We start from the raw sequence: 279,309 nt of genomic DNA, 5'->3' as shown, positions 1-279,309 counted from the left end.
TCACTCTCTGCAGCTCCCACCTTTCCCTTTGCTTGTCCTGAAATGCTCTTTCCCTCTCTGTCCTAAAGATCCTGTTCCAGACCTAAGGGAGAGAGAAAGAAAGAGAAACTGTTCAGTGTTCCATTTAGTTATTCTATTTCCTGCATTACCACAAGCCCACTACAGTGGGGTTGGCTGATACATTTCTAACGGTAATGTTTGAATTGCATCTGTCCCCTGTCCTGCACCATAAGCACCCTCTAATATCTCCAGGCTTTTAGTGCAGATCTGCTCTGCCTGGGCCTTGTCATTACTGTATTGGAAGAATGAGGACTGGTGGTTTCTAACCGAGAGTGAAGCAGGAAAGTAAGAAGTGAACGCAGTCCCAGGAGACAGCATGAAGGTGAGGAGAACAACAATGAAGACAAAGACAGGGACACAGGTCAACACAGGCACAGCAGAAGAACAATATCCTAGAGGAAGATGACCCTCAAAAGAAGGCAGACACTTGGGTAACATGTATACACCTAGCTTTGTTTCTGCTTTTTAAAAATTTATTGCCATAAAAGACATGGAATCAACCTAGGTGCCCATCAACATGGCCTGGATAAAGAAAATGTGATACACAGACACCATGGAATACTACACAGCCATAAAAAAGAACAAAATCCTGTCCTTTGCAGCAACATGGATGCAGCTTGAGGCCATTATCCAAAATGAATGAATGCAGGAACCAAAAACCAAATACCACAAGTTCTTACTTAAAAGTGGGAGCTAAAATGTTAGGTACACATGGATGTAAAGATGGGAACAATAGACACTGGGGACTCCAAAAAGGGGTAGGGAGGGATAGAGGGAGACAAGGGTTGAAAACTACTGGATACCATGTTCACTATTTGGGTGACAGAATCAACAGAAGCTCAAACCTCAGCATCACACAATATACCCATGTAAGAAACCTGCACATCTATCTCTTGAATATAAAATAATTTGTTTGTTTGTTTGTTTTTTGTTTTGTTTTTTTTTGAGACAGAGTCTTGCTCTCGCCCAGGCTGGAGCGCAGGGGCGCGATTTTGACTCACTGCAAGCTCCACCTTCCGTGTTCACACCATTCTCCTGCTTCAGCCTCCTGAGTAGCTGGGACTACAGGGGCCCGCCACCACGCCTGGCTAATTTTTTTTTTGTACTTTTAGTAGAGATGGGGTTTCACCGTGTTAGCCAGGATGGTCTCGATCTCCTGACTTCGTGATCTCCCTGCCTTGGCCTCCCAAAGTGCTGGGATTGCAGGCGTGAGCCACCGCACCCAGCCGAATATAAAATAATTTTTAAAAAGAAGTCAGATTTAAGTATAAAAAAATTAATGCCATAATGTACATAATTGAAATGAAGGCTAGTTTTTGATGATGTAGGCTTACCTGAAGGGTGGTACTGTCCTTACATTTTGGTTTATACATTCCAAAAATGTCTGACCTGCCCAAATATTGCCTATATAGTTTCTAAATACCATAATGTTTGCTAAAAATCCATAGCATAAGAATTAAGACAACCTGATGTGAGAGCAAAGTATTCAAAGAATCTTAACCTTAAAAAGGGAAAGCTTTAGAATCGGGGGAGTGAAAGGGGCTGAAGGCAAACATAGCCTCAAATCAGGGATCAAGGCTCAGAGAGGTTAAGAGTCTCATTCAAGGTCACACAGTGGAGATGAAGCTCCCGAGGCCACATCTTCATTTAACTAATGCTGGGTTCTTTCCACTATAGTCTGGCCTGAGAGTGTCCTTACTTGTCTTCTGAAGAAAAAAAAAATTAATATTTCACTTTTGAGGTTCTCAATCATTTGAGACTAGAACTTCTGTAGGACAGTAAAGCCTTGTTTAATGTTTTTTTAACCAAACTGTTTCCCCAGGAATCTGTTCTGGTCCTTTGCTTGTCGCTCCCCTTTTCCATGTTTGATTCAAGCCTCTGGATTTATTTAGTCATGGCTGGAGTAAAGAGAGAGGGGAGGAGACGGCACAAGAACATCTTTAATAACCATAAGATGGCTGGCCGCTAAATCCTTTTCAAGAATTGAAGCTTTTGCTGTCTCGCTGCTTTTCAGTCAAATTACAGGGAATAATGTCTTGGATGATTAGGTCTGTGATGAAACTGGTTATAGAAGCTATTTCAGAACCCACAGTGGTTCCCACTTAAATCTAAACACGAAGACCTGTCGCAGATACTCTATCTAAAACTATTTCAACGTGTTACGCTCTTCTGCACATGTCAATATTCTCTCCTTCGCAAAGGTAATCAATAACTAAGGAGAAAAAAAAAAGCAGATATTGGTGAAAAATCATATTTGGCAATCCTTGGCTATGCAAAATACTGCTTCAGTGCAGCAGCCTTCAGTTGTATTTGCTGGCTTTGTTATCTGTGTAAGCTGTCCTCTGAACTACTTTTGTTCTCTGTGTTTACTTTTGAAATTGAATTTTTTTCATTCTAAAGTGCACTGAGGATGCCACTGCAGACAATCCAAGCTCGTGCAGCATAGAGTTAAGATTTGATAACCATCTGGTTTAGTTTGATCATTCGAGGCCATCAAATCAGTTCTTTTAGTCGCAAATGACCATTTGTGGGTCTGAGGGCATCCCACATAGCTCTGAAAAATCAGTCATGTTAACTGGATAATAGGCAAACTCTCAAAGCCCTGTGTACGGTAAAGACCTCTCCTAGTTGTTGTTAACAGGCTTGAACTATTACCAATGAGTCACCACGGACTTTTGTCTTAATTCATACCTTACTCTATGAAGAGTTTTCCAAGGCAAACTTTACATGCTATGATGGGGATCACTACAACCAAACAGAATAACCAGGTCGGGTGGTATTTTCCTTTATTGAATATCAATGTGCTTTTTAATTTACCGTATGAAGAAAGCTACGGCAGGTACAGTATTTAGGAAATGCTAAGCAACTTGCTCCATAACGCTTGAAGCAACTGGTTTCTGCCCTCAACGTACGAGGGCTCTCCTTCCACACCCATGACCCCTGGGGAGAGAAACAAATTCAAAGGTAACCACATGCTACTTACTTTTGGCAAGTGGGATTACTCTCTACTGGAACCGTTAATAACAAACCCTTTCCAGGGTTTTATTTCCTGCCCTGAATTCACTGCAGATTGGGTATAATAAAGAGGATAGGAAGGGGCAAGTAAACTCCTTCAATACCGTGTCTGAGAGGCCGCTACACCGTGGAGAGCGAGCCAGTGTCTATGGTAACTAGCCCCCTCTCCAGCTGCGGGTGAATTGCTAGAAACAGAGACATCTTTAGAAGTACGAAATAAGCTAAGAAATGTAGATGTGCTTTGTAAATGATAAAGCAGATAAATGTTTGTCGCCCCTGTTACTTTGGTAAATGTAAATGCAAAAATTCTCAAATGCCCTTCGTGATGAACAAGACGTTCACTCACAGGAGACCTAAAATGAGACCCAGGAACTGCTAACGCTGTCCTCTACCTGCTTAGGTTTCAGTTCTTCCCATGAAAGCCTCAGTTTGCAGGGAGGTTTTTTTTCCCCCCTCTTTGGACGTCCCCAGCTGCCTGAATGTGCTCATTTATAGGGCACTCTGTGACTGAGGGGAGCCAAGGATAAAAGGATAAATGGTATTATCAAGGACACAGATGGAGAAGGAAAGTCCACCAACTTCTATGTGACCAGTAAGAGAGTAGTGGGAATATGCCAATAGCATGGTGGTAAATGGTTTTTGGTGGGTGTTTTGGGAGGCGGGGGCGGAGTTTAATGGATTTTTTTTAACATTTTATAAATACGCTAAAGATTCATGCAGTGCTGCCAGCAGTGGACGTCAGCCTGGGCCACATGGCTGCATACTCCTTTGCAACTGGCCCTGTGATGGCAGAACCTTTCATCGCACCTTTATTGTTTACTACAACCCTGGCGTTATCTTCAAAAAAAGAAACAAGCCATCTTTTCTCTGGGATGACTTCTGTTGTCACATGACCGCTGCTGGATGCACCTTCCTTCTGAGCTTTGGCTTGCCTGACTGACCATGGCCGTCACCATGTTACCCACACCAGCAGAAAGTTCCGCTGTCCCTTGGTCTCGTTCACAGAGATGACATACAGATTTTTCACTTCTGTGTGGTCTGCACACTTGATCACATTTCCTACAAGAAGACCCAGGGAAATCCAGAACTTCACATAGGAGGACCTACCACATCCTCACACTTCAACATCTTCAGAAAGAGCATTGGTAAATATTTAACAATTGCTCTCTGGGAAAAAATGAATGCATACATAGACATACAGCATGTAGATGTTTGATATAAATCTTACCAATATAAAGGATCTATAGCACCCAATTTACAGATAATAACAAATTATACTCTTTATTATAAACTCCATAGAGCCAATAGATTCTCACACAAGGCTTTGTTAATTTTTGCAAAATTCTTGTTTCTGTACTCAGTCGATGGTTGGAATAGATAAATGAGTGTGGTTACAACACGAATATTGGTTGATATTTTCCTTTACATTAATAAGAAAAAAGAAAGTGAGATAATAAAGATGTATATCAGTATTTTCACTTGCTCTTCAATGACATGAATGATTGCTTGCTGAATCAGATGATAATTTCAAATACCAGGAGAATTTCCAAAGCTTTTTTTACTATTCACAATGTAACAGTTATGGACATGACACAATTTTACGTTTAATATGCATTATTCACATCTTCTCCATCACTTTCTTAAGTCTAGGTAATCAATGAAACAATAAGTCAAGCCCTGAATTGTACCATTTGCAGATTTCCAACGTGTAAATGTTCCTGCCAAGGTTGATTCCAAGCTACCATTTTGATGTCATGGACCGCAGAATTGGGAAGAAATGTGCAATAGCACACCGTGATATACTGTTTCCACCATACTGATAAAATGGGTAGAAATAACCTCACGATCATAGAGAATAGTAAAAAGGTAGTAGAATAAATAGGAAGTAATGAGTTTTGAGAATTTATTGCCTTTTTCATGTAATTTACTTTATTGTAAGTTTACACAATTTAATTTTTAAGAATGGCTGTGTTTAACAATTGGCTTGCAAATTTCCTGAAAATTTGACAATCAGCTCTCATGAGCTGGTATGAGCCACTCCAGGACACCACAGGAAAATGCCCAAAACATACCTGTGTGGGCTGGGAATTTTTGAGAGGCTGAGCATTTGAGGCATTCATATACCTGGATTTTAGATTTTAGGGAAGTTGCCTAATTATGAGCCTAAGTTCTTGAAGTGGTGATTAGGATGTGGAGAAGCCCATCTGAGCTCCTGGCCAAGCTCCTGGCCAAGCTTTGAAGGCTCCTCCTAGATGTCATTGTTAATCTTCATGTATGATCTTTCTAGTCCAACTAATTATACCTATTTTGTTTTGTTCTGAATATCACCCATTTGACAAGTAGGTTTACCAAACCTAGCCTTCTCCAAAGCACATCCTGTGCCTGAAGTCTGATAAGCTTAGCTCCACCATGAACCAACCGTCAGCTGATAAATCACAGGAAGATGACTGGCCAGGGGAAGGCTGAAGGATACCTGAATAATTTCATGATAATCATCTGGAAGATACCTGATCTAGGAAGAGGAGGCAAGAAAAGAAAGATTGCTGGACCATGTTTGAATGCAATAGTATGCCTGGTAAGAAGAGGGAGGAGACAGTGAGCAGTCACATGGGTTGGTACCCAGACCCTTAATTTAGGGTTTGGTGAAATCTTGCTACCACTCCTTTGCCCCTATTGCTTAGGGGAAATTCAAACATCAAAATCACCTAAAGTTAGAGGTATCTTATTTGGTGCACTTGAAGGTTGACATGGTTCTCCTGTAAGGTCCAATCACCCTTGGGTCAGAAAAGCGTTGAAGTAGAGGGCTAGTTGCACACACAACTTGGGGAAATCCTCCTGATATTTCCTACAACTTCAAAGAATGATGGACATCTGAACACCCAACAAGAGGGAAAGAAGAATCATGATGAAAAGTCTGCTAAGAGTAGAGCCAGAGAGATCAGGGTTAAAATCTCTGCTTCCCCACTTACTAGCTGTGTGACCTTCAGTGAGCTTCCTTAATGGTAACATGGGAATAATCATTTTACTTGCATTTTAGAGTCATCTGCAGATTACATTTAAAGCCTCTAGCAAATAGTAAATATATAATATATTAGCTTTTAAAAATATATTAGCTTTTAAAAAATATATAATATATTAGCTTTTAAAAAAACCTATAGTTGTTTTTAAAAGCAGAAAAATACAAATTTATTTTCATTTCTGTAGTATATCAGGAAAAATGGCCACAATATTTTGCAGCTTCTCTCATCAAGTGGTAAAATCCATTTATCCAATCCTCAAATATGGGCTTGGCATGTAACTGGTTTTGGCCAGCGGAATATTAGCAAATGTGACACAAGCAAAGACTTGGTAAGTACTTGCACGAGTTATTGAGAATTACTTCCCTTCTTGCTGATGGGAATGCTTTTGCTGTCATGTGACCAGCCCGTTGGATAATGGGAAGCAGGTGGTCATCATCCCAGTTGTCACCACATCAGCTGCCACACATGTGAGTGAGGTCATCCTAAACTATCCAGTACCAGCTTAGCTGACCAGAACAGAAGAACCACCTAGTTGACTCCAAGAATCATGAACAAATAAAATGGTTCTTGTTATAAGCCACTAAATTTGACGGTTGTTTGTTTTGCAGCAACAGCTAACTGATACAGTTCTGACTGCAGCTATATAAAGATACTTATGCATTGAAACAAGATTTAAGGGATACTGAGCTAAAAGCCTCTTGCCCTCAACTGCTCGCAATCATTTAAGTGAGAGAGACAAGACATAGAAAGAGATAATACAGTTCAGCACAGTAGTTGCCAATGGGTTCAGGATGGTATTAATTTTTAAATGTTCTCTTAATATTATGATCAGTTTGTTCTTACAGTTTTTAAACTGAATTAAAAGAAGTGACCTAAGACTGTTAAGCTAGCATCTGCCCGGAGTGGAAGTTACAGGAGACAGAAAGAAGATGTGAAGTTTTCCCATGTGTACCCTCCTGACTCTAAAGGAGAGAGCCAGCTCAGCCAAATCATTTTCATTACCTTGAACAACCCCATATCAAAGTCAGGATGTGTGGATTTACCCAAAGTTATCTACCTTATCATTTCAATTAAACATATGCTTGAGGAATCTAATGAAGAAGGCTTGAGTGATGGCCGTAGAATCAATAAAGTCTTTCTGGACTTATCGATTTAGCATTCTCCATGCAGTAGAATTGATTTATGTCCTCAGATTTATTTTGATAACTCAATGATAACTCCACTATTCCTAAATTAATGTCATCTTTTCCTCAGGCTAAACTTTTTTCTAGACAAGAAAAAAATCTTATATCAAGCCAAACTGATTTTGCTAAGTAATTCCATGGCTAACAGGATGCCATAAATCAAAGAGAACCATGTACTACTATAATTGTAAATCATACTTGTCATGGAAAAGTACAACGGCATTTATTTGTCAGTATTGTGATTGTATCATGCAGGGCCTCTTTCCTGTCGAAATTCACATCTTCCAATACAAACTCTATGATTTAATTGCAATTTAATAAATTCAATAGATTGCTTAAAAACTACATTAATTTCCATCTCGTACAGCTTAAATTCCCAGAACATGCGAGATGGATAGGTCCTAATTTCTAATTAGCACAATCTTATTGAATGAGATAAGCCATCATCTTTGCATGAGACATACTCATCTTGGGCCTACACAAGCAAGACAGTGCCATGTAAATGGGTATATTTGCAAATGCTTTTTGGGAAAAGTATTTTCCAACCATATCTACAAAGCAAAAGGAAAAATGGAGAAATTTTTCAATTAAAAAATATCAGAATGACATAGTCCAATTAATTACCAAGTCTGTGAGTCCACCTCCTACACAACTCTGAAATCTACCCAATTTTCTCTATTGGCCCAGCCACCATCAGGACCAAGAGAGCATCACTGCTTGCTGGATGCTGCAATAGACTCCTTGCTTCTCTTGCTGTCACCACTGCCGCTTTTTCCAATTCATTTTCTACATTGCAGCAAGAGGGCTTGCTTTCAAAAATGCAAATCTTATTATAACATTACTGCCCACTCCTTCCCCTAGCTCTCAGAATAAAGAAAAATAAGCTATCAAAGCCGTCTGCAAGACCCTGCCTGCCTCTCCTAACTCATCTGTCCAGGCCCCTGCACTCTCTGTTCCAGCCAGGCTGGGTTTCTCTCAACACCTCTGACACGCCCCCAGAGTCCCACACACATGCTAGTCTCCCGACCTACAGCACACCTGCACTCTCTCTTTGCCAAGCTAATCCCCACCATCTGATAGCTCTGGGCTCAAACACCACTTGATATGATTTGGCTGTCTCCTCATTCAAATCTCAAATTGTAGCTCCCATAATTCCCATGTGTCATGAAAGGGACCCGGTTGGAGGTATTTGAATCTTGGGGGCAGGTCTTTCTTGTGTTGTTCTCATGATAGTGAATAAGTCTCATGAGATCTGATAGTTTTATAAAGGGGAGTTCCCCCGCACATACTCTCTCTCTTGCCTGCTGCCATGTAAGATGTGACTTTGCTCCTCATTTGCCTTCCACCACGATTGTGAGGGCTCTCCAGTCACGTGGAACTGTGAGTTCATTAAACCTATTTTTCTTTATTAATTAGCCAGTCTCACCAGGTGTGAGTCTCACAGGCTCACGCCTGTAATCCCAGCACTTTGGGAGGCCAAGGAGGGCAGATCACCTGAGGGCGGGAGTTCGAGACCAGCCTGACCAACCTGGAGAAACCCTGTGTCTACTAAAAACACAAAATTAGCCAGGCGTGGTGGCACATGCCTGTAATCCCAGCTACTCAGGAGGCTGAGGCAGGAGAATCGCTTGAACCCAGGAGGCGGAGGTTGCCATGAACTGAGATCACGCAATTGTACTCCAGTACTCCAGCCTGGGCAACAAGAGCAAAACTCCATCTCAAAAAAAAAAAAAAAAAAAAAATTTAGCCAGTCTCGGGTTTGTCTTTATTAGCAATGTGAGAACAGACTAATATACCACTTCTCCCAAAAAGGGTTCCCTGAGCCCCGAGTGGGTTAGACCCTTCCACAACCTGTACTTCTCCTTTACAGTCTTTTGTGCTTCTCTGCTTAGTTTCTGTCTTCCCTGTTAGACTGTAGCGTCCTGAGGATAAGGACAATGTCTGCTTACTCCCCACTCCACTGTCATACTGATGCTTAGCCCATGTTTGATTACTTCTTGACTGAGATGGGGCAGGCAAGTGGGGACAGGGACCAAAAGAGCAGGAGCATTCACTGGGACAGGGCTGATGTAAATCCAAGTACACACCAAAGGGCCCATGGGGGAAGGCGGGCCAGCAGTGTGCAAACGGCAGGTGCTGCTGTGACCGAATGTTGACCCACCTTCTTAATTAATGGACCTTTTCATTTTCAAAGAACTTCAAACCAACAGAAAAGCTGCAAAAATAATGTAACCAAACCACCATATATCCTTCACCCAGATTCACACGTTCAAATTTTACCAACTTCATTTGTGTATTTAAACCTCTTAAACAGTTATCAATTGGAGACAGCTAAAAAACTTAGTCTGGCCAACTAGGCGAAACCTTGTCTCTGCAGTTTTCCAGAGGTGGCAAATTATTAAAACCCAGTAAAACCCCAAAACCAGGAAAGTTTCAGGTAAAGTAAAATTCCTAGATTTTCTCTGAGCAAATGCAAACCACCTCTAAGCACAATTCCAGGATCAATCTGGCCTCTAAAAATCCTCCAGAGGCAACCCCCTTGGGCTTATAAAACTTTAAATCAGATCAAATCCATCTTTAATGCATTGCTAGGTAGGTCAATAGCCAAGCACAAGCTCATTCCCAAATATAGGTGCCACCTCTCCCGACTGGACCAAAGTGAGATACAGAAACAGAGTTAATAAGGGCAGGGACAGGGGCTGGTCACAGAACAAGCACAGCCAGGGGACATTCAGTAAATTAAATGGCCCATGGGAGGCAGTTCATACTCGAAAGAGCAATTTAAACTATTTATGATCGTTGATGGGCCCTGAATTAGTTATAACTTCCTAAAGAAAAAAATCTTGAAATTATCACAAAGCCAGCACTGAATATGGCCACACAATGCTCACTGGAGGTCAGGAAGGAGAATGAGCTATTAGTCTGTATTAAGGAGCGAACACCACGGTAATGGCGAACTAGTGTGTAATACAAATGCGGGCGGCCCGACCTTGACTGCCGTTCAGTGCTGGGCACTCCATCTCAAAAGGAAATAGACGAGGCCACAGGAGGGCCACAGGGTGATTAGCGCATCGGTGAGGGCTCAGAACCTCTCAATGAGGAAAGGTTTAATTATACAGGCAGCTAATTAGGAAGAAGAAAGGAGAAAATGGACAGAGATGTGTACATGAAAAGATGAGGATTCGTGGGTGACTAAATGAGGCCCCAAAGGTTCTAAATGAGACTTTCACAAAACACATCCATGAGGTTGCTTTTGAAAGAAAATTTTCAGTGGATCAACAAATTCTTTGGAGGAAATAAAGGGCTGGGCTCCACAGAGCAGTTCTAAATATCTAAATAAATATGTGCCTGTTTGGAATTGACCAGACACTTTAACCAGTTATGAACTGTGTCTTATCCAGGAAACTGGATAGAATAGAGTCGTGAATTCGGTTGTTTGTGATTGTTGGAAAAGACTGCCATAGCTACAAAGAAATGACGGGATACTCAGACGAGGGTCAGCAAACTACGGCCCTCAGGCCACTTCCAGCCTGTTGTCTGTTTTTATACTGTCAGCAAGTTAAGAATGATTTTTCATTTTAAAGTGGTTGAAAAAACTCAAAAGGAGAGTACTATTTCATGACACATTAAAATTATATTCATGTTCATGAAAATTTTTTGGAACACAGTCATACCGTTTTGCTTTCACACCATGACAGCAGAACTGAGGAGCTGCGACAGAGACTATATTGAGCCACAAGTCTAAAATATTTACTTTCTAGGCAGGGCACGGTGAGTCACGCCTCTAATCCCAGCACTTTGGGAGGCTGAGGTGGGCGGATCACCTGAGGTCAGGAGTTCGAGACCAGCCTGGCCAACATGGAGAAACCCCGTCTCTATTAAAAATACAAAGATTGGCCAGGAGTGCTGGTGCACGCCTGTAGTCCCAACTACTTGGGAGGTTGAGGCAGAAGGATTGCTTGGGAGGTGGAGGTTACAGTGAGCCGAGATTGCACCACTGCACTCAAGCCTGGGCAACAAAACCAGACTCTGTCTCTAAATAAATTGAGTGATTAATTTAATCAAATATTTACTTTCTGGTCCTTTTCAGAGAAAAAATCTGCCCACCTCCACTCTAAGGTGTTATGTGTTAAATATTCCCACGGTGGCCAGGGCCCCACGCAATCAGCAAGTGCTACCGTTCCCATGCCTGGTATCAGGGGACCGTGTAAACCTATGGCTAGGGTCCCCCGCCTGGGCCCCAGGGTGGAGATGCTCAAAGGAATGCCAGTAAAGCAACCGGAGGAAGCTGCTGCACCAGCAAAGAGGGCCACATACCACAGCAGATCCCAGTCGGGGTCGTCCAGAGGCCTGCTGGCCTCCTAGAGAGGCTCCCTAGCAACCTGGAGCCAGCCTGCTCGGAACCTTTGACTCCACAGAAGCATTTGGTGAGTGCTCAAGGGCTTTTTGTGCACCAGAGCCAGTAAAATGCCATGTTTGCCAGCCTGTGAAATGCCCAGGGATATCAGATACGTCTCAATTTTTCAGAAAGTTTTTTGGAAAAAATAAAAACTAAGCTATAAGGGAAATATTTTATTTTATTCCTATAAATATAGTACACTGCATTGTGACTCGGCTAAAAATATATATGTGGGGTTTAAAAAAAAAAAAAAAGTCTATTATCCCTAAAAACAAGAATAAAATCATTAAGCTAAAAAGAAATATCTTGGTATTTATGAATATGAGTTGCAGTGAAAAAACACTTAAATTCATAACTTAGTGGAATTATTCAAATTCTATATTCATCTGTGTGGTCTCTAGTTTTCATTTTTGTTTTGTTTTTTGGTAAGAGGATGAAAAGCGCTCGCCTTTGCAGAAATGTATGTTGCCATCCTCTGCCACTAGGGGGCAGCATGCCCCATTATTTTACCTCTGTCTCAGCCTTCCAGCTGTCCCTGATAGCAACGTGTTTAAGACTGACAAGAAAACTCGTGTATATAATAAGCAATTAGACATTGTATAATGCCATATATTTGATGGATATGTTATGTGTATAGTATTATACAATATGCAATATATCTCATGTTGTAACATATACATTATTCATATATAAAGTATAAAATTTTATTTTGCATATATAATACATCATTTGGGAAAAGTGGGGAATGTATCCTATACACCAGTAAACACAGCAAGCCTCACTGGAGCACAAAAAAATCCAGTCAGAGTTCACCTGCTTCTATTAAAAGAATGAGGGCAGCTGTATTTGATGTTAAAGAAGGGATTAGGCCTATCAAGGTCTTCCCAGCAGAAAGTTCCAGAAGGTATGGATCACCTAGAAGGCTGCATGGTCACTGACCAGCTTGTGGAAGGAGAGGGAGGACGGGAGTCATGGGATGTACAGACTCAGTAGCCAAGGAATCTCAGAGATGCCCAATCTAACTCAGAAGCCAAGAGGCCAAGGGACAACAAAACCAAGAGGCCAGAGCACCACAAGGACACAGGGAGCCCTGGAGCCTGAGGGAGAGTCCAGAGCTGCAGGCAAAGCCGGGTCAAGAGTCCAGGCTTAGAAACAGCCTCAAACCAGCACTCCAAATAGCTCAGCGAGTCACATAGTCAGAATCTCAAAAATGTGACTTTAAGTTCATTTCCAAAATAAGACAAGGAGTGGCAGAAGGGAGATTCAAATTCCAACCTGTTCAGACATTCTGAAACGTAAAACCCTGAATGTTTGGGGGCAATTAATCCAGAAAACATCTCAGTCCGCTTCTAACATCTGCCTCTGGAGCAAGGATGGAAAGCACTGGAAATGAAGGGCTTTCCTGGATCTGGGAATCTGGGTGCGCAGGCCAGTTCCCAACATTCATGTGAACATCCCTTTTCTGCAGTCAGGACTAAAGCTGCCTTCTGCATGATCCACGTACATGAGATCCGCACACATGAAATGTCTTTGTGCTGCTTCTCAGCATACATCATACTTTTCCCATGAAACATTTCATTTAAGACCAAAAAAAAAAGACCTATGAGATAGGTATTAATATCATACCCACTGTACAGATGAAGAAACAGACACAGAGAGCTTAAGCAACTTGCCCGAGCTCACAATAGTGAGTGACGGTGCCGGGACTTAAAACAGAAAACTCTTTGTATTAGTCCTTTTCATACTGCTATAAAGAACTTCCAGAGAATGAGTAATTTACAAAGGAAAGAGGTTTAATTGACTCACCGCGCAGCATGGCTGGGGAGGCCTCTGGAAATTTACAATCATCGCAGAAGGCGAAGGGGAAGCAAGACACCTTCTTCACAAGGTGGCAAGAAGGAGAAGTGCCAAATGAAGGAGGAAGAGCCCCTGACGAAACCACCAGATCTCGTGAGAACTCACTCACTGTCACGAGAACAGCATGGGGAAAACCACTCCATGGTTCAATTACCTCCACCTGGTCTCTCTCTTGACGTGTGAGGGTGACGGGGATTACAATTCAAGATGAGATTTGGGTGGGGACACAAAGCCTAACTGTATCACTCTTCTTGCTTCAAAATTGCCTGTTCTTTCTGCTACATTTGCTGCCTCCAAAAAAAAGTATTTCTCTGAGCCAGGAAGTGTATAAAAAGGCAAGCTTCAATGAGCACAATAGATTGGTACACATCAGAGGCACTCGAACCAGAGCGACTCCATCTTGAACAGTGGCTGGGTGAAATGAGGCTGAGACCTGCTGGGCTGCATTCCCGAGAGGTTAGGTATTCTTAGTCACAGGACGAGATAGGAGGTTGGGCCCGATATGGTGGCTCATGCCTGTAATCCCAGCACTTGGGGAGGCCAAGGTGGGCGGATCACGAGGTCAGGTGATCAAGACCATTCTGGCTAACACGGTGAAACCCCGTCTCTACTAAAAGTACCAAAAATTAGCCAGGCATTGTGGCGGGTGCCTGTAGTCCCAGCTACTAGGGAGGCTGAAGCAGGAGAATGGCGTGAATCCAGGAGACAGAGCTTGCAGTGAGCCAAGATCGCACCACTACACTCCAGTCTGGACAACAGTGCAAGACTCCATCTCAAAAAAAAAAAAAAAAGAGGAGGTTGGCAGGACCATTATCACAAGACACAGGTCACAAAAACCCTACTGATAAAACAGGATGCAGTAAAGAAGCCAGACAAAACTTGCCAAAATCAAGATGGTGACAAAAGTGGCCTCTGGTCATCATCACTGCTCATTGTACACCAATTATAATGCATTAGCATGCTAAAAGACACTCCCACAAGCAGCATGACAGTTTATAAATGCCATGGCAAACTCTGGAAGTTACCCTATATGATCTAAAAGGAAAGGAATCCTTAGTGCTAGGAAATCCCTCCCCCACCCACCAACCCCCTGCCTTTCCCAGAAAATTCAGGAATAATCAGCCCCTTGTTTAGCATATGATCAAGAAGTAACCACAAAAATAGCCAGCCAGCAGCCCTCAGGTCTGCTTTGTCTATGGAGTAGCCATTCTTTTATTCTTTTACTTTCTTGTAAACTTGCTTTCACTTTACTCTGTGCATTCACCTCAAATTCTTTCTTGTGTGAGATCCAAGATCCTTCTCTTGGGGTCTGGATTGGGACCCCTTTCTGGTAACATATACATTAAAAAGAAAAAAAACAAACAGGCAAACATAATAGAATTTTTCCAAAGGCTAATGGGTAGCCAGAGACCATGAGAGAAAAAGAACAGGAATTAGGGAAGAAAGAAGGAAAGGATTCGAATCACAAGACAGGAAGATGGGGACTAACCTCAGAAGTATATTTTCAAAGCAAGCGTAAGACGTGCCAGCTGGCCAGCGCAGTGGCTCACGCCTGTAATCCCAGCACTTTGGGAGGCCAAGGCAGGTGGATCACAAGGTCAGGAGTTCGAGACCAGCTTGGCCAATATGGTGAAACCCCATCTCTGCTAAAAATACAAAAATTAGCCGGGCGTGGTGGTGCTCGCCTATAGCCCCAGCTACTCAGGAGGCTGAGGCAGAAGAATCACTTGAACCCAGGAGGCAGAGGTTGCAGTGAGCCCGGACAACAGAATAAGACTCCATCTCAAAAAAAAAAAAAAAAAAAAAAAAACCAAAAAAAAAAGTGCCTGCTGCATTTGGTGGCTTAAAGTGCTTAAAGTTCCGAGGGAGTCTTTGGCGGAATAGTGGAATCAGGAAAGGTGCCTGGTATGTAAAAGGAGCTGAATCAACAGCAGTAGAAGGAATGCATGAAAGAGGCAGATTTCTGCCCGGTCTAATAGCAAAGGACAGCAGTGGAAGCAGGGGCACTCCAGGGACTGAGCAGAAACAAAGCCTCTAACAGCAACTGCACAAAGCCGCATTCTTTGCCTAATTACTTAAGCCTGAGTGTGTTCACCTGCAAGTTTCCTGCTGGTCAGAGGAAGCAGTTTTGTTTCTGTTGTTGATGTCTTGGTTGAGAGAGGGGCTCCCGGTGATTCTAAAAGATAGACAGGGCAGGACAACAGGGAGCAGGGAATGTGGCACACCGGATGCCACGATTCCACACACCACAAGTGGTTCTATTTCAGCCCAGAAATGATGAGACCAGCCTGGGATTTGCTACTTTTCCCATTCCTCCTGCTATGTTCTTTGCTTTAATGAGAGAGAAAAAGGGAGAGAAGGAGAGAGAGATATAAAGAGAGAGAGAGAGTGAATATATATCTCTAACAGTAAGAAAATAGCCATGTATCCATCCAACAGGAAGGCAGGTAAAGAAAGGGGGAAGGCCGGGCATGGTGGCTCACACTTGTAATCCCACCACTTTGGGAGACTGAGGCAGGCAGATTGCCTGAGGTCAGGAGTTTGAGACCAGTCTGGCCAACGTGGCAAAAGTCTGTCTCTACTAAAAATACAAAAAAAAAAAAAAAATCAGCTGTGCATGGTGGCGCGCAGCCTGTAATCCCAGAAGCATCTGGAGGCTGAGGCAGGAGAATTGTTTGAACCAGGGAGGTAGAGTTGCAGTGACAGATCACACTACTACCGCACTCCCCAGCCCAAGGTTACAGTGAGACTCACTTTTGGAAAGAGAAAGAAAAGAAAGAAAGAGAGAGAGAGAGAGGAAGGAAGGAAGGAAGTCAGGAAGTAAAGGAAGGAAGGAAGGAAGGAAGGAAGGAAGGAAGGAAGGAAGGAAGGGAAGGAACATGTGGGAATTATGGGAGCTACAAGATAAGACTTGCGTGGGGACACAGAGTCAAAACAAAACAAAGGACCATTTTTACCTTTTAAAATTGTTGTTGTAACTTGCATGTAAAATTTTGTTCTTTTTATTAAACTTATTCAAGGTGAGCCTCCTTAGACTCTTAGTGTGGTAGGATTGGGGTGACTGCTACACTAATACCAGTTACGGATCCAAGTTTCATTTCAGCTCAAAATGTGAAAGTCAAGTAGCATCAGCCTGCCAAGCATGACATAATACTGCCAGGATAAATCTTTTCACAGAAACTACTTGACTTTATTCAGTATTTAGTAGTGAAAGATATTCATGCTTTAATGGTAATACATTTCTGGTTTAATATAAATTAAGGATGTTTTTCAGTTGTGCACAAATGCTGGTGGCTTAGTTTTGACAATTGTTTACGTATGTCATGTTAAGCTTAGGTTTAAAAAAGTAAAGCCAGTAAACTAGGTCTTTGTTATTTGCTTTAAAAAAAAAAAAAAGAAAAGAAATGTGAATGTGTTTGGTGCATTAAAAACAAACAAACAAAGAAACAGTCCAGACTTCTCGTTCCACACACGTTTCTAAGCTGCAAGGACGTGGGTCTGACACCACTACTGGTCATCTTATCTGCCGCTCAAAGGCAGCACTTCAAGGACAAAGGCAGAAAGAAGAGCTGGAAAGGCAACAAACTCCCAAAGATAAAATGTATGTTCTTGGATACAAACATGTCTGAAGTGAGTCCATTCTTGGGCTTCCCAATCACACGAGTATTTGTTGTTCTGTCAGGCTTGGATTTCGTTTCTACAACATGCTCACCTCTTTTCCCCAGTGGTTCTTGCTTCCCACATCAGCCTCTGCCAACGCCATGGCTTACTCTCCTCCCATCTCTACATATTTAACCCTGAAATCTTTAAAGTCTCCACTCCAATGCCACGACCTCCCACATGAAGTCGTTCCTTACCTCTCCTGTGCCAACTCACGTGTCCCACCTGGACAGCCCCCTGACACTTTATCTGTACTTTTCTCTGTCTGTATCAGGATGACATTAAGTCTCAGGGCACAGAAAACTACAGCAGCTTAGATAAATAGGGATTTGTTTTTCTCACATAAGAGGTTGTCTCATGGAAGGCAGCTGCCAGCTTTGCTTTGGGGGCCTGACAATGTCAGGGACAGCATCTCCACAGTGGCCTTTATCTGGTACAGTCCCCAGATGGACTTGGAAGACCCAGTTCCTATCCCCTTCCTTCCTGCATGTAGTTCTCAGAATAACTTTAGAATGTGCTGGAATGCAACATCCTGAGATAGGACTGCCTGAAAGAGCTCGGCTCTTTTCCTGTTCCTCCTTGGGTATGTAAGATCTTGAGTTAGAGGGAACTGTTCAGGACAGCCCACACTTTGTTCCTCTCTTCCCTGGAAGCAGGATGTCCTTCCAAGCTTGGCTCAGTGAGTCATGGAACCCCTGAGGCTTTTAACTGGAAATGAGCTATCTTTTAGGGGCCCTCAGCTGCCATGAAAGTGGGGCACAAGCAGTGGAAACTCCATCCACACTGGGCAGCTTTCTCGAACACATTCACACTCCTTAGGGGACTGACTCACAATAGATCCCAGTCTCCTTTGTCCCTTGCTGACTGTCAGTGAGTAATAAATCCATTTCCTGTAACTAGCTGTATGTGAATATGTTCTATCTCACAGGACTCAGGCAATTGGTAAAACTACAGCCTGCAATGCAATGGGCAGAAGTGTTCAGACTTCTAGTCATGGTGGTTGGCATAGTGATGGTCTTTGCTGTCCTCCAAGCACTGGGGGTCCTCTCTTGTGATTGGTTATTGGTGAACCCGTTTCTCAGCCTCATGGCTGCAAGACAGCTGCCACATATCCAGGCATCATATTTGCTTTCCAGGTAAGAATAAAGGAGAAGTAGGAGGACCAGTTGCTTACTCCTCTTTTATCCAGAGAACAAAGGTTTTCCTGGAACCCACTAGCAGACTTCCGCTTAGAATTCATGACCCCAAACCACATCATCACTGACTAGTTACAACGGAGGGTGGGAAATGAGGATTTAAGTCCCCTAGAGTAAACAAAGAAAACAAGAAGGAGATTGGGAATGGCTATTAAGTCAGCCTAAGAATAGTCACTGCCCTGCTTGCTCAAGACCCTGGTCACAGTTGTATCTTTCATTACAGTTTTTTGCATGCTAAAATCTAAGCTCCCTCTGGGAAGGGGCCGAGTTCTCAATCACTACACCCTTCAAAGAGCCTAGCACATGAGACTTTGATGAATCTATGCCTGGTGACTGTGGCACTGCTACTTGCTCAGGTTCGTGGGGCCTCCTGGCAGGCTGAGCAGATTGTGGCTGCAGTGGGGTAATTAAATGTGCATCCTTCTTTGATCTCTAAGCTCTCCTGTTTGAAATTCATCTGAATGGAATGGAAAGATACTGGGGACGTGGACTCCCCTGCCTTGTCTAATCATCCAGAAAGGGTTAAACCATTTCTATTTCGGGTCTCTTGTGATCAAGAAAGTTCTGCTGGCAGGAGTGCCTATTTGGTGCCTTAAAGGCAAGCAATTGTGGGAATTAAGAATTAGCTCTCACCCTGACTATTCTCTAGACATAGTTAGAATAAAAGCAGCAGTGACATTGCCAATGACCCAGATGTTGGAGAACCTTGTATTAAGCCACAGAGGCCCTTGCCTCCAAATCCTATAATATTGCATTAACACAGGCTCAACCTGCAGAATTGGATTTACATCCAGCCCTCGAATGCTCACCCTACTCCAGCCCCTTCCCCACACCTAATCTCATTTTGTCCTCAGAGTGCTGAAAATAATGGTAATGTAGTTGCCGTGGAAAGTGACTGTGTGAGCATATTTTACATTAGAAAGGCTCTTAATAAAGTAAAAGTGCTTTAAATGCAGGAGTCTCTCCCTTTACATCCCTTCTGCCTGGATAATAAATGATTTGTTACAGTTTCAAACTTCCGTGGCCTGCTGGGTCCAGGGGCTGGAGACAACCAAGCAGCCCTGTCCTGGGCACAAGGTACTCATGTGTGCTGGGATGTTGGGTCCAGACCTACATGAAACACAGGACAGGGAACGAGTCAAGACAGAGACAGCTTTATGGCCAGAGGCTCTCCTCCACTTTTACTCATACATGTCAACAAAGTAATAATAATAATAGCAGTTACCATTTGTTGAGTACTTAGGTGAAGAGCATTGCACACATTGTCTCATTCAATTTCTTCAACCTACCTAGAGGCTGGGCGCTAACATTGTCCCCATTTTACAGATGAGGAAATTGAGGCCTGAAGAGGTCAAGTCACTTCCAGGATCACACAGATAGTGGGTGGGAGAGCTGGGACTCATGCCCATGAAAAGCCCCATGCTGCCTACTCTACCTCCATGTTGGAGTAGGGCAGTGGTTCTCAGCCAGGGGTGGTGGGATACAACCACCTGGCAAGTTTTAGGGACCCCACTCAGACCAATTAAATCTTAACCTCTGGATACGGGGCCAGGGCATGCCGAGGCTTTAAGCTCTCGGCTGCATGCTGCTGCTGTGGTCTGAATCCTTGTGTCCCTCAAAATTCCTATGTTGAAACCTAATCCCCAGTGTGATGGTTTTACAAGGTGGGACCTTTGGAAGGTGATTAGGTCATGAGGGCAGAGCCTTCCTGAACGGAATTAGTACCGTCATGAAAGAGGTTCCAGAGAGCTCCTCCACCCCTTGTACCACGTGAGGACACCGCAAGAAGGCACCACCTATGATCCAGAAGGTGAGTCCTCACCAGATACAAATCTGCCTTGATCTTGACTTCCCAGGCTTCAGAACTGTGAGAAATCAATTCCTGCGGTTTATAAGCTACCAAGTCAACGGTATTTTGTTATAGCAGCCCTAAGGGACAAAGGCATCCAGGTACAGTGGAAAAGGCACCTTCCCTGGAGTCAGGCCTCTGGAGTGGCGTGCTGGCTCTGAGCCTCACTAGCTGCCCTGCCCACTTCCCAAGGTGTTTGCAAACACCCTGTGTGAACACTAAAGGGTTCAGTGATATATGACAACACAGACAGGCCAGGGTCCCGGGCAACAAGGCCCAAAACCAGCTCTGAGAAGTACACCCAGAAGCCATGATTCTGTGATTCATCCCTTCACCATTGATTTTCTCTATTCATTCAATAAGCATTCACTAAGCATTTTTTGGGGGGAGGGGGGTGGAGTTTTGCTCTTGTTGCCCAGGCTGGAGTGCAATGGCACGATCTTGGCTCACAGCAACCTCCGCTTCCCAGGTTCAAGCGATTCTCCTGCCTCAGCCTCCCTAGTACCTGGGATTACAGGCATGTGCCACCACACCTGGCTAATTTTGTATTTTTAGTAGAGACGGGGTTTCTCCATGTCGGTCAGGCTGGTCTCGAACTCCTAACCTCAGGTAATCTGCCCGCCTCGGCCTCCCAAAGGGCTGGGATTACAGGCGTGAGCCACCACACCCAGCCACACTAAGCACTTATTCTGTCCAAGGCTTTCAGCTGCAAAGGGAGGAAGACAGAATTCCTTCCATCCACAGGAATCATCTTGCCGTTCCCTGCCCTCAATCTATTTATGATCTGAGGAGAGCAGCTGGCATAAGATAAAGCACAACATCCACATGTACATCAAGTGCCAGATGAGTGGCACAGCGAGGAGGGCTTTAAGGGTTCTCACAGGGAGTGATCTCCAAAGTCAAGGAGCCTCATAGGAGGGGAGGGTTAGGGCAGGGCTTTGGAATGCCAGCATAGCCTTCCTGCTGGGCAGTAGAGCCTACATGTTCCCGCTGGTCCAGGGAAACCCTTCCCATCCTAGGTCAGTTCTGGCCCGAGCAGGACTTCTGGTAGCCGGTCCTGGAGTCTGCAACTCGTTGCCCACCATGGCAGGAGGGCAGGATGGCGGAGAGAAAGAGCAAATCAGGTTCTCTTTGGCAGTGGGGTGACAGCAGGACAGCAGGCATCTCCTGCCCCATTAGAACACCTCAGCAGACTTGAAGATGGGTTTTCTCAGCTGATAAACCAAGGCAACAGTACCTTCGCATAGCGCCAATGGGAAGATCAACCATTACAATGACCGTCAGCTCCACCACCATTGATGGAGCCCTCTCCAAGGGCCAAACACAGTGCTCACCACGTCATTCACTTTAGGATCTCAGGGAATCCCCCCAACAATCATGGGAAGGGCACCGTTATTATACCCTGTTATCCAGAGAAGGAAACCTATTCTCAGAGAGGTTAAGCAATTTTCTCAAGGTCACATAACGAATCAATAACACAGCTGACTCAAACTCAGATCTGTCTGATTCTAAAGCCCACCCCCATACCATGACACATCATACAACAGGAGTTTGTAACCTGGAGTCCATGGATAGGATTTAGGTGTCTTTGATCTTAGATGGGGAAACAATAATACCAGAATTACATCTCTGTTCAGTGGCATACGGCGGTGAGGGAGGGAAGCAATGGGAACCTTTGGCCCCTGCAGGGATGTATTTTGTCACTGACAATCTTTTTTTTTTTTTTTTTTTGGTGGTTTTTTTTTTTTTTTCGCCCTGGGGGGAAATGGTGCGATTTCGGCTCACCACAACCTCCGCCTCCTGGGTTCAAGTGATTCTCCTGCCTCAGCCTCCCGAGTAGCTGGGATTACAGGCGTGTACCACCGCACCCAGCTAATTTTGTATTTTTAGTGCAGATGGGGTTTCTCATCATGATGGTCAGGCTGGTCTCGAACTCCGAACCTCAGGTGATCCTCCAGCCTCCGTCTCCCAAAGTGCTGGAATTACAGGCGTGAGCCACCGCGTCTGGCCACTGACAATATTTAAAGCCCATGGTACGTACCGATAATAAAATAAAGACTGGCCAGACGCGGTGGCTCACACCTGTAATCCCAGCACTTTCGGAGGCTGAGCAGAAGGATCACTTAAGCCCAGGAGTTCAAAACCAGCCTGGGCAACATGGTGAAACCCTGTCTCTACAAAAAAATACAAAAATTAGCTAGGCATAGTCCCATGTGCCTATAGTTCCAGCTACTCAGGAGGCTGAGATGGGAGGTCGCTTGAGCCTCAGAGGCTGAGGTTGCAGTGAGCCGAGATTGCACCATTGCACTCCAGCCTAGGTGACAAAGTGAGACTCTGTCTCAAAAAAATAAAAAATAAAAAATGGCAAGATCAACTTCAATTTTTTCATTGTTTTTAAATTTATTACAAACCATGTACCCCTTTCTGCCTGCATTAACCTCTAATTAAAATTTAACATTTCTTTCAATTATGAATGTAGGCACTCACATGGAGGTATTAACATACCTGTGACTTTGTCACCAACAGAACCACAGATATTTCATATCACACTACAGTTGTTACAGTGTCTAAAATAAACAGTTTATACTCATAACTACTTCAGTAGTTACGTACTGAAGTTATGTACTTCAGTAGTACTGAAGTAGTTATGAGTAACATTAGGGTGATTATAAAACTATTGCTAGGTTTTATTATTTAATGGGCTAATACAAAAGATAAACTGTTACTACATTCACAAATTTGATTTTGTTTTGTTTTTTAGTGCTTGGACAGTCATATTACAATATGATCCACTTCCTTTATAATCTTATGTATTATAAAAGAGGTCCCCGGCTGGGCACGGTGGCTCACGCCTGTAATCCCAGCACTTTGGGAGGCTGAGGCAGGTGGATCACAAGGTCAAGAGTTCAAGACCAGCCTGGCCAAGATGGTGAAACCCCGTCTTTACTAAAAATACAAAAAAAATTAGCCAGGCGTGGGGGCAAGCACCTGTAATCCCAGCTACTCAGGAAGTTGAGGCAGAGAATTGCTTGAACCCAGGAGGCAGAGGTTGCGGTGAGCCGAGATCACGCCACTGCACTCCAGCCTGGGCGACACGGCCAGACTCCGTCTCAAAAAAAAAAAGAGGTCCCTAACCTCCAACAGACAGTCATACACAGAAAATGAACAGTAGTCGCTACCCACTCTCTTAGGTGAAAGTGCTATATAAATGCTGGAAATATTACAATCTTTGTATTATTTTACTTTACATGTTTGTGTTTTATTTCCCCCAAATAAATTGCCAGCTCTTGAGAGAGTGGACTGAGTCATATAGTTCTTCCTTTCCTCCACAGGCCTTTAAAAAGCATAACTCACCACTGCTTATTGATTCCCTGGCTGGTAGAAACCCCTCAAGCTTCCGTAAACTCAGTATCACATGACCAGGAGATAAACAGTATGGCAGGAGGAAGAAAGGTATTGAGATCAAACCTTCCGGATGGTTGGCAAACCCTGTGGATGGGGTGCTGGAACTTGCTCCTTAGAGACTAAATACATCTGTAGAGAAAAAGGTCCATTGGAATTTTCCATCAAGGCTGATAGGGTGGGGCAGAGTGCCCAAATGTCATGGGAAGTGAAGTGGACTCCAAGCTGGGAAAACACTCCTGGACAAGATGGCATCATTTTTATATGCATTGGAAGCCTTTATGAAATAACATCAGCTGTCCCAGGATCCCACTTTCCTACAAAGAACCCCACTCTACCCAGAACACCACACAACTCCTGACTCCCTGGCACTAGAAAACTGAAGGGGGTTCTGGGACCCTCGGTTGTAGCTGACATCAAGAGACTCTGACTGTTTCCATCATCTTTGTTATATCCCCAAGACTTTGCGACAGAAAACAACCACCATTTTATTTTGCTCCGAATTCCTGTGGGGATTCAGGTACAGTGGCGACGGCTCTTCTCTTCTCCACGATGTCTGGGGCTTCCAAGGTGGCTTCTGCACTCACAGGTCTGGTGCCTGGGCTGTGATGGCCAAAGGACTGGCCAGAACACCTATACGTGGCCTCTCCATGTAGGTTGGGCTTTTCACAACGTGGCAGTTGAGTTAGAGAGGTCTTTCTAAGAAGGGGTTTCTAGAAAGCAAACGCTTTCAGAGCACCAAGTGGAAGCCACGTGGCCTTTTCAGTCTTAGCCCTTCCACCACACTCTATTGGCCAAAGTGGAATCAAGAGGAAAGGTCATAGACTCCATCCCAGATAGGAAAAGTGCCAAAGAATCTAGGAGTTATGTTTTACAACCACAGTACTGGCCAAGCGAATTCCTTGCTTCCAAGCTTAGAGATAATATCTAGACTCCCCAAGGGGCTAAACATGGACTGGTCTCTAACTTGGGTGGGAGAAGAGTGGGTGCTGAGGGCCCCAGCAAACTCCTCAAAGTTGATTCTCAAGAGTGTGTTCGCCCTGCCCCAAGAGAGATGCCCAGTGGAGGCTCAGTCCACAGGCAGCCCTTCACAAATGACAAGAACCCTCGTGTCGCTATTACCCACAACCCCACCTTAATTGTTATTCCTCCTGAACATCTTTTCACCTCCAAATTACCCTCCAGCAAAAAACCTGCTCCCACAAAGCACGCTGTGCATGCCAGTGTGTCTCATTGTTCCTTTATTAAGACACATCATTCACAAACACTACGCTTCTTAAAAGATACCCTCAGCTGTCACTTACATAACAGAACTTGGCAAAAACAGATGGAGCACGCCAGCGGTGTCTTTGCCTGGGGCAGTATATGCTAATATCTTGGCACAGGCACCTTGAGCTGCTTTTTTTTCCCAGCAAAGTTCCATCAGCTGGAAAGTTCGAAGGGGCGAGCAAGATCATGGAAAAATCAGTAGAGGAAGCTGTTCCTTTTTTTCCTCTGGAAAATGAAACCACCTTTTCATCAATCAAATAGTGGGAAAAATCTGTAGAGCTACTCCTGAAAACTCAGCAGAAAGGAGGAAGCTTGATGGGATCTAAAGAAAGATACGACACACAAAAAGAAGGGACACGCGACCCAGGATGTAGGAGAAAAGAGCATTTCGGAGAGAAGGAATGACAGGCACAAAGATGGGGAGGCAGGAATGTGCCTGACTTGTTCCCAGAGCATTGAAATAGCTGGTCTACCTGGAGTGGAGGGTTTGGGCTTGGGAGTTGTAGGGGCCATTTATTATTTCGCCTTCCCAGAACAACACCCCCGCTTCTTTTGGGAAACAGCTCTACTTCCATTTGGTTCCCTATAGCCCTGGCTGGGCTAATCCTAGAGACTGATCCCTTTGACATCAGTAATTGACCCAGGGACAGGCAAACGACCGGGCCAATTAGAGCCCATTCCAGCCCAACTGGAGTGAGTGGGAAGAGCTCTTTTCTCTCTGCTCTCAAGAGGAGAGGCAGGAGAATGCACAGGGCTAAGAGCCCAAGCTCTTCAATCAGAGTTGACTCCAGATCCCAAAGCTCTTTACCAGCTTTGTAAACTTTGGAAGGTTCCTCACTGAGGCTCCATTTCTTCATCTGTAAAATGGGGATAACAAGACCCACCTCATAGGTTCATGCCATGGATTAAATGAGATAAGCAATCCAGGTGCTTAGAATTAAGATGCAGCCCCAGAGCTGCCCGCACCATGGTTCCAACTTTAGGGTACTGGCCAGCCTGTGAGTTAAGTCAGTCCTCAAAGGAAGCAGGGATGAGAGGAAGTTAAGCAACAACCTAGCCTTCCTGCAGCTTGGTGATAGGAGTCAATGAATTTGCCATTTCCAAATGTAAGCTGACTTCAGTTTGATTTCTGTTCATGGCACCTAAAAGTGCTTGAGTTGTATTTTTTAATGCAAAAATATACTTAGAAATACATCCACAATGTATTTCTCTAATTATAAAATCCATGCATTGAAATAATCCTAGAGTTTTGTAACCATTCCTTTCTTCTTTTTCCTTTCCCTAAAATCAACTTTGCTAAGCTCCCAAGACTACAAGTCAAGCTGGAGGAAGCACCAGGAAGGAGCAGGGACGATGGGACAGGGATTTCAGTTGTGGACATGGAGGAGAGGATTAAATAGTCCACCAACCTTGTGGGCCCCCAATTCTAAGGATCCCCTGAGCCCCTGACCTTCACTCCCCAGAACCAATGAGAGCCCAGGTCAGAACTCAGGTTCAATATCCCAAATCATAACAAAATCAGAGAAGCAGAATCCTCAGAAGAAACCAAATGGAAAACCCAAGAGGACAGGAGAAGATGTCCATGCTCAGCACTGAAACTCACCATTGCTGTGGGAGAATAAAAGTATAAACATAACAGAGAAGATAATATTATAATTATTTGCAACTAGTTTTGACTCTACACCTGGAAAACCAAAGAGAATAGAGTAAAAACAAAAACAAAACTGTTAAAATCAATAGGATAATTCAATAAGATAGCTAGCTATAAAAATGTATATATAAAAGTCAATAGCTTGCTACATACACACAACTGATTGGAAAATATAATGAAAAAAAAATCCCATTAAAAAGCAGCAATCAGCTGGGCGCTGTGGCTCACACCTGTAATCCCAGCACTTTGGGAGGCTGAGGTGGGCGGATCACCTGAGGTCAGGAGTTTAAGACCAGCATGGCCAACATGGCAAAACCCCGTCTCTACTAAAAATACAAAAATTAGCTAGGCATGGTGGCAGATACCGGTAATCCCAGCTACTCGAAAGCCTGAGGCACGAGAATCACTTGAACACAGAAGGTGGAGGATGCAGTGAGCCAAGATCGTACCACTGCACTCCAGCCTGGGCAACGAAGCAAGACTGTCTCAAAAAAAAAAAAAAAAAAAAAAAGGTAGCAATTCAAAAAGTAAAAACAAACCAAAAGGCTACATACAGATACACCTAATAAGAAATTTACAGAATCTACATGAAGAAAAAATGTTTATTTTTTTTTTCTCCGAGACAGGGTCTTACTTTGTCACCCAGGCTGGAATGCAGAGGCGTGATCTCAGCTCACTGCAGCCTTTACTTCCCAGGTTCAAGTGATCCTCCCACCTCAGCCTCCTGCATAACTGGGACTATACTATATGTGCATGCCACCATGCCCAGGTAATTTTTGTATTTTTTGTAGAGACAAGGTTTTGCCATGTTGCCCAGACTGGTCTCAAACTCCTGGGCTCAAGCAATTCGCTCACCTCTGCCTCCCAAAGTGCTGGGATTACAGGCGTGCACCACCGCACCCAGCAGAAAAAATTTTAAATTCTAATGAGGGCCTTATATAAATTTTTAAAGGCCAGCAGATGATAAGACGGAGTGAGAGAATAGACATATGGACTGGAGAATAGAGATCAGAGGAACCAGATAAAAGGGAAGCGTGGAAGAGAGGCAGAAAGACAAAATCTGTCATTTTTCTTGGGCCAGCAAGAGGGGGGCTGCAGGTGCTTTCCCAGAGGACCCATGTTCTGTGCACTAGTGGGGAGGAACTGACCTGCATGGCCACCATGAATCCCTGAGGCACCCCTCCTCCCCTGGGGTCATGTTGCACTCCAGGCCACCAAAATTTAGGGGCAGACTGGAGACTAAGTCAGTCAGCCAAGGTGGCCACTGGGCGGCAGAGGCATTGCTGTTGGCGAAAGCAGCATCCCATCCCAGCTGATGAAAATCAGAACCCCTATCTCAGATCCCAATTTACAGAGCATTTGCACTTTCATGAGCCTATATCTTGCTCCCAACTTCTGTGAGAGAGGAGAAACCCAGGGCAAATGTCCCTGTGCCTAGCTTCCTGAAGATCAACTTGGATTTTTTATTAGTCCATTCCCACACTGCTATAAAAAACTACCTGAAACTGGGTAATTTATAAAGAAAAGAGGTTTGACTCACAGTTCCGCATGGCTAGGGAGGCCTCAGAAAACTTACAATCATGGAGGAAGGCGAAGAGGAAGCAGGCACCTTTTTCACAAGCCGGCAGGAGAGAGAGACTGAAGGGGGAAGTGCCACACTTTTAAACCATCAGATCTCATGAGAACTTACTCACTATCACCAGAACAGCATGGGGGAAATCTGCCCCCATGATCCAATCACCTCCCTGATCAAGTCCCTCCCCTGACAAGTGGGGATTACAATTCGATGAGATTTGGGTGGGGACACAGCAAAACCACATCAGATACCCAGGTCTCATGTGGTTCATCGGGTGGCAGACCCTTTCAGATGAATAATTGTATGACTTTCAACTATATTCACACCGCTTGAATATCACATTTAAAAAAAAAATTGTACTTCAGTAGTGTTAGGGGTACAAGTGGTTTTGGATTACATGGATGAATCATATTCAAGCTGTTTTAAATGAGAGCAGGACAAGAATTAGAATATTACAATCCATGGCAGTCCTTTCTCCACAACACTCAGTAGATACCTTGATATATACATACCTACTTGTTTGATATGAAACACGTAAGGGGAAGATAGGAGAGGAATCTCTCATTCTGATTCAGTTGTCTGAAAATCCTTGCCTTAGCTCATTCCTTTGAGCCGAAGGTATTGAAGCCCTCCTTTAAAATGCAAATATCATCTAGGAAGAGTGACACATAAATCATTGTCTTTCATTAGTCCCACAGACCAGAGCAGTTTATCAATCACTAATTTTTCTCCGTGCTACTCAGAGAACGCTAATGTGGAACGTGTCTAGACTCACTGAGTGGGGTGGGGTTGCAGCTGGCAGGACACCTGGGTTCTGGCCTCTGTGTTTTCACTTGCGAAACAAGTGGGGATGGATTTGATGATCTTTGAAATCCTGAGGCTCAATGCCCCCCGCTATAGCTTGAATGTGTCCTTGCAAAATTCATAGGTTGAAAGTTAATCAACAATGTGAAGTGTTAAGAGATGGGGCCTGTTTAGGGGGAGATTAAGCTCTCATGGGTGGGATTAGTGGCCTTATAAAAGAGGTATGAGGAAGCAGTTCACCCTTCCATTGATCTCAGATTTCTCAACCTCCAGAACTGTGAAAAATAAATATCTGTTGTTTATAGATTACGCATCCCAAGGAATCTTGTCATAGCAACCCAAGTGAACTGAGAGACCCCCATATCCATCAGAGGGTAAACTCTACCTCGTACATGCGTCTTGGGGATGCTGGCACAATAAGGTCTCGCCTTGTCCCATCTCTGTTTGGCATCTGAATCCAAATCTCTTTGTTCTGTTAGGCAACTGTTTGGGGCTTTTTATTCATTTGACAGGTGGATCTTTTTGAAGTTCTCATTTAAAACAATTTGATATTCAAGCTGTATGTGTGTGGTTGAAAGTCATAAAATTAGTCATCTGAAAGACCTCTCCTTTTCTCTCAGATACCAACTGAAGTATGCAGCAGTTCCCCCGAGCAAAGCTCACTGCCTAGAAAGCTCTTTTTCAGCAGCGCTCTGCCATCATCACTAAATTGAGTTATTCCAACAGCCTTTGATGCTCTGGTTTTTTTTTCCTAAGTGTGCGTATGAAAGCTGAACAGCAACATAATTTAATTCTTCAAGATTTACTTTTTAATCACCAGGGTGGTTCTTGTGGGGTACAGAGAGTTGACCCCATTTTCTCAAGTTGAAATTGATTTAGGTCAAATAATTCTTGGAATTTGAATTAGATATTTTTCTGCTTATCGGCAAGCACTTCAAGTTTCATTTTCCAGCAGCTGGGAACATCTGTGCTACCTATGAATTACAGATTATTTGAGAAAACTAAATGTGGGCAAAGAAGATATTCACAACTCACTGAATTCTATCGGCGGAATTCTTCATAATGAGCTGAATTGGTGTCGAGGTGCAATTGTGTTAGGTGTCTGAGTTCCTTTTATGCAAGAAAAATGAGACAATTACCAAGGACTAAGAATGTAATCAAAATAATACAACCATTTTACTGTCGAATAAGAAATCTTTCTATAAACAATATGGCATATTATTCCAGAATAAAAATATTTACTATGAGGGGATTCTATTGAAAACCGTACCATGGAAAGTTAAGAGGCTTCTTCCCCTTAACTCAAATGTGCACCCACAGCATTATTATCTGATTATGTAGTCAATGAACAAGGAACAAATATATGTATCTAGAATAAAGCACCCTGTTTACATCAAGGTATTTCTTCATACAGGGATTGAATTTGAATACATAAATATGTCCATATGATTTGTTAATTACCTTTAGTAATAAATGTATGCAAAAAGAGTCTCTGAAAAGTCAACTGATTAAAGAAAAAAAGCACGGGATAGATTAACTTGAAAATCAAAGAAGTAAGACAAAGCATCTTGGGTGAGCAACCAATAACTCCACTCCTCAGCTGCTTGCAGACTCATACTTTCATTTATTTGACCATCTGGGCATTCAATGAATTAAAGTCCACAGCTGTCCAGCCCTCCTCTCATACTCCCAGTTTAGGAGTTTTTAGGAAGACAGGGCAGGGTGATGGATCCCCAGGCCTGAGGCCCATAAGGATGTCAATTTCAGGGAAGTTCTAGGGATTCCCGCTAGACCAGGGTTTTGTGAGAGCTTTGATCTCCCCACTAAGCCAACAAAAACATCTGCAGCAGGACAGAGAAGACTGAGACACCCTTATATCAATTCAGTAAATACTTCCTGAGCACTGATTACGCTTAACCTCATGGGGGCTCCAGATCAAGGATTCGGGCATAAGGTGACACAAGTCGAGTTCCAACACACATCGGGCACCCAATATTTACTGAATGAAGGGTGGGCTGAAGAAGAGGGCGGTGTGAATGGAGAACAAGACAATGGACTCATAGTAATTGCACATAAAACATTTGAGGACTTAATAACTGTCAGGGTGGAGAAATGAAAGAGAAGGGAAATTGAACTGTGGCCCCAAAGGTTTCTCACCCAGGGACCAATGTAACAGGAATAGCAAAGGTGCAAATAGGGACATTGGAGGAAAGAAGGGTATTCTGATGGAGACTGCAGCCTACCTGTCCTCAGAGAGGACTTGTTCAGAGCTAGCACAAACCCCTCCAGGATGGCTTCCCTTGGAGAGCTGAAATTGGAGGTCCAAGACACAGAATTGTAGAAACAGATTCTCCAGTTGGGGGTCTCATTAAAGGCCTATATTTCAACCACCCATATGATCCATTAATTTCTGGTTTATGCTACCCAGATCTTCCTTACATGGGCCCCAGAGCTGTTTCTCTTTGTTACTCAGATTAAAATTTTCAGAATTTAACATTTCCATCTTTTTCAATTTATTTGCCCATGGTGCTTAAAAACACGTTCTCCAGGTGTTTATGATCTCATCTAATTTCACCCAGTCTCCTCCCTTCATAGAAATAGTTACTGACTTCGCTTTGCCTTCCTGAGACTTGGCAGACCTGCTTTCTTTCTCATTCAGGAGGCATGAAGGTATCTGATGCCAGGAAAGGGAAGCCAGTCATGGGTTCAGGCTTAACCAAACTGCATCCATTGTGTACAACTGGTCTAAATGATCTAAATTGCTCTGATGTTGTGTGACTCCCCAGATGTCATGCACTGATTAAGAGTCTGCCTGTTTCTTCTGGGAACCCGCATCCCAGAGTCAGAGGGTTGCAGTATCATGGGGCAGGGAGCGTGTGGCCATGGGATGGGATAGTCACTCAGCTGGCTCAGAGACTCATCTCTGTGGCCATGCACAGATGGAAAAGCAAAAGGAAGCTGGGCGGAAGCCAGAGGACGCTTCCTGCTGAAGCTTCTTCCTGAATATAAAAATGCCCAGGGGTATCCTCATTCGAAAGATGCTTGGCCGGGCACGGTGACTCACACCTGTAATCCCAGTACTTTGGGAGGCCGAGGCAGGCAGATCACGAGGTCAGGAGATTGAGACCATCCTGGCTAACATGGTGAAACCTCATCTCATCTCTACTAAATAAAATACAAAAAATTAGCTGGGTGTGGTGGCGGGCGCCTGTAATCCCAGCTACGCGGGAGGCTGAGGCAGGAGAATGGCGTGAACCTGGGAGGTGGAACTTGCAGTGAGCAGAGATCACACCACTGTACTCCAGCCTGGGCGACAGAGCAAGACTCCATCTCAAAAAAAAAAAAAAAGCCCAGAAATATGCTTGCGCTAGAAGTTCCTTCAGGTGAGATTGGAGTCTACTGCTTCCCAAACTTCTGTCACCTGGATCCCACCTTCAGAATTTTTGCCTTCGTTTTATCACACTTATATTTATAATTTTCTTAATACTTTTTGCTGAAGTCAACTCACACTGTATTTAAATAAAGTTACTTTCTAAAAAAAAAACTTTATGTCACTGTTATAAAAGGGAAAACTAATTTCACTTGCCGTATAAGGGCAAAATGTGAGATAACCATAAAAATAAATGTAATGAAAAACTCTCACAAATTAATCCCTGCTCTCTGTTAGAAGGAGATTAGCAACTGCTAAGAGAAATTGTTGAAAACATATTAGCACCAAACTGAGACCTTCTCTTTATTAAATCAGAATTAAAAGTAAATTAATCATTATAACAAGAAACACACAGAACTCTCTGCCAGGCACAACTCTCGTGACAACCCCAAAAGGCAGGTATCAATCTTATTACCTTGAGAAATGTGGAAACTGAGGCACGGAGAGATTAAGTAACTTGCCCATAGTCACTTACATACTAAATGGTAAGGCCAAGATTCAAACCCAGCCAGTTTGGCACCAAACAGAATCCTTTGGCCAGGCGTGGTGGCTTATTCCTGTAATACCAGCTACTTGGGAGGCTGAGGCTGAGGTGGGCAGATCACTTGAGCCTGGGAGTTCGAGACCAGCCTGGCCAACATGGTCAAACCCGTCTCTACTAAAAATACAAACATTAGCCGGGCTTGGTGGCAGGCGCCTAGAATCCCAGCTACTGGGGAGGCTAAGGCAGGAGAATTACTTGAATCCAGGAGGCGGAGGTTGCAGTGAGCTGAAATCGAGCCACTGCACTCCAGCCTGGGAGACAGAGCAAGACCCTGCATAAAAAATATAAATAAATAAATAAATAAAGGAATCCTTTTCTCATGATGTTGTTTAACGTTGTGCATCCATCACCTACAATCCCCACCCCCCACCCCAACTCTTCAGCCACCACTGATCGTGAGCAGCCCAAATCAGAAGGGAGGTGTGTCAGGCCAAGCTCACATATCCTAGTATTCACTGCACCGTGACCTGGATCAGAACAAATCCTGCTCTCAAGGCCTATCTGCCTTATTAACTTATTACCTTCAACAAGTATTTCCTTTACAACTCACTTATCATCTCTGTTTCTAGGTGAACTCTGCCTGTTGCTCTGCTTCCTGTTGTTCAAATAATATGGTCCTTTTTTTTTTTTTTTTTTTTTTTTTTTAAGACAAGGTCTCACTCTGTCATCCAGGCTGGAGTGCAGTGGCGTGATCACAGCTCAGTGCAGCCTCAGCCTCCTGGGCTCAAGCCATCCTCCCACCTCAGCCTCAGCCTCCCAACTAGCTGGGACTATAGACACACACCAACATGCCCGGCTAATTTTAAAAAAATTGTAGAGATAAAGTCTCACTCTATTGTCCAAGCTGGTCTTGAACTCCTGGGTTCAAGCAATCCTCCTGCCTCAGACTCCTCAAGTACTGGGATTACAGGTGTGTGACACCACACCCAGCCAACATGGTACTTCTTAAAAGAACTGGACACACTTCAAGAAACTTGAACATTTAACACTTAATTTTCAGCCTCACCATCTTCAGGCTTCAAACTAATCACATTGTTCCTGGGGCGGGAGGAGCGAGGGAGACATCTCACCCAGGCCGCTGCAATTCCTTCAGGAAAAAGGGAGACGCAGCATCTCCACGCTTGAGATCTGATTAAAGAGGCAGCAGTTCCAACCATTTTAGAATTATTGACTGAAGAGAAGACTTTGGTAATTGCTCAAGCCCGGGGTGGTGACTTAATATACTCGTGTTTGGATTGGTTAATAGTTCAGTTTCAAGAGGTTATGATTGTAAATCCCAGGACTGCTGGCTTAGCTTCAGCGTGCAGCTCAGGACAGTCTGTGAAGTTGCCATTTACCGTCAATTTCCTCTGAGGCAGAGGTAAAAGAAAATGGAAAGAGGCAATATTTGAATATCAAGTGAGTGCTTTTAATGCCATGCCAATGTTAGCCCCTGGAGAATCCTGGTGAAGTTGACAGTACAAGTTGACGACCACACAGTGAAGCTGACAGTAGACAGGCTGGGACCATACTTCATCCCCTTTCGAGTGGCATATTCATTCCTCAAAACCTAGGGGGTCAGCCAGGTGCAGTGACTCATGCCTGTAATCCCAGCACTTTGGGAGGCCAAGGCAGGCTGATCACAAGCTCAGGAGTTCAAGACCAGCCTGGCCAATATGGTAAAACCCCGTCTCTACTAAAAATACAAAAACTAGCTAGGCGTGGTGGCGCACACCTGTAGTCCCAGCTATTTGGGAGGCTGAGGCAGTGAATCACTTGAACCTGAAAGGCGGAGGTTGCAGTGAGCCGGGATCACACCACTGCACTCCAGCCTGGGTGACAGAGCGAGACTCCATCTCAAACAAAAAAAAACACCTACGGGGTCATGATGGTAGAAAATACATGGACTTGAGTTCCCTCTCCTCACCCATGACTCCCCCACTTCAGTGTCATCCCCTCACCCTCAGGTCTCTCCTCCACCACCTGGTTTGTCTCTCTGCCCCTCCTGGCTGAAGCCATCCTATCGAAACCTCTCAATTAATGTTTCTAAAGCCACCCTGATTGTGCCCGCTCTTAAGGACAGGCCAGAACCCATTGCTGGCAGGTTGGCCCTGCCAGCCCAAATGGTGATCTAGGAAAAGACCTGTTTATAGAAGCTCATATTTAGCTTTGAACCTGATAAATTACTTACATTTAAAAAAAAAAAAAAATCCAGGGCTTTGCTGAGGCAGAAGCCAGGTCACTCCCTGATTGGACCTTATTTACAAAATGTGTGCAGAACAGGCTAAAATAAGTACAAAGCCAGCAAAGCAAAAGGAGCTGGGAGCACTCACCACAGCCGATGACAGCCTGTCCCCTGGAGCCCAGCCAGGAAAACACCAGCTCCTCTTTCGGCAGGCAGTTCACACGTCTCAGTTTACAGCAGTGGGGTCCTAACTGGACTCAAACACTGCAGAGACCGCTACCCACCACCTTGCCCTTTAATAAACCACTACTTTCCTAAATGAGGCAGATGGAGTTTTCTTGCCCCTTCCGAGCTACAGTGATAGAAAAGCCACCCCAAGGCTTTGGTGGAGTGGCAAAAAGAAATTTCAGGAGCATATTAACACGTTAGGCTTTTTTTTTGACACGGAGTCTTGCTCTGTCACCCAGGCTGGTGTGATCTTGGCTCACTGCAACCTCCGCCCCCCCATGTTCAAGCAATTCTCGTGCCTCAGCCTCCCAAGTAACTGGGATTACAGACATGCACCACCGCACCCAGCTAACTTTTTTATTTTTAGTAGAGGCGGGGTTTCACCATGTTGGCCAGGGTGGTCTCGAACTCCTGACCTCAAGTGATCCTCCCACCTTGGCCTCCCAAAGTGCTGGGATTACAGGTATGAGCCACTGCATCCTGTCTAATGCACTTGACTTTTGCTCTGAGGGGGGCTCAGGGTTAGCAAGAGAAAGATGGTTATCTTATAGACTTTCCCCCTTGGGTGGCTAGAAAAGCCAGTCCCAGGCCCAGAAGAAGGTTAAGTTTTCTGAGAAGCTAATGAGGGCCCCTCCTGAGTTCTGGGTAGGGTGAGGCATGACTCACCTGGTCAATGGTTTTGTAAAATTTGCAGAAGTAAGACATTTTTGTATGCTTTTTCTCGAAGAAGACCTCTAAGTATAAACTTCAGGCTCCACAAAATTCGAATCTACCCCTGCCAGACCTGCAACTGTGCCCATACCTCCCTCCTCCTTTTGCACAACATGAAGTTTCCCTGCTGATATGGTTAGCCTGGGTCCCCACCAAAATCTCAACTTGAATTGTATCTCCCATAATTCCCACTTATTGTGGGAGGGACCCAAGGGGAGGTAATTGAATCATGGGGGCCAGTCTTTCCCATGCTATTCTCATGATAGTGGATAAGTCTCATGAGATCTGATGGGTTTATCAGTGTTTTCCGCTTTTGCTTCCTCCTCATTCTCTCTTGCCACCGCCATATAAGAAGTGCCTTTCACCTCCTGCCATGATTCTGAGGCCACCCCAGCCATGTGGAACTGTGAGTTCAATTAAACCTCTTTTTTTTCCCAGTCTCAGATATGTCTTTGTCAGCAGCATGAAAACAGGCTAGTACACCTGCCAACACTAACTGGTTGACACACTAACCACAGAAACCATAAGGTAAAGGAAGCAGTGATGGGACCCACGAAGGGGACAGAGTCAGAGAGGAGAAAGAAAGTGCCAGGAAGGAAGAGCCACGAAGGCCTCCAAGGGGACTGGTAGGAGCAAGGTGGAGAACTGCTTTCCAAGGTCTTTTAGACTCAGGATAGTCAAGGCAGCCTTGTGTAGGGCAACCAGACTGGCGGGGTTCAATATGGACTCTACCACTTATTGGCTGGGTGTTCTTAGGCAAGTTACTTGACCTCTCTGTGCCACGGTCCCCTCCTTGGCCAAGTAATAAAGAGTAGGTGTCTCATTGGATTGTGAGGATCAAATGAGCATTGCATATAAAATGCTTAGACCAGTGTGTGACACATAGAAAGCATGAGCGGGTGACAGTACCTTCCTGCTTTATCATACATGAAATGCACAGCTAAGGTATTCTTTACAACAGGGATCCCCAATCCCCAGGCCAAGGACTAGTACTGGTCCGTGGCCTGTTAGGAGCCCGGCTGCACAGCAGGAGGTGAGCAGCTGGCCCAGCGAGCATTACCGCCTGAGCTCCATCTCCTGTCAGATCAGTAGCAACATTAGATTCTCCTAGGGGAGTAAACCCTATTGTGAACTGTGCGTGCGAGGGATCTAGGTTGCATGCCCTTTATGAGAATCTAACTAATGCCTGATGATCTGAGGTGGGACAGTTTCATCCAAAACTATTCCCCCATCCATGGAAAAATTGTCTTCCACGAAACTGGTCGCTGGTGCCAAAAAGGTTGGGGACCGTTGCTTTACACAATGCCAAGCCCACTGTATATTTTGTCACTCCAATAGCTTGCAAGTGGTAACACTATCTTCCTTAAAAGCATTCAGAGACCAGCTCCCCTTGCCTACTGTGTATTTCCTACACCAGCAGTAGAGACCTGTCCCAGGCAGGACCTACTCCACCTTCCAGTATACTCCCCACTCCCTTTCACACAAACTGCCCATTCTGGCTGGGCACCTCTTTCTCTCCCCAGGTCAAGCCATGCTCCTCCCAGCCTCAAGTCTGTGCTTTACCCCATCAGGAATGCCTTTCATCCTCCTTTCTAAATCTAGATCTCTGAATTCCTGTAACATTCAGGTATTTCCTTATTCATTCTTGCACTTAATGATTGCCCTCTGGCTCAACAAAGAAAGCATGGCTTTGTGTTCATGCTAATGATCATCTGAGCTTCCGCCAAAGAATGAGAACATGAAGGAGAACAGGCATGGGGGAGAGTGGCAGGGAGGGGGTTTACACTTGTCCCTTCATCTATTCATTCATTCAAGCGATGGTTGTGGAGTGCTCACCAGTGCTTATATCCTATAGAGGGATACAGCACACATCAGAATTACCTGGAGGGCTTCGGAAAACATAGATTCTCAGGGCTAGAATTGGCTTATGAATTTGCATTTCTAACAAGATCCCAGATGATGCAATGCTGCTGGTTCAAGACTACAGTTCAGGTAGCACTGCCACAGAAGGCAGCCCCCACTTGGCGACTGATCTGTGATGATTCTGATTCACCAGTCATCTCTGAGCAGCATTCCCTCACCCATGCATGCGTTCCTGCCTGCATCAGGGTCTCCACACACAGAGTATTTCCTCTGGAATACTCTTCAATACTTGTACTTTCCTTACAAAGCTTGCCTGACTTCATCAGAGCCTCCCTACGCAGCCCCCACCCCGCCACATGGACACACACACACATTTCCCTACTTCTGCTCCTTATTTGTTTATTTCATAGGACTTTCCAGAAACAAGTATTTGTTTGCTTGTTTCTCCCACTAGAATAGAAGCTCCACAAAGGTGGGAACAATTTCTCTTTAATTTTTCTGTGAATCCCCATGAGGTGGGAAAAATTAAAGAAAGAAAGAAAAATAGAAATTTAAAAAGAGAAAAAACAAGCTGCCTGTGTTAGGCTTACTCATTTCAAAGACAGTAACAGGCAACGTTTTGATAATGTTATCTAAGGGCCAGAGCTCAAAGGAATGTGCTCTGAAGACTCTCCTAGTACTCCTCAACATAAGGATGTGAAGAGGTAAGTTTTCCTATCTCCCCTTTAGTGTAAGTAAACTCCCTCCTCGAATCCCATCCCCTGTGCTATGTAACGATACCTTGCTCCTTGCTCTGTAAATTTTATGAGTTCCTGTTTTTCCTATAGTTAATGATTGTAGGTTCCTGCTTCTTCATCTAAGCAGTATAGCAAAGGTTACCAGACATGCCTGAACAGGTCTAGCTTGCAGCCAGCTAGACGCCACGGTGGGAGTCGCAAGATGAGTCTTTGTGAAACTCCTTTGAACTAACCAGATGACCATCTGGGCTTCACAGTGAGGAGTATACTAAACCTGAGTTATGAGCCTGCCTTAGTTTGATTAACAGCCTTTATCTTGCCTCTGTACATTCGTGTTCACGCCACCTACAAGTAGGTATGTAAGCAAAACCTTGTCTTTGTTTGGGGCCCAGTCTTTGGACGTTGGGTCTGCTGGGTCTGAGTGCACTCAATAAAAGATCCTCCTATGTACCCTGAGGTCTCTCTTGCCCTCCTGATTTTCTGCAATACCCGGTGTCTAGCAAAGCGCTTGGAAGATAGCAGGTGCCCAATAAATATGTTGATCCATTAACTAACTCTTCTGACATTATTTGGTGAGTGCCCACTCTGTGCCAGGAACTGTTCTAGGTGCTGGGGATACAACAGTGGACAAAATTGACCCAAAATACTCTCAGTTAGTGGAGAATACATTTTCATGGGGGGAGCCTGATAGTAAACAGGGAGTGTGATAAATGATTACATTTTATAAGACACTATAAGGTGTTAAGTGCTGTAGAAAAAAGTAAGCAGAGCAAGCAAGCAGGAATGCTTGCAATGGGGAGCTGGGCTGTGGGTTGAGATTTTAAATTGAGTGGTCAGTGTGGCCTCAAGGAAACGGTGACATTTGAGCCAAGATTCAGGAGCTGAGGGAGTTTGCCAAGAGGATATCTTTGGAAAGAGCTCTCCAGACAGTTTAAAGTCCTTAAGGCAGCACTGCGCAATGGAGCTTTCCGAAATGATGTTTTCTACCTGTGCTGTGCAATACAATAGCTACAGGCCACCTATGGCAATTGAGCACTTGAAACATGGCTAGTGCAACTGAGGGACTCAACTTTTCTTTCTTGCTTGCTTGCTTGCTTGCTTGCTTTCCTTCTTTCTTTCTTTCTTTCCTTCCTTCCTTCCTTCCTTCCTTCCTTCCTTCCTTCTTTTTTTTGAGAAAGGCTAGAATGCAGTGGCATGATCATGGCTCACTGCAACCTCGAATTACTGGGCTCAAGCAATCCTCTCACCTCAGCCTGCCCTCCTACCTTTTTGAGGGAAAGAGGTTTAATTGACTCACAGTAGCTAGGACCACAGGCACACACCACCACATATCAGCAAGACCCTGTCTCTTAAATTTTTTGTAGAGACAGGGTCTTGCTGATATGATTTGGCTCTGTGTCCCCACCCAAATCTCATCTCGAATTGTAATCCCCATGTGTCAAGAGAGGGACCTGGTGGGAGGTGATCGGATCATGGGGGCCATTTCCCCCATGCTGTTCTCATGATAGTGAGTGAGTTCTCACAAGATCTGATGGTTTAAAGTGTTTGGCAGTTCCCCCCCACACTCTCTTTTTCCTGCCACCTTGTAAAGAAGGTGCTTGCTTCTCCTTCGCCTTCCACTGTGATTGTAAATTTCCTGAGGCCTCCCCAGCCATGCAGAACTGTGAGTCAATTAAATCTCTTGCCTTCATAAATTAAGCAGCCTCAGGTAGTTCTCTATAGTAGTGTGAAAATTGACGAATACAGTTGCCCAGGTTGGTCTCAAACTCCTGGGCTCAACCAATCCTCTCACCTTGGCCTCCCAAAATGCTGGGATTACAGGCGTGAGCTACCACACCCAGCCTTCAACTTTTTCTTTTTCTTTTTTTTTTTTTTCAGATGGAGTTTTGCTCTGTTGCCCAGGCTGGAGTGCAATGGCATGATTTCAGCTCACTGCAACCTCTGCCTCCTGGGTTCAAGCAATTCTCCTGCCTCAACCTCCTGAGTAGCTGGGATTACAGGCATGCGCCATCACGCCTGGCTAATTTTTGTATTTTTAGTACAAAATACAAAAGACACGGTTTCACCATGTTGGCCAGGATGGTCTCGATCTCTTGACCTCGTGATCCACCTGCCTTGGCCTCCCAAAGTGCTGGGATTACAGAGGTGAGCCACCACGCCCAGCCTCAACTTTTATTTTAGTTGAATTTAAGTGGCTGCACTTGGCTAGTGGAAATGAATCAAGCAGTGCAGCCCTAAAGCATGAACAGGTGAAGGAATTAAGTGTGGCACAATGGAGGGGGCTGGGGGTTAGTGGGAGATGAACTCAGATAGGCACAACAGGATGGAGAAGGACTTTGTTGGTCATTGCAAGGACTCTGGCTTTTATCCCAAGTGAGATGGGAGCCATTGGAAGGTTCTGAGAAGAGCAGGGATATGATATGATTTCTGCTTTTAAAGGATTCCTTTAGCTATGGTTTGAGAGTAAACACAGAGGGGCTGAGGGTAGATGGAAAGAGACCAGTTGGGAGGCTGGGAGAGGCAGCTAGGTGAAAGACAGTGGTGGATCAGACCAGGATGCAGCAGTAAAGGCAATGCTAAGTGTCTGGTTAGAGATAGATTTTGAAGGTTGAGCCCACAGGATTTCCTGACAGATGCTGATTAAAGCATATATTAAGCTCCCAATACATGCCAGGCACTAGCTATGAACTACTTCTGATCCAGATTTGCCAGAGAAATGTCACCCAGACTTTGACTGGTACCAGCTATTCCTAAGACTGATTGCACCACAGGGCATTTCTCACTCTCAGTGTCCCACAATTTGGTCTTCAAACATTGCCTCTTCAGATCAGAGCCAATATAGCCTGCTGGCACTGTGAAATTTGTTGTTATTCTTATTATTCACCCAGCATCACTGCATGGTATCTACATTAAGAAAATAGATGACTTTACTCCTCCATAAATCCTTCATTCTCCTGCTTTATTTCCCTGTCCATCACCTCCTCATTTATTCTTAATATTCAGGTTTTTGCATTCAAGGCCAGGCCAGCTCTCTCGAGGACTTCCATCTTCTTCCCTGAACATCTGCCCTGTCCTCCTGGGACTCACACAGCCTGAGGATGGGAAATTGAGTCATCTGTCTTCTGTAACCATATGGATAAGATGTAGTCATTACCATTCTCAGCATTGTTGTGCTTTGGAAGCTAATTAAGACAATTAGCTATTAAATACCAAAAACAATTAAGCTAATTGAAATAAACCATATGCAGTTTACACCCTTGCATAGACAAAAAAATTAACATGTGGCTGAATGGTAGCGCTACAGACACTCCAATGCCAAAATAAATCAGGGACTATGGGAACCAAAGATGGAGATGTCTTAGCACCCAATCCGTTTACCGCCACTAAATGTTTCTCAAAACCATTCGGCTTGATTTTTGGAGGTTTCTTGTATTCTGAAAAAGAAAAAAGTGCATTCCTGTCCAAATGTTTCTTTCAGGCTGTAAAACAGCAGAATCATGCTGTTTCCCTGCCTCTGACTCAACTCTGTGGCTGGATGCAGCACAGAGGAGAAAGGCAGCCTTCTCAGGGGACCTCGAAGCCTGTCTTTCAAAGTTAACCAAATCTCTAGGTGGAAAGGCGGTGTCCCATGGTTTTAGGTTGAGACTGGAAGTTTTAGATCACATTTCTAGTTTCCAGAGCAGAGCCAGAGGAGAAAAGAGAGACTCTACAGATGAGGGGTGCTCTGTAAGGAGTGTGTTTATCTGGAATTTTTTCAGCTGCAAGCGCCAAAGAACTCAACTAGAATTTGCCTAAACCGAAAATGGAATTTAGCTAGGGAGGACAACCTGCAGGGACCAGGAACTCAAAGGCTCCCAGGGACTCAGCCCAAAAAAGACTCTGTCTGTCTGTCTGTCTGTCTCTTATCTCTGCCCAGTTCTGTGTTGGCCACACTCTGGCTATAGAGAGGTCCTCCCTCTCTGTGAGGCAAGGACCACGGATGCTGCCAGTGCCAGTTTTGCAACTCTAGTGGGTGAAGAGAACTCCTTATAACCAATGACCATGTATCCCCTTGTCTATACAGACCTGACCTTTGGACCTTTCACCATAGTTGTAATATAGGATAGGATGATTCATCAGATCCACAGGCCCATCTCTTCCTGCTTCCATCTCATTTATGGCCAATTAGACACACAAGGGATGGAAAAGCTTGCAGAAGAGCAAAGCTAATAACTAGCTACATGGTCCCTAGATCGAGAAGCTAACAAAAGGATCTGACTTTGATGGAGAGAGATTAGAAATGGCAGTGCCTAGGGAAAAGTGTAAAAGGGATCTGAGCATTCATAAAACTGCATTTTTGTAGTTTTACCATCCTGCCATTTCTATGCTGGATATTAAAGAAATGAGATTGTAAACAGCCAGGATTCCATTCCTCCAGCATCTGCTTCAATCACAGTCCACAACAGCCTTCTGTAAAATGAGGGAAGCAATGAGGTAGAGAGGAAATCCCCTTAGGAAGAGCCAGCTTTTTCCTCCTCTATAACTGATCTGAGACATTATCCATTTTTTGATTGACATTTGCTATTTGGGAGGTGGAGTCATCCAGTATCTAAACCCACTTCCTATGTATGAGAAATTCCCTACCTTAAAAGCAGTCCTGGTAAAAGTTTAACAACCATCTATGAAAAAAAGGAGGGGAGGACCTAATTTATAGTGTCTGCTGATTTCTCTGGTGTAAATATTCCCACGATGGCCAATTGCAAGCTATTAGTGTGATGTCACTGAATTGGGAAGAAATGTTCCATAGCACATCACTATAGAATATTTCCACCATATACAGATATAACAGACATAAATAACTTCCAGAATATAGGCAATAGTAAAAGTAACAAAATAATTGGGAAGTCATGAATTTTTAGTATTTAGTACCTTTATTTTTAATATAATGTATTTGCCTGTGTTTGAATATAATGTATTTTTTAATCATACATTTTATTGAATTAGTGTCACAACCAGAATATTGACATGGACAGGGCAAAATTAAAGAACATTTCAATCACAATAATGATCCCCCAAGTTGCCTTTTTATAGCTGTCCCCTCCCTAACCTCTGGAAACCACTAACCTGTTATCTATTTCTACAACGTTGTCACTATAAGAATATTGTACAAATGGAATCATACAGTGTGTAACCTTTTGAGATTAGCTTTTTCAACTCAATGTTATTCTCTGGAGATACACAGTTTACTGTGTTGTGTGTGTCAAAAGTTTATTCTGTATCACTGCACCATTAACCATTCACCCATTAAAGGACATCTGCATTGTCTCAGTTTTTGGCTATTGCAAATAAAACTGCTATAAAATTTGTTTAGTTTATTGTGTGAATATAAGTCTTCATTTCTTTGTGATAAATGCCCAAGAGAGCAATTGCTGGGTCATATGGTAGTTGTATGTTTAGGTTTTTAAGAAACTGCCAAACTGTTTTCCAGAGTGGTTGTCCCATTTTACCTTTCCACCAGTAATGTATGAGTAATCTAGTTTCTCCACATCCTGGCCAGCATTTGATTATATCACTATTTTTCATGTTTCTCTGTCTCTCTTTCTCTCTCTCTGTCTCTCTCTCTCTGTCTCTCTCTCTCTGACATCCTGATAGGTGTACGGTGACACTTTATTATGGTTTTAATTTGCATTTCCCTAATAGCTAATAAGGTTGAACACCTTCTCATGTGCTTATTTGCTATCTGTATATTCTCTTCAGTAAAATTTCTCTTCATGTCTTTTGCCCATTTTTTAAGTGGATTATTTGGTTTTTTGATGTTGAGTTTGAGAATTTTTTTTTTTTTTTGAGACAGTCTCTTACTCTGTTACTCAGGCTGGAGTGTAGTGGCATGATCTTGGCTGACTGCAACCTCTGCCTACCAGATTCAAGCGATTCTCCTGCCTCAGCCTCCCAAGTAGCTAGGATTACAGGCACATGCCACCACACTGGGCTAATTTTTTGAATTTTAGGTAGAGATGGGTTTCACTGTGTTAGTCAGGATGGTCTCGATCTCCTGACCACATAATCTGCCTGCCTCAGCCTCTCAAAGTGCTGGGATTACAGGAGTGAGCCACTATGCCTGGCCCTGAGGAATTCTTTATATAGTCAAGACACTAGTCCTGTATTAGATATGTGGTTTGCAAATATTTTCTCCCACTCTGTACTTTGTTTTTTCATCCTCTTAACAAGGTCTTTTGCAGCACAAAATTTTAAAATTTTAGTAAAGTCTATTTAATCAGTTTTTTCTTTCCTTTTATGCTTTTGTTGTCAAGTCAAAGAACTCTTTGCCTAACCCTAACCCCAAACATGTTATCCTATTTTCTTCTAAAAATGTTTATAGTTTCAAGTTTTACATTTAATTCTATGATGTATTTTGAGTTAATTATTGTATAAGGTATGAGACTTGCACCAGAGTTTTGTTTGTGTTTACCAATGGATGTTCTTCTGCTACGTCATCATTTGTTGAAAACAATATCTTTTCTCCAATGAATTACTTTTGCACCTTTTGTCAAAAATTGGTTGAGTATATTTATGTTGGTCTATTTCTAGGTTTTTAAATTCTGTTCTATCAGTCTTTGCATTATCTCTCCACCAATACCACACAGTCTTGATTATTGTAGCTATACAATAAGTCTTAAAATTAGGTAGACTGATTCATCCCACTTTATTCTCCTTTTACAAAATTGTTTTAGCTATTCTGGTTTCTATGCCTTTCCATATAAATTCTAAAATAATTTTGTCTATATCTACAAAAAAGCTCTGCTTAGATTTCAATAAAAAATGCATTAAAGGCCGGGCGCGGTGGCTCAAGCCTGTAATCCCAGCACTTTGGGAGGCCGAAACGGGCGGATCACGAGGTCAGGAGATCGAGACCATCCTGGCTAACACGGTGAAACCCCGTCTCTACTAAAAAAATACAAAAAACTAGCCGGGCGAGGTGGCGGGCGCCTGTAGTCCCAGCTACTCGGGAGGCTGAGGCAGGAGAATGGCGGGAACCCGGGAGGCGGAGCTTGCAGTGAGCTGAGATCCGGCCACAGCACTCCAGCCTGGGCGACAGAGCAAGACTCTGTCTCAAAAAAAAAAAAAAAAAAAAAAAAAAAATGCATTAAACCTATATATCAGTTTAGGACAAATTGACAACTTTACAATGCTGAATCTTCCAATCCATGAACATAGTATATCTCTCCATTTATTTAGATCTTCATTGATTTCTTTCATCAACCTTGAGTAGTTGATATAGTTTGGATATTTATCCTCTTCAAATCTCATGTTACCTCAATGTTAGAGGTGGGGCTTAGTGGGAAGTGTTTGGGTCCTGGGCGTGGATACCTCAAGAATGGGTTGGTGCCATCCTCATGGTAATGAATGAGTTCTCACTTTATTAGTTACCACAAGATCTGGTTTTTAAACAGTGTGGCACCTCCCCACCCCCTTGCTTTCTCTCTCACCATATGACACACCTGCTCCTCCCTCACCTTCCACTATGATTGTGAGGTACCTGAGGGCTTCACCAGAAGCAGATGCTGGCACCATGCTTCTTGCACAGCCTGCAGCATCATGAGCCAAACAAATCTCTTTTCTTTATAAATTATCCAGTTTCAGGTATTTCTTCATAGCAACACAAAATAGAGTAATGCAGAAGTTTTCAGCATATAGATTCTGTAAATTTTTATTAGATTTATAAAAAAGTATTTCATTTTTTGAGTGGGCTGCATATGGTATTGTACTGTTAATTTTGGTATACATGTGTTTACTGCTAATAGAAATGCAATTGATTTCTGTATATTTATCTTGTATCCTATGATTCATGTTGAACTAAATCACTTGTTTCAAAAGTTTTTTTGTTTTGTTTTCATTTTTATAGATTTCTTAGGATTTTCTATGTAGATAGTTATGTTATCTGCAAACAGGGACAAATTTTTTTCTGACCTGTATGTCTTTTGTTTCTTTTTCTTGCCTGTTGCACTAGCTAAAACTTCCAGCACTGAATTGAATAAGAGTGGTAAGAGAGGATATCCTTACCTTGTTCCCAACCTTAGGGGAAGTGCAATCAATCTCTCACCATTAAGTACAATATTAGCTGTAGATTTTGTGTAGACAACCTTTGTCAAGTTGAGGAAACCCCCCTACACTTCTATTTTCCTAAGAGTTATTAACATAAAAGGGTGTTGAATTTTGTCAGACGCATTTTCTGCGTCAATTGATAGGATGATGTGATTTTTTTTAACTTGTTAACATGGTGGATTACAGTAATTGATTTTTAAATACTGAAACAGCTTTTCATCTCTAATAAATTCCACATGATCATGATATATAATTTTTTCTATATTGATGAATTATACTTGCTAATATTTTGTTAAAGATTTCTTGCATCTATATTCAGGAGAGATGCTAGTCTTTAGATTTCTTTTTGAGGGATTATTTTTGTCTGGTCTTGATATCAGAGGAATACTAGCTTCATAAATTTCATTAGGAAGTAATCCCTCCTCTTCTATTTCTGGAAGAGGTTGTGTAAAATTGGTAGCAATTCTTATTTAAATATTTAGTAAAATTCTTTAGTCAAACCATCTTGGCCTGGAAATTTGGGGGCGGGGGTGGTAAGGAGGGTAAGAAATTAGCTTTCTTAATCTTTACAGGGCTATTCAAATTGTCTCCTTTTTTTAAGAGATGGGGTCTCACTCTGTCACCCAGACTAGAGTGCAGTGGCTTGATCACAGCTCACTGCAGCCTTAAACTCCTAGACTGCAGTGATCCTCCCACCTCAGCCTCCTGAGCAGCAGGGATTACAGGCACAAGTCATGGTGCCCAGCTTCAAATTAACTCTTTCATAGAGTGAGTTGTGGTCATTTGTGTTTTTTTAAGAAATGGTCTATTTCATCTGGGTTGCCAAATTTATGTGTGCAAACTTATTCATAGTATTCACTTATTAGTCTTTTGATGTATGCAAGGTCTTCAGTGATATCTCATTTCTTTTTCTTTTTCTTTTTTTTTTTTTTTTTGAGACGGAGTCTTGCTCTGTCACTGAAACCTCTGTGTCCCGGGTTCAAGCAATTCTCGTGCCTCAGCCTCCCGAGTAGCTGAGATTACAGGCATGCACTACCACACCCAGCTAATTTTTGTATTTTTAGTAGAGATGGGATTTCACCACTTGGCGAGGCTGGTCTCGAACTCCTGACCTCGGGTGATCCACCTGCCTCGGCCTCCCAAAGTGCTGGGATTACAGGCATGAGCCACCACACCCAGCCTGTTTCATTCTTGATATTGGCAATGTGTGTCTTCCTTTTTGTCAGTCTTGCTAGAGATTTGTCAATTTTATTGACTTTTTCAAAGAACATATTCTTTGTTTCATTGATTTTCTCTATTGTTTTTCTGTTTTCAATTTTGCTCGTATCTACTCTTATCTTTATTATTTCCTTCCTTGCATTCACTTTGGGTTTAGTTTGCTTATCTTTTCTAGGTTCTTGAGGTAGGAGCTTAGATTATTAGTTTGAAACTTCTCCTCTTTTCTAATGTACACATTTAATGCATATATTATTTCCCTCTCAGCATTGCTTTGGCTGTGTCCCACAAATTTTGATGTGCTATATTTTAGTTTTCGTTTAGTTCAATAATTTTTTTAATTTTCCTTGAGTCTTCCTTTTTGACTCATTAATTACTTAAAATACGTTGTTTAGTTTCCAAGTGTTTAGAGATTTTCCTATTATTTTTCTGTTATTCTAGCTTAATTCCATTGTGGTCAGAAAACTCTGTATTATTTTAATTCTCTTAAGTTTGTTGCAATTTGTTTTATAGCCCAGAATAGGGTTTATCTTGGTATATGTTCCATGACCACGCAAAAAGAATGTGTATTCTGATGGTTTAGCCTTAGTGTTCTATAAATGTCAGTTAAATCCTCTCAGTTGATGTTGAGTTCTTCTATATCCTTGCTGACTTTAGCTATCAATTGTTGCAGAAATTGTTGAGAGAGGGGTATTGAAGTCTCCAGTTACAACTGGGATTTGTCTGTTTCTCCTTTCAGTTCGATTGGTTCTTGCTTCTCCTATTTTGCAGCTCTGTTGTTTGGTACATGTATATTTAGGATTGATATGTTTTCTTGGTGAATTGACTATTTTATCATTATATAGTGTCCCTCTCTATCTCTTACTGCTGAGTGATTACAAAGGTTCTGACTCCCCACTAGGCATCCTCTGGCACCATCCAGTAGGAAGGAGGAAGGGTGCCTTATTACTGCGAGGTGGGGCTGAAAGTCCAGGTTCTACTTGGTCTCCTATGACATCACTCCATCATGAGTATTGAGCTGTCTTGACAGTTTCTCAAGGTTGGAAGTATAAGCCGCCCATTTAGCCTTTGTTGGCCTGAGTTGGGATGGGGAGATCACAGATTTTTCTGCTGCGTTTGGCCATTAGTGTCTGAAAGTTTTCTATCTTGCTCTGTTTCTTCTTTCCTACTCCTTTGACTAGAGAGAGCAGACTTTGGTTGGGGCTTTTTTGCCTACACCTATTGGCATTTCTGCATTGCCAGTTTCTTCAGCTCCAAGTCTGGGATATATGACACAAAAAGAAAATACAAGGAACTCAGTAATGTATTATTCCTTGGGTCCCAGCGTCCCTAGCTGGGCTGCCTTCTTCTTGCCTCCATTCAGAGTCTTATATTTCTTATATACTTTGCAAGAGGAATAGAGACAGTATATCTACTATAATTTACTTTTTAATAATGACTATGTTTAACCACCAGTTCACAAGTCCCTGAAATTTTTACAAACAGCTCTTGTAAACTAGCTCCAACACATCGCTACTGAGTGTCAGAGCCAGAGCTGCCTCCCACCACAGAAGCTGAAAAGCCACAAACCTCTTTCCCAGCCTTCTACAACTTGGACACAGACACATGATATAAGTCAGTCAGGCACATTCGTCTGAAACCATGTGATGGATGCAGGTAGGAGTGATGGATGCAGAGAAGAGGGACAGTGCAGAATCCTCCTGGTGGCCATTCCAGGGGTGATATCCCTCACCAGGGGCTCAACTGTGGCATCTCATGTTCCACAGCAACAGCCACATTGCCACCGGCTGTTTTCTGTAGCATGTCTGTGACCATGGTTCTGACCAACACTGCTTTTCAGTTGGAGTCTCCTACCTTCCCAGTGATTCTGTGAATGGCTTTTCAACAGCTCTGTTTCTGCTTAAATCAGCTGGAGCTGGCTTTGTTTGGTGCAAATAAGAATTTTAACTGATACACATTCCCACTGGCTCTCAGCAGCAAACCCCCTGGGAAACAAAAAACCTCAGCCTCTACCACAGAATGTCCTTATTCTTGCTCAGGGGAAATTATCTGAGGAATAATTAACAGCAAACGGAACAGCAGAATGTAACTTAGAAGGGCTTACTGAGAGGGACTGCTAAGACCCCAAAGCCATCACGACTTAACCTGCTTCTTCAGTTGCCAAATACCCTCCTCAGCAATTCTGATCCCCCGCACAGTGAACGTGTGTTTAATTATAGTCTCCTGTGAGATGAGCAATTTGGCATGGTGCAGAATATACCATCTAGCCTGACCTTGGGAACAAGACAATCCAATGACACTAAAATCTTACTTTCCTTTCTCCCTTTCCCACTTCCGCTCTCTCCCCCTGCACTGCTGGAGACTCACTGGTTAGGAAAGTCTTTTGTGTCCTTGAGGGTGGCTTTTGTGCACTGAAAAGACCACTCTAAGATTTACTTAGGTTTTGAAAATTAGTATTCAATTTATTAAATTTATAGATTTAGAAATTTATAGCTCTTCCTTACGCTTTTAAAATCACCTTAGGAATCTTATTATCCTATTTATAAGTCTAGCAAATATTAACAATCACTTTGAGAGGGTCTTGATTAATGCTTAGCCCCATTTACACACTTAGTTAATTAAACATCTTTAACATTTTAAATGGCATTTAATAAATTTAATAAATTCAATTCCTTTTTAAGTACTTCATCTGACTGACAAACCTTCCCAAGTACAAAAGTAATTATTACAGACTTAATAAATTCTGCATACAAGACAGAGTGAATCTTAAATTCTCTTACATGTCCAAACTATATGTAAACTTGGAAATGTTTCAACTTATCACAAATTTCAATCGATTATTCAAGTACATACATTAAAATGAAATATTGAAGGTGGTCTAATATTCCAATAGGCCAAATTCTCCAAAATTATGCCTACACAAATATTATATGTGTACAAATTCTTTAACTTGAAAATATGAAAACTATAGTTTTGATTCCCTTAAACATTTGTGTGCTTAATTTTAAATTTTCCCAGGGCTAAAAAAATTAAATGAAATGAAAATAAATTTTCCCAGGGCTACTAAAATGTCTACCCACAAGAGAGGTATTCCCTTCTCAGCCACCTGAGGTTGCTAATCAACCAGAGATTCTGGGTAGGATGCTAACTGCATCCTAGCTGCTGACTCTATGGACCTATCAAGCCCTATTTCCAGTTTCTAACTTTCTAACTTAAAGATGGAGGTGGCTGAGTAGACTAGTTCCTTGATTACAAGTGATCAGTTACTAACGGTCAAGGCAGAGTGGAGTCCATAACTCCCTATCCAGGTTCTATACCTGACTGTGTATTTATGTGACCCTTAAGGCTTATAACTATATATTTGTCCATCTATCTCTACAGAATCCTGCATCGTTTTCATGTGCTTCTTATCTCATAGGACCACACACCTCTTACAGATGTTTAAACGTCACCTAATGGAATTCTGGTGATCTCTCACAGCTTTGTCCAACATCCTGAGATCATTCTCCAAGTCACTGCTCACCCCTACCCCTCACCCTACCCATCCTACCCTCTGTGGTCTCTGAGTTCCTGATTCCCCTAGGAATGCAAAAATGGACTCCCCCAGGATCTACGTACCTTTTGACCTGGCGAAACTAAAGGAGAAAGTTCCTAAGCCTAGTAATTCTGCTGAGAGATTATTTGGGGGTTCCTATAGCACTACAGCCACTGCTTCCCCCCTCCTGAACCCCCTGCTTCCTGAGCAAGCACTGCAGTGATCAGGGTCTGTTGAAAGAACAAAGTCTATGAAGGAGGTGCTGGAGCCAAATTCCTAATCTCTCAGAAAGATGAGGCAACTTAGCCAAAGTCCAGTTAGTGACTGAGTGAGGCCAGAACCAAGGATTCCCAACTGCCAGTCCCCATGTTCTGGCCACCCAACTGCAATGCCATCAACAACAGCAAAGCCAGCAAAGCAAGAGAGGTGCTCACAGATCACAGCCCCAACCAAGCAGCCTAAACATTAGAATGTGCTACGTGCGGCCCTTTCTTTTTTTTTTTTTTTAACTTTAAGTTTCAGAATACATGTGCAGAACGTGCAGGTCTGTTACATAGGTATACGTGTGTCATGGTGGTTTGCTGCACCTATCAACCCGTCACCTAATGCATTAGCTATTTGTCCTGATGCTCTTCCTCCCCTCACCCACCACCAACCTGACAGGCCCCGGTGTGTGTTATTCCCCTCCCTAAGTCCATGCATTTATGTGCAGCCCTTTCTGTTGGTTGATAAACAGAATAGAAATAGGCACGGGTCCTGCCCTCAAGCTTACTTTCTAAAATAAATATGCATACTATGTATTTGCATTTCCATATCAAGGAGAAGCAATAATGAGAAATAACTTTCAACCACAGTGGAAATAGCGGTGGAACTCAACCATAGGAAAGAATATATTGGTTTAGGACAACGGTTCTCAAACCCTGACTCCATATTAGAATCTCTGGGGGTTTGAGGGAAAGGCAGGGGGAGGGGAATGTTAAATAAAATACCAGTGTGAGCCTGACACGGTGGCTCACACCTGTAATCCCTGTACTTTGGGGGGCCAAGGCTGGAGAATCAGTTGAGCTCAGTTCAAGACCAGCCTGGACAACATAGTGAGACCCTATTTCTACAAAAAATAACAGTGTGAGCCTGTAGAGATGAGGTTCAGACACTGATATGTTTTGAGACACTCCAGGTGATTCCAGTGCTTAGCCAAAGTTAAAATCCTCTGGCTTGAAGCAACGATTTCTGATATTTTAGTCCTTTCCCTGGCATTGTCACAATTTCTTGCTGTGTATGCTCCATTAGTCCATTCTTGCACTGCTATAAAGAAATACCTGACACTGGGGCCAGGTGCAGTGGCTCATGCCTATAATCCTAGCACTTTGGGAGGCCAAGGTGGATGGATCACCTGAGGTCAGGAGTTCAAAACCAGCCTGGCCCTCACAGCAAAACCCCATCTTTACTAAACATACAAAAATTAGCCAGGCATGGTGGCACGTACCTGTAATCCCAGCTACTCGGGAGGCTGAGACAGGAGAATTGCTTGAACCCGGGAGGCAGAGGTTGCAGTGAGCTGAGATCACACCACTGCACTCCAGCCTGGGTGACAAAGTGAGACTCCGTCTCAAAAAAAAAAAAAAAAAAAAAAAGGGAAATACCTGGAACTGGGTAATCTCTAAAGAAAAGAGGTTTAATTGGCTCACGATTCTGCAGGTTGTTACAGGAAACACAGAGGCGCTGCTTCCGGGGAGGCCTCAGGAAACTTACAGCCATAGTAGAAGGTGAAGGAGAAGCAGACATGTCTTACATGGCCAGAGCAGGGGCAAGAGAGAGAGGGGAGGTGCAACAAACTTTTAAATGACCAGATCTCATGAAACCTCACTCACTATCGCAAGAGCACCAAGGGGCAATCTGCTGCCATCATCCAATAACCTCTCACCAGGCCCCACCTCCAACACTGGGGATTGCAATTCAACACGAGATTTGGGCAGGAACACAGATCCAAACCATATCATATGCCTACTAACTCTGCAGTTATAAACTTAGTACTTTTCCTTTAAATCAATTCACTATTTTTAACATATGTATTTAGACTTATCCTACACAATACTGTCTGCAAAATTATGGGGCTCAAGTACTCATTATGTTTTTTTCTAAAACACATGAAAATATATAACTGTGACAGCTAAACTATCAAAACCCCATCTACAATCATCTCACGCACCACTACTGGTATTCTTCCCCACTTGGGGAAACACTGCCTGGGGACTCCTTTGATCTCAGAGAAACGTTCCCCAGTTCTGGTCTCTTTTCAGTAGTTTTGAGGACTTGCTGCTTTGTATTTGTTGACACAACTTGGTTATTTTAAAATGTTGTTTGCTGATTGGGTACAGTGTATATTGCTCAGGTGATGGGTGCACCGGAAGCTCAGGAATCACCACTCAAGAAGTTATCCACGTAACCAAACACCACCTGTTCCCCAAAACCTACTGAAATAAAAAATAATTTTAAAAATTAAGTTAAAAATGTTGTTTGCTGTGTGGGCCACATTGGTGGGAAAATTCCACCTATCTCAAGAGCCTGATATCCTGACCAGCTGCTCTAGGCCTTACAGTCTAGGCAGGATGTCCCTGGAAGAGACACCACTTCCTGAGAATGTCTCCTTCCTAAGCTCCCCCGACCCACCTGCTCTCTCCCAAGCCTGGAAAAGCTGCATGAGCTCCCTAGTGGCCCTAGAGCCCAAGGACCGCTATGGTCTCTCTTCCGATAACCAGTTATCACAGACGAGCACGCACTGCTCACTGGATCTAAATGTGGTGGAATCTGCGACCTCTTGGTCCTTCTTTCTCTGCCACCAGCTCACCCCCTTGCCCTCCATGCACCCCTGTGACCAGGCACTGTAGGAGGCATTACGAGTACAAAGGAGACTCAGGCCAGGTCTCTGCCCATCTCATAGCCTAGAAGGAGACAGACAAGAACACGCAATGGGCATGCAGTGACAGAGGCGGCGTGGCAGGGGATCCTTAGGGACTCGCAAATGAAAGTCTGGTTTTGCACCCTTCTCCATGCTCCCCTCACCCCCACCTTCCTACCAGCTCTGAGCCCTTGCTCTCAGCCCCTTCCTCATCTCCAGCTGTGCCCCACCTCCTCTTTGTCCCTCCTCTCCCATGGTACTGAGCCCTGTCCCTGGAATTGCAGGCATTAAAGAGCTCCCTGCTCCTCCTCCCCATCTCCCAAATTCAACTGTGACTCATCCACCATCCAGAGAACATCCCAGTGGCTGTCCGCTTAGTCAGCACTTAATAAAGCATTGTTCAGTAAAAAGAAACAGTTCCAACAAAATTAAAAATAATCTCAGCAGCAGGCTCAAATATTAAATCTTCCTTCCAGAACATAAATCCTACAAACACTGGAGTCTGCTCTTTGCACAAGTGGTGAATCACAATTATATAATTTATTTATCTGAAAACTACATTCCTCACTTTGCATTTCCTTTTTTGCCACACTGGATCCAATCCACCACTCCCTGCTTGCCCAAAATCTGTTTTATTGTTGTTTTCGGCAATGGCTTAATCGCAAGCTGCACGGGCAGTGCTCGGCGCAGGTGCCCTTGAGTTCTGTGTCACCTTTCCTTTGCTGCTCAGAATTCCCTTTGAGAGTTCCAAGTGTCAACAGGCGTGATCATTATTTGAGTCACCTGATAAGATACAAGAAGAAATGTCACGCAGGCTGCCAAATGGGACACATTATTGCCACGTTCTGTGCCCTAAAGGAGGGGCCCAGGGCAATCCCAGCAGATGGTCTATGAGCTCTGACAGCCAGACGCTGTCACAAGGGCATCAGATATCTTGAGTGAGCCGAATCCTCAGCATGAACAAGAAACTGACAGCCGCCCTCTTTGCCCAAAGTAAAAGAATGAGCTAGCACTCCTCAGGGCCTGAAGTGGGCCTGAACTTGTCCGGGGATAATGAAAGCTTTAGGCAGCTGCCCAAGATGTGGCCATAACCCCACTCAGAAAGCAGTAAGGGGAGGGGGAAATGGCGACAGGCTGGATGTCCTTACTGAAGGGCTGGTGCACGTGCACGTTCCCAAAGCCACTTCCAGTCCAGAGCAGATGGCAGAGAGGCCGGATGTTCAAAAATACAATGGCTTTTGTCCCCTTTTTAGTAACTGTCCTGTCCTACCCCCCAGAGCTGGGCCATCAGGGCTGGCTGGGGCTCCCCTCCACTAACTCTCCTCTGCACCTTGAAGAGGGCCGGAGTTGAGGGCCCCAGCACTCCAAGAGGGGAAGGTCAGAGGCCCCGTGAAGAGAAAGTCAGAGGAGGAAACACCAGGGCTACAAAGGGCTTCAGGACAAACTCTGAATGTCCCCAAATGACATGCTGTCTGACCAGCCAAGCCCCAGGCCAGGCCCATTGCCTTTCTATGGGTTTGCCGTGTGTCTGGTGTCCCCTGTGTCACACACCCAAGCTGGGTCTCTCTTTGCTCTCCTATCCCCCTGGGTCTGCATCCCTGGCAGCCATTTTGGTTGCCGCAGCGTCCTGGGTCTTCTCAATCCTCCATGGTCACCCTGAGTGTGTTGGGTGAGCTCAGAATGTTAGCTAACCCTGGCCTCCTGCCCTTCCTAAACGACGGCTGCCCTCCCTTGGTATGGATGTGGTCGTCTTTAAATGAGTAACGCTGCCAGGGTGACAAGCGGTTATCACTGGCTGTCATTGAAGCTTTTTCGCCAATTGCTCCGAGGCCTCAAGCCCCAGCTTTGCTGGAGTCCACCCTGACCCACCAGCCGAGACCAGGACTCATTCCCCGTGTCAGAAGGCCCCGCCCCTCTTCATTTCGCAGTGGAGGAACACCCACAGTTTGCAGCTATTTGCCAAGCAGAGATGACTGACACCATCTGTGTCCAGTGAGGAATCCAGCTTTCTAGACCCACACTGACATTTCCTTGCAGGGGCTGGAAAAAGTGCAGTTCCTTCCTGTGGGGTCTAGGAATCCCCGAGACCAAACAGGGGAACCTGACCGCATCCAGGCTGGCAAGGAGAAGCAGGACTCTGGGAAGGAACCACGGTCCTCACGTGCAAAGCCTCTCCACCAAACTTGTCTGAGTGGCCCCTGCCATCTGTGTTTAGAATCTTCTCTGCACTGGTCCCTTCTAGGTTTTGCGTTTGACCTTGACTTCGTTCCTTGGCAAAGTTCTTTTGAAATTCCACCCAGCCTTGGCCAATCTAAAGGAAAAGGAATCTTGTCCTCATATACACCAGGGGAGAGGCTAAATGTAGTTAGAGGCCACATGGCACCAGAGACCCAGGGAGCCTAGGTGGACAGGAATAAAATGCTTACACCCGGACAATAATCCAGGGCATCTGGAGGGCTCTTCTTTTCCTTAGGAACACAACAAACAGCCTCACGGTGGCCTGTCCCTTCTCTCCTGACCAGTTTCGGGGCACCAGCTGTTGGCCTGAACCTGGGAGTGTATGATAACCGCACCTGACGGCAGGAACTTAAGCACAGCCTGAGAATGGCCCTGTGTGGCAGGCGCACCTGAATGTATGTTCCAAGCTAGGGAATCCAGGAGTCGCCAACCTGGAGAGTCCTTCCTTGTCTACAAGAAACATCTGAGCCCCCGGGCTGTGGAACACAGCCATAAAGGTAAAGGTCCAGCCCCAAGTCTGGGTTGAATGAAGATCCCCAGGTGGAGGTTGTTAGGGGGAAGGTGCTAAGTGGAAATGCTACAGAAACTGCTTTTTGCAAGCGGTTGTGGTTCCTCCTGCCCCCGCTCACCACCGCTGGACTCTCTCCCCTGTATGTAAGACCCAGTAAAACCCCATGTCTCGTTTGCTAGTCTGGGTCTCTTTTCCCACCTCTTGAGCCTGGTGCCTTCGCCACTGGAGTTGATAGGAGTTCAGCACATCGGGAAGCAAAATTGGAAAAAGAGAAGAAAGCAGCAGCACCAGCTCCGGAGGAAATTGCTAGGGGCTGAGGGATCCCCGGCCTCAGAAGCTCTGAGCTGCCCAGAGCTGCAGACCACGGAACGTGCCTGTCCGGGCTGGTCTCCTCGGGAGGAACTAGATGCGCTTGAATGGGCTCTCTGAGCTCCGCGGATCCACCAGGTGGCAGTGCTGCTATTCCTCAGCCGGGACAGAGCCTGCAGCACGCGAGAGTAGCCACCAGAGGGCAACGGGGGACGATGCGCTCCTTCAGGCTGGGGGTTGCCTAGCAACTATGACGCAATGGGCTCCTGCTCCCCTCAAGTCTCCCAGGTTATTTCTGGCAAAACTGAGACTGTTGCACAAGGAGTGGCCTCAGGAATCCCAGAACTGCCTCTCTAAAACAGTAGAATCTAAAATGGTCCAGGGTCCCCAAATCCGGCACCACCCTGGCGTCTAGGGGATTGGGCTGCTATCTCTGCTCCTCCGAAGGCCAGAGATCAAGAAAAGAAGAGAGACATTTTCCATTCCTTCTGTGGCCCCGCAGCCTCTGATTTCCCCAGTGGCTACACTGGAGCAACTTTCTCCCTCTCCCCTCCCCGGTTCTCCCTCTTGCTAAGCACGAGCTGGATTCATGGGCATGTGACCTTGAGCAGACCTTGAGTGCCCCCACCCCCACTGCCCGCTCCTCGGTCGCACTTGAGGGGGCCTGGGGGGTGATGATAAGGCCCAGCTCTGGCCTTCTGCAGTCTTGATTCTCTCTTTTTCTCCCAAGGACTCTGTCCTTGACTCAAACCTCTCCCTGGTTTTGATGACCCTGAAAATAGAATTCTTCCAATTCCAAATGGATAAGTATGACCTGAGAAACCAAAGATGGAACCAAGAAAGTGAGGCAGACACGAGACAAGGAGTGTGGTTATAATGAGCTCAAAGCCTGTGCCGGTCTGGTCTGTGAAAGGTGAGGCGAGGTCAACGCCCCGGGCAGAAGTCATGGGGGCCACTCTAGCCATGGCATCAGGAGTGGTTCCAGGCACATCTCTGGGTCCTGAGGAGCCCCCCGGCCCAGGGCTGGGCTCTACCTGAGGCCCAGATGTCAATCCCTAAGGTCTTGGGGTCTCTGAGGGACACTGTCTTCCAGGGTCACACTGGCATGTGCAGCTCATTGTACTCATCCTGGCCATCCTCATCGAAGTTTGGTTCAGCATCTTCCGAGTCCAGCTGCAGAGGGAACAGAAGGTTGGGGAAGGCAGGGAAGCATGCTCATCCCCTCCCATTTTTCAGCTCCTCCAACCTGCAGTCCTCCCTGCTCCCCGACCTTTCCTGAGCCTCTCTGCAAGTACCATGACCCTGGATGGCAGCATTGCCCTTGGCCAAAGCCTTCAGGTCACCTCCCAGATCAGATACCAGGCCCCTCCTGGTGATAATAATAATGATTATTATTATGAAGCTCTTTCCTGAGGCCACTTCTAGTTGCTGTGGTACCTTTGTACACCATGTTTGAGTATGGATGAATTGCAAAAAGATGTCTTTTCCTCTAGTTGACAAAAACAGGGCTCAGGGTGAACGCCAGTGCCACATCAACCCTGTAGCCTCTCAGCTGGGTGTTTCTGGTCAGGCACCACCTGCACAGCTGTGTGCAGCAGCCCCGTGCCTACTCCCGTACAAAACCACCATCCGGAGGCCTTTACCTGGACTAGCACTTGACCCTCCCAACAGTCCTATAAGGTAGGATCTATGATTACCCCTATAATACAGGTGAAAATAAGATTTCGGAAGGTGAGATAACTTGCAACACAAGTTTCACAACTAACACAACTAGTGGGTGGCCAAACAGAGATTGGAACCCAGTGCCCATTTGCCCTCATACTGTTTCCCCAAACCACCACCCCCTTACCGCCTGCAGCTCCCTGTCCTGGAAGAGCCGGGGCAGAAGGCAATGCCTCAGAGGCACTGTGAGCAGCAGCAGGAAGGGAAAGGCGAGTGAGGCCGCCGTGGACTTGACCACCCAGAGCAGTGCGATGCAGCCCAGCTGGATGCAGGTGAACAGGTGCATCCGCCACGTCTTCACCTGAGGGAGCAGCCGGTGGGCCTCGGTGCACAGCATCCCGGCCTGCTCCCACCCATATCATGGGGAATTTGGCTCCCAGGTCCCACTTTCTCCTTCATATTCATCCCGTCCATCGATGCTCCCAGATCCCTCTGGATCCCCTTCCTATCACCCCACTGCCCCACCCCCATGCTTCCTGGCCCTACCTTGGTCACATAGGGCTGCTCAGGATGGTGCTTTGCTGGCATGAGGATGAGCAACAGACGCTGGGACAGCTGGATACCAGACAGGGACGTGACCCCCATGTACAGGAAGATCCCAAAGAGCACAGCCAATGGGATCCGACGCAGCACAGCCCCCATGACGATGGACAAGCCTGGAGGAGGTGACACAGACCCGCCTGACTCTCAGACAGCCCCGGGAGGATGGACAGGCCTGGAAGAGGTGACACGGATCTGCCTGACCCCTCAGACAGCCCCCGGGAGGATGAACAGGCCTGAAGGAGGTGACACAGACCCGCCTGACCCCTCAGACAGTCCCCAGAAAGAGAGACAGGCCTGGTGGGGAGGCAACATGGACCCACTGGACCAATCAGCTTGGCTTTATCACCATGAACAAGAGAAGAGGGGGCAGGACAGAGAGCCAGGAAAGGACTCCGGGAGGAAGCGGCTAGGGGAGTGTTGGGAAGCAGGTTTGGGAGTCAGATCAAGGGCAACACACAGCACACTGGGCGATTCAGAGTCAAGCCTGGGATAGAGAGGATGTAAGGCCATGGGGCCCAAGGAAGGGGGTGTGCAGGGTGGAGGCAGGCTCTCACCCACGAGGCTGGCGATGAGCACACCAGTGACCCGCTGCTCCCGCACCTCCTGGATCTGGGGCTTGTCACCAGGCGCGATGGCAGTACGCATCACTGTCAACGCATTGACATGGGTGACAGAGCGGACCGTGGCAGCTGTGAGCCAGGGCAACCCAAACAGCCCACAAAGCCCCCCAAGGGAGCCAATGAGGAGCAGGTCCAGGTGGAAACCAGAGCCCTTGAGCAGCCTCCGTGCCTTCTGGCTGACAATAAGCCTGCAGGGAGAAGGTGGGAAGGGGGGTGTGGCTGGCCCGGCAGGGGCAGGGGACAGAGACAGGCATACACAGAGACGAGATGGTAGGGGGAGGACGTGCAGACTACAGTTCTCCCCAGGACTGCCAGCTGCTTCTTTCAAGTTCCCAAATTGAAGTTCTCACATTGAAGCAAATGTGAGCCAAATTCTCACACTGTGAATATTTAAAACACCACAAAAGCCAGATGCCAGATCTTACCACGTTATTGTGGTTTAACCAAAATTAGATACATGTGAGCATCCCTGGGTGCAAGCTTAGACTGCTAGAGTGTTCTGAGCACTGTCAAGTGCCACCCTGCAAAGAGTGGTGGCAACAGATAGATGTCACATCAAATCATCACGGGGAAACCATGCCCCTGCCCCGGATGCCACTGCTCTCTGCTCCTCCCCCACCTCCTCCTCACCCCTGCCAGCTTCTCCACATACACTCTCTTCCTCAAGGCTTGCCACCAGCTCCCACCCTCCCGGCACCCTGATACTGATAATGATGTCCCCGCCATAACCCTGAAACCAAGCCAAGGAGCCAAGGAGCCTGGCCTCGTCCCTCCCACCTCCTCCTCCCATCTCTCTCACGCCGTGATCTGTGTCTCCATGAAGATCAGGATGAGGACGAGGAGGGCGGGGACAGCGGCTGCCACCATCATCCAGGGCGGGAAAGGACGGGCACTGCCCAGGGGTGGGATGAACCATGAGCGCTTATCAGGAGAGGTCACTGAGAGCCCTGTGGGCACAGTCAGCTTCTACATGGCAGGAAAACAGGGTTCAGGGCCACAGCCTCCCCATGCTGGGAAGCCCACCAGGCTGCGTCCCCAATACCAGGACTTCAGGGAGTTGGGGTGTGAACAGGTTAGGGGGAAATTAGTTTTGCATCCTCCAAAACTCACTGTCCTTCCAAGGATCCAATAGAGGGCAGGCAAGTGAAGCGCCTCCTCCCTACGCCCCAGAGCTTCAGGGGACCTGTGTGGGATACCTGTCACTCTGCTCCCAGCCCAACACCTGCTTCTCCTGGATTCTTCACTCAGGCTCCCTGGGGAAGGCCCTCAGCCAGAAGCCCCAGCCCCATCCCACAGGGCGGCCACTCCACTGGGAAAGCTGAGTTCAGGCCTGATCCCAACCCCAGGGCCCATGGAGGTGTGTCGTTGGCTCCCTTTCCTGGCCTTGGGGTGAGAGCAGCTGCCACAGGCTGGGGCTCCCTCACCTGCGTGTAGGTGTCTGTGATGGAGTAATCCACCAGGACCATCACCAGGATGGAGATAGGGATGCCAAAGTCCCCGATGATGCGGCGAGCCTTGAGAGGGGCCGGTCGGGGAAGGGAGCAAAAGGTGGAGGCAAGGTCAGCAGACTAACACGGGGCTTGCCATCTCTGGCCCTGCCTGGGTCCACGCTGGAGCCAGAAGACCTCCCACCTGCCTCTCAACCCCATAGGTGCCAGCGCAGCCTGGGAGGCTATTGTCTTGATTAGACTTCTCTGAGCAAAGGGCAAGACGACACCCAGGGAAGAGGCTTCCGAAGGGGTAGGGGCTGCCTGGGCTGGGTTTTGGTCCACAGGCTGATCGGGGAAGGGGTGCAGCCTCTCTGGGGAGCTGAGCCTGGCAGTAAAAGCAGGAATTGTGGGACTCTTGGGGACTCCACACCCAGCAGCCATGCACCTTGCCCCCCAGGAAGCGGCTGTTCCTGAACTTGCGCAGGAAGAAGGCGATGAAGAAGGTCCCGAGCATGAGGATGAGTGACAGCAGTGCTGTATTGGGCTGGTTCCTCGGGCTGGGTGGGCCCTCGGTGGGGGGCAGGGCACTGCCATTTGGCTCCAGACCAGCATCCAGGGACCCCTCCAGGGCCCCCTCAGGGGGGTAGAATGGCAGCAGTGGGTGCTCTGTGAACACCTGTGTGTGGATAACAAGGACACCTTGTCACTCACCTGGCAGGTGACCTGATTTCATCGTCATCAGCATACCTGTGAGAGAGAGGGTGTCCCCTCAATAGCTGGTCAGACAACAGTAATGCACGTACATCCAGCTGCACCACACACACACACACATAACACACACAAAAAACACAACATACCACATCCACACCACACACACAATATACACACACAAACACACACACAACATGCACACACAGGCACACACACATGCACACACACACCACACAATAATAATAAACACACACACACCACTAATAATAATAAATACACCACACAAATCACACAAAACACAACACACACAAAACACACCATACTCATACCACACACACACACACACACACACAAACACACATAACACACATACAATAATAATAATGATAGCCATAACACAACACACACATAACACACAAAAATCAATAACATTACCACATCTAATACCACACACACTTACACACACACAAATACACACACACAACATGCACACATGATGCATACACACATGCACACACACCACAATACAACACACACATACAACACATAATACACATAAATACATACCACAATAAACACAACACACAAACACAGTCTGCTACTCATCACACCACACACACACACACACACACACTCCTCTACAAAAGATGACCTAAGGACAACCAGCCCCTTAGCACTGACAGCTCCCTCCCCATCACACACCTGTGCAGGTGAGTCCTTATTACTTACTTACTAAGCCTCCAACCAGGTGCCTGGAGTCGTGACCTGGCACCCACCCTCTGGGTCTGACTCCCTCCCCTTCAGTTCAGACCTAGCCTAGGATGTCCCTACAACCCCTCACTTCCAACACAGTCCCTCTCCTTGTCCCTCAGTTTTCTGTACCTCCCCCTCCCATGCTGTCCTCCCCAGGGCAACGTCCACCCCCATCTCTGCCACCCCTAAGACCTCTCTGGACCTCCACCTTGTAGAGCTTGTAGAAGGTCTCGTAGATGAAAATGAGTGAGATGAGGAAGGCAAAGATCTCCTGGGTGAAAGGCGAGATGTAGCGGACCAGGAAGCTGCCTTCGGCGGCCACTAGGGCAAGGACGAAGACCACCAGCCAGAGGCCAACCCACACCCGGCCAGTGAGGTACTCCAGGTCCTGAGCTCGGCAGAACTAGGTGGGGGTGGAAGCGGTCATTACCCACAGGTGGCCTGCCCTGGGTGTCAGTGCCCCCTGGAATAGGCAGTGGATGAACTCTGAGGAAGAGGGAGAATGCAGGGACCCATCCCCTAGGTAAGGAAGAGTGTGGGGCAGGATGTAGGTAAGGAAGAGTGTGGGGCAGGATGGATGGAGTAGGACAAGGCTACACCTCACCTTGAAGAAGGCTTCCTCAAACACAAGCAGTGGCCCAGAGAAGCCAACCACAAGCAGGGGCTGAGCCCCCAGCAGAGAGAAGAGGACGCCGAGCACAGCGGTGGACACAATCAGCTCAGACACGCCCATCAGCCCCTCGGTCTTCTCTCCTGCGGCAGCACGGGCAGGATGGCCCTAGCCTGGCTCTGTCTATCTGCCCCCTTCCTCATCTAATTTGTCCTAAACTGGGGCCCCCAACAAAAGCAGAGTAGCCCCTTAGAACGACAGGCAGGGTCCATTCCATACCCCATTGCTCCCAGACCCTCCCCACTAGCCCCCAGTGGTGATCACTGGATCCCCCATCCCTTACACCTCTCCCACACCCTCTCACTTTATAGCCCCCCAAAGGTGATCTCTGGGATTCCCTGACCCAGCATCTCTATAAGGTGCTCACACCTTTGCTAGCACATCTAACCACTGGCCCCTAATGCAATCACACCCAGACCCAGAATCCTGCAAGTGAGACTAGGACCAATAGTGACTAAAGGAGCCCCTCAATTCCCCAAGCCCCAGTCCCTTACCCAGCAGCCCCCCGAAGGTGATAGCAGGGCTGAGGGCTGCGAAGTAGATGAAGAGCACAGCGGCCACACACTGGGAGTGCAGCGCATCTCGCAGGTCACTGGGGTAGTGCGGGTACCGGCGCCTCACATCCCGCACAAGCCCCCCAAATACCGAGCCCGTCCGCAGCAAGGGGTCATCTTCAGGGGTCGCCTCGGAGCCCCCCAACTCCAAAGACAGTTCTGGGGGGACAAGGGGCTGCTGGGACACAGACCACTCCCTCTGGCTTGGAGGCCCCAGGCTGTCGGGATCAGGGATGCAAAGGACTCCAGGAGTCAGGACGGGGCTGGGGTCACAGCCTTAGGGCCCTGGGATGGGGGAGTGTGTATTGGGGGCACTCAGCCCCCCTCAAGGGTCTGACCTTTCCCAGGGGCCGTGTAGCCACCCCGTGTGGTCATCTCAACTTTGGTCTGTTCACGCTCCCGCCGCTTCCTAAGCAGCTCTCGCTGGAAGGCAGCCACGGAGCGTAGCAGGTCGCGGCCCTCCACCTCGGACGGGGGGATCACAATGCTGCCATCCAAGAACTCGCTGATGGCGCTCAGGAGGTCTTGCCGGTCGTCTGCCTGGTAGGCAGCCTCATGAAACAGCTGGGGGCAATGAGAAGGCCAGGACCCTCAGGGACGGCCAAGGGAGCCTCCAGGAGGGAGACTTGAGGCAGGTGTTGGGTCACTGAGCTACAGGCAGGGTGGACATTCCGCCATAGATACTGGGCCAGTCCAACAGTGTTGGCTGTTGGAACACTGACACCCATCCCAGCAGGCCAGCAAGCCACTGCCCCAAAGCCCCAGGTGCCCTCCATTCCCCCAGGAGATGCCAGACTTCCACATGCAGCACCTAAAGGGACAATGCCTAGCAGAGGAGAGGCTTCCAGAGCCATTCCAACTGGATCAGCCACACCTTACAGGCTGATAAATATTGTGAACATTGTCCCTGGCTAAAGGACCCTCCTATCTAATCCCAGGAGAAGCCACAGCAAAGACCAGCACATCCAGCCCTCCTGATCAAGTCTCACATCACATCCAAAGCTCTGGGGTCTGGGCTTTTCCCCCGATGTCACCAGCCCCTTACACAGCCACAGCTCAGGGCTCTCTCTTCTCCCCTGGGCCAACAGCTCCCCCCACCACTCTCCAGGGCATGGCCTCCACCCAGGGGCCTCTAGCACCCTTGCCTCTATGGACACCACTGTAGACAATGAGAGGGACAGGGGTAAGCAGGGCCTAGGAGAAGAGGCCTTGAGAGCCAGCATGCACCCAACCTTGTCAGACATAAGGGTGGCAATGGAGCGCCCAAGCTCGTGATAGTCAGTGCTGGTGTGGCTGGGCCCCAGCATCACGAAGAGGAAGCGGACCGGGACAGGGACCTCAAGCACAGACTCCAGGAGTACAGCCTCATTCAGCCGCACAAAGGCTGCTGCAGGCTGCTCCAAGAAAGGCACACAACCTAGGGGAAGAGGAAAGCACAGGGCGCTGGGCAAAGGGGAGCAGTCAAGGCAGGCCCTGGGGCAGCTATCTAGGGCTATCATGGACAGTTGAGCAGGTTGTAAACTGCACAAAGAAACCCCAGTCTAAAGGGGCACTATTCACTTGTGTGTCTATACATTGATTACAATTCACCAACAGATGGAAACTCAGGGTATTAAAGAAGGGTTGCTTTTTTTTCTAATTCCAAGTCCAAGATAGCAGAAAACTGGACAGGAAGCAGGCAGGGGACTATGAAAGGGCTGGGCTAAGACAGGTTGTGAGGAAGAGCAGGGGCCAGGTGGGAGCCTGGAGGGAGATGGAAGAGGCGGCCTCCAGGCCAGAGCTCAGACAAGCAGGCCCCCAGGAGAGGCACACACACGCTGCAGACCCTGCCTGCAGCACCCGGCCCTCCTCACCCACAAGCACAACAGTGGCCTCAGCATCTTCAGGGATCTTCTCCAGCAGCTTCAGGCTTTTCCCCCGGTGACCGTCTCCCCCAGGCATGTGGAGGGGCTTCTGAGGACGCAGAACTGGAATAGGGCTGGGACCCAGACCGGAGGCCGTGGCAGGCCCTCCCAGCCCTGGCTCCAGCCCTGGCTCTGAGACCTGCTTCTCTCTCCCAGAATGGGCAGGTACTGCACTGTGGCCCCACACTGGGAGCCACCAGCTGGGATGTGAACCCTACCTCGACGCCCCCTACTACCACCTCAGCCTTATCTTGTTTAAACAGCTCCTGTGGGTCTGCCACATCATCACACTCAAAGCTCCTGCGTCTCAGGGCAGGGACCCCTCATACGGGTCTCCACTAGGTCCCCCAATGCCCAGCATGATGCCAGTAACCCAACCTTCCCAACCCGCTCAGTGAAGTCATTGATGACCTCAACTGAAACTGGACACCCTCTCAGTCCCCTGGCCTAAGCTAGAGCAAGGGCACTGACCTCCTTGGCGTCAGGGTCATGTGGCCAGAGTGGGGCTGGCTCCCCCAGGTCATCAGCCATGGTAGGCACCGCCCCATCAGGACCATGGCTGGGGGTTGGGTGATGATTCCCCAGAACCGAGTTCATGCTGGAGCTCGATGGGTTTCGGGGAAAGAAGCCACTGTCCTTGTCATCGTTGGGATGGCTGGAAGGGGCAGGGTGAGGCAGGTGAGGAGGAGAGGCTCATGGTAGACTGAGGTCATGAGGTGAGTAGTGGAGGGTCAGGGCCTCCATCCCTCTGCCTCAGTGTAAGAAGAAACTTTCTAATGATTGAAAGTGTCAAAAGATAGAAATGAGCTCTCTGTCACTTGTGGTATTCAAGCAGAGGCTGGGAGCCACTCAGAAGAGGCTGTGCTCCTGGAACGGCAGCTGAGCTGTACAGGCCCCTCCCAGGCACCCAACCCCGGCACCTGTGTTTCAGTAGCAGGGTACGTAGGACACTGGCCCTGTCCTCCGGCCGGATCTGGTCAGACACAATCATGGTCTCCACCACGAGGTGTGCAATGCCTGGCAGGGTGGTTTGCTCCAAGTCCAGGAGGGCAGCTCCTAGGGGGACAGTCAGGCACAGAGAGGGCACACAGTCCCATCAGACAGGAGAAATCTCCTCCCACTCGGCCTTGCCCCCCAAAAGCATGGGAATGTGCTGGAAGGGCAAAGCGCCCAATGTACCAGGCGGATACACAGCTCCATATTGCCACAGGCCAGCCACAGAGGGGCTGTGAAAATGGAGCATGGGAACGAGGGCACGGCCCCTCCCCACAAGGAAGGGGAAACCATTTGTTGACTGACTACTTGCACCAGATACAGCCCTGCCCCTCGGGGCTCACGGGCTGCCCAAGCAAATGGACCCCATAGTCCCAGGTGGCAGCGGGATCTTGCCTGTGCCCAGGACTCCAGGGAGTGTCCCTGGGAGCTGAGCAGCCTGGCACAGACTGAAGAGGACATGCAGCCTCAGGTCAGGCCTGGGAGTCCCTACCATGGGCGATGGTCCTCCTGAGCTCCAGAAGGCTACGGAAGGAGAGCGAGGCAACGTGGGGCTTCCCCCAGCGCTCTGTCTCCTCCTCCACATCCTCCTCAAACTTGATCCAGCGGGCCGTCTCCCGCCAGTGGGGCTCCTGGCTGCGGTCCAGCATCAGCTCGTTCAGCTCCACGAACACCTGGGGGACGTGCCAAAGGTGAGGGCCCAGGGACCAACAGGTGTGGGGAACACAGCGACGGGGCAAGGCAGGGGGGCAAGGAGAGGAGGGCTCCAGGGCCGAGGGGCATGAGGAAGCCACAGGCCCACCCACTCAGCATTCTGACCTCATGAGGCCTCCGGTCCAGCTTTTTCTTCTTCTTCTTCCTGCGAAGGATGGGAGCCAGGCCACTGGGACTGCCCCTCCCGCCCTGTGTCCGGGATGGCTTTTTCACTAAGTGTCGCCGCACACCAGGGTTGTCCTCCAGTCGGTGACCTGCAGAGAAGATGGGCTTAGGGGTCCCACAGGTCCAGCTGGGGGCCTCGGGGTCACGGCCCAGCTCCTTCTGCCCAACTCATCTACTTAGTGAGCTCTATAGTCACCTATAGGCCATGCCGAAGGGAACCAGATAATCCCATGTGGCCATTTCATTGATAAGAAGACTGAAGCTCAGAAAGAGGGAAGACCTTCCCATGGTCACCTGGGACCACCGGCCAAGGTGCAATCCAAAGGTAGACCCAGCTCAGTCCACAGCCCCAGCCAGACCCTCCAGCCCCTGCCATGGCCACTGCCCCTCCCTCTCTGTCTGGGTCCCATGACTGGCGCTGAGTCAGAGTCCCGGGGCACTGAGCCCCCAACACTTCCCATGCACCCTCTCTCTCTCTCAACACCCATGTCCCCTCCCCGAAGGTACACAGCCCAGCAGACTCAGGCAGGGCTTCGCTCCCTTCCTCCTGCCTGCCCTACCCAGGCCAGCAGCAGTCAGGGAAAGGCCAGCAGCCCCGTTACTCACAAGTTGGTGGCCGTGCCATGGGACCCAGCTGGCCCCTGACGGACTCCCACAGGCCACCATCCTCAAAGTCCAGCACAAACATCTCTAAGTCTTCTGAGGCCAGTGAGTCTCGAGGACTGGGGGCTGGATCCCTCCCAAAGCCCTGGCTATTGGAGTACCCAGACCCAGGGCTCAGTGCCCCATTGGGCTCAGGATCCTCCTCCAGTGGGCTTGTCATTCTCCTGGTGGCCGAAACCTCGGTCCCCGCTCCCTGCCAGACCCCTTGGCTCTCCTACAAGGTGGCAGCCTGGACGGCGTGGCTTCTGTCCAACCAGAGCTGAAGGTGGCACAGCCTCCCGACCCCAACTCCCCACGTCCACAAGCCTACTCCTGGCGGCATCCAGCCCCCACCCTGGGTCTGTAAACACGCCCTTCCCCCGCCCCATCCCGCTGCTACTGCTGCCATCGGATTGTTCCCGTCCCTGTCCTCAGGCCCTGGCAACTTTCCATGACGTATTGAGCTTAAAGCCCTACCCTTCCCCCCACCCCGCCCACACACTGTGGCTCCGAGGAGGAGGAGGGATCAGTGATGCCCCTGGCCTGGGCACAGAGCCCCATGGGTGATGACAGGTGGCACAGAAACCAGGGCACTGATAAGATGGAAGGAATGTGCCGAGATCACAGCCAGGCCCAGCCAAGGGTAGTGGGATGGGAGTGAGGGGTCCTGCCACAGGGAGAGGCAGGGGTCCACAGCAATGGCTCAGACTCAGGGCCTGGGTTTGGAGGGGATCAAAGAGCTAGGAGACAAAGAGTTCACCCTGAGAAGAGGGGCCTTGGGGAGGGATACAATGATGTGAAAAAGAGAGCTGCCTTTTTCTAGGGGTGACTCAGAGGACAGAATCAGGACTGAGGTGTGAAGTGTCAGGAAAGGAAATCTCAGCTCTGGCCATCAGAAAGGGTGGCTGGGTGAGGTAGTGAGCTCCCCATCACTGGCCACATCCCAGCAGACAGGGATTCAGAGAGGACTCAGCCCTGAGTGGAGGACAGCTCAGAGCCTCTCCAAGGTCACTCGGAGGCCGGGAGTCCGTCGCAGTGGACCATGGGGGCTGCCACAAGGTCTCACTCACTCTTCATGTCGTCCAGGTCTGCAGAACCCAGCATCTGGGCCTCCGCCTCATCTGTGGGCACCTGCTGCTCTGGACCACCCGGGTTGCCCAGGGCACTGCCTGGGCACAGTCGCTCCCGCAGGTCATAACTGGCCGATGGGCTCCAGGGCCGGCTTTTCTCCCCAGCGATTCGGGAGGCCCGGGCCCGGGGGCTGGGGGAGCTGGGGAGGCAACACAGCAGCCTTGGACTTGACAGGGCCAGGTCGGTGGTTCCGTCACCGTCCCTCAGCTCAGAGCAGGGCCTGGAGTAGACCCTGAGCATGAGACCCAGGCCCCTCCTGGGCAGAAAGGACGCTAACCCGGGCCCCCCTTCCCATCCCATGGCTCCCCCTTTCCTCCACCTTTCTCCCCATCCTCTCTACTCTGTCACTCTCTCCCGGGGAACTCCTAACCTCTTCACTCTGCTCTTCTTTTTTTCTCTCCCCTTGTTCTCTCATCCTTGTAAATCACGAGGACAGAGAAGGATCCCAACCCCCTCCCATACCCTGCTTCTCTTCTCTCAGGGTCAGAGCTGGGGACACTCCCCAGGGTCAGGAAGGAGGTGACTGCCAGGAGCTCGGGACCCTGCGGCTCTGGGCTGGGCCCTGCTGAGTAGAGGCTGCAGCCAGTACCTGCTGGAGTGCTGGGGGCTCTTGTCAGTGCGTGGGACCACCGAGGGCAGGGGCTTGGTGACAGCAGCCCTCCCAGGGAGGCCTGGACTGTCATCCTCGTCACTTCCAATGGAGAACTGCAGACACAGAATGTGCCCTGGGGCCCTGCCCCAACCCACCATGCAGCCCCCAACCCTACCCAGCCTCACACAAGCCCCAACATGGGCTCCTCCCCTCCTCTCTGCACCCCTGACCTGCCACCCCTCCAAAGGGAAGCCCCTACCTTTGCCTTCTGTGGGGTCCCTGAGGGTGGGGGCTCCACAGGTTCTGCCTCAGATTCTCCTTCCTCTTCCTCCTCTTCCTCCTCTTCCTCATCCACTCCAGCTCCCCCCTCCTCCTGGATGGGAGGGGTCCCCTCAGAGGGGGGAGCAGAGGTTCTCTCCTTCTTCCTCTTTCTCCTGGTGTGCCGGGCAGAGGTGGGGGGCAGCCGCCGCAGCTTGTGGGGTGGAGGCAGGCGCGCTGAGAGCGGGTGGTGGGTGTGGTGGGATGTGTGCCGGTGAACTGGGGGTGCAGGAGATCCAGTTGAGGCCCCCACAGCAGAAACGGGGGCCCTCCCCACCCGAGGGCACACACCTTCCAGCTCAAGGCCGCAAACAGGGGAACCCTAGTCCTTCCTCCAGGGCCATGACCCCCCAACACCTGTGTCCACGTGCCTGTCATTGATGAGGTCTGGTGGAGTGGGAGGAGAGGGCGGATGGACAGGGAAGGTCATGAAGGGGGCTGGGAGGGGAGACGTGATACAGCAAGGAGGGGAAAGGCGGAGTTGGAGGAGTCGAGGTGGGACAAGGAGAGAGTGAGTGGGGCTGAAGGGGAAGAGGAAGGTCACCGTGGAAGGGCCCAGGCCCGACTCCCTAGATCTCCCCTGGTCTGGGGCCCACCTCCCCTGGCAGGCGGATAGGCGATGGGTGGGGGAGGCAGGATGACTGAACACGGCATGTGGCCCAGCACAGAGTCCAGCACAGTGTCCGGCACAGGATGGCACTGGGTGACCAAGCCGGAGGTGAGCGCGGTGATGGTGGCGATGAAGGTGATGGTGGCGAGGGCGGCCGCACTAGGGGTCCCCAGGCTACCCACACTCAAAGTCCCGCTCGCTGTAGCTGCGGCTGGGCTTCTCAGGGTCCCAGGCCGGGGGCTTGCTGATGAGGTCCCCAAACCTGCTCACAGCCAAGGTCTTCCCCAAGTCATCGTCCTCCTCCTCCACGTCTGGACTTAGAGGGGGCTCCTCCAAGGGCACCCGAACCTGCAGGCCCAGACAGCCTCTGCTAAGGACCCCTGACCCATGAAGGCCCCACACCCACCCCAACTCCAAGCCCTAGTTGGGGGACCTCAGCAGGCTCTCGCACCATCGGGCCCGCTCCCCTTGCTCCCAGACCTGTGTCAGCATCCCAGAAACCACCCTCTCTGGGCTCCCAGAGCTTGTAAAGAGAGAGGGCTACCGATCCGGAAAATACCAAAAGCCCCCCTCTTTCTCCATAACCCCCAGCCCAGCTCATCCCTGGATCTGGGGGTGGGGTGGGTCCCTGGGTCTGCCAGAGGACGCCTCAGCCCACCCTAAGGCCCCTCCCCTCTCCTCCCCCATCTCTCCCCCGCCCCCGCGCACGCCGGTCACCTGGGGTAGGGGGGAGGCGCCCCCGGGCGGCGGGATCACTCCGTTGGCCATGGCCGGGTAGGCGGCTGGGGATGCTCTCACTCACTAAGGGACCCGAGACCCGGGTGAGAAGGAGGGGCCACTGAGGGGGCCTAGCGGGGAGCCCTGGGGGAGGAGGGCGGGGTCAGGTTCCTTGCGTTGGCGCCCCCCACCCGGGAGCCGGATCCACGCTCCCGGCCCAAGCGCCCCTCCGAGGCCCAGCCACACCCGGGACAGCCCGGGTCCCCCGCCCTGCCCGGCGCGCTCCGCCCCGCGGTACCTCGGGGCTCCGGAGCCTGCGAGGCCCAAGCGGGCCGCCGCGCCCCATGTCCCCCGCGCTCGCTCTGGAGCGCAGCCGCGACTCGCGTCCGGCCCCTCGCAACGCAGAGCCGGGCTGGCCGGGCGGACGCAGGCGCCGGAGCCCGCAGCCCGCGGCTCCACCTCCTCGCGCTCCGCTCCGCACCTCCACCGCCGCCGCCGCCGCCGGGCCGCACAATGGGAGCGGGCGGGCCGTGACTCACCCCGCCCCGGCCGGCGCGGCCCCCACGCGCGGGCCCCGCAGCACCCCACCTGCCCGCGCGCCCCTTCTCCAGGCGCCCCACGCATGGCTGGGGGCGGGGGCGCGGCCCGAAATTCCCACAATCCCCCAGATTCGCTCCCCCACCCTGCTTTTAACCTCCCCTCCCCTCCAGAGCCCAGGAAGCCACCCCCCTCCGCAGACACAGGCCCCTCCAGTCTTGGGAAAGGAGCTCACAGACCCCTGGAAGCACCCACCACCTCCCCTTTCAGTTCCACTACAGCCTTGCCCCTCAAAGTCCTGGCTTCTGTCGCCCGGCACCACCCAACGTTTGACCTTGACACAGTACCTCCCCCTCCTCCAGCCTCAGCTTCCCCAGCTGTAGCAAGAGGGGCCTGCAACAGGGGTGTTCCAAAGTTCTCTCCACCTCTAAGATTTTATGGCTTCGTTTTCACATTTCCTCTCCCTTCTCCCCCATCCCTGAGGTCACATCTCATTTTCCAAGGGCAAAAGGTCTTTCGAAGGAGCTTCTGGACCCCAGTCGGCCCCTATCCTGAGATCAATGAAACTGGACTTCTACACAGTACCATGCCCATACAGCCCTGTGACCTTGGTACTTTACCCTGTCTGACCCCTGGCCTCATCTAGACCTCAGCTCAACCCAAGGAAAGATTTTCTGTGTGCATAGCCTTCCAAGGGGAAGGGAGCTAGGATCTGTTGGACGCCCACATTGTCTTGTGTGTGCTCACAGCCCTGTGCTAGCTAGGTAGGCCCTCTCCAGACTGACTGCCTTGTCTCAGGCATAATAATAAGAGGAGCTGTTATGATTCTCATTTGGTCGGCAGAGGACAGTGGAGACTCAGGGAGGCTCCTTACCTGCCATAATCACAGCTGGAAAGCAGGCTGCCGACCGGTTTGGGCATCATTATCCATGTATTGAAGGTGACTCTCCAAACCACAAACAGAAGTTTTAACTGAAAGAGATGTGCTGTCCTCCTAGGTCTCACAGGGTGAGTCCCAAGGTGGGAATTCCTAGGGTGGGAATCAGCTGTGCCCAGGCAGAGCATGTGAAGTGTGCCCCAAAACCCAGAATGGGAGGCCCAGCTGTTGGGGGTTGAATTGTATCCCCCAAAATTTATACGTTGAAGTCCTAACCCCTGGTACATGAGAGTGTGCCCTTATTTGGCAATAACATTCTTGCAGATGTTAAGATCAGGGTGAACTCCTCATCCATTATGACTGGTGTTCCTATGAAAAGGGGAAATTGGCCAGGGGCAGTGGCTCACACCTGTAATCCCAGTACTTTGGGAGACCGAGGCAGGTGGATCACCTGAGGTCAGGAGTTCGAGACCAGCCTGGCCAACATGGTGAAACCCCATCTCTACTAAAAATTAGCTGGTGTGGTGGTGCACGCCTGTAATCCCAGCTACTCGGGAGGCTGAGGCAGGAGAATTGCTTGAACCCAGGAAGCAGAGGTTGCAGTGAGCAGGGATCGTGCCAGTGCACTCCAGCCTGGGTGTCAGAGCAAGATTACATCTAAAAAATATATCTATATTATATATGTTATATATTATATATAATATGTCATATATTACATATATTATATATTACATATATAATATGGGTTTCTAAAGGCTCTTCAAGGGAAGATTTTGCTCCATCATCTCAGAGGGGTGGAGGAGAGAGGAAGGTCTGTAAGGGTAGAGAATGAAGCTGCAGACTCTGGGTGGGGTGCCGGAGTCTCCAACTGAAAGGATGGGGGTCTGGGGCTCCCAAAAGATGAGGACTTGTGCTCAGCATACTCCCTGGGGTGGGTGGAGCCTCAGAGGGATGAGTAATATATAAATATATATATTATATATTACATATATACTACATCTATATTACATATATACATTTATATATACATTTATATATGTAATATATATTTTATATATGTAATATATAATATATATTTATATGTAATATATAATATATATTTATATGTAATATATATGTAATATATTATATATTCATATATGTAATATATTATATATTACATATATGAATATATATATTATATATTACATATATAATATATGGGTTTCTAAAGGCTCTTCAAGGGAAGATACACACACACATATGTGTATATATATAAGTAAAAAGGGGAAATTTGGACACAGAGGTGTGCATTCAGGGAGAACGCCTTGTGAAGACTGGAGTTATGCTGCCACAAGCCAAGGAACTACCAAAGCTGGGAGAGAGACCTGGAACAGATCCTTCCCTACTGCCTTCAGAGGGAGCCTAGACCTGCAGACACCTCTGTGTCTGGCTTCTAGCCTCCAGATCCATGAGACAGTAGATTTCCATTGTTTAAGCCACTTGGTTTATGATTCTGTGTTACAGTAGGCCTAGCAAACTAGAGCTATCCCAATTCTTTATTCCTCTGAGCCAGGCAACGTGGTTCCAAGACCCTACCTTGAATTTTGTTTTGGTAGGGCCGGCCTTCACGTCCTTAGAGATACTCCAGAGCCTTGGAATCTTTCCTAGGGCTCTGGTCTTCAATCCACCTCGACATTGTGTTCCCAATCCTGCTCCTCTAGCCTGTAAAGTCAGACAGCAGTTACTTTAATACTGAGACAGCCTGAGAAGGGTCTTGCCACTGGGAGCCCTGGTGTACATCCATGTACATCCTGCACGCCAAGATGCCATAAGGGTATCACAGGACTCATCCCTCTGAGGCTCCACCCACCCCAGGGAGTATGCTGAGCACACGTCCTCATCTTTTGGGAGCCCCAGACCCCCATCCTTTCAGTTGGAGACTCCCGCACCCCACCCAGAGTCTGCAGCTTCATTCTCTACCCTTACAGACCTTCCTCTCTCCTCCACCCCTCTGAGATGATGGAACAAAATCTTCCCTTGAAGAGCCTTTAGAAACCCATGTTTATCTCTTTCTTTCCAGGCTGGGGGCAGTAAGATGATGCTGACACCCACCAGTTGTTTCTTACCAGCTCATCCTATTAGACATAAACGCATGCTTTTGTTAGGCCCGCTCTCCTCTCTGACATCCTGCCTGCAGCGCACCTGTAATCGTCAGTCCCCTACGGTGTGTTCCCGATGGGGTCTTCATTTCTGTGACAAAAGAGCACTCCTTTCTTGCACAAAGGATGGCCATTCTGGGTATGTGTCAGTTTCTAGCTTAGAGCCTGTAGACACTGAAATGGTGACAGGAAAGGTGACAGCAAAGGCTGAAGCCAGCAACAGGCCAGCTCTGAGCAGTAGCCAACTGTCACACCCTTCCCCACGGTCCAGTCTCACAGGAACGTCCCCACCCTGCATGCTGGCACCCCAGTACACTTGTCTGCACATGCAGCAGCACTACAGCCTGGCCCTTAGGTCTGAGGGAGCAGGAGCCATCCTGCCACACCACCCAGATGTAGAGGCAAAGCACATCGTTCTCTGGGCTCCCCATGAATGGGCCAGAAGCACTCGGGTGGATTCCTCTCATGCTGTTACCTGAAATCACTCTGAGGGTCCAGCATGCTGGGAACTAGACCAGTATGGCAGATAATTTGTCATCTGTGGCCACCCAAATCTTTGAAAACCCACTTTTACATTTTGATCATTTCTCCTAAGTCCTCTCTTGCCAAGGTCGAAGCCAGAAAACCCTTGCAGCCAGGGCACAGATACTGACCTCGGTTCCACCAGTCAGACTCACCTGTGCAAGACCTGAATTTAGAAGTGAGCAACGTGCACAGGAGACTCAGACTTCTGCAGGCTTGGAAGGCGGAGAAGTTCTCATGCTGTGGCTGGTCATTAGTCGTTGCTCTCTATTCCTCCCCAGAATACTACCTAATCCTCATTATTTTTTTATAAATTCCTTTCCAGCTTAAAGTGGCTATTGTTTGCAACGAGGCATCCTGACTCCTAGAATCAGGGGAATGGGCTCTAAGTCCGGGTCATGGGATGAGCAGGCACCAGACATTAGTGCTGCCAACATCAAGGAGCTGGCAGAGAGGATGTGAGAGAATGGCCCTCCTGTTAACAGGCGTGGGTAGCCCCTGCCTCTCTTATGATTACTGTGTCATTCCCTATCGTCTCCATCCTGTACTCTTAAGGATAACAACGATAACTTCATTATTTTAAATGCAGGTAGTGCTTCCCGGCTCACAAGCCACTTTAATATTCATATTTTCATTGGTTCCTCACAACAACCCTCTGTGGTAGAGCATCTTAATCCCATTTGACAAGTGAGAAAAATGAGGCTTGGGAAGTTTAATTGGCTTGCCCAAGGTCTAAGGCTCATAGGCAACATGGCCAAGAAGCAGATGCATGGGCTTCAAGCTTTACATCTAATGTTTATCCCCATATACCACAGTACCTCCCCGCACCATGTCTTTTTTTTTTTTTTTTTTTGAGACAGAGTCTCGCTCTGTCACCCAGGCTGGAGTGCAATGGCGCGATCTCAGCTCACTGCAACCTCTGCCTCCCGGGCTCAAGTGATTCTCCTGCCTCAGCCTCCCGAGTATCTGGGACTACAGACAGGCACCACACCTGGCTCATTTTTGCAATTTTAGTAGAGATGGGGTTTCGCCATGTTGGCCAGGCTGGTCTCAAGTTCCTGACCTCAAGTGATCCACTTATCTCAACCTCCCAGAGTGCCATTACATGCGTGAGCCACCACACCCAGCCTCCCCCACCATGTCTTGATGCCTCACACAACTGTTAGACTTTCCATGCCATGGGCACAAACTGAAATAGACCACTAACTTCCCAGATCGACTTTTCAAGGAGACTGCATCTTTGCGACTAGCGTCTGTACGGGGGAGTAGTTAAACGTGAGACCGCTAGAGCCAAGCAGCCTGAGTTCATAGCACAGTTCTGCCACTTGACAATTACGTGACTTTGATAAGTTATTTGCCCTCTCTGGGACTCAGATTGCCTATCTGTAAAATCGCAATAATATCAGGGTTGTTGAGAGGATGAAATGAGTTCCTTTGTATAAAAGAGTGACTGGCCTATAGTAAGTGCTCAACACTGTTAGCTAGTTTCAATACTACTACAAATCTAAGAGACGAAAGTACCAAAAAGTGCTCAAATAACTTGCAGTGTGAAAAATGGTGAAATGTACACACATAAAATAAGCAAAAGCTTGCCCTTACCAAAGCAATAATTCTAAGAGCCATACTAAAGATGACAATCGCAAACTCTAAGAAGGCGGGGAGGTCCAGAATGACTTTTACCCCACCAGGGTAGATTGTGACACTCTTTGGTCATGGACCAATCTTTGCCTTGGTAACCCTAACTTGGCAGGCTAGAGAGTTTCTGGAATAGAGCAGGGTACGGGTTGAGCTAGCCCCAGTTTCACTTAGACTCTTGTGAAAAGGATCTCCCCGCTCCCCAGAGCAGAGCACCCAGTGCCATTTGCTGCTGACTGGCCTGGTGGTGAGTAAGACATTATTTTTACACGACAGATAACATGGCATTGAGAAAGAGCCCAGACTCTGGAGTTAGAGATGCTATATATAAAATGCCAGTTCAATGCTTGGCACAAAATAGGTGCTCAATAAATGACATTCTTATTATTTACTATTGTTGTTACTCTGCGGTGGTTTATCCTGTTATAATTTTGGACTCAGCTTTTAAATAGATCCAATCTCAGGACAGCACCAATGTCCCTGAAGTTTCTCCCACCCCTGCAGACTCCACCTTCCAGCTCCTGTCTTTACTGATGTATTTGATTTATTTGGCTAACAGAGAATTTTGAGATATGGATCTATGTCCTTGCATGCTCCTCTTCTGGCCCTACCCAAGCAGGTAGCCTGCTTTGAGTTTTGTTATTTGGGGCGAATGGGTAGGACAGAAAGCAGAAATCGCCTACGAGCCCTTCTGCCTTTTGTTCTTCCAGAGCCAACGCTTTAGGGAACCAAAGGAGGTTTGTGAAGGAAGAAAGAGGAAGAGGGTTAGCAAGAGAGACAGTGTCTTGGCTGGAAGATGGGGAAGGAGTGGAGGAGCAGACCCTTTGACCTCCCCAATCAGCAAAGCAGGAGGGTCTCCAAGATGCAGAGAGGGGAGAAAGTGAAGTCGGTGAGTCTTGCTAACCCTGTGGGATGGGGGCTTGAAATAAAATGAGGCTGTTTTGCGAATGTTGTAAAGTAACACTTCACACACCCAGGGTGTAAACTGAAGCTCACACACTCACTCAGAACTCCATGCCAGGTTGCGTATATATTGGTGAAAAAGTCCCGGACCCTGTCTTGAAGACAACAAACAAGCAAACACAATTTATAATTAAGAAACATGGCAAAAGCCATGAAGGGAAAGGCCTGCTACAGTGAACATTCAGGAAGCAGAATTAGGGACATCTCGGTAAGGAGGTGACAAAGAGGAAAAACCTGAAGGGAACGAAAGAACTGGCCATGCCATGAAGGGTGAGTTGGAGAAGTGGGGAGAGGAGAACATTCTAGGCAAAAGGAAGAGCCCAGAAAGGCCCTATGGCAGGAAAGAATAGTCTGCCTGGATATTTAGGTGATCTGGTTTGTGTTTTTCCGGAAGAATGTGGTTTCCCTGGAAGTTGGTGCCACAAGGAGATGAATAGAAAAGGACTGAAGGTCAGGAACAGTGGCTCACGCTTATAATCCCACCACTTTGGGAGGCCAAGGTAGGTGGATCACCTGAGGTCAGGAGTTCAAGACCAGCCTGACCAACATGGTGAAACCCCATCTCTGCTAAAAATATAAAAATTTAACTGGGCCTGGTGGCACACGCCTGTAATCCCAGCTACTCGGGAGGCTGAGGCAGGAGAATCGCTTGAACCCGGGAGGCAGAGCTTGCAGCGAGCTAAGGCTGTGCCACTGCACTCCAGCCTGGGCGACAGAATGAGACTCCAGCCAAAAAAAAAAAAAAAAGGAAAGAGACTGAGACTGAAGGGTGAAGCAGGGTGGGCACTCTGGAAGCCCTGAGAGGCAACCCAGTTGAGAGGACAGGGCACAGATTCCAGGCAGATGGCCCAAGTTTGACATCTAGTATCCCCTTGGTGAGATTCCCTGTATTGAACCTGAGCCTCAGCTTCCTCACCTGTGAAATGGAGATCACACTTTTCATTCAGGGTGGTCACACTGAGTGAAATAATGTGAACGAAATTATTAGAGCAGGTGCTCAGAAACAGTCACTATAGCAATATTCTCCTACTGTAACCTTACCCAGCCTTCGCGACCACCTCCAGGGCACCTTTCCCCATTCCCTCCCTGGACCAGAAGCTCCTTGAAGGCAGGAGCGCGTCTGACTCATCCTTGGATCCCTGCCCCCATCTTCTCACATACAGCCTGGCACATTCTAAGAGCTCAGTAAACGTCTGTGGAATTGAAAGCAAGTGCACAAGTAATTATAGTAACTGGTAAACTGAAGAATGTTTTTGTGGAGAATGGAGAAGTCACTGAGTCCAAAACAATCAAATGACAAAGATGGGTCAAAAGAACAACACCTATGCTATGGTTCACTCCTGTCCCCAGAAGCGTCTGAGGACATATCCACTTAGAAACACATTAAAATGCAGGCCTTTTTTTTTTTTTTTGAGATGGAGTCTTGCTCTGTCACCCAGGCTGGAGTGCAATGGCACTACCTCAGCTCACTGCAACCCACTTCCCGGGTTCCACTCCTGCCTCAGCCTCCTGAGTAGCTGGGATTACAGGTGCCCACCACCATGCCTGGCTAATTTTTGTATTTTTAGAGATGGGGTTTCATCATCTTGGTCAGGCTGGTCTCAAACTCCTGACCTCAGGTGATCCACCTGCCTCAGCCTCCCAAAGTACTGGGATTACAGGCGTGAGCCACCATGCCTGGCCTCTTTTGATTACAAATAGTATTTCCAGGCAACAAAGCAGCTTGTGATAAGTAATAGGCAGGGTTTTTTTTTGTTTTGTTTTTTGTTTTTGAGACGGGGGTCTCACTGTGTTGTCCATGCTGGAGTGCAATGGTGTGATCTCAGCTCACTGCAACCTCCGCCTCCCGGGTTCAAGCAATTCTCCCTGCCTCAGCCTCCCAAGTAGCTGGGATTACAGGCACCCACCACCACGCCCAGCTAATTATTTGTATTTTTAGTAGAGACAGGGTTTCACCCTGTTGGCCAGGCTGGTCTTGAACTCCTGACCTCAGGTGATCCACCCGCCTTAGCCTCCCAAAGTGCTGGGATTACAGGCATGAGCCACTGTGCCCAGCCTAGGCAGGTTTTTAACCAGCACTTATTTCAGGTTTTATGGACCACATAGTACTTCCATATACATGATAACACACAACAATTTTGTGAACTAGGTAAGTTACTGATCAGTCTCATCCCCATGCGGTAGATGAGGGAACAAGGGTGAGCACTTTTGTGATTAAATATGGAGCCACAAAACTAAGGCATAACCCTGGATCTTTTAGAGCTAAATCCACCGTGTCTTTTCCTATACCACGACCACACCACACCACCCCTTGAGTAGATGAATAGATAGATGTGAAATAGTGCATGTACTCAGTGATGGGCAAAACATAACGCACAGAACCATGGCTGAATTTTCAACCGCAGCCAAGCAATCTGGGTAGGGTCTCTTCAGAAGCTACCACAGCATCTTGACAAGGGTGGAGGATGTCACCCTGTCCTCCATGTGGCAAAGACGGACCCTCTCCTACAGAGAAAAAGAGACAGGTCTGTCGAGCTGGCCTTCTCCCTGCTTCTGAAGTCTTAGTAATGGAGTTTTCTATCACTTAGTTAAGTCACTAACCCCCATAGGGCCTTATATAAATTTTTAAATATAATTTTTGAATCTATAATACAGAGAGTTTTAAATTTTTCTAAGTATTAAAAAAAAAACCCTCAATACCACCTCTGTGCCCCTTCCTCCTCATCCTCATCTTCATTCCCCACCACCAATTTCCTGCTTCTCCCTTGGATTTAGTTTCAGGTGAGAGGATCCCTTCTCTCCACTGCTTTCCGGGAGCCAGAGGTCTGCGTCCTTCATGCCAGCAACCCCAAGGCCAAACAGAGGCCAGGGGATCAATAAGCACTTGCTGGAGGGGAAAGGCCAGACTGAATGGAGGAATCGATCTCTGGGAGTTGTCCAGGGTCGAGGGCCTCCTACTGACACCTGTGCTGAGCGCCAGTGGGAAATCAGTCGCCTTTGCTCAGAGGGCAGAAGGGTCAGAGGGGCAGGTGCACCTGGGGCACCTGCTCCGTTAGGTGCAGAACTAAAGGGACAGACACCTCCAGGAGTGGTGATGACCTCACCCTTGACCTCTGTCTTGTGCGTCACTGAAGAAAGAGCACTTCTGCATAAAGACTGTAGAAGACCCCACTGCACTGTTCTAGAAAACAAGGTGTTCACAGAGATGATAAGCATAAAGAAATGGAAGGAACTCCTCTTCCAACTCCCTGCCTCACACTTCTCTACCAGTCACCCTGAATGACTGGAGATTATTCTGCCCCATCTGCACCATGGCCTCATTTGACCTGACTTCTGGGGAAGTGCCTACAAACAGGCCTGGTGTGAAGGGCAGGCTCTGGCCAGGGAAAGGCCTTCCTCAGGACCAGCACCAGCTCCTGTTTGCAGATGGTCCAACTCACTGACCGAGAAGGGGGTGTGCACGTTGCCAAGAAAGTGGACTAATATTTTTGGGAAGTTTTAATTTGCTTCAATTAAAAATTGAGGACAGTTCTAAGCAAAACAGAAGTAGGTGAATTTATTTTCTGGGCCTCTGCACAGATCTTTCTGGGCCCTCAGCTTCTGCAGGCATTTCCAAGGGGCCTCTACCCCAGCCAGCATTTCCCAACTAGCCGGTTCCATAACTCCTACCGTTTCCTCCCCACTCTCCCACCAAAGCAGGCCAGACCTGCCAGGGAGAAACTAATCTTAGAAATCAATCTTTTTTGTGTGTGTGAGATGGAGTCTCGCTCTGTCACCCAGGCTGGAGTACAGTGGCGCAATCTCGGCTCACTGCAAGCTATGCCTCCCGGGTTCACGCCATTCTCCTGCCTCAGCCTCCCAAGTAGCTGGGACTACAGATGCCCACCACCACTGCTAATTTTTTGTATTTTTAGTAGAGATGGGGCTTCACCGTGTTAGCCAGGATGGTCTCAATCTCTGTCCTCATGATCCGCCCACCTCGGCCTCCCAAAGTGCTGGGATTAGGCGTGAGCCACCGTGCCCGGGCCAATGTTTGCCCGGGCCGATCTTTTTTTTAAATGGAATTGAGTGGCTTAATTACCCTTTTCTGGGGAAAATTGTGTACATGCACTGAGATTTCTGAGCAGATACACAAAAAATGGGTAAGAATGCTTGAATCTAGAGTTAGGGGGTCAGGCATATGAGAGCAACACACTACATTCTTAAGTGCAGTGTACATTTTTTTTTCCTGTATACATTATCTTTCAAATAAATTTTAAATAATTTTAAATAAATGTAAAAGTACAGGATTTTCAATGACCCCTTTTCATTTTTAAATACTTCACCCCATGGATTTAGAGATGTAGTGGCCTGGTTAGGCCAGGCAACCCTTCCCACAACCTTTCCAGGTGGAAGTCCCCGGTGACACAGCCCCAGTCCTGCTGTCCCACCAAGCAGTCGGGTTACAAAGTGGTCAAGGCCATAGGCCTGACACAAAAAAGTGAGCTGGATTAATCATTCTGCCTCACTTCAGAACAGGAACCATGAACCACGGCCTCTGCACAACTGTGTGGCTGCAATGATTTCCATTGTGTTCATTCTTTGATACAAGAGACAGATCTCAGCCCAGCTCAAGTTGGAATCAGGGTTTGTTTAGTTGGAACTCTTGGTGGCTCATACTTGCTTCAAATTATCTTAAGCCATAGAAACGGGGAGGGGAGGGCTTCCTTTTTAGCTTATGTTACCTGAAATCACAGGCGTTTCTGTCTTTGCGCACAACTAGACCCAGGGGCTTCAAAGATATCCCCAGGATCTGGCCCTGATCTCTCCACCGGGTCGTCTTCCTCTCTCTCATGGCTCCACTTTAGGAAAGCGCCTCCCCAAAGCCAGCAGCTCCAGGCTTATCCTCTCAGCAACCCTGAAAGGAAACTTGCCTCTTTCTTGGTTACTCTAGTCAAATGCCTGCGCTGGGCCTTCATAAGCCAAACCAAGTCACATGAGGATATCTGAACCAATCACTGGGGCCAGACTTGGAGACAAGAGGTGAGGGAGTGGAGCTGACCATCCAGGCCTCCGGGCTGAGTGAGGCGGTGCTGAGAAGGCAATGGCAGGAAGCAAAGGTCACCACTCAACTCCACACACCCTCTCCCCAGACACTCTCTGCGAGGGCCTGAAGTCCTCACTACTTCCCACATAAAATTCAAGAGAGCGGGACTCTGTGTGGCCCGGCAGCAATTCCATGCCAGGCCACATGACAGGTCACTGCCAGCTTGGGGCTGTGTGCCCGTGGGTCATGAGTTCTACTGGATCCCCCATGCTGGGACCACAGTTGGGCTGGAGATGGGGTCTCATGGTACAAACAAGGCTGACTGGAGCTGCCCATACAGGAAAGGTGATGGGCGGGATAGCTTCTGTCAGAAGAGGTTAGGGGAACGGCAGGCCTTATGAGTGACATCTAAGTACCACACATGACCTATGAGTTGGAAACAACTTTATTGATACCTGAGAAAAAGTGCAGGAAAAATATTCCTCCTGACCACGTGGCCTGTCCCCTGAGGCCAGATCATTCTCTCGCCTCTCCCTTAAGCCCTGGGTCATTTGGTGCCTCACTGGCTAGTACCCAGAGGCTGAACAAGTCCACAGCCAGAGCCTGGAAGCCAGACCCAGAGACCAGCAGAGGGAATGTCTACAGTGTGGCTCCTGAGGTCAGGGCCAAGGTCGGCGTGCGACCCTCATCGGTCAAGGGCCAGCGCCTCTTGGATCACAGTCCGGAGTCCGATGGAAAACAGCTCCTCCCACGGTTCCCGGATCCAGGCAAGCAGGGCTGTCAGCTGCTCCTGACACACTACACGGAGTGCCCAAAAGCTCTCCAGCCGGGACACCTGGCAGAGCGAGCAGTTAGCAAGGCGAGGCTCATGGGGACCACATCAGGGTGGGCCCAGGGGAAGTCTCCGGGAAGGCCTCACTGTCTCCACGTTGGCTCAGGGCCTCACCCCTCCCCCAGGCCCGTGTCACTCCGCATAAAAGATCCCGACTGAGCTTTGTAAACAGAATCCAGTCAATGTTTACTGAAAGCCCCCAGAGGACCTGTCTCTTTCATCTTCCCTGTTGTACAGAAGATGCGGACACAATTTCAGGGAACTGTGGATTCAATTCCCGGCTCCACCACTTTGGCCTGGGCAAACTGGTTAACAGCCCCAAGCCTCAGCTTTCTCATCTGTAAATAGGACCAGTAACAGTATCTCCCCAGGTGGTGGTCACAAAGGCCAAATGGCTGGCATACAACCGGCCCAATCCTGCCAACTCAAAGCTGCCGGAAACCTCACTGAAAGCCTCACAGCTGGCCGGGCACGGTGGTTCACGCCTCTAATCCCAGCACTTTGGGAGGCCGAGGCGGGTGGATCACGAGGTCAGGAGATCGAGACCATCCTGGCTAACACGGTGAAACCCCGTCTCCACTAAAAAATACAAAAAAAATTAGCCGGGCGAGGTGGCGGGCGCCTGTAGTCCCAGCTACTCGGGAGGCTGAGGCAGGAGAATGGCATAAACCCAGGAGGCGGAGCTTGCAGTGAGCCGAGATCGCCCCACTGCACTCCAGCCTGGGCGACAGAGTGAGACTCTGCCTCAAAAAAAAAAAAAAAGAAAGAAAGCCTCACGGCTAATAAATGGCTGGGCTCCCAGTCCAGGTGTCTCCCCCACCTACAGCTGCCTCCCTCTCTGACTTGGTGCTCATCCAAGCCCAGAGTCCCCCAGTTCCTCCAACACCAGTTCTCTCATCTGTTTTTTGTTTTGTTTTGTTTTGTTTTGTTTTTTTGAGACAGAGTCTTGCTCTGTCGCCCAGGCTGGAGTGCAATGGCACCATCTCGGCTCACTGCAAGCTCCGCCTCCTGGGTTCACGCCATTCTCCTGCCTCAGCCACCAAGTAGCTGGGACTACAGGCACCCACCACCACACCCGGCTAATTTTTTGTATTTTTAGTAGAGATGGGGTTTCACCAAGTTAGCCAGGATGGTGTTCTCTCATCTGTAAGTGCCATCTTGCCGCCAATGCCCAGGGTTCCGAGACCCATTTCCCACCCTGCCCTCATGGCCCCAACCTGTGCTCGCCATCTCCCCTCCCTCCCTCTCTCACTGGACGTACACACACACACACCTCATCGTAGAAGAGCAGCCGCAAGTCCTCAGGGGCTGAGCGGTAGAGCAAAATGGAGCTCAGGCTGCTGAGTGGTTGCTGCTCCCTGACACGCACAACAGGGCCCGGCCCGGAGGGAGGCACCTTCTCAGAGGCTTCGCCAGATGCTGCTGGGGGTGGGGGCTCTGCCAGGGGCCCTGCAGCATCCTCTTCTAACAGGAACAGGGTGGACGGAGTCAGCAACAGGGATACAAGGCAGGTGGAAGGGCCTGTAGGGAAAGAGGCACCCAGAGTGGAAGGTCATGGAGGGGCCCAGATTCCCGGGGCCAGCGTCCCAGTGCTGCCGGGGAGAAGAGGCGTGAACCACACTCAGGTGGGTCACAGAGCAGCCTGTGCCCCTGGGGCCAAGACCCTCCCTTTCCCAAGCTCCAGGCATCTCTAGTCTGGAACACCTCTGAGGCCTACCACCCTCCACTGTCCCACACCCACCCTACACAGAAACAAGGCTCCGCCCTTGCCCTCTCTGACTGATGAGGCAGGGCCGACTCAGCCACGCTGCTCCACTTCATAGAAAGCCTGGGCCTGAGAGCAAAGGCTCTGGGTAACTGAGGATCCTGGGGGCCTCCTGACCCCGCCTAGAGAGAGTCAGGTCACATTGAGGCTGTTACTTGGCTATGCTCTCAAGTGAGAGGAAGTCCAGGTTCCAAGAACTGTCAGTGGCTACGAAGGCACTGTACGGGTGCTGCGTGTGGGCCAGTGCCTGTGACAAGGTGGGGTACAGAGACCAGGGAAGCATCAGCAGCACAGAGGCCTCACCTTCAACCAGGAATGCCCGAAGGTAGAAGAACTGGGGAGCCTCCAAGGATGAGTCTTTTTCCAGCAATGGCCTAGGGGGAACATGGCAGTCACAGGAAGATCCGCTAGGGGGTGGGAAGGACTTGGAGGGAGGGAAGTGGGAAGAAAGTCTTGCAGGGCGTTGGGAGGAGGCATTAGGGGCCCATGGGGGGCATGGCATGAGGACAGGTGGCTGCCCAGGACCTACTCAGCACAGAGCCATGTCTGGTGCTCTGTGAAAAGAGGACTGAGCAGCAACCCCAGCCTCTGCCTCCTATTGACTCACCAGAGCCGGTGCTGGGGGGTGACCTCTTCCTCTGTGGCACTGACACAGTTCCTCCAGGCAGGGGGCAGAGACTGCAAGACACCTAGACAGAGCCAGGCCAGGGAACTTTAGAAGGCTCTGCTCTCGTCCAGCCTAAACTCACCACCTCTCAATCCCTTCCTGTTCTCCACATTTCTGGATTTGAGAAACTTCTACAAGGGACAAGTCCTGTAACCTCTCTGTCTCCGCTACTGGGCACCAGGTGGGGAGCTCGGCCCCAGGACCCTGCCCACCCTCCTGCCTTCCCTTCCCCCCTCACCAAGGAGCTCCTCTAGGAAGGCCCGGCAACGCCTGGCATCTCGGGGCAGCAGCACACAGCGGCCCGCCCCAGCTGCCCACTCCAGCTGCAGGCTCTGGCCTGCCAGGCCCAGCTCTATGCCACTCAGATCCTGCAGGGGAACGGCCAGGGTCAGCTGCAGCCAGCTAGCTGGAGGCTCACTGTGAGTCCCAGGGAGCCCTGCTCCCCACAGACCCACACCACTCATCACTCCTCAGACGCACCAGATCTCCATCTCCCCTGCCCACCGACCTCACTTCATCACCCCATCTCCCCTCGACTCCACCGTGATTCCCCCTCACCTCATGACACACCGTGACTCCTCTCTACACCTCCACTGATTCTCTCACTCACACTCCCATTCCCCTCTACTTCACTCTCCACTTCCTGTGGGGACATCCCCAGACCTTACTGTGATTCCCTCACTTCCACTGCATTCTCTCTACTTATCAATTGATTGATTTGATTTGCCTCTTTCGAAAGATTTGATTTGATGACGGATTTGATCTGATTTTTGATTACGGATATTTGATGAGCGATTTGCGATTTTGATTTTGATTTGAGCGGATGATTTGGATTTGAGGATTTATTTTGAAGATTTTTGATCTCGATTTGTTTTTTTTCGACATTTTGATTTCTGATTTGATTTTCGAGGAGGATTTTGATTTCGGATTGATGACTTTTGTCGAGATTGATGGATTGCGATCTTTCGGATTTGACTGACGCGTGATTTTTGCCATTCTTTATTCGACTTTTTACCGACTTTGCTTTGCTTTACGGCCGATCTTTATTTGTTCTTCGACTTTTTGCCACTGCCTCTTTCACCAGTTTTGCCATAACCATGATCCCCGATTTAATTTGTTCTGGCGACGGTTTTAGACTTTTTGTTTGACTTCGATCCGTTTTACCTTAGTAGTTTCCTGATACTCTTCGACCAGCCTCTCTTTCATCCACCATCGCTTTCTTCGTCTTCGGTGCCCTGCTCTTCAGTGTCGCAGCCGCTTCCCCGCCTCGTCACCTCACCCGCTCCACGCTCTGCCAGACTAACTGTTCTAAGGCACAAAACTGACCATCACTGCCCCATTTCAACCGCAGGTTCTCGTGGTTCGCACGCAAGTCCAAACCCTTTGCAGCTCCTGACCTGGCCCCTGCCAGCCCCCCAGAGTCCTCTCGGGACCCCCGCCCCTCACCCTGCACATCCAGATGCCTTCATCCTGGGCAGCTCCCCCTACCAGTGACAGTCTCGGGCCTCCATGCATTTGCTTTACCTAATACATTCCTTTACCTAATACATTCTTTTCCTCCCTACTCCTTAACTTATCCTTCAAGACTTAGCTTAGACATCACCTCCCAGGAAGACTCCTTGACCCACTCAAGCTGGACTAGATACCCCTTCTACGGCCTTAGCCCGATTACAGCACTTGCATATTGCACAATCATTGTGAACTTCTCACACCAGACTGTAAGATCAAGGGCAAGATGGATCTGTAGATCCTCAGTGTCTAGCACAAAAGGTGCACAACAAAGGCCTAATAACATCATGGGTTTATAATACTACTAGAAGGCCCCACTGATGAGTGCCAGGGGCTGGGCAGCTTCAACACGACCTCTGATGCACTCCAGTGTGTCAGGGAGGCATCGCTATCTCCATTGCAGATGGGCAACAACTGGGACTCAAATGCCAAGGAATGGGTCCACGGCCACACAGCAAGCAGCTGCTGGGGTTGAAACCAGAAGCCAGCATCAGGTGACTCCAGAGTGATCTGACTCAGTTGGCTATGATGGAAACGAGTGGGCACCCTGGCCAGCTAGGGGCATGGGCAGTGTCAGGGAGCACAGACCTTGAGGCAGCACTGGAACTCCTCCTGGGCATCGCTGAACACCTCGACATCCAGGAAGAGCCGGAGTCGGTGGTCCACAGAGCGGAGGCCACAGCGCTCAGGGGCTGAGGGCAATGAGGGGACATCAGCCTGCCCGTGGCAGCCCCTGGGCTCCATCTCCACCTCCCCATCAGTGTCCCTTCCCTTCCCCAAACCCATCTATGTCTTGTTTTGCCTATACTCACGGGGACTGAGGCTCCAACTATTGTGGTCACGGGTGCTCAGTGCCTGAGGTGGGCTGTTCTTGGCCCTGTCATGGTGGTCACCATGGCCAGGAGGGTGGCAGACAGGGCTGGCAGACGGAGAGGGAGCCAGAGACTGCTCTCCCTGTTTCTGCTCCCTGTTGGGGGTTCCCCCGGACACAAGCAGGAGAACCACGTGGTCACTACCACAATTAGGACACACAGCAGGAGATTCTGGAGGGAAGATGGACACGGTCCCCGTGAGCCTCCCCCACAAAGTGCCACAACTCCCACCATGCTCTTGATGTTCCTTTCCCACTCTCAGGTCTTCCCTGAGCCCAAGTCTCCAGCTTCATACACAACCACCGCGCCCCAGCCCACCAGCTCCCTCTCTCCCAGTAGAGCTGCCGACTGATCACTCCCCAACCCAGGGAGGGATGAGCTAACCCTGGCCCACAACCTCCTCAAAGTGCACTCTACCTTCTAACTCTAGGCCCTCTCTGACTGGGTCAAACACAACCAGGCCCTGCTCTTACGCCCTCCTACAGACTTGGGCTGATCAAGTTACTTCAGGGCTCTCCTAGCAACGTCTGGAAGACCAAAATCAACAGGTCTCGAAAGACAGAGAGAACTCTCTTGCCATATTTGGGTCCAATTCTAGGCTCCATCAATTAATGGCTCTGTAATCATGGGCAAGTCATCTAAGCTCTGTGAACCTGGTTCCTCATCTATAAATTAGGGATGACAATAGAGTCTATCTTATACTCATCCTTAGTGTCAGGAAGCCGGGAAGGAATCAGGACATGGATCAGCAATGAGAGACGCAGCACTCTGAGCAGCTGCACTGTGCTGGGCGTGTGCTAGCTCCCATGCCAGTATGATCACATTTCATTACCAGAGAAACTCTCCCTATCCCATTTTGCAAAGAGTAAAGAAAAGATTAAATCCTTTACACACGCTGCCCAGGACCATATAGCTTGGGGCAACGGCAGCAGCTACCATTTACAGGGGACCTTTGTGTTCTGCCAGGCCCTCTGCTTGGTGCCTTACTGTCACATTTAAATAGCATAACAGCACCATGGGGTGAGTTCATTCCCTTCTTTGTTCAGAGGAGGTAACTGAGGTGCAAATGAAAGAACGGTTGGCCAGGCACGGTGGCACATGCCTGTAATCCCAGCACTTTGGGAGGCGGGCGGATCACGAGGTCAGGAGATTGAGACCATCCTGGCTAACACCGTGAAACTCCGTCTCTACTAAAAATGCAAAAAATTAGCTGGGCGTGGTGGCGGGCGCCTGTAGTCCCAGCTACTAGGGAGGCTGAGGCAGGAGAAAGGCGTGAACCCAGGAGGCAGAGCTTGCAGTGAACCGCAGTTGCGCCACTGCACTCCAGCCTGGGTGACAGAGGGAGACTCCGTCTCAAAAAAAAAAAAAAAGAAAGGAGAACAGAGCCCACAGTAGCGTTCATTAATAACGCCATCATGGAAGAGGCTCCAGAGTCCACAGCGACTCATGGTGTAGAGCCAGGGTCCGGGAGGGGCTGGCGGCTGTTTTTGTTTGCACTGTGTCGCTAAGGCTGCATGCCCAGGCTAGTTCACAGTGGGGAACAGAGCAGGGCTCCATTTTCTGAATAAAATGTAAACCCCTGCTCCAGCTGCCGCTAAGAAGAGAAAACTGGCTAATAAAATTCTGGCATTTCCACATAGCTGTTATCAAGAATATTTCTTCTTCAATGTCTTCTTCAAAGATAGTACTTTCTGACTGGTCTACAATGGAAACAATTCTTGTTTTAAGGATTAGCGCATGAAGAAATGCCACAGGACATTATGTAGCTTCCAAGGTCAGCCGGGAAGGACAAACCAAGCCAACTCCCCGAGCATGTCACTCAACAGCTACACTTGCTGGCAGGTGCAGCACCACCATCCAATACTGCGTGAGGGCTCGTCAGGTTTTATGTAGTGTCTGAAATATCAGCCAAAAAAAACCCAACACAAACAAGGTTTCAGGTTATGAAAAAATAATGAGTTCAAGCACAGTTACAGAGATTGCACTTCCTGACTTTTAGAGTTAAAAGAAAAAAAAACAAACCAAAAAAAGCAGGATATAGTTTCTTCTTTTTTTCTGTTTTCCTTTTTGTAAATGCAGCAGGCAGGCGGTTTTCTTTTTCCTCCAGGCAGAACAACTGGTCTCCACTCTAGCCCCTTCTCCCTGGGGCTCCCCCTTCACACTCCCCTACACACAGCCACTTTCCCTGCAACAGGGGAGGCGTGTGGGCAGAGAGGTCAAGGGCAGGCCTTGTACCTGTCTTTTGGAACAGAGGCCTCCAGCCTTCCTCACTGTCCAATCCCAGCCTGGGCTCCTCTGGCTTGAACTCATGGCCACAGCGTAGACACTGGAATCTACCCAGCAGGAGGTCCCTGGCCTCCCCAAGCTGTTCCCGAGCCACATTGGTGACTGGGGTCAACACGGCAAGCAGCTCCTGACAGAGGGTGGATCAGAGGCAGCTGTGAGCAGGCGGACCCCAGATGGACACCTCCCACAGGCCCCTGGCCCTCAGGCCTGCTGCCGCTCCCCTCAGGCTCTCTTAATCCCCACAGCCTCCTGGGCCCCTACTCTAGGCCCCATCACCTGGACAGCTGCGTGGGCATCAGGCTCCAGCACCAAATAGCGACGCAACTGCCGGTCAGGGCAGATGTAGGAGAAGCGCAGACTGAGGACGGGGGCTCCAGGGAGCAGATCTGAGCCCTGTGCAGAAGAGGGGGACCAGGTGAAAATCAGCAGGAGCGGTGATCAGAGGGATGAGGGATGCTGAGAGCGTGGAGGACGGCAGGAGCTCTGGAGCCTGTTAAAGGCCTGTGCTGACGTCCAAGCTCGAGCACGGAATCCCTGCTCCTCAGCCCAGCCTCCCGAGCACTTGCAACCTCTGAGGCTCCCCTCCTCGACTCCTAGTGCCAAGGAGAGACTGTGGGAAATGCCCAGCCCAGTGCAGGGCACACAACAGCCATGTGCCCATAGCTGGCTCCTTCAGTGCCCTGCCGCCCCCAACTCACCGTGGGCCCAGGTGACCTCTGGGCCTGGGCCTCCGGCTCTATCTCAGCAGCCTCCAGACTCTGGAGCTCCAGTCGCTCCAGGGTGCGAGCTGCTTGGAGTTCCACCTCAAACAGGTGGGCAGAAGTGACCCTGAGAAAGCATTCCCTGCCCCGCACGCCCTCAGGCCCCTCCAGGGTACACACCAACATGGGGCGACAGAGCTCCGCTGTGGAGAGACCGAGAGAAGCCCTGCAGGGAGGGAAAGTACCCACACGCCGCCCTCCCCAGCACTGGCCCTCCACCCACCAGGCCCCACCACTCACAAACATCCCAACGGCCGCTGGCCCCAGCTCGCCCCAGCCCACAGAGGGCTCACCTTCCACTTCCTTCTGGTCCTGCTCCTCTTCTTCCTCCTCTCCTGCCTCCTCTTCTCCCTGTTCCACCATCTCCCCCTCCTTCTCCTCCTCCTCCCTTTCCTTCTCCTCCTCCTCCTCCTCCTGTGGCTCCACCCTGACCTCCTCTGACATTTTTTGTGGTGACTCCCGGGGGCCTCTGGCTTCCTCCTGCAGGGGTGGAGGTCTGGGTGTAGTGTCAGGGCCCTGGGAGCTGGCTGGAGGTGTGCTGGGGGCAGGAGAGGTGGGGGTGGCCGGCAGAGGGTTTCCAGAGGCCTCCAGGTGACTCCTGTACTGCAGCCAGTTGCGGCCAAACCGTTCCCGGAAGCTGCTCATGAGCTCCAGCTCCCGGTGCTGCTGCACGAACCATCCTGGGCAGGAGGGGAACCCAGAGCTGAGCAAGCCCACCCCACACAGATGGCCCCAAATCCTTCAATGGTGCTCCTCAGCGATGAGGGGGCAATGGACTGTGTATGGGGACGGGGCAGGGGAGGCTACAGGTGTCCCCTCCGCGGCATGTACTGAAGTGTGTCCTATGGAACACTGTGGTCAAGTGCAATCCAAGCTGCGCATCCTATGCTGCTTCTGGAGACTCAGCATGCATGACAGCATCCTAAAGGTCCTGAGACGGCCTGCAGCGAACACATCTATTTCTTTTCAACCTCACATTTCCCAAACTTCTCTGGCCACAATTCTATTATTTTATATATATATACACATATATACTTTCTTTTGGTTTTGGGTTTTAGTTTTTTTAAGAGATGGGGTCTTACTCGGTCACCAGGTTTCAGTGCAGTGGCACAATCACAGCTCACTGCAACCTTGAACTATCAGGCTCTAGCGATCCTCCTGCCTCAGCTTCCCAAGCAGATAGGACTACAGGTGCACACCACCATGTCAGGCTAATTTAAAAATTTTTTTGGAGACATGGGCATCTCTCTATGTTGCCCAAGCTGGTCTCAAACTCCTGGGCTCAGGCAATCCTCCCACCTCGGCCTCCCAAAGTGCTGGGATTACAGATGTAAGCCACTGCACCTGGCCTACATGATCTCTTGACACCCTACAAAATTAATGTTCCTCAAAAAGTTTTCAAAATGCTCCCAGAAGCAGTCTTCTCCTTTCTCTAAACTAAAAGAAAAGAAGAAAGACTAAGAAGCCTTCTATAATACTCTACCAACAAAAAATAACATTTCTTCCAGCAGACCTTCACCGTAACTTAAAAATCAGAGTGAGCCGGACATGGACGAGAGAGTTAGTGGGGTGAAGCTGACTTACCAGCTGGAGAGGGGTTCAGAGTTCGGGGCTCCGGGTCCGTATCACTGGGTTCAGAGATGCTTGCCCGCCTTACACGGACTCGGCTCTGAGGTTAGTGGAGGGAAGAAATTCTGTGAAAGCCAAGCCTCCAGCCCTGCCATCCACGGCTGGCCATCCAACCTATCAAAGAAACCCCGACCACGTGCAAGCACAGTTCCTACCATTCCCTGCCCACTGCAGCCCAGAGTCCCCAGAGAGACACCCCACCCCAGGCATGAGGCAGCGGAGGATGCTGCTTACCTTAACCTTATGAAGTGGGGCCTGGGCCAAAACACCCCCCGAGGAGAGGCTGTCACTCAGGTCAGGGCCACCTGAGGTTTCAGGAGTACTCCCCACTGGCCAGGGCAAAGGTGGGCCCGTGGGGCTGAGCCCCAAGGATGTGTGAGTCTGGTATTTGACAACAGGAAGGAGAGAAAGGATGGAGACTGGGAGCACCTCTGCCTTGCCCAAGCCAGCCAAAAGGCAGGACCCTACTTTCCACTGACCAGGAAGACCCTGTCACCAGCCAGCCCTGTGTTCTCTCCCCAGGGCCCTCCCTTCATGTCTTCCCCAACAGTCCTCGCCCCCTGACCACACCGACCTGAGAATCTGTCAGCGACAAGACCTTGCCATCGAGAAGGAACTGAGCAAAGACAAAAAGGGTGGGGAAGGGAGTATGTGGTGGGATCCATCCTGCTGAGTTCCAGGTATTGACAACACAGTAAGCAGGGTCCAGGTCCTCGGCCCCTCACCCAGGGATGGCAAGACGGTGCAAGGTAGGGGAGGACTGGGCAGGAAAGAGGAAGCAGAGTGGACATAGGACGATCACTCACGCCAGTAGCAGCCTCCCTGGCCCGAGGTGACAAGTACTGGGCAGTGGCCACTCGGTGCGCAGGGTGGAACCAAAGAGGGTTCCCCTCCAGGTAGAGCTGAGGGGCAGGAAGGGGAGAATGAGGAGGGCCTGGGGCCCTGGCCCTCCCTGTGTGAAGAAGGCACTGACCAAACCAGCATGGGGCGGTGGCTGCAAGGGTGGCTCTCAGGCCCCTGATGTACTGCCATCTCACCTTGCGGAGCTCAGTCAGCAGCCACAGTGGTGACAGCTCCCTATGTCCTTCTAGTAGGTTGTATGCCAAATCCAAGTGCCGCAGATTCCTCAGCTGCTCCAGGCCTGGGATGGGGGCAAGAAGGAAGGAAGGGCACGCGGATGAGTACACGCAGGTGAGTGTGGTACATGCACTCGGGGAGGGTGCACAGAAAGACCAGCCGGAGCACCCCTGCACTCCACATAAGCCCTCTCAAGGCTCTAGAGGCACGTGGTACTCAGGCCAGCCCGAACCTCACTCTCCCTCTTCCCCTCCGTGCTTGCCCCATCACACACCCCCACTCACCATGCAGGCTCTGAAGCTCGTTGCCTCGCAGTATCAGGATCCCTAGAGAAGCTCCTAAGGGTCCCATTCTTGGCACCAAATGCAGGCGATTATAGGAGATGTCCAGATGGTAGAGTTCACACAAATCCTGGCAGGGGTACAGGGGTGAAAAAGATTCTCTCGTTGACCAAACTCTAGTCAGGGTCCTCTGAGATCTCTTCTAGACTAGGCCTCAACCTCAGCCTATATAAAACTGCACATGCTCGGCACAAATGATTTCATCCACCCCTACTCCCACGTTAAAAGACTTGAACAACACCAGCACTGTTCCTAACAGTTCAAGGTCACATCTTGAGCATGGTGACTCCAACCCCCTTAAGTTCCTGCCTGGGAAAAGTCAAAGCTGCCAAAAGAATTTCCCATTTGTTTCAGTCAGCTCCTAAAGATAGGGCCCCATCTCCCAGTCTCTGTAAAAGGGTAAGGGCCTTATTTTGATAAGTGCCAGTTAGTTAGCAAACCCAGACGGGTTTCACGTGGACCAACCTGATTTCCACTTTCCCAGCTCTGCTCAAGGCCCTACTATTCCCCTGCCCACTCCCCCACCTTTTAAAATGCCCAATCGGCCAGGCGCAGTGGCTCACACAGGTAATCCCAGCACTCTGGGAGGCCAAAGAGGGCGGATCACTTGAGGCCAGAAGTTCCAGACTAGCCTGGCCAACATGGTGAAACCCCGTCTCTACTAAAAATACAAAAATTAGCTGGGCATGGTGGCACACACTTGTAATCCCAGCTACTTGGGAGGCTGAGGCACGAGAATCACTTGAACCTGCAGGCACCACTGCACTCCAGCCTTGGTGACAGAGCAAGACTCCATCTCGAAAAAATAACATAACATAACATAACATAACATAACATAACATAACATAACATAAAATAACATAAAATAACATAAAATAACATAAAATAACATAAAATAAAATAAAATAAAATAAAATAAAATAAAATAAAATAAAATAAAATACCCAGTGACCCCTGCACAAAAATAGACTACACTCGACCCTCTTCACTACTACAATTGTTTATTACTGATTAAAATCTAGTGTCCAGCATTATCCATGACAGCCACCTAGTGTCATGACTTGAATTGGGTCAGATTCATCGTCAGACACCCCTAGCCCTCTCACTTGGGACCCCAAGCTGCACACTTTTGATGCCTTTGCCTTCGCTCCTGACTGATCAATGGGGATTCATCAGTGAGTCTGACTCCCAGCCCAGTGCCTGTGACAAACATCCACTGAAGCACAGTGAGGAAGCTTTTGACTCTCATGATTCCAAGTACACTCACGAAGCTTGATTAGAGTCCCAAGCTTCGTGTGAAAGGCACCTCCTAGGCTAGAAGTTCTTCCTCACTCTGTTTCAAGCAAGAATTCACTCCCTGACTCCTGGGCTAAAAGTACTTCATGGCTGTGTTTTGAGTCCTCTCTGTTTTCCCTCCTTGATCCTGCTCCTCCCATGGACTTCACAGTCAACTGAAACCCTCTTCTCAAACCACTGCTGACTACACAGTATATGTCACCACTACGGCACTAACTCTGTCCATTTCCTTTCCTGTTCGCAACACTCTACTAAGGATAATCTGGAACTTCAACGGCTTATTTGGGAAACTTAAGATCTCCCCAGTCTGGCTCCTCTAAGAGCCCCTATTCGCATCACCTCTGCTCCCCTTTCCTCCTTCTCCCACCTTTCCTCTTTCCTTCAGCTCCTGAAGGAACCCCTGACAGGTTCCCCTTCAAGTCCCCTCCTTCTTCACCCCTACTCACCCTGCTAGACCTTTCCCTTCATATTCCAGACCCTCAACTCCCTACAGTCACTCAAAATTTAGGTCCTCTGCCCCTACTGGGGGTCTCAAGGGACTCAGAGACCTTCAAAAGCAACCAACTGAGGGTTTAAAACAAAAAAAAAAAACTCATGGAAACAGACCATCTAACTCTTGTCATCCACAGAGTTACTGTTACCCTGCTTCCTAAAAGTTCTTACAATCGGCTACAGCCCAGAGTACTCACCTTCAACAAAAAGAGACTGCTGCAGAGACCCATAGAAAAGGACTATGCTAGGTCCTCCAGGGCAAAGGCTTCTGGTGGTATTGCTTAAACAACTTTGATATCATACCACTGGACCAAGTCAGAATTTCCAAAACTCTAATGAAAAAGCTGATGGATTCATAACACTGCTAACCCAAGATCAAGCACAATAAGAACTGACTACATAAAACTGAATGAACTGGTGAAGAATGAATATAGTTTTAATGGCTTTGTTTAAAATACTGTTGGTTCTTGAATGTCCTATTTTCTGGATATAAGGAACCTCTTTCCCTTTTCTTTTATGTGATCTATCACATGAAACAGTTTAGTAAATTATACTTTTATAAAAAATATATATATGAAGCATTTATCTTTTCTCCATGCCTGATCCCTCCAGAATTCAGGAACTCCCATTGGGCATTCTTATTTACGTAGCAATATGGTTATTTTCACAGGTTCAGTAGGGTCAGCCCTCCTGGTAACAGGACATAATGGGGAAAATTGGTTATATAACGAGGTTTTGACTGGACTTTTAAAATATAACTGGAGGCCGGGCGCGGTGGCTCAAGCCTGTAATCCCAGCACTTTGGGAGGCCGAGACGGGCGGATCACGAGGTCAGGAGATCGAGACCATCCTGGCTAACACGGTGAAACCCCGTCTCTACTAAAAATACAAAAAAAAAATAAGCCGGGCGAGGTGGCGGGCGCCTGTAGTCCCAGCTGCTCGGGAGGCTGAGGCAGGAGAATTGCGCGAACCCGGGAGGTGGAGCTTGCAGTGAGCGGAGATCTGGCCACTGCACTCCAGCCTGGGTGACAGAGCCAGACTCTGCCTCAAAAAAAAAAAAATATATATATATATATATAACTGGAATGTCATGTTTTAAAATAATGCATAAAATCAGATATGGCCAGACAGTTTTAAGGAACGAAAGCTGACTCTACGGAGCCAATGCTTACAAAGCCCTCTTGGAAAAACCAGCCTGCCACTTGGCTTACAGGGTTCCCAGACTTACAAATTAGTGGCAAACACTAGATCCTGGCAGGCCCAGGAATCTTAGGATATTTTGGAGATGTTAAGAAGAGAAGAATTCACAAATCTATAGGTACTCTATACGTGAAGTCTGATGGCACGTTCTTGGCTTCCTAACCTTGAGAGGGTTTAAAAGTCCAGTCTGAGAGTCCTTATAAAAAGTTCCAGGAAAGCAAACTTAAAAAGGGCCTCTGTGGTCAATTACCATTCTTACTACACTTATGTAAATAAGCAGACCAAATCTAACAGGATCAGATTTATTCTGTAAAAAAGAATAATCCTACTTTTACTGTTTTTAATCAAAAGGGGAGTGACCTTAGAGAAATCTGTTTTAATGAAAAAACTATTAACACACCCTTATGGGTTACCAGATTCTAGTCCTGTTCATTTTCTTTGAAGTTGTATTATCTACCTGTAAACTGGAATGGGTCCTGCTATCCTACACATCAGCCCTTACCAAAGTCTCAATTCTTCTCACTTTCTTCATTATTTGGCTGTGATTTTCTAAACTAACATTTCCAATTTTCTTCCTCCCAACTTGGCATCACTGAGAACTAAAACCTGAGTGCCCAGATCCTTAGTGGAATTTTAGGTGACTTATAGCTGCCCTTTCCCCCAAGGATCTTTTTTTTTTTTTTCTTGAGACGTAGTTTCACTCCCGTTGCCCAGGATGGAGTGCAATGGCGTGACCTCTGCTCACTGCAACCTCTGCTCCCCGGGCTCAAGCAATTCTCCTGCCTCAGCCTTTCCGAGTAGCTGGGATTACAGGCATGCACCATCATACCCGGCCAATTTTGCATTTTTGTAGAGATGGGGTTTCTCCATGTTGGCGTCAGGCTGGTCTCGAACTCCCGACCTCAGACGATCCACCCACGTTGGCCTCCCAAAGAGCTGGGATTACAGGCATAAGCCACTGCGCCAGGCCTCCCCCAGGATCTTAACAAAAGCCCTATGAGCTAAAGTTGGACTAGGTGATATGAACTTCAAAAGATACATCATCTACAGATCACGTGTGGATAACCTACATGCCTGGAGCTACTGTGATATGAGCCCCTTAGAAAGTCCACTGAGGCCAGGTGCGGTGGCTCACACCTGTAATCCCAACACTTTGGAAGGCCGAGGCAGGCAGATTACCTGAGGTCAGGAATTCAAGACCAGCCTGACCAACATGGAGAAACCCCATCTTTTTTTTTTTTTTTTTTTTGAGACGGAGTCTTGCTCTGTCGCCCAAGCTGGAGTGCAGTGGCGCGATCCTGGCTCACTGCAAGCTCCACCTCCCGGGTTCATGCCATTCTCCTGCCCCAGCCTCCCGAGTAGCTGGGACTACAGGCGCCCGCCACCTCGCCCGGCTCATTTTTTGTATTTTTAGTAGAGACAGGGTTTCACCATGGTCTCGATCTCCTGACCTTGTGATTCGCCTGCCTCGGCCTCCCAAAGTGCTGGGATTACAGGTGTGAGCCACCGCGCCCGGCCAAGAGAAACCCCATCTTTACTTGTAACCCCATCTTTCACTTTTATTTGTAAAAATACAAAATTAGCTGGGTGTGGTGGTGGGTGCTACTCGGGAGGCTAAGGCAGGAGAATTGCTTGAACCCAGGAGGCGGAGGTGATGGTGAACCGAGATCACGCCATTGCACTCTAGCCTGGGCAACAAGAGCAAAACTCCATCTCATAAAAAAAAAAAAAAAGAAAAGAAAAAAAGAAAGTCCACTGACACTCCTGTATCTTCCAGACTCTGTTCAGGGAAATAAGCATGACTGCAACACTGTCTATGCCGTCACCACAAACATTCAAACTACAAACCAAGAAAGCCATCGGTTGCCACCGCTATCCTCATTCCACCATCTAAAGAAACATAGAGCTCAACACCTAGAAATCTCAACTGGCTGCCCTCTGGACTCAGAAAATGGATTTACAGTCTGTTTCAAACATTCATCTTTGTTTTCCTTTTTTGTTTCCATAGAAATGTCCATCATTAAATGCCCGGTCACTCGCACCATCCAGCAAAACTCATCCCCTACCAAGTACCAACGAATGGCTCAGTTGGTTTTTAGTGAACAAAAGGAAGTGATCAAGGAAGAAAAGGATTTATATTGTTCGGGGGAAAGAGGAGTGTCTCTTCTTTCCTCAAATTAGAGGAGGGACTGACAAAGATTCTCACCTTGATCAAACCCTACTTGGGCTCCTCTGGGCCTTCTTTTTGACTAGGCCTCAACTTCGGCCTGTTAAGAACTGCAGACTTGTTTAGCACAAGTTCAACAAAATTCAACACAAATGATTTTTGTTGACTTCTCCAACCCCCACAGTAAAAAACTTGAACAAAAACAGCGAAGTTCTAGCATAGGGATGCATCCCTAGAATGGCGACTCTAGCCCCCTTAAGTTCCTGTCTGGGAAAAGTCAAGGCTGCCAAAAGAATTTCCCATTTGTTCCAGCCAACACCTGATGACAGGGCTCCCGTCTCCCAGTCTTTGTGGGAAGGTAGAAGCCTAACTTTTAGCAAACCTGGAAGGGCTTCATGTGGTCCAACCTCCACTTCTGCTTTTTGTACATTTCCACTTCCCTTACTCTGCTCAAACCCTCACAGTTCCCCTTCCTATTCCCTCGCTCTCCTTTTAAAATGCCCAGTCACCTCTGCACAAATTAAAGTGGCGTTCAGTTTACGTTGCACCCTCCTCCCCGCTGCAATAGTTTATCACTGATAAAAATCTGTCCTTACCACTTTAACTAGTTCGGCTTTATCTCTGACAGGTGGATGGGAGGACCCAGAAGAAAGGTTCTTCGTCATGATCACAAAAGCTGCCAGTTTCTGAGCTAGTCACTAGACTAAGTAACATCGGGTACTTCTTCACAATCATTTTAATACTATACAAGCAGGTATTTGGCCAGGCGTGGTGGCTCACGCCTGTAATCCCAGCACTTTGGGAGGCCAAGGTGGGTGAATCACTTGAGGTCAGCAGTTCAAGACCAGCCTGACCAACATGATGAAACCCTGTCTCTACTAAAAATATAAAAATTAGCCAGGTGTGGTGGCACGTGCCTGTAGTCCCAGCTACTTGGGAGGCTGAGGCAGGAGAATTGCTTGAACCCAGGGGCAGAGGTTGCAGTGAGCTGAGATTGCACCATTGCACTCCAACCTGGGTGACAGAGCAAGACTCCGTCTCAAAAAAAAAAAAAAAAAGCAGGTACTCTTGTGATTTCTATTTTACAGGTAAAGAAACCAAGAGGTAACTAACTTGCTCCAAGTTGTACAGGTATTAGAAGTTGAGATTTGAACTCTGGTTTTTCTGATGCTAGTGCTGCCTAAGCAGTGCTATCTCCCAGAATGCAGCTCCACCCTCATGGCAAAAGCAAGGTGGGAGTAAAAGCCGGTCAAGGAGAGAGAGTAAGAACAGAGCAATCAAAGACCCATGGTGTACCAGCTGCCAGACTGCCCATACTCACCATCAGGAATCCCTGGCAGTCCTGGACTTGATTGTGGCTTAGGTTCAAGAAACGCAGAGCTGACAAGAGGCGCTAAGAGAGATGGGAAAGAGGCAGAGAATCGATGTTCACTACAATACTATCTGGTCAACCAGCTGGACCTCCTCCCCAAAGGCCTGGCCTTGCCCTTCCTCGAAACCCTCTCAAGGCACTCACCAGGGAGCTGTCTAAGGCGGTCAGTGCATTGTAGCTGAAGTTGGCAGAAAGCAGAGCCAGCCAAGGGAGGGCAGAGCAGAAGTCACCGCCGCAGGCTGAGAGGAGCTCCTGAGTGGGCGGATGGGTGCTTCATTACCCCACTCTCCCCCTCCTCCCCATGCCAAGGCCAAGCTCTACCACCCAGTCACTCATTCATTTTTTATACACTGAACTCCATCTGAAGATACAGGCTTAAAGCCCAGGTCCCTGACCCAAGAACTCACTGTGGGGAGAGTGGGAAGGTAGACACTAGAATATGTAATGTAATACGGTAGGTACGACTGTAAATATATAGGCAGGTACTGAGTGCTGCGGGAACACAGAGAGGGAGGGAGGACACTGTCTAGCGGGAAGCAGGAGGCAGGGAGAGCTGCAGAGAGGGAAGAATATCAGAGCTCGGTCCTCTACGTCTCTCAGGATGAGGCGTCTGAGCTCACCCCTCACCCTCCTTACCTCTAATGTCTGGAGGCTCCTGCTGCAAATCAGGGTCTCCAGCTGGGAGTAGATGCCTCGGAGGCCATGCAGAGAGTGAAGGGGAACACCTCGGAGCTGGGACAAGGAAAGGGGAGGGAGGAAGGCAGAACCCCACAGAAGACAAAGACCTCATCCCCATATCTCCTAGTTGGGAGGAGGGAGAAGACGACAAAGCCCAGCTATGGTTTAGGGAAGCAGTAAATGGAAAGACAGTGGATATCACATTACTGCAGAGCAATGGGTATACTCAGGCCTGGCCTCCTCACCAAAGAGGCCCTTCTCTTTCCTATCCCCAGGGGCGGCCTCAAGTTGGGTGCTGTGCACCCACATCCCCCCGTGTCCCCATACCTCCAGGTGCCGAAGGGATTTGAAGGGGAAAATCTTGATGGGCCCTGGGGGGCCAGGACCAGGAACATGGACCAGCTGAAGAAAAAAAAATAAATAAATAACTCCATTTACTGAGGCACAGCAGATCTCCCTGTCCTCAACATTCCTTTCTTAGCACAACCACTGGTACCTCTGACACCCTCTGGATCCTGGCAGTGCAGACTTCTGCACCCCTACCCTACCCCCAACTTCCATCATTCTCTTGGGCTCCTTGCACATCCTGCCCCTTCCCCACACCCAGAACCTTGAGTGAAAGCGTTTTCTGCAGCACATCGAAGAGAAACTGAAGCTGAAGGATGACAGGAGAGTCAGCAGGATGGGAGGGCAGAGCCACAAAGCCTGTCTGGCCAGGGCCCCACGGCCCCAGGTGCAGCTCAAATACATGGTTCAGCTGTTGCAGTGTGGGAGTGAGCAGGCTCAGGGTGCTACAGCCAGACAGGACCACATCCCCTGCAGAAAGAGGGGCAGACAGGAGGGAAGACACAGTGAAAAGATTTTTCCCTTTATTCTAAGACTCTGCTATGCCAAAATATACCCACTCCAATCCATATTGTAGATGTTCTATTGCAGGATCAAATTTTCTATCTCCTTCACAGCTCAAAAGCATTCAATGGCTCCCCTCATCTTCAAAAAAAAAAAAAAAAAAAAAAAGTCCTACCATTTCATTCAGCCTAATGAGACTGCTTGGCTACACAACTCCAACCAACTCTTCCAAATTTTCTTTCACCTTCTGCTCAAAAGAGCCTCATCTACTGACAGTGCTGGAAATACAGCCAACTTGGTTCACAGTTCTCTCATGTTCTGAAACACCCCCTTCCACCACCCAGCTAGAGACCAGCCTCCTCCAGGAAGCCGCCTCAAGAAGTAATACTGCTGAATTTTCACATTGCAGTCACTTATTATTACATAAAAGTTAATTGGATGTCTTATCTTTATTTCATTTTCTGATTGCAAAGCACTTCTGTAGAAACTTTCAAGCAATACTAAAAAGTATGCCATAGAAAGAATAACTACTCGTTACAGCACTAAGGCATTGTTACTGCTGTCTGTTAAAAATGCTCTCTCTAATGAGACTTTCATCCTTGAGGGCATCTTTTGATCACCCTGGTATTCATCACTGCACCTAAAAAAGTGCAGCTACAAGCTAGGCATGAAAGAATTTTTTTTGGCTTAAAAACTATAATAAGTATAGATAGAGTCAAAGGATGTTGCAGAAACAGTACAGAAAGGTCCCCTATATCCTTTACCCAGTTTTCCCTAACGGTTACATTTTATATAGCTATAGTACAATATCACAGTCAGGACACTGAGCTGGGCGCCGTGGCCCAGGCCTATAATCCCAGGACTTTGGGAGGCCAAGGCAGGTTAATCACTTGAGGTCAGGAGTTCAGGACCAACCAGGCCAACATGGTGAAACCCCATCTCCACTAAAAATACAAAAAATTATTCTAGGACTCTAACCTCGTCTCTACTAAAAATACAAATATTCTAAGCTGGGCATGGTGACACGGCCGAGATTGAGCCATTGCACTCCAGCCTGAGTGACAGAGCTAAACTCCATCTCAAAAAAAAAAAAAAAAGGGGCAGGCACAGTGGCTCACGCCTGTAATCCCAGCACTTTGGGAGGCCAAAGCAAGTGGATCATGAGGTCCGGAGTTCAAGACCAGCCTGGCCAATATGCTGAAACCCCGTTTCTCCTAAAAATACAAACATTAGCAGGGCATGGTGGCACACGCCTGTAGTCCCAGCTACTCGTGAGGCTGAGGCAGAAGAATCACTTGAACCTGAGAGGTGGGGGTTGCAGTGAGCCGAGATCACACCACTGCACTCCAGCCTGGGTGACAGAGCGAGACTTGGTCTCAAAAGAAAAAAAAAAAAAATCAGGACACTGATGTTGGTACAATATGTATATATAGCTATATGCTGTTTATATAAATTCCTGCAGCCACGCAATCAAGATACGAAACTATTCTGCTGCCACAAAGCTCTTCTCCTGCTACCTCCTTGTAGTCACACATTCACACACCCACCATTCATCGCTGAATAAATTAACAAGTCCTACAACCTGACATGAAGGATTCTGTATGTACTAGACACTGAGGATGGATACAGACATGGTTCAAGGACTCTTCCCACGCTCAAAGGGCCTCCTAGTTGTCTCCTCCCAGAGAAGGATATAAAACATTTGCAAAGTTATCAATACAAGCCAGGAAATAAAACTGCTACTGGCCAGGTGCCGTGCCTCACGACTTTAATCCTAGCACTTTGGGAGGCCAAGGCAGGTTAATCACTTGAGGTCAGGAGTTCAAGACCAACCTGGCCAACATGGTGAAACCCCGTCTCTACTAAAAATACAAAAATTAGCCGGTCATGGTGGTGCACACCTGTAGTCCCAGCTACTCAGGCGGCTGAGGCAGGAGAATCACTTGATCCCGGGAGGTGGAGGTTGCAGTGAGCTGAGATTGCGCCACTGCACTCCAGCCTAGGTGACACAGCAAGACTCTGTCTCGAAAAGAAGAAAAGAAAGAAAAGAAAACTGCTAGAAAGAGAGTTTCCACAGATATCATCAATGGGAGCATGGAGTGATGGAGGACAGCTAACATTAACTGTAGTATGTGCCAGATGACTTTGATATCTCATTCAAACTTTCTCAGAATCTCCCAAAGAGCACTGTTAACCCCATCTTACAGATATGAAAATTGAGGTTCAAGAAAGTGAAAAATCTTGATTGAGATCATATAATTGGCAGGAAGTTACTTCTCCTATTTGATCTCAAAGCTAAGGCTTTTTCTACCACAATTAATGCCAACCAAGTACTCAACAACTACTGTGGCTCCACTGTGCCCAGGCACAGTGCCAAGCACCAGGGAAGTCATTACAATAACAATAGCTCCCAACTGTAAGCAGTTACTATACTTGCAGGCATTGTACTAAATACATGAATTACAACGAATCCCCACAACTGTTAAGTACAATCATTATGGCAATGTGTGAGGAAAACTGAGCCTCAGGAAACAGTTTGGCAAGTTTGAAAGAGGGTTGATATTCCAACCCAGGTGGGTCCGACTCCAAATCTCGTGCTTCCATCTACTGTACTTAGTACCTTGCTACACGACAATGATTATGATCGAGATCAGTCCCTGGTCCTGAGGGGCTTTTAGTCAGGTAACGATCACTTCCTTCTGACAGTGTCAGAGAAGGCACGGAGGGAGGGATACCGGAGTTTGGCCTCAAAGGACGGCTAGGATTTGGGCTATCACAGGCAAAGGCCCCCTGTAAGGGCGAACAAATCTGGGAATAGTAAAGAAATTGAACTCTGACACCTGGTGACCCTACCAGTCGTAATTCCGTGACTCTCAGGGCATGTCTCCAGAAGGCACCACCCCCACCTCGTCCGAGGCCCAGCTCAACCGGAAGTCCACTCACCGGACTCCCGCAGCAGCCCCGCGAGCTTCCACACCAGGGAATCCCGCTGAGCGGTCGTCATGGCCACGGGACGCTAGGGGGCGGAGCCTGGGGGAAAGAGGAAGCGGAAGAGCCTCAGGTGGGCGGTAGTGCCAAAAGCCCAGGGCGTCCACGCAAACCGAGGCGTCGTGCAGAGAAAAAGGCGAGAAAGAAGAGCGAGGAAGAGCATCTTCCTGGCCGCCCTTTGGAGGAACATAAGCCCTGGTCAGACATACCGACCCTCCCCGTTTGGTCCTCCTACCAGCTCAGCTGCGCGGCGCCTATCAATGATGGAAAGGAAGTCCCTCCCCGGAAGAAAATCGAGCCAAGGGACGACCGGAAAACACGCCTCTGCCGCCGGAAACCGCGCCCTAGGTCATGCAAACGAATCGAAAAGGGGCGGTGCGGAGGCTGGCTCGGGAGGGGCGGTCTCTCCGTGGTTGTGGGTGCGGTGGCGTCCTGGACTGCCTGTTCTGTATCTGGGCCCCCATTATTCCCCCGCCCTGCGCAGCGTGGGACTCTCGCTTGGATTTCGGCGAGCCTACCGCGCCAGTGAGGAAACCCTGACTCGTTTGCAAACTGCGCGGGGAAGCCAAGTTTAGAGAAATGGAGCTTTCTGTTAGAGAAAAATTATTTCGAAGCAAACAGTCATTTTCCAGGGAAAGGAGAGCGTGTCCGCCGTAGGATGGACTTAGATCGTGTAAAAGCTGAGGCTACCAAGGATATCACCTCTGGGGTCCTTTGCTTCTTTTCCTTAGTCTCCCTCGAAACTCGTGTATCTTTCCTTCAGCAGTACTGGGCTCCGCGCGAACCTAGTCCTTTGTCTTTACCCTATTACCTTTCATAACATCCTAGTTGAAAAGTAGTTATTCAACCGCGTTTGAAAATGAGAAAACAGGCTCACAGAAGCTAGGTTACTTGCGAAGGTCGTTTAATTAGTAACCAGTAGCGCCAGGACTGCGAAAGTTTCCTGCTTCCGAATTCTCATGGTAGCTTTCACCAGGCTCCCCGTCAAATGCTATTGTCAACTACTGAACTAGATTAGCAAAAAGGTCTTTTAACAGAATTCCTGGTTTTCAGGGAAAGTTTCTTTCATGAAGTGCCCCGTTTCTACAGAGGAAAATCAAAATGAATCATAAGCCAGTTGAAAGGAGGAATAGGGTCATAGTCATCTTGATCCCAAGTTGCCAGATTTGAAAGATTTTATTTTCTAAAGACAAAATACTTGAAATGGCAAATATTTTGAATATTTGAACCACACAATTTTGCATTCATGGCATACTACTTGTGCTCTGAGCTGAAAACCTTTTAGGTTAAATAAAATAATTGCATTCATGGCATACTACTTGTGCTCTGAGCGGAAAGCCTTTTAGGTTAAATAAAGTAAGTGGAGATACATCCGAAGCAGTGTTGGAGCTCAGAAAAACAATACACCAAAATATGGCGCTTTGGCGTGCTATTTTGAACGAAAAGATACTAGAAGCCTCAGGCACAGTCTCCCTGACCTTCTCCTGCCCTCCTGTCTCCCAGCCTTCTTTCTCCCCCAAGGCAAGCCATAGAAACCAGAATTCCTCTTCCCCAAGATGAGTCATAGAAACTAGAAGCCCTCTCCTGCAAAGCCAACCATAAAACCTAAACTTCCCCCACCTTTCTATGTAAGAGCTGGCTGTGGCCAGGCGTGGTGGCTGTAGTCCCAGCACTTTGGGAGGCCGAGGCTGGTGGATCACCTGAGGTCGGGAGTTGGAGACCAGCCCGACCAACAGGGAAAAACCCTGTCTCTTCTAAAAGTACAAAATTAGCCTGGCGTGGTGGTGCATGCCTGTAATCCCAGCTACTCAGGAGTCTGAGGCAGGAGAATCACTTGAACCCAGCAGACAGAGGTTGCCGTGAGCCAAGATCACGCCATCGCACTCCAGCCCGGACAATAAGAGGGAAACTCCATTAAAAAAAAAAAAAAAAAAGCTGGCCATAAAGAACTTATCTGGCCTACCTTATCTGATAGTAGGCCCCTAAGACCCTCATTTTGGAAGAGATCCTGCCTTATACCTGGGAGGAAGGAATACTACACAGAAAGGCCTTGTTGGGTTTCCCCCGCTGTCTGTTACTATTAAGTGGCACACTTTTTGCCCAACCACATTACTCCAGACTGTCCATTCTTCATAGAATCTAAGCATTAGAAACAGTTTTCCCTGGCTGTTTGGGTAGCCATTTCTGAAGGCTATGTCATGTAAAACTTTGATTAAATAAACTTCTTAGTTTATTTTAAGTTTTTCTGTTAACCTATCTTTTGTTATACGAGTGTCTGCTCTGACCCTTATGGTGAGGAAGAAAGGTATCACACCTTTTCAGCCCCTGCAACAGCTAACTAGTATGCAAATACAAAGTCAGAGTAAGAGCTCAGTATATTTTATTGAAGTGTTAATCCCATAACCTGACGATTGTCAGTCCCTGTTTATTAATCATCTGGAACTTAGAAGGGCAGATTCTCCCAAATGGTAACTGCCAACTCTGCCCCTCTTGGGCAAGAAACAGATAGTTTTGAAGTCCCTGACATTGCAGTGTCTTGAAATCCGTTTCAGCCGTGCCTTTTCAACCCATAGTTATTTTCTGAGAATTGCTCCACCTATATGGGTAGCCCCTGTAGCCAGATTTGCTCTGTATCCCTTTGCTTCTCAGAAACGTGGAAGTGGGACAAAGGCAGAAGCAGAGAAAGCTGAACTACAGAGGAAGAGAAAAATAGATCTGCTAAGGGAAAGCAACAGGAGACTTAATAGTTCTTGTTTCCCTCCCCCTTGTGAGGCCCACTCTCCTTTCTACCCTTGGCCTGTAGGGGAGGCCTTGGCTGCCTTCCAGAGAATTCTCCCCCGCTTTTTCTGTTTTGTTTTGTTTTTTTAGGCCTAAGAATCTGAATGTATTTCTGTAAATTGCTACCATAAGAACCTCAACTAAGACAAAACGTTTACAAAACAAAGTCTAAAAGGGAAAAAAATTCCCATTCATCATAGCAGTCAAAAAATAAATTCTAGATATAAATACACATACCTGCTTATAATATTTTGAGAAATAAGCCAGATCTATGTGAAGAGAACAAGAGAACTTTAGGACATTAAAAATGACCCAGCCAGGCACAGTGGCTCACGCCCGAAATCCCAGCACTTTGGGAGGACAAGGAAGTGAGTGACTTGAGGTTAGGAGTTCGAGATCAGCCTGGCCAACATGGTAAAACCCTGTCTCTACTAAAAGTACAAAAATTAGCTGGGCATGGTGGCAGGCTCCTGTAATCCCAGCTACTCTGGAGGCTGAAGCAGGAGAATCACTTGAACCCGGGAGGCAGAGGTTCCAGGGCGCGATCTCGGCTCACTGCAAGCTCCGCCTCCCGGGTTCACGCCATTCTCCCGCCTCAGCCTCCGAGTAGCTGGGACTACAGGCGCCCGCCACCACGCCCGGCTAGTTTTTTGTATTTTTAGTAGACACGGGGTTTCACCATGTTAGCCAGGATGGTCTCGATCTCCTGACCTCGTGATCCACCCGCCTCGGCCTCCCAAAGTGCTGGGATTACAGGCTTGAGCCACCGCGCCCGGCCACAATGCCATTTTAAAAATTCATGTTGCTGGAAAGTAGCATAACATATATGGGCTGCTATTGTATAATTTCATACTATCATCAATGAGTTTGCGTTTCTCAAAGGCATGCTATGATATCACTCTGTTAACTTGCAAACACTCTTCTAAGTTTTAGTCCCCAGGACTAGTACTCCACCTAAAATCAGAAACGTCCAGTTGGTTCTTCCAAGCACCAACACCAGCTGCACATGACGAAGAACTCCTAGCACTCTGGTACTAGAGAGGCACTACTTATCTGCCTGGGTCTCCACCCCCATGTTATTGTGTGGAGAGAGAGCTGCTGCTGGTAGCTTCCCTGCCACCCCTGAGTTTCCTGGAGTAGGCTCTACAAAGTGCTGACGATTAAAGAGGGTAAGGAAAGGTGTGCTTGTTACTAGCTTAGGTTTCAGGGATGAAAAGAAGGTAGAAGTCCGGGTGTGATGGCTCCTTGTGTCCGGAATTGGTTCCTTCTGGTGGGTTCTTGGTCTCGCTGACTTCAAGCATGGAGCCGCAGACCCTCGCAGTGGGTGTTACAGTTCTTAAAGATGGTGTGTCCAGAGTTTATTCCTTCAGATGTTCAGATGTGTCCGGAGTTTCTTCCTTCCGGTGGGTTCGTGGTCTTGCTGACTTCAGGAGTGTAAGCCGCAGACCTTCTCAGTGAGTGTTATAGTGTTAAAGGTGGCACGTCCAGAGTTGTTTGTTCCTCCCGATGGGTTCATGGTCTTGCTGACTTCAGAAGCAAAGCCACAGACCTTCGCAGTGAGTGTTACAGCTCTGCGTCTGGAGTTGTTTGTTCCTCGCAGTGGGTTCGTGGTCTCGCCGACTTCAGGAGTAAAGCCACAGACCTTCACAGTGAGTGTTACAGCTCATAAAAGTAGTGCAGACCCAAAGAGTGAGCAGCAGCAATATTTATTGTGAAGAGCAAAAAGAACAAAACTTCCACAAAGTGGAAGGGGACATGAGCAGGTTGCCACTGGGGTGGCCAGCTTTTATTCCCTTGTTCGGTCCGCCCACGTCCTGCTGATTGGTCCATTTTACAGAGTGCTGATTGGTCTGTTTTTACAGAGTGCCAATTGGTGCATTTACAAACCTTTAGCTAGACACAGAGTGCTGATTGGTGTGTTTACAATCCTTTAGCTAGACAGAAAAGTTCTCCGAGTCCCAATCTGACCCAGAAGCTGGCTTCATCTCTCATCATGACTTTAGTCCCAGCACTTTGGGAGGCCAAGATGGGTGGATCACTTGAGGTCAGGAGCTCAAGACCAGCCTGGCCAACATAGCAAAACCCTGCCTCACAAAAATTAGCCAGGTGTGGTAGCGTGCACCTGTAGTCCCAGCTGTTTGGGAGGCTGAGGCAGGAGAATTGCTTGAACCCAGGAGACAGAGGTTGTAGTGAGCTGAGATTGCACCATTGCACTCCAGCCTGGGAGACAGAGTGAGACTCCATCTCAGAAAAATAAAAGAAAGAAAAAAAAAAAAGAAGGGAGAAGAGAGTGTCTTCATACAAGAATGAAGAATGACAGCCAACCACATAATACACATCTCAGATCCTGCTTATTTCTGATATCTTGAACCGTGCAAGACCCAGGAGCCTTGCCTACAGGGGAACAGATGTCATAGTTCACCTTTAGGATATGAGCCATTTTCCTGGGTCTAGACTTCCCCGCTCTGATGCTGCAACCTCCAATAGATCAGATAACTGAGACCTACAGATTCCACCAAAATGAAAATGTTACACTTGGATTGGGGGTAATGGGGGTGAAACTGAATGATCTATTTGTTTCATTTGTTTCATCATCTTGGTATCTTTAGCTGGGCATGGTGGTATGTGTCTGTAGTCCCAGCTACTCAGGAGGCTGAGGTGAGAGGATTGCTTGAGCCCAGGAGTTCAAGGTTGCAGTGAGTTGTGATCACACCACTGCACCCCAGCCTGGGCAACAGGGTGAAAAAACTTGCTATCTTTGTGGAGTAGGAAAGGGGGAAGGATGGAAGAGAATGAAAAGGTATGAATATTACCTCCAAATATAGTTTTGGTAAAAAGAGTTTGTACCAGAGAGGAATCCGTACGCGTAGTAGCCACATCCCCAGGATTGAGTGGCCGGAGGTAGTTCTTTCTATAAGTAACGTTGGCTCTGCTACTAGACTTGGCCACAAAAGACTGGCCCAGGAATTAACTCAGTTACCGAAGTCAAAAACATATAGGACACATCAGCCACACTGGAGGAGGTCTAGCATGAGAACTCTGAGTTAGACCGTGACCAGGCAAGCTCATCAGAGCCTGGTTCTGGAAGAGATTTAATTTGAGGCACACAGAGGGAAAGCTTGAGAGGCAGAAACTAAGCTCACTGAGAAATCAGAGAAGCTGGGGCCTGAGAATGACTGACTGAAAAGAAAGCAACAGAATAACAATATTCCAGTGACCCAGCATCTGCTCTGCTCTCCCCTCCTGAGAGGACTTGACCATTCTGCACAAAATAAACTGAGGGCTTCCATGAGGAGCTCTGCAGTAAACTCGACGTTTTATCTGAGAGTACCTTTGATTCTTTTCACTGTCTATCCTGGAAAGCCATGGAACCATTTGAGAAGAGGGTTAAGAAGGGCTATAAGAAAGACCAGAACTATGTGCTTCATTCAGGACAAAAGAAAAGGAGAGATGAAGACCCCAAGAATATTGTAAATAAGTAAAAAAAGAAAAAATGGTCTTCAAAGGACAGAAACTTGATACAAAATATGGATAGAGGTGGTTATGGAGAAGAGAGGAAAGCAGACAGAATCCAAGACAGGAAGGAAAACGCAACCTGCTGTTTCAGGCATAACCCACAGAAGGCTGGTTGGTAAAATCACATAGTATGTGACAAGTGTCTTCCATCTCAGTGCTCCCTACACACATGACCAGAGAGAGGAAGGAAATGATCCACAGCAAGGAGGAAACTGCACATAGAATAGCAGTCAGCCAGGCGCGGTGGCTCACACCTGTAATCCCAGCACTTTGGGAGGCCGAGGCAGGTGGATCACGAGGTCAAGAGATTGAGACCAGCCTGGCCAACATGGTGAAACCCTGTCTCTACTGAAAGTACATGGTGCACACCTGTAGTCCCAGCTACTTGGAAGGCTGAGGCAGGAGAATCGCTTGAACCTGGGAGGCAGAGGTTGCAGTGAGCTGAGATGGTGCACTCCAGCCTGGCGACAGAGCGAGACTCCCTCTGAAAACAAACAATAAACAAACAAACAAACAAACAAAAGAATAGCAGTCAGCCTTGCAGTGTTAAGCATGGGCTGATGGGGAAAAGGAAACAAAAAAACTGAGATCACATGGCTTAGGGTCTCCAGGACTGAGGTGAGCATAGAGGCTGCTTTTTACTCTTAAAACCTCTGGAGAACCACAAAGCTGGAGCTGTCTTTCGTTCTTTTGTTCATTCAACAGATATTTACTGAGCCCTGACTGTGTGCCAGATCCTATGTTAGATTCTGGGTGAATATGCCAGGTGTGGTGGCTTATGTCTATAATCCCAGCACTTTGGGAGGCCGAGGAGGGCAGATCACCTGAGGTCAGGAGTTCAAGACCAGCTTGGCCAACATGATGAAAGCCCGTCTCTACTAAAAATACAAAATTAACCGGGCATGCTAGTGCACGCCTATAATCCCAGGTACTCAGGAGGCTGAGCAGGAGAATGAATCACTTGAACCCCGGAGGTAGAAGTTGCAGTGAGCCGAGATCACGCCATTATACTGCAGCCTGGGTAACAAGAGCGACAACAAAATTTATTATCTTTACAGTTCTGAAGGTCAAAAGTCCAAAATGGGTCACACTGGGTTAAAATTAAGGTGTCAGCAGGGCTGTGTTCCTTTCTCACCAGGGAAGAACCTGTATTTTTTATTTTTTTTTTAAAGACAGGGTCTCGCTTTGTTGGCTAGGCTGGAGTGCAGTAGTGTGATCATGGCCTACTGCGACCCCAATCTCCCAGTCTCAAGAGATCTTCCTGCCTCAGCCTCCCAGGCAGCTAGGACTGGGTGTAAGAGTGATATGACTGTGACTTCTGTCACCCCATTGATTACCAGGGTTGATTGGGCTAATCTGGCTGGCTAGGCGGGTGTCTCCTTCCTCCCTCACCTCTCCATGTGCATCCCTTCTGAAGCTGTGTGCTCAGTTGAAGAGGATGGCCATCCCCGATAGAGGAGGACTGGTCTTTGGTCAAGGGTACACAAGTACTGTGCTCCCCTGCTAGAACTTCCAAACAAGCTCCCAAGTAGCTAGAACTACAGGTTTGCACCACCACACTCAGCTAATTTTTTATCTTTTGATCTTTTGTAGAGATAGCTTCTTGCTGTGCTGCCTATGCTGGTGTTGAACTCCTGGCCTCAAGTGATCTTCCCGCCTCAGGCTTTCAAAGTGCTGAGATTAGAGGTGTGAGCCACCATGCCTGGCCAGATAACCTGCATTCTTGTCTTTTCCAGCTTCAAGAGGCTGCCATCTTCCCTTGCCTGTGACCCCCCTCCATCTTCAAAGCCAGCAATGGCTGCCTGACTCTTTCTCACATCACATCACTCTGACACTAACTCTCTTGCCCTAAAGACCCTTGTGATTACACTGGGCCCACCTGTATAATCCAGGATAATGTCCCTACTTTATGGTCAGGCCAGGTGCAGTGGCTCAGACCTGTAGTCTCAGCGCTTTCGGAGGCCAAGGCAGGTGGATCACTTGAGCCCAGGAGTTCGAGACCAGCCTGGGCAACATGGGGAAACCCCATCTCTACAAAAACTACAAAAATTAGCCAGGCATGGTGGTATGCACCTACAGTCCTAGCTACTTGGGAGGCTGAGGTGGAAGGATCGCTTGAGCCTGGGAGGTCAAGGCTAAAGTGGGCCATGACTGCACCACTACATCCAACCTGGGTGACAGAGTAAGACCTTGTCTGAAAAAAAAAAGAAAAAAGAAAATGATTTTAAGGTCAGCTGATTAGCAGCCCTAATTCCATCTGTAATTCTCCATTGCCACATAACATAACATATTCACAGGCTCTGGAGATTCAGATATAGGCATCTTCGGGAGGGGAGCCATTTTCCTGCCTATTACAAACATGGGGCAAGTTATGGTAGTGATAGCACTGTAGGAGATGGTTCCAGTCCAAGACTGCAAGCTGAATACATGTCAGAGCCTCTCCCTCCCATCCCAAATGCCTAGAAATAGTAGTCCCACCTTACCCTCAGGGGGTTACTTTCTAAGACCCCTTCCACCGCCAGTTGGTGCCTGAAACTGCGTATAGTATACTGCGTTATATACCAGATAGAATACCAAACTTTCTATATACCATGTTTTCCCTACACCAGGGTGTCCAATCTTTTGGCTTCCCTGGGCCACATTGGAAGAAGAAAAATTGTCTTGGGCCACACCTAAAATGCACTAACACTAACAATAACTGAAGAACTTAAAAAAAAGATCTTTTTTTTTTTTTTTTTTGAGACAGAGTCTCGCTCTGTTGCCCAGGCTGGAGTGCAAAGGCATGATCACTGCTCACTGCAACCTCCGCCTCCTGGATTCAACCAATTCTCCTGCCTCAGCCTCCTGAGTAGCTGGGATTACAGGCGTGCACCACCATACTAATTTTGGATTTTCAGTAGAGACTGGGTTTCACCATGTTAGCCAGGCTGGTCTTGAACTCCTGACCTCAAATGATCCACCTGCCTCGGCCTCCCAAAGTGCTGGAATTACAGGTGTGAGCCACCACGCCTGGCCCTCCTAATGTATTAAGAAATCTTATGAATTTGTGTGAGGTTGCATTCAAAGTCACCCTGGGCCATGTGTGGCCCACAGGCCGTGGATTGGACAAGCTTGCCCCACACATAGAGACTATGATAAAGTTTACTTTATAAACTAGGCACAGTAGGCCTGGTGCAGTGGCTCATACCTGTAATCCCAGCACTTTGGGAGTCCTAGGCAGGCGGATCACCTGAGGTCGGGAATTGAAGACCAGCCTGACCAACGTGGAGAAAACTGTCTCTACTAAAAATACAAAATTAGCCGGCTGTGGTGGCATGTGCCGGTAATCCCAGCTACTCAGGAGGCTAAGGCAAGAGAAGCGCTTGAACCCAGGCGGCAGAGGTTGCAGTGAGCCAAGATCGTGCCACTACACTCCAGCCTGGTGACAGAGTGAGACATTGTCTCAAAAGTAAATAAATAAATAAATAAAAATAGACACAGTAAAAGATTAGCAACAATAACTAATAGTAAAATAGAACAATTATAACCATATGCTGTAATAAAAGTTATATGGATGTGGTCTCTCTCTCAAAATATCTAATTGTGCTATGCTTACCTATTTTCAGACCACAGTTGACCACGAGTAACTGAAACTGTCATGGTGTTCGAACCTGAGGGACTCCCATCTTTGGTGAGGGCGAAGAAAATGAGGCTGGGACTTGCTGGGCTGCATTCCCAGAAAGTTAGGTACTCCTAGCCTCTAGATCTTTACTAAACAGACCCAGATGTGGGAGTGTCCCAATATCCTGATTTTTTTTTTTGAGACAGAGTCTTGCTCTGTCGCCCAGGCTGGAGTGCAGTGGCACAATCTTGGTTCACTGCAAGCTCTGCCTCCCAGGTTCACACCATTCTCCTGTCTAAGCCTCCCAAGTAGCTGGGACTACAGGCACCTACCACCACGCCCGGCTAATTTTTGTATTTTTAGTAGAGACGGGGTTTCAGCACGTTAACCAGGATGGTCCTGATCTCCTGACCTCGTGATCTGCCCGCCTTGGCCTCCCAAAGCGCTGGGATTACAGGCGTGAGCCACTGCACCTGGCCTTATCCTGATGTTTTGAGAACAGAAGCACTTCTAATTTTGCTTTAAAAACAATAATATCGATTCTTGCAAAATATATTAAGAAAATTAATCCTTTATCACAAACCCTTGTAGCAGAGCACATCTCCCCATGATCTTTTTTATCCTGTATATAAACAAGTGGTGTACCTAGGGTGGACACGTTCCTTCTCTTACTTTTGGGAATGCCCTACTCTGTCTATGGAGGATCTGTACTGTCTTGCTCTTTTTTTTGAGACAGTGTCGCCCAGGCTGGAGTGCAGTGGCACGATCTCGACTCACTGCAACCTCCACCTCCTGGGTTCAAGTGATTCTCCTGCCTCAGCCTCCCAAGTAGCTAAAATTGCAGGCACACACCCAGCTAATTTTTGTATTTTTATTAGAGATGGGGTTTCACCATGTTGGCCAGTCTGGTCTCGAACTCCCAGCCTCAAGTGATCCACCCCCTTCAACATCCCAAAGTGTTAGGATTACAGGCGTGAGCCACTGTGCCCAGCCACCACTTTATTTTCTTAATAAACTTGTTTTGGTTTGCACTATGGACTCACCCTGAATTCTTTCTTGCATGAGATCCAAGAATGCTCTCTTAAAGGTATGGATCAGGACCCGTTTCCTGTAACATCTTTCTGGCAAACCATGGAAGTGACAATACTGAAGAGACACCTGGTCCAAAGGAAAATCATCTGTGCACACCAATTGACTGACTTTAGGTAAGTGGAGTTCATATACCTGGGTAAAGGATGGGATTGAGTTAGAGGCCCAACTTAGGGGACTTAGAATCTTTCCTAAGACAGAATGGGTTAGAAGGCCCTCTTAATAAAAGGGAAGAACACTTGACCAACTTTGGGTTAGAGGCCCAACTTAGGAAGGTTAAAGTCCCTTCTAAAATGTAAGGGGTGAGAGGTCCCTCTCAGTAATGTCCCTCTTGGTGAAGAATGGGTTTGGCACCACAGGGTGTTAACTGCCATGCTCTTTGTATTAATCTGCCTTGTGTTCTTCACTGCATGAATCAATTTATTGGTGCTGTTTCTGTTTCACTGTCATTTTCAGGAGACTTTATTTAACTGGTCTTAGGGATTTTAACATACTCTTCCCCTCCGTGCCTCCCAATATCCATTCGTTTAATTGTGAAACATTGGGAACAAGAAAGCATTGAAGGCCCCATCTCTAAAATTGCTGATTGAGATTGGGTATTTAACAGCTGTGAGCAGTAAGATTAGATACGGTTATGTTTTAATGCCGCTATGCCTACTAGGTGTGATCTAGAAGCACTAGGATGGAAATCAGGGGACTTTTCTCCTTGCTGTTTGTTTCATTTTGCACACTAAACAAACACTTCCTTCCTTTCTTGGATTTGGCCAAAGCAGCTTTGCTTGGCCAATCCACACTGCCACTATTGCCCACAGCCTGCTTGCTCTGGTTATGCCCATCGAAATCCTCTCTTTTTCCTTTGCCTTATTCAACATTTCTTTTGTCAGAGTCCACGTTGTGGTTTATCTAAGAGTCATGGCTCAGCTCACTTATATTATTTAGACGGTGTAAATAAGAGAATTCAATTTTTGGCAGGGATCCCCTCATTAATGCAGCTGGCCTTAAAAACCTCTCTTAACCTTTTCAGTAGAACTCAGTCAGTGGCAATACAATCTTGCAGGTTTGGAACTTTTCTTTCAACATCACCTGCCTCTTTCATGGGAACCACGATATCCATCCCAAAGGACTCCCCACTAGGATATATTCTTGAACATTGGGACCAGTTTAAACTAAATGGGCTTAAGAAGAGAAAACTGTTGTTTCTATATAATACTGTTTGGCCTCGGTATTATTTGGAAAAACAAGAGAAATGGCCTCCTACTGGAACTATGGCCTTTAAAACTGTACTTCAACTCAATTTGTTCTACAAGCGGGAGGGAAAATGAGATGAAATACCATATGTTCAAGCATTTTTGCTGCTCAGTCCGGATGAAACCGTGCAGGAGGTGCATGCGTGTTTGATGAGAGGAAAGGAAGAAAAAGAACTAGACATCTTAGATGATCCTGTGACACAAGCTCCACCCCCAGTTCAGCAGGCATTTTTGGGTGGAGCAGAACCTCCTTCTATCAGCTTTGAAGGTTCAGATTTTGTCCGTCCTTTCTCCCTCTAGTCCACCTGAAAGTTCTGTTGAGAACCCTTGGTCCCCTCCTCCTGACCTGCCTAGTCCCACTCTATACCCACCACTCCCTAAGGAATTTGGCCCCTCGAGTACTACTCATAGTGGAGCCTCTTATCAACCTCTGAAGGGAAATCTTTGTCCCCTTAGAGAGGTGGCAAATGGGGAAGAAGGCACTGTGTGAGAGGACATGTCTCCTTTTCTATGACTGAGTTGGCTGTATGTAAAGAGAAGTTTGGTCATTTCTCTGAAGATCCAGGAAAATTCCTAGATGAGTTTGAGAAACTAACTCTGTCTGACCTATGGTTTAACGTAGCAGGAGCTGCATGTTTCATTGTCTCTGTGTTGCACAGTGGAAGAGAATCTATTTGCGGGACAGCCAGGACCCATGCAGATGAGGTATTGGCTCCAAACCCGAACCATAATGTATATCAGGCAGGAAGTGTAACAGTTCCAGATCAAGATCCAGAATGGAGCTGGGCACAGTGGCTCATGCCTGTAATCCCAGCACTTGGGGAGGCTGAGGCGGGCGGATCACCTGAGGTCAGGAGTTCAAGACCAGCATGGCCAACATGGCAAAACCCTGCCTCTACTAAAAATACAAAAAAATTAGCCAGGTGTGGTGGTGGGCACCTGTAATCCCAGCTACTTAGGAGGCTGAGGCAGGAGAATTGCTTGAACCCAGGAGGTGGAGGTTGCAGTGGGCTGAGATCATGCCATTGCACTCCAGCCTGGGTGACAGTGAGATTCTGTCTCAAAAAAAAAAAAAAAAAAAAAAAAACCAGATCCAGAATGGAACTATCAAAGGAGCAGGGGAGGAGAGATCATATGGTCACTTGTTTGTTGGAAGGGATGAAGAAATGTATAAAAAGGCTTGTTAACTATGAAAAGGACACCAGGGCCTGTTGGGGGTGGTGTGGGGAGGGAGAGGACAAATACCTAATGCATGTGGGGCTTAAAACCTGGATGACGGGTTGATGGGTGCAGCAAACCACCATGGCACATGTATACATATGTAACAAACCTGCACATTCTGCACATGTATCCCAGAACTGAAAGTAAAATTAAAAATAAATAAATAATGAATAAAATAAATAAGAAAAGGTTAAGGAAGTTTCTCAGGGTAAAGATGAGAATCCAGCTTTGTTTCAAGGGCGTTTAGTTGAGAGAATTAGAAAATATACTAACACTGATCCTGCCTCAAAGGAAGGATAAACCCTTTTGGGAGTACATTTTATAAACCAGTCTGCCCCTGATATGTGTAGGAAACTACAAAAAGCAGCTATGGGTCCCCAGACTCCTATGGAACAGTCTTTAGATGTGGCATTTTTTGGTTTTTAATAACAGGGACAAAGCAGAGGAAGCAGAAAGAATAGGAAGTACCTCCCACAAGGTGCAGCTCTTGGCTGTAGCCTTAAGCTCACCTTCCACATGGGGTTGCCCTCCTGGCTCTTGGCCTGAACAAGGGAAGCTAAAAGGTGGGAATCCCAAAGCTGGTGTCCGAGTCACCATGCCTTGGGTGTACATCAGTGTGCACACTGTAAGAAAACTGGCCATTGGAAGGACTGCCCAGCGCTTCGACGGGAGCCATCGGCACCTGAAACAATGATGGCTGAAACAGCCAGACCAGCTCAAGAGTGACGGGGCCGGAGACTTTCTGCCAGAGCCCCTGTCGGACAACTACATATCTCTCCAGAGGAGCCTTGGGTAACGCTTGACGTGGCAGGTAAGAATATTAACTTCCTTTTGGATATGGGGACTGCTTACTCTGTTTTGACCCGTTATAATGGGCCTCTGTCACCCCAAAACTGTATGGTCATGGGGATAGATGGACAAGCTCATAGACACCATTTTACCTATCCTTTAAGCTGCTCTTCAGGGACTTTGGTTTTCTCATATACTTTTCTTTTCATGCCCTACCCCCTTGTTGGGAAGGGATTTGTTGACTCAGCTGCAAACAGTGGTATCTTTTGGTTTTTGTTTGTTGTTTTGTTTGTTTGTTTGAGACAGAGTCTCACTCTGTCGCCCAGGCTGGAGTACAGTGGTGTGATCTCAGCTTATTGCAACCTCCACCTCCCAAGTTCAAGCGATTCTCCTGCCTCAGCCTCCCAAGTAGCGGGGACTACAGGCTGCTCGCACCACCATGCCTGGCTAATTTTTATACTTTAGTAGAGACAGGGTTTCACCACGTTGGCCAAACTGGTCTTGAACTCCTGACCTCAGGTGATCCACCCGCCTCGGCTTCCCAAAGTGCTGGGATTACAGGCATGAGCCACCATGCCCAGCCACAGTGGTATCTTTTGGAAGCCACCAGGCAGACGAGGGATTGCTCTTTCTCCTTTCCTGTGATAAAGGAGGAAAAGCAATAGGGGACTTATCTACTTTACCTATTGAAGTAACCTCCCAAGTAAATCCTATACTATGAGACACTAAGATTCCAGGTAAAACATTAAATGTTCCCCCAGTTTACATCCAACTTAGGCCTGGTGTCCCATAACCCTGGAAAAGGCTTACTTAAAACAGTAAAGCAGATAACTCAGGCCTGTGAACTATGTGCCTGGAATAACCCAAATAACCAATCTTTACCTCCTTCTTCACTAAGGCCTGTTCGGCATAAGAGAATGTACCCTGGTGAAGACTGGCAAATAGATTATACTCAGATGCCCCCATGTAAAAGGTTTAAATATTTATTAGTTTTCGTTGACACCTTTACTGGTTGGATCGAGGCTTTTCCTATGGGGTCCGAAAAGGCAATTGAGGTTTCTAAATTCCTATTAAAGGAAATAATTCCTAGATTTGGGCTGCCTAAGAGCTTGCAGAGGGATAATGACCTGTGTTTCACAGCAACGATTACCCAAAACATATCTTCAGCCCTAGGAGTTCAGTACTGCCTTCACTTGGCATGGAGGCCACAATCTCCAGAGAAAGTAGAAAGAGCCAATCAAACTCTAAAAAGGACTCTGCCTAAACTATGCCAAAAAACATCATAAACCTGGCTATCTTTATTGCCCGTAGCCTTGTTACGGGTTCCAGCGGCCCCCAAGGGAAAGGTGCAGCTCAGCCATGTTGAAATAATGTATAGAAGGCCTTTCTTAACTAGAGACCTCCTAATAGACATAGATACTTTCAAGCTACAAAATCATGTAATCAACTTAGGACAAGTGCAAAACGCACTCCTTGAATATGGACATCAAAGACTCCCTTCCCCCACTAAGGAAGAGAATCTGGTTACAACCCAGCAGGGAGACTGGGTTCTACAAACACTTGGAAGGAAGGATCCCCAGCAGATCAACTTTTCCCAAAATGGAAGGGACCTATCAAGTTCTCCTCAGTACCCCAACTGCAGTGAAATTTCTGGGAATAAATAGCTGGGACCATTTATCTCGAATTAAACCTGTCTCTTATAAAGTCCCACAGGCTGACAGAACACAAGAGACTGATCCCACTTATTCCTGTGAGCCAACCAGTGACCTCTGGCTCCCATTCAGAAGAAAAGAAAGGGCTGGGTAATGTAAGGATATGGATTGGCATTCTGCTTTTGAGTACAAGTTGGAATCACGCAGAGTAACTTATTTATTGAGTGGGCACAGGCTTTAGCCTCTACATAATCAGACCAACTGTTGGGTACATGGAGAATTGCCACTTCCCTCCGCTTCCAGATTGCCCTGGCATATTCAACCGGCCAACCAAAATTTATGGAGATTTTATTATGATTGAGAAACTGAATATTATAAACATAGTCCCTCTTTTCCCATGTATCATAGCTACACAGGCCATAGCGCATTCCCCTCCTGTGGAGAGACAAGAAGGCATCTTTTAAACCTAATTAGGAAACAGCTAAACTCCATCCCAACTTTAGGTTACGCTATACATGATGAACTTGGCTAAATGACAGCTGTTCAAGTGCAGGTATTGGGCAAAGTGCCTCTGTGTTTTTTGTTTGTTTGTTTGTTTGTTTTTGAGACAGAGTCTCACTCTGCCAGCCAGGCTGGAGTGCAATGGCACGATCTCAGCTCACTGCAGTCGCCACCTCCTGGGTCCAAGCCATTCTCCTGCCTCAGCCTCCCAAGTAGCTGAGACTACAGGTGCATGCCACCATGCCTGGCTAATTTTTTGTATTTTTAGTAGAATAACACTTTCACCGTGTTAGCCAGGATGGTCTCGATCTCCCGACCTCATGATCCACCTGCCTTGGCCTCCCAAAGTGTTGGGATTACAGGCGTGAGCCACTGCGCCCAGCCACACCTCTATGTTTTGAAAGGTGCAATAATAGTCACCGCCAGACTAGAACCCATGATACGGGATGGCTGCCACCTCAACAATGTAATCAAGCTGGAGTGCAGTGGTGCCATCAGGCTCACTGTAGTCTTGACCTCCTTGGCTTAAGCAATCATCCCACCTCAGCCTCCCAAGTAGCTGGGACTACAGGCATGCACCACCATGCCTGGCTAATTTTTTAAATTTTTTTTGTAGAAACAGGATCTTGCCACGTTGCCCAGACTGGTCTTGAGCTCCTGGGCTCAAGCAAACCTCTCTCCTTAGCCTCCCCCAAATGCTGGGATTATAGGTGTGAGCCACTGCACCTGGCCAACAGGAATAATTTTGTCTCCTCAGGAAGTATGCTTGAGGAGCGGAGGAGAGGTAATATGATTATAGTGGTGGATACATGGATTCTTATACCAGACTTCTGGAGTCCAAATCCTGGCTCCATCACTTACTAGGGATGTGACTCTGGATAGGTTTGGGTTTTTGTTTGTTTTGAGATGGAGTCTCGCCCTGTTGCCCAGGCTGGAGTGCAATTGCGTGATCTCGGCTCACTGCAACCTCTGACTCCCTGGTTCAAGCGATTCTCCTGCCTCAGCCTCCTGAGTAGCTGGGATTACAGGCACGTGCCACCATGCCCAGCTAATTTTTGTATTTTTAGTAGAGACAGGTTTTCACCATGTTGGCCAGGATGGGCTCAATCTCCTGACCTCATGATCTGCCCACCGCCTCCCGAAGTGCTGGGATTATAGGAGTGAGCCACTGCACCCGGCTAAATTATTTTATCTCTCTGTGCCTCAGTTTCCTCTACTGTGCAATAGGTATAATATGAGTGCCTACCTCAAATGGTTGTTACAAGGATTGCATGAGCTTTTAGTTCTAACATGCATAAGGCACATAATTAGTGCTATGTAAGTGTTCCATATATAAATACTTGCCGGGCATGGCATGACACCATTTGTGGGGGGAAAGAAGATACACACCAGATACGCACATGTGTATCAACTCATGGAAATGTGTCTAGAAGGATACCTGCCTCTGTGGAGGGGACTGGCATTGGGAAGAACGATCAAGGGGAACTTCAGTTTTATCTTTAATATTTGAATATCTACTGTGATAACGTATCTCTTTGTGGCTTATGAAATCAAGAACAAGTAATTTTTTAAATAAAAATGTAAAAACAGGCCAGGTGGACGGGCACGGTGGCTCAAGCCTGTAATCCCAGCACTTTGGGAGGCCGAGACGGGCGGATCACAAGGTCAGGAGATCGAGACCATCCTGGCTAACATGGTGAAACCCCGTCTCTACTAAAAAAAAATACAAAAAAATAGCCGGGCGAGGTGGCGGGCGCCTGTAGTCCCAGCTACTCGGGAGGCTGAGGCAGGAGAATGGTGTAAACCCGGGAGGCGGAGCTTGCAGTGAGCTGAGATCCGGCCACTGCACTCCAGCCTGGGGGACAGAGCGAGACTCCATCTCAAAAAAAAAAAAAACAGGCCAGGTGCAGTGGTTCATGTCTGTAATCCCAGCACTTTGGGAGGCCGAGGTGGGCGGATCACAAGGTCAGGAGTTCGAGAACAGCTGGACCAACATGGTGAAACCTCTTCTCTACTAAAAATATAAAAATTAGCCAGGTGTGATGGTGCACACCTGTAATCCCAGCTACTCAAGAGGCTGAGGCAGGAAAATTGCTTGAACCCAGGAGGTCAGGGCTGCAGTGAGCCAAGATCATGCCATTGCATCCCAGCCTGGGTAACAGAGCCACACCCTGTCTTGAAACAAAACAAAACAACACAAAAGGAGGTGTTGCTAAAGACATGAGCACTTGAGAAGAACATTATGTATGTGGAATTTGTGTTACCAGAGTTTGGGTGTTGTGGTTGGGTGGGGAGAGGAAAGGAGGACTGGGTAGATCAGGCTGAAAGGAAAGGGTTAGGATTGGTTGTCAAGGGCTTTCCGAACACATGAAGGAGGTTGAACTTTGTGTAGACAATTTTTTAAGCCACCCTAAGTAACATGATCACATCAGAAAAATCCTGTGTCAGCCATGTCGAGGGTGGATGGAGGGCAGGGAGTGACTGGTTTAGGAGGCTGCTAAATTGCCCAATCAAGAATTGCAAAATAGGAGAGACAAAGGGGTTGATTTGAAAGATAATTAGGAGGAACAACAAATAGTACTTGCCCCTCAGCTTCTACCCCACCTTTCTGTGGTAACTGTCTCCTGCTTTGGGGACATCACCTTTTTTCACTTTTAGCCCTTGTGCTTTAGGCTGGAGGCTCTATAGGTAGGACAAGTGACCTAGGCTAAGGCATTAACGCAGGCCAACTTTCCTGGAGTAGCACATGACGTTAATAAGTCTAATCAGGCCATCAAGACCTGTCCTGGGACTTTTGTTTTGTTTTGCATTGTTTTAAATACAGACAGGGTCTTGCTTTGTTGCCCAGGCTGGTCTTAAATTCCTGGCCTCATACAATTCTTCTGCCTTGGCCCCCCAAAGTGCTGGGATTACAAGCATGAGCCACTGTGCCTGGCTTTGTCCCAGGACTTTTGTAAGTGAACTCCCTCCTCCTGGACCAAGTTGCATAATGATGGGAGCCTGTGCTGCCTGGAGTTGCCATGGACCCGGGATGGAGCTGATCCAGGGAAAGTAGTCTATAGATGGATCGTAGTAGCATCTTTTGAGCCCAGAATTGAGCCATACCTTACCCAGCTGTGCCTGTGGATTTATCATGAGCCAATGAGCCAGTGCTGGTGAGTTTTTAAAACTTTTTTTTTTTGAGATGAAGTCTCAGTCACCCAGGCTGGAGTGCAATGGCACGATCTCTGCTCACTGCAAACTCCGCCTCCTGAGTTCCAGTGATTCTCCTGCCTCATCCTCCCAAGTGCTGGGATTATAGGCAAGTGCCACCATGCCTGGCTAATTTTCATATTTTCTGTAGAGATGGAGTTTCACCATGTTGACCAGGCTGGTCTCGAACCCCTGACCTCAGGTAATCCACCCACCTCAGCCTCCCAAAGTGCTGGAATTACAGGCGTGAGCCAGCGTGCCTGGCTTAAACCCACTTTTTTTTATCTAATCCAGTTTGAGCTGGATTTTCTGTTTAAACTGACTCCAAACAAAGGGTATTCACAGTACGTCCCTAATGATTAGCATTGGGAACAGGGAGCATTTTTGAAATTCACTGCTCTTGGGTTGGTGTCATGATGAGGATAGAAGACAAAACGATGTCTGTAGCCACTGTCGAGCCCCTCTTAGGGAACTGTGAACATCCTTCCTAATTCACTACATTGGCAGAATCTAGGTCTTAGAGACCTTAGAAGGGGTGGCTCCAAACAGTGCCTGTCAGACGTTGGGATCTCACAGATTTCACAGAGCAACAGAATTCCAAAGAAAAATCTTAAATTCCAAACTAGAATTGCCAAGTTTAAATTTTGTTGGGTAAAAACGCAAACAAACAAAACCACTGCCTTCTACCCTCTTCATAACATCGTGGAAGAGCCAACACTGTCACACACCCACAAGCAGAAAAGGTAATAGGTAGCAATGAAAGATAGCCCTTATAAAATGGATATATTTGGCTTTGTGAAAGACTCACTCATACTCACTTTTCTCATTTTGTCTCAGACATGTGCACGCTTTTCATTTGCAATACCAGTCTGCTAACTGGCCTCGTGGAGAATCCTGTGCCCCTCAGTAATCTGCCCCCAGCCCTCAGCACCCATCCTCATCCCCAGGACAGGGAGCATCTGGATAACACAGGGTTCTAGGGGGCCCCAGCAGGAAGAATGAAGAGCTGAAACCTAGCAGGAAAATTGAAGATCCCAGTGAAAGACCTTACTGTTTGCACAGGGAGGATCTAGCCAGAGAAGCCAGGCAGGCAGCACGTAGAACATAGACAGGCTTGGAAAAAACCTCCCCTTCCCACCACTGGCAGAGCCCAAGCCGCTCTCTTCCCAGCCCACTGCCTGAATAGGGATGCACAGAGCCCTGAGCATAGAGCTTCCAATGCTGGGTCAACATGAAGGTCCTGGGAGAGACTGGGGACTGCAAACAGGCAGGTTTCCCCCTCCAGAACAGTCTCCTGGGGGACTCAGTGTCAACAGAGACTGGGGCGTGTACAGGAGCATGTACATGGCTCTGAAGGCTTCTGTGCTACAGGGAACAGTGGCTTATTCAGGTTAGCTCCAGTGGGGGAGGGGTGTTGGTGTAACTGTGACGGGATGGGATTCTTTCCCACCATACCGCTCACTGGAGCAGGCGCTTACCCTTCCACCCCATCAAGCCAGCCTGGTAGAAGGGAGTCTTTGACCAGTAAAAGACTCTGGTTGGATAAATACACACTGTAGTTGTGCAGTCAATATCAGAAAGTGTTCTCAAGTTCCAGTCTGATGGACCCGAACATCCCAGCCCTCCCCCTAAGCACGCGCGCACACACACACACACGTTGGAGACTGGATGGAACCAGCGACAGAGCAGGGACCCTGGAGTGGAGCACAAGGATAACAAGACCCAGGGGATAACGAGGACAGTGAAAAAAGCAGGGAGGAAGGCCAGAGGAGAGAGGTTTCCCAATGCCCAAATCCGGAGACAGAATGGACTGATAGGAAACGCAATGAAAAAAGAAAAGTACTGTTTTGCACTGTGCCCTGCACGTGCAAATTCACAAAAAAGCTTTTCTATTTTCTGGCAATAGTCTCAGTCTTTCCACTCTTCTGATGCTAAGGGCTGAGTTAAGGGATTATATAAAGATGTACAGAGGACGTCAAGGGAGCCAAAGAGTTCATGAACTGGAATCCTAGTGCAGGAGGCCTCACGAAGTCTGCAGCAAGAGTCAGTGGCGGATTCAAAGAAGGGCCCTTGGCAAACCGAAATCCTCAGGTCTTTTGGTCAGGTGATCTGACCTTAACACAACACCACCTCTTTGCCCTTGTTAATTTCTTTCTGATGCTGCCAACACATATATCTCTCCCTTACATCCCACCCGAGCTTCCCAAGTGACTCCAATATCTGGCCAACTCTGGACAATTGTCTCAGTGTGGCTCCAAAGGTCACAATCTCTGACCAGGCTACAAATCACCTGACCTTGGGCTAAGTGCCCATCAGCTGGGGCAAAGAATGGCAGGGGAGGGGACTTATGGGACTTATGGCTGCCTTGGATGTGGGCACATGAGTGCAGCAGTCTCCCTTAGGTGTGCAGGGAAGGCACCCTGATTGACATGTCTGGTTCAGCTTGCACGAGTCCTGCTCTGTCTCCAGGGTGGCTCTCCAAGGAGCTTGGAGCACTATTGCGCCATCCCCAAGCATCGTAGATTCCCGACCGATACACATCCAGTTATAGCTCTTGAACTTCATGTCTCCAGGGTCAAGTGTGGCTGAGTGACCTGGGATCTCACAGTCCCATGCTCCTGGGGGCCCAACTCCATGTCGGAGAAGCTGGAGAACGTATGCCAAGTTGTATGCACTGTGTTCTTTATTGAGACAGAAGTGGGATGGGGAGGGTAACCCATAGGCAGAGAAGTGAAAGGAGGGAGGAGTGGAAGTCATCTATTTCCCAACTCTGCCTTTCCTCCCAGCTGATGATGGTGGGGGCTTAGCCACCAGCCATGGGATTAAGAAGGAAGACCCACCCCCCTTAGACCCCTTAGATACAAGCACAGTGTTGCGTGAGAAGGTTGGGCACTGTCTCATACTTGAAAGAGTATCCTCCATCCGAGGTGGTGCGGACATGTAGGGGCCTCATGGTCCCTGGGAGAGCAGCACAGCAGGGCTGGGCCCCTGGCAGCAAGGAAGGGGGCTGGGCTGGGGTAGGGGGAGCCCCAGGGACTGGAAGGGGCAGGTTTGGTGGGATGTGCAGCCCACAACCACCATGGCAGTAGTGGAAGATAAAACTGGGAGGGTACACGATCCACCGTTCCCAGCCCAGCTCCTGGAAGGAGATGTTCAGTGCTACTCTGTGGCAGTTGGCGTGGGCAGCTGGTTCCTCCGGAGGCCTCTGCAGCAGGCGCAGAGCAGAGGGAGACCAAGGCCAGGACATCGGGGGAGTTGAGCGTCGGGCTCTCTCCCCTCCACTGGGTGGTCTGGTCCGAGTGTGGGCCACCAGGAAGGGCGTGGCCTCAGGCTGGGCTGAGCAGGTACAGAGGGGACAGCGCAGCAGCAGCACCAGGACGGGGTGGGTCAGCAGTGAGAGAGCGGAGGTGGCCAGGTGCAGCACGGCCCAGCGAGGGGGGGCATGGCCCAAAGACATGGGCACAGCCACGGGTCCTGCCGGTGACAGTGCCAGCAGGCCTAGCAGGGGCTCAGAGCTATTGGAGGCTGCTGTGCCCTGCCTGTCCAGCCCAGTGTGGAACCACAGGTGGGCTGAAGTCACTTGGCGGCTGCGTGTGTGCTGGGATGGCCGGAACATGTATGTAAAGAGGCCCTCCTCAGCCTCCTGGGCCAGCCCTCCGGCAGTTGGCTTGTCCTCACAGCTGGCACCTGCAGGAGACAGAAGAAAAGGGAGAGGGCAGCCCTGACTGGCAGGGCCTGGCACCCCTCCTCTTCAGCAGAAGGGATGTGGCCGCCAGTCATGAGCCAATGATAGGCTGCACTCTGCTCCATGCCCTCCAGGATGTGGGGACTCTCCTGAGTTTTGGGAGAGCTTCTGTAGGCTCCCCATTTTAAAATTTCATCATGAAAGGACTTTAAAAAATAGAAGACATTGCCAACTTCTCTCTGAAGTGGTTTTACCAATTAACATGCCCATCAGCAGTGTGTAAGAGGCCCTGTCTCTCTCCACTTCACCAGCACTAAGAATTGGTATTAGACTTCAATGCCTACTCACCAGACAGTGTTAAACAGTATCCTGAGTGGTGTCTACATGGATGGTTGTTATGTTACTGTTTTTTTTTTTTTTTTTTCTTTTTTTTTGAGAGAGAGTCTTACTCTGTCACCCAGGCTGGAGTGCAGTGGCATGATCACGGCTCACTGCAGCCTCTACCTCCTGGGCTCAAGCAATCCTCCCACCTCAGCCTCCTAAGAGACCACAGACGTGTGCCACCACACCCAGCTAACTTTTGTGGTTTTTGTAGAGACAGGATCTCACTATGTTGCCCAGGCTGATCTCAAACTCCTGAGCTCAAGCAATCTGCCTGCCTTCGCCTTCCAAAATGCTGGGATTATAGGTGTGAGCTATCACACCCAGCCGTATTACTTTTTTTATTTTTTTATTTTTTTTGAGATGGAGTCTAGCTCTGTGGCCCAGGCTGGAGTGCAGTGGCACCATCTCGGCTCACTGCAACCTCCGCCTCCCGCTCTGCCTCCCGGGTTCAAGCAATTCTCCTGCCTCAGCCTCCCGAGTAGCTGGTGCCACCATGCCTGGCTCATTTTTTGTATTTTTAGTAGAGACGGGGTTTCACCATGTTAGCCAGGATAGTCTCGATCTCCTGACCTTGTGATCCTCCCGCCTTGGCCTCCCAAAGTGCTGGGATTACAGGTGTGAGCCACCGCGCCCGGCCCATATTACTCTTTATATCTTTAGCATGTTAGGAATATTGTATAATAAATTCTTTAAAATAATTCCATTTTTAAAAGACAAGTTTACACCAAAAAAAAAAAAAAAAAAAGAAGGAGGAGGGAAAGGCGAGTGGGAAGGAAGAAAATGGAGAACAAGGAGGAGGGGGAAGAGGAGGGGGGCTGTAACTCAGAACAGAGGGGAGTCCTTTCAAGAATGTGTAGTTGGCATCCTCACACTGACACACTCATAGACTATACTAATCATCCTGGAGCAGCACCCGCTGATGGACTGGCAAGTGGAACTATACTGTTACATGGCTTCTTTCATTATCTAGTCACAATTGGTCCATTTTGCAGGTACGGAAATTGAGGCTTAGAGAGGTGAAATGACGTTCAACGACTAAGTGGCCAGACTGGAATTTTGCCTGATCCCAAAGCCATCCTTCTCCCCACTGTGCTGCTAACGGACTGCAGTGAGGGAGGCAGGGGTCCTCTCTAAGAGAAAGGTGGACCAGATGACAAGAAACCCACCCGGAGGTGGGCTTATCCATCCAGTCAGTGGAACAAGGGGACGCACATATGTCGAGACAGGAACTCAAGAGAAGATAGACTAGTTTTCCAGAAAAGTTTCCCAGCTAATCTTTTGCCTGTATCTCTGATAGCTTCTCAGTCTCAGCTACCTGGGAGTAAAGAAACAGGGTCTGGAGCAGCGAGCAGAGGCAGAGATAGGAGGAAAGGTGGCAGGAAGGGGCCCAAGCCCAGACATCTCCATCTCTAGAGACCCCTGGTCTCCCAGCGCATACCTCCCAAATGCCTCCCACCTGCCATGCACTCTAGGTACAGCCTCTCACTTAATCCTGAGAGGTTGGCGTTATCACGCATTTTACAGATTGGGAGACAAGAGGCATAAGGAGGTTTAATAACTGGCCTATTGTTGCAAAGCCACTGAGTGGTAGGGCTGGGATTCAAACCTAGGTCCACCTGGCCCGCAAACCCATGCTGTGCCTTGCTGCTTCTCAAAGTCACCCTGCCAGTTCCCCCCCGCTCGTTACCTGTGGCTGGGAAAAGGATGGCCTGGGAGACATCCTCCTCCTCCTCGGGCTCAGAGCCCCTGCGTGTGAAGCCCCCCAGGGCATGTCTTCGGAGCAGCCGCCTGACTCCAGGGTCCCCACCTTCCCTGGTCACCACGGGGGACCCCAAGGCATCCAGGAACAGGGCCCTCACCTTGGCCAGAACAAGCTCCCGGGCCAGCTCCGGCCCTTGGCAGCTGTGACCACCCTGTGGGGCCAGCAGCAAGAAGAGCAGTAGGGGCAGCACCATAGCTCACCTGGCCCTGCTAGCGGGGAACCCACACCCTCCCCCGTGCCCTTTCTGCCAGGGTCTGCCCAGGGCAGCTCCACTCTCCCCTCCCCATCCCACACCCACCCTCTTCTACCCTTCTCACCCAGTCTTCTCCAGTCCTTTCCACGCCCCACAGTCCGAGTTGCCCCTGCCCGTGGCATTGAGACCTCCTATCTCTGACGCAGATGTCTGTGGCCATGAGCCTTATCTCCCACTCCCGCCAGGGATGTGAGGGAGGGGCTGGGGAGGATTTCGCCCCAAGCGACCTGACTCATACAAGCAAACATTACAACCCCTTCTCCTACACACACACACACACACACACACACACACACAAGCACTCTCTCACACACACACACACACATCCAGAGGTTTACATCAGGTGGGACAGGAGCCTGGGAGCTGCAGCTGGCCAGCCCCGGAAAGTGTCATTTGTCAGGGAGACACAGTGCACCACCCCTCAGACCTTCTGGGGCCCCTTTCAATAAGCAGCTGCTGGGCCGGCCAGCCCTTGGGGGAAGGGCTGGAGCCGGGGCTAGAACCGGGGCTAGGGCCGGGGGCAGGTGGTCCTGCCTGCTCTATACTTAGCCCAGTGGAGCCAGTCTGGGCTCTTGTCCTCCAGCTGTGTCATCAGAGAATATTTTTGGGATTGGCAGCTGCAGGCGCCTCTGCCACTCAGGCCCAAGCCTGGCGGGCGGCTAGGGACCTGGCGGCTGGAGGTGGGAGGGAGGAGGGGAAGAGGCCCAAGCTGTGGGAGGGGGCTGGGAAGAGAGGCTCCCAAGAGCAGGAAGCCAGGCAGCTGGCAGGAGAGGCTGCGGGGCCCCTCGCTGGAGAGGCAAACAGGAAGGACTGCCCCCTGAGCGCCAGGCTTCGGCCCCGGAATCGCCGCCGCCGCCGCCGCCGCAGAGCTGCAGCTTGGGGCCGAGGGTAAGGAGGCGAGCCGGGAGCAGGAGGCCCGGGAGAGCTTCGCGGGTCCCCGCGCCTGGTCCCCAGCCGCGCCCCGGCCCCGCCGCCCCCGGCCTCGGCTCGCCCTCCGCCCACCCTCCCCGTCGGCCGCTGCAGGCGGTCTGAGACAGCCGCGATGAAGGCGAGCTCAGGGGACCAGGGGAGCCCCCCGTGCTTCCTGCGCTTCCCGCGGCCCGTGCGGGTGGTAAGTGGCGCCGAGGCGGAACTCAAGTGCGTGGTCCTGGGGGAGCCGCCACCGGTAGTGGTGTGGGAGAAGGGCGGGCAGCAGCTGGCGGCCTCGGAACGCTTGAGTTTCCTGGCGGACGGCGCGGAGCACGGCCTGTTGCTGAGCACCGCACTGCCTACCGACGCCGGGGTCTACGTGTGCCGCGCCCGCAACGCGGCAGGCGAGGCCTACGCGGCGGCCGCTGTCACCGTGCTGGAGCCACCGGCCTCCGAGCCCGAGCCGCAGGCCACCGAGCGCCCGCTGCCACCGCCGGGGTCCGGGGAGGGCGCCCCGGTCTTCCTCACGGGGCCCCGATCCCAGTGGGTGCTACGGGGGGCGGAGGTGGTGCTGACGTGCCGGGCGGGGGGCCTCCCTGAGCCCACGCTGTACTGGGAGAAGGACGGGATGGCCCTGGACGAAGTGTGGGACAGCAGCCACTTCGCGCTCGAGCCCGGCCGCGCTGAGGAGGGCCCCGGCGCGAGCCTGGCGCTGCGCATCCTGGCAGCTCGGCTGCCGGACTCCGGCGTCTACGTGTGCCACGCCCGCAACGCGCACGGCCACGCGCAGGCGGGGGCGCTGCTCCAGGTGCACCAGCCCCCTGAGAGCCCGCCCTCGGACCCCGACGAGGCCCCCGCGCCCGTGGTGGAGCCGCTCAAGTGCGCGCCTAAGACTTTCTGGGTAAATGAGGGCAAGCACGCCAAGTTCCGCTGCTACGTGATGGGCAAGCCCGAGCCCGAGATCGAATGGCACTGGGAGAGCCGCCCGCTGCTCCCGGACCGCCGCCGCCTCATGTACCGCGACCGCGACGGCGGCTTCGTGCTCAAGGTGCTCTACTGCCAGGCCAAGGACCGTGGGCTCTACGTCTGCGCCGCGCGCAACTCGGCGGGCCAGACGCTCAGCGCGGTGCAGCTGCACGTGAAAGGTACGGCGGCGCCCGGGGCCTGGGGAGGGGCCTCTCGTGTCCTCTGAGGCCCTCCGAACACCAGCCCTCGAACACCAGCCCTCCTCGGTGCGCAGCGCTGCCCCGAAGACTGGAGGAGAGGAGGTCCGCGGCAATATTAAAATATCAAACCCGCCCGCCTCCCGCTTTCCAGGGATTCGGATTTACTAGGTCTCCCGGGTACTCAGGAACTTCTTAGCAAACTCCCCAAAAGATTCCAAGGCAGATGGTGGAACACCACTAAGGAGTGATTGATGTACAAACCCAGAGGGCCGTAGAACTCTTCTCCCCTAGTGGGTTTCAATGTCTTTGTTATTTTACTTCTCCTTCCCCAACTGAATTCACAACCAGAGTCCCAATATATGAGACAGATAAAGGAGTATTTTGTGGGCCTAAATTGCTAAGTCTGCGTGTATAACAGGTACTTCTAAAGCATCAGTGAGAATAAGGAGGCTATTTTATTGAATACAGGCATTTGAAGTGAAGACTGCATTCGTGAGTCCAGGCTCTGAACCCTGTGGGAACAGCCTGGCTGCGTCTGTCACCTTGAGAAACAAGTGATTCAGTAGAAAGCTAGACAAGGGAGGACAAATGTCCTGCGTGTTTTTACTGTTCTTTGATTAAACTACTCCCCACGTTTGCAAGGAGAGGAAGGTGAAGGAGAGAAGGTTTATATTTCAATGTTGAATCACCAACAATATCCAATAAACGCTTACATTCTCATAAACAGAAAATTCAAAGGGGAAAAAAAAAGCACACCCCAAACTCACCATTAGGTAACGCTCCCCAGAATAGGATTTCATCACAACGCAAAGGATTATACCTTCACTAGTTATTGTCCAGATTTTTCTCTTGGAGGAAAAAAAAGTTGGTAAATTCTCCTGAGTCCTGCCTGGCATGCAGTGAAGCATGTGGCCCCTGGGCTGCGGTGGTGGCCTCACTGGTACAGTTCAGTGCGCACAGATTTGTCAGGCTGGTGCTGATCTGGACCTCCATCAGGAAAGAAAAGCCCCGAGGGGGCCGGGCGCGGTGGCTCAAGCCTGTAATCCCAGCACTTTGGGAGGCCGAGACGGGCGGATCACGAGGTCAGGAGATCGAGACCATCCTGGCTAACACGGTGAAACCCCGTCTCTACTAAAAAATACGAAAAACTAGCCGGGCGAGGTGGCGGGCGCCTGTAGTCCCAGCTACTCGGGAGGCTGAGGCAGGAGAATGGCGTGAACCCGGGAGGCGGAGCTTGCAGTGAGCGGAGATCGCGCCACTGCACTCCAGCCTGGGTGACAGCGCCAGACTCCGTCTCAAAAAAAAAAAAAAAAAAAAGGCCCTAGGGAAGGCTGGAGGGCTGGAGGAGCTTCCCAGAGTTGCATACACACACACTGAAACTTGCTTCTCCAGCAGCCCGAGTTAATTCTCTAGTTTCCAACATCCTGTTTTCTTTTCTTTCTTTCTTTTTTTTTTTTTTTTGAAATACACTTTTGAAAGGGGTTAAAATAGCCAGGCGAGGTGGCTCACTCCTGTAATCTCACCACTTTGGGAGGCTGAGGCAGGAGGATCACCTGAGGTCAGGAGTTCGAGAACAGCCTGGCCAACATGGCGAAACCCTTTTTCTACTAAAAATACAAAATAATTAGCTGGGCGTGGTGGCACGTGCCTGTAATCCCAGCTACTTGAGAGGCTGAGGCACCAGAATTGCTTGAACCAGGGAGGTAGAGGTTGCAGTGAGCCAAGATTGCACCACTATACTCCAGCCAGGGCAACAGAGCGAGACTCCATCTCAAAAAAAAAAAAAAAAAAAAAAGAAAGAAAAGAAGAAAAAAAGAAAAGCGTTAAAATATTTTAAATTCTACTCAGACCCTTGTGGAATATGTGAAATTCCACATTTCCACTGGGGCGGGGGGCCTAGGGAACAATTTGAAAATCACCAATCTAGGGCCTAGAGGACCCCAGAGAACAGTTTGGAAATCATCAATCTGATCCAACCCCTTTTGTCCCTTTCCCCATTTTACAAGTAAGGAGACTGAGGCCCAGAAGCGTTGAAATGGACTTGCTCAAGGTGATGTGGCTAGTGTCAGGGCTGGATGAGAGCTTAGGTCATTTTAGGAACCACCACTTCCCTTCTGGTAGTTTTCTGTGATTCCACAGTGCCCGCTGGCTCTGCATAAAGAGCACATGGCATGAGCTAATGCGATTTGAGGCGTCCTACACCTAGTCTGGCCCTTCTCCAGAGCCCTCTCTTGTCTCTCCCCTCTCCACAGAGCCCCGCCTCCGGTTCACACGGCCCCTGCAGGATGTGGAGGGCCGTGAGCACGGGATTGCCGTGCTGGAGTGTAAAGTACCCAACTCCCGCATCCCCACGGCCTGGTTCCGTGAGGACCAGCGGCTGCTGCCCTGCCGCAAGTATGAGCAGATCGAAGAGGGCACTGTCCGGCGCCTCATCATCCACAGGCTGAAGGCAGACGATGACGGTGTCTACCTGTGCGAAATGCGGGGCCGGGTGCGCACCGTGGCCAACGTCACAGTCAAAGGTCAGCTGGCCCATGGGGAAGAGGCTGAGGCGGAGGCAGGCAGGTGCTCAGATTCCAGGCTGATGGATTCCCGTCCGCATCTCAGGGCCCATCCTGAAGCGCCTGCCCCGGAAGCTCGACGTCCTGGAAGGAGAGAACGCGGTGCTGCTGGTGGAAACTCTAGAGGCTGGAGTTGAGGGACGCTGGAGCCGTGATGGGGAGGAGCTGCCGGTCATCTGCCAGAGCAGCTCGGGCCACATGCATGCCCTGGTCCTTCCAGGGGTCACCCGAGAAGATGCTGGCGAGGTTACCTTTAGCCTGGGCAACTCCCGTACCACTACGCTGCTCAGAGTCAAATGTGAGGGCAGGAAGGCCTCTGGACAGGCAGGGCAGGGCAAAAGGTTGGCCAGATGCCACAGTTGGGTTGGTGAAGTAGATTTAAGGTGGAAGGGCTGTGGAGGCCCGAGCAAGGCCGGAACACATCCCTGCCTTGGTCTCAGGTGTCAAGCACAGTCCTCCAGGACCCCCTGTATCAGCAGAGATGTTCAAGGGCCACAAGAACACGGTCCTGCTGACCTGGAAGCCTCCCGATCCAGCTCCCGAGACCCCATTCATCTACCGGCTGGAGCGGCAGGAGGTGGGCTCTGAAGACTGGATTCAGTGCTTCAGCATCGAGAAAGCCGGGGCCGTGGAGGTGCCGGGCGACTGTGTGCCCTCCGAGGGTGACTACCGCTTCCGCATCTGCACAGTCAGCGGACATGGCCGTAGTCCCCACGTGGTGTTCCATGGTTCTGCTCACCTTGGTGAGTTGGTCCTGCCAGACCCACCCATCACTTCTCCTCCCTTCCCCAGCCCTCAGTGCTGGTCCTCTCACAGGCCTGCCATCTGCCAGCCTCTGCCCTCTGCCACCCCTTCTAGTTCTGACAGCTGCACTCTGTCCCTGTCGCAGTGCCCACAGCTCGCCTGGTGGCAGGTCTGGAGGATGTGCAGGTATACGACGGGGAAGATGCCGTCTTCTCCCTCGATCTCTCCACCATCATCCAGGGTACCTGGTTCCTTAATGGGGAAGAGCTCAAGAGTAATGAGCCAGAGGGCCAGGTGGAACCTGGGGCCCTGCGGTACCGTATGGAGCAGAAGGGCCTGCAGCACAGACTCATCCTGCATGCCGTCAAGCACCAGGACAGTGGTGCCCTGGTTGGCTTCAGCTGCCCTGGCGTGCAGGACTCAGCTGCCCTCACAATCCAAGGTTGGTGCCGGTGGGGACCTGAGTGGGCAGAGAGAGTCAAGACACAGAAGTCCTGTTGGCAAAACGAGGCAGATGTTGGTCCCATTTCTTGTATCGGGGCCAGGAGAGCAAGGAGCATCCGTGATGGGCTCAGGTTGAGGGCTCAGAGGTCCGGAAGGCCAATTTCAACTTACATGCAACATCCAGGGCATTGTTATCTTGATATATGTCAGCATCATATCCCAATTCTCTGGAGTGCTTTGTGGTTTACAGAATTCTATCACATTTGTCATCTCATTTGAAAGACACAGACCCTGGCTGCTAGTCCCTGACTGCCTCCTGCCAAGTTGTCTAATTGCTGACACTGTCACTGCAACTTTCTACCTGCCAGGCACAGTCCTAATCACCTTACATACATTAACACAATCTTCTCAATGGTCCTGTAAGATAGGGTTTTTTGTTTTGTTTTGTTTTGTGTTTGTTTGTTCGTTTTGAGATGGAGTCTCTCTCCGTCGCCCAGGCTGGAGTGCAATGGCGCGATCTCAGCTCACTGCACCTTCCATCTTGTGGGTTCAAGCGATTCTCCTGCCTCAGCCTCCTGAGTAGCTGGGACTACAGACGTGTGCCACCATGCCTGGCTTATTTTTGTATTTTAGTAGAGACAGGGTTTCACCATGCTGGCCAGGCTTGTCTCAAACTTAAGATAGGTTCTTTTGACATTCCCGTTTTATAGCTGGGGAAACAAGCACAGAGAGGTTAAGCGACTTGCTCGAAGTATGGAGCTAATGAGCACAGGTGCTGAATTATGAACCCAGGCAGTCTGGCTCCTGATCACACTGTGCCACCTGTTGAAAGGGGGAAGGAGGGGAACAAGGCATCCCTGAGGAGGACAGCTGGAGGTGGGGTGCTGAAAGTTCAAGGATCACGCTAGCATGTGCCATGTCACCATTGCTGGAGTTTGTAAGACCAATCAAGGAATCTGTTGGCACCCATGCGCCGGGTCTTGGGGTGATTCGCTGTCAGCGTCGCAGGCAGAGGGCCAGGCGAGACCTGACCAGCAACCAGAGCAACATTTCCAAAATGGGCACCCGGCTCACTGACATCAGAACCACCTGGAGGGCTGGTTTATAATGCAGATTTCCTGGCCCCTGCATGCTTGGGAGTCCAAGAATTCTGCATTTTTAGCAGACTCCCTAGGAATTCTTACCCACAGCCAAAGCCCTGCTCTTAAAGGTTGGTGTGTAAGCCTAAGCCTATTTTTAAAAACCCCAACAACAGCAGTGGTTCCCTCTGATGCATCCAACACTGAGCCCATGCACCGGAGGGAGGGGTGCTGATCTGTGCTTCTCCCCACACAGAGAGCCCGGTGCATATCCTGAGCCCCCAGGACAAGGTATCATTGACCTTCACAACCTCAGACCGGGTGGTGCTGACCTGTGAGCTCTCAAGGGTAGACTTCCCGGCGACCTGGTACAAGGATGGGCAGAAGGTGGAGGAGAGCGAGTTGCTGGTGGTGAAGATAGATGGGCGCAAACACCGTCTGATCCTGCCTGAGGCCAAAGTCCAGGACAGTGGCGAGTTTGAGTGCAGGACAGAAGGGGTCTCGGCCTTCTTCGGTGTCACTGTCCAAGGTCAGGAACCACGCCAGCCTGGGCTCCTCCCGCCAATTGTGGGGCCGCATAAGCCATGCCCTCTGGTCTGCTGCCTACTTGGGGGAGTCCTTTACAGGGAAAGCCCAGTGGCCCAGGGGACATGTTTCAGAACTCTGCACTTGCTGCTTTTTTTTTTTTTTTTTTTTTTTTGAGACAGGGTCTCACTCTGTTGCCCTGGCTGGAGGGCAATGGTGCGATCTCAGCTCATTGCAACCTCCGCCTACTGGGTTAAAGTGATTCTCCCCTCAGCCTTCCAAGTAGCTGGGACTACAGGTGCGTGCCACCACACCCAGCTAATTTTTTTATTATTCGGTAGACACAGGGTTTCACTATGTTGGTTAGGCTGGTCTCGAACCCCTGACCTGAAGTGATCTGCTCACCTCAGCCTCCCAAAATGCTGGGATTATAGGTGTGAGCCACCATGCCTGGCTTGCTTGCTTGCTTGCTTGCTTTTTTTAAGATGAGGGTCTCACTGTTGCCCAGGCTGGCCTTGAACTCCTGTGCTCAAACGATCCTCCTTCCTTAGCCTCCTGAGCAGCTGGGATTATAGGTGTGCACCATGCACAGCATGCCTTTGCCTCCTAAACCCCTGATACACTAACACTGCCTCGCTGTCCACATAGCCTCTGCTGGGTTGGGTGGCGGAACAAAATGCAATTAAGGGGAGGAGAGATGGGAGCAAACACTTTTTGGGCGCTTACTCTGAGCCAAGCATTATGCTAAGTATTTTCAGTATACACTCTTTCATTTAATCCTCACAACGGGATGAGGGGCAATATATCTCCAGTTCACAGGCAAAGAAACAGAGGCTGTAAGAGGTTTTGTGACCTCTGTCACACCATAGCTTGGAGACACACACAGGATTGTTCTATTCCTGCTGCCTCAGATAGAGTCAAACAGAAGTATTGAGTGCAGTCGCCCCGTGGTTCTCACAAGTCAGTCCATAGACTGGCTGCTTTAGGAAGCTCCTGGAAGCTGGTTATAAATCCCTGGACTGTCCAGAGCCCCAGTATCCAGGGTGGAGCCTGACGATCCTCTCTTAACAAGTGCAGACTCTCTGAGAGAGCAGCTTGGGAAGCACAGATCCCACTCATCTCACTGAGTGGAAGTCCTGTTTTCCACACTATTGCCAGGGGCCACACTGGGGCCCTGCCCGAATGCACCCAGTGACAGGGCACCCACTACCTGGAGAGTGGCTGTGTCACTGTTGCCACTTGTTGGATCATCCTTCACCTCCTGCCTGCCCTGGGGTCTTGTAACAGAGGCAGTAAGCATGGCCCTGATGTGACTTGTGACAGTGACCTCCCTTCAGCCTAGACAAATGGTGGCTGCCACTCTGTGAACTCTCTGTGCCTCCTTCTGTCCATGTACTCACTCCGCCACCTCTGATCCTTTGGGGACCCACAGAGCACTCTGGTGCCACATGATCTCCTGCCATGCCTCACCTGCCATACCCTCAGCGTTCCTTGTCATTGTCCCTGAGTTCCTACACAGCAGGGCCTTAGCCCTCCCCCAGTGTCCTCCTGTGCAGAAACAGTGTCTCCTGGCCACACAGCTAGTTTGGACTCCTTGTGCGGGGGTGTCTGTGCGATGCCATCTCTGCTCCCTACCCAGATCCCCCCGTGCACATCGTGGAACCCCGAGAGCATGTGTTCGTGCATGCCATAACCTCCGAGTGTGTCATGCTGGCCTGTGAGGTGGACCGAGAGGACGCCCCTGTGTGTTGGTACAAGGACGGGCAGGAGGTGGAGGAGAGTGACTTCGTGGTGCTGGAGAACGAGGGGCCCCATCGCCGCCTGGTGCTGCCCGCCACCCAGCCCTCAGACGGGGGCGAGTTTCAGTGTGTTGCTGGAGATGAGCGTGCCTACTTCACCGTCACCATCACAGGTGGGGGGCCAGGTGGGCCTCAGAGGCACGGGGGAAGGTGCCCCTGCTCCTGCTGGGGCAGCTGCCACACCTTCACTCCTGGGCCACTGTTCCCCGCCCCTGCTGCCCTCCCGCTGGCAGATCAGACCTCCTCCCTTTCTCCTCAAGCTATGGTCTAGTCACACTCAGGAAACGTGTTATCATAAGCACATTGGTCTTGGCTAAGGAAGCCCTGCTTTCTCTGTTCTCCTAAAAACCTGTACCAAGGGAAATCTTTGGGGACAGTGAGTTTATTGCAGGGTAGGGCAGAGTCTAGGGCAGGTGGTCTCAGGCACTAGAGGGGCCAAAAATTCTTGGAGGAGGAGACCCCCAGCTCCATCTGGGGACCCAACCCTCCTTTCCTCAGTTCCACCCTTCATACCATCCCCGTCCCAACGCAGAGAATGTGGAGTATTTCTACAGCTGAGGCTGACTCCGTGGTCCCCGCTGTGTGGCTCCTGTGCAGCACAAGGTCTGCTGTGCTTTTGTGACAGCTGTATTCATGTGTCTCTAGCTGTGAGTAACTGTTAGCTGCTGTGAGATGCAGTCTCTGGGAGGTCCCTCTTCAACACATGGCCTCCTTTCCAGGGGTAGGGGACACAACTGGATCAAGGAGGGTGGCAGGGCACACCTGGCCCACCCCTCATGCCCGGCAGTGGCTGTCCCTGTCCTCCAGACGTGTCTTCGTGGATCGTGTATCCCAGCGGCAAGGTGTATGTGGCAGCGGTGCGCCTGGAGCGTGTGGTGCTGACCTGTGAGCTATGCCGGCCCTGGGCGGAGGTGCGCTGGACCAAGGATGGAGAGGAGGTGGTGGAGAGCCCCGCGCTGCTCCTGCAGAAAGAAGACACTGTCCGCCGCCTGGTGCTGCCTTCTGTCCAGCTCGAGGACTCCGGCGAATACTTGTGTGAAATCGACGATGAGTCGGCCTCCTTCACTCTCACCGTCACAGGTGTGGGCCCAGCGCAGCTCCCTGGGGTCGCAGAGACAGCCCTGAGCCCTGGAGGAGCTGGCCACATAGCCCCAGCTAGCACCCTGGGGAGGAGGGAGGTGTGGGCTGCGGGTGCATGTGCCAAGGTTCTTGCTGAGATGAGCCCGGGCCCCTATTCAAGGAAATGAGCCCCTCCCCGGTGCCCAAGGCCAGGCCTAGCTCTGCTCCACAGCTCATTTACTGAGCACTTTCCCTGGATCAGGCACTGGGAGTAGCAGGTGAGTCATGCAAACACTGTCCCTTTTCTGAGAGAGCTGCCAGGCTAGGTGAGGTGACAGCTGTTTACCAGGGGTCGCAAACGGGCAGTCCTGGGGCCCCATGCATTCCACACATGTGCTTTGTTTGGTCTGCAGAGTCTTACCACAGTCAGGACAGTTCAAATAACAATCCGGAGTTATGCGTCCTCTTGAAAAAGCCGAAGGCCCGGCGGCTCTGGTCCCGCTTCCCCCCATGGCGACGAACAGCTGGCACTGAGTAGCAGCTGCCCCCGTAGTGTGGGGCCCACATTCCTCCGTCCCACCGCCCTGCCATTGCTTTTTGCCTTTCCCCAGACTGCTTCAGCCACTAACCTAACCTGGCCCCTGTGGGCATTTGAGTTTGCGACCCCTGTGTTAAACCAATAAACATGCAAATAAATGTACAGTGACACCTGGTGATAAGTACTGTGAGGGCCAAGGGCAGAGGGCTCAAGAGCGCAGAGCAGAAGGGTCAGGGAGGGCCTCGGAGAAAGTTGCCCTTCCACACACAGGAGCCAACAGCGTGCAGACACAGCTGCTGCCCTCCAGGAGTGCACAGCCTGGCAGGAAAGCCAGACGCCTTCCAGGATCTTACAGCATGGGTTGTCGAGGGTCCCTGGGCTGGGAGCCACCACCCTGGCCTGGCGACAGCAAGTGCTTTCAAAGCTGATACTGGAGCTAAGTGGGGTGGGGTGTGGGCAGGAGGTTGGGGGAGAATATTCAAAGCGGGAGAAGCACAGGACAACTGTGGAAGTGACGGAGGTTCAGTGCTGGAGACTTCCGGGCGACGGCTCATAGCATCCAGCCCAGTGTGTGTGTCTGGGGTTGGGGGTCCATAGGGCTAGGCAGCTCTGCGTGGCACAGAACCCCACTGGCTGCATTGGAGCCCCCATCCTACTGTGGCTATAGTCCTGTCCTCCCTCAGCCCTGCCCTGAAAGTCATGCTCCATGCTGAGCTGTTTAGGGCCCCCCACTCCCTGCACCCCAGCTAGTGCACCCTGCACACACAAGCCCACAATGCCTAAGAGGCCTTCTGCACACATTCTGCCCTGTAGTAATCACCTTCACCCTCTCCCACTCAGCCGTGGCCAGACATAATGGCCGCATACACACAAACTCCAGCCCACACTCAGGCTCCCCACAAAACACCAGGCTCCCCACAAAACACCAGGCTCCCCACAAAACATCAGTCTCTTCACAGGGAAGTTCACACAAACACCACCTCTGCTCTAGGCCAGAGCAAATCAAATCTGACACCAAGCTGAGGTCCCGGGGCTGGGTGGCCACCCTGGTCCCCTCACTGATCCCTGTCCTCACTCCACTGCCCTCATCACCTTCCCCACCCCTCAGGCAGCTGCATTCTGGTCTCTCCTGGCCTTGCTTGGCCCCAGAGGACCAGCCTACATCCCCCAGACCCTTAGAGCAAGGAAGCGCATGGGGGAGGTGGGTTGTGTGGCTCAAGGCAGGAATCTCCATGGAGGCGGGGGTGCTGAGTGGGGAGCTTGTGGTTACCCCCGCCCATGTGTGCCCCTATAAAACACCCCCCAACCCTGGCCCCTCCGGCTGGGAAGCTAGCAGTTCCTCAGCCCAGCCACCAGGGGGCTAGAGGCTAATGGAGCACTAGTCTCCCTGAAACTTGAAGATTCTGGGGGAACCTGGGGGCAGCGGGGGTGTGGGCAGGCCTGGGCTCCATGCACTGGTCACCTCTAATATTGACATGGTTCCCTTTCTGCAGAGGAGTGACCAGAACTTGGAGATGAGCTCTCAGAATCAGCATTTAGCACCCCTGGGGAACTCTCAGACAGACGTTGAATGCAAAAAGCATTATTGAGTTCCTGCAAGCCTTGGCTTGGAATTCCTGCCACTACCTGTGGGGTCTGAGCCTCCCTTTAACAGAGAGTATTTCTTCCTCCTGCCCCAGAGTGGGTGTAGCCAGTGTGACCTTAAGGAAGTTGTATAATCACTCTGTGCCCAGTCCCTTATATGGAAAATGGGGATAAAACACTACCTTCCTCTTAGGATTGCCATGACAGTTAAATGTTTCAAGTGCTTGGGACTGTTCCTGGACCTTAGGAAGCATCATATCAATGTTTGCTATTGCAGATCCACCATCCCTTATCCATAGTTCCAAAATTCCAAAACTCTGAAAATCAAAAGGCTTTTTGTAAGTTTTGTATTCCAAGTCATTTCAGTAAAACCTGAGCTTCATTGCTCTGAAGCTATTTCTATGCTTTAATTATCGTGCCAAGGGTGAATATCGCTCTAGCTATGTATCTATAAGATATGAGTGTCTTATAGATATATTCTTGTATCTGTAAGATTCTGTATCTTTCAATATATCCTGCTTAGGGTGAATGTAATATGTGTTACACCATGGACATGTTAATGTGACTGATGAAGGGGGAGGCCCCCATGGGGGCTGAGGAAGGTATGTGATAGATGAGAAATGCATTATTTCTGGAATCCAAAGCATTCTGGATTCTGTAACACCTCTGGCCCCAGGGATTTCAGAGAACAAACTGTGGACCCATTATTGCTTATTATTATTATTTTACTTATCATTATCATGTGGGTGATGGGGACTTCATGCTGCCAAATGGCTCCAGAGAGGCTGACAGTGAGCTTGTGACAGGCTGTGGTTGTCCCCACCCTGCAGAACCTCCAGTACGGATCATATATCCCCGCGATGAGGTGACCTTGATCGCCGTGACCTTGGAGTGTGTGGTGCTGATGTGTGAGCTGTCTCGGGAGGATGCCCCTGTGCGCTGGTACAAGGATGGACTGGAAGTGGAGGAGAGCGAGGCCCTGGTGCTGGAGAGGGATGGGCCACGCTGCCGCCTGGTGCTACCTGCTGCCCAGCCCGAGGACGGAGGGGAGTTTGTATGCGACGCTGGAGATGACTCGGCCTTCTTCACTGTCACTGTCACAGGTGGGCAGTCTCTGCAGCACACAGAGGTAGAGAGGTAGGGGGCTAAGGGACAGACACCCACCTAGCCCCACCTCCCCCACCCCATCCCCAGCCTTCCCCTTATCCACCTTCCTCGTGTTCGGCCATCAGAATCCTGCTTAGCCACATCAGGTCAGGACCAGAGGCCTGGTGGGAGGGTGCCCAGCAATTAGAACCATTTGTTCATTCATCCATTCATTTAATACTCATTGAGCAACTACTATGTGCTTGGCACTGTTTTAGATGCTGGGGATACAGTAGTGAACCAATAAGACTAAACCTTCTGTCTTCACAGAGCTTACACTCTAGCGAGAATGAACAGACAAAAAATAAGGGATGGTTTGTCAGGTGGTAACGAGTGCACCAGAGGCAAGGCAGGGAAAGGGGATAGGAAGTGGGGGTGGGTATGGAGTGAGCTGTGTAGATCTGGGTGTGAGTCTAGATCCGCCTCTTTCTGTCTGTGTGACCTTAGGCAAGTCAGTTTCTTCTTAAAAGGCCTCAGGTCCTCAGCTGTGAAGTGCAGCCAGCAGCTGTGCACCTCTTGGGGGTGGTCAGAGTGACTGAAAAACACAGGGTTCTTAGGACAGTGCCTGGCACACAGCAGCTGCTCCATGGACTGCAGCTGGCACCGTTCTCAAGAGCTGGGCTGCCAGTGGGGAGGGCTGAGGATCTGGTGGGTGATGGAGGAGAGGCCCGCTGGCCAAGCCCATGTACGCCTCTCTCTGACCACCCACCAGCCCCACCAGAGAGGATTGTGCACCCAGCAGCCCGCTCCCTGGATCTGCATTTTGGGGCTCCAGGGCGTGTGGAGCTGCGCTGTGAGGTGGCCCCAGCTGGGTCTCAGGTGCGCTGGTACAAGGATGGGCTGGAAGTGGAGGCATCAGATGCCCTGCAGCTGGGTGCTGAGGGGCCCACCCGCACCCTGACCCTGCCCCATGCCCAGCCTGAGGACGCCGGGGAGTATGTGTGTGAGACCCGGGATGAGGCCATCACCTTCAATGTCATCCTGGCTGGTGAGTGCTCCTGGCCAACCCGGGACAGGGAGGCAAGGGCAAGCATGCGCTGATACCCTCCTCTCTTGTCCAGAGCCCCCAGTGCAGTTCCTTGCTCCAGAGACAACCCCAAGTCCGCTGTGTGTGGCCCCGGGGGAGCCAGTGGTGCTGAGCTGTGAACTGTCCCGGGCTGGCGCCCCCGTGGTCTGGAGCCACAATGGGAGGCATGTGCAGGAGGGCGAGGGCTTAGAGCTCCATGCCGAGGGCCCCCGCCGAGTCCTCTGCATCCAGGCTGCAGGCCTAGCCCATGCAGGGCTCTACACCTGCCAGTCGGGAGCAGCCCCAGGAGCCCCGAGCCTCAGCTTCACCGTCCAGGTGGCTGGTGAGTACAGCCTCGGCACTAAGCCTGAGAGTGGCACCCCAAACCCTGTAGGATTCCTGCTTTTCCAGCATGTCCTGCCCATCCCTGGCCCCGCGTCTCTTAGTACCCTCCCCATCATGCCTCCCCCTGCCCTCCTCAAAGCCCTGAGCCTCTCCCCCTCAGTGACCTCCAGCTCTGACTCCACAGAGCCCCCTGTGCGGGTGGTAGCTCCTGAGGCAGCCCAGACGAGGGTTCGGAGCACCCCAGGCGGGGACCTAGAGCTGGTGGTGCACCTCTCCGGGCCAGGGGGCCCTGTGCGCTGGTACAAGGATGGGGAGCGACTGGCAAGCCAGGGGCGGGTGCAGCTGGAGCAGGCCGGGGCCAGGCAGGTGCTGCGGGTGCAGGGGGCACGAAGTGGGGACGCTGGGGAGTACCTGTGTGACGCGCCCCAGGACAGCCGCATCTTTCTTGTCAGCGTGGAAGGTAACAGTGTACCCCTCAAACCCTGTGGGCTCTGGCACCCCAAGGACCACCTGGTACACTTTAGGGCCCCCTTACCCCTCCATCCCCGCTTTGCTGCCTCTGGCTCCAACCAGGGTGTGCATGACCATCACTTGGATAGGGGCTCAGGGCTCCCCTCCAGAGCCTGCTTTGTAGGGTTAAGAAAGCATAGACTGGGGCCAGGTCTGGTGGCTCCAAGCCTGTAATCCAGCGCTGGGAGGCCGAGACAGACGGATCACAAGGTCAGGGAGATCAAAGACAATGCAGCTAACATGGAGGCAAGTCTCACCTAAAAAATACAAAAACTAGCCCGGAGGCTGAGGCTGGGGTGAGCCCTCCATAGAGTCCCAGCTACTTTTAGGGAGGCTAGAGGCAGGAGAATGCAGTGAACCCGAGGCCGGGAGCTTGCAGTGAGCTGAGATCCGGCCACTGCACTCCAACCATGGGCGGCAAGACAGACTCCTCTCAAAAAGCATAGACTGGTGGTTAAAAGCAGAGGCTCTGGCGTCCACCCACCCAGGTTCCAGCCTGGATTTTGTGCCCCAGTAGCTGTGTGACATAGGCAAAGTTGTTCAACCTGTGTGAGCCCCAGTTCTGAAAAGAGGGGATAGTGCTTGTCTTATAGACCTGTTGTGACAAGTAAATGCTGTAAATAGGGTCCCTGGTAAATGATATTATTAGTGCATCACCGAGGTGGGGTGCTAGGCTAGGATTGCGAGGAACTGACTAAAAGAATTGGCAGGGAGCTGGCATCTTGTCCTTTGGGCCACCCGTGTGGTCGATACATAGTAGGTCCTCACGGAAGGTTTGTTAAATGACTGGGGATGAGGGCCTGTACCCTGAGGAGGGGATGAAAAGGAGAGAGGAGAAAAGACCCAGCCCAGCTCACTGCCTGACCGTGCCCCTCAGAGCCACTGCCGGTGAAGCTGGTCTCGGAGCTGACACCACTCACTGTCCACGAGGGCGATGATGCCACGTTCCGGTGTAAAGTCTCCCCACCAGATGCCGATGTCACCTGGCTGCGCAATGGGGCCGTCGTCATTCCAGGGCCCCAGGTGGAGATGGCCCAGAATGGTTCAAGCCGCATCTTAACCTTACGAGGCTGCCAACTGGGTGATGCAGGGACCGTGACTGTGCGGGCAGGGAGCACGACCACAAGTGCCCGGCTCCATGTTCGAGGTTAGGTCCTGGTGAGGATGAGGTGCTCTGTGTCCTGTGCCTGTACTCCCAACTTGGACCCCAGCTGCCTTGCCTGTCTACCTAGGGACAGACCAGTGGGATGGAGCAAGGGGCCAGCTTCCAACCCCACCAGGCTCCATGGCCTCCTCCTTCTTCCCCACCAGAGACAGAGCTGCTGTTCCTACGGCGGTTGCAGGACGTGCGGGCAGAGGAAGGCCAGGACGTGTGTCTCGAAGTGGAGACAGGCCGAGTGGGTGCAGCAGGGGCCGTGCGCTGGGTACGAGGTGGGCAGCCCCTGCCCCACGACTCTCGCCTGTCCATGGCCCAGGATGGGCACATCCACCGCCTCTACATCCATGGTGTCATACTAGCTGACCAGGGCACCTACGGCTGTGAGAGTCACCATGATCGCACACTGGCCAGGCTCAGCGTGAGGCGTGAGTGCCCTGTCCTCTCTTAATGCATTACCCACCCCACAGCACAGCCTTTTCTGGCTGTCCTGGAGTCCCTCAGGCCCCCACCAAAGTGCCCCTCACCGCTGAGAAAAGTCAACCATGGCCGTCCCAGCAGCAGCCTGCCCAAAGCAAAACTTTTCTTTTTCTAATATTTTTTATTTACCTTAGAAGTCCATGTGGATTTTGCATTCCATTGCATATTTCCAAGTTGGCTTTGCTATAAACACAAATATTCTCCAGAAAGACCTGCCGTGGGCATCCTTCAGTCATGTATTCTAGGGATACACATACCCACTTAAGTAGCAGGGATGACTGGCAAACAGCACCCCACACGTCCTACCCAAAGCTGGAGCCCTCTGTTTCCTGTGTGACCTCATGCAAGTTAACCTCTCTGAGCCAAGTCTCCTTAAAAATGGGGCTGAGACCAGGTGCAGTGGCTGACGCCTGTAATCCTAACACTTTGGGAGACCAAGGCAGGAGGATCCCTTGAGGCCAGTAGTTTGAGGCCATCCTGGGCAACATAGCAAGAACCCGTCTCTACAAAAAAAATAAAAATTAGCCAGGCATGGTAGTTACTAGGGAGGCTGAGGTGGAATGATTGCTTGAACTCAGGAGTTTGAGGCTGTAGTGAGCTATGATCATGCCATGGCATTCCAGCCTGGATGACAGCAAGACCCTGTCTCAAATTTTTAAAATGGGGTTGATCCCCATCTCAAGTGTCTCTGGGAACATTAACTGAGATGAAAATTCTTACACAGAGATTGGTGAATGGTTGTCATTGGTGACACATCTGTTCTAACTTATTTCATTCAAGAAATCACAATAAACCTGTGTCCCAGTGTTATTCACCTTGTACAGCTGGGGCAACTGGGGCCCAGAGAGGTCAGGCCATTTGCCAAAGATCACACAGCACACTAACTATGTGGTAGAGCGAGGTACCATTCTAGTGTGTCTGACGCCAAATTCCATGCTCCTTCAAGTGTCACAGTACCCCTCACCCAGACTCCATGACCCCCTAACTACACTTCTCCCCCTTCCTGTGCCCTCATCTCCTAACCCTAATATAGCCCTCCCCCTGCCAAGTCTGTCCGCTGTGCCCCTTTCCTCCAGCACACTGGTTCTGAACTTTTTTGGTTAGGACCTTAGGTTGGGTGTTGGGGGGTGTAGGCAGGACCAAGGGATGAGGATCGACTGCAGTCCCTGCCCAGAGCTGGAGGCCTCATCCTCCCTTTCTCCATCTCCCCCGGCCAGCAAGGCAGCTGAGGGTGCTGCGGCCTCTGGAGGACGTGACCGTCAGTGAGGGAGGCAGCGCCACCTTCCAGCTGGAGCTGTCCCAGGAAGGTGTAACCGGGGAGTGGGCCCAGGGTGGAGTCCGGCTGCATCCAGGGCCCAAGTGTCACATCCACTCAGAGGGCCACAGTCACCGACTGGTACTCAAAGGCCTGGGCCTGGCTGACTCAGGCTGCGTCTCCTTCACGGCGGATTCCCTGCGCTGCGCAGCCAGACTCGTTGTGAGAGGTGTGGCTCCAGGACCACAGCCTGCCTGCTGACCTGTGTGGCCCTACTCACCCCAGGCATGAATACTGACCCCCGACTCGTGTGACCCCCATTGACCATGCCTGTCTCAGTGTGGCCCTCATTGACATCCCTGCCAGAGTGTGACCCCCTCCTCCGACTCTTAGGCCGTGTGTGGCCCCAGAGACTCCTCTGCCTGAGTGTGGCCCCTGACTGCCCCAGGCTCAGCCAACCACTGACTCTGCTACTGTGAGCATGCCTATGCCATTGTGGTCACTGCTGTCTGCCCGCCTGCACACCACCCCACTGACCACTCTTAACTGTGACCCTACGGGCTACACTGCCTGCCATGGCTCCCTCTGCCTGTCCAGTCCCTCAAATCCACTGACTGCCTGAGGGTGACATCACTAGCAACTCTGCTTGAGTGTCCCCCATGTTTGCTTCCAGCCCCAGGATGTTCCCACTGACCACTCCACTGGCATCTCTGCTTGTTTCCCCATTGCCCTCTGGCCCCCAGCTTCTCCCCCACTGACCACCTTAAAGTGTGACTCCCGGTTGGCCACTCCTAACCCATTGGCCCTGTGGTCCTGCCCACCACCGCCCCCCAACCCCCGTCCCCACCACTGACGGATCCTTCTTGGACCACTTGTCCCAGCTCATCCCCCACACGCTAGTGTCCTCTACTGACACCTTGTGCCCAAGTGTATGTCCTCCTTGTCCCTACAAGATTGGTCCCCATCCTGCTCCCTCTGCACTGTCCTCCCTCTCCCACTCCCAGAGGTCCCAGTGACCATCGTGCAGGGGCCACAGGACCTAGAGGTGACCGAGGGCGACACAGCGACGTTGCAGTGCGAGCTTTCCCAAGCTTTGGCTGATGTTACCTGGGAGAAGGTCAGATCCCAGCCCCAGCCCAGCCCACTTCAACATAACACCAACAATAATAATGCCCCAGACAGAAACAACTAATACTTAAGCGGATGTGCCTGGCACTGTGCTAAGATTTGCATTATATTTTATCCCTTACTCCAAGGACAACTCTAGGAGGTAGGTCTTGTCACTGTGATACCTATGAGGAAACTGATGCTCAGTGGAACAAATTACCTACCCAAGGGCAGACAAAAGGTAGAGCCCATATTTGAATCCAGGTTTGCCTAACTCCAGAATCCGTGCCCATGTCCCCTGTGATCCATACCTGGCTCTGGGCTTCCCGAGCACCTTGGCGGCCCTAAGGTCCCCAAAAAGTGACACTTTTTCAGAGAGGCTCCTGGCACGACCCCAAAGGCGTGGGGACAGCCCGACCCCAGCCTGGGAACACGAGACACGTATAAACGCGCCTCGAGACTGCTTGGCATTAACAGAGGGTGCTGCCGCCTGCCAGGGCCGGGGTCGCCTGTGCCCAGCCGGGCCCGCCCCGACCCTCTGCAACTCCCGCCCCTAGGACGGGAACGCGCTCACTCCCAGTCCGCGGCTCCGGCTCCAGGCCCTCGGCACGCGCCGCCTTCTCCAGCTGCGGCGCTGCGGCCCCTCGGACGCCGGGACCTACAGCTGCGCGGTGGGGACGACCCGCGCCGGGCCGGTCCGCCTGACCGTGCGCGGTGGGTATGGGGTGATGCGGAGGCTGGGCACTGCTTTGGGCATGAGACTTGCGAAGCCGTCTTCCCCCGACCCTGCTGACCGCGCGTGCTTCTAGAAAGGGGGCGTGGAGGGGGCGTGGCCGGTACCTGCCCTCCACCCCGCCCCGCTCACGCCCCGGGCTCCGCCCCAGAACGTACGGTGGCGGTGCTCTCCGAGCTGCGGTCGGTGAGCGCCCGTGAAGGCGACGGCGCCACGTTCGAGTGCACCGTATCGGAGGTCGAGACCACAGGGCGCTGGGAGCTTGGAGGCCGCCCGCTGAGACCCGGAGCCCGCGTCCGCATCAGACAGGAAGGTCTGGCTTCCTGGTTACCCTCTCGGGCCCCTCGCTGCCCCGCCCAGACTCGGACAGATCCCGCCCCACCGGGACAAGCCCCGCCCCTGACTCGGACGGGCCCCGCCCCGCGGCCCTGTGAGCCTCGTCCCCAGTCTTTACCCCGCCCCCAGCCCCGAGTCTCGGACCGCTAGTCTTCCCGCTCGGTATCCCGGTTCCGCCCACCCTAGCGTACACTAACGGTGTCCGAACCGACCCAGGGGCCTGCTGCGCCCCCACCTTCGTCCCTAGCGCTCCTCAGAGGTGGCTCCGGCCTCGCTAGCGACCCCCTCACCCCCAGGGAAGAAACACATTCTGGTGCTTAGCGAGCTGCGGGCCGAAGACGCCGGTGAAGTACGCTTCCAGGCGGGGCCCGCCCAGTCCTTGGCTCTACTGGAAGTGGAGGGTAAGCACCTGGGGCGGGAGCCACAGAGAGTACATCTCTGTCTCCTGCCATGGGACTGACGGACTTGGGGCTGGCCCCAAGAACGCTGCCTCTCTCTCTTCCCCTCCCCCCGAGAGGCTGTCCTGGGCCGGGTCACAGAGGGCAGCGCGTTTCCCCGGGAAGAGGAGACTTTGGGTCTGAGGTGCAAGGGAACGGACTGGTGGCATAGAGGGCTAAGGCCAGGAGTGGAGGCTGCAGGGAGGGAAGATGCATCTCTTCTCCTGGGGGCCATGCGTGTCCCTATTAACTTAAGCTCCTGCCCCCTATCCCCAGCATTGCCTCTCCAGATGTGCCGCCACCCCCCTCGCGAGAAGACCGTTCTGGTGGGCCGCCGGGCGGTGCTGGAGGTGACTGTGTCCCGCTCGGGGGGCCACGTGTGCTGGTTGCGGGAGGGGGCCGAGCTGTGCCCGGGAGATAAGTATGAGATGCGCAGCCACGGCCCCACCCACAGCCTGGTCATCCATGACGTTCGACCTGAGGACCAGGGCACCTACTGCTGCCAGGCCGGCCAGGACAGCGCCCACACACGGCTGCTGGTAGAGGGTGAGTAAAGTCAACTGGGCAGAGGCAGGAGGGCGAGGGCGCCTGGGAGCTGATGGGTTAAGCCACACCTGGCTTTCCAGGACTTGGGGTGGCAACGGGTCCTGGGATACCTCGGAGGTGGGGATGGGGGAGGGAAAGGGTAGAGCACACCTAGGGCTGGAAAGCCCTGGAACCGCTTGGCTCAGATCAGCTGCTCCTGGTCAGCTGTTCCCACCTTTCTACGCCCCTTCCTGCCAGGCTTCTCCTCTCTCCTGCCACTGGACCATGTTTGTCTCTCTTGAACAGCCCTGTTTCTACCAGTTCCTTTCCTCCCCACTTCCCCAACACTGCCTGCCTCCAACCTGTCCCTCCTCTCTCCTGCCCTCTGCCCAGCTTGCCTCTACCCATCTCAGCAAGTTCCATGTCGGCCTCGGCAGAAGCCTCTTTCTTTCCTCTTCCACGTAGGAGACATCCCACCTTCTATCCCGAATCCCAGCATTCCCTTCAGGTGCTGCCCTGTGCCCCATCCCTAGCTGACCCCCACCTTCCTGCTGCCAAGACAGCCCTGACCAAGACGGAGAAAGGGTAGGGCATAGCCTGGGGCCCCAGCTCTTCCTGTACTGGTGTCCAGGCTCTGCCAGGGGAGAGAAAGGTGGTACCCACTCTCTCCCCAGCCACATGTGGAGTCATTCCTCTGCAGGTAACTAGGAGGACCGAACCAGGCCAGGCGGGTGCCCTTGGACAACTTGGAAGGCGTGCGCCCTTACCCTGGGCAGGGGTAGAGAGACAGGGAAACCAGAGGTGTCAGGAGACAATAAAAGTGCTACAGCTCATTTCCTTGCCTCTCTGAGTGATGTGGGAGGGCAGACCTTGCCTGGAGCCTCTGTGCAGTGAGCGACACTGGGGACTGAGGGCTGTACTGCTTGTACCTGGCCCATGAAAGTGCCAGCCACCAAAGACCACCATTCCTGGCAGAGGCCACGCAGTTTGGCACATTTATAAAAGATGTAAAACAGAGTGGGGTGGGGGAGACAGAAGCATGAGGTGTCCAGGTTGGCATGACAGACACCAGACATGCACCGTGCATTTCAGCCCCTCCCCAACTCCCTTCCCAACCCAGCCCAGAGCAGCACCCCCCACCCCCATCTCCTGCCACTGCCCTCAGGCTGGTGGCTTTGCAGAGGCCAGGGGACCAGGGTGAGGGGTGCTACAGTTTGCCCCATAGACAAGGACAAGAACCCTTAGATGAGTCTGGCTGGGAGGCAGGGCGATGGGAAGGAAGGTAGCCCCTCCGCGGAGACATGCAGGAGGTGGCCCATGGGACCCCGGCAGGGGGTGAGGAGGTGGGGTTGAGCCTGGAGAAACCCTACCAGTCAGAAATCTAAGGCAAGGGTCCCAGCATCGCCTCCAAGCCCACCCACCCCTGCACACACACACAGACACACGGGCAACACACTCACAACCCTGAGCACACCCCAATGGGGTTCACACCCCGAGTTCCTCAGGAGCCTCTTGGGAGCTTGGGAGGGGGCTTTCCTCTCAGGCCAAGACTCGCCTGAGACAATCCTCCCTTCTAGTGACCAGGCCAGCCCTCTCCAGGCTGGGGAGAGGGACAGCCAAAGCCAGGGGGCTAAGTGGCAGCCTAGCAGGCCTCCCCGAGCTGGCAGAGCTGGTGACTGCAGAGTCTAGACAGGCAGATATGGCTATACCCGCACCGGGGGGCCTGAGCAGGCTGTCAGAGGCCCCCGGGACCCATACTCATAGTCCGCATCTGTGGGTGAGGCCATGAAGGAGCTCAGGGAGCTCCCGGTCTGCCGGTCTCGGAAGCTCTGGATATAGCTCTGTGGGGGAGCAAACATAGGTGTGAGAGTCCCACCGCAGAATCCTGCCCTAAAAGCCACCTCTTCCTGAATTCCTACATGCCTGACACCCCTATAGACTGCGATAGATCCAGAGTCCACAGCCCTGAGACCCCACCACATAACCATATCCCACTTAAAAACCATACTGAGGGCACCTTTCCCCCAATCCCCCCATCAGCTGGACCCACCAAGCCCCTGGTGCGTGGCCTCCGATGCATGGACAAATAGGCCTTCTAGATAGCAACCAGTCCATGGGGAAAGCCCAGTCCTGTTTGGACAGAGTTTCCACACTTCCTTCTCATTCTGGCTGGATGGGCTCAGGGAGCTCACCGGGGAGAGGACGTCTCCATTGAAGCGTTTGATGGGCACTGGCCTGCGCCGATAAGCAGGGTCTGGGGGCCCAGGCCTGGGAGGAGCCCGGGGACCTCTGGGGGGAGCCCGAGGAGGTCTCTTTTTCCGCCTTTTCTCCTTGCGATCTTCCTGCTGCCGAATCCGCATCAGTTGCACGCGTCGGCGCTGCCGGCTAATGACCACTGTGGTGGGATGGGTAGAGAAGGAGCTCAGAGGACTGTGCGCCTTATTTCCCCTGAGCCCTCCCTCTCTCTTCCCACCTGGGGCTCTAGGCTTCCAGATTCCTCTTGTCCATAACCCCTTACTCCCACCCTGTCACTTCCTTTCCTGGTCTCCTGCCTCTTAGAGGGGACTCCCCGCTGTTGTTGTTTTCTTCCATAGGTCTTTATGGAAGATTCCTAGGCTTCCAGGTACCCCCTTCCAGGCTGTCATCCCTCTCCCAATCACCTAGGCCAGCCACCATCATCTTTCCACTGGACAATCACAGCTGCTTCTTCACTGGTTTTCCCTACACTTGCTCCCTCTAATGCTTTCTACACTCAGCAGCAGAATGAGCATCCCAAAAACTAAATTAGATTCTATCCTCCCCTACTTTAAACCCTCCAGTGGTGTCTCATTGCCCTTCCAACAAAATGTGGAGTGCTTCTTATGACCCAGAGGGTCCACGCAATCACCCTGGCTCCCACACCTCACCTTCCATACTCCTGCCCCACTTCCTCAAACAAGCTGAGCTCATTCCTTCTCAGGGCCCTCGCCCTTGCTGTTTCCTCTTCTCTAGCTCTTTGCATGGCTGGCCCCTTAGCCTTCAAGTGCCTGCTTACATATCACCTCCTTCAAGTAGCCTTCCCTGACCACCCTAACTCTAATAGCTTCCATAGGTCACTCTTTCACATTACCCTGCATGTCTCTGTCATATCACTCTACACAACTGGAATCATCTGGTTTGTCTGCATCTCTGTTATCTGTCTCCTGCCTGCCCTGAATGTACACCCATAAGGACAGGAACCTTGTCTGTGTTATCTCTGCTGTATCCCTGGTGCCTGGAATAGTGTCGGTGCAGAGCCAACACTCCATATGTTGTTGTGGAATGAATGATGGCACCTGGGTCCTATCCTCCCAGACCCTGAGCAAGTCAGCTCTCTACAGCCATCGAGGCCTTCTGCTGCTGTCCCCTACTCCTCAGTCACTCAGCCCCCCACCCATCCCTGGCCACCCACTCCTCTCATGTCTACCTTGGCCTGTGCCCCCTTACCTTCCGTGTGGGAGTCCCCCTCAGCTGTCACCCGCCACTGCACCAGAATGCCCATGAGGCTGAGCAGGGGCCAGAGTGCCAGCAGGGCCCAGCTTCGCCAGCAGAGGGGGGGCACAGGAGCGGCCCGGAGTCGCTCCACCACGTAGCGCCCCAGCAGTAGCAGCTCGGCGAAGTAGTCAGCGGCAGTGGCGATGAGCGCAGCACCAGTCACGGCGGTGGCCAGGGTGGTGAGTGGGCGGGGCCAGCGCAGAGTGAGCAGGGCACAGAGCAGGCCGCCCCCCAGCAGCAGCCCCAGTGGACCCCACACGGAGCCTGGCTGGTAGTAGGGTGCGGAGCCCAGCAGGGCGGCAGCTGCGAGCAGCAGGCCGAGCAGCAGCCCCACCAGGAAGAGGCCCACGCTGCGCACGAGCATGGCCACCAGCCCGCAGAGCAGCCCGATGCCCAGCGCGATGCCCGCGCTCGCCCCAGCACTCAGCTGTGTCTCTAGCACCCGCTCTCGGTAGCACAGGAGGAAGATGACCACCGAGCCAAACAGCAACCCAGTGAGGAAGAGCACTGCCTTGAAGCAGCGGTAACCTGGAGGGGAACAGGGGCTAGTGAGGGGCCAAGATGAGGGCACCAGGCTGGAGGGAGCAGGTCCGAGGGGTCAAGGACATGGGATCCCAGGGGAACCAGAGACAAACACACTAAGATCAGAGAATTGAGGGTCACTGGGGTCATGAGGGCATCAGTGATGGGGCCATTGAGGTCAAGGGAGGTTAGAGAGATAGGGCTGTTGGCAGTCAATGGGAAAGCAAACATAACCATTGAGATCATGAGGGTTGATATATTTGAGGATCACAAGAGTTAGGATAAATCTTTCGAGTCAAGGGTGACTTCGTGCATTGCTGTCATTGGGATCATAGGAGTCAGAGAGATAAGTCATTGGGATCCCAAGAGGATCAGCAAAAGAGTCAGTGGGGTCTTTGAGAAGGGATTGCTCACAGAGATGAGGTATTTGGAAATCATAATAAACTCGAGGGCTGGGCGTGGTGGCAGCACTTTGGGAGGCCGAGGCGGATGGATCACAAGGTCAGGAGTTCGAGACCAGCCTGATCAACATGGTGAAACCCTGTCTCTATTAAAAATACAAAAAATTAGCCGGGCATGGTGGCGCGCACCCGTAATCCCAGCTACTCAGGAGGCTGAGGCAGGGGAATCACTTGAACCCAGGAGGCAGAGGTTGCAGTGAGCCAAGATCGCACCATTGCACTCCAGCCTGGGTGACAGAGCAAGACTTTGTCTCAAAAAAAAAAAAAAAAAAGTTGAGAGGTGAGAGTCACACAGGTTCAGAAAGATGAGTTTTTGAGGGTCACAGGGCTTCAGAGATATGGCACCACTGAAAGGTTACAAAGAGGACAGAGAAGCAGAGTTATTGGGGAGTTGTCCTGGAAAATGAGGTATTTGTAGGTTAGGGAGATTGACAGAAATAGAATCATTGAGAGTATAAAATGATTTCCAAGAGAGAGGAACACTGAGACCAAAACAAGGAATTACTGGGATCACAGTATGGGGAGGGGTGATCAAATGATGAGGTTATAGGGATTAGAGAGGAGTAACCAGTGATCAAAGCTAGGAGTAATAGAGGGGGTCAGAGGGATGGAAGGTAATGACATAACTGGAGGTGAGGGGAGGTGGAGGTCACTAAGGCTTACATGAGGTCACACAGAATCAAAGAGAAGGAAATAGTGTTTGTGGAGTTTCAGAAATAAGGAGGTTATAGGGCCATTAGGCCCATTAGAGATACCTGAAAGGGTGAGGGAAGTGGAGATTCTGAACAGTTGGAAAGATGGAAATCAGAGGTGGGGGTCAAGGAGTCAGGGAGAGCCAAAGAGAAAGATAATAGAGGAGAGTCACTTCCAGGAGTAGGGGGAAGTATGAGAGTCCAGGAGGCTCTGTGAGCAGAGAGAGGAGTAGGGCGTGGACAAGGGCTCAGAGTCCATGAGCCTGGGAGTAGTGGTATCCAAGAGGGGTAGGATGTCAGGAAGCCCAGGAGAGGGAATATGAGGCCACATTGAGCAACATGCAGAGGGAGTGGGTACAGATATGGAGGGGGTGAGGTGATACAGAATCCTCAGAGGCCCAGAACGTGTCCTGAACCCTTGCGGGGGGCACTTCCTCCTGCCTACTCTTCAGTTGTTCAGCCCAGAGTTTGGGGGAGGAATGGGAGGGACCATCTGGCTCCCAACCCTGTCTACCCACCCATTGTAGGAGGAGGCTGCAGAACACAAGTCTTGCACTACCTCTGCCCAACCTGGAACCCCAGCCCCCAAGCCTCATTTGCCCCCCACAGGTCCCACTCACCTATAATTCTCCTCCCGGAGGCTTTCTTTGGGCCCCCAGCTTCAGAGCTCACTCTCCCCTCTGAAGTTCTGTAACTCTTGCTGCAGAGCCACTGGTCACTTACTCCCATTACAGTGGGCCACTAGCCCATATGGCACCTTTATGCATATTAGAAAAAGGTGTGCCTTTCTCTAGGCAAAGCAGCTTTGTACCAAGGCCCAGATTTTGTCAGGCAGAGCATGAGCTGGACTTTAGCCCCCACTTGCCCACTCAGCTGAGTTCCCTTATTTAGTACCCATCCTGTACAAGTATTCACAGCAGCTCTGATTACTGGAGCCTGCCTTATAGGCTGGATGGATGTGTGTGACCACCATCCAGCCCGCTCTAATATGTATCCCAGGTGTAAATGCTCCAGGGAGTCTCCTTCCTGTCAGATGATATGCCCTATGGTAAGGGACCATGTGTAATGACCCTGCTAAGTGTTTTCAGTGCCTACCTAGCACAGTGACCCAAACACATCCTCACCACAATAGCTACTATCTATTGAATGCTTATTGATTCTTATAACACTACATGAGATAAATGTGATCATTGTTCAGATGAGAAAACTGAGGCGCAGACAGATTAATGTGCCCAAGACATCACAATTAGTAACTGCAAAGCTAAGTAAATTCAAACTCAGGTGTGCCTAATCCAAAAACCTGTGTTTCCTATAATATAGAGTCTAGACAATCTATAAATGTGTGGGATGAAAGAAAAGGAAGAATTATTCACGATGGTAGAGGGATTCAGAGAAGACTTGAGGGGCTCAGAAAAAGAACTCGGGAAAACACTGGGTAGCCCAGGTGAGGGATGAGATGGGGATCTCACCGAAGAAGCAGTAGACGACTCCAAACAAACAGCACATGATGCAGACGAGGGCCGGCAGTGCCTGGTACCTGCGCTCCAGGGGCTGTTCACAAGGGGCACCCCAGAAGGCATCATCTGGCTCAGGAGGCAGTAGCTGGAACCGCAGTGTTGCCACAGTCCCCGGCATAATGCTGGGAATAGAAGGGAGTCACCCTCCCAAGTTAACCTGACAGAGGGAAAGTTGGGGTCACAGAGGAGTCCTGGGTCCCCACCAGGATAGGGGTAGGAGAGGGATTGGGAGAACTCAGCAAGGACAGTGGACAAAGGAGTGGTATCCACATTTGTGCAGCTCTGGAAGCATCTCTGGAGTGGAGAGCAAAGACAAAGGGAAACAAAAGTGCCTGGCTAGAGGAGACTGGGATGAAGTTAAAAGAGGGACGGGAGTCAGGGGGGATGAGGGGAGTGTGCTGCCAGTGAGAAGAAGGCAGCCAAGAGATTCGTCTGTGGGCGGCTCAATATGGGATTGTCCAAGATTTACCTGGGCTGGAGGCGACCTGAGCTTCTGAGTGAAAGAGACTGTGTAGACGCCCGAGGGGCCGGGTTTGCGGGGCGCCACAGGCTCCAATTGACTGGGGTCCAGGGAAAGTCCGTCGTGCGAGGAAGGGGGCTGCTGGGCCGCAGAGACTGGTCTCGGCGCGGTGGCGGCGCCGCTCCACCTCCAACACCGGCTGGCACTCCAGTCCCGCGGCGTCCGGGAACTCGGTTTCGGCCTGGGGAAGGGGAAGGAGCAGGAGCCGGGGCTCGGGCCGCCCCAGAACCGCGGCCCCATGCCCTGAGCCCGCCCGCGGCCTTTGGTGCTGATGGACAGCTCCGGCCTCTGCTCCTGACGTCACTCAGGGCGCACCATCCAGGCAGGGGCGGGCTGCTTCTGACGTCACCCGGGACGCACCAACCACGCCGCGGGAGGCAGGGGACTCCGCCCCCGGCGTCTCCCTCTCCCGCACCGAGGTGGGGGCACTTCCGGGGGCCCTTCCCCTTTAACCTCCCCCTTCTCCTCCCTCTCCGGTAGCGGGAGCTCGAGACCCCACCCCGGGGGCGGGGCCCTTGCAGTGACACGTCGGACAGCTGCGGCCGCGGCTGAGGCTCTGGGGCCGAGCGCAAGAACCCTGCGCACCCTAGAGCAGCTGCTGGAGGGGAATCGAGGCGCGGCCCCGGGGATTCGACTCGGGTCGCTGGCTCTGCTCTGCGGGGAGGGAGCGGGCCCGCCCGCGGGACCCGAGCCCTCTGGATCCGCCCCCTCCCCGGTCCCGCCCCCTCGGAGCCTCCTCTGGCTGCTCTGGGGCTTCGCCAGGGCCGGGGACCCGCGGTCCGGGCGCCATGCGGGCATCGCTGCTGCTGTCGGTGCTGCGGCCCGCAGGGCCCGTGGCCGTGGGCATCTCCCTGGGCTTCACCCTGAGCCTGCTCAGCGTCACCTGGGTGGAGGAGCCGTGCGGCCCAGGCCCGCCCCAACCTGGAGACTCTGAGCTGCCGCCGCGCGGCAACACCAACGCGGCGCGACGGCCCAACTCAGTGCAGCCCGGAGCGGAGCGCGAGAAGCCCGGGACCGGCGCAGGCGCCGGGGAGAATTGGGAGCCGCGCGTCTTGCCCTACCATCCCGCACAGCCCGGCCAGGCCGCCAAAAAGGCCGTCAGGTAGTGATCGGCTGCGCCTGCTCCACCCACTGGGCAGCGGCTGGGACGCGCGCTGGGAAGCAGCCCGGGCCCGGGTCGGGCTCCGGAAGGAAGGGGCTGGCGAGCCAGGAAGTCTTTGGGCCCCGATAACTTCCGATGGCCCTGCCTTCCCCAAGAGCCATGGGGCCAGTCCGAGGCTTTCTCTGGGCCCTATCCCGGCCTGGGCTGAACTTGCTGGCCTGTGTCCTAAACCGACTCGACCCGATGGCTCCCCAAAGATCCTACTAGCTCCCTGGCTGGGCTACTGGGGTTAGAGAAATGACTTGTATATAGGGTTGAGTGTATAGAAACAGGGAAAGAGAAAGGCGAGAACTAGGATTTACCTGGATCTCTTGTTCCTGAGTGGGTTACAAGGGCCACCTCAGGGTGAGCTGGGGGAGGGAGCGCCCATCCCATTAATGTATCTGCTGATGAGTTGAAATAATTTCTAAGTAACATTGGGTTCAAATGCTGGTTCTGCAATTTACCTTCTGCTTTAACAAAGGTAAGTTCCTGGAGCCCCTGAGTCCAGTTTGCCCCTCCCTGCAAAAACACTCAGTACACCCCTATTCCAAACGTTCCTTTATATAATTTATGTGAGGCATTTGTGGCAAAATGACATATTTATATAGAAATGAGTAGATACATGGTATGTCCAGCATTTGGCTGGACAGACAGATATAATCAGATATAATTAAACAGATATAATCAGTCTCATTTTACAGATGGCTCAGGTTAAATAACACACTTAAGGACATAGCTACTAAGTAGCGAACCCTGGAGTCAGACCCACAATATCTCTCTCCTATCTGGGTGGGTATTGCCATCTCACAAATGCAAAGAACTACCTGTGTAAGACCATTTCGTTTAAATCCTCATGACCCCTGGGAGAGAGGGTTTATTCTTATCCTATTCATAGGTGAGAACACAGATGCAGAGAAGACGCGACCTCCCGGAGTTTGTGCTGACCACCCCCTCCACCCCCCTCCACCCCCCACCCCGTTGTCTTTTTGATAACCTTGTGCCATCTCCTCCCCTAGGACCCGCTACATCAGCACGGAGCTGGGCATCAGGCAGAGGCTGCTGGTGGCGGTGCTGACCTCTCAGGCCACGCTGCCCACCCTGGGCGTGGCCGTGAACCGCACGCTGGGGCACCGGCTGGAGCGTGTGGTGTTCCTGACGGGCGCACGGGGCCGCCGGGCCCCACCTGGCATGGCGGTGGTGACGCTGGGCGAGGAGCGACCCATCGGGCACCTGCACCTGGCGCTGCGCCACCTGCTGGAGCAGCACGGCGACGACTTTGACTGGTTCTTCCTGGTGCCTGACACCACCTACACCGAGGCGCACGGCCTGGCCCGCCTAACTGGCCACCTCAGCCTGGCTTCCGCCGCCCACCTGTACCTGGGCCGGCCCCAGGACTTCATCGGCGGAGAGCCCACCCCCGGCCGCTACTGCCACGGAGGCTTTGGGGTGCTGCTCTCGCGCATGCTGCTGCAGCAGCTGCGCCCCCACCTGGAAGGCTGCCGCAATGACATCGTCAGTGCGCGCCCTGACGAGTGGCTGGGTCGCTGCATTCTCGATGCCACCGGGGTGGGCTGCACTGGTGACCATGAGGTGGGATGATAAGCTATCCCGCCGATACCTCCTGTCATGTTCAAATCCCTCTGAGAGGCAAAGGGGTGGTGGAGCTACAGGCCTGGTTTTCCATGCCAATTCGGACATTTATTTTCTATCCCTGTGACCCCGGGTAGATTACTCAATATCCTGGGCTTCAGTAGCTTCCTCTGTGCCAATAGAAATAATTATTGCTCGGAGTTGTCACAAGGATTAGGGAAAATAAGGGAGCCTTGTACATAATAGGCATTTGATGTTAGTTATTGTTTTAGCCCTTGGACAGCTCTGAGACAGGACGCATGCCCATTTCGCAGATGAGCTAGCAGAGGCATGCTGAAGGTCACACAGACTCACAACTGGTCAAGGTAGACTTAAACCCTCAGACTGTAAGTCCACAACAGGTCATAGACTGAGGAGATGAGATACTCACTATGAGACAATGGAAGACAATGCCAGCTCATAACAGATCCCCTCCCTTCCTCTCCCCAGGGGGTGCACTATAGCCATCTGGAGCTGAGCCCTGGGGAGCCAGTGCAGGAGGGGGACCTTCGTTTCCGAAGTGCCCTGACAGCCCACCCTGTGCGTGACCCTGTGCACATGTACCAGCTGCACAAGGCTTTCGCCCGAGCTGAACTGGAACGCACATACCAGGAGATCCAGGAGTTACAGGTATGGTCTAGGTCTGGGGATGGCGGAGTGAGGGGCACAGGATCTGAGAGGTCACAGAGATCCCAGAGAAATGAAAAGTTAGCACTAGAATCACAGAACAAAACTACTTCCCAGCCCCTGCCTGTTTCTACGTTCTCTGATGAGCCTCCAGGCTCTTAGGCTGTCTATGCTGGGGAAATGATAGGTAAGGACCCTGGGTGGGCAGGGGACTAGTGACCCATCCTGAGTGGCACCTGCTGCCTACCCAGTCCCCCAGCTGTGTGCTGCTCCTCTGGTCTGCCCCTTACTCATGGCCTGTTTCTCTGATCCAGTGGGAGATCCAGAATACCAGCCGTCTGGCCATTGATGGTGACCGGGCAGCTGCCTGGCCTGTGGGCATTCCAGCACCATCCCGCCCGGCCTCCCGCTTTGAGGTGCTGCGCTGGGACTATTTCACGGAGCAGCACGCTTTCTCCTGCGCCGATGGCTCACCCCGCTGCCCACTGCGTGGGGCTGATCGGGCTGATGTGGCTGATGTTCTGGGAACAGCTCTAGAGGAGCTCAACCGCCGCTACCACCCGGCCTTGCGGCTCCAGAAGCAGCAACTGGTGAATGGCTACCGACGCTTTGATCCAGCCCGGGGTATGGAATACACACTGGACTTACAACTGGAGGCACTGACCCCCCAGGGAGGCCGCCGGCCCCTCACTCGCCGAGTACAGCTGCTCCGGCCACTGAGCCGCGTGGAGATCTTGCCTGTGCCCTATGTCACTGAGGCCTCACGTCTCACTGTGCTCCTGCCTCTAGCTGCGGCTGAGCGTGACCTGGCCCCTGGCTTCCTGGAGGCCTTTGCCACTGCAGCACTGGAGCCTGGTGATGCTGCGGCAGCCCTGACCCTGCTGCTACTGTATGAGCCACGCCAGGCCCAGCGCGCAGCCCACGCAGATGTCTTCGCACCTGTCAAGGCCCACGTGGCAGAGCTGGAGCGGCGTTTCCCCGGCGCCCGGGTGCCATGGCTCAGTGTTCAGACAGCCGCACCCTCACCACTGCGCCTCATGGATCTACTCTCCAAGAAGCACCCACTGGACACACTGTTCCTGCTGGCCGGGCCAGACACGGTGCTCACGCCTGACTTCCTGAACCGCTGCCGCATGCATGCCATCTCCGGCTGGCAGGCCTTCTTTCCCATGCACTTCCAAGCCTTCCACCCAGCTGTGGCCCCACCACAAGGGCCTGGGCCCCCAGAGCTGGGCCGTGACACTGGCCGCTTTGATCGCCAGGCAGCCAGCGAGGCCTGCTTCTACAACTCCGACTACGTGGCAGCCCGTGGTCGCCTGGCGGCAGCCTCAGAACAAGAAGAGGAGCTGCTGGAGAGCCTGGACGTGTACGAGCTGTTCCTCCACTTCTCCAGTCTGCATGTGCTGCGGGCAGTGGAGCCGGCGCTGCTGCAGCGCTACCGGGCCCAGACATGCAGCGCGAGGCTCAGTGAGGACCTATACCACCGCTGCCGCCAGAGTGTGCTTGAGGGCCTCGGATCCCGAACCCAGCTGGCCATGCTACTCTTTGAGCAGGAGCAGGGCAACAGCACCTGACCCCACCTGTCCCCGTGGGCCATGGCATGGCCACACCCCACCCCACTCCTCCCCCAAAACCAGAGCCACCTGCCAGCCTCGCTGGGCAGGGCTGGCCATAGCCAGACCCCAAGCTGGCCCGCTGGTCCCCTCTCTGGCTTTGTGGGTCCCTGGGCTCTGGACAAGCACTGGGGGAGGTGCCCCCAGAGCCACCCACTTCTTGCCCCAAACCCAGTTTCCTTGCCCCCTGACGCTGCTGATTCGGGCTGTGGCCTCCACATATTTATGCAGTACAGTCTGCCTGACGCCAGCCCTGCCTCTGGGCCCTGGGGGCTGGGCTGTAGAAGAGTTGTTAGGGAAGCAGGGAGCTGAGGAGGGGCATCTCCCAACTTCTCCCTTTTGGACCCTGCTGAAGCTCCCTGCCTTTAATAAACTGGCCAAGTGTGGACTCGTGATTCAGAGGTTTTGAAAGGGTAGACGGGCGTGGGGGAGGGAGAACTGGCTAAGCACACAGGCTCCCCTGCCCCTGCTGGGGCCTGCCTTTCCTTTCACCCGGGACCAAGTCATGCATGTGCCCAGCCTCACCCCAGCCCCCAGTGCGTGCTTGGTCACACATACACACAGAGAATTCTTTATGCCTCTTTATTCCCAATCTCATCAGCACTTTACAAAATCAGACTGGAGGGAGAGAGGCCTGAGAAGGCTCCCTTCCCACCCTCCAAGCTCAGCCGAAGTCTGGAAGGTCTCCTGCCCCCTCCCTATAGAAGGGACTCTAGGGGTGGGGCTGGTGCAGGGGGAACTGGGAGCTGGGCCAGGCCTGCTGGGCCATCCTCTCCCCCTGCCAAGAGGGGAGCTGGGCCTGGAGAGGGGCAGGAAGCAGGACCAGCCCAGCACTCCTGAGACCTGGGGCTCTCCCTTTCCTGCTGACATTAGGGCTGGGACCCTGGCTGTCCCTAAATCACCCACCCGTGTAGCCCTACCCACCTTCTACATCTGTATCCCCCCACCCGGCTTTCCCTAAATATATACAAATGTACAGAGGGCTCCCCCTCCCCGGCTGGGATGAGCTCTATCCTCCCCTCCCTCTCTCCTTCCTTCCCTTCCTCTCCATGAGGGCCCATGGCCTGGTTTCCAGCCCTCCCGGGGCACCAGCCTGGGGGTAAGGGGGTGTGGACAAGAAGGACCTTTGTGCAAAGCAGCTGACATCAGGGCAGGGGAGGATAAGAGCAGGAACTGAGTCCTGGCCCTCCCAGTGAGCACCGCCCCCAGGCCTTTCCCAGGAGCAGGAGGAGAATGTGCTGGGGATCCCAGGAGGGGCCTCAGACTCCTGGATCCTTTCAGTCACAGCACCATCCTAGCAAGCGAAATCTTCAAAGAGACCTCCTGGGGGACCGTGGGGGTGGTGATGGTTGGGGAGCAGGCTGCTGGCCCCCCCACCCTCGGCATGGCCCCGGCTCGGGCAGGGACTCTGCAGGAGAAAGAAAAGAGGGAGTGGGCTAGGGAGAACTCGTGGGGGCAGGGACTCTGCCGAGAAAGAGTGGGACAGGGAGAGGTCAAGTGCTGTCCCCAGGGCTCACACCGCCAGCCTTTCCTTGTCACCTTGGGCAGAGGCTCCAGGGCCCACTCCACAGGCTGGTTCAGAAACCATGGGGGTGTCAGTCCTGGGGGGGTGTGGCTGCATGCTCTGTAGAGCTCATCCTCACCTGTTCCTTCAGCTCCTGAAGCCCCAAAGTGGAGATGCCCCCCGTGGAGGTCCGCAGGGGGGTCTTGGGACGCCTCCATACCCGCTTCAGTCGATCCCAGGACACCTTGGGGTTCAGGGTGGGGGACAGCAGTGGGCTCAGGAAATTGGTTGAGGAGAAACGTGAGCCTTACCATGCCCAGCTGCCCACAGGACTCACTGCCACAGCAAACTCCCAGTAGGACACCCTGTCCTCCTCACCTATCCCCTTCTCCTGACTCTGAGCCCTCAGGCCTGCCAGCCAGTCAGGGGACCCTGGCAGAGAACCCTGAACCTGACTTCCCAGCTAGGCCAGCTCCACCAGGCACCCCGCACTGCCCCCTTCTGCTTTGCCCATGGCTGCCACTCCCACCCTGCCTTCCCGGGGCCCTTGCCTCATAGATGTAGTCAAGGATCTCCACCAACGTGAGGATGCTGGCCCCAATGAACAAGCCCATCTGTCCCCCGAGGTCTCCTGGGAAGCAGGAGAGCAGTGTCAGAGGGAGCGGCCAGGTCGATCCACCCACACACAAGCTGAGGGGGACACCAGTCTCACCCAGCAGGGCTGACAGGCCATAGGCTGCTCGCTGCTCTATGGCTTCAGAGGTCAGGGCCTCAAAGAAGACGTCTAGGACCAGGAAGTTCTCCCTGTGGAGACAGGAAGCCGGGTATCCGTGTGGGCCTCGCTTCCTGAGAAGGCTGGCAGGGGCATCCTGGATCCAGCAGATCTTGATCAGAGACCTCTGCATGGGGAAGTCAGTGACCACCCCCTGGACTCCCCAAGGCTGTGAGGGGAGGCAGTCCCGGATGTGTGTCAGCTTCATCTTTTGAGGGGTAGCAAAGGGCCTGGGAGAGCAAAACACAACTCCTGGACCTGAAGGAAACCCTGCTCCCTCCTCTAAAACAGCCAGTGGTGTTGCCTTTGCCTCCTCCTTATGCCTCTGTGGACCCTTCAGTGACCCCTGTTGCCTGTCAGTCTACTCCACAATGCCCCTTCTCGGTGTCCTGGGCAGCCGGTGGCCTGTCCCCGGCACCTTCTTCCGCAGCCGCTGTCTTTTCTCCTTCCTCCACACAGCTGCCTATGGCTCAGGCTCCATACCACACCACTGCCCCGTGCCACACCACCCCTCTGCCCAACGTCCTCTCACTGGACACCTCTCCATCGCCTCCTCTCGCAGACCCAAACCCAGGGCCCTAAGAGGTGAGCTCACGCCTCCCCGGCTTCCCTCCCTGACTGAGGCCTGAGAATCAGTCCTACGTTATCAAACATGGGCTCATTGACACATTGTGGCATGGATTTTGTGTCGTAATCATCTGTCCCCACAGAACTCAGCACTGGGCTTGGCACCCAGACCATGCTCCGAACTGTAGACTGGCTGGAGGGGACCAGACCGAAGGCTCAGGGCAGTCCCTCCTGCCTCCCCCTGCAGGGTACTGGGTTTCTCTCCGGTCTCATCCTGTCCCTCTCCCTTAGAGAAGGGGAGAAAGACACATAAGCAAAGCACTCGGAAACATGGCATATGTGTAATGATGGAGATCTGTACGGGTGCTGGGAGCTCAGATGAAAGGTGTTTGGACCTGGAGGTGGAAACACTGAACATGACTTGAGCAATGAGTGGGGCTGCTTCGAAGAAAAGGGCTGTGGCCAGGCACGGTGGCTCACACCTATGATTTCAGCACTTTGGGAGGCCAAGGATGGTGGATCACTTGACGTCAGGAGTTCAAGACCAGCCTGGCCAACATGGTGAAACCTCATCTCTACTAAAAAGACAAAAAAATAGCTGGGTGTGGTAGTGGGTGCCTATAATCCAGGCTACTTGCGAGGCTGAGGGAGGAGAATCACTTGAACCTGGGAGGTGGAGGATGCAGTGAGCCAAGATTGTGCCACTGCACTCCAGCCTGAGTGACAGAGCAAGACTCTGTCTCAAAAAAAAAAAAAAAAAAAAAGAAGAAGAAAGAAGAAGAAGAAGAAGAAGCAGAAGCAGCAGCAGCAGCAGCAGCAGCAGCAGCAGCAGTAGCAGTAGTAGTAGTAGTAGTAGTAGTAGTAGTAAAGGGCTATGAAAGGCATTCCTGGCAGAAGACTTATCATAGAGATGCGGCCCACTCCCCACCTCCACCATGCCCAGCGCCTATTGAGGGCAGCCTCCACCACACACACACACACACACACACACACACACAGACACACATTCTCTCACACACATACCCATTCACAGATACACACAAAGTGTGCATGCACACACACATACCACACACTCACATACACATACACTCACACACCCACAGGAAACACACACATACACATGCCCCACACAGATACACACAAACATGCGTGCGCACACACGTACACACCCACATATACCCCACACACATACACACCCACACCCACAGACACACACATACACACATATGCTCACACACACGTACACACACACAGAGTCACACAGCCACCCCCCACAGACACACATACCGTATGTAGGTCTCATTGCGGTTGTACTTCCTCGCCAGGTACCGGGCTGAGCCCCTGTTGGGGATCCTGACCATGGAGATCTCTTTCCCGTAGCGCGTCAGGTTGCACGGGGTGGGGCAGAAGCACGGGCCCTCGGGGCCCCCACCCAGGGAATCTGCAACACAGAGGCAGCAGCTACAGTGGGAGTTGGAGAAGGGTGGTCCAGTGGCCCACCAGCTGCCAAGAGGAGGCCCGGGGGCTGTCCTGAAGCAGGCACACCCACACCAAGGGCCTTTACTGGCCAGCCCCGGTGCTTCCTAGAGGGGACTGGCTGCAGGTCCCCACCTGAACCAGCTTCAGACTGCTCCGGAGAGCAGGTGTAAGCAGAACCCCCCAGCACCCTCCCAACCCCCGGGACTGGGGGGGTCCTCATGGCCCAGAGGGAGAACAGAGCCCATCCACCAGAGCTAATCAACTATGTGAGGCCTCAGACACACAAGGAGGTGTGGAGAGGATGCTGGGATGCATGGATGGGTGAATGGATGGCTGGCTGGATGGATGGATGGATGGATGGATGGCAGATGGCCAGATCGATGGATGGGTGAACAGAAGAACAAATGGACCAACAAGCTTCCCAGGCTCAATGCGCTGGGCTTTCTCTGCCTGCCCCTTCAGTTCCACTCTCCACTCTTCCACCTTGCTCTGCACCCTACGAGGCTGATCTCTGCCAAATGCATCACCTCAACTCCCTTGTCCTCTGGCTTTGGGTTGAGTTTGGCCAACAGGAGGCCCTGGCAGAAACAGAAGGTGAGAGGGAAGAGATGCCAGGGTATTGCTCCTGCCTGGCTTCCTCACTGCCAGGCCGTAGGTGGCAGAGGCTGTGCTGCTCCTCCAGCCATGCTGCTGTCAGTCAGCCCTCTCCAACAGCCACAGGTCTCTCCTCCTGCAGGCCTGGTGGGGATGAAGGCTCCCCATGTTGCCAGCTCTGTGATCTCCCGCTGTGCCTTGCAGCTTCTTTACTCCTGATCACACATCTGTTCCTTCACTAAACACCTCCAATCACCCCTGTGACAGATGCAGGTGGTGTGGGGGACAGAGAGGGGCTGGATGTGTGTCTGGCTGCCCAGTGTCTCAGACCCAGCCCCAAGGCCCCAGGTGTCTGGATTACTGCAGCCAGCTTGGCCAGTCCCTGACTTTGAGTCTCCTCCCCTCCTACCCATTGTCCACACCTCATTGGACTCACCTGGCGTTCCTGCCTTGCCAGAGGCCTTTGTGGGCTTCCTAGAGCCTCCCTCCTCCATTTTTTTTTTTTTTTTTTTGAGACAGGGTAACTCCATAGCTCAGATTAGAGTGCAATGGTGTGATCCCAGCTCATTGCAGCCTGGACCTCCCAGGCTCAAGCCTATCCTCTTGCCTTAGCCTCCCAAATAGGTGGGACTATAGGTGTGCACCACCACACCCAGTTCACTTTTTTATTTTTTGCAGAGACAGGGTCTCACCATGTTACCCAGGCTGGTCTCGAACTACTGGGCTCAAGTGATCCACACAGCCTGGCCTCCCAAAGTGCTGGGTCTACAGGTGTGAGCCACTGTGCCTGGCCTCCCTCCTCCACTCTTTCCACTCCCTCCCCTGTTCTCTGCCCTGTGGCCACACAGATCTTTCAGTGCCCTGGACACAGCATGCTCTTTCTGGCCACAGGTCTTTAGTGTATGTCCCCCTTTGCACCTGGCTCTTATACAGCCATCAAGCCTCAGCTAATGTGTCCCTTCCTCTAGGAATCCTCCCTACCTTCCCAGGCTAGGGCTGCACACCCCTCCTTGGGGCCTTGCCACACACCCGAGGCTCCCCTCTCCAGGAGTTAACGGGCTGTGTGGGAATGGCTGCCCACAGCCCTGCTGGGCTATAAGCTCTCCAAGGGAAGGGCTGTTGCCCCCACTCTCACCTCCAGTACCCAGCACAGGCTGTAAAGGTCTGGAAAATGCACGAATTGATGAATGGATGGATAGATGGATGAACTGCAGATCAAGCAAGATCTGTGGACAGATGGGGTTTGCCTTACCCACACTGATAGCCAGCAATGCATTTTTCCTGAGACCAAGAGAGAAGTCATTTCACTTTCTCAAAGTGGGTGAGCTCATTGGTTGAACCAAGATGAGAAGCCCAGCCCTTCACTCCCAGTCCTGGCTTCTCTGTAACCCCCCCACCCTGCTGCCTCCACTTACCCAAGTGTCTGTACCTGCAGAGGTCTGCAGACCTCTCCCCGACCCCACTGAAGTATGGGCTAAGGCTCAACCCCCAGGAAGAACCCTCCAGGAAGAGACTGGGAGGGGAGGAGCCAAGACAGTGAGGAGAAGAGTGGACAGAGACATGAAGAGGCTGATGGAGAGGTAGGGAAGGGTAGGCAGCACGGACCCAGTGTGTGGTCGGCACACTCGATGTAGATATTTGGTGGGCAGATGGTCTCATTGCCTGAAAGGAGAGAAGATTATTCCTAGAATCTACGATCACTTCCCCTGTCCCCTACACGCCCAAATGTAAGCACATACATGCATGCACACACATATGCACACATTTGCATAAATGTGCTTGAACACCACACACACAACCCCCATAAATATGCAACCATGGATATAAATGAGCATACATGTACACAAATACTTATCAACATGCACACAGGCATCTGCATGCCAGCATTCCCACAGGCATATGTGAAACCATGTTTAAAAGTCCCAAACACACACATGCACACTCACACGGGTACAGACACACACATATGTTGTATACATGCGCCTGCCTGTGCACATGAGCAGTGCCTTGCCCCAGGAGGCTCTGGAGCCCAGCAGGGTGGCATGGAGGGCTAGCTAGGGGTGGGGTGCCCACCTGGCATGTGCACCATCCGGCAGTGGCAGCGCTGAAGCACAGCCTCCTTTTCACAGCGCAGCCGGCAGGCAGACACACTGTAGGCCGAGTAGCCCTGAAGCTCAGGCTCCCTGAGCTCACTCTCCGCGCGGCAGTTGCCCCAGGGCTGGGGCAGGTAGGTCAGCTGCAGAGGTGGGTCATGATGAGGTCATGCTCAGGAACCCCACCCGGTCCTCCAGTGCCCACAGCCCCAGCAAAGTCAATACAGCTGGCAGGCTGTGAGCTTCTAAAGGGCAGGTTTGCTCTGCATCCCCTCTGAGCCCAAAGGTGAGCCCTGTGCCCAATCCAGGGCCTGGCAGGAGGTGCTCACCCGCTGTTCCTGGCAGGACACAAAGGTCTGGAAGCCTGGGGACACCCCGAACCCCAGCTGGTGGATGTAGGGCGGCTCCTCCTGGCTGTGGATCTGCACCCGAATACCTGCCTCAAACGACGTCTCATCTGCACAGCAGAGATGGGGACCTTTGGAAACCCATCCCAGGCAGAGGGCCCAGGCCCCAGTCCCCAAGATGGCCCTTGTCCCTTTCCGGCCTGCGTACTTGTCTCCCTCCAGATGGGTAGGTACTCCTCCTGCTGGATGTCCAGCATGATCTCCAGGCCACTGCCCATGCCCCCTGCCCGGCTGGGCAGCGAGCTCCGCGGGTCCGCGTTGAAGGTGTAACACTTCCCATAGCGAGTATAGACCTGGGAGGTGGGGTGAGAGAGCAGGAGGGGAGATGAAAGGAGTGGCCAAGGCAACTCCGAAGTTCCCTGCTCCCCGCCGAGGGCCACTAGATCTGCTTGGACACTCCAGTCCCATATCCTAGCAAGCAATGTATATAGCCCAGTCTCTCCAATGAGCGCCAGCTTTTCCACTGATGGCCTCCCTTAGATGATTAAAAGGCATCTCCAACTTAACATATCAGCACATCAACACCTTCCCAAACGCTGCCTGCCCCACACCATCCTCCTCCTCCCTAGTAAACCACCCCACTATATCCATCCAGTTTCTCAAGTCGGAATTTCTAAAATCTCCCCATCCATCATCCCTGCTTCTTTTTCTTTCTTTTTTTTTTTTTTTTAGATATGGTCTTGCTCTGTTGCCCAGGCTGGTATGCAGTGGCACGATCTCGGCTCACAGCAGCCTCAACTTTCCAGGCTCAAGCCATCCTCCTGCTTCAGCCTGACAAGCAGCTGGGATTGCAAGCATATGCCACCAAGCCTAGCTAAGTTTTTTTATTTTTTATTTTATTTTTGTAGAGACAGGGTCTTGCCATGTTGCCCAGGCTGGTCTTGAACTCTTAGGCCCAAGCAATCCTTCTGCTTTTGGCTTCCCAAAGTGCTGGGATTACAAGCATAAGCCACCACATCCAGCCTCCAGGCCACTTCTGAAATATATTTAGAATCCATCCACTTTCCTTCCTTCTCCAGCAACCCCCATTTTGCCATCTCCTTCTAACTGGTCTCCCACCTTGGTCCACCCTTGCCCCTCCCTACTGGAAGCTATGGTGCCCAGTCCACGGTGCTCAGATCCAATGAAACCACTCACTGACTTACCCAACAATAGCTTCCCATTTCCCACATAACAAAGTCACGCTCCTTCCCTAACCCAAAAGTGCCCATGTGATGTGGCCCTTGCCTGCCTTTCCACCACCTCCCCCATATCTGACAAGTTCAGACACTCGGACTCCTTTCCTCCTCAGGCTTTTGTTGTTGTTGTCCCCTCTCCTGGAATGCCACTGCACACACACTCTTGGTATGGCTAGCTGCCCATCGCTGAAGCCTCAGCATGTCACACTCATACATCACACAGACACGTTCAGTGTCACCGTCCTTGCATCCACATGTCTGTTGGTTTGCCCAAAGTACTTATCAAGACCTGAGATGATCTTGTTCATCTACTTGTCTCCTGTCCATTGTCCATCTCCCTCAATGAGCGTGTATGCTGCACAGAAGCAGTGAGCCTGTCTGGTGTCCCCAGCCTCCGGCCCAGTGCGGGGCACAAGGGACACTTAATAAGCTGTCTCTGCAGCACAGAAGCCAGGCTCCCTTTTCCTCTGCGGACAGTTCTCCTGCATGGACAGCAGATGGCGCTGGCGCCCCGGAGATGGAAGCCCAGGCTCCTGCTGGGGATTTAGCTGCCGCCAGCAGCTGCGCAGCGGCAGGGGTGGAGAAGAGGCTGAGGGAGAGGCGGGTTCTAGTTCCCCCCTGCCAGGCTTCCCCAACAGAGCCGAGCCCCTGGGTCAAACCCATCACAGGCAGCACCTTCCCTGGGGGCAAGGGGTCGGCGCACTCAATCACGCTCTCCCGCTCCCCCTCCCCTCTCCTTGGGAACATTTTCCACTGGTAAAAGCTGGGAGAAATAGCAGGAAGCAGTGTGGAAGGAAAAAGAGATCCTGAATGCCTGGTTTCACAGGGGGAGTGCAGAAGGAAGAGGGGCCGGGTGGAGAGCAGCGAACCAACTGAGAGTCCTCCCGAGACCTCCTAGGGGTCCCCATCCCTGAGAACTAGACCTCCCTGCTGCGGTGCTCTGGGAGCTGCAGCCCGGATCCTTCTCTCTCCCACAGTTCTTCTACCACTCAACCACCCTGCCTCCCGTTCCCGAAACAAAAACGTGTGCACCACAAACAAAGCACCCTGAGTTTACAGAACACGGTGCCGTCTACCGCTGCCCACATCCCCTCCGTACCAGCTAGGTGTAGCTGTCCCGACTACTGCAGATGAGGACATCACAGCTCAGAGAAGTGAAGTGACATTCAAAGTCACACAGCTGGGAAGAAGGACAGGTGCACCTCATCCAGGGGTCAGGGGCAAGGCTCCAGCTGCTCCCGCAAACCATAGATTGTACCCCCACCCCAAGCCTACCCTACCTCAGGACCCAGCTCCTGCCCCAGCCCCATCCAGGTAGATGAAACAGGAATGGGCCCCAGGCCCGTCCCGTTCTCTTCTCCCATTCCCCTTTCGCTTCTGCACCGTTCCTCTTGACCTTCCTCACCCTTTCTTCTCCATATCGGCTTCCCTTCAATTCCTCACCTGTCCCCCGAGTCTTCTCCTTTCCTAACACCCCACACACACCTTTACCAGCTTCCAGGTTCAAGTTCTTGACCCCATTGGTATCACCCCTGCCCTCCTCCCTATTATGTGTCCATCTGTGGGGCAGGAGTGGGTGTCACGGACAGCTCAGGAGCGCTCAGTATGCCCCATGCAGTGTGCTAAACGCTTCACATGGTCTATCTGGATGAATCCTCACAACTACCCTGTGAGGTGGGTATTATTATCTCCCCATTCTGCAGAGAAAGAAATGGAGGCTCAGATAATTCAGCTGGTTTCCCAAGATGTTCAAGCTCAGGGCTTCTCAAATGCTATTATGCACATGAATCAGGGGGATCTTTTTAAAGTGCAGATTCTGATAGAACAGATGTGGGGAGGGGGTTGGACAAGGCTGAAAGTCCATGGACCACACTGTGAATAGAAAGGCACTAGATGAAGGGGGAGAACCCAGCAAGACAGCCCGACTCTAGACCTGTGCTCTTATCACAAGTCACTGGAGGTGGAGGAACCCTGAAGTGGGCTGGGTGCAAGATTCCTCTGTCCCATCCGGGTGCAGTGGCTCACACCTGTAATCCCAGCACTTTGGGAGACCGAGGAGGGCAGATCACTTGAGGTCAGGGGTTCGAGACCAGCCTGACCAACATGGTGAAACCACATCTCTCCTAAAAACACAAAAATTAGCTGGGCATCGTGGTGGGCACCTGTAATCCCAGCTACTCGGGAGGCTGAGGTAGGAGAATTGCTTGAACCCAGGAGGCGGAGGTTGCAGTGAGCTGAGATCACACTGTACTCTAGCCTGGACAACAGAGCGAGACTCTATCTCAAAAAAAAAAAAAGTCCAGGCCCTGGGGCTCATGCCTGTAATCCCAACACTTTGGGAGGCTGAAGCGGGTGGATCACAAGGTCAGGAGTTTGAGACTAGCCTGGCCACATGGTGAAACTCCCATCTCTACTAAAAATACAAAAATCAGCCGGGTGTGGTGGCGGGCGCCTGTAGTCCCAGCTACTCAGGAGGCTGAGGTAGGAGAATCGCAAATGGCTGAGATTGCACTGCTGCACTCCAGCCTGGGTGACAAAGCGAGACTCTGTCTCAAAAAAAAAAAGAAAAAGAAAAGAAAAACTTCCTGGTTCCTAGTGGTGTGGAAAAGGCAGATGGGAGGCATATATTAGTATTTGTAGAAATCTGAAAGTACTCAACCTCTTCCTAATTCAAACCAAGAAGATGCTGGAATCAGCTCTTGCTGACACAGCCAGTTTTGCGTATACGCTTCAGTTGAAAGGCTAAAGAAGGCATGGTCGACGTGGGGTACCCACATTATGAGCTCCTCACTCGTGTCGCTCAGCATTCAGCACCACCTTGGCGGAGCCCTGTCTGTCAGGCACCATTATGGTCTCTCTGAAGCTCAGCCTCACCCATGGGACCATGAACTCCTTGTGACCAGGAGTCCTGTTTCCCTCTTGGCATCCCCAGAGCCCAGCAAGATTTGCAGAAGGAGGTGTGAGATGGGAGGAAGGAAAGCAAACACTATCAAACATCCCCACTTTGTACCAAGTCCTGTGATAGGTGCTTTTGATCTATTTTCTCTTTTGAGTCTCCAAGAAACCCATATGAGCTAAGTATTGTTGTCCCCATTTAATGATTAGGTACCAGAAGCTCAGAGAAGGAAAGTGACTTGGCTAAGGGCACACAGCAAGTAAATGACAGCCGAGATTCATACAGAACTGAACCCTGTGTCAAAGCACAGTAGGTGCTTATAGAACACCTGGTGGGTGTTCAGTGAATGAATGACTCTTGGAGGCTTCTGACTCTCGGAGGGGCTGGGGCAGCGTCCCTACCTGGTACCTACAACAGACACACACAGACATATGCTACATGGCACCAAGCCCACCCCACACAGGGCAGAATGAATGCCTAGCTGGCGAGGGTGGTGGTTCCCTGGCACACAAACCCTCAAGGTGGCTGTGCAGAGTCAGGGTGACAAAGGGACATGGGTGGAAGTTGTCTGGGTCTCAGGGATACTCTGCAGGGAACAGACCGGCCAGACTGGCAGGAGGAGGACACTTGCACAGCCTGGGTCAGTCCTGACTGCTGGTCAGAGCGCAGTGTTGCCCAGGAGACAGTCCCTGGGCCAGGCAGGCAGGGGCGGGTGGAGCCATCAGCTTCTAAGTGGCAGACCTCTGGTGGCAGCACAGCCCACAGCTTCTTCCATGGAGACGGCACGGCAGCTCTGCCACAAGGTCCCACAGGTTGTCCACTGCTCCCTCCCCATGGACTGGCCCAGGAAGCGGGGGCACAGTATGCAAAGGAGTTGAGAGTCCAGGGTCCAGTCACAGAAAGGGGAAGGTTGTGGGCCAGGGAGTGTCCTAATGGCAGAGGGGCTATCTCCAGATCATCAGCTCTCAGTCTCTGGGCGCTGTCCTCATCTCAGACCCCCACCTCCTCCTTTGGTCTGGCCCTCCTTGTCTCTCTGCCTTAGCTCCAGGCCCACGCTGCTAGCCCTAGCGGGTGCATGTGGCTTCCCAAAGCCCCTCCCGGCCTTGGCTGACAGCTCCTAGACAGGACTATGTCTGTGCTGCACACAGACCCTCGGGTCCCCTCCCCCACCTTCCTTCTGGCCAGCCCCTGCCTGTCCTTCTCTGATCACCTCCCCTTTAGTGTTGGCCTGAACCCCGGCCCGGGTCTGTCTGCCTTGCTAGCCTCTGTTTCCTGATCTCAGTCTGTCTCTCAAGTCCTTCCCTATCCGCCTGGCCTGTCTGTCCCTGCCCCTGATTTGTTATCCACCCGGACTCTATTTCTCTGCTCCTGCCCTCTGTTGACCTGTCCCCTCCCCTTGGCCTCTTTCTCTCCCATTGGCCTGGATGCCCCCTGGCCTTTTTGTCCCTTGCCCACTGCATTCTCTATCCTATTTGCTTCTTCTCTATCCATCCCTTAGTCTGGCTGTACAGTCTCAGCCTCTTGTCTTCCTACTAGACTTTTCCCTGGGCCTGAGGCTCCCTACCCTGACCCAACACATCAGGAACCCCTCTCCAGGTGCCCTCCGCCTCCTTCTCCAGCCCCTCTCTCTCAGGATCTGCCTGAGACAGTGATGAGGGGTTGGGAGAGAGCTGTCCAGAGCTTGCTCCTCCTGAGAGCGGTGGCTTCTCTCAGCCCTCAGAGCTCCATCCATTCACACTTCCATTTCTCCAGTAAACTCTCCCTGGCTGGCTTGCTCGCATCCTCCCTCCCTCCCTTGCAGAGCCCACAGGGTTAACCGGCAATTAGCGGGGCCAGGGCTCAGAGCTATGGCGGGGAGAGGGCCCTGGGCCTCCAGGAGATAAGAAGCAGCCAGGAGCTGCCGAGGCCAGGCTAATCCCAGAGCTAATCTTCGGCCTGGGCTTTATCTCCACTGCCTTCTGGGCATCCTGCCTCTGGTCCCGGCACCTCCCCGCCCTGACATTCTTCCATGGTGTCCCTTCCCCCAAATTCTATCAGCTCTCCCCTTGATGGGGTCCACCCCATGCCTCTCACTTAGGCACTCCCAGAATGAACTCTTCTGCCCCTAGGTCCAGAGTGGGCTAGTGGAAGGGGGTGCATCTTCATCTGCTCTGGACTGTGACAAGCACCCTGGGGTGGAACAGCTCCCAGGGCCTGGCTTTATTCAGGGGTGGCACAGTATCCAGGTTCAAAGCCTTTTCCTTCCCTATCCTTTCCAGGGGCAGAGAAAGGAAGATAGCACCAACCAAAATGCCTAGGGTGTCTGCACTGCTCAGAACTTCGAGATCACTCAGTACTTCGAGGTCACTCAGTCCAATCACTCATTGTACAGAGGCAGAAACAAGCCTAGAGATGGCAAGGTTCAGATCCAAGGGCATGCATGCAGAAAACAGGGGCAGATTCAGAAGTAGACCCCAGGTTCACAGGCCAACATCACCTCCCTGGGAGTCGGCAGGTCCTAGTTTCAGCCCTAGTTCCACCACTGACAGCCTGTGTGACTTAGGTTAGTAAAGTGATTTATCAACTTCTCTGGGCCTCAGTTTCTTCATGTGTCAAGCAGAGACAGAAATCCCTGCTTATTTCACAGATTAGTTGTACATCTCAAAATAGTGGAAGTATGTGAAAGGCATTTGCAAAGTGCAGTCATATACATATACCAGTAATAAGGGTTTTGTAGAGACCAGCATGAACCAAGCTAGGGCAGAGACTGATCACTATGTGGTGCTGGAAATGGATACACAGAAGGCTCATAACATGGGGAAAGGGGCATATATTTTGTAGCCTGACAGAACAGGGTTCAAATCCAGCCTCTCCCACCAACTTTGGACAAACAACCTCGGATGTGTGATTGAACCTTGCTGAGCCTCGGTTTGCTCATCTGTAGAAGGGGAATGGTAATTCCTCCTCCTAAAGTTAGATGAGAGGATTAGAGATCAATTCAGTGATTCCTGGCAGATGCTCAAGGGAGGGGTGAGGCCCTTTGGGGAATGGAGATTCCTGCCAGGATGGTGCAGTCATTTTCATCTTGGATCCCCACTGGGCGCATCCTCACAGGGCATCAAGCACCTTGCAGGCTCTCTCTGCAATTTGGGTGTGGCTTAGAGGATGGAGCTCTGTCACAGCGAAATCGCCAGGCTCTGAGATACGCCTCTCCTACCGGATGGAAAGCCCAACCTAGTTTACATCCAGGCCTTACCCTTAGTTAAGTCTGTGGGATTCAGATTCAATCGATTACCCTCTCCGATCCTCCATTTTTCATCTGTAAAATGGGAATAACCACAGGCGCCCTTCAGAGGTGTTATGAGGAAAGACAGAATGCACGTAAATCATAGCAACCACTAACATTTACTTAGTACTTACCTCTGTGCCAGGCACAGGTCTAAGTACTTTATATTGATTAACCCCTTAATCCCCACAAAACTCCTATACTGGCGGTAGTCCTATGGTTTTCATTTTACAGACAGGGTAACGGAGGTACAGACAGGATAAGGAAACTGACAGGGCAGGCAGTCTGGGCCTGGAGTCCACCCATAGCCACCGTGTGACATACACCTGGCACACAGTACCTACAAATAGTAGACACTCAAGAACTGGTGAGTGTTCAAACAACACTTATTGTCCAGACTTGTCCAACACTATTCATTGAGCCTGTGTTCAACAGTGTCAGGCACTGTGCTTTGCACTGGACATACAACAGAGAACAAAATAGACAGCCTCTGCCCTCAAGGAGTTTGCTGTCTGGCTGCAGAGACATTCATTCATTCAGAGTACTTACGGGCCAGGCGCGGTGGCTCACACTTGTAATCCCAGCACTTTAGGAGGCCAAGGTGGGAGGATGGATTGAGCCGAAGAATTTGAGACTAACCTAGGCAGCATAGCAAGACCTCATCTCTACAAATAATAATAAATTAGCTAGGCATGGTGGCTCACACATGTAGTCCCAGCTACTCAGGAGGCTGAGGTGGGAGGATCTCTTGAGCCCGGGAGGTTGAGGCTGCAGGGAGCCCCCGTGGTGGCACCACTGCACTCCAGCTGGGCAACAGAGCGTGACCCTATCTCGAAAAGAAAAAAGAAAAACAAAAAAACAAAAAAAAACCAAAGTGCTTATGGGGCACTTACAACATAAACACCGTGAACTGCACCAGGCATGTTCACAAATCCACCAGTCACACAAATGGATAAATTATTACTAGTTGTGATCCTTGTTGTGATGGGGTGACCTAGCCAAGGCCACCAAGGTGGAACAGGAGCTCAATTTGGCTGGCAGGGTCAGGAAAAAACTTCTCTAAACAAGCCACCTGGCTCACCCAGGAGGGGCATCAGACCAGGCCACACTCAAGAAAGAGGAATACACAGCCGCCCTCAGCAGGCCTGGTTCTACACGTGCATACAGGGGCCCCCCACCTCCCCGCCTCCACTCCACTGCTACCCATGAGCTTTTCAGGGCCGCTTCCTCCCTACGGTGGATCTAGGAGGCAATGGCCGCGGTGTTTGTTCAAATGTAAATGTGTGAGCTGTGGTGGAAGGGACAGGGGAGCCCTAGGAGCCAGGGAGGGCTGGGGCTGTCGAAGAAGGCTGTGGTCCCCGGCGGGCGCCGCGCTTCCACGGGAGAGAACGGGAGGATGAAGGCCTCCGGGACCCAGGTTAACAGCCAAAACCGTTCCCCGGGCAGCGACCGCTTAGGCCTTACACCCTAGAAAGTCAATTTTTAATTGGTGAATTGGTAACTAAGTCCTTCCCTGACATTCCCGCCCCTCGATGCAAAGTTCCTCGTCGAGAGTTTTGCTTACACAGTGGAGCACACACCCACAACCAGGCGGGAGTTCAGGAGACAAGACAGAAGGAGGCGGCGGGGACGGTGGGTGGGTGGGTGTGCGCCCGCCAGGAGCCCTGGCCCCCCGCCCTCTCCCGCACACACAGTCTGGTCGCCCAGGCCTGGCCCACCCGCACCCAGAGGGCCGCACCCACCGGCTCGCGCGCCTCGCCGTCCCCCGCCTCCCTCCCGCGGGGCAGGCATCCATCACGGCGCCCGAGCGCCCTCCCTCCCATCTCCTCTGGGCTCCTTCGCTCTCCTCCCTGGGTCTGCCTCATTTGCATTCCCCCGGCTCCCGGCTCCTCAGCAAAGTGACCTCCGCACACAGCAGCGCCAGAGGCTTCCACCGCGGAGGGAGACACCGCCCCCCGCCCCCGCCGCGGCCGGAGAGGGGGCGACAGGGGCCGGGGTCCCAAGGAGATGGATGCGGAGCCGGGCCTGGCTGGCTGACCTGAAGCGGCTGAAAGGCCCGGAGCCGAGGGGCACTGAGGGACTCGGGTGCTCGGGTGGGATTTGAACCTGCGACCTCAGATCCCCAGCCAGGAGGGAGTGAGACATGGAGATTGGCACGAGGCCCGGGAGGCTGCGGCTAGAAACGGAACCCCTGCTGGGAACCCGGGGCTCCCCAACGTCCCGTTTCCTTCCCCCGTGAGCCCCCACTGGGGAGGGGCCGTCGCCCAGGGGTTCCCAGCTCTCCCGGGGGCCTGCCCAGCCCCCACCTCGCCCCCTGAGCCCGCCGAGCCGCCTCCCCTCCCCCCGTTTGGTATTTACACCTTCCACACATTTGTAAGCTATTATCCTGTCCACGCTTAGTCACCGCTGAGCCAAGCGCCACGGATTTAGCTCCTTTAATCTTTCCTCCTAAATCAATCCTCCATTTCCCCTTAATCATCCCGTGGCTCCTCTCTGAACTCTTGCTGCCGCCTCGGCTGCTGCAGCCCGTGCCTATCTCTCTGGAACTGCTCCCCCTCCAACCCAACACCCACGGGTGTCCCAAGGGCATGGTGAGCATCTGAGGGGTGGGTTGGATTTCCAGCGCTGCCAGCCCCAGACTAGGAGCCAGGGGAAGAAGTGCAGACCCCTGCCCATCTCTTCCTGGAAAACACACCACTGAACCTTCCCATCTCCACTCTCAGGGTCTCTGGCCCTCTGTCCTCCTCCTGCCTTCCCACCCTCACTCATCCTTCTGAAGACCCTAAGTCTCCACCATGATTTGCAAAAAATCAAAAAACAAACAAACGTGGCAGATCTTCTCTCCTTGGCCCTCCTGCCCCCAGTGCTGGCCGTTCCCACCTCCTCTTCCCAGGTGCTCAAAGGAGGTGGGCTGCAGGGCCAGCCTGGAAGGGCAGGGAACACTTATAACTCAGCAGCCTGAGGCCGGCCTCTGTTCCCTCCTCCAGAGTGGCCGTCCATGTCTCCTGGACCACCTCAGGCTCTACCACCTTCACTTCCTCCCACCTCCCCATGGGACCCACTGACTCAGGGACTCAGTAGCTTGGGTCTTGACATTCCAATGCTCCCTGTAGTGCTCCCTGGGTGCCCCTGCCTCTCCATTCCTGATCCTTCCTGCCCCCTGCCTGGACCTAGCAGAGGCAGCCCTGCCGCCAGCCACAAGAGGGAGCAGATTCCTCCCAAGAAGCAGAAGGGCAGGGGTGGGGGTCCAGGAAGGAGTGGGGCAGGGGAGACAGAGAGAGGATCAGAGGGGGACAGGACGTGGGGCCATTTCTTCAAACGCTAATCAGCATCTTCCGGCAGTGTCTGAGAAGCTGAGCTGATAATGAGCCCAGTTCGGGGCTGATTCCTGATTAATGAAGAGGCCACGGGGCTGCTGAGTGGGGCTGGGTGGGGCATGTCCCTCACGGTCCTCCCACTGCCCTTGAAGACCAGCCCTCTGAGACAGTAACAGTCCCTGCCCTTCCCTGCCGGGCCACACCACTTACATCCCTTCCAACCACTCCACTGCCCAAACAGGCAGGCTGACCGCACCCCTCCAGGAGGGTCTGAGCCGCAGCTGGTGTGGGGTGGAAGGTGGAGAGGGTGGGTGCAATCTGAGGGGTTGGCAGCCCTCAGTATTTTTTAAATCAGTTACTGTTCTGTTAAAATAATCACGATTTGAAGCTGCTTTTGACACACTGGAAGACCCAGCCATCCTGGGCTCCTCACACAGGGCAACAGTTAGCTGGGGCTGAGGAGCAGCTGCGTCCTTCAAGACTAAGTGGTCTTCAGTTCTCCTCAGACCCCACCCTTCCCTACTGTATCCCCCCACCCCAACCTGACCTGCCTGGCTCCTGAGGGCAGCATCCGCCCTGAACCAGATGTTGAACTAAATGTGCTTAAGGCTCATGCTTCAGGAGAAGCTGGGACCACGGGGAATAGAGGGCTGGACAGGCTGGGGGAGTCAGAGGGACGCCTGTGCAGCAGATTAGAGGCTTGGACCCACCTCAGTGGACACCCCCTCCCTTCCACAGCCAACGGGGCAAGGGGCAGCCCTTGGAACCTCCAACCCAGTGGCAAAGGTGTGGAGTTGGGATGGAGTGTGGAGTAGCTCCTCCCAGGGCCAAGGGCAGGGGGTGGAAGGCAGAGACTGTCAGTATTGGCCTGACCACACGCTGGGAGGAGAAGGGGCTAAGGAGGTCGCTGGGACAGAAGGAGTGGATGCTGAGCAGCCCGAAACTGGATCCTGTGACAGCCAGAGAGAGAGAGAGAGAGGGCTTTCATGCTGTTCTGTGCCTCAGAGCTGTCCTGGCTGGTGGTTGGGTGGGGCAGGGAGAAGAGAGGAGGGCAGGGAGGGGGACTGCCCAGCTGGAAGAGGCCTTGTCTAATTGTGCCTGATTAGTAGAGAGGAAGAGAACAGGGCGAGTGATTAATAGTCACGGCAGTCACCAGCGTGTGGGGAAGGAGGGTCGGGAGGGGGAGGGAGACCGGAGAGCCCAGAGGGGATGGAGATAGTGAGGCACCCACAGGGCCCCAGGCTCCTAGCCTCCAGGGGCTGCCTGGACCCTTGAGGACCCTGAGGAGAGGGGCTGGCTCCTACCCATGCCTCCACAGGGCTTCTCCACCTCCCCTAGCCTCAAATTTCCAGACAGTAACATGGAAAAGACCAAGGTCATGTCCTGCACCTGGGAAGAAAGGCACCTTTGCTCACATGGTGTTTCCAGACACCCCACTGCCCCCAGCCCCCAGACACAGACCCTATCCTCAGCTCCATCTGAGATCGCAGCCCACAGAGTAGACGGCATGACTTCAAATCACAGCTGGCAGCTACCCCCTATATTCTGTGGTCCCAGTTGTAATCCCAGCCCTGCCCTACCCAGACAGTCTCATTCCTAGGGCCATTCAGAGCTGTGCTGTCCAGCGTGGCAGCCTATAGCCACGTGTGGCTCTTTGAATTAAAAATTCATTTTCTCTGTTGCACTAATCACATTTCAAGTGCTCAACGGCCACATGTGGCTAGTGACTACCATGTTGTACAAGCACAGGTGCACAGCGCGTCCATCACCACAGAATGTTCTATTGGCCAGCATGATCTAGACAGTGTGTGCACACTTCTGCACCTATGCACACGTGCATGCATATTTTGGAGGGCTGAATAGAATGGGAATGCTAGAACAGGGCAGAGGAGGGTGTGGGCCACAGGGTCAAAAGCGGGGGGATGACTAGGTAATGGAGAGTAATGAAGATGCCAGTACATGGGTCGGAAACCAGTAGGTGGTGCTGAGAACAGTCAGGTTAAAGATAGCCAGGAGTTGGGGTGGCGGCATTTATAACAGCTGACGCTTACACAGTGTATACGATGTGTGTGCCAGGTAGTGTGCTATAAGCTCTTTAGGAGCATCTCTTTAATCCTCACAGCAACCCCCAATTTTTAGGTTCTAATATCCTATTTAAAGAATACACAAACTGATGCTCACGAAGCTTTTTGGCTTCCCCACGGCCACACAGCTAAATGGGTGGAGCCGAGGTTCGAATCCTGTGGTCCCCAGGTGAGAGGAGATGCGGAATTTTAGAGCCACTCTTGCATTTTACAGCTCAAGAAATGAAGCCTCGGGAGAAAGAGTGATTTCTGCCTTTTAGTAAGAGGGCAGGCTGAGAGCAGGCCGCAGTGGGGAAGGTAGAACTGGGGCTTGGAGGAAGGGGGTGTGGGTAGCAGATGGTGGCAGGAATCAGGGAGGAAGGGAGAGCTGTCTACAAGGCTGGGGGTGGGGGACATACAGGTGGTAGAATGGGTAGGAGTGAGATGGTATGAGACTGAGTGAGGAGGGGAGGGAGAAGAAGAGAGGAGCAGAGATAACTAGCTGGAGCTAGCCATGGTGCAGAGCACTGCCTCCCAGAGCCCTCTCCTCTCTCCCCTCTTCCCTCTTCTCCTCTCCAAACTGTGCCCAGCCTGCCTCATCCCCTAGGTCTTCCCAGCTCTCCTCCACCCAGAATGGCCTCTCCCTCTCTGAACTCAGCCTCTTACTACCCATGCACCTCGTCTGGCAATTGATCCTGGCACCTTATGACACCACTTGCATGGCTGATTAACTCTTGCATGGTTGCTTAAGCTTCTGAGTATCCCTGTCCCCACTCTACCATGAGACTATAGGCTGCTTGAGGACAGGGACTGGGGACAGGGTTTCCCATCTTTGCTGTCCTCCACAGCTCTGAGCAGGGAGTCCAACACATAGTAGGCATGCAGAACTCCATGTTGATTGACTGACTGATTGGGAATGCATCAAGGGATATTAGGGAGCGTGGGGGGAGAGCGATTGCAGTGGTAACAGAAGCAAGAGCAGCAGCAGAGGGGACTGGGGGAGGGCACATTACCCGGAGTAAAAATAGGCTGGAAAATGTGACATTTATTAACTTGGATTCCGGAGGAAAGGTCACAGCAGAGTGGGGAGTGGGAAGGAAGAAACAGGGAAAGCAACAGAAAACACTAACAGCCCCTTGGTGAAGCCTGTCCCTGTCTCTGACCATCTCACCACTCATACCCTGGCAGGCTCCCCACCAACCAGCTCACATAGCCATCTCCCCACCATAGACCCCAAATCCCCATCATTGACTCCAGGTCCTCACCACAGAGCTGATTATGGACCTCATGTCCTTTTTGGAGATCCCATATCTTCATCTCCTTCCCCCTTCTCCAGCCTTTCCCCTGTAATACACCCCATCTTCCCCACTGCCATGGATCATGGGCCCCCAGCCCAACCTGTAATTCCAGACCCTGGTGAATCTGCAGCAGACTCAGCCCTTGAATGCCAGACCCAAGAGAGAGTTACGCTCAGTAGACAGGGGATGCAGTGTGTGCAGAAGGGTAGGAGGCTGGGCTGGAGACAGGGGAAATGGAAATCCCAAAGGGGAATTCCTGTCCCCCAGTGGTTGCTATGCCCTCTACCCCTCACTGTCCTGCACCAGGGCCAGAACCTCAGCCCACAGACTTCTACCATCCTCCTCTCTCCAGCCCCAGGGCACCAGAGGGCCTGTGGGAAATCCACCCACACTCCTCCGGGCCATCCCCAGGATTCCGGGGACTCACCAGCCTTGATCAGGGGATCCCTGTTCCTGTATCCTCCAGGCACCGCCTCCTAGCCTGGAGACCAAGCAGAGCCCTCTGCCTTCCTCCCCTTACTTCCTAACCCCCGCCAGCTCTTCCTCTCCTTTCCTCCCACCGAGGTCTCATCACCCTTCCCCTTTCCTGCCCACCCCCAGCTCCCGCTCAGGGACACAAAGACCCCATTGATTTCTGCCCCAACAGCACCTGCTGAGCCTGAGCTCTGCCCAGCCCCCAGTACGGACTGGTGAGGATTGAGGACAGCAGAGTCCTGTGGATCCCAAAGGCCACACTCACCCTCCATACCCCATATCCTCCTCCTCGGGGACTCTACCAACCCTGGCTTTGGGGAGCAGTGATTTTCCCTAGGAGAGGGGGTGTACAGCCGGACAACAGGCCAATACCCCTGACTCTTCTCCCTGCACAATGCTTCCCCTCCTGTCCCTCGGTTTCTACCTAACTCCCCTGCCCAATGGCAGGAGGCCCCAGACACTGCAGACATGGTGGGGGCCAGGAACCTTGTTGGCTGGAGCATGTTTCCTGGCGATCCTGAGGCAGCGGGTGAGTGAGAACCTGGTGAGGGTCCCTATCACTGGGGCTGGCTGCTGGAGGCTGGGCCGGAGTGGGCACCATGTTGACGCCAAACATTTGCATATGCACTGGGCAGCGGTAACAAGGATGAAACATACACGCACACAGACACACAACGCTGGGAGCAAACTGTGGACTGGGGACAAGCATCTCGAGCACCATGAATACTAGATACCCTGTGACTATGGGTGAATGGAGCCCTGACAGACAGGCGGCGTACAAGACACGCCCACCCCCCTCACATACCTGACTGTGGGAGGCGTGCATGGGAGAGCAGCCCAAGCTCACACCCCTCTCCTGGAGAGGGTGCGTGTGTTTGTGCTCACACATAGGTGAGAGATGGCGCCAGCAGTCTCCAAATGGGGAGCAGCAGTTGGGATAGATGGGGGGGGTGTCATGAGAAGGGATGGCATCCACAGTGGGACCCTGTGCTTGGCAGCTAAGCGAGAGCTGGGAGCTAGAAATGGAGATGAGTAGCTCTCTGGGTGTGGGTGTGCAGGTGTGCATGTGAGTGTAGTGACAGGGACAGTGAGTGTGTGTGAGCGAGGGAGTGTGCAGGAAACTGTGTCCCCCAGCAGTGTGTGTGTGTGTGTGCGTGCATGTGTGCATGCACCCATGCTGGGGCAGCAGTGAGGGTGAGTTATGCACATAAGAGTGAACCAGTGATTCCCAGTGTAAGAGCCAGATCTGGGCATGGGAGCCTCTATAACAGGAGACAGAGGAGGACTGGCCCTCGGGAGGGCTGGAGGGCAGAATGAAAGAGGGATGTGTGAGGGAGTCTGTGAGGCGGGCATGTGAGAGACACAGAGATCCAGAAGAGACACTGGCACCTAGTGTCCTGAAGACGGGCTCTCTGCAGCCTGCCCACCAGGCCAGCTCCCCAGGAGGCCGCCTGGGGTCCTTCCCTAGATGGAGCCCCCGAAACCTCCCCTCCCCATCTCCTTCGTTTGGTGGGAAGAATCCAGTAGCCTCGGAAGAAAAAGGGAGCAAGAGAAAAGTGGGAGTCAGTTGGTCTGGCCTTGGGATGGTATGTCCCTTCCCTGCAAGCCAGCCAGCTCCAGGACACCTGGGCCCACCCCAGGAACCCCCACCCCAACTCCCAGACCTGGGCACTGCAGCAGCAGCAAGAAGAGTGCTACAAGAAGAGTAGCAGCAGGCGCCCCAGGGTAAGCCCTATGAGCGGCCACTGCTCCATGGCTGGGAAACCAGAGGGAGATGCCAGGCTTGGAGAGACACGAGGCCAGCCTCTGGTGGTGGAAGGAAGGGAAGCCCTGTTGAGGATGCCCCTGCACACCACTGCCACCACTCCTTCCCGCTCCCCAGCCTCCAGCCACCCCAGGCCAGGCAGCCCAGCTGGCAGAACTCACCACAGAGAAGTTGCTGGCGGAGCAGTGATGCCCACTGAAGTTGCAGCTCTTGAGCATGTCGGCGAGCTGGTGGCCAGTGCGGTTGAGGATGTCTACCATGTCAGGCTCCGGGTAGCGCAGGCCAGCAGCACGGTGCCCATCCCGGTCTTTGGGGGGCAGCCCTGTCAGATTGGCCAGGTGGAAGATGTCGGCATCGCTGAGTGCCGAATGCCGGAAGCGGTTGATATTGCAGAGGGTGACAGCCGGGAAGCCCGCCACTGGGGCTGGGGCAGCGGGGTCCATGGCCACCAGGTGAGGCCGGGTCAGGTAGCCCCGGGCCAGGCCAGCCGCCTGGTACAGGAAGGCAGCCAGCGAGGTGAGTAGGGCCAGTGCCCACAGGGTTCTGCGCAGTCTGTGGGGGCCTGGACCACAGGCCCGGCCCAGTCCATGCAGGGTGCTGGTGCTGGCAAAGGTGGCCAGGTCCCGGGGGGCTGCTGCCCCCCGAGCAGCCCCGAGGAGGCTCTGCTCATCCCCTGCCTCCTTCTCCTTGGGTTTCGCATCCTCCTCAGCAAATTTGATTTTGCACACAATCTCGATCGGCATCTGTCCCCGGCTGCTGGGACTGGCCAGAGCCTCCCTGCCCTGTCCCTCCCTAGCCAGCAGCCCTGGTGCCCTCCCGAGTGGCAGTAGTGGCAGCGGCTGCTCTTCTAAACTCAGGGCAAGCGGGAGGAGGACAGGGACAGGGTGGGGGCCCGAGGTGGGGGAGTCACTCCCACTCCCAGCAGCTCCGCAGCCCTGGTGCTGCCTCTGCCGCTGCTGCCTCTGCTGCCGCTTGTCTCTCTCCTCGATCGTCTCCTTGTGGCTTCCCTTATCAGCACCAGCACAGCTGTCAGCCCCTGCGTGTGTCCCTGCGAGCGAGCGAGAGAGTGAGCGAGGGAGCGAGCGCTGCTCCGCCACGCCGCGCAGCCCCAGCCGCTCCACTCAGCATGTGCTCCGGAGCCCACCCCGTGCTTAATAATTCAGGACATGTCAACAGCGTTTCACCGGCAGCACGGGCGTCAGGAGCCAGGCCAGGGGAGGGGGTAGTCCCCAGCCCAGGACAGAGATCCCGAGACTGGGGCTATCCCCCAAACTCCTGCTGCACCCTAGCCGCTCACTGGGTCCCCAGATCTCCCCACTCCCTGGCCACCCAGGGAAGGGTGCTGTGCCCAGGGTCCTCAGCTCATTCTTTGCCACTTTCCTGGCCCACACCCCATGAAGGGTCAGCCAACTCTATCCCCCCACCTCCTGGCCTCCGAGACTCCTGACTCCAGCACCCAGTCACCACCTGATCCCACTACCCGACTCACAGCAGCTTCCAGAAACTCCTTGAGAGAGCCACTTGTTTGAATGAGGGAGGGGAGGGGGGCAGAGGAGGGCAGGCTAGACAGACCAGGGGACAACTGTGACTCCAAGATTCTCAGCTTCCCTGGAGCTTTGCTCCTGATTTCAACACCCACCAGCCCCTGCCCCTTCTGGGAAGCTGGCTACCCTCACCCTCATTTTGCCCCCAACCCCAATCTCAGTCATTTATATGTCTGGGACAGAGAGAACCCTGGCCAGCTTGCATATCTGTGGCCACTTTGCTTCCCCAAATGTTCCCCAAATCGCTTGCCACACACACACAATCAGGCTTCAGGGGAGGGGTGTTGGGTAAGCAAGCCAGGGAGCAAAGGGGAGGTATGTTTTGGGGGTGCTCTATATGTAGGGGGACAGGGCATGCAATGAAGGGAGAGGAAGAGCCCCGGGGGGGGCATGGAAGGGAGCAGGAAGATGTGCTGGGTGTCAATGGGAGCAAATGCTCTCTCCTAAGTAAACGGGTTTGAGGGGTGCCTGGCAGAGTGGGGCAGGAGAGCCCTAACGGGTCTGCTGTGTTCTTGTGGAGGGGAACAGCCATGTGGGCCATCATCATAGGCGGGGGTGGGAGCCTCAGTTGACTGGCCAGTAGGGGATGCATCCGTGCCCCCAGGGTAGGGGTGGCAAGAATCAGTGCTTGTGCTCTGGGTCCCCATGTGAGAGCATGTGCCCTCACAGGGGAGGAAAGGGGGGCTGATTAATCCGGGCGCTAATGAGCAGCAGGGAGAGGAAGCATGGACGGGCGGGGGGAGGTGGCTCCATCGATCCAAGCCGCGGAACCAGCAGCTGAAAAAAAAGTGAGAAGGGAATCGATCTGAGGGAAACGGCAGCTGCTGGGGATTAGAGCCCGAGGTCCACCCGCGGCCCAACGGCCACCCCGCCCCCTGCGTCAGGCCTGGCCCTGCAGCCTCTGCCTGGCCCCAGGGGAGGGGTCCAGGGATGGCTCCCTTGGCGGCCAGGAGCCACTTTGCCCACCCTGGCTGCAAGGCCAGGTCAGGCCCCATCAGGGTCACCCCAGCATGGAGCCTGCCCACACACCCAGCCCTGGCCACGCACGGTGCCCTGCCTAGGTTGTCCCTAGCCTTTAGGCAAAGTGGCTTCCCCAGGGACCCCACAGCTGGGCTTCCCCACAAGCCTCCGATGAGTCTGGGTCAGCTGGTTCCCCAAGCTGGGAAGATAAAACCCCTGGGGCAGGGTGCTGCATCTGGCTGGGACATAGTGTCCCAGAAGGGAAAGTGGGATTGGCATTGGACGAAGCCGCTGAGTTAGCACTGAAAGTGGCCAAGTGACCACAGACAGCCCCCTCTCTCTGTCCCATGCCCAGGCAGCCCCCTCCTATGCTCTCCCCTTTCTGGTAGACTTCCAGACCTTTCCAGAGCTCCCCCGCACTGTTCCTCCCCATCCTTCTCTCTCTTCCCCTTTCTCCTAATATTGATTTTTCTTTACTGTTTTTTTTTTAAAGGTGACTTAATTGCTTTTTAAGGTTACTTCAGTCTGGGGCCCTGCCAAGAAAGCGGGGAACTGCCCCCCAAACTCTCCCCAGCACTTGTTACTACCCGGAAGTGCATACGTGTCTCTGAATTCCCCCACCATCCATTGAGATCTTGGGGTCACACTTCTCCGACAACATACTGGCCTCCACCATGAGACAAATCACACCCTCCTTCCTCCTGAGGGATGGCAGGATGCCTTCAACCTCTATAAGGAAATAAATCGGGTGGTAACTGGGTATAAGGGGCATGTGGGGGGTGCTGTGAGGGGAGCTCCAGGCTGCCAGGAAGTGGAGCAGCAATTAGCTGCATGCACACCCCCACCACTGCCCCACAGCCAGCTGTCTCCAATTGTCCCCAAGCCCCCAGCTCCAGTCTCCCAGATCTCCAGGAATCTGGTGATGTTCTGGGGGAGTGCCCCCATCCTTCCAGCTCATCTCTTGACCTTTCCCTTTACTTCTCACCAGGCCCTCTGGCCCCCTCCCTGTCTCTCTATACCCCCTTCGCCTCTGGCCCCGTCCCCTCTCTCCTCCCTCTCCCCGCTTCCCTGCCTGCCTCCCTCTCTGCCCGGCTGCAGTTGGGTGATAATCTCCCTCATTTAGCCTCCCGGCTGCTTCCCCGGCTCATTGCCCAGCTGGTCCCTGGGGCCCGGCCCAGCTTCTTCCCCACCCCCACCCCAGCCCTGCGCCCAAGCTCCCCCACCCCTCCCTGCTTCCCCCACCCACTCCCGGGGGACCAGCTGCCCCTTGCAGTGAGGCATCAGGGACAAGTGTGGCTGGCCAGGCCCTTAGCTGGGTGTGAGCAAAGGGGGCGGGGCTGTTAGGGACCCTGGACTGGGAGTGCGGGGGAGCTGGGTGTTGCGGGGTCAGAATGTGAAGCCTCATCCCAGGTTCCTCTGCTCTCCGGTTGTCCCCATTCCTCAGATTTATTCCCAGTCCAGTTCACCCGCCTCTGCCCCCCAGGGGATGAGCTTCCTGACAGTGAGAATGAGTGGTAGTTGGACTGGGATGAGGTTTGGTAACGGGGCCAGGTGGGGGGCGCGTGCAGAGCGGGAGAGAGACAGGGAGAGCACTGGGTTTCTGGCTCAAGGTTCCTGGGAGGAAGCATGGAGATTTTGTTTGGGCAAAATGCCCCAAAGGCAGACCCAGAGACCTCCCAGGATCCAACTTGGGGGGTTCCAAGGGCGCTTTCTCAAAGCACAGGAACCCCCAAACTGATACCCAGATTCCTTGCCTGGCTGGCCCCATTCATAAATGCTATGACCCCCCGAATTCCTAGACAGCATTCTCCTAAAGGTGCCCAGCCTCCCCCTGCACGCAGAGGACACCCTCCCCAGCCCAGACACCTGGCCCTGGTGCGGACCAAGTGGTGAGCCAGTGTGGGACAGATGTGGGCGGGAAGGGACCAGGAATGGGGGGCTGGGGCCGGGGCTGGGCCAGGCCTGGCTGGTGAGCACACAGCGGTGACAAACGGGCTGTGCGGGGGCCGAGGGGCGGGGGGCGGACGGCGGCTGATTTATCTGGGTTATTTATGCCGTGGACGAGGCAGGAGAAGCGGTTAATGAGAGTCCCAGCGAAGGGGGGTGGGGAGGCCCGAACGTGATCTGAGGCGACTGAAGAGGGTTAGCGTCCCAACACCAGGCCCTGCCCCCACTGTCCGCCAGTACTCCCTGCACCCCCACCCCATCTTCCTAGGGCCAGCCCAGCCCAGCACCTTCTCCCAAGTCTCATACCAACACTTCCCATCTCCTTTCAGGTACTCCCAAGCCGAGGCAACGGGTCCCTGGGACTATAAGGACACCAGGTCCAAGACCAGATGGGGGCATCAGGAGGAAGTGGGGAAGACACCAGGAAAGGGAGGGCAGGAAGATGAAAAATCCTGGCTGGCCAGAAACTAACAAAGTCCGTGGGGCCTGCAGGGGAGGGCTGGGATGGACACAGCCATCGTGGGAGTGGGTGTGCAGCTGACAGCAAAGGGCATGGGGTAGAGAGGCGGTGTCAGCCAGTAGCCACAGCGGGGGCCTGAGTGGCAGAGACAGGCTGGCCGGGAGGGGGTGCTGGTCAGAGAGCGGAGAGAGCCAAGGAAGGAGGGGGAGAAGATCCAGGAAGGAGGGGGAGAGGGCTTTGCAGCAGTGAAAGCTGCTGGGAGCAGATAAGGCAGCACAGCAGCAGGAGGGATTAGAGCTCAGAGGGGAATGTGGGGAGCGGCGTGGGATGGGGGGGCAGGGAGGAGAAGGTTGAGGGCAAGACACTAGGGCCAAGGAGATAAGTGGGAAAAGTGAGGGCTGTGAAGGTGGCAGGGTTTCATCAGGGGCCAAGAGGCAGTCATCGACGGGAGAAGGGGACCTTTCTGCCACTGACGGAGCCCCTCCTCCACTACACCCCATGCATGTCGGGGGCAGCAGAGAGACGCACTACCACGGGTCGAGAACGGGGGGTGGATTTTGGGGAGAGGGCAGTGACAGGGGCCAACCCTAGCAGCTGAGCTGAAGGCTAGACTGAGAACACACAGCACCCCCTTGAGGTGGCCAGTGGAGCACAAGGGTGCTGCAGCGATCAGTGCTGGCACCGAAACCTTGTAGTGCCCAGGCTGTGGCAAAGATCAGTTTCAGAGGGGGCTTCTTCATGGGGAGGGGTGTGGGCTTGGAAGGAGGGCAGATGGCTTCCTAGGGATCATGCCTCAAACTCTAACACCCCTCACCACCCCCCGCCCTCCTGCTCTCTGAGCCTCCCAGGATGTACTTGGGGTGGGTGAGGCCCCCCACTCCCTCCAGACCAGAGCCCAGGGCAGTTCAGAGGTGGCCATGGCGGCAGAGGGGAGCCTTGGGGAAGGAAGGGGAGCAGGAAGGGCTGGGGGAGGGGAGCGGGGGTGGCGGGCGGGGCCGGGTAATTGCATGTTTGCCAGTTCTCCTGTCTCTGCACACAAGGGAGCGTGTGTCGGTGGGTGTAGCTTCGCCTCAAGGAGTATGTGTCTGTTGGCAGAGGTGTCAGTGTGTCTGTCTCAGGGGTTTGGGTTCTCCTTGGCCCCCGCCCACCCCTTTCCCCGCTTTGTGTTTTGGGGAGTGCAGCTCTGGGCACACCCAGCTGTGCTCCGTGCGGATGCAGCAGATGTGGCGGGGCCCCAGCTGTGCCTGCTTCCCGGAGAGGGGGAGGGGGCTGCAATCTGCTCCCCCGATAATGGCTGCTAAGTGCCAGGGGGAGGGGATTGAGATGGAGGTGGGACTGGGTCCCCCAGCAGCTTGGCTGAGGGGACGGGAGGGAGATGCCCCCACCCCACCCTGTCCTGGCCAGCCTCCCCCAAGTCTGTGTTCTTGGCTCAGCCTTTCCCCCTTGGCTTGCTCCTGAAGCCCATCCAAATTTCTCTCCACACTCTGTCCCTGTCCCCGGCTCTCCTCCCCTGTCGCCCCATCCAGCTTGGTGCCAGGGACCCACCCCCCTCCCCGGCCCCCAGTTTGCTCCCCCTCGCTGATTTTACAGAATAATCTTTTTATGGAAACTGAAAAAAGCACTAATGGCAGGAGCGCACCCCTCCCCCGCATCCCTCCCCCGCTCATCCCCCACTTCCCACCCCAGTTCCCTCTTGCTTCTCCCTTCCCAGACCCTCCCCGGGCCGGTGCCCTCCTACCGCTACACGGCCAGTGACGGTTGGGCACAGGGTCCCAGCAGCGGTGGACAAAGGGGCTCCCTGCACCCCGTCCAGGGGCAGGTGCTCCATCTTGGGTCTCTCAGAGATGGATGGGACTGTAGGCCCCTCCCAGCACAGAAGTGGGATGGGGAGGAGTGGGGGCGCATGTCCTTCTTAGACGCCCCCCAACAACGGTGACTGCTTCAACCTGGGGGGCATGTTACAAAGACCTCAGCTTCACTAGTGACACCCCCCCTTCAAACACTGACCCTTTCCCCTTCCAGTGCCTCTCCCCACCGTGTCCCCCCCCCCCCACTGGGTCTAGGAGGGGGGATCCCGGGGGCCAGGGTCTGACACAGACTTATTGGATTTCACGGTGTTTTGCTGAGAAAATAATTAAATTATCATATTTATGATAGAGCTGCCATGGCCTCTGCCAACCACTCGGAACAGAAGGGTCAGGACTTGGGGGGAGGAGAGGGAAGGGACCTAGCTCCTGGTCCTAGGGCCCACCCTCTCCCAGCCCCTTCCTTGGGGTGATGACCCCAGCCCAGAGTGGGGACCTGCAGCCCCTCCCACTCCCACGAAGAGAGATAATGAAGGTCTGGGCTGGAGGCCAGGACAGGAGGAACTGAGGAACTAGGGACAGCTTATAGGTCAGGACTGCTACACCATGTAGATTATTCCCCACACACTGGCACATAGCCCACGGGACCTGAGGGACCTGGGAGGTCATATCTAGCCCAATCCCCAAGTCACCCTCAGTCCAGCTCCTGAGAAAGTGCAGCTTCCTAACTGCTGGGCTACGAAGCTATGAAACCCTGGGCTCTGTCCCGGAGCCTGGTGCTGATAACAAGGCCCCGGCACCCTGCCGCCTGCCACCCCTGCCTACTGCCAGGACCCCCTCCTTTCTCCCACCCACGCCCTGCACCCCCCCATTCTCTTCGGGTAATTAGATTCCTCTCAATTAGCAGATTACGATCATTACCAGCTCATCTGGCAACACAGCTCTGCACCCACAGCTGGGGAAGGGGGGCACCGAGAGGGGCACATGGGGGTCATGGGCAAACATGAGAGATGGCTGGGAGAGGAGGGCTGAGGCCTCCCAAAGGGCAGGGCCAGGAGGACAGGAGGTGGTGAGGGCCTTCCCAGAACAGGGTGCCTCCCACTGTGCTTCAAAGAGAATGGCACCAGCTCAGGCCCACCCAGCCTGCCAGGGGAGTGGAAGACAGAGACATGAGGCCTCGGGTAGAGGCGAAACCCCCACCCTGCCAAAAGCCAAGCTGGGAGCAGATGGAGCTGGCAAAGCGGAAAACCGGCCAGGGCTGGGCTCGGCAGGAACTGAGCAGAGCGGGTTGTGGGGATCAGCCTCTGGGCCTGTGGCCCCAGTTCCTGTGCCCGCTGCCCAACCGAAATCCTTCACCCTTCCCTTCGGAATCCTTGCACATGGGGGCCTGAGCCAGGCTCCGTGGGGAGGAACAGGGAGGCAGGAAGGCAGGGGCAAAGGCGGGGGCCAGGCAGGCTGGGGAGCCTTGAGGGCCTTCCTCCCGAGCAGCGCACGAGGCTGAGGCAGTGGGAGGGGGAGATTTACCAGGGCTCCAGATTCATTATTCATGAGCCCGCAGCAACGACTCCAATTTAAATGCTAATGTGGGGGGGCCTGACTCAGCTGCCCCGCTTCCGCCCCCACCCCCAGCCCAGACATAAGTAGAGTCCGTGCTGGCTCCAAGGTTCATGGGGTTTATTAGGGAGTCGGGAGGGAGAAAGCCCAGGAGTCCCCAGGCCACCCACATTGCTCCCCGGCGTGTGACGATCCTGCCTGGCTTTCTCTGGTCCTTTCTAGACAGAGGCTGGCCAAGCAGGAGGCAGCCTCAAGGGGAGCGGGTAGGAGCTGGAGGCCTTCTGGCAGCCCCACTCAGAGGATGATCTGGTTGGTGAAGCTTCGGCTCAGCTCCTTGTGTGGCAGAACAATCGAGTTCAGGATGAGCACCTCGGCAGGGATCCGGACTCGGCAGCCTGCGGCGTGGATGAGGGCATCAGGGGAGGTCATGGGAGGGGAGACAGGAGCAGGGAGCTAGGGGCCACTGCCAGCAGGGAGGGACCCCTCCTGCCCATCTGTGCCCCTGGCCTCATGCCCCTGGTGACTCACACAGGGCCTGGCACACAGCAGGCCCCTGGTAACTGTTTGCTCAAAGAAGAAACACGCGTGCACACAAGAGGAATGAATGCTCCCCAGAGTCACTGGCCATCAGCTGTGGGGTTCCCCCAGCCCTGGCCCCCAGGAAGCCATACCCAGGATGGTGATGGCAGGCAGCAACTTCCCATCCTTGAAGAGGCTCTCACTGTCCATGCGGGCTCGGGGATCATTGGGGTTGGGGTCATTGGGGGTACCCTCCACGCGGGCCCAGCGTCCCACGGTGCTCCCCCAGCCCACAATGCTATGCAGAACACACGTGTGCTCCTGCCAAAGAGGAGGGTGAAAAGTAAGGGGAAGGGGTAGGAGGCAGCAGGAACCGGAAGGTGTGAGGTGGGGCCAGATGCAGAGCCCATGGCGTTCACCCTTCTCTGTTCTTGGGAGGATAGCTGGGCCCTCCCCGCAGGCTCTTGGGGTGTCACATGCGGCTGTGTCTGCTGGTGCCTACCTGTAACGTGGCTCCATGGAGGACAATGCTCTCCCGGAGCCGCACACCCTCACCCACGGTCACCCCCTTCCCGATGGAGACGTTGGGGCCCAGCTGTGGAGAGAAGCACACACCATAAGCCCTGGAGGGACTTGGAGGATCCCCAAATCCAACTCCCTTCTAGAACAGATAAGGCAGAAGCGACCTGCTCGAGGCCATACAACAGGCTGTGACAAAGTGGAGAAACCAGCACCCAGAACTCAGGCAGTGTGGGCACCCTCCATCCATCCGACCACCACCCTCCCCTCCCTGGGGCTGGGCCCAGCACTCACCACAGCCGAGGGGGCCACCTTGGCAGTCGGGTGGATGTACACATTCCCTAGAAGCAGAAGAGAGGCCCTGGGGGCAAATATCCCAAACCGAATTTGGATCAGGGAGGGGCAGGGATTGAGGCTTCAACTCTGGACTCGAGATCAAGAAACCTGGTTCAGAGGGCAGAGGGGCTGGGGTGGAAGCCAAAGGTTAGGAATTGGGGCAGGTTGGGTACCTCGGATCCGTGGGCCCCCTGGGGTGTGCTTGGCCAGCCGTTCTGGGTGAGTATCCTGGTATCGGCTCAGGTAGAGGCGGGAGGCGTAGAGGGCTGAACTGGGGGCCACGAGGGGGGCAGAGGCTCAGGGGTCAGCAGGGCCTGTGCCCACCACCCCAAAGTTTCAATCTCCAGGGGACCCAGCCTTCCATACCCAGCGGACTTGATCTGGCTCCAGATACCATCAGTGAGATGCACGTATATCTGGCCCTGCCCTGCCAGGGCTGAAAACACATCCTGCTCTAGGCGGATGGTACCTGCCCCTGGCCACAAGCCTGGTGAGTCCTCCCTGGCAGAGAGGAAGAATGCTGACATCAGTCCCCCAGCTGAGCCCCGGCTGTGGGGCTAACACAGTCTCCCGGGGACAGGAGTGGGAGGGATTCCCACCACCTCTCTAAGCCCCTCTCTTCAGGTCTGGTCCAGTCCTCTCCAAAGGGCTGCTCTCATCCCAGGAAACTCTCCCACCTAGCCCCAGCTCGGGTGGGTGCTATCACAAGGGAGCCCCAGGCAGAGGCCTGCTTCCCATCCCTGCCCCATTTCCAGAAGGAGTTCCCCTCATTTTCACATTCTCATCCCCATTCAGCCCTTTACCCCCTCCAAGTTACCCTCCCACTCATTGGATGGAATGAAACACAGACAGACTCACCCCAGAGCAAGGCAGCTGGTGAGGGCAGAGACAGTCACAGAAAGAGAGGGAGAGAGAGATGGTAGAGATGCCAGCTCAGCAGAGACAGAGACAGAGAGGCCAGGAGAGATGGAGAGGGAAGCAGAGACACGGGTGGGAGTGAGAAATGGCTATGAGGGGAGGAGGCCTTACATGGGGCGATGTGGGGGTAAGGCAAGGATCCCTAGAAGGGAACAGCTTCTAGCCCTAGGAGGGAAGACCCTGGAACTGGCGAGCAGGGCTCTAGGTGCTCTGTTCCAAGGGGAGCCTCAGCCTGAGAGTGTGCATGTCTGTCTGTGTGTGCACGTGCACACGTCTGCACCCGAGCGTGTGTGCGCCCAACTGTGTGTTGCCGTCTGTTCTGAAAGACGTCTCTGGGACACTCAGGGCTTGGCAGAAACGGACCAGAAGGGGAGTGGGCAGGCAGTGACAGAGGAGGAATTGGGATGGATAAGGAAGAGGGACAGAATGAGGTTAGAAGGGGAGGGACTCAGGAGGCTCTGCTGGAGATGGCAAGTGGAGAAGGGAAAGGGGAGGAGGAAGGTGAGCAAGTTGAGATGGAGCCTGCAGAGACTGGTATGTGTTGGGGTCCGTGACTGGGGGTACTTGGGGTCACAGGGCTATGGGGCCTGCCTCACAATTGCCCATCCTGCTGATTACGCTGGAAGACATCCCGAAGAGGCTTCAGGGCTTCAGGAGAAAAGAGGTAGATGCCGCAGTTGATGATGTCACTGATAAATGTGCTGGGTTTCTCCACATAGTGCAATACCTGTGAACAGAGCAGGCTGGCTTCAGTAGAAGAAGGGACTACTGCCACAGTCCCCTAAGACCCTCTGATTTCCAGGCCCTTCCCACCTCTCCTTCCTGCTGCCAGGGTGGCCTGGCTAAAATGCAGTGCGTGTCCGCATCCTACTGCTGCCTGGCTTTAAACCCTGAGATGACTGCCCTTCACCTGATTCAACTTCAGATAAGTCCAAAGTCCATGGCTTTCCCTGCCTGATCCTCCCCACTGCCTACCTCTCAGACGCGTTTCCACCTGACTGCATGCCTGTGCCTGGAATGGCCTTTCTCATCTCTTCATCTGGAAAGCCCACCTTTCCAAACCCAGTTGACACGGTCACTCCCTCTGTGCGTCCTCTCTTGCTGGCCCCAGAGTTAGCTATTCATGCCTGGGCACTCCTGAACTCTGGCCACGCCTCACCCTTGGCATTGTATTATTTGCAAAGGTTGGCTTTTGATTCTGTCACTCCTATTAGACTAATGGTGCCCATGAGGCAGGGACTGCACCCATTTGGCTCTGTTTCTCTCACACCTACCTGGTGCTTAGGACAAAACTATCTATGTGTATGTGTGTACATGCATGTGTGTGTGAGTGTTTATATGTATGTTTTATATTAAAGCACGAACAAATAAAAGGGGTATGTGAGACGGGGTATGTGAGACCAGGTATGGTGGTGGCTCATGCCTATAATCCTAGCACTTTGGGAGGCTGAAGTGGGTGCATCACTTGAGCGCAGGAGTTCGAGACCAGTCTGGGCAATGTGACGAAACCCTGACTCTACTAAAAATACAAAAATTAGCCAGGCATGGTGGCACATGCCTGAATCCCAGCTACTCAGGAGGCTGAGGCAGGAGAATGGCTTGAACCCAGGAGGCAGAGACTTCAGTGAGCCGAGGTCACACCACTGCACTCCAGCCTGGGCAACAGGCTAAAAAAATTTAGCTGGGCGTGGTGGCTCACGCCTATGGTTCCAGCTACTTGAGGGGCTGAAGTGGGAGAATGGCTTAAACTTGGGAGGTCGAGGATGCAGTGAGCCAAGATCGAGCCAAGATCGCACCAAGATCGTGCACTCCAGCCTGGAAGACAAAGTGAGACGCTGTCTCAAAAAATAAACAAATAAATAAAGGAAGGAGGGCTATGTGAAAGTCAAGAGGCGTAGGAGAAGGGAGTTTCACAAACCAGGAGAGAGCCCTGCTGCCTTGCCTATCATGTTCCTGCCTCCGGTATGTTATTTCCTACCTCCAGGCCTTTACACCTGCCATCCCCTCCGCCTGTAATACCTTCCTGTCTCTGTCATGTAGACAAATGGGACTCCGCTCAGACTTTGCTTCCTCCAGGAAGCCCTCCCTACTCCTACCCTGGCAAGGCTGGGCTGGGCCCCGCCTTGGTGTTCCCATTATGCACTGTGCATACATTTATTACAGCACCACCTGCAGGAAAATGAACCACTCCCCCCTCCCCCTGGTCAATCTCTCTTAAAGGGATGTAAGATGATGAATCGGGAGCGTCTCACCTGTCTGACAAGACTAGGGCCCACCCCATACTGTGCCAGCATTCTCTAGAGGCCTGAGGTAGAGGGGATGATGACACAGAGTAGGCACCCACCCAGCCCCCTCTCTGCTCTCACCTCATGTGTCTGTGGATTCTCAACGATGCAGCCGTAGTTGAGGGACTGCGTCCTGTTAGCCTGAAAGACAGACACACCCGAGATAGTGACCTGCCTGCTCCAGGGCAGCCACGTCTGTTTTTCCTTTCTTTCCCTCCCCTACAGCACCTGGCATGCAGCTCTGCCACTGACAGGCCTTCAGCAAGGGTGGAAACTGACAGCTGCCCTCCCCCTCCCTACTTCCAAACAGCCAGAGGGCTCGGGGTCTCCACTAACACCTCTATGCCTGCCAGAGCAGCGCATCTCCCTCCTGACACCAGCTCCCACACCAACGCCCAGGGCGCCCCTGCCTCCCCAACACCCTGAATTCCAGGAAGCTCTTGGGATCACCTCCTCTACACCCTTCAGTCCTCCTGACCCCCTCACCGTAGTGCCAAGGAGTAAGAAAGGGTGACGCTGGCGTCGGTGGGCTTCCAACATAGCACTCAAGGGGAAGTCGGAGCAGACATCAGCATTAAGCACGAAGAATGCCTCGGGGCTCCCAGCCAGGATCTGGTCTCGAAAATGGTAAAGACCACCCCCTGTGCCTAGGGGGGCAAATTCCTGCAGGTACCTGTCCCCAGGGACCCAAGAGCCAGCTCAGTGGATCTTAGGAAACAGATACCATGAGCCAGGGCACCTGACCCCCACCGCCTGCTCCCAGGAGTACTCCTGCCCAAGGCCCACAGAGAAACTCTATATATTCAGGGATTCAGTGATGTCCAAATAAGAATCCTTCTACTAGGTGAGGATGAACTCTGGCAAATGCTGACTCAACCCACTCCCAAGAATTCAGAGGCCTAGGGCATCCTCCCCACCCCCATATATGAGTGTGTGCACAAACACCTGACTGGAAGGTTAAACTCCTGCTGGGCAGCTTCTAGGAACTGGGTGAGGGGCTCATCAGGTTGGTAGAAGCCAATGAGCAGAATCTCCTGCATCCCAGGGACCTGAGGAAAAGGGAAAGGCTGGGAGGAAGAATGTCTAACAGGAGGTGATGTTGGGGAAATCCTTAGGGCTGGCCCAAAGTCCAGAAACCAGTTTTAGTCTCAGCTGTGGGGTCCCAGGGCACTCACCACTCTGGGCTATTTTCTCCTCTGGACAATGAGGAAGTTGGAGGAAGTCGGAGGCCTGATCTTTTTTTGTTTTGTTTTTATGAAAAAAGGTCTCGCTCTGTTGCCCAGGCTGGAGTGCAGTGGCATGATTTTGGCTCACTACAGCCTCCACCTCCTGGGCTCAAGCGATCCTCCCACCTCAGCCTCTCGAGTTTCGAGGACTACAGCCATGTCACCACCTGCCTCAGCCTCTAGAGCAGCTAGGACTACAGCCAGGCCACCACATCTAGCTAATTTTTAAACTTTTTGTAGAGAAGGGGTCTCTTGATGTTGCCAAGGCTAGGCTAGAACTCCTGGCCTCAAGCGATCCTCCCAACTTGGCCTCAAAAAGTGTTGGGATTACAAACATGAGCTACCATGCCAGGCCTGATCTTTCAATCAATTATTATTACCCCCACCAACCAGAACTGGGACTCACTCTAAGAAAGACTTTGCCTACCAAGCTGCATTAACCCATTCCCCGCCCCCCGCTCTCATTTTTATTATCTGTCAGCCTAAGCTTGAGATCAGCATGAGGTAAGGGTACCATATATCAAGGGTCTGTGTTGTACTAGGCATTTTACAAATGTCATTTCTAAGCTTCACCACCCAACAAAGTAGGTCTAATCTCCCCCATTTTACACATAAGGAAACTGAGTGTCAGAGAGGGTGTGTTATTTGTTGCAGGCCTCACAGCAGGCAGAGACTGAATTCAAACCAAAACCTTGCCTGTCTCAATACGAAAAGCAATAAAGAAATGAGCATCACGGTGATCAAGGATATGAATTTGTGCCTGGTTATCATTAAGAGTCTCCATGCTACGGCTTTACATTGTCTCCAAGATCCTTGCCTGATCTCACATTCCATACTTTAAAAATAGGAGTGAAATCTGAGCAGGAAGAGGCCAGATGAGAAACTAGATTAGGGGAAGACAGCAGGGCAGCTGCACAGCATAACTTGAGGGGGCGCCATTCACATTGTCATCTGTGAATGATGGTCCTTGGAGTTATGCCTGGTGGGAAGAGATTATGGTTGGGAAAGGGGGAAACATAGCATGAAGATGAGCAGGAAGTGAGGGGAGAGAGGGGAGCCCCTGAGGTTACCTGGGCACAGGCTTCAATATGATGTTGGATCATAGGGACCCCTGCCACAGGAAACAGTGGTTTGGGCACCTCAAAAGACAAAGGTCTGAAGCGAGTTCCTGGGAGAGGAGAGAGAACGTTTCGGCTTCCTGCCTTCCTCTGCCCCCATTCCGCCTACCACACCAGCCCAACCTCCTCCCCCCATTCCCCTGGCACCTCACCCTTTTGAGGGCCTCCAATCAGGATCACCGCTTTGAGCATGATGGTGACTGCTACCTAAACTTCAAATCCCAACAGAGAAATCAAGCTCAGATCTCATACCCCAACCAAGCCCCAAAACCCAAATAGCAACACTTAACCCTCTCCCAAGATGTAAACCCAAAGCTCAATATAGTCTCTGCCTGGACCCAACACCTCACAAATCCCACACATCTCAAATCCCAGCGGAGAAATCAGGCTCAGATCTCACACCCCAACCAAACCCCAAACCCCAAATAGCAGCACTTAGCCCTCCCCCAAGATGTAAACCCAAAGCTCAATATAGTCCCTGCCTGGACAGAACCTCACAAATCCCACACATCTCAAATCCCAACCCAGATTCCAGTCGGCCTTCAAACCTCACAGTGATTCCTCCCAAATTCTGAAATTCACGCCCCACAATTTGATCTCTAAAAGACTTCGCTCTGGCCATGAACAAATTCTGCAAATTCAGAAACCTGGCAGAGACCCCCTTCTCAGACCCAAACCTCAAAATACTGAAGCCTCAAACTCACTGATTCCCAAAGTGTTGTGTCTTCATTCTAGATATTAAGCCCTGAATCCCAGTAGTGAACCCTGAATATTGAACAGCAAATCCCGAGTGGGCCTCAGATATTTAATTTAAATCCTGAACGTAACCCCCAAGTACTGAACTAACACTGATCTGAATTTGGCGAACCCCTAATCCCAGGAAAATCCTCTATATGTTGAACATGAATCCTAAAACTAACCTCTATATATTGAACCCCAAATCAAAAGACAGGTTTCCTTGGCATTTCAAACACTGAACATATTGACCCCCCTCCAGTCCTAATAGGGATGACTGGCTGGGTCTAAATCTCTGGATTCGGAGGACTGCTTCACTGCTGACCCTCTGAACCCCACAACTGACTCTGTCCAATAAACCCTGGCCTCTCATGGCCAGGGACTGTGGGACCAACACAGGCGCGGGCGCACCCACGGCCAGTCAGGACCTTGGAGCCCGCCCTCTGTCTAGAGGCTGTCCCCTGCCCCTTACCCCTTCCGCCACCCCTCCACCAGCTCCCTTTACCACTAGCTCCCTTTACTCCAGCTCTGCCGCCAGCTACTGCAAGCTTCTTCCGCGCACGTGTCTTCTCGCAAGTCGCGAGAACTCATTCGCAGGTTCTGCCGGGAATTGTAGTCTGAACTTTTCACCGCTTCCAAACTTAATGGGACAGGAGAGCGGTGCTGCAGTCCGGGGGCGTGGCCAAGGTATCGAGGGGCGGGGTTAAATGAGAAGAAGGGTGGGGCCTGAGAAGCACAGCCTGGAACTTAAAGACTGGGACCAGAGCTGTCGGGGAATGGGCACCGCGGCAGCAGCCGAAGTGAGAAACTGGGTCCCAGAGGAAAATGGGACTAAGGACAGAAGGGGGGTGTGGCCAGCCCTGGAAGGGGCGGGGCCGGGGGCAAACAGCCACGAGGGGCTGGGGCTGGAGGCGCACAAAAGAGGAGAAGGCGGGGTCCCGGGCCCAGCCCCTGGTCCCGCTGGGAAGTGAGGGCACCTTGGACGGTGAGGGCAACTGTATCAGGTTGACTGTCTGAAATGCAGCACGGCGCTGGGCGCTCTCCAGACTTTCCTGTGACTCCAGCAGGCAGGCTGTGACCTTGGCGTGGGGGTGTGGAATACGTGTGGGCGCGGGTGCAGGGGAGAGGGAATGGCGACGTGGAAGAGCAGAACAGACGCGGAGGGTCAGAGAGCCGCTTTATTAAGCAAGCTAGAGGAAGGCTGTGGGTCCCACCACCCCCAGGCTCGGCGCCAGGGCGGAAGGTCCGGGGGTGTCGTTCAGGCTACGTCCACGCGAGCGAAGCTCTGGTCCATGCCCAGGCTGTTCTCCACGTACACCTCGTACTTGCCGCTGTCCTGGGGTATGGCCCGGCGAATGGTCAGCGTCGTGGTGGTGCTGCCGATCTCGAAGAACACCCTGCGGAAGGGTGGCGGGGAGGAGGGCGGAGCCGCGGTCAGTACAAGGGCGCACTAGGCCGGGCTCCTTAGCCAACTCTGTTCCTCGCCGCCCAGTCCCCGCCCCCGTCACTCCCGTCAGATTTCTGGGCTCAGTCCCACCCAAGTTCCAGCCCCAGGCCCTGCCCGTGCCGCAGGTCCCAGCCCTCGCCTGTCATCCTCCTCGATGTCCTCCCCGTCCTTGGTCCAGCCCACGTCGGGCGCAGGCTCTCCCAGGATCTCCGCAGTCAGCGTCACGGTGGCGCCTTTGCGCGCCTTAGTGTTGTCGGGTCCCTTCTGAATCTTCGCCGGGACTAGCGGAAGGAAAGGGGAGCGAAACCCCGTAAAGGACCTGGAGATGAGGCAGGGCATCACTTCCCCAGCTAATACCCGGCACTAAATACAGACGTATTTAAACTCGCAGCGTGACTTTTAGCAAATCATTAGCCTCTCTGGTTTCATCTCCTTGGCTGTTAAAGGGACTTATCCCTACCTCTCCTACTTCTCGGGGTCGAATAGAGGATCAAGAGACAAGGCGGGCGAAAGCCCCTGAATGTTCACACATCTCAGAGATGTGTGAACCGCCTCAGAGACCGCTCTGGGTAGTGAAAATTGCCCAGAGTTGAGAGTCGGAAGACCCGTGTCCTACCCTGGCTCTGCCTCTGACTTGCTGTGTGACCTTGGGGACCTGGAGCCGCGTGATGGAAGCCCACAGAGGACTGCTTAGCCCGGGTGGGGCTGGATCCCGAGGTAGGGAAGGACGCACTTGGCTGGCGGCGGCGATGTGCCCAGGCCGTGCCCGGCGCTGGGCTGGCAGGGACCCTATAGCTAGGCCCAGAGGTAAACGCGCAGCTGGACCGGGCTGCGGGCTCTGGCTGGTCTGCGCCCTGGCGCTGCGCCCGGGGCGCGCGTACCTTCCACGAGGATGCGCGCCGAGTCGGAGCACTGGCCGAAGGGGTTGGTGACGTTGATGCTGTACTGGCCTAGGTCTGCCAGCTCGCCGTCGCGCACCACCAGTGCCACCACGTCAGGGTCCTCGAAGACGTAGCGGTACTTGGGCCCGTCACGTAGCTCCTTGCCGTCCTTACTCCAGCGGATGAATGGGTCCGGGAAAGCCGAAATGCGGCAAGTGAGCTTGGCTGCGCTGCCCTCAATCAGCACCACGTCCTTCAGCGGCTCCAGTACCCGCGGCGGCCCCTTCTCGCGCAGCTCCTTCCGGGACCTACCCCCGGGCCGAGTCAGGGTCCAGAGCTCCCAAGACAGGCCCGGCCGCAGCCCTTTCAGAGAGTGCACCATCTCCTGCCTGCCCCCTGGGCCCGCCAGACCGCTAAACGTGTGGCTTGGTAGGGAAGCGGACTGCTCCTGAACTGCTGCCCTGACAGGATGATGCATTCCTGCCGGCCACTCCTCCACATCTCAGTAAAGACCCTCCCCTAAAACCAGTCATTCTAGAGGCTGCTGAAGCCCCTCAGCCCTTCCCCAAAGCCCATTCAAGAATGCGCTGTCTGCAACTCCCTTCCTCCACAGAGCTCCGGGGTTCCCTCTTACCTGTGGCCTCGGTAAGAGGCCTGGATGCGAATGGCCGCACTCTGGACCTGTGGGTCATTGATGTCCAGGGTACATCCAGGAGGTGGGGCCGCAGCTACTGACTTTTTGGCAGGAGCTGCTTTAGACATCTGGAGAGTGGGCGACAAGTACGGGGGTCCAGGTTGAGACAGAGGGTCCCACCTTCAGCCCTTTTCCTCCATGGTCAGAACATTCAAGGGGGTGGAAGAATGGGAGTGTCTGCGGCTTCTCTGAGGGTAGGACTTACTGTGGAGGGGTTGACCTAGGGACTTGAGTCGCCTGGCTGGATTGCAGGCAGCACAGAGTCCTTCTGGATGGCACAGTAGGGGTACAGGCAGGGTGCTCAGCCCTGGGCTCGGTTTTATACATCGCTCCCCTCCTTGCCTTGTTTGGTGTGGTTGCCCCAAGCCCCCCGGGACCCCATCCCCCTCCCTCTGACCCAAGCAGGCTCTTTATTTAGCCTGCGGCTGCCTGGGATGCTGGCTCAGCCGCTGGGCTAGGCCCGTGGGGGGAAACCCGAGCGGCTCTGGGGTGCACCTCGTGTCAGCACCTGGACAACTGGACAGCTGGATGCTGCCCTGTCCCCTCCCAGGGCAGGGGGTATCCATCCCACTCCCAGGAGGACCAGATTCAGCCCCTAGCTGACAAGAGATCCAGCTTCCTACTGGGGCAGTTTTTCACTCAGGTTGGGCTCTGGATAGTCAGACAACACACCCTGTTGGTAAGGGGTTTGAGTGTTTTGGGGGTGTCCCTGAATAAAGCCAGAGTAGCAACGGGCTTGGGCCTCAGGGCCCCTACAGCTAATGGCAACAGGGCCACGTGGCTGTCAAGACCAATCCAGAAGCTCCTTGCTCTTACCCTATCCCCAACCCCAGGAGTCCAGGGTTGTCACTTCCACACTGTGCCCCCTGGTGGTAAACTGAGATAAACCGGGAGGGGACGGGAAAGATTTTTTGAGAATAGCAGCCCCTCCATGCCATCCCTATCCCCACTCACTCCCCTCGATGTCACATGGTAGGGGCTGTTTAGACTGCACTGTCCTTGGAGATTAGCACCACTAGTGGCTCCAACCCTAGGTCTGCCCAAGTCCTTTTTGGGGGCATAAATTGGTGCATTGGGGCATCAGACCACCTGGGGTGAAGAGGTTCAGTTAACCCCTCTGGGGCTTGCCTGGAGGCCAATCTGCCCAGGCTGGGCACCTGGCAGAAGCATTGCTTCCATTCATTGGAACTACCCGCCCTAGTGTGGGGGCACTGTCACCTTTTGATCAGAGCAATTTTGACATAGCTCTGCTGACATAAATTACCTTTGCTCCTCTGGGTTTGGAACAAGCAGTTCACATGCCATTTCCAATGGAGATGGGAAGGGAGCTCAAGATCAGAGGTGGGACGGAAGAGAAATTTTACCATTTATCAAGATACGAGTTCAGGCACCTCATTTTTATACAAAACACTTGCAGTGTGTAGGGGATTGGAGATTCTCACAGGCAAACTGTATATCTTCATCGCTAAAATGACAGGTAGGCAAGGCGTTGTTCTGGTCCCTTCCAGCTGGCTTTAACATCCTGTTATTTTATGATGATGAGGATTGCCTCTTCCCTGGGGTCCTGAGAAGCTAGAGAGGCTGGGCTGGGCAAAAGGGTTGTCTGAGCTGGAATCAAGGGGCCCTCAACCTCCGTCAGCAACACAGTGGTGTCAACTCTCTCTACCCTGGTCAGAGGCTTTGTTCCTTTTACTTTGCCAAGAACAGAATTTTGAAGGTGGGGATGAGGGGAGCATTTCCTCTGGAGGCAAGGAGATCTGGGTCCCCACCAACCCCCCAACCCCTCATCCCCAACCTCAGGGCAGGGCAGCTCAGTCCTAGGTCCCAGTGACCATTCTATGGCATTGCAAGGTTGTGGCTAGAATCGAGGTGCTTTAGCACCCAGCAGACCTCCTAACTTGCCATGCGGACAAGAAGGTCCAGGCTAGTGTGTCCCTTAGTCCTAGGAAAATGCTGGACACAGCAGACTAGAGCACTCCCATCTGGTGCTCTCCATGTGCTCTGATTTGTGCTGTGACATGGAGGGTGAGGGGCGTGGGCCTGTCCTAGTGTTTCTTTTTGAGATGGAGTCTTGCTCTATCACCCAGGCTGGAGTGCAGTCGTGCAGTCTTGGCTCATTGCAACCTCCACCTCCCAGGTTCAAGCAATTCTCCTGCCTCAGCCTCCTGAGTAGTTGGGACTACAGGCATGCGCCACCACACCTGACTAATTTTTGTATTTTTAGTAGAGATGGGATTTCACCATGTTGGCCAGGCTGGTCTTGAACTCCTGACCTCAGGTGATCCAGCCACCTTAACCTCCTTGTCCTGGTTTCTTCTGCAGCTCCTCACACTACCTACTCTTGCCAACCATCAGGATGAAACCCACTCTGCTCCAGGGGTCAGGACCAGAACTGCTGCCTGTCTTCTGGGCAGAGTGAATGAGGCTGAGCCAGGATTGGGGTGAGGGCTGGCCTATTTCAGAGCCCAGCATCCCCCACGTTGTGATGAGGGAACATGTGACAAGAGGTGGCGGCTACCAGAGCCTGGTTGCAGGGGTTCAGCGGATTTGCCACATTCCAGAAACTGCAAGGGGAGAAGCAGACCACAGTCTCCCCTCCCTCCAGGAATAAGGAGAGGTGAGGGGCCAGGAGGGTCCGAGGAGGGGGTTGGAAGGACCCAAAGTGCTAGCTGGTATATCCTGGAATGTGTGTTGGGGAATGCCCAGAGAGGGCTAAATGCCCCTGTCCCGGACTCAACCCTTCCCAGCAATCTTCCCCTCCAGCCATCCCTCCCAACAGACACACAGGCTATGCTGCTTGCCATTTTTATTTCCTTGTGACAGACAGACAGACAGCTGGATGGCTGGGAGGGATGGTCAGGACAACATGGGCAGTAGGGATCGGATGGAAGGGGAAACTTCACAAAAGTCAATAAATAAATAAATATGAATGGGAAGAACGCCAAAGGCCATGGAGGGGTGCTGGGGACATCCTTGGGCCAACAGAGAGCGCCTGGGGCTGTATCCACTGGACAGGAGGATACAGCAAGCTGAGTGACTGCTGGCCTCCGGCTCTCCATGTTTCTCCTCTAAGGGATGCTGACAGCTGGCCCACCCCACCTCCACCTGAGTCCTCTCTTCTCCCTCCACCGCCTCGCTGCCTTCTCTCACGTCCCAGCCCTGGGCCCTTGCCACTGTACCTGTGTCCTGCCCCTGCTTTGCCATACTGACTCCCAGCCTACTGCCCTGACACCCTGGGTTCCTTCCTCTTCCTCCTCTCCAGCCATGCCCATCTTCCTTGGTTCTCCCTGAGATGCACTGATCCCCAACCCAGAACCTTCCTAGAGCCTCCTCCTTCCTGTCCCTCGACTTCTTTTCCTCTCCACTTCCCCATTCCCCTCTTGTCCCTCTGCCTGTTCCCACCCTGCCCAGCCTGGCCAACGGGTCTCCCACTCTGGCTTTGGCCTGGGGTGGCATCAGGTCGAGGCCCTGGGGTCTCTGTCCTTGCAGGTCTATGAGGTAAGAGCCCGGCCAGATGCTGCTGCTGGTGGTAACCGAAGCCCCAGGCCCGCCTGGCTCAGCGCGGGCCCTGGAATGTCCCGTGGCATTGGTGGGAACCCCAGTTGAAGCCCGAGGCCTGGCTGTGGTCCGTGCCTCTAGGGGCCGCCAGGGTAGGAGCGCAGCAGCACCTTGTGGCGGGTGGCGGCCTCAGCCCGGCGCCGCCTCTGCTCACCCAGGAACTCCTTGAGCCGGTTGGTGGTGAAGGTGAGCGTCTGGCGGCGCAGTTTCATCAGGTAGGCGTCCTGCAACCATGGGTGGGCCAAGCAGTCCTGCAGGGAGGGCCGGCTCCTGCCAGGCAGAGCCAGGGATAATGAGCCTGGAAGGATGGCTCTGGGAGTTGCCAGGGCTCTGTCCTCCTGCAGACCCATGTCCCAATCCTGGATCCACCCCTACATGTGTGATCTTGGGCAGCTCAAGAGCTCAGTTCCCCAATCTCTGGAATGGGGGCAGTGATTCTGCCTTGCATGGGGTTGTCTCAGGCTTTAAATGGTAGGTAGTATGACCATTTAGTAGAAGCAGCAGACTTCTTCCTAAGAGCAGGGGAGGAGCTGGGGAATCTCTGGCACAGGCCGGGCCGGGGGCAGGTGACACTGGGAGATGGCAGGTGTGGGGCTCACTCACCAAGGATGTACTGAGAGGACCTTTCGCAAGAAGAGGGTGGCGCTCTGGGATGTGTTGGGGTATAGCTGGAAGGCATCAAAGCGGCCCCCCACAATCCGAGCCTCCGTTTCCTGGGGGTCTGGCTCATAGAACGGGGAGCGTCCACTGAGCCTGTTGGGGAAGATTGACTGACATAGGCAGACTAGAGGCCAACACCCAGGCCCGGAAGGACATTAGCGTCGGGTGCACAGTGCTCAGGGCCATGCTGCTCTGTACCTGAGTGTGAGTGTGCGGTGTGATGTGTGTACAGGGGAGGTGGGGCATGGGGGAGAGGGTGTTGGCAGAAGGTGAGTCCAGGAGCTCACTGTGTGGGCAGAGAGGGCTGTGGCGGGTAGGGGACACTCACATAATGTAAGTGAGCACACCCGCTCCCCAGATGTCCGTGGCAGAGCCGATGGGTTCTCCCTTCACCATCTCCGGAGCTGACAGGAGACAGAGGCCAAGCTGACCCAGCTCCCTGGTGGCAGGGAAGTGGGGGCGGGGGAGGTCCCTGGGTGCTTGAGCAGCAGGACAATGCCCAGGTCACCAGACCATAGGAATGACCAAAGTGGCAGGCCCTGAAGCCCAGTAGGCAGGACAGAGGTGGTGGCATACCCCAAGAGACATATGGGACAGCTGAGGAATTAGCCTGGGCACAAAATGGAGGGGGTCCCCAGAACTCCAGAGGGGCTGAGAAGCAGGGTGACAAGCTCCCTTGGATTAGCTCCAAGGTATGGCTCCCATTCACAAAGAGTGTGGCTGACACCAAGATTAAAAGCCTTCAAAATCAGCCTGGCTGGTTCTAATCCTAGACCTGCCCCTTCTAGCTATGGAACACTCGGCGATTTACTAAACCTGCCTGGCTCTCCATAGCCTCGTCTGTAAAGTGTGGCCTGTAGAACCACACTAAGGAAGAGCGATCATGAACGTCAAGCACTTAGCAGGTTACTCAATGGTAGCTGGTTCCCCTTATTTAAATAAAATAATAATTGATTCTCCTGTCTTTTTGGCTTTAGCAAATCCCGTCTCTAGCATTTATAATTGTCTGATTGCACAAATCCTTAACCTCAGATGTACACCTCAGTTTCCTCATCTGTAAAAGGGGGCTAATATTGTGCCACACTCCAGGGTTATTGTAAAGATCAATTGGAAGAAAAATCCACATACTTCATTCATTGCTTGCATACAGTAATCACTCAATAAGTGGCACATATGTAAGTGAAGTGGGGTGAGCCCTGGCTGCTGCCTCTCTGGCAGTGCCCTGTCCCCACCCTGGCTGGCAGCTGGTCCCCTCACCCATGAACTCCAGCGTGCCCGTGCGGTGGCCAAGGGGCCGAAGGGCCTGGGGGTTGTAGGGCTGGGCACTGCCGAAGTCCACAATCTTGAGGGCGTTGTCAGGGGCCAACAGCAGGTTGTCTGGCTTGATGTCTAGGTGGAGCACATGGCGGCCGTGGAGGTAGTCCAGGCCTTGTAGCAGCTGCGCCACGTAAGTGGCCACGTCGTCCTCAGAATACCGGAACCTGGGAGAGCAGGGGTGGAGCGGATGACACCCGGCCCAGCCTCCCCTACCTCTTCCTCCCTACTCCCCCAGAATGCCCAGCTACCTGTCACTGAGCCCACAGAGGAGCTCCCGGTTGCCGCAGCTCTCAGCAATGAGCACGAGGTACCGAGGGGTGATGTAGGCCTCGTGCAGGGACATGATCCGCTCGTGGTGCAGGGTCCGCAGCACCTCGTACTCCTGCAGGACCCGCCGCTTGCCCTCAGCAGCATAGGGCACGATCTTGGCCACGAACGTTCGCCCCGTGGCGTTCTCCCGGCACGCTCGCACAACACCAAAGCGGCCCCTGTGTGTCGGGGGGGGGGAGGGTCACCACAGGCTCAGAGGAGAGGAGGGGAACACTTCACAGTGAAGGCTAACGGAGGAGAGCAGGGACCCCTAGGGGCAAGAATGCAGCAGTTCCGGTGTGGGCTCCAGAGTTCAATCCTAGAAACCAGGCTTCGAGTCCCAGCTTTGCCACTCACTGGCTCTGTACCTTAGGTAAATCCCAGAACTTCTCTAACCTCAGTTTTGCCAACTGTGAAATGGGTGATGCTAACAGCACAGTGTCTCTCAGAGTTGCGAAGATTCGATGAGATCACATGGCTAAAGCCCGCAGTGTAGTCTGGCACATTTAAACTCAATGATGCTAATAACCCAGGTCTCAGCACCTCCCCTCACCCCAGCCAGTACAATCTGGTCTTCTCTCCGAAGCCATGCGCTCCAGACATTTGACCCACTCCCCTATGTCCTCTTCCCTTCCCCAGCCCTGCTTGCCTGGCTTTCTCCTCCAGGAAAGTGTAGGGTTTCTGAGGGGGGCCCTGTCGAAGAGTGGTACCCTCAGGCCTGGGAGAGCTTCGGGGACTGCTCCCAGGGGAGCTGACCACCTCCTTGGCCGGGCTGAGACTCCGCACAGTCACCTTGGTAGGCTCAGGAGGGGGCTCAGGGGCTGGGGGCTCAGGGGCTGGTGGTGCAGACACGAAGGAAGTCACCACATACACAGGAGTAGAGGAAGACGCTGGTTTAACCCCTTGAGGAGTGGAGGCTGGGGTCGGGGTCCCAGTGTCAAGGACGAAAGACTTGGGCTCACTTGGGGTGACCTGGGTACTGGGTGGGGTGGGCTCTGCTTGCCGGGCAGCCTGCAGGCCCCTGTGTCTTCGTGGAGGGGTCTGGGGTGGCGGACCCACAGCCTTGAGCGAGGACAAGGCCTGGCTGGGGGCTGTGGGGGGAGATGAGGGGCTGACAGTGACTGACGGGGGGGTGGGGGCAGCAGGAGCTGGGGGTGGGGCCAGTGAGGTAGGAGAGTCAGGAGGCGGGGCCCTGGCTGGCCCTGAGGTGACAGGGGCCTCTTGGTGGGCAGCAGATGGCACAGCTGAAGAATCTAAGAGACAAAGAAAATCATCACCACGGTGCCTTGGGGCAAGGCCATGGTGCTCCCCAAGAACCCTATGCTCAGGGCCCCCTTCCTCCCCCACCCCACACCATTGCACTGACCTTGAGTGCCCCTGACAAAGACCTTCTCAGAAGGGTTGCTGAAGGGCCCCTGCCCAGCACGGTTGGCACAGGCCACACGGAACCTCACAGTCATGCCAACTGGCAGGTGGCTCACATTGTAGTAACAGTCGGGGATGCCTGAGCTCACAGGGTGCCACACAGACTCCCCTATAGGCAGTATGGGGGAGGGGCTGAGGTCACAGAAGGGGTGACGCCAGCTCCCACAGTGCTATCTGTGGAGCCCGGGAGGGCACTGGCCTTCCCAGACTCCCCCTGCCGCTCCCCCCACCCTCCGGCTGCCCCATCCTCACCATCCACTCGCCGCTCCAGGGTATACGTGCAAGGTGCCCGGCTGTCTCCCGGCTTCCACAGCACCAGCGCCGTGTCCTGGTAGGTCTGGGGCACCTCTGGAGGAGCTAGCTTTCCTGGGACTCCTGGCAAGAGAAAGAAGAGTCCCAGTGAGCCCCTACACCCTAGCTAAGAGCCCCTCAAGCGCTGCCCCGCCATCCCCCTCACTACCCCCCTGGGGCCCTGCCCCAGGCTCACGGGCCACAGCCACGGTACAGGAGCTGGTGATGCTGCCCAGGACGTTGGTGGCGGAGCACTCATAGAGCCCGGCGTGCCGCTTGCCCACCCGAGGGATGCTGAGCAGCTGCCGCCCATCTTTGCAGGACACGATGATCACTGAGGGCTCTGACCTCAATGACTTCTTGTCTGGGGACAGGGAGAAGCAGGAGGAGCTGCTGGGTGAGCTAGCACATGTCCAGGCCCCTCACTCACTCCCTACTCCAACATCCCCACAACCATGCTCAGCCCCCACCCTGGCCTAGCCCCTCCCATCCCCTGGGCTCAGGGCCACTTGCTGGCCTCCCTCTCTGTGGGAGGCAGTTTCCTTACCTTTCATCCAGGAGATGTGCGGTGCAGGGCAGGCTGCTGGCAGGCAGAGCAGGGTGGCTGCCTCCCCCTCCAGCAGCACCTGGTCCTTGAGTTTGATGTGGAAGACTGGGGGGAAGTCTGGAGGAAAAGCAGAGACAGCCATCTGTCTGTGGGGGCCCTGACCCACTTACCGCTGAGGGAGGGGTGGAGAAGGCCTGCAAACAGCCATCAGGAAGCAGCGTGAAACCTTGTCTCTTCCCAGGCAGATGTGGAAAGTGGAACCCCAGGCCATGCCTTCAAGAATTTTCTTTGGGGCGAGCATCACTTTCCTCAGGCCCTCACTGTGCTGGACTGCCTTTTCCTTGCACTGACTATTGATGATGCTACTTATGTCATGGGTTTGTAAATCACTGACAGCAGGGTCTGGCACTAATTAAGCGGTCTATAAGCATTTGTTAAATAAAATAAAAGCAAACAAATATTGAAAAATTATAATGGTTAAGATCCTGCAAGACCCACCCTCTCTGGGGCACAACAGGGCAAGTGAGAAAAGAATTGAGGTGAGTTAGTGACCTGAGCTGCGATGGGACCGAATGAGGAATGTTCTTTCAGAACATGCAGTCTCAAAAGAGTTGCAGTCTAGGAAAATGTGGGCAGATCCTGGAAGTGTGTCGGCCTCCAGGCCCCTCTTCCCACCTGCCATCCGGGGACAGGGTCGTAGGTCTCCTATATACTCCTTCAGGTCAATTAAGTGGTGAGAGCTTTTGAAGGGGCAAGAGACAGTATCTGCCTGACCTTGGGCAAGTCATTTACTCTCTCAGAAGCTCCATTTCTAATCTGTAAATCAAGGAAAATAATACCGCGCCCACAGGATTCTTGCTGTGACAATTACAAGGCATGTCAAGTGTCTGCCATACAGTAACTGATTATAAATACTAACTTTTCTTGTTGCTAGCATTATCTCAATAATATGGCCAGCAGAGAAGCCTGGAGCAGACGCCCAGAGAAAGGCTGTTTCAGCAAAGCAGAGAAATTGCCCTCACAGCCAGCTGGTGGCTGTGCACATGGTAGGGCTAGGGATGAGACCAGTTTTCCTTCCTCCAATGTAGCCAGCCTGTGACTCCTTAGTGCCCTGAGGATTTGAGTGCATGATCCCTGGGAATATCCCTTTAGAAGAATCCCAGTTCGGCCATGGGGGTGGTGGGTGAAGGGTGGGGATAGGGGAGGACTTGGGGGTGGATTTTATTCACCTGGGCAGAGAAAGCTGAGGAGCCTTGGGAGCCCCAGCTGTTGCCTGTCTGAAGAATTGTGGGGGACTGGGAGTGGGGATGAGCCAGGCAGGAGAGGAGTACTCAGCAGGAGTGGTGATCAGGATGGCAGTGTGCCCCCTTCCCGCTGTACCCCACTGCTCCCCAAGGAGGGGTCCCACACTGAGGCTCCAACAAGGCAATGTGAACACAGTTTCTCAATGGCTGCCTCCAGGCCAAGTGAGGGTACTGGGTAGCAGGGAGAGAGAGAGAGAGGCCACCTCTCTCAGAGGTGAAAGTGACCCAGGCCCAGCCCTGCCAGCCCCGCCAGCCCCACCCCCATTCCCAGGGGCCAGCCCTGGTTGTTAAAGTGGACTGGGACAGCCTTGTTTCTGCAGAGAACAGGGAGGGGATAAGGTAAGGGGACACTGCCTAGGCAGGAAATCAGCTGCATAAGCAAAACTGGGCCAGGAGGAGGCCCCAGGTGGGAAGGGATCAGCTGTCCCCAGGCCTCTCTGCTGGCTGATCGCTTTCTTTCCCCCTCATTTTCCACCCTCCCTTCCCCACCAGCGGCCCTTCCCTCCCTCTTTTTCTCTCACTGCAGCCCCCTTTGCCCTGGCCAAGGCTGGACACAATCCCTACAAGCCCAGCTGAGGCAAGACTCGACAGCAACTCCATTCTGAGTTTTACCAGGAAATGGGGGAAGAACAGGACTAGTGGCTTGTCAAGATCCTGCACATAGCCTGGCTTCACGGACTCTCTCCTTTCCTGCATGCTGCTCTGGAAAACCCAACCTCCTGAAGCCTTTGCTTGTCATCCTTGAGTAATGTGCCTTTTTCAGGCGGGATGGGGTGACCCCACGTGGGGAATGCCTCCCTATCTGGAGCTCCAGGACACTCAGGCAGAGAAACAGAAGAGGGCAAAGAGCTGGCAAAGAGCTCCGAAGGCTGCTTTTCTGTACAGAAGGGTCAGGGAGGGGCAGTCAGGTGTTCGGAGCTGCAGGGCAATGGAGACTTAGGGGGCACAATACAGGTCGTGGTCCTCTAGGCTGGAGAGAAAGTGAGTGTCTTTGGGTACACACCCAAGCACACACACATCTAAAGGGGAACTGTGGGGACAGGAGGGCCCTATATCTTGAGCTCCTTGAAAAGTGCAGCCAGTTACAGAAACCTTCTAGGGTCTCCCAGGAGACAGGAGGCCAGCCCCTGACAGACATAAGTATGGTGTCCTGAAGCCCCTTCCCAGACCTGGCTGCAGAAGGTCACACAGTTCAACTTCAGCTGCTCCACTTACTAGCCCTGCGACTTGGACAGATCCTTAGCATCACTAAGCCGGTTTCCTCACCTGTACAATGGAGACAATGATACTAATATTTCCCAAGCAATGCTGCAGGATTGAATAAGGCAGCGCTTGTAAAGTGTTTAATAGAACACTTAGCTTCTCTAATGAATGACAGCTACTGCTATTGTTACAGTTGTCTGAGCAGACCCCTTCCACTAGGCTCGTCAGGGTGGCCCACCTCTCACCAGCCATGACAGCTCCCTGATATGGGTAGGGGATAGCAGGAGGGGAGGAGGGTCCTCACCCAGCAGGCCTCTATTACCTGACTCACTGCGCACGTACTGGTGACCCAGCTCCTCTTGGATGCTGGCAGAGAGGTTTGGTTGCGATAACCCCTTGTCCTTCCGCTGCCGAGAGAAGCCCCAGCGGAGCCGGCTTCGGCTTTCCCCTGGGGCTGTGAAGGCCCAGGCCCGTTAGCATTTGCTCAGTCGGTACCAGCAAGTTCACACCTCTCTGCAACCCTCAGCCCAGAGAACCAGAAGGAACACCTAGCCCCACCCTGCCCTGCTGCCACTCCTGCTTTCCTCCCCTCCAGTCCTGCCGATTCCACCCTCGGGGCCTCAGCCTGCCCCTCTTGGGTGTCCCCAGCCCCTCTGCTCCTCCCACGGCCTCTCTCCAGCGCACCCCAGCCTCCTCTGCACCTGCTGCCCTACCCCTGCCCCTCCTCACCTGAGGAGCCCGACGTGGCGCTGGCCTCGGAGCCCAGGGACTCGGCGGAAGGCGTGGTGGCGCCGGCCTGGGTGGCCAACTGATTGTGCGGAAGGCCGAGGCGCCGCAGACTCTCGCCCTCGGACGTGGCCCTGCGAAGCCGTCCGAATAGCGGTGTGCTGCGGCCCGACGCGCCCCCCGAGTCCTCGCTGCTGCCGCTGCGCTGCAACCGGCTCGACAGCCGCTCCAGGGTGGAGCTCAGCCGCCTGCGCATCGCCAGCACCGGGGAGCCCCGCGCCGAGCTCCCGCCCTCCGAGCTCTCTCCGTCCCCGCCGCGGGCCTCCCAGGCCGGGTGGCGCTGCGCGGGAGGGGTCCGCCGCAGCCGCTGGGACAGTGAGAGCGAGAGGCGGCGGACAAGGCCCGGCTCCCCGACTGCCCTGAGGTCCTGCACCGAGCGCGAGCGCTCAGGCCGTCGCACCAACTCCAGCGGGGTCCCCGCCGGGCTGGGACGGTATATGCCATCCTCCTCCTCGGCCCCGCGGAAGGGGCCGCGCTCCTCGGAGCGGGAGCGGCTCAGCAGCCGCAACCCCCGCGACAGGGGCGATTCGCGGCTGCGCTTGAACTTAGCCTCGAACACGGCCTCCGACTCCAGGTTTTCGATGCTGCTGCTGAGACTGCTGCCTGGCCTGGGGGGCACCGTGGGAACTCGAGCTTTCTCGGCTAGCACCGGGGGAGCCCCGGCTGAGGGCACACGCTTCTCGGGGGCTCCCGGAGGTGGGGAGGCCACCCTGGCAAAGACAGCTGCGTGGGGCTTGAGCTCTGAAGGCGACGCGGCAGGGCCCTGCGGGGGTCCCTGGGCGTGGCCTGACAGCTGGAGGGACTGAATGATCTGGGCATAGGGCGTGAGGGGCAGCGCTAGGGTTTGCAGGGCCTCAGGGCGTGGTGTAGGCTTGGAGGCTCGGACTGGTTCTGGCCTGGGCTCTGGGGCCTTGTCTTGGGCAGGCTGGGGTGCAGGGGGCTGCGGGGCATCACTAGGTGTGGTGGCAGAAGGTTCTGCAGACTTAAGGGCACTGGGTTTGGGGACGCTGGGCCGTGCAGGGCTGGATGGCTGGGCCTCACTGAGGGCAGACAGGGAAGGAGACTCCTGTAGCCTACGGGCTCCAAGCCTGGCCACGGGGATCTCGAGGGGCGCCCCCGCTCGGCGGTGCCGACCCCGGGGCTCCGCCTCACCCTGGGAGAAGCTGCTGCTCTTTTGTAGACCCCTGTTCTCGAGTGGGGGCTGGTGGTGGGGCGCTGCCTCGCTGGAGGCAGCTCGTGCCATCCGGGGATCCCGGGCACGGCCCCCCAGGCTCTCCAGCAGGGGACCCCTGAGGCCGCTGACCTTGCCATCCTCGGGGCCTCCCCGCAGAAGACGCTGGCGCAGGGCCTGCAGCCTCTGGGCATACTCGCCCTCACCCAGGCCTCCCCGGGCCAGGCGGGTGGCTCCCGGGCTGGGGCTCCGGCGCTGCGGCAGTTCCACAGACGCCGCCTTCTGCAGGCCCCGGCCCGGCTCCCGCGGCCCGGCCCGGGGCAGGGCGCTCTCAGCCGAGCTGCCCCTACGGAGTTCTCCCCGCTTGGGGCTAGCCCCAGCTGCGGGCTCCTGGCCTAGGGAGGGGAGGGCCTCCCGGCTGGGAGCCTCCTGGTCCTGAGAGGGAGCCCTTCCCTGCTCCTGCCAGTCCATGGGGGTGGCAGCCCCAGTCTCTGGGGTCCCCAGAGCCTCATCCTCAGTGGGAATATCGGTGAGGGACACGCGGGAGCCTGAGAACTCGGGCTGTAGTGGGCGGGGCACTGAGGGCAGCTCTTCCAGCTCTTCCTCTTCAGAATCCGAGGAGGATGAGAGCCCCCCACTGGGGGGTGGCCTTCTGGGCATGGTCACCCACACCCGCTCTGGGGGAGCCCGCAGCAGCTCCGGGATGGGGCGCAACACCAGGTGGCATTTGTAGCTGATCTGGGAGCGCTGGAGACAGGTTACTGGAGTCAGACCTGAGGGACCCCTGGGGCAGGACTGTCCCCCCCAGGCCCACCTCAGCCCTGGGGAAGAGGCCTGAGCATGCAGAGGGTCAGGGAACAGGCAGGAAACTGGGTATGGAGGCAGTGAAAGCGAGAAGACAGGAGCAGGAGATGAAGACCCATGGGAGGGGAAAGGCGGTGTTAGAGAGAAGGAGAAGGTGGAAAGCATAGAGGCTGGCCTGCCACACTCACCTGCCACCTCCTCCGGGAGAGGAATAGCTTCAGGTGATCCGTGCTCATCTCTGCGCCCTTTGCCTGAGTCTGCAAACCCAGGAAAGAGGGCTTGAGGGAAAGCTGTCAACCTAGACCCTCCAGGTTTGGCAACAGAGAGGCAAACTCCATGGGGCGGGTTGGCAGGAGAGAGTGGATTGAGCAGCACTGAGTCTGGGCTCCTGGGGTCCCATTTCCCTTGGGTCTGTCAGGACAATGCCTACAGCCAGGGTGTCCTTAGGGACAAATCCCCTAAAGCCCCCAAGGGGGAGGCAGGAAACTGGTAGCTCCCAGAGGTAGGCTTCTGAGCTTCCACCAGGGCTCATGGCCCTGTCCTGGTAAACCAGCTGCCCTGGGAGGCCTGTGCTCTTAGGCCCCTTACCTAGGCCCTGGCTCCCAGCTCCTCTCTGTCTCCATGTAGGGCCAACACCCCAGACATCTGGAGCCTTGGTGGTCCAGACCAAGATGGATGCTTCCCTCGGCTACCCACCCAGGCTCTCTCTTCCGGAGCTCATTTCCGGTCTGAGAAAGGAGGCTCTTAATTCAACTCCTGACACCAGAACGACCTCAGCCTTCAAATCCGCTCCCAAATCCCCAAGACCCCATCAATGCCTGGCACTGTGCCCTGAGGCACTGGGGTTTGAAGATGAATGAGTGAGAACCGAGAACCTGCCCACATGAAGCTCATAACCGAGGGGCTGAGCCTGCCTGGTCATCCCCAATGCTAGTGTGTGGGACCAGTGCAGGACAGAGATGGAAAGGCAGAAGTCAGGAAGACCAGGGTCTGGTCTCAAGCATGGGGGAGAACTCCACTGAGGATGCCCAGGATGGAGAGGTCCAGACGTATGCCCTGGAGTCCAGGATACCCCCAACTCCATCCCTGATTTGAGCCTGTTTCCTTGTCAACAAAATGGGACTAATAATGTCTTCCTTTGCAAAGCTATTGTGAGGTTAATAGGTCATATGCATATTCAATGCCTAACGTGGTTACTGCACATAGTAGGTACTCAATAAATAGAACTGTTAGTAACATTCTCCCTCCCTCCACCTTTTGTGCCACCACTTTGCAGACCAGACTCACTTTGAACCAAGGATGTTCTAGGGTCTCCTCTGCGGTAGGTCTCCTGTGAATGAATGAGGATTAAGAAGGGATTTATCATTCAGTCATCCAGTCAGTCAATAACTGTTTGAGCAAACAGGGCTCCTAAGGACTTGGGGGCTTGCATGTCGAGCGGCAGGAGTCTGGGAGGAGCAGGCAGGTGGTATGAGGGTGACCCTGCAGGTGGGGGCTCCCAGGGCCTTGTACTCACAGGCGGTCCTGCACCAGCACTTTGATGAGGAAGCCCCGGGCCTCCCTGCTCAGGCTCAGGAATGTGGTCTCCTCGAAGGCCACGTTGTAGTTTCGGATGTTCATCAATGTTGTCCGGTCATTTTCCCCAACAAACGGGGAGATTCCTGTCAGACTGCAGAGGTGAAGAGGGGTGTCGTGAGGGGCAGGTGGGGACAAAGGGGAATGCCAGTGGGGGCACAGGGCTGGGGACAGGTGGAGGCTCTGGGGTTGTTAGGATGACAGAGGCTGGGCAAATCTGGGTAAGAGGCGAGGCTGCAGACTCTTTTCTCCCCTGTCCCCTCCCCAGCCCCCTGATGGGCAGAAAGGTGGTGCTGCCTTGGGGCCTAGTGGCCTGTGCTTTAGAGGACCTGTTCCATCCATCCTCCAGTGTGGCCTCCCCATGAGTGAAGAGTCTGTGCCAAGGGGATGTGCCCATCCTGAGCTCCACTCCCTTCGAGTCCAAGTTTTAGACACTCAGAGCCAAAGAGTTCCCTGCCTCCATGGCCCTGAGCCTGCGCTGGGCTCTCTCCATCCAGGGTGCCCACCTCTTATGGAGGGGTGTGGGGACAGGCAGAGTGTGGGCATGCAGACCAGGGCGTCCAACTTCATGCACATGAGGCTTCTTGCAGTACAAGAAGGAGTGGGGGGTGTGGAAGAGAAGGGGGTGGGCTGTAGCCCTGCAAAGGTCAGGGGTGGACCTGCCAGGAGACTGCTGGGACACTGCAGAGGGGTCCTTACCAGAGGAAGGCAACAACGCCCACAGGCCTGTGAGGAAAGGAGAGTGATGGGTAAGAGGACTGCACCCCTCTGACTGGAAGGGAGCAGTTCTTCGCTACTGCTGACCTGAGTGAGCGGTTACCTCCCTGGGAACACTGCCATGGACAATGGGCACAGGAGTGGCTTCTTCAGGGAGGACCCTGAACCCACAGGTCCAGATATGCCTGGAGAAGTCCAGGGTCATGGCAGGGCTGGCCCAGGAAGCCCAGGGAAGTCTGGGGACCAATGGAACCATGCCTGCCTCACTGGAGGAGGCATGCTGGCTGGTGAGGGCAAGGCGCAGCTTCCAGGGGAGACGAGGAGTCAAGGACTAACAGGGCTAAGGCCTTGAGAGAATGGGGCAGCCCTGACTCATGACGGGCAAGGAGTAACATGGGCAGGAAACCCTGCAAGCAATGCCTCCAGCCCACTGTCAGAAGGAATCCAGGCTCGGTAAATCTCCCTGTCAGTCAGCGCATCCCCGGCACAGCCCCAAGGGCAGCTGCCCTGGCCCACCCAGCCCAGCATGCCAGCCTTACCAGATGTCAGTGACTCCAGACACGGGGCTCTGATTGACAATCTCGGGTGCTACAAACTCAGGTGTGCCATACTGGCAGTACTGGGGCTCTCCTGGAGTCAGCTCCTGGGCATTCCCAAAGTCACAGATCCGCACCTGCTCTTCACCCTCGGCACCATCCCACACCAGCAGGTTCTCAGGCTGGAAGACACAAGGTGAGGTGTGGGGGCCGAATGAACAAGGAAGGACAGTCCACTCCTGGCTCCCACAGGGCCTGTCTGCTCTCCAGTCCCCACCTCACCTTGACATCGAGGTGCAGCACGTGGCTCTGGTGCAGGTAGTGTATTCCCTCTAGAACCTGCCGCATATAGGCCCGGATCTGTGGAAACAGGGGGCCCAGAGTCTGTGGGGGTAGGGTGGTATGTGTCTGATTACCTCCAGGGCGGCAAGCGGTCAGGCTGTGCCTGTGGAGTAGCCTTCAGATGGCTCATGGAAGGGGCTGAAACACAGGTTTGGGGTTGCAAAGATCCAAGGCTACCATGTGCACCGGAGGGTACAACACAATTATAGGGAGGAGCCATCGCATGATAATAAGTAGAATTGTGCAGTGCACAATATGTACAGCCTGACATGGCAGGACTGCAGCGAGATCAATAAAATCTAGGTGGGGCTCCTTCCAGGAGAAATGTTTGGGGGATGCTTAGGTGATGGAGTGGGAAACAACAGTTAGGAACTGGGCTGGGTTTGCTGAGATTTAGAGAGAATAGTGCAAGTCCCAAATAGACAGGGGTCTGGTATCATTGGATGGGGACTCTGCTGCCTGCCTAACAGTGCTCTCTGCCTCCACCCCTGGCTTCCTGTGGACACAGATGGCATGCTCAGGACCCATTTGTTGATTCTCAAAGCTCAGGTGGGGGAAGGCCGGTGCCCAACCTGGCCCCTGCCACCCACTGCCCTCACCTCAGACTCACACACGGTCGGTTTCCTGGCCATTCGCTCCAGCAGCTCCTCTGTGCAGCTACGTCTCAGATCAAGGAGAACAGTGCCCAGTACCAACTTCCCAGCCCACCCCAGAGCTCAGGGCGGGTCCCAGCTCAGCATGAGGTTCTCCATTCCCTTACAGAAGACCTGATACTAGTCAGAGACTATCTCTCCCCTCCTCCACATGTACCCCCTCCCCACCTCCTGTCTTCTGAGGGCACAGGTGGGACATCCCTGCTTGAACTCCCACTTTCTATGGGATCTCAGACAAGTCACTTCACCTCTCTGAGCCTAGGTTCTCCCAGGAGTAAGACGGGAATGAAATTTCCTCTCCTGCCCACCCTGTAAAGCATTTATAGGGATCAAATTACAGCAGAATTCTGTTGACTGTGGATGGGACTTCTTGACTCTATTTGAGAATGACCTAGAAGGTCCATGACATGGAATAATTTGTCATTTTGCTGAGGTTTGAATTCAAACAGTGCAGACAGGAGGCTCATGAGCAGGTTATGGTCACCCTGCTACTGGGGTGATGAGCTGATCACCCAGCATCCTTACCTCAATGTGCCTTTGCTTAACCACAGCCTTTATGAAAGGGTAAAATCTGTTCCTTATGAAAACAGCCTCCAAATAAAGCCAAGTATTGATCTGAAATGGGGTCACTTCAAATATGCAGATGCATTGTACTGCATTTCATGATAAAAAGCATAGGCCACGTGCTAGCTGTGTGACCTTGGGCAAGTTATTTAACCTCTCCATGCCTGTCTCTTCATCTGTAAAATGGGGATAATACAAGTTAACGATAAAATTCCAGGAGATAGGAATATATGAGGATTAAATAGGTTAATATTTGTAAGACTCTTAGAACACTGCCAGGCATACATGAAATGCTATGTAAATTGAAGCTAACAATGGGCTTAAAACTGTTGGTTTTCATAGCAGTCTCCAGATGTATCCCTCCCAAATGTCAACGGGACTACTTTGTAAACTGTAAAACATGTTGCCTATTGGATGTTATAAGGACCAGTCATTTAGGCATGGATCCCCCCAGCCACCAGCCTGTCCCAGGATACAGCTCAGTGACAATGACCAGTCCTCGGCGCCTCTCGAAGGCCTCATGGAAGTAGAGGACACAGTCGTGCTGGAGCCTGGCCAGCAGCCGGGCCTCCCGACGCGCTGATGCCTTTGGCTTGGCCTGGCTGGGGATGAACTTGGCCGCAAACTCCAGGCCGGAGCTACGCTCCACCACACGCCGCAGGTAGGAGAAGGCACCCCTGGTTGACACAGGGAGGGGGTCAGGGATCAGCCATCACTGTGGCCCTCTCCACGCCTCCCAGCCCTCAGACCCAGCAGCCTCCACTGGCTTCCCTCCTAGCCCCACACCTGCCGATCTCCTGGTGGATGTCATAAAAGTCGCTGAGTCTCCTTCCTCGATGGTCCTCATCCTCCCCGACTCCCTCGACCTCCATAGCTGTCTGAGCTGGGGCAGAGATGTCATGGTGTTAGGTGGGAGGGGAAGAAAGCAAGCAGGCCAGAGACTGGGACAGGTGGACAGAGGAAGGAGACAGAAGAGGTGCAAGAATGTTGGGGGCTCAAGGTGGAGGGCTGGGCTGGGGGTGTGGTGGCTGGGAGTCCAGGGCTGGCTGCTTCCTGGGCAGAGCATGGCGGGGGTGTCACATCAGATTCCAGGAGGTGGGCGCTTTACCTTTCTCCGGAACACCTGCCCACCTGAATGCACAGCCAACTCTGCTTTGCAGGAGACCTCGCCCGCCAGGTTCCGGGCGGTGCAGGTGTAGACGCCTCCATCCTGGGCCCCCGTGCTGAGCACCACCAGGGAGCACTCATTCTCCTCGTACACGAAGCTCACATGGCTGCTCTCGGTCAGCAGCACTTCGTCCTGCAGAGTTGGGTCTCACCTTCAGCCTGGGCCTGGCCTCACCTCTGCCTTGGGGCCAGGAGCCGATGTTCCAGACCCCGCCCTCATCTACTCTGGGCAGCGCATCTCTTCCCAGGACCCAGAATCAGCTCCTCCCTTATCTTTCACAGAAAGCCCTGCGCCCCTCAGCTAGTCAGTCCTCTGCATCCCCTTTCCTCCTCCTAACCACGCCTCCGCCCGGGCTCCGCCCTCCTAAGCCTCCCAGGACCCTCCCACGCCCCCAGAGAGCCCCTCCTCTCCCTCCCAGGATCAGCCAGCAGCACACTCTGACCTTGTACCACATGATGTCCGGCAGTGGTTTTCCCTCAACCACCACGGCAAAGCGAGCAGTTTCCCCAGCCCCCACCTCCACGTCCTCCATGATGGACTCAAACCGAGGGGCCTCTGAAACACATGGGGATAGGAGTGGGAAGAGAGGGGGCAGAGGATCGGCCTTACCCTGCCTCCTCAGCCCCTCCCTGGAGCCCCCATCAGCGACTGGCTCAGGCAGAACGCTAGACCCCCGCCTCCCAGCAAGCCACAGTTCCCCACCCCCCCACCAACTGGGACAACAGAGTTCCCCGCCTGGACCAAGCGCCCCCGCTCCCGTAAATCCAAAAGTGATGTTCTCCAAATCTCAGGAAACCTGGCACAAGGTGCAGGCTTGCTTTGTTCGACCTTCAGTATTAATTTGGCAGCTTTGAAATTAGGAGATTTTCACACACAAAAGAAATCTGGATTTCCTGCCTCTCTTGAAAAATCAGGACTGGCCATCCTGTGTCGCTCCCGTCACTGCATGAATCCGCGGGCGAGGCGCGGCTCAATGCTGCCCCCTGTGGGTGGCCGCCCTTCTTCACAGGGCCACCCGCTGGCTTCTGACTACCTGAACTTGGCCCCCTGCAGGTGGCTCAGCCTGTGACCCTGAATTAAGCTCATGGATGGCATTGCCTCTATCTTGGAGTTTTTTTCTCTGAATCTTTGAAAAATGTTTAGAGGGGCTTCTGTTAATAGCACCTGGGAGATGGCAAGATGAACAAGTAACCCCTAAATACCAAACCGTCTAGAAATGGACTCTATCTTCCACATATGATTGTGATTTCATTCTCCATACATATCATGTGGTCATATGATTTCCTGGTAAAGCAGCTTCTAATTCTCATGATGAAATTAAATACATATTGCAATGTGCTTTGCAAAGGAGGCTGTGACTTCCAGGTGTCCTCCGCCAGCCCCTACCCCCAACCCCAGCATGTTTGAGCATCTCAGCTTGAGGAGAAGCAGGATGAGTCAGGTACTTGGGAAGGCAGGGTGGCCAGATGTGGACCCCCACCCTTCACAGGCACACAGACAACAGGGGAGGCCATCCTGGGGATGGGGAAGACACTGCAGTGAGGTTGACATGGAGGAAGGGGGGCCACCGCTCCACTTGCCCTGTCTGGGTGTGGCAGGGTGAGGTCTAGTGGAATAGGAGTGTCAGTGCAAGCCCCAGCTCCATCTGAGCCCTGGCTGGCTGGGCTCAAATGGGGCTCCATCAGTCACTGTTCCAGCTAGGCTGTGCTGCAGGGTTCTGAGGGCCAGGGGCCCCGCAAACTTCAGGGTTCCTCCTATATCTGGGAAGAAAGGTGAGTCCTGAAGATGAACTGTCAAGGAGTAAAGTGGTGACTGAGTGGAGAGTGCTAGGGACAGGACAGGCAAGGAGGGAGACACTTAAAAGAGCACCCAGCCATCCCACCATCTTCACAGCAGGGCCGGAAGGGTTCCCTGTCTCCTCTTTACACACCCTATTGCCACTTCTCTTCCACTTCACAGATGCCTCCCCTCCTCTCTAGGAATCCTGTCCCCCATGGGCTGGGAGGTGGTGGGCGCAGTCTGTGAAGGTCAAAGCACCTGAAAGTTTCAAGTGAGCTTCAATGGTCTTTTGAAAGCACCAGAAAATGTCCATTTACCCATGATAAGACTGCCTGTTCTAAGTAAAATATCTCTTTCTTTGCTTTTGGTTGGAATTGTATTTACTCAGCAGGTAACCCTGCTTAGCCCATGTTGATCAAGAGTTCTGAGTGGCAGTTACATACGTCTAGAGTTAATTAACAAATTAGAAAACCAAACAGTTACTACCTAATGCATTAGATAGCAACTAGTTTGAGAGACTACATCTTTAAAGGAGAAATTATAAAAAGAATCGTAAGGCCCGGTGTGGTGGCTCACACCTATAATCTCAGCACTTTGGGAAGCCGAGGTGGACGGATTACTTGAGGCCAGGAGTTTGAGGCCAGGAGTTCAAAACCCGCCTGGCCAACATAGCAAAACCCCATCTCTACTAAAAATACAAAAAATTAGCTGGGTGTGGTTGTGCATGCTTGTAGTCCCAGCTACTTGGCAGCCTGAGGCACAAGAATCACTCGAACCGGGAAGGTGGAGGTTGCAGTGAGCCGAGATGGTGTGGGTGACAGAGTGAGATGACTATCTCAAAAAAAGAGAAAAGAATTCTTGCTGCAAACATTGGGAGGCTCTGTCAAACAGGCTTGTGCCAAAGGGCCGCCAGGATCCTCAGGGCTGGCAGTCTGGTGATAAGATGTGCTCACAGGTTTCTTTAAAAACCAACTTGGTCTTCTCATGTTTGTTATATCTGAGATACTATTTCCTATTATGTTTAACACAGGAGCTAGGAGTCAGGCAGCCACACTTGAACCCAGTCCTGTACTTATTAGGTTCTGTGAACTTGGGCCAGTTACTCTTAGCCTCAGCCTCAGTCTCCTCATCTGTAAAATGGGGATAATAACTACCCCATCTCACAAGGCTGATGTAAACATTAAATGAGGCAATACACATAAAGTGCTGAGTACTGAGACTGGCACACACTAGGCTCAATACATCTTTTTGAGACTGAGTTTTGCTCTTGTTGCCCAGGCTGGAGTGCAATGGCACGATTTCGGCTCACTGCAACCTCTGCTTCCCAGGTTCAGGTGATTCTCCTGCCTCAGCCTCCCAAGTAGCTGGGACTACTGGGGCCCACCACCATGCCCAGCTAATTTTTGTATTTTTAGTAGAGACGGGGTTTCACCATGTTGGTGAGGCTGGTCACAAACTCCTGACCTCAGGTAATCCACCCATGTCGGACTCCCAAAGTGCTGAGATTACAGGCGTAAGCCACCGCGCCTGGCCAATAAATCTTATTAGTATGATTGTTGTCATTATTACTAGTATGGTATTTGTATAACCATGACATGGACAGGCCTGACTGGAGGACATGGGTTTGGATCTGCAGCAATGTCAGGCGGGTTGTGTACCTGGGGGTGTGAGGAGAGAGCTTTGGGCCTTTGAGGGAGACTAGGAAGAAGGACCCACTGTCACCCACCTGCCAGCTCCAATGTGACCGAGCAGGTCTGCGTGCCGTGACGGTTTCGGGCAGTGCAGGTGAGGGCCCCCATGTCCCGGCGGCTCACCCGGCAGATCCGAAGACAGTACTGGTCATCATCTGGCTGGCTCAGCTCGTACACACCTGCCCGTGCCTCTAGGAGGGCCCCTCGGCAGCTAAGGGACACATGACAGGGAGGTCACCCAGATCTTGCCCCAGGAAATTCTGGCCAGGCTGGGCCAGACCTGAGCAGCCACATGTGGGAAAGGGGCTCACCTCCTCCAGACGACCTGGGCCTCCACATGGTTGAATGTGACGGTGACACTGGCAGGCTGTCCCTCCACCACATACACAATGTCCGGTTTGTCCAGCACGGCAGGGGCCTCCTCCAGGGGTGGGCCTGGGAGGAGGAGAGCGCAGGCTCTGTGCTGGGCTTGACGCCAGGTCCTCAGCACACACCACTCCTTTAACACCCCTCATCAACACTTGAGCTCCGTTTTTATAGATGGGGAAGCTGAAGCTCAGAGAGCTTTAGCGATTTGTCCAGGGAACACAGCCAGGGAGTGGCAAAGCTGGGGTTGTGGGGTTGGACTCCAGCAGGCCCGATCCCAAAGCCTGAGCTTCGGCCACTGTGCCCTGCTGCTTTCAGGAGGGAGAAGGAAGTGTATAGATGGGCCAAGGTCCTGCCCAGCCTGGTTGCTCCTGCCAGATACCATGTGCAGGCCAGCCCTTCAGCCTCCACCACAGGGCCCTGTTCCCCATCCCAGCATCTCCCACCCCTACCCAACAGGAGCACCCAGGCTCACCGTGCTCCAGCAGCTGTACAGGCTCAGAAGGGGGCGAGGGCTTGCTGCTGCTCTTGACAGTGGTGCTGAGGACCCGGAAGATGTGCTGGACCCCCTTACGCAGTCCCGTGGCTGCCCACCCTGGCTCCCGCAGGCCTGTGACCAGTGCCGTCCACTGGTCCGAGCCCAGCACCTGGTGCTGCACTGTGTACGTTAGGGAGTCCGGGTCTGGCGGGAGAGGAGCTACTAGAGGCTGGTGTTACACGAGCAGCACCCCCTCCCCATCCAGCTGGACTGGGACCCTGGAACTCATCATTAGTCTGCTCTGAGGACATGCCTCAGTCCCTGCTGTTGCTTCCTGCCTGTCCCCCCATCTGCTCTTGCCCAGCCACTTCCCTGGAGGTTTAGAGCCAACAAGATACCAGTTACAGGTACAGATGGGGCTGGAATTGAACTCTTAATTCCTTGATACCTGAGGCAGGGAAACTGAGGCAGAGTGGAAGGAGATCCTGGACAAGAGGAGGAGAGGGCATTTGCAAGTCCTGACCCAGGCACCCAGTCCCTCTGAGAATAGGAAGGGAATGTGGCAGTGCCCCGTGCCTCCTCTCCTGACCCAGAGCGAGAGCACCATGCACCGTGGAGAGAAGACGGGCAAAGCTGTTCCTGCCAGCATTCCATCAGCTCCTGCCCCTGCCCATCTGCGTCTGGGGTCTGGCCCCCATGGTGCCCTGCCTGAGCCTGCGCTGTCCACACCCCTTCCCCACCCACGGCCCTGTGCAGCCCTGACCCACCGATGGCCATGTCCAGACTCCTGGGGGGGTTCCATGTGAGTGTGACCATCCTCCCCGTGACAGCCACCACCTGCGGGGCACCATCTGGAGGGCCTGGGACCACATCTGAAAGCCACAGGTCAAATGTCTGCTGGGTCCAAGGGCCCAACAGCCCCACAGGATCACCAAGCCTCAGGGCAGGAGTCTAGGGCCTGGGGTCTCAGCCGCAGGGGCAGGGGCAAGGGCAAGATGGGGGGGTCCCCAGGGGATGGAGGGGAAGGGAGCTGATGTGGAGGCCCCTTTCCCTGAGACCCCAGGTAGTGCCAGAGGCCAGGCTGTGCATGCAGCTGACCACGAGGGTGCCTGCCTCACCTGTGACATACAGGTGGGCATAGCAGGCAGCTTTGCCCAGCTTGTTGGCGATGACACTCTTGTAGACACCAGCGTGCTGAGGCCCCACGGCAGGGAACACCAAGCGATGGACATCCCTGTCTGGTGGGGGAGGGACAGTGACACTGGGCCTGAGCCTGGAGGATACCTTGAGGGGTAGGCCTATGCCATCCCGGGCCTGGTCCCTCATCCCCATCCACTGTAGGGAGGAGGCGAATGGGGAAGGATGGGGCAAGGATGGGGCAGACAGCAGGAAGTGCATCCACAGCAAACTCCGGGTCCCGGCCCGAGCTGGCTTCCAAGTCTACATCTGCCCTGATCCCTCTGGTCTGTTTCTCCAGTGTGTCAGGCCAGGCAACTTATCATCTTTGCTTCCTCCTACACTGGGCACCCTCTAGGGTCCCTGCCCCTGTTGACTGGCCCCTCGTCTCCCCACCTCTGCAGGGTCACAACCTCTATGTCAAAACTCGAACAAGGTTTTGTTCCCAAGGCCCCTCCCCTAAGCCCTTCTTCTCCATCCCCAGGCCACTGCCATTCTGTCTCCAGCACAGCTGCAGGGAAGCCCTCCAGGAGGGCAGCAAAGCCCTCAACCCGAACTCCCTGCCAGCCACGTCTCTGCTGCTCCTCTGCATCTTGATACTGGCAAACCATCAGGCCCCTGAACGAGCCGCTGAGTTCCATCTCCAGGTCATTGCTCATAACATTCCTCCCTTGTGGAATGCTCTCCTCTTACCTGAGGCTTCCTTGTCCTTCAAGACATAGTTCAAGTGGGTGCAGCCCATGAAGCCCTCCTGCCCCTGGCCCGCTCTCTACCCCTCATCCTCGGACTCCTCCCAGGACCCCAACCCTCTCGCTTGCACATCGATGGGCACTGGCCCACACTGCTTTTCACGGGTGGGGGCTCTTCCTCTTGCATAAGCCGTAGCTCCTGACCTGGCCTGCAAGCTCCTTAAAGACAGGGCTGACTTTGTCAGATCTGCTTGTCCCACCAGACCCAGAACCTCACACACAGTAAGTGCCAAATACATTCTATGATATATTACAAGAGTTGCCTGCTCTGTGCCCAGCCTGTACCAGGTACCTGACATGCTTTCCCCACCTGGAATCCTCACAACAACTCTACAAAATTATCCCCATTTTACCAATGAGGTCGGAGATATTGACTTGGTCAAGGTCACACGGCTAATAAATGAGGGCTTGACCTTGGTTCCATGTGATTCCAAAGCTCTTTCCCTACTCCCTGCTCCCTGGATGATAAGGAAGCTGTCTCTGGCGAGGACACAGAGAGGAGGCCTGCACTGTCCTCCTTTGTGTCAGGGCTGTCCCCAGACACCCCTCCCTTCTCTTTGCAGTTATCTCCGCATAGAACAGTTACCCATTCATTTATCTCTGCTGACACTATTTATAAGAGAAGAGAAGCCAAGGGCTGCCAGTGACCCTAGATACAGGCAGAAGCAGAGACGCCAGCTCAGATCCTGAGACAGACACTCACCCAGGACCTCAGAGCAGACTGGGAGACAGGGAGGCCTGCTGCTGAGAATGACAGTCAGGGGAGGCTGTGGGCAGGGGTGGGAGCAGGGGTGGCATCACTGGAGATGGGCGGGCGGGCAGGGAGAATGTAGCATGGGTGACAGGGACATCCTGGTTAGGAGCTGGGCACCAGGGTCAGACAGTCCTTTCTTGCCTCTGGGCAGCTTCCTGTATCTCTTTAAGCCTCAGTTTCCTCATCTGTAAATGGGGCTAATAGTACCCGCCTTATAGGCCTGTGGCAAGGTAAGATGGTCCTTGTCATACCTTTAGCTCTCAGGGCCTGGCACTTAGAAAGCACTTAATGAAGGTGATCTCTGTCATGTTGCAGCCGTAAGAGGAAACCGTCATGGGTCAAAGAGTGGGCACTGTCTTATGGGAGGTGGGCAGACCTTCTCACACAAGACTCAGATTCCTTCAAGGATGGAACTGAGATGCTCCCATGAGAAAATGTCCCAGGCTTAGAGGACACCAACCCAAGTACGTTCCTCTGTGTCTCCCCTGGCCCCTTCTTCTTTATTTGTTATTTGTTAACAACCTTGGGCAGAGCACCCTTTCCATGCCCGCACTGCTTTTTCATTGCAATGTCTCCAGGAAGTACCACCGCTGATGATAATGGCTACTAAAACAGGAACAGTGAGACGTCACACCTTCCAACTGCTTGCCAGGTGTCAGGCCCTGCTCTAGGGCTTATATGTATTAACTGATTTAGTCTCACAACAACCCAATTACAGATGAGAAACTGAGGCACGGAGGGCTTCTGTAACTTGCTCATGGGCCCGATGCAGGTTAGCAGCAGGCTGTACTACCTGCCCAGTCAGTGCTAACAGGCACCGGGGGGTGACTCAGCAGATGAGTGTGTGCTGTGCGGGCTTGCAGGGGAGGCAATGACCTCACAGTCCCTCTGGGTTCCCTTCCCTCAGGTGCCCTGTCCCTGGTCAGGCTACAGAGGGAAGGCCTGGGGAAAGCTGGGGAGAGGGGCAGGGCATTGCAAACCAAGAGGATGCTGCAGGGGACACTCCCAGGGTCCTTCCCAGACACATACACTGTGTCATGCGCCGGTCGTCGCTGCTCTGGATGCGGTGGCCATTGTGGAACCAGCTGATGGTGGGGTAGGGCAGGCCGGTCACCTGGCACTCTAGCATGGCCTCCTTGGCCAGTCCCACCTCCAGGTCCTGCAGTGGCCGCAGGAAGTCGGGAATGGACAGCCGCTCCAGCTCACCCTGCTCTGGCTCCTCGGGAATGGATGGCATCTTCTCCAGCTTCGAGCTGCAAGACCATACGGCTGCCCAGCGGCCCAGGGCCATGCCTCCCACCCCAGGGCTGGGCTGGCCCCTCACAGGCAGCCCTGGCATCATGTGGGGCCCCGGTGGTACCTGGGGCCTGAGGCGGCTGTCCGGGGCTCTTCTACATACAGCTGGGCTGAGCAGTGGGCCTGGCCATGGGTGTTAACAGCACTGACCGCATAGAGCCCCTCGTCCTCGCTGCCCACATGGGCAATGTGGAGTGAGTGCAGACCCCCATCCTGCCGTAGCCGCAAGTTCTCACTCTCCTCCATGGGGCGGCCTGCAGGAGGGAGGGGTGGGAATGCGGAGCAGGCACAGTGACAGGCCCTGCCCTCTGGGTGTACCCCATCCCCGTCTGGGCCCTTGGGGGGCCCTCAACACCTGCAGCATAGGGGCCGTACCAAAATGAGTCCAGGTAACAACAGGGGGTGGGGTGCCGCTGATCTTGCAGTCGAAGTGGGCAGCTCGGCCCTCCAACACCTCCACATCTTCCAGCAGCCGTGTGAACAGGGGTGCCAATGAGGGCCGCACAGTCAGCCGGGCACTGCAGGTCAGCTCATCTGGGGGTCAGGGGGCAGCTCAAAGAGGGCAGGCCAAGGAGGCCTAGGCATCCCAACCCGCCACTCCTGACCTAAGGCTGAAGCTAGAGCCTGGGCAGAGCCCAGCAAAGGCTCTGGGTACCCAGGGGAGGCAGTAGGCACAGATCCAGAGACCAGACCTTCTCGAGAGGGTGGAAGTCAGCAAGGGTGGGCTCAGGCTGCCATGTGGGCTGGGGACTCCATAGGAGCCCAGGGCCTGGCCCCAGCTCTCCCCTCTTCCCCTCACCCTGCCCACCCTGGATGAAGCCCAGCCCAGCTCTGACAGGGTCCTAGAAGCCCAGCCCAGCCCTCCTCCATCTCCATCTCAGAATTCTCCTCTGTGCCGGGATCATGCCCATGCTCCTAGCCACCTGCCCCAGACCCAGAGCAGATGCCCCTTGGCCCCACTCTACCAAACTCCAAAGAAGATTCTGGAAGAGATAAGGGTCCCTTATGCTGACCCGATGCACCCTCCTGCTTCGAAAGCCCCTCCAGCTTCTGCTTAGGTCTTCATCATCCACAACGTGGCGAGGCAGGTACCATCATCTCTGCCCTTCCATGAGGGCAGGCCCAGGTCAGAGAGAGCATCAGTGGTAACAATGGCTGGCATTTATTAAGCAGGTGTGCCATTTGAAACCCATTTCTGGAATGGTCGGTGCCCTACCCTCTCCTGGAAAGGCCCTTTGACAGGCCCTGTGCTTCGTTCTTCACATACACTATCTCATTAATCCTACCAATCCTTCTACAAAGGAGGCATGATCACCATCGCTGTTCTACAGATGAACAGGCTAAAGCTCAGAGAGATGAAGTGACTTGTTCAAAGTTATGTGGCTGGTGACTTGCAGGGCAGGCGTTGGAACCCACATTCACCTCAGCAGACACATTCCCTCCTAGGAACAGTTAGCCGTGTTGCAGCCTTTCCTTTGTGCTACGCACTATTCTAAGTGCTCATTTTACTGAGGCCAGGGCACTGTACTAGCTCCCACCCCCCACACTTCCCCTAGGGGTTGGAGCTCTGTTTCCCGGGCATCTTATTCTGCACCTCCAGTCCCCTCCCTCCATCTCTTGGGCACCCACGGCAGCCCTAAGGCCTGAGTGGGGAGTTACCTTTGGCTGTGCTGAGCTTGCAGGTGTAGACGCCACTGTCGTCCTCATGTACAGATGTAAGCAGCAGCTTGCATTTGCGGCCATCGAAATGCATCTTGCATTTGAGCAGTGCAGGCTGCAGCAGGCGGCCACGGCACAGCCAATCCACCTCCACATCAGTGGGCCCCGCCACCAGGCACTCAAACAGCGCCATCTCCCCGGCCCCCACGTCCACGTCCTGCAGGGGGGCCAGCACGGCCAGGGACCGGCTTTCAGGGTGTGCTGAGGGGAAAGCAGCCACGGGGGCCACGCACAGAGCAGAGACACACAGGGTGAGGGAGACACACATACGCACGCACAGAGAGACAGACAGACACAGAGAGAGAGATGCATTTTGTTCTCTGGAGATGGGGAAAGCCCACCCACCTGGCCAGGACAGCAAGGCATGCCCAGACCTGGCTTCAAGATGTCAATCCAAGCTAGGCCAGGGAGGGTAACTCATGGAGGCAAGAGGGAACTGAGGGAGGGGAAACCGAGAGGGCCACGTTGTGGCAGAGACAGCGGCGGGGAAAAAAAAAAACACAACACACCAGCTGGGTACAAACTGGACTTTATTTGTGTTAAGAAATAGGTGTTTCCAAATCTCTCCACACTCACTACAGTGGCCCCTTGCCCCTGCTCCTGCACCAAACCTGGTTAACTCCCTCATTCCCAGACAGAGCATCCCCAGCCCTGACAGGGAAGGAGGGAGCCCCAAATGGTCCCTCAACCTGCCAGGGCCAGGGCTCAGCCAGGCTGTTCATCAGCACAGAGCCTGGGGTCTCTGGCTTTTGGTCTTTTGTGGAATAGAAAGTGTTGTGCCATTTGAAACCCATTTCTAGAATGGTCAGTGTCCTAATCCCTCCTGGTAAGGCCCTTGTCAACAGCCCCTGCTCCTTGGGCCCCTCCACGCCATGCCCTAATCTCTCCCATTCTGCCTCACCCCACCTCAGCTCAGAGGCATCCTTCCCTGACTGTCACAGACACACAGACAGACAAACAGATAGACAGGCCTGTAGCAGCAGTAGCACATGCACTCGCCCGGTGCTCCCCTTCAGGGAGAGACTCAGGGGGATGATACCCCTCACAGCCGCCCCTTCCCAGCACTCAGTCCATCTGTGGGCCTCCTGGCCTGCACAGCCATGTGTCCACTTGGGGAGGGAGGATCCACAGGGGCCCATGGGCTATCCCCCTGGGGGCTGCATGGGGTGGGGAGGGGAGGCTGGGACGGGTCCGGGCCGGCGGGCCTGGGTCTGTGGGCAGGAGGCAGTGAAACACAGCGAGGTCCGAGAGGTGCCTGAGACAGGGGCGCGGCTCGGAGGGTAGCGGGGGGAGCGCAGGTGGCCCCCTGAGCTCACTCGCCTGTGTACAGACAAAAACCTCAGTCAGCAAGCGGCAGGTTAGTGCAGCATACGCGCACGCGCACACACACACACGCATGCACGCACACATGCACGCACACGCACACACCTATGCACACACACATGCATACGCACACATGCACACACACGCATGTATGCACATGCACACGCACACGCACACATGCACGCACAGTCACGCAGACCTGGCTAGGGCCCTTCTGCATAGAGGGCTGCCTCTCACACTGCCAGGGCAGCACTGCCACTCTTGGTTCCCCCAAGGTCAGCTCTGGGCTGGGAGGGCCCGGCAGCTAGTCAGAGACTGGTTCCTCAGGGTTCCTGGGCAGGCAGAGACCCCGGGCAACCAGGCATTCATGGGATCAGGAGCATCCCGAAGCCTGGGGGTGTTGGAAGGAATCCCCAAGAGAAAGAAGCACCGAGACACGGGTTAATACAGAGAAGCGAGGCAGAGCCAGGCCCTGGAGAGGAAGCAGGCCGAGGAGGAAGGCTGAAGAATCTGGAGACCAAGGAAGTGGCAACTACAGGAACGGCGGGCACAGAGGAGGGGAACTGAGGCAAGGGGGCCAGCAGAGGGACCATGACTGTCAGGGTCCGAGCTCTGAGTCTTGGGGAAGGTCAGGGGCTGGGGGCTGAGTGAGAATCGAGGAGAGGAAGCAAGACGCCATTGAGGCAAAGGGTGAGGTGGAAGGCAAGACAAACGGCTGTGGCCTTCGGGGAGGAAAACCCACGGCCCTCGAGGGCCCCCTAGCCAGGGCCTGTCATTCCTGCTGCCTGAGACAGCCCCTTCACATAATGCCCCAGGCTCTGGGGGCCTAGGCCTCTTCACAGGTCACAGCTGTGCTCACCCTGGCACCCTAGGGTCCCTGTGATGCTCCAAGCCTAAGCCACCCCAAGGGCCCCTCCGAACGGGTCCAGCCACCAGACTCTCCCCACCGCTACCTCACAGTAACTTCTGCACAGCAATGGGATGGGAGGGTGGGCAAAGGGGTGAGAGGAGAGGAGGAGGGGGATGAGGGAGGGTCCTGGGCAGAGCAGGGTGACAAAGGCTCAGAAGAGTGTAGAGAGCGCTTGGCCAGTGGCAGGTGCAGGGTCTCTGGCTGCCACCAGGGCTCCGTGATGGAGCAACAGGGAAGGTGGTGTTGTGTAGTAAGCTGAGCACAAAATAATGTGCTGTGCAGCTTTGGGCAGGTCACTTCCTGTCTCTGGGCTTTGGTTCACTCAACAATAATATAAGCAGCTGGACTAGGGGACTGGTGGCATCCTCTAACTGAGGCTGCGTGAGAGCGGACCGTGGGGGCAGGAAGGGACCAGGGCCAGGTGGGCTTTCATGGAGAAATAAGGTACTCACCTCGGACCTCCAAGCGGGCCTCGCATTGCCGAGCGCCATACTCATTGACCGCTTTGCAAGTGTAGAAGCCAGCATCGCCACGTTCTGCAGCCAGGATCCGCAGCCGGCACAGCCCACCCTCAGCCTCCTCCGCAAAGCGCCGCTGGTCTGGGCGCACGGGCTGGCGGTTTCTCAGCCTGTTAAAGGGGCGAGAACTCAGTCCCAGGACCCAGGGGCCTGATGTGCGTGCACAGGAACTGGGGCTGCAGCACTGTGTAGGCCTCTCCTTCCCTGTGCAGTTTGCCCAGTCCCCAGATCTGTCCCACCGAACGTAGGCATCCCTGGTTTCCAGGGCTAGGTTTTTACCCCCACCCCTGCCATCCCACCCACCTCTAGGAGCTTCCAGGTCACTTCTAACTGCCTGGAGCTCTCCCTTCTCAGAACCCTGCTGCACTCAAGAGTGGAGCCGTGCTATTTAGCTCTTTTTTCTTTTCTTTCTTTCTTTTTTTAAACAGGGTTTTGCTCTGTCACCCAGGCTGGAGTACAGCGGCACGATCACAGCTCACTGCAACTTCTACCTCCCCAGGTTCAAGCGATTCCCCTACCTCAGCCTCCTGAGTAGCTGGGACTACAGGCACCGCCACCATGCCCCCCTAATTTTTGTATTTTTTGTAGACACAGGGTTTCATCATGTTGCCCACACTGGTCTTGAACTCCTGGGCTCAAATGATCCTCCTCTCTTGGCTTCCCAAAGTGCTGGGATTACAGGCATTGAGCCCTTATGCCTGGCCCTATTTAGCTCTTAATAATTCTTAAACGTCCCCATTTCTTATTTTTATTTATTTATAATGGATAGATAGCTTTCCCACTTCCCAAAAGGGATATGAAAAAACTTACAATGTTTAAAAAAAAAAAAAAAAAACAGTGGGGTCTGGGCACGGTGGCTCATGCCTGTAATCCCAGCACTTTGGGAGGCCAAGGTGGGTGGATCACCTGAGGTCAGGAGTTAGAGACCAGCCTGACCAGAAACCCTGCCTCTACAAAAAATACAAAATTAGCTGGGTGTGGTGGCACCCAGCTACTCGGGAGGCTGAAACAGGAGTATCCCTTGAACCCAGGAGGTGGAGGTTGCATTGAGCCCAGATCACGCCACTGCACTCCAGCCTGGGCGACAAGAGTGAAACTCCATCTTAAAAAAAAAAAAAAAAAAAAAAAAAACTCACAGTGGGGACCAGACAATCAATTAAAAATGAAAAACAGAACTCAAACCAATAAAAAATTAGTAAACTGAGTAATCCATGTTCCAGGCACCTGGGATGAGCAAGGCCCCTCTGCTTAGACCTACATTGAACTCTGGGCTGCTGGCAGCTCAGCAACAAATTATTGTGTGCTTTTTTTTTTTTTTTCCAGCAACAGGATCTCGCTATATTGTCCAGGCTGGAGTGCAATGGCATGATCATAGCTCACTGCAACCTCAAACTCCTGGGCTCCAGTGATCCTCCTCCTCACCCTCACAAGTAGCTGGGTCTACAGGCATGTACTACCATATCCAGCTAATTTTTAAGCAATTTTTTGTAGAGACAGTCTCACTATGTTGCCCAGGCTGGTCTTGAACTCCTTGGCTCAAGCAATCCTCCTTCCTTGGCCTCTGAAATGTCTTGCTTCTTGCCAATTTGGGGAGGGGGGTGTTTTTGTTTTTGAGACAGGGTCTCACTCTGTCACCCAGGCTTGAGTGCAGTGATGTGATCTCAGCTCACTACAGCTTCCACCTCCCAGGGTCAAGTGATCCTCTCGCCTCAGCCTCCCAAGTAGCTGGGATTACAGCCATGCACCACCACATTTGGCTAATTTTTTTGTATTTTTAGTAGAGACAGGGTTTCACCATGTTGGCCAGGCTGGTCTCAAACTCCTGGCCTCAAGTGATCCACTCGCCTTACCTCTCAAAATGCTGGGATTATAGGCTTCAGCCACCATGCCCAGTCATTTATCCCAAATGGACAGACATGAGACCCAAACCCCTCCCCAGAAGGGGAAGCCCTAAATAAGCCTGGAACGTGGGGCAAGGGACAGGGTGCCGGGAGGAGTACACTGCTGTCCCTAAGATGAGGCCCCCGAGGCAGATTATGGGGAAGCCCACCAAGGTTCCATCTTCTTCCACCCAAAGCCAGACCTCCCAGAGCCAAGCCTAGCATAGAGTCGCTGGTGGGTGGTGGGAAGTGCGGCTACTCACCAGGAGACCACAGGCTTGGGTTCCCCCTGCACACGGATGCTCATGATGACATCTTGGCCTTCTCTTACTGACTGGTCCATAAGTGAGACCTGAAGCAGGTACCCCAAAGTGTCAGGGAGAGACAGTCAGGGCAGAGCCTTGGGTCCTGGGGGCTGTGGAATCTGAGACGGAGGCCTCTTCCACAGCCAGACTGAGGCTGGCTCTGGGTAAGAGCGTTTAAATGAGAGCCAAGTTCCAGGTCTTGGTGCCTAAGCATGGCCCCAAGAACAAGGGGTCACCCAAAGGATCGGGGACACACAGGAGGCTGGGCCCCAGCCTCAGGGGTCTGACCTTGAAGGTGGGGGGTGCCTTGGAGCCAGTGTCAGAAGAACGGCGGTTCTGGCTGGGACTGGTCTTCATGGTGGGAGCTCGAGGCCAGGTCTCCCCAGGCTCTGGAAACTCCTCTGGAGGGCTCAGGTACTCCTCGTCGGAGGTGATGGGGCTGCTGAAAGGGGATGCAGATCCACCTGGAGAGAGACAAAGATAGCTGCCAGGGAGGAAGGCTCGCAGAGAGCCTGGGAGAGCTGGCTGGAATGTCGCCCAGAGACCAGGAGTTGCGGCAGCTCCCCACAGGCCAGCCCTGCCCGGACTTCACTCCCAGGCTCCTGTGACCTCGCCCAGCTGCTTCCCTTCCCTGAGCCCCTGGAACCTTGTTTGCCACTGGCTCTGCCAACACTGACCCTGCTGATCCTCCCGGGAGGGGACACCATAGGGAAAGGCCTGGGACAAAGGGTTCGGGCAGCAGAGGGGCCACTCCTGAGCCTGGCGGGAGAATTCCACTGGAGCAGGGAACCCACATTCCTGACATGGACTAGTGGCCTAAACTACCAACTGCAGGCTCTGAAAGCAGGGGGTGCAGGTCTATGGAACCCTGGAGCAGCATGGCTAGGATGCCCATTTCTTGGGCAAGCTGGGCCTGGTGCAGAGGAACACACACCACAGACAAGACACACCCTGACCTCGGTCCAGGGCCAATGAGGTGGCACCATCTAGCCTGCCCCTCCCCCTTTCCCTTCTCAGCTTCCTGCCGTGCAAACCCCAGGGGCACCTATTGGCCACAGCCCTACAGCCTGCACCCCCAAACGCTCGAGGGATATAAAAACAGAGCTGGAGTCATCCACAGAAAAGGGCAGCTCAGCCTGGGGAAGAGGAGGGGGGAACCAGAGTCAGCCTTGTGGGAGGGGTGTCCCCAGGGCCCTGACGCCCTCCCCTGCAACTGGCCAGGGGCCCAGTCTCGCTGAACTGGCTCCTATCCGACTGCCAAATACAGACATGAAACTGCCACAGCCCCCTGGCTTCTCCCCCAGGTCCCCCCACCCCAAGCCCTCAGCAGGGCTGTACCCCAACTCACCCCGAGGCTCTGCACACAGACGCCCAGCCTGTGCCTGTCCTGAAGGCTCTGCCCTGGCACCAGGCCCTTCTGCTGCCTGCCCACTGCCCACCCCAGCCTGTCTCCCCAGGGAGCAGGAGCCCAGCCTGTCCAGCCTGCCCAGCCCCACTCACTCGGCTGACCCAGCTGAGGCCCTACACGGAGAAGGCCCTGGGGGAGGGGAAGGAGGAGGTTGGATGGCAGGCCGGCAGGCAGCTGGCTGGGAAGCTGGTGCCTGCCGAGACCACAAGCAGCCTGGGCCCTGGTGTGGAGGGGGAGGAGAGGGGAGAGGGGAGGGCGGAGTGTGGCCGTCTGGATTTAGCCACTCTGCTCACTCCCAAGCCCTGGGATCTGTCTTTCCTCTCCTTACAGCTTCAGACCCTGACAAGAGCAAAGCCCGCTCTGCAGCGCCTTGACTCAAGGTGTGGGGCCTCCGTCCCCGAGCAAGACAGGGGAGGGGTGGCACTGCACTGTGCCAATCGAGACGCTTGCCCTGATCCATTTGTTCTGACACATCCACCAAAGGAGGTGCCTGTGGGAAATGTTCCCTGTGTTGCCCCTTGCTCTGATGGAACCACCAAGATTCCTGATGTGGGAATGTGCTAACGAGTCTCAAATACTGCAGAGCCAGGGCATACCTGTTTTCTTTGGCCCCGAAAATCAGAGAACTGTCAAGACCTTTGCCCTCCTTCCCAGAGGTGGTGGAAGAATCTGAGGGGGCCCAGAATCCCACCTCTGCCCCTTCATCCCTGCCATGGAAGCTCTGGCCAGCAGCCACCCCAGGGTACTAAGCCCACATCCAGCCTTCCTACCCATTCCCCCGGGCACCTGTTGGCAACTTGCCCACCACCCATCAGCCCTGCTAGGGAGGACAGCGGGGGCTGCCTCCCCCAAATGGCCCCTCGTCATGAGCACCCATTTGTATCTGGGTTGGGGAAGGGGCTTGGACACGGAGCCTGAGAGAAAGGGGCTGTTGAGGAGGGGTCACATGTCCTTCTCCCTCTTCCTATCGCCTCACCCCCCGCAGGGACACATTCCCAAGCCATGACCTGTGTTTCCCAGCATGGCCAGTGAGGAAGGAGGGCTGGGGGCTGGGCAGAGGAGGGGTCCATTGTTCAGGGGGGCTGTCTTGAGATAGGGTTGGGGAGGGAAGTCAGAATGGCATTTGGTGCTTAAGGCAGCTGATGGCTGAGATCACAGGCATGGCCCTGCAGGTGGGCGGTCCTACCCCTCTGTGGAGCCTGGAGTCCTGCCCCAGGGTCACCTCCAGGCTGGACAGTACTGAGGAGGCTCACAGGCCCAGGGACCAGGAGCGGAAGCAGAGCTGAAGACCAGATAGTCAAGGTTTGCAGGGAGCCTCAGAGACCCCTGGTGGTGGCCAGGGGAACATCCTGCTGGAGGGCATCCAGTCACCAAGCGAGCCCCTATCCTCAAGCCCCTTGGAGAGAGAGACTGTCAGAGCAGCCCAGGCCTCTTCCAGACAAGGCAGTAGCCCCTGCCCCTCCACACCTCCAAAAGTGAGTGACCAAGGAGGCTGATCAAGGATTCCTGAGGCTCCACACCAGAATCTGGTGCCACCTAGTTTTTTCCCTGGCCCCATAGCCAAAACCATCTTTGGAACCAGTCCCTGACATCCCAGCCCTGCTCCACCCACAAACCCAACTCTCACTGTGGGAAATACAGTTACATCAGCCAGGAAGGAGGGGGCAGGTGCCCCCCTAAACCTAAGAGGCACATACACTCAATGGCCCTGAACAACCTGCCATGGAAGTACCGCCCCTTCACCCTGGCTCCCAGTCCCCCACGCTGACCCAATGCTCATGTCTGCCCTTCCAACATCACTCTCAGCTCAAACTCATTTGATGAAAATACTGGCGTTAGGAAGCACACAGGGAACTCCCTCTCCTCAGACCAGCACATCCACCGGCCCCAACTGTTTCAGTGTCCCCTGATGTGTTCTCACAATAGACAGAATTGCAGCCACTACTGCGACTATCTAGTACATAAAAGGTGTCACACACGGCCCTTTGCTTCAGGGCTTCTCAGAATGATACCTGACCTACTCACATCAGGACCACCTCGGGCTCATTTAAAATATAGATTCTTCAACCTTACTCCAGCCTGCAGAATTAGATTTTCTGAAATGAGATGTCAGGAAACTGCATTTTAAAAAGCACCCCAGGTGACTCTTAGGTACATGAAACCTTAGGGACCACTGCTGACCTACATGGGAAGAGGACAGCCCTAAGAGGTGCCATCACTGAGCCCCTCATCACTGGGCCATTCAACCTCAGAGCAGGGCTTTGAACCTAGGAGGTTTGGCTCCACAGCCTGTGTGCTTCCCATGGCATGACCTGGCCTTCCATCTTGGGCACAATCTCTAACTCTATGGCAGTGGTTTTCAAAGTTTTCTGTTTATCAGAATCACCTGGAGGGCTCCTTAGACCACAGAGTGCTGGGCTCCACCCACGGAATTACTGATTCAGTAGGTGGGGGCTGAGGCCAATAACCTGGCATTTCTTAGGAGTGCAAAACGCTTATTGGGAAAAAAAAAAAAAAAAAAAAGAATCTGCATTTCTAACACAAACTCAGGTGAGGCTGATGTTGCTGGTCTGGGGGCCTCACTCTGAGGACCACTGCTCCATGGTCTTTTTCCCAAGCTCGCCTCATAGGCAGAGCCTCATGACCCTTGTGGCTGGGTGTCATGTCCAGCCTCACCTCTGTGAGTCACCCACGTTGTTCAAGGCCTTGAAAAGTCATGGGGGTCTCTGCCTACTCACTGCCACCTCACATGCAGCTCTGCAGTCCACACAGCCCAGCCCCTAACTGTTCAGAAGGGCCCCCAGGCCCAGCTGCCAGTGCTAAGGAGTGGCAAAGACACAGTCATGTCCTCAGGAGCCTTCTGGGTGGTGGAGAAGACAAGCCAGATACACATGCAACTATAAGAGCAAGCAGGAAGTATCAGGTAGCAAGAGAGCAGCAGGTAAGGGGCGTGGGAGTACAGAAGGCAGGAGATGACTTTTGGCTCAGGGAAGAGAGAACTGAAGGAAGAGGCAGTATTGAAATTGCAGTTTGCAGGAAAAAGGGAAAAATATTACAGGCAGAGGAAAGTGCATGCAGAAAAGTTTGAAGCAAAAGGCATGTGTGCAGAGGACTATAGCTCAACTGTCTGTCTATAAACTGGGTAAAGAAGTAAGGAGTGGGGCATCCACCGTTCAAGCACGTGCCTCCTACTGCCACCCAAGGGCCAGCCTCAGGCCTCTGCCTCCTTTTGCCCTATGGGTGCAGATGGTAGAGGCCACCCGAAGGTGTGCAGCCTTTACTCTGCAGGCAAGGTGGACTCCTTACAATTCTTTTTTGGTTTGTTTTTGTTTCTGTTTTTTGTTTTGAGACAGTCTCACTCTGTCGTCCAGGCTAGAGTGCACTGGCATAATCTCAGCTCACTGCAAACTCTACCTCTGAAGTTCAAGCGATTCTCCTGCCTCCTCAGTAGCTGGGATTACAGGCTCCCACCACCACACCTGGCTAATTTTTGTATTCTTAGTAGAGACAGGGTTTCGTTATGTTGGCCAGACTTGTCTCAAACTCCTGGCCTCAAGTGATCCACCTGCCTTGGCATCCCAAAGTGCTAGGATTACAGGTGTGAGCCATGGACCCAGTCCATAAACAGTTTTTCTCCTTATGATTCTTGAGGAACGGAGTGATAGGCTGCAGGATAGCCAGCATTTGCCTGTGGCTTAGCCCTTCCCAGCTGGCCCTCCACATGCGCTGTTTCAGTAGGTCCTCCACAGGCAGTTCTTGAAACGTCTGCTGTGGTAACCCCACTGTGGAAAAGTCAGGGAAAGGCAGGACATGGCTGGCCAGGAGGTGGGCATTTCCACAGGGTGCTGACATAAATATTTCCTCTTGGACTGAGAATGTTTCAGTCTTAGTTCAAAATGTACAAGCTGCCAGATCATTTCACATGGTCAGCCTGACCTAGCCCCAGAAGTGAAGTGATTAATTTTTCTTTTTCTTTTTTTGTTTTTGTTTTTGAGACAGAGTTTCGCACTGTTGCCCAGGCTGGAGTGCAATGGCGCGATCTTGGCTCACTGCGACCTCCACCTCCTGGGTTCAAGGGATTCTCTTGTCTCAGCCTCCCGAGTAGCTGGAATTACAGGCGCCTGCCACCACATCCAGCTAATTTTTTGTATTTTTTGTAGAGATAGGGTTTCACTATGTTGGTCAGGCTGGTCTTGTACTCCTGACCTCGAGATCCACCCGGCTTGGCCTCCCAAAGTGCTGGGATTACAGGCGTGAGCCACTGCGCCCGGTCATGATTAATTTCTTACATATGATTATGTTAGTTTGCTCCAGGTGAGAAAAAGTGGCTGCAACAACAGTAAATGAGCTCTCCATACTTCTGACAGGCTGTGAGTGATGGCCTCCGTTCTAGGTACCAGCCTCGGGGCAGCCACCTGTCAGGCAGACCTATTTCTGGCAGACAGGAGGGTGGAGGAAGGGCTGAGTCTGGGCAAGGGGACCACACCACAGTGCTTTGTCAGGTGTTGTCCAAACCCCCATCAAGGACTGACGATGGGGGCCATGTGGCATCCTCCCCATCGGCAGCCACCGCCATCACAAGGGAGAATCTGTAACTATGCCACAGGTGGCCAGAGACCAGGGGCAAGAGAAGACAGGGACTGACATGGATGCCAAGGTTTTCTTCCTTGTTTTTGTTTTCATGGCCCCCAATAAACAACCTATTTTCTGCTGTGGTCATGTTGATTCTATGAGTGGGACCGGAATGTGCTTTGATGAGCTATATCCCCTGTCCCAAATGTCCTGAGTCAACTCGCCCTCCTCATAGACCCTCAGGAATCTCACCGAGTAGGTAGCCTGACTGGTACGAAGATCCTCACTTTGCCGCCAAGCAAACCATGACAAGCTAAGGTACAATGAAGAAGCCAAGGTCTTGGCTGGAAAATGCTAGAATCTTGGGCTCAAATATAGGAGACCTGTAGTTGAGGGCAGGACTGGAGGTGGCAGGATGAGGCCCAGGCCCATGGGGCCTCCCATATTCCCACTTCCTCCTGCCCAGCACCCAGAGGACCTCCTCTCAGGGCGCATAGTGGGGAAGCTGGGTGTGCTCACATCAGGCATGCAAGGAAACAGAAGGACCACAGCTGTGCCAGAGGTGGGGAGTCAACAGAGGAAGGAGAGAAAGCCCCCAGTCTGACCCACCCACAGAGGGCATCACCAGTGCCCTCCCAGTGAGCTCATGAGCTCAGTTCCACCTCAACCTCAAACTTCCTCAGAGCAACAGGAAAGGGGGTGGGATAGCATCATGGTTAGGAATGCAGGCTTGAGAGACCGAGACAGTGCTTCAAATCATAGCTCCAGCCTCTAGCTGGCCCTAAGCTCCTACAGCTGACCATCCCAAGAAGGCAGCCACTAGCCACCTGAGACTATTTAAATGCAGTTATTAAAATGAAATTAAATTTAAAATGCAGTTCCTCAGTCACCGCAGCTGCATTTCAAGTGCTCACTAACCACGTGTGGCTAGGGTTACCATACTGGACCATGCACATATAGAGCATCTCCATCACCACAGAAATGTCTATTGATCAATGCTGCTCCAGACAAAACTGCTGGGATTACAGGTGTCAGCCACTGTGTCCAGATAGCATTTTGCTAAAGTTTTCCAAGTCTCAGTTTCCTCATCCGTAATGTGGGCATAATAATAGAACCTACCTCATAAGGCTGGATTAAACAAAATAATCCAATCAACACAGGGCCTGGTATATACGAAGCACTCAGTAAGTGCTAACTGGTCATGTATTATTTATTTATTTATTTACTTATTTATTTATTATTTTTTTGAGACAGAGTCTCACTTTATCACCCAGGCTGGAGTGCAGTGGCACAATCTTGGCTTATTGCAACCTCCGCCTCCCGGGTTCAAGTGATTTTCCTGTTTCAGCCCCTAGAGTAGCTGGGATTATAGGCGTATGCCATCACACCTGGCTAATTTTTGTATTTTTAGCAGAGATGAGGTTTTGCCGTGTTGGCCAGGCTGGTCTCGAACTCCTGACCTCAGGTATCCACCCGCCTCAGCCTCCCAAAATGCTGGGATTACAGGTGTGAGCCACCGCACCCGGCCTGGCCATGTACTTTTATTTGCACCCCACACTAAGTTTATTTGCTTCATGGGCAGTTACTTCCATCACCCTAAATCACTTGTTGCTGATAACATCCCTAGGCAGATTGCAAGTGCTAAATAAAGGCTGCTGGCCTGGTACTAGCTCTACCTCACTTTCCTATCCACATTTTTGTCTTCTCATCCGTAAAATGGGAATGTCACCACCTGTCACATGTCCCTCCAAGGGAAATGTATGGCACAATGTTATCACCAGGAAGAGATGTGAAAGGGCTTGAGAAAGTCGATGATACTCTCCAAACAGAAGAAACTGTTTAGAGAGATGTAGCACTTGGCACCTAGTTGGCACTCAATAAATACTTGTGTGATGGATGTGGGCAGCGGTGCGGAATGCTTTGCTTTGGTTAAGCACACTTTTCACACTCCCTAGCCACCCGCCCCCATCCACACATCTGCTTTGGGAGAATGACTGTGGTCTCAACAGAATTATTCAGTGGGGTGGAAAGGATGGGAGGGAACTGAGGAGCTGGTAAGGACCAGGTCCTGCCCGCACAGACCCTGCCCCCTAAACCACAGTCCGTGGGGCCGCATTCTCTAGTTATCCATTCCCTGGTTCCCATGGCTCCCAACCAGGAATTGAGATCTGTAGACCCTCAAAAGCAGGCCCTATTGGGGTGGACCCCAATAGGGGACTGGGCAGCCAGCCCTGGTTACCATAGCACTGGGCAGGGGGAGGGTGAGGAGCAAGAAGGGGAGGGGCAGGAGCAAGAGAGGGCGGTGGCTGCACGCAGGCCTCTTCCCACAAGACACTGCCCACTGCCTCCCTCTACCTACTCCCCAGTGGGCCCACGGGCAAACTGCTGGACACCCTCCCCTGATTCCACCCCTCACTCCCTGCAGACTCCAGGCCTGGGACCACCCCTTGCCAGATGTCTGTGCCATCCCCAGGTTCCACCCACTTTTGCTGCTCTCAAGTCCACTGGCCCCCATCCAGTCACTCTGGACTAAACAGTGCCTTGTAGGGTAAGAAAGTCAGCTTGCTCTACACAGCCAGAGCCAAGTCTGGACCCACATGCCTGCCCCTCAGGCCCTGGGGCCCCCAAGCCAGCCTGACTTAAGGAGGTGCTGTCTTGCTGCAATGCCTGATGCAACAGACTAATGTGATGAAGGCTTTCTGGCTCCCCAGGGCAGAGGTGCAGAGATGCTGTGATGAGCTGAGGATACAGGGGCTGGGAAATATGGAGGGTCTGCAGGACATGGCCTTCCAAGGGGAGAGGTGGAGTCCCCAAGGCACAGGGTTTCACAGGGCTGAAAAAAGGGACAGAGAAAGATAAGGCACTTCCCAGATCCTCGTAGAAACCTGAGCTCCTGTACACATCACCCGTTAATAACGCTAACAACTAACATTTGTCTACAGCTTTACAGTTCATAAAGCTCGTTCACACATTCGCTTTCATCCGTGAGGATGGTGTCATTATCTCTGGTTTACAAATGAGGAAACTGAAGCTCCGGAGGTTCTATGCCGCAAATACAGAACTCCCAGTCAAGGGCTGACAGCTGCCTCGCCCCAAGTTGCCTTTCCAACCTTAAAAGGCTCCCAAATGGCCCTGAGCCAATATCGGGGCACCCCGCATCCCACCCCTCGCCAAATTTCAGCCCAAGCCAGGTATTGACTGGAGTCTTGGAGCCAGGCCTGGGCCCCCTCAGGGGAGCTGGGAGCTGAGTCAGAAGCCAGATCTCGGAGGTGATGGAAGGACAGAAGCATGTGGTGGAGGGATGGGCATGATTCAGCGGGGTAGGAGGGGTAGGAAGAGGAGAAAGCCTGGAAAATGGGCTCCTGGGAGGGATATGCAGCTAAGGAGGATGAAGACCTGCAGTGGCACAAGCCAGACCATGCAACCAAAGGCTCTGTTGGAGCACGAGACTGTGTTCAGACGCATCAAGAACTCCCTCACTGCTCAGGTGCTGAGGCCCTGGGACGGGCACACAGGCTCTGCCATCTTGTCTCCTGCAGCCCTTCGTGGAAGAAAGGGACAGAACATCGTGTGCTGTTCCCCATCTTGGCATGTCCCGCCTTCCCCGTGCCGGTCTAAATCCCAGCCTCCTTCAGGGCGCCAAAGTTTCTCAGCGCAGGCATCCCAGAACACTAAGCAACTGCTCGGATGTCCTCAGCACTAGATTCATCTGCCCCACACTGTCCCCCAACCTAGGTCCCCTGATCCAGGTCTGGTCACCCAGTGGGAACCTCCTTGAGGGTTGAGTGTGTTTTCCTCCTGTAACGCCCCCTGACCATCCTCACCTCCCCGAACCCCAGGCCCGGGGTCAGTGCATTGTCAGGCCCAGCAAGCTGAATGAGCTGAACTGGCCATGTACACCGACACTGATCCAGCTGAACCAGAAAGAAACTGGACTGAATCCCAAAGAAAGTAGTCTGACACCAAGTAAGGGCTTTCACAAAAATAGAAAACAAGGCGGTCTCGGCACTGCCAGCCCCTGAGAAGTGCTCTTCGCTGTACCCTTTTTACGACTTTGGGTTCAAGAAAAGGAGGGGGGAAGTGGCTTGTGGCACTCGAAAGCATCTCTTTTTACTGGGAGGGGGGACTGTCTTACAGGGGAAATGACTTCAGAAGGCTCGTGGTGGCTCTTAAGCCCTGTGAGCAGAGAGATTCTTTTTCTGGGAAACTCAAGGACAATTTGCTTTCCCCACAGGACCCTGTTCAGGGAAATGCCATGGGAGGATGGCATTTAGAGGATAGCTAAAGACAAATTTCACTGACTTCATGAATTGGCCAGCCTTGTGTGTGCCTTGGGGATTTGGCCCCTGCCCTGAGGCCAGGGCCATTTAAAATGCTTTCACCAGAGCTGCTGACATCCAGAAGGGACTGCACGGACTGTGCACGCTGGCGGGGAGCCGGAGCTCAAGGCTGAGAGTGGGAAGGGAGGGGGATTGGGCCTGGGCCAGGGAAGAGTCACAGTTTGCCCCCACCCAGTCCCAGGGTTGATGGGCTCCCTACCGGGTCTCACAGTCAGTGAGGCGGCACAGGTGGCCTGGCCCAGCTCGTTGATGGCCGTGGCCATATAGCTCCCGGCGTCCGCTGCCCTGGCCTCCCTGAGCAGCAGGGTGTGCCGCTCACCCTCAGCCCGGAGGAGGAGGCGGCCCTCGCTGCGCAGCGCTGACCCATCCTTGTGCCAGGACACTGTGGGGAGGCACGGGGACCCGGCTCGCCACGGCCCACGGGCGCCCACCGAGAATCTCTCACTCCTACCCCACACACCACACAGGAGCCCAAACCTCTCCTCTCAGCACCCCAGGGAATCCAGAAAAGTCCACCCTCATTTCAGGAAGCCCAGGTTGCCCTCCCCTCTCTCAGGGGTCCTGGGAAATGTCCCTGAACACACACAGAAGTCAGGGCAGCCCCATGGAGGGGATAATTCCCCTCCTTCCCACCCCTCCCATGGAGGAGTCGGGGGGAACCTCCCCTTCCCTTCTCACACACCCCCTCCCAACCTTGACCTCACCTTGGCCCAGTACTGGAGCTCACCTTGGGGCGGGGGGTTGGCAGTGACGATACACTTGAGCAGCACATCTGCCCCTGGTGCCACCACCACATTCTGCAGGGGGATCTCAAACATGGGGGCCTCTAGGGGCTCTTCTCCAGCGGACACATAGGAGTCATCCGAAGACTCTGTGGGACACAGGAGTAACGGGGTAAGGGGCCATGATCCCTGCAGGGATGACAGCAGGAGAGGGAGTCCTGGTGGCCTGCATCCTAGAAAGTCAAACCCAGACAGAGGGGCTTCTAGAAAGCAGGGACTGGGGGAGAACAGGGTCTGCCTCCTGAATGCCCGTAGGGAACAAAGGAAGTCAGAAGGAGCATTCTCAAACAGGTCAGGGCAGCCTTGACTCCATGGTAGTCTGACTGTTCCTCAACTTCATCCACAGTTAGAGCGCTGGCTTCTGGAGGAAGACAGGACGGCACTGCATATGTCTTTAATACATCAGCCATCGTGTATGGCGTACCACGCCCTGTGCAAGGCACTTGGAGGGGCACAAGCTTTCAAACAGACAGTACAAACTAACAGCAACCCAAGACTTAAGTAATAACAGTGGTGGCACAGGGCAACACGAGGTGAATTGTCAAATGTGTGAAGCCATCAGATTCACAAGAGTGAATGGTAGGCGGTCTGAGAGGCCTACGAAGATCAGATTTGATTTCACCCATTCACCAAATAGTGACCCTGTACTCCCGGCATACTGAGTACTGTATGGGTACCAAGAACACGAGAGGAAGGACCATGTGGTCCCTGCTTACAGGAAGCTCATACACACAGAGAGATGACAAACTCCACTGTCATGGGTCTCTCTGGGCATTCTCCAACTCTGACATTCCGTAAGCTAGATAAAGGATGATGTATGTAGCCAAAAAAAGCAGTGAAAATCCCAATTCTGCTGTTTTCCGGCTGCAAAACCTTAGGCAAATTAGATCGCCTCTCTGAGCCTCAGTTTTGTTATCTGTAAGATGGAGCGGATAAGACTCTCTGAAACTGACATATAGGCTGAAGTGAAATAACATCTGTAAGGGCCTAGTTAACACAGTGCTGGCACATGGCTGTGTGTTTGCAATAATGGTGGCCAGGAGGATGATGGACAGGGGCCTAATTATCTCTAAAGATTCTGAGGTGGTAACACTTAAATGCAAAATAATTTTGATGAAGAAAAATACAGACTAGTAAGTGCAATGAAAGAGATCCTGGCAGGGTCTCCCAGGAGCAGCAGGTAGAGGCATCTATTCTGGAGGAGCAGTGGAAGTGGGTCAAGGACACCTTCCGCCGCCTCTCTCCAGGAGTGGGCCTCCAGTTGATGTGCAGGATGAGGGGTGGGGTGCAGAGTCATTCTCCTGTTGGTGATGTTGGTCACCACCCATGGGAAGGTTGGGAGACAACACACAGGCAGTCACTGTGTGGGGACCACAGTCAGCTCAGCCATGCAGGGTGTAAGCCTGGGTGAGGAGGCTAGAAGGGGAGGCTGAATGGCCACACATGGATCAGGGGATGGTGCCCGAGTGGGAGAGGCAGAGTAGAGTTTTGTGGCATAAAGCGTGTCTGTAACAGGAATTTGCAAATTATTTCAGACCATCTACCATCTCTCCCCAACAGAGGGATTGGGGGCATGAAGGGGAGCCTTAGGCTCCCACCAGTGCATCCCCCCCAGTAGTGGTTATCGATCCAACAGCCTAGCTGGCCACTGGACCCAGGGGAGCTATGGCGGGCATCTGGGCACCAATCTTAGCTCACAGCCTCACCCAGCCTCCATCACAACACTCACGCTCCGCCTCACCAGTGGCAGTCCGAGCACAAGGACTTTTACAATCCTTCACTCAAAGTGGAGCCTGTGTCTGCGCCTTCTCTGGCAAACCCACCCTTGCAGCAGACTAGCAGCCCCAGGCGAAACCCCCGACCGAACCCCCCCCCCGCCCCCCCCCCTCCCCCCCCCCACCCCCGCTCCTGCTGAGCCGTCTTGCTCTCCACAAACGCCCCCCACCGACCTGGTCCAGGCACCTTGTCAGCCCTCCCTGAGGCCTTACCGAGCTCAGGGGAGGTAGGCCGGGCCCGGCGACCTTTGCCCTGGCTGCGGGCCCCTCGACGGTCCCAGGGCCCCCAGGGACCGTCCTCCTCCGGCCCTCTGCGCAGCCTCTTCTCTGCCTCGGGCCCCGCCCTGTTCTTCTCCAAGGTCTGGGGTACAGCAGCGCCCTCCAGGCCCGGCGTGGCCCAGGGCAGGAAGCGCACGGCCTGCGCGGGGGGCTCCCGCTTCCGACCGGGGGGTGCTTTCGTCCTGGCCTCGGGAGGATCGGCGGCGGGGGGCGGCACAGGGCTCCTGCACTCCTGGATGGCTCTGCTCCGGGTCAGCGGGAATTGGTCCCGACGCCTAACCTCCTGCTGCGGGCCTTCCCCCGGCTCTGTCCTGCCTGCCGGCCCGCGGCTCCTGGGCCTCCCAGGCTCGTCCCCCGGCTTTCCCGCGCTGCTCGGAGGGGGCGGCTGGGCGGCGGCGGGGCTCACGGCCCGCGATGTCTTGGGGGTGGAGGGTCGAGAGAAGAGCGGGGGCTCGCCGGGCTCTCGAGGGGATGGGGCGCGCTGCAGCGTGGCGCGTAGGGACTCGTGCGAGCGCACCAGCTCCTCCCGCGACGTGGAGCGGCGGATGCGGCCCAGCTCCTGGGCGAAACGCAGCTCGAGGTCGGAGGCCGGGCTGCGCTGCCGCGTGCGCTCGTCCAGCGAGGCCGCTTTCTGCTGGAACAGGCGGCGCCGCTCGGCCACGCTGCCCGGCGCCCGCAGTTCTTCCTGCGAGGCCCCGGGGGTGCCCCACGGCGCTCCGCGCTCCGACTTGGGCTGCTCCAGAGAGCGGGCCTTGCGCAGGGGCACCCAGGGCCGCAGGGGCGCCGGTGGCGAGTCGCTGCGCTCCAGGCTGCGCCGTCGCTCCTCGAAGAACTGCAGCTTGTCCAGGATGCGGGAGCCGGCGCGCACCAGCCTAGGCGAGCGGCCCAACGCCGACAGGCGACCCGAGGCCTCGCTCAGTGGCGTCTGGGGTCGGGATTCCGCAGTGCCCGCCAGGGACGGCCCGGAAGACTTGGACTTCTTCCCTCGCTTCTCTTCGGTGGTGGTGTCCTCGAGCAGCACAGGCTCCTGAGTGCGGCGGTGGGGCGACGTGGGGGTGGCCGTGGGCTGGGCCTGGGGTCCCGGCGGGGACCGCTTCCCGACCCGAGGGGACGGTGGGGGGAGCAGAGCGGATTTGGAGGGAGGCGGCTGAGCAGGGCGGCGTGGGGCTTCGCTGGCCAGCTGAGGCTGAAGGTCGGGCTCCTCCCTGCGCAACCCGCTCTGAGGGACGCTGCTGCAGAACCAAGATGGAGAGGGGTAGAGGATTCAGAGGGCCTCCTCTCCTAGACCCTTAGCTTGTAACAGGAATTGGGTGGTGGGCATGCTGGGCAGGCTTGGGGGTGACATGGGCCAGATCCTCCTGCCCCCCACCCCCCACCCCCACGAGGAGCGCACAGCCAGAGCAGGTGCTGGGGAGAGGCCGGCGGCTCTGGAACCACAAGATTGGGCTAATGGCTGGGTCTTGGTACAGACTCAGCCCTAGGACTCGGGCCAGCCTCCTCCCCCCAGCCCTGGAAGCCGAGAAACAGCGGAAACAGAACTGAGCATGAGGGAGAGAAAAGAATGAGACTTAGGACCCAAAGGATGAAGTGGGGAGGGAAGACAAGAAGGTGGGGTGGGGAGGGGCGCTCTCAGGAATGCAGCCGCCCACTCATTCCAGCCCCCAGCTGGCCCCTACACCCCTGCCCATCATCAGCAGGGCACACCCCTTCCTAGTGGTCCCTGGAAGCCAAGCAACAGCCTCCTGGACCAGGCACAAGCCTTTGGGGAGCAGTGCCCCATCCCTAGGATTCCCTGGCTGCTGTGTAGACCTGAGCCCATACCTGCCGCCACCACCAGCACTGATGGGACACAGCAGGTGGCGACGGAATGCCCAGGCTCCTACTCCCCTTGCTCAGTCTGCCCCCAGGATAGGCCTTTGACTTGCGCTTCCCCTGGGAAAGCTATCTTGAGTCCTTGGAAATCCCCCCTGAGAAGCATAGAAGGCCCCCCACAGGGGTATGCTCTGAAATAACTCAGCTCGGAAATAGCTACTAAGTGGGCCTGAATAGGGAGTGTGGGCGAAAAGGAGGAGGGAAGGAGCCGGTTACCCCAGAGTATCTCTTTCACTTAACAGAGCTTTGGTGCCCAAGAGAGCTGGGTCTCAGTTTTCCCCATCTGGACCCTTGCCGGGGCTGGGGCGGGTGAGGGGGCACATCACACATAAAAATTATGAAGATTAGAAAAAAAAAAAAAAAAGGAATTAGATGTATTATCATACCTGTCACATCAGAGAGAGCTTAATAAAAATCTGTAAAATGGCTCATTGAATATTTCCTGAGTGCCAGGCTTGTACCAAGTGCTTAAAATGCATTGAGTCATTTAACACTCACAACAGCCCTGTGAGGTAAGGACTGTGATCACCCCCATTTACAGATGAAGAAACTGAGGCATAAAAAAGGTTAAGTGCCTTACCAACGTGACACAGCTGGGAAATGATTGGTGCTAGGACTGAAACCCAGGCAGTCAGAATCCTGAGCCCTTATTCCCTCCAAAGTGTCTGGGTTTCCAGGGTCACAGAAGGGAGGACAAGTAGTAGGGTGCCAGTCACAAGCAGTTCTAGGGGTCCCGAGTTAAGGATATTTTAGCCTACCTGAGTCAGCCACCCACATGACAGACCCGCCTCTGACTGGGGCTAAAGGGGGCGGTGGCAATGCAGAGTGCCCTGAGAGACAGAAACCCCAGCCAGCCACCTGCAGGGAGGAAGTGTCTTCTCTGGGGGAAGGGCCGCAGAGTCCCCAGGGAAAGGCCTCTGGGAACTGGGTGAGGCCTGGGGAGAAATTGAGGACAGCAGAGGAGGCCTGTTGCTGGCAGCTCTGAGCTCCAGGCCAGTCTCTGTACCATAGACATCACTAAGGAAATGGGTTCCTCCGAAGTTGCCATAGCAACTCCAGGCTCTGGCTGGGGCCTGGTAAAGAAAGGCAAGAGGGAAAGGCAAGCCCAGGGCACAGGAGCACCGGGTAAGGCCAAGAAGATAAGCCAAGGGAGCCTCCCCCTGGCCATGGCCCAGCCCTGGCCCTCTCCCCTGCCCACCACTAGCCACTCTATCACCCTCAAAGCAGCCTCCCCCACCAAGCCCCTTCTTTCTCCTGCATGAGGGTGCCTGCCCCCACACCCATACCCATCACAAACCAGGCCCCTCTCAGCTCCCCAAATGCCCCCAGTACCTCTATCATCAGCCACTCCCCTCTTCCACTATAGCGCTCCCTCATGTATCTGCAAGCCCCAGATCTCCAAAAATGGCTCCAGTGCCTCACTCCAACACCTCCGCTCCTCACACTCCCTCCCAGGACAACCTTGAATCCCACCCTCAGGGACTTAGGGGTTTCCCATGAGAGAAATAATTGCAAGCCCCCTGTCACCATCACTCCCACCCTCTCCCTCCAGCCTGGCCCCATTTCCAGCCCCTCCCTTTCGCAGCCCCCTGCCGCCCCCAGCCCACGGCCTCCTGCTTTCACAGGCCCCTTGCCCCATCTGCCCCTGGCCACCTCACTCTCTTCTCTCTCCTGCTTGCTGGCTTGTTCCCCTGCTCTCTCCTGCTCTCCCGGGAGCTGCCGTGTGGAAAGGTTCTGTTCCTCCCAGAAAAAGGCCCACATGGGAACAGGAATGTGCAGAGAGATGAAAAGGCAGCAGCTGCTGAGACAGCAGGCACGGAGGGGGCCCCTGGGTGGGGGGAGGGATCCTGGGGACAACTGGAGCCTGAATGGGTGAGGCAGAAGAGGACCCCTGAGAAACTGGAGATCTTGGAGGAGACAAGGAAGGGACAGAAGGGTCCAGGAGACCATGGAGATGGCATGGTGAGCCAGGACAGGTGGGAGCAGGGGGATGTGGGCGGTGATGGCTCAGGAGGAGGAGGGAGCAGTGTGGGAAGATGGAGTGGCAGCAGAGGGTGAAGAAGTGCACAGAGAGATGGATGGGGCAGGGTGATGGGTGGAGGCTAACGGAGCAGTGAGGGCAGCGCAGGACAGCATGGTGAGATGGGGCAGTTCGGGCCCAGGTAAGGCCGTTACTTACACGTGGATAGAGAGCGCCCGTCCTCTGTACAGGCTGAATGCGCTGCCGTACAGGTCACTGGCCACGGAAAGGCTATCCTCTGACCCCCAGCTTGCGCCCACCAGATTAGCTCGAGATGCCCGCACCAGCGGCTCCACCCCCAGGTGCCGTGGCCCGGCCCCGGTTGCCTGTGCTTGCCTTGGGCTGCCCGGGAGGCGGCGGGTGCCACCCCCACTGCCCGCTTCCTGCTCCAGGACCGTCTGCCCGCTGCCCCACCAGCTCACTTGCTCTTCCGAGGTGCCTGTCACGGAGGTCGGGGGTGTGTCCAGGGAGGTGCCCACCAGGGTGTCAGAGCCCCCTAGAGAAAGGAGCACCATGAGACTGAGGCACCCCTTGTGGGAAACCCGCCTGCCTGCTCTTTGTACACCCCAGGAGCTCACCCGTGGGGGTGCTGAAGGCCCCGTCATCCCGAAGCTCCAGGCGCTGGGTCCCCTGCACATCGCTGATGTCATCCTCAGCCGTCTCTGAGTCTGGAGAAGAAGGGGTCTGTGTGGGCAGGGCCCTCCTCCCTCTGCCTCCAACTCTTCCCTGTTGCCTTCTGCCTCCCTGCCAACAGCAGGCTCCATCTTATCACTGGCAGGGCTGCCAGCACCTCCTCTCTTTTGCTCCCCACATCTCCTGCCCAGCCTGGGCTGCTCAGGATAACCCCTCCCATGACAGTGCCGTGGCTCCATCTCTGGGCCCCTGGTTACTCACGTTTACCTCCGTAGGGCCCTCCAAACTGCCACCCCTTCCCCGTCTGCCAATATCTTAATGGATTATCAGGGCCTCCTCCCTTCTCCCTCCTCCCATTGTCAGTGAAAGCTTAAGCTCCTGTGCACCCCCAAAATCATCAGGTCCTAGGTTCCAAGGTTCTAAAGTCTGGGTTCAAGCACCCCAGGAACAAAGAGGAGTCACCTCAGAGTCGTACCGCCAGGGCACTCGACCAACCGCAGGGCCAGCCTGTCCTCTACCCCAAACCAGCTGGAAGGCATCGAGTGCAGCTGAGGCAGGGTGAGGAGAGGCCGGGGCCGGGTTGGAAAGGGGGGAACGCGGGGGGCTAGAGCAGGAGCCAGTTTCCTACCGTAACTTTGCTTTCTGCAGGAGCGGAAAACTTCGCTTCCATAGGAGCAGCAGGAGAGAGACAGGGACAGACTGTTATCAGAGCGTTTGTGGGGCAGGGCATGGAGGGCAGTCAGGACAGAAGGGGCATGAGGTACCCAGTCCCCAGAGGTGCCCTGTGGCAATGGGTGAGGAGGGAGATACCTGGGATGTGCCCAGCACTGGGGACCCCCATACTTGGGCTGGTTATTTCAGCTGCCCCAGTGGTTCTGGTATTCTTGGCACTTACTGGTGCCGCCACTGGCCACACACACACACACACACACACACCTGCTTGTGTTCAGTCCAGCCGCAGACCTGGGCCTCCCATTAGGAGTCAGGCCCACCCTCTATTACAATATTTGCATTGTGCTTTGACCCTTCCTTGCAAACCAACCCCTTATTTGTCTGCATCATGATGTGACAGGCACCTTCCTCAAGGTCCCTCTCTTCTACTGTTGAATTGTCCTCAAAAATGCCCAGTGGTTAGGTTAGGAGCAAAGGTTCCCGGGAGTATTTTCAACTTTCCCAGATTCTATCAGGTTCTATGCCTCAGTTTCCCTCTGGCTGCCATGACAAGCAGGAGCCACGTACTGGTTGCCAAAGCATGGCAATGAACTCCTTCCCACTAGGCCTCACATGGAGAACACGGCACCCAGTGTGCTAGCGAGCCGCCCTCCCTGCTGCCGGGTCCTCTCTCAGCTGTAGGGCACAGGGGGCCTGGTCGGGTGGGTGGTAGATAAGTGTGGGGTGTGTGGGAGGGTCCCACATCTCATGGGCTGTCTTCAAGGGCCTTGATGCCTCACAGAGGGACAGGGACCAAGAGGAGGAGTAGGCATGGGCTAGAGCAAGGACGCCCACGGTCCACGCACCATGGGTGAGTCGGCCAAAGGCCCGGCGGGAATGGCCGGTTTTCTGAAAGAGAAAAGCCAGAATGAGTAGTTGACGGGGAGGCTTGTTCTTAAGGTCCCTGTGCCTCCCATCCAGTACTGCAACATCAAGCAGAAACTCATTCCCTGGCCAGTGTGTGTGTGAGAGGGGAGGTGGGCAGAGACCCAGAGTGACCAGCTTCCCCGGTAGGGAATGGCTCCCCTGCCTTCTTCCAGGGTACCCAGCTGGGCTCTTGCGAGGAGCTGGGGAGGAAGGAGAGAATGGCAGGCTGCAGGTGGAAGCTGGAATGTCCCACTGGACAGAGGCTCACAGCCTGGGACCAGGGCAACAGCCCCAGAGAAAGAGGATAGAAGACGAGGTAGTCAGGCTCAGTGAGGAGAAGGAGAAGATGGAGATGCGGGGGGCAGGGTGCTTGAGTGACTGGGAGATGAAGGAACGAGGGCGCAGATTCCTGCTGGGGGAGGACAGATACCTGGGTAGGTGTGGGGGAGGGATGTTGGGGGCAGAGGGCCAGAGCCTCACGAATGCAGGAGGCCCAGGTGCGCGGAGGACAGGGCAGGGCTTGGGGAATGTGTTGAGCTCAGCGCGGATCCGTGTGCGTTGCATTCAGGAGCTCCGAAGATGGAAGGCTCCAGAGTGGGGGGCTGGGGCAAACCGGGCGGGGGGCCGGGGCCCGGGGTTGAGGTTGGACAGAGGAGAGAGAAGAAGGGGTGGCAAAGAAGCAAGTGGGCGCCCCACGCCGAACGCTGCAGCGGGGGTCTTCCCCGGTGGTCGCGGGGATTGCGGGCGATCGAGGAGCGGGGGGATCTGCCCTTCAGCGCGGGGAGGGGCCTGCGCGCCCAGGACGCAAACCCGGGAGCCCCTAGATCGCGCCCGGCCCGCCGCCTTCAGCGGGGCTCGGGTGGGGCAGGCGCGGCTCCAGCGCCCCCTCCACCGGGCCCAGCTGCGGTGACCCGCCCTCCCTCCGGGGCGCCCAGGCCTCCCTGCCCCCTCCCGGCGCCTCCCGCCCCCGGAGCCCTCACCTGGAAACGCTTCTTCACCCACAGCTTCTTCATGGCGGGGGAGGGGGCCGGGCCGGCGGCCGGGCGAGGAGGGGACGGGCGGGGGCGGGGCGGAGTCGGAGGCGGGGCCGGGGGCGAGCTGGGGAGCGGGCGGGAGCCGGCGCGGGTGGCGGAAGGAGCCCGGGGCCTCGGGAGCCGGGTGGGGGTAAGGCGGCGACGGCAGCGGCAGCGGCGGCGGCGGCGCTGGAGTCCGCCCCTCCCTCGCCAGCCTGCACCCCACCTGGGGCCCCTTCCTTGTCCTGTCCCCCTGCTTACCCCGGGGCGGCCCTCACCTGCCTCCCCACACGACCACCAGTCACCTCCTGACGCCGAGAGCCGCGGACCCCCACCCTGTATCTGCCTCCTGAGCCCTAGGCACATGAGGAAACTGAGGCACAGAAAGGGGTGCAATGGCCTCTAGCTCAGGCCACTTTCTGGCAGCCCAGCGCAGCCTCCTCCCACCCTCACCTCCTCCCACGGGGCCTCTCTGGAAGGTCAGCAGCATCTCTACTTGCTCATTCCACAAACATGCGCGCACACACACTGTGCCAGGCAGAACCGAACTCGCCGAAGGGCACAGCGCCGGGTGGGGGCGCCTAGGTCAAACGCAGGGCAAGGGTCCTGGCGGGTGTGGACTGCGTGTTAACATGGACTCAGACTGTGAAAACCCCCAGGCTTCTCAAGGAAGCCAGAGAGGGCTTTATCTTACCTTACCTCTCGACTGTCCCATGCGCGCCCCCTACCCCCATACATTTATACACACAAGCAAAGGTGCACAGAGGTACCCCCTTATCCACAAAGTTGGCCAGTATTCTCACTCACAGGGAAGCACACTCACCAAATTTTTTGTGTGTTCCACCCGACCCCTGCCCTGTTCAGCACTATGCACACTTGGCATACACAAAATTTTATCCTCCCTGTGACCATTATAGCTATATTTCTTCAGCGGTTACTAAGTGCCAGGCACTTTACAAATGTTACTTCATTTACAAAAACCCCATGAGCTTGAAACCCTAATCAATAATCCTATACCCATTTAATGGACAAGTGACTGAGTCTCAGAGAAGTCCTATCACTTAGACAAAGCCATACAGGTGCTGGGATTCCATGTGTCCTGGAGATGGGAATTATCATCCCAGTGAGCACAGGGAGTGCCAATCCTGGTTTCTGAGTTGTGACTACTGAGTAACTATTAACAGTTATTGCATGTTTGGTATGTACCAGGCATTGTGCTAAGCACTCTATGTGAATGAGCTCAGTTAATCCTCATGAAAAGAGGAAGACTGAGACACGGAGCGGTTGCTTGCCCAAGGTCACACAGTCAATAAATTGAGGGAGCCAGGATTCCAACGTAGGCAGATGCATCACTTATGCCCAGGAGGTGGAGGTTGTAGTGAGCAGAGATCGCACCACTGCACTCCAACCTGGGTGACAGAGCAAGACTCTGCTTCAAAATAAATAAATAAATAAATTATAGGGATAGACTGATGAGTTTTATTCAGCCTGCACAATGTTTGGGCTGGAGCAATCATGTCTGAGCTCAGCACACCTCCCTCATTATCAGTTTCTCCTTGACCCCTGCAGTTATTTGAGTTTGTGGCCCCTTTATTTTATTTTAGATTTCTTTACTGTTTTAGAGACTAGGTCTCACTCTGTTGTCCAAGCTAGAGTGCAGCGGTGCCATCATGGCTCACTGCAACCTCGATCTCCTGGGCCCAAGAGATTCCCTCTACCTCAGCCTCCTGAGTACCTGAGACTACAGCTGCATGCCATCATGAGCAGCTAATTTTTAAAAAATATTAAATAGAGATGAAGTCTCATTATGTTACACAAGCTGGTTTTGAACGCCTGGGCTCAAGCTATTCTCCAGCCTCGGCTTCCCAAAATGCTGATATGATAGGCATGAGCCACTGTACCTGGCTGCTTTTTTATTCTAAAGTTTAGGTCATGTTTTGTGCATTCTGAGTGCATACAGGTGTTCTTGTTTCCTAGAGCATCAAAGCAAATTACAAGTACAGACACATGCACAGGGACATGTGCTGAGAGGGCACATATGTGTGTGCACACTCGTTGCAGCCAAAGGACCCTGAACACCCATGGGCACTTTCCCTGTACACCCCTAAACACACCCACTCATAAATGGGGAGCTGAGTGAGGAGAGGGGGTAACTTGAGCCCCCGTTCCCCAGGAGAATCCGAGGGGCTGGCACATTCCGTGGCAAAAATAACCAATGGGCAGCGGGCGTGAGTGACGGGACAGCTGGGCCCAGGAGGGGCCGGCAGGATTCTGTGTTCCTGCTCTGGGTCGGCACTGCTCACTCTTTAGGGCTGGCCTGGAACGTACTCTACGTGTGGGCCTCCCCAGCTGGTCCCAGGTTGCCCCATTTTTCTCCCATAGCTGGGCAGCTGTGTCTCCCTGCCACTCACCCAAACCCAGACTTCCAATTTCTGCACTGCCAGCATTTCCCTCTAGCCAGAGAAAATTCAAATCTTCATCCTATGCCACAAGCTCCCCGCCATCTCCCTTTTGTCTCCTCTTTCCTGACTCAGTTCAGTTTCTCCCTTCTCCCCTCATTTACCACCCTGCTCTGTATTTCTGACATACTATGTAATTTACCTATTTACTATGTTTATTGCATATTGTCTGTCTCCCCTCACTAGAAAGTTATCCCCTGGAGGACGTACATTTTGGTATCCCTCAACCCCCTGACTCATGTATCGAAAGCACATAGTAGGCACTCAATAAATATGGGAGGGGGTGACAGAGCTGCAGGTGGAGAGGGTAAGCAGTGATGGGAATGGGGACAGTAAATCTTCCTGCAACCGCTTCCATTCATCCAGCCTTCCCTCTTCTCTGTCCTAACCCAGACTCTTTCCCAAGAGGTCTTCAGCCAGAGGAGTGACCATCTCTCATTCCACTCAGGATTCTCCTGGAGGGGGTCCCAGAGCTCCTCTCTGCTCCCACTCTGGCCTCTCCTCCACTCACTGGTCGGCATTTGGCCTACATGGATGTTGACACTCCCCATACCCATTCCCAGCTCCATACTACTTTCCACCTGGCTTCTCTAGCCAGACATTCTAAATTCCAGGTGAAAAAGAATAACTGCAGAATATTCCTCAACACAGGTTCTGGTACATTCCTCCACCCTTTCCTTGCTTAAATTGGCCCTCTCTCCCTATCTCTAAGCTCTCCCCTCCAAGCCTTCAAGTCCCCAGGATGGTTCATTGCCATGTATTGATCTCTGGCCCTTCTAATTAACACCAGAATCTTCCAGACCCTGGCTATGAAGCTCCAACTAACACACCATGTGAGCATCATCAGTACACCTCTTCTCTCAAATGTGCTTTCTCCTGCTTCCCCTCTGCCCTTTACTGTAGGTCTGCCCTTTAGCCACACACGCACACCCACAGCTTTGAGGGTAGCACTTGTGCAGGTGGGAGCCTGATATTTTGAAAAAGAAGAATGCCTGCCTATCTTGGAGACTAGGCCAGAGATGGATTTGGGGATACTGATGGAGAAAGATGGTGATGATGACAAATCCTCGACAGTATTCCCACACTTCTCTTTCTATGGACAGGCAGTATGGACCCAGACTCAGATACCTGACTTTCAGACCTGGCTCTGACACCTCACTAGCCATGGGAACTTGGGTAAATTTCCTCTTTGAACACCAGTTTCTCTATATGAATAATGGTCATAATAGTAACCTAGGGTTTGGAAGATTAAATAATTAAATGAGACAGGGTACTTATGCATGTTAAGGATTCTACAAGTATCCTGCATTTCTGCCATCTTCACCCCTTTGTTTCCTATTCTTTCCTCATTTCTACATCCCCCAAATATCAGCACCACCACCCCATCCTCCAAACTCTCCAGGCTGTAGCCCACTCGCCTTCTCATGACCTCAACCTCCCAGAGCCATGCCCAAATCCTTCCATCCTTGAGCTAACATATCCGGCTTCAGGAGTGCCAGGAACCTAGCATCACTCTGTCTTATTGAGCCAGCAATCCCAGCCAGGAAAGCGTGTCCTTCCCTCTGCAGCCAGGTCCTTGCTTGGCTTCCTTGAGTACCCTGAAGTCCTCCTGCTGTTGTTTCCAACCAAGAAAGTTTTCCATGAGTAAGTCTGAGCAATGCCGAGCTGCTTGCCCGGCTGCCCTGGGGCAGGAGCTACCACTGGGCAGGGGCTGCTAGAGGTGGGCAACAGAAGGGATAGGAAGCCAGATTCACCCAGTCAGTCCCCAGCATCACCAGAGCAAAGCCCCTCCCTCCTCTAAAGCATGTGGGATAGGTGTAATAGTTATACACATGGTTCTTTGCAATGGGACAGACTGAGACCTCCAACTGTTCTGCTACCTTCTATCTAAACAATCAGGACATGTTCTCAAAGGTTATTTGCTGCAGTCCAATCCTCTTCCTATTCTCATATGAATGTCAAAGGGCCCTGATTCGGCCCCACAGCATCCAGGGCCCTTTTCTCACCCCAAGCCTCTCAAGCCTGCTGTTCCACCAGAGCAGCCCAGCCCACTGTCCGCCTGGCCTCTGTCTAGGTATGCCCAGCCAGGCTCAGCTCTGCTGACCACACCACCAAGACTGCAGAGGGGCTAAGCAAACAGCCCTGCTGGGGGCTCTCACACCTCATCACCGCTTCCCACTTTGAGGGACCCAAGTCAGGCCAGGAGGCACCCATCTTGAGAAATGCCAGGCCTGGGCCAATCATATGGCAGCTACTTTCCCAGCACTCTCCCTCCCTCTCTCGCTCTCTCCTCTCTCTCCAGAACTTCTTGAGGAGTACAAAGACCCCACAGCCAAAACCAGGAGGACTGGGTTCTTAGCTCTGGGATGAACATAACTAGCTATGTCTCTAACTAGACTAGTACGTCTTAGGCAGAGCTCCCTGATTTTTGGCCCACAGTGTCCTTGCCTATGAAAGGATGTGTTTGGAGCTGCAGTTCTCTGTGGTCCTTTCCAATCTTAAATAACATTATAACCGTTACTCTCCTCAGCTCTTTCTTTCCCTTTGCTAATCTCTCCCCCAGTCATATTGTCATCAACTCATCTATCTTACCCTTTGATCTATGTTCTATTTTCAGCCCCCTTTGCCCCTGGGGGGACCAGAGCTGAGATCCCCAAGGAGTCCACGCCTTCCCCAGCCCCGAAGTCTGCTAGAATGCACCCCATCCCCTGATCCCAGGCTCGGGAAGCCTGTACCTGTCCAGGTGCTAGGCCAACCAGGAGAAGCCAGCCATGGTTCTCTCTGGCCCAGGCCTGGCCACAGAGACTCAAGGAAGGTGGGCAGAGCAGGGCTGGGGGAGAGGAGATGCTGATGGAGAGAGGCCACCCCGGCTCCCTCTCCTGACTCGGTTGTGCCCTAGAGACCTCTTGCCCTCCCACTGCTGAGGGCTTTCCTCCCTGTGTCTCCTCCCCAGCCTCTAAGGATTTACCCCTGCACAACAGCACCCAGGGGAGTGACATGTCCCTCTTAAAAACGTTCAGGGGAATGAACTCCCAGCTCCTTGCCATCTCTCCCAGCTGTAGCCTACTTTCTCAGAATTCTGTTTCTCAGGGCTCAGCCTGCCCAAGGCTCTGCCTTTGGCTAGAGAAGAACTACTTGGCTTACTCAAGGGCTGAGGAAATCAAAAAGGAAGCCCCAAAACGGACCCAAGGCTAACAGCCTTGGCCTGGCCTCCATGGTAGCCCCAGCTGGACCATGAGCACTGGGCCCAGCCTCCTGCCCTCCCCTTCTGCCTTAGGCCCTCAACTTTTTCTTCACATTGCACCTGGAAATCTATGGGCGGGGGTCAAGTACTGGTCCAGAGCATGCCCCTTCCATGCTCTGGAAACATCCACCCTGGAAGCTCAGGTAGACATGGTCCACGAGCTTCCCATACCAGCTCCACGTGCCCATACCTCACCTGTTTGCACCACCACACAGAATCCAGAGCCCTCCACAGCACCTAAGCAGGCACAGACGCCTGCATGTAGATTCTCAAGCACTCACCTCCATTCATGCCCATGGGGCCCTGGCCCTGGCTCCACCTCTTCCGACCCTGGACCCTGTTCACACGTGGCCACCCATAGGCCTCTTCCACCCTGCCTAGAGCTGACCACATCAACCCTGCCACGGCAATGGCCTACAGGAAGCTCTGAGCCATCCCTTCAGCAGTGCAGCCTGGACCAGAGGAGCTGTCCCCCTCCTTCGGACATGCACTCCCTTGTTAAGGGGCTGATCCGAGTGTCAATCTCATGTTTAAATTACGGAGCTGAAGGGCACCCTTTCCCCCAGGAGGCTTTTCACTGCAGGAGGTTGAGAACTTCCACCCTAGAATTACCTGAGAGGCAGGAGTGGGTCTCAGGCTTGGCTTACCAACTGCTTGCTGCCCCTTGACCTCTGACCTTCCTGTGGGGAGCCTCTCTACCTTGACACCCCATTCCCTGCACTTGGCTCTTCATCTCACTTCTGGGCCCGGGCAGCCAAGAAGGCAGGGCACCTGGGAAGAAGGCGGAGGAACCAGTATCTAGTACCTTACCCACGTGGCCTGGGCAGCCCTTCTCTACCTCTGAGCACCCCGCCCCTGCCGGGCGCGGCCCCCACCTGCCCATTACCTCCGACCTCCAGCACTGTGAGCACCGCCTCACAGGAGGCCCGACCCCGCTCGTTCTGGGCCGTGCAGCTGTACACGCCGGCGTCCTGCGCCCCGCAGCGCCGCAGCCACAGGCAGCTGGGCTCGGGGGCCGGTGCGGGCAGGAGTTGCCCATCCCGGAACCAGTGGAGGCTGGGTTGGGGCGTCCCGCTCACCACCACCCGCAGCCGCACGTCGCTGCCCGCGCACACCGCCGCGTTCTTCAGGGGCCGCAGGAAGACCGGCGCCTCGGCCACGGCCGCGGGAGCCCCGCCGCCGGCCCCCACCTTGGCCCTCTTCGGGGGCACCCCGGGGCTGGGGGGTGCCCTCGTGCCCGCGTCCTCCCCTCGCGTGCCCCGGGCTTTCTGCATGACCACCGAGAGCTGGGCTGGGGGGACGCCGGAACTGGGCGGCCACGGGGGCACCCGCGGGACGGTGCCCTAGGAGACGATTCTGGGGGGCCGGCGGCCTGTCTTCCTGCTGCCCGCCCGCCTTCGGCCTGTGCTACCCAGAAGGTCACCGGGGAGGCCGGCGATTGCGCCTGGGGGCTATTTTTAGGCCCCCCGGCTCGGGTTGCGAGGGAGCCGTGGAGGGAGGGGGCAGCAGAGGAGGGACTTGACTTCACTCGGCTCCTTCTCTCCCTCCAGGAGCCCCCATTGCCGGCCCGGCTTAAGGGAGTCCCTGGGTATTTGTTCCAGGCTCTCTCCTCCGTAGTGTGCCTGGCCCCCCATGACCCACTGCAGGGAGTCAGGTTATCCCTGGGCTTAATCCCATTTCCCTTCCTCCCCTCAGACCCCTCATCGCTGCCGGACTTGGCTGGGAGGGGAGGAAGAGGAACGGTCGTGGTGAGATGCCTGAGAGGTGGTTTGGGAGGCAGGCCCAAGTAGAAGTGAGCAGACAGCTCCGAAAAGTGACCATGGCCTCCCCCGGCGCCTCCATTACAGCTGGCGAACAGCAAGACCAGGAGCCTGGGAATCAGGTGGATTGGGGCCCCCAGCGCGCCCTGCCCTTACTTGCTGGGTGACACCAAACCTCTCTCAACCTCCAAGTCCTCATCTGTAAGAATGGGTGGTGGAATAGGGTTGCAATAGGCAGAAAAGAGTGGGCAGGACATTCCAGGCAGAGGGAACGGCATGAACAAAATGAGCCTGATGAAAACAAAGGCGTTCTGGGAATTAGAGAGGTTTGGAGGATTGAACCGCAGTGGGTGGGGTGAGTGGAAGAAGGGAGGTGGGGCCTGGAGAAGGCTTTGGTTGCTAAGGCTTTGGTTTCTCTACCCTGAAAGCAGGGGGCGCCACTTCACAGCTTTAAGCGGCAGAAAAAAAAAAAGGTGGGAGCTGTGTCTTAGGGGGATCCTCTTGGAGGCCACAAAGTGGAGGATGCATAGAAATGGGGGCCAGTTCAAGTAAAGGCGAGATTCCCAGCCTCTTTGCCCCACACTGGTTCAGTAGCTGAGCTGGGAAGAATCTGCACATTTAACAAATAACTCAACTGATTCTGTTGTGTCTAAGTGTTGCACGTTGAGAAACATCAAGAGTCCAGATGAGACCTTTATGATAGAATAGTTCTGTATCTTGGCCGGGCATGGTGGCTCACGCCTGTAATCCCAGCACTTTGGGAGGCCGAGGTGGGTGGATCACTTGAACTCAGGAGTTCAAGACCAGCCTGGCCAACATGGTGAAACCTGTCTCTACTAAAAATACAAAAAAATTAGCCGGATGTAGTGGCTCATGCCTATAGTCCCAGCTGCTCAGGAGGCTGAGGCAGGAGAATCGCTTGAACCTGGGAGGTGGAGGTTGCGGTGAGCCTAGATGGCACCACTGCACTGCAGCCTAGGCAACAGAGTGAGATTCTGTCTCAAAAAAACAAACAAACAAACAACAATTAAAAAAAAAAAGCAAAAACAGAATAGTTCTATATCTTGACAGTGGTAGTTGGTGGTGGTCATGTGGATCTACACAAGTGATAAAATTGCATAGAGCTAAATGTGCATTTGCATTTGTACGCAACACTAAAAGTGCATGTAACACTGGTAAAACTTGCAGAAGGTAGGTGGATTATACCAACCCCCCTTTCCTGGTTGTGATACTGTACTATAGTCATACAAGATGTTACCCTAGAAGGAAACCAAGTGAAGGTAATGCAGGATCTCTCTGCATTATTTCTTATAATTGCATGTGAATCTACAGTTATCACAAGGTAAAAATTAAGAAGTCCAAGTAGGAGACCCAGGCCTGACCTTTAGCCCCGAGGGATGAAGCTCAGGAAGGGCTGAGAGGAGCCATGAGTATTCAGAGGCAGAGAATGTTACTCTTACCCTTGCCTCCTCTTCCCCATCCTCATTCTGGGATACTGAAGTCAAAGAGAAAGAGAGAGAGCGCGTGAGAGAGTGTGTAAAAGGTATAGGAGGAACCATTTAAACACTGAATTACATCCATAGAGATTAAGAACCTTGAGGAATAATTTTTTTTATAGTTTGCATACATTAAAGCTTTTTTTTTTTTTTTTGAGACGGAGTTTCACTCTTGTTTCCCAGGCTAGCATACAATAGTGTGATCTCAGCTCACTGCAACCTCTGCCTCCTGGGTTCAAGCAATTCTGCTGCCTCAGTCTCCCGAGTAGCTGGGATTACAGGCATGCACCATCACACCTGGCTAATTTTGTATTTTTAGTGGAGACGAGGTTTCTCCATTTTGGTCAGGCTGGTCTCAAATTCCCAACCTCAGGTGATCCACCTGCCTCAGCCTCCCAAAGTACTGAGATTTTAGGTGTGAGCCACCACACCTGGCCTAAAGCTTATTTTTTTGTGAGGTGCAGTTCTCTGGGCTTTGATAAATGCGTAGAATCATGTATCTGCCACTCTAGGACCATACAGAGCAATTCCATCACCCCAAATATTAGCTCATGTATCCCGTTTGGAATCATAGACTCTACCATAGATCCCCTCCACCAATCTCTGGCAACCACTGATGATGAATCGAATTCTAAAGTGTAAATTGAATTCTAGAAGGTGAAAATATGGGGGAAGTCATTGCAAAGTGATGGTACATCAAGAGAAAAGAAATAGAGACTATTTTGAAAAACAAATAACCAAAGCCACCCAACACTCTGCCTCTAAATGTGTGTGGAATGCAGTGGCTAGACTGTAAATGTCGGCTGGTTAGTTGGTTGAATAAATGAACCACGTGGGCTGGGCGTGGTGGCTCACGCTTGTAACCCCAGCTCTTTGGGAGGCTGAGGCAGGTGGATCACGAGGTCAGGAGATCAAGATCATCCTGGCTAACACGGTAAAACCCCGCCTCTACGAAAAATACAAAAAATTAGCCTGGTGTAGTGGCTCATGCCTGTAGTCCCAGCTACTCAGGAGGCTGAGGCAGAGAATTGCTTGAAACCGGGAGGCGGAGATTGCAGTGAACCAAGATCACACCACTGCACTTCAGCCTGGGTCACAGAGCAAGACTCTGTCTCAAAACAAACAGACAGACAAACAAACAAACAAAAACAATAAATGAACCCTGGGATCTCAAGCAAGTTACCTAGCATCTCTAAGCCTCGGTTTTCTCATCTATAGAACGGAGGTAGCACAACTCAGGGTTTTAATTATTTATTTGTCCATAATTTTTTTATTTATTCATCCATAAATATTTTTAAGTTCCTAATATGTACTGGCACTGTGCTAGGGACTAGGAATATAGCAGTGAACAGACAAAGATTTCTGCTCCCGTGCTTTTACTTGAGAAGAGAGACGAACAACAAATACAAAGAAATAGGCTGGGTATGGTGGCTCACGCCTGTAATCCCAGCACTTTGGGAGGCCGAGGCAGGCAGATCACATGAGGTCGGAGTTCGAGACCAGCCTGGGCAACTTGGTGAAACCTCATCTCTGACTAAGAAAGCAGATGATGCAAAAATCTAGCCAGGGCTGCTGGTGGCACGCACCTGGGATAATCCCAGCTGGACTCCAAGAAGAAGGCCAGAGAGGCTGGAGGGAGCAAGGGGTGGAGGGAAATGGGTCAGACAGGCGGCAGGTGCCAGATGGCCTAGAATTTTGCAGGCCATGGCACTTTCCAACCTGGTGCAACAGAGTGAGAACTCCATCTCAGGGATAAGAGAAGACAGAATTAGATAGATCTGACTTACGCTGTAGTGATGGCATTAAATTATTATATTAAATATTCAAATGAATATTAACTATTTAAAAGGGCCTGGCACACAGCCTGGAACATGACTTGTCTTCTGCCTTCCTAGATCCGTAATTGGGGCATTGGTTGATTTGTGTGCAGGAGTCTGTGGGCCTGGGTGGGGAGGGCACAGGTCCATGCGAGTCACTGGTGCCCTCTTCTGGGAGGAGCCCACACTAGCTGTGACAGCTGGAAGCCGGCAGGCTCTGGCCAGGTCAGGCACTTGGGACAGCTGGCTGAAAGTCACTGGTCTGTCTCTCAATGTGGGCCCCACAGTGCCCTGCAGCCTGGCGCCTGGCTGGGTGTGTGTGCTGCCAGTCTGCCCTGCCTTGCGATCACAAGCCTCTGGTGTCATGGAAAGAGACCTGAGCTCCAGAGGCCAAGGAGCCTGGGGCCCAATCCTCCTTTGCTACAGACTGCTGTGTGACCTTGGCAGGTCACCCTACCTCTCTGGAGGTACCACCGGGCACTTCTTAAGCCATAATGATGTACCACATACCTGGCACATGGGAAAAATCTCAGTAAATGTTCATTGAATCAGTGAATAAAGTGGGGGTCATCAGCCCTTCCTGGTGAATATTTAATTTAGAGAAAAGTAAGTAAAAGTGCGCAGTAGGTATTCATTCATTAAGTATTTAAATATTTAATGAGTACCTACTATTTTTCTGGGCATTCTTCTGGGCACTTGGGATACAGTGGTGAATAAAATGGATAAAAACTCTACCCTTAGGTAATTGACATTTTAGGTGTTAAATTGAACGTTATTGATGCATTTGCAGATGTGCCTTGGGGGAGCTTGTGGTGAGAGGAAGGAGAGAGGGGTGAATGAGTAGAATAGGACAGGGGCCTCAAGGGACAGTGGGGGAAAAGGTACCTGGAGTGGACGGACAGACAGGAAAGTATCTGCTGAGCCATCAGTCCTGGCATACGGTATCTGCCTCCACGATCCCTTCTGTGCCATCCTGCCCACTGGGATCAGAACTGGTCTGGGCCTGGTCCCTGGCGTCCAGTGGGAAGCCAGTCAGCATTCTATGAGCCTGTTACTTCTTCATGTTCAGAGTCTTGAAGGGTAAAACACCAGAGGCCAAGGAGCAGGAAGAGGCTTTGCTGTGGAGGTGATGGGGTATGTGTGGGTATGTTTTAGGGAGGGGCACACTGAAGAGCTGGTTGTCTGTATACGGCCACACAGGACGCAAATCTTTATTTTATTTTATTTTATTTTATTTTTAAGAGACAAGGCCTCACTCTGTTGTGCAGGCTGGAGTGCAGTGGCACAATCATACCTCACCACAACCTCAAACTCCTGGGCTCTAATGATCCAGCTGCCTTAGCCTCTCAAGTAGCTGGGACTACAGGTGCACGCCTGTAGCAAGCCCTGCTTGCTTTGTTGTTGTTTTGGGGGTTTGTTGTTGTTGTTGTTGTTTGAGACAGAGTCTCGCTCTGTTACCCAAGCTGGAGTGCAAACTCCACCTCCCTGGTTCATGCCATTCTCCTGCCTTAGCCTCCCAAGTAGCTGGGACTACAGGCGCCTGCCACCATGCCCGGCTAATTTTTTTTTTTTTTGTATTTTTAGTAGAGACCGGGTTTCACTGTGTTAGCCAGGCAGGTCTTGAACTCCTGACCTTGTGATCCACCCGCCCTGGCCTCCCAGAGTGCTGGGATTACAGGCGTGAGCCACTGCGCCCCGCCCCTGTTGTTGGGTTTTTGTTTTGTTTTGTTTTGTAAAGACCAGGTCTTGCCATTTCCCAGACTGGTCTCAAACTCCTGGGCTCAAGTGATCCTCCCACCTTGGCCTCCCAAAATGCTGGGATTATAGAAGCCACTGCAGCCGGCTGAAACCCAAATCTTTTTTGGTTTGTATTTGCCCATTCCCTGGATACTTTTGGTCACTGCTCAGCTCTTAAGAAGAAAGGTAAAGATTAGAACCAGAATTTCTAGTTCCAGATAGGCTGTGCTCAAAGAATCCTTCCCCCGCACTGGGGGATAGAGGGTGGCTCTGGGCCTTCTTTCTTCTCTGGGGACGAGTGGGTAGCAGTCACAGGAGACAGGTGTGCTGAGGAGGAAGAGCTTTATTTCAGAACTGTCCCCAGTTGGAAGGGGCCGCGAAAGAAGCGGAGAGTTCTCTGGCTCTGGAGACATTCAGGCAGAGTTTAAGGAATGCTCATGAAGGATGTGGGGCAGGGTCGAAAAGGGGGTTTCTGCACCGCAAGGGTAATTGCCTGGGAGACTTCTGAGGTCTGACTCTGAGAGCCTGAGAATTCTACATTCCTTCCACCTTAGTGACTAGTCTGTACCTAAGCATTTGGTGAGGTGAGGGGGCGGGAGGGGAACTGCCTCCAAAACCTCCCCTAACACGTGTGTCCCTTTATCTTTTGTGGGACAGATAAGTGCACATAACTCATTCAGGGAAAAGAAGGATTCCAGAAACTACTCACAGATATACACACCCCCTCTAATCCACCTGGGCCTAGCCCTGTCCAGGTGTTTCCATCACAGAGAAGCTGGCTCAGACTTCAGGGGCCCCAAGAGGCTCAAGGATAAGAAGCCCCTTACCCATCCCTCCTCCTCCATCCCAGTACAAAGACATTGGAAATGAGACTTTCAATTTTATTTCCTGTGAGGGTCATTGTGGAGTTTCTCTACAGGTTGACTGGGGTAGTTCTGGGGCCTGTAGGGTTCACCCTATTTGAGGACTAGGGGGAAGGAAATGACCATGAGTCACCAGTGGTAGAGGGAGGGGACCCGGGGCTACACCCCAGCTCCTCCCAGGGCAAAGCTGAAGAATACAACAGAGAAGGGGCCTTCTTAGAGCGAGGGGTGACTTGTGAGCCAGGGCCACATTAAAGGAGGGGAAGAAAGAGACACCAGAAAGGCTTTTGGAAGTTTCTGGAAAAGTCAGTTTGGAAGGTCAGATTAAGGACCTTAAGACTAAAACCTCCTGAGGTTTATTTCACATACAAACTGTCTGAGCTTATTATCTTTGTGATCTCTACCCTCCTCTTGACTCCTTTAAAGGATAATCCCTGAAATCTCAGAGGAGAAACTTGAAGGCTGAGGCCTACATGGATCCATCATTTCCTACATCTTTGATCCCCTAGAATGTATTTTTTAGAAGAAGTAAAAGAGAGACAGACTTCACTCTGCCCCCTACCCCACCTCTTAGCTATCCAAGTGCTCCAAACCCTATACTGAGTCACTAAGGTTTCCCCACACATTCAAAATGCCTCCTTTAACTTATGTATGTCTCATGACATGTGAGTCTTGTTCTAAACACTCTATTTTGTTCATTAATATTTGTATATTTCCTCTTCATTAACTAATCTGTTAATTATCATATCCTTATAATATATTTTGATGTTTTATTCTATGATTTCCTAATTTTTTTCCTTTTTCTTTTTTTGAGACAGAGTCTCACTCTGTCACCCAGGCTGGAGTGCAGTGGCACAATCACAGCTCACTGAAGCCTCGACCTCCTGGGCTCAAGCTATCTTCCCACCACAGCCTCCCAAGTAGCTGGAAGTATAGGCTTATACCACCATGCCAGGCTAATTTTTTATTTTTTGTAGAGTCAGGGTCTTCTTACATTGCCCAAGCTGGTCTCAAACTCCTGGGCTCAAGAGATCCTCCCGCCTCGGCCTCCCAAAATGCTAGGATTATAGGTGGAGCCACTGTGCCCAGCCTAATTTTTTTCATATGTCCTACACTTCTAATTTCTAATTTTTTTCGTATGTCCTACACTCCCCTCCCATCTTCTCTAATTCTCTTAAAATTTTTATTTGGTATTTTAATTGAGATTGCATGGCATTGAAATTATAGATGAATGGAGAACAAATTGACTTCTTCAGAGTATTGAACCTTCTTATCGAAGCACAGAATAGATCTTTCCATTTTTCCAAACATTATTTTTCCTGAATTGGCTCCTGTGTATAAAAATGGTATTGGAAAGAGTTAATAGAAAGAGGCCATTGGTTCACATCTTAATCCCAACACTTTGGGAGGCTGAGGTGGCAGGAGAAGCAATTGAACCCAGAAATTCAAGACCAGCCTCGGCAACATAGAAAGACCTTGTTTCTACAAAAAATAAAAAGTTAGCCAGTCATGGTGGCGTGAACCTGTGGTCCCAGCTACTTGGGAGGCTGAGGTGGGAGGATCGCTTGAGCTCAGGAAGTCCAGGCTGCAGTGAGCTGTGAGCATACTGCTGCACTCCAGCCTGGGTGACACAGGAAGACCCTGTCTCAAAAAGAAAAAGAGAGAGAGAAAAAAGGGGCTGTTGACATCTTTGGAGAAGGGACTGGGGGAGCCCTACTTCACAGCCAGTCAGTGGGGAGCAGCTACATCCTTCAAAAAGAATAGCAGGTGGTGTCCCCTCAGCCTGGCCGACCTGAAGGTGCAGTAGGGAGCACAAGGTGGGGCAGTCCTGGAATTAGGGCCTAATGAGAGGTATTTGTGGTTCCCCAACAAAAGCCCCTATCCAGCCCTCCCTGCCCCATACGCTGCATACAGACAGCAAGGCCAGAAGGCTCTGGGAACAGAAGTGGGTGCGAGGCCCTGGGGAAAGTCTGGCTGGGCAGGAGGTCAGTACAGTCCATCTCAGGGTGACAGGTGGCATCACAGGGCCCCAGGGGCCCCACAGGAGACCTGGCAGTCAAGACAGCAGGGGCCAGCTCGGCTTGTGTGCGAATCTCTTTATTGTTTCTCTTCAGAGCCCCTGTAGCGGGGGAGGGGAGGGTGTGGGGAGGTGGGTGCCCCTCCCACCAGCCTGAGACCGCTCTCTGCCTCTCTCCTCTCCTCTCTTCTCCAGCATCTCACCCACTTTCTCTCCTTCTCAATCTCCTGCTCCCACCTCTAGCACCTTCGGGGATTCCCTCTTGTAGCCCCTGCTTTCTAAGTCCACCCTGGGCTGGGGAAAGGAAAATAAGAGACCACAGGGACAATTTCAAGCCCCCCAGTCTCCACAGGGGCTAGTCCCCCTGGCTACCTGCCTGGCTTTCTCTCTCCTGGGCTGGGGGCTGGGGGCTGGGGAGGTCTGCGGGGCTCAGTCCTGGCCCTGCAGTATCCCAACACCCTGCTCTGGGGCTGTCTCCAGAGCCAGAGGCTAGTGCCTGAGGTCACAGAGGTGGGAGGGACAGGGCCACTGCTCCAGCCTGGGCTCCATCCAGCACAAGAGCCAGGCTCACTCACTGCCAACAGCCAAGGCTCATGGTTGGGGCCCGCAGAGGTGGCCGGGGCATGCCCTGTGACCAGGCAGGGATGGGCTATGTCCCTGTTGGGGACCACGAGGGATGGCCAGTGAGGAGGGGTCAGAGGCTGTGATGGGAGGACTGAGGCTGGGTGTGGTGTCCTGGGATGGAAGAAGGCTGGCTTCAGGGAGCAGTGAGTACAGGGGTGAGGACGGTCTCTGGTGGCAGAGGGTCTCTGTCTTTAGAGCACTTCATGCTGCTGCTGTGTGGCCTCACTGACGACCTGGGGAAGAAGAGAAGCCCAGTCCAACCATGTGCTAGCCAGAGAACAGAGCCTCAGCCCTGAGCCGTCCCCACCCCAGGGCCGCAGGATCTCTCTTGCCCCACTAGCCAGGGACCTAGACCAGCACAGCTGGGTGGAAGACAGTCTCCCCAGACACATCCATACCCCCCACCAAGGGTAAGGAGCCCAGACAGACCACTCACCTCCCCATCCCGTGTCTCAATGGTCTTGATCATCACCGTCTTCTTGGTATGAACCTCAG

General features: G+C 52.8%; 11 protein-coding genes, 2 long non-coding RNA genes and 1 pseudogene across 46 annotated transcripts in view; 4 read left to right on the top strand and 10 right to left on the bottom strand.

The window, feature by feature from the left end:
* Positions 1–3,785: 3,785 nt before the first annotated feature.
* On the bottom strand, positions 3,786–21,536 carry LOC110740825 (annotated as a pseudogene).
* Positions 21,537–58,251: 36,715 nt separating this feature from the next.
* SLC4A3 (solute carrier family 4 member 3) lies at positions 58,252–72,676 on the bottom strand. 5 transcript variants are annotated; one of them, XM_003907995.2, is made up of 23 exons: positions 72,496–72,676; positions 72,198–72,281; positions 71,663–71,828; positions 70,812–71,089; positions 70,550–70,665; positions 69,900–70,180; positions 68,128–68,276; positions 67,802–67,982; positions 67,236–67,371; positions 66,787–66,970; positions 66,265–66,364; positions 65,644–65,828; positions 64,750–64,975; positions 64,352–64,570; positions 63,792–63,940; positions 63,396–63,590; positions 62,169–62,399; positions 61,718–61,807; positions 61,093–61,259; positions 60,228–60,481; positions 59,617–59,786; positions 59,258–59,431; positions 58,252–58,581 (listed from the first exon to the last, which is right to left on the bottom strand). In XM_003907995.2, exons 2-23 carry the CDS (start codon positions 72,246–72,248, stop codon positions 58,504–58,506), a joined length of 3,780 nt encoding a protein of 1,259 aa, XP_003908044.1. In that variant the 5' UTR covers positions 72,249–72,281; positions 72,496–72,676; the 3' UTR covers positions 58,252–58,503. The 5 variants fall into 5 exon arrangements, with proteins under 5 accessions (XP_003908044.1, XP_009181422.1, XP_003908043.1 ...); XM_009183158.4 differs by having other exon boundaries at positions 72,198–72,341; positions 72,496–72,666; XM_003907994.2 differs by having other exon boundaries at positions 58,263–58,581; positions 69,900–70,099; positions 72,198–72,341; positions 72,496–72,611.
* On the top strand, positions 72,231–82,709 carry LOC103876546. Of its 2 annotated transcripts, XR_001893610.3 has the most exons (5): positions 72,231–72,301; positions 73,578–73,742; positions 75,674–75,891; positions 78,620–78,798; positions 81,648–82,709. It is a non-coding gene; the product is annotated as an uncharacterized LOC103876546 (long non-coding RNA). The 2 variants fall into 2 exon arrangements; XR_001893609.3 differs by lacking the exon at positions 75,674–75,891.
* Positions 82,710–84,583: 1,874 nt separating this feature from the next.
* On the bottom strand, positions 84,584–106,695 carry STK11IP (serine/threonine kinase 11 interacting protein; the record flags this gene model as incomplete). The annotated part of the gene is given in 23 exon segments (NM_001169020.1): positions 84,584–84,733; positions 86,004–86,251; positions 86,799–86,869; positions 87,103–87,184; positions 87,401–87,578; positions 89,260–89,363; positions 89,484–89,714; positions 91,779–91,956; positions 92,106–92,222; positions 92,528–92,733; positions 92,884–93,270; positions 94,175–94,259; positions 94,454–94,600; positions 94,794–94,835; positions 95,026–95,121; positions 95,257–95,360; positions 95,581–95,707; positions 102,114–102,185; positions 102,309–102,416; positions 102,801–102,896; positions 103,170–103,244; positions 103,453–103,658; positions 106,635–106,695. Coding segments are annotated over 23 exon segments (3,171 nt in total), but the record flags the coding sequence as incomplete, so codon positions are not given.
* Positions 106,696–128,926: 22,231 nt separating this feature from the next.
* Positions 128,927–133,047, bottom strand: INHA (inhibin subunit alpha). Of its 2 annotated transcripts, XM_009183141.4 has the most exons (3): positions 132,414–133,047; positions 132,022–132,247; positions 128,927–129,952 (listed from the first exon to the last, which is right to left on the bottom strand). In XM_009183141.4, exons 1-3 carry the CDS (start codon positions 132,507–132,509, stop codon positions 129,120–129,122), a joined length of 1,155 nt encoding a protein of 384 aa, XP_009181405.2. In that variant the 5' UTR covers positions 132,510–133,047; the 3' UTR covers positions 128,927–129,119.
* Positions 133,048–133,078: 31 nt separating this feature from the next.
* On the top strand, positions 133,079–153,822 carry OBSL1 (obscurin like cytoskeletal adaptor 1). 4 transcript variants are annotated; one of them, XM_021923388.2, is made up of 20 exons: positions 133,079–134,403; positions 136,677–136,946; positions 137,032–137,283; positions 137,426–137,728; positions 137,875–138,171; positions 139,509–139,781; positions 141,417–141,689; positions 142,384–142,656; positions 145,588–145,860; positions 146,616–146,891; positions 146,965–147,252; positions 147,439–147,714; positions 148,642–148,911; positions 149,076–149,348; positions 150,618–150,884; positions 151,660–151,772; positions 152,320–152,476; positions 152,647–152,808; positions 153,128–153,232; positions 153,545–153,822. In XM_021923388.2, exons 1-20 carry the CDS (start codon positions 133,392–133,394, stop codon positions 153,820–153,822), a joined length of 5,691 nt encoding a protein of 1,896 aa, XP_021779080.2. In that variant the 5' UTR covers positions 133,079–133,391. The 4 variants fall into 4 exon arrangements, 3 of the variants coding, with proteins under 3 accessions (XP_021779080.2, XP_009181402.3, XP_031507405.1); XR_004176640.1 differs by lacking the exon at positions 147,439–147,714 and having other exon boundaries at positions 152,320–152,808; positions 153,545–153,754; XM_009183138.4 differs by lacking the exons at positions 151,660–151,772; positions 152,320–152,476; positions 152,647–152,808; positions 153,128–153,232; positions 153,545–153,822 and having other exon boundaries at positions 150,622–150,737.
* A 936-nt stretch (positions 153,823–154,758) lies between these two features.
* TMEM198 (transmembrane protein 198) lies at positions 154,759–161,322 on the bottom strand. Of its 4 annotated transcripts, none has more exons than XM_003907993.5 (5): positions 160,968–161,322; positions 160,451–160,655; positions 157,259–157,834; positions 155,986–156,188; positions 154,759–155,634 (listed from the first exon to the last, which is right to left on the bottom strand). In XM_003907993.5, exons 2-5 carry the CDS (start codon positions 160,614–160,616, stop codon positions 155,497–155,499), a joined length of 1,083 nt encoding a protein of 360 aa, XP_003908042.1. In that variant the 5' UTR covers positions 160,617–160,655; positions 160,968–161,322; the 3' UTR covers positions 154,759–155,496. The 4 variants fall into 4 exon arrangements, with proteins under 4 accessions (XP_003908042.1, XP_009181419.1, XP_009181420.1 ...); XM_009183155.4 differs by having other exon boundaries at positions 160,451–160,620; positions 160,968–161,193; XM_009183156.4 differs by having other exon boundaries at positions 160,519–160,655; positions 160,968–161,069.
* A 213-nt stretch (positions 161,323–161,535) lies between these two features.
* Positions 161,536–166,426, top strand: CHPF (chondroitin polymerizing factor). 2 transcript variants are annotated; one of them, XM_009183140.2, is made up of 4 exons: positions 161,536–162,120; positions 163,179–163,752; positions 164,242–164,421; positions 164,733–166,426. In XM_009183140.2, the coding sequence occupies exons 1-4, from the start codon at positions 161,807–161,809 to the stop codon at positions 165,990–165,992; spliced, it is 2,328 nt and encodes a 775-aa protein (XP_009181404.1). In that variant the 5' UTR covers positions 161,536–161,806; the 3' UTR covers positions 165,993–166,426.
* An 899-nt stretch (positions 166,427–167,325) lies between these two features.
* ASIC4 (acid sensing ion channel subunit family member 4) lies at positions 167,326–190,446 on the bottom strand. Its single transcript, NM_001169099.1, is given in 10 exon segments — positions 167,326–167,439; positions 167,675–167,779; positions 168,087–168,166; positions 168,248–168,339; positions 170,162–170,315; positions 172,553–172,609; positions 173,021–173,183; positions 173,370–173,497; positions 173,596–173,740; positions 189,865–190,446. Coding segments are annotated over 10 exon segments (1,620 nt in total).
* A 7,626-nt stretch (positions 190,447–198,072) lies between these two features.
* Positions 198,073–206,228, bottom strand: GMPPA (GDP-mannose pyrophosphorylase A). 9 transcript variants are annotated; one of them, XM_009183146.1, is made up of 14 exons: positions 206,135–206,228; positions 205,047–205,106; positions 204,847–204,944; positions 203,496–203,599; positions 203,037–203,223; positions 202,632–202,691; positions 200,862–200,992; positions 200,206–200,220; positions 199,714–199,848; positions 199,521–199,618; positions 199,306–199,352; positions 198,995–199,087; positions 198,645–198,813; positions 198,073–198,368 (listed from the first exon to the last, which is right to left on the bottom strand). In XM_009183146.1, the coding sequence occupies exons 2-14, from the start codon at positions 205,084–205,086 to the stop codon at positions 198,268–198,270; spliced, it is 1,278 nt and encodes a 425-aa protein (XP_009181410.1). In that variant the 5' UTR covers positions 205,087–205,106; positions 206,135–206,228; the 3' UTR covers positions 198,073–198,267. The 9 variants fall into 9 exon arrangements, with proteins under 9 accessions (XP_009181410.1, XP_009181411.1, XP_009181413.1 ...); XM_009183147.3 differs by having other exon boundaries at positions 205,047–205,101; positions 206,135–206,211; XM_009183149.1 differs by having other exon boundaries at positions 205,815–206,186.
* A 133-nt stretch (positions 206,229–206,361) lies between these two features.
* LOC116269191 lies at positions 206,362–207,466 on the top strand. The gene is made up of 2 exons (XR_004176641.1): positions 206,362–206,429; positions 206,930–207,466. It is a non-coding gene; the product is annotated as an uncharacterized LOC116269191 (long non-coding RNA).
* SPEGNB (SPEG neighbor) lies at positions 206,790–208,719 on the bottom strand. The gene is made up of 4 exons (XM_003907992.4): positions 208,592–208,719; positions 207,958–208,265; positions 207,216–207,357; positions 206,790–207,026 (listed from the first exon to the last, which is right to left on the bottom strand). Exons 1-4 carry the CDS (start codon positions 208,717–208,719, stop codon positions 206,888–206,890), a joined length of 717 nt encoding a protein of 238 aa, XP_003908041.2. The 3' UTR covers positions 206,790–206,887.
* A 2,721-nt stretch (positions 208,720–211,440) lies between these two features.
* SPEG (striated muscle enriched protein kinase) lies at positions 211,441–269,972 on the bottom strand. 13 transcript variants are annotated; one of them, XM_031651134.1, is made up of 43 exons: positions 262,765–262,823; positions 261,724–261,766; positions 260,835–260,864; positions 260,152–260,241; positions 259,733–260,069; positions 255,616–256,913; positions 253,573–253,716; positions 253,045–253,227; positions 242,814–242,989; positions 242,484–242,572; positions 240,275–240,450; positions 237,530–237,790; positions 236,246–236,404; positions 235,935–236,124; positions 235,604–235,827; positions 233,014–233,133; positions 232,663–232,767; positions 231,893–232,099; positions 231,363–231,486; positions 231,087–231,262; positions 228,024–228,136; positions 227,545–227,713; positions 227,200–227,296; positions 226,890–227,090; positions 225,796–225,853; positions 225,137–225,214; positions 224,858–225,036; positions 224,301–224,327; positions 223,543–223,695; positions 223,314–223,356; positions 222,215–222,283; positions 219,995–221,969; positions 219,588–219,719; positions 216,759–216,875; positions 216,408–216,575; positions 216,173–216,295; positions 215,862–216,029; positions 215,145–215,748; positions 214,435–214,674; positions 214,127–214,350; positions 213,198–213,273; positions 212,813–212,962; positions 211,441–212,479 (listed from the first exon to the last, which is right to left on the bottom strand). In XM_031651134.1, the coding sequence occupies exons 1-43, from the start codon at positions 262,795–262,797 to the stop codon at positions 212,287–212,289; spliced, it is 9,522 nt and encodes a 3,173-aa protein (XP_031506994.1). In that variant the 5' UTR covers positions 262,798–262,823; the 3' UTR covers positions 211,441–212,286.
* A 9,033-nt stretch (positions 269,973–279,005) lies between these two features.
* Positions 279,006–279,309, bottom strand: part of DES (desmin) — a 7,273-nt gene continuing 6,969 nt past the window's right edge. The window contains exons 8-9 of the mRNA NM_001169017.1: positions 279,251–279,309; positions 279,006–279,047 (exon numbers count right to left, since the gene is read on the bottom strand). The exon at positions 279,251–279,309 is cut by the window's right edge and continues 24 nt beyond it. Coding sequence (NP_001162488.1) covers positions 279,006–279,047; positions 279,251–279,309 — 101 coding nt within the window. The remainder of the gene's footprint in view (positions 279,048–279,250) is intronic.

The sequence above is a fragment of the Papio anubis genome, chromosome 10 (assembly GCF_008728515.1).
Source record: "Papio anubis isolate 15944 chromosome 10, Panubis1.0, whole genome shotgun sequence".
Taxonomy (NCBI): domain Eukaryota; kingdom Metazoa; phylum Chordata; class Mammalia; order Primates; family Cercopithecidae; genus Papio; species Papio anubis.
This window is presented reverse-complemented; position numbering and strand designations above follow the sequence as displayed.

Excerpts from the sequence above, each read along its gene's own strand:
- SLC4A3 (XM_003907995.2), bottom strand. The coding sequence starts at position 72,248 with ATGGCCAACGGAGTGATCCCGCCGCCCGGGGGCGCCTCCCCCCTACCC. Across the intron at positions 71,090-71,662 it reads CAGCGAGCGGGACTTTGAGT|TTCACCGGCACACATCCCAC; the intron begins GTGGGTAGCCTG and ends CTGCACCCCCAG. Across the intron at positions 67,372-67,801 it reads CAGGAGGACCATCGCCCATG|GAGCTGCCCTCCTGGACTTG; the intron begins GTAGGGACTCCC and ends CTGTCCCCCTAG.
- INHA (XM_009183141.4), bottom strand. The coding sequence starts at position 132,509 with ATGGCCACAGACATCTGCGTCAGAGATAGGAGGTCTCAATGCCACGGG. Across the intron at positions 132,248-132,413 it reads AAAGGACTGGAGAAGACTGG|GGTGGTCACAGCTGCCAAGG; the intron begins GTGAGAAGGGTA and ends CTGGCCCCACAG. Across the intron at positions 129,953-132,021 it reads CATCCTTTTCCCAGCCACAG|GTGCCAGCTGTGAGGACAAG; the intron begins GTAACGAGCGGG and ends TGTCTCCTGCAG.
- OBSL1 (XM_021923388.2), top strand. The coding sequence starts at position 133,392 with ATGAAGGCGAGCTCAGGGGACCAGGGGAGCCCCCCGTGCTTCCTGCGC. Across the intron at positions 141,690-142,383 it reads CTTCACCGTCACCATCACAG|ACGTGTCTTCGTGGATCGTG; the intron begins GTGGGGGGCCAG and ends CCTGTCCTCCAG. Across the intron at positions 147,253-147,438 it reads CTTCACCGTCCAGGTGGCTG|AGCCCCCTGTGCGGGTGGTA; the intron begins GTGAGTACAGCC and ends CTGACTCCACAG.
- TMEM198 (XM_003907993.5), bottom strand. The coding sequence starts at position 160,616 with ATGCCGGGGACTGTGGCAACACTGCGGTTCCAGCTACTGCCTCCTGAG. Across the intron at positions 156,189-157,258 it reads GGGGGACTCCCACACGGAAG|TGGTCATTAGCCGGCAGCGC; the intron begins GTAAGGGGGCAC and ends ATCCCACCACAG. Across the intron at positions 155,635-155,985 it reads ATGGAGACGTCCTCTCCCCG|AGCTATATCCAGAGCTTCCG; the intron begins GTGAGCTCCCTG and ends GCTCCCCCACAG.
- CHPF (XM_009183140.2), top strand. The coding sequence starts at position 161,807 with ATGCGGGCATCGCTGCTGCTGTCGGTGCTGCGGCCCGCAGGGCCCGTG. Across the intron at positions 163,753-164,241 it reads GCTGCACTGGTGACCATGAG|GGGGTGCACTATAGCCATCT; the intron begins GTGGGATGATAA and ends TCCTCTCCCCAG. Across the intron at positions 164,422-164,732 it reads AGGAGATCCAGGAGTTACAG|TGGGAGATCCAGAATACCAG; the intron begins GTATGGTCTAGG and ends TCTCTGATCCAG.
- GMPPA (XM_009183146.1), bottom strand. The coding sequence starts at position 205,086 with ATGCTCAAAGCGGTGATCCTGATTGGAGGCCCTCAAAAGG. Across the intron at positions 202,692-203,036 it reads TCTTACTCCTTGGCACTACG|GCTAACAGGACGCAGTCCCT; the intron begins GTGAGGGGGTCA and ends TCTGTCTTTCAG. Across the intron at positions 198,369-198,644 it reads GCCTGCCATCACCATCCTGG|GCTGCCGAGTCCGGATCCCT; the intron begins GTATGGCTTCCT and ends TCCACGCCGCAG.
- SPEGNB (XM_003907992.4), bottom strand. The coding sequence starts at position 208,719 with ATGTCTAAAGCAGCTCCTGCCAAAAAGTCAGTAGCTGCGGCCCCACCT. Across the intron at positions 208,266-208,591 it reads GCCTCTTACCGAGGCCACAG|GTCCCGGAAGGAGCTGCGCG; the intron begins GTAAGAGGGAAC and ends GCCCGGGGGTAG. Across the intron at positions 207,358-207,957 it reads GGCGCGCATCCTCGTGGAAG|TCCCGGCGAAGATTCAGAAG; the intron begins GTACGCGCGCCC and ends TCCTTCCGCTAG.
- SPEG (XM_031651132.1), bottom strand. The coding sequence starts at position 269,774 with ATGCAGAAAGCCCGGGGCACGCGAGGGGAGGACGCGGGCACGAGGGCA. Across the intron at positions 260,242-269,386 it reads CACAGTGCTGGAGGTCGGAG|ACTCAGAGACGGCTGAGGAT; the intron begins GTAATGGGCAGG and ends CTTCTTCTCCAG. Across the intron at positions 235,828-235,934 it reads ACAGCCGCCTCAGGCCCCAG|CTCGAAGCTGGAGAAGATGC; the intron begins GTACCACCGGGG and ends ATGGTCTTGCAG.